This window comes from Pongo pygmaeus, chromosome X (genome assembly GCF_028885625.2).
Source record: "Pongo pygmaeus isolate AG05252 chromosome X, NHGRI_mPonPyg2-v2.0_pri, whole genome shotgun sequence".
NCBI classification, from domain to species: domain Eukaryota; kingdom Metazoa; phylum Chordata; class Mammalia; order Primates; family Hominidae; genus Pongo; species Pongo pygmaeus.
The window spans coordinates 140807732-141086961 of record NC_072396.2 but is presented as its reverse complement, the minus strand read 5'-3'; the positions used below and the strand labels follow the sequence as shown (position 1 = coordinate 141086961).

Below are 279230 nucleotides of genomic sequence, written 5' to 3'. Positions count from 1 at the left end.
TATACTATATAATATATAATATTTATAATATATAATATATTTATATATTATATATAAATTTATATATAATATATAATATATAAAAATTTATATATTATAAATGTATAATATTAATAATATAATATATAATATATAATATATAATATTATAAATTATACATAATATTAATATATAATATAATATATTATTAATATTATATATAATTATATAATACATGGTATATATTATGATATAATACATGGTATATATTATGATATAATACATGGTATATATTATTATATAATACATGGTATATATTATTATATAATACATGGTATATATTATTATATTATACATGGTATATATTATTATATTATACATGATATATATTATTATAGTATACATGATATATATTATTATATTATATATGATATATATGATATATGATATATATTATTATATTATATATGATATATGATATATATTATTATATTATATATGATATATGATATATATTATTATATTATATATCATATATAATTATATATGATATATATTATTATATTATATATCATATATAATTATATATGATATATATTATTATATAATATATGATATATTATTAATTATTATATAATATTATATATTATATAATATTTATAATATATTATATTATATAATATTTATAATATATTATATTATATAATATTTATAATATATTATATAATATATAATTTTTTAAAATTTTTTTTAGAAACAGGGTCTTCTCTGTTAAAAAAATTAAAGATATATATTATATAATATATAAATTATATATTATATATTATACATATATATATTCACTGAGATGGCCACTTAATATTTGTGCCCTTTTAGACTTTCTTTCTCTAGAGAGAGTGAATTCCAGCTCAGTGGATTGTCAGAATCAACAGCCAGCTCAGGATATAGAGCATTACCAGCACCACCGAGGCACTCCTCCCCAAGGCCTCCTTTCAAGCCACTGCCCACTCCCTCCAAAGGAAACCTCCACTTTTATTTTTATCTTGGTTATGTCCTTTCCTGTACTCTCTTTTGGTTTGCCTTGTTCTTTTTCCAGTTTTTTTTTTTTTGAGTTGAGAATTTAATTCATTTGTTTTTATTCCTTTCATTGTTGTAGATGTCCAGGGCTATGAATTTTCCTCTGGCCACTGCTTTAAATCCCATAAATTCTAATGTGTAGTGTTTTCATTACCATTATTTTTCAGAAAATCTATAATTTCTGATTTTTCCCCCTTTCACTCAAGAGTTTTTAAAACTTCCAGATTGAAGGGCCTTTTTAGTTTTTATTTTAAAATTCTAGTTTTATTTCATTTAGAACCTTGATGTTTAACACAGATTTGTTTAACCTGTTTTTGATCTTTATCTAAACAAAATACTGCTACATCCTCTTTTGGAACTTCAAAGCATTTCTCTTTTCAGAAAAGCCAATATATTCTCAAAGTATCAAGCACTTCTGACCTAAAATTGGAGATGTTTCTACCATAATTTTAACGGTTCTAGAAGTTACTGAGATTAAGCCAGACAGAGTAGACATATCACCATCAAAACTAGATCTGAGATACAAAATCCTAGTCAAAGGGTTGGGAGATTTAAAAGACATGTATAAACTATCTTCCTGAATGTGCCTTTTCTGTCATTAGCAAGCTGGAAGCAAACTAACAGAAAATGAGAGTGTAATGCTATTTTTTCCAGGTGTTACTCCAACATGCTTTACTTTTCAACATCACAAAGAACATATTGGGAGTATTTCACATTAAATACTCTGCCATTGCCTTCACAACGTGAGCGAATCATTACCAGAAAACTAGGTTTTTGTACCATCTAGTGGTACGGCAAAATATAGCTGACATGTAAATATTTTTTAAGTTAATAATTCTTTAAGAGAATCCTTGAGGGCTCAGGTCATTGTGGATTGTTTCATATATAGATTATAGGTACAAATAAATGGTCAGCTCCCTTACTCTTCGCTATAACCATGAGCTCTGTGTCTTGATTCCTCACCTTGACATAGATTCAGGTCTGAAATTTGAAGATTCTAGATCTTCATTTATTACAAGGGTAAGGGCAAGCAATAAACTTAGACTGTTAAAATGAAGAAAATAACATGCTTATCACCTCTCTTTCTCATTTTTCTCTTTCTTGGACATTGTTTAAAAGTTCCCAGAAATCTCTAATATATTTTGTTTTTGATTTTAAATTGAGGTAACAAACACATAACATAAAATTTGCCATCTTGGCTCGTCTGAAGATAGTGGGTTATCTCAATTGATTGTTCACAGTTACAGATCGAACTCCTTGTTCTACTTCCTCCTGTCCCTTCTCACTACTGCACTTGACTAGTCTTTAAAAAAAAAATCATGCCTGTAATTCCATCACTATGGGAAGCCGAGGTGGAGGTTCACTTGAGTCCAGGAATTTGAGACCAGTCTGGGCAACATAGTGAGACCCCATCTCTACAGAAAAATAAAAAATTAGCCAGATGTGGTAATGCATGCCTGTAGTCTCAGCAACTCAGGAGGCTGAGGCAGGAGGATGGCTTGAGCCCAGGAGTTCAAGGCTGTAGTAAGCCATGATCACATCACAGCACGCCTGGGTGACAGAGAAGACCCTGTTTCTAAAAAAAAAAAAAAATTAAAAAAAATACATTTTACAATCTTAACCATTTTTAAGTGTCAAGTTAAGTAATGTTAAGGATATTCACATTATTATGCAACACAGACCTCCAGAAAGTTTTCATCTTGCAAAACCGAAACTCTGTATTTATTAAACAGCAGCTCCTCATTTTCCTTTCCCTACTCTGATGGTTATATCAAAGGATCACTCACAGACATTCCTATATGGGTCAGTATTTTTACCCAAAGCAGTAATTACCACAAAAATAAACAGCTCTCTCTTTTTCCCTGCCCATCACCTCAGGGACAAAAAAATGATTTTGAAATAGTAATGCTTTTATCTTTTGTTAACTAAATCTCAGAGCTGAGTTTATTTTTGTAACCATCATTGCTCACAAGGCTTAGGAGCAGAAGTTTTGAGATCCTCAAATGCAGGATTCTGTAATCTGTGAAATTTAAAAATTGATTTTTTTTAAGATTGCAGGATTACGTCAAGGGGACTCAAGGCCCCCCAGGGGAAAATTGCAGAGATATCCCATCAAGCTAATGGGGAGAACACTTTTCTCAGAAGAGGAAGAGCTGGGCCAGGCACAGTGGCTCATGTCTGTAATCCCAACATTTTGGGAGGCAGAGGCAGGAGGATTGCTTGAGCCCAGGAGTTCTAGACGAGCCTGTGCAATACAGTGAAACCTTGTCTCTACAAAAATTTTTTTAAAAAATAGCTAAGCATAGTAGCATGCACCTGTAGTACCAGCTACTTGGGAGGCTGAGGCAGGAGGATTGCTTGAGCCCAGGAGATTGAGGCTGCAGTGAGCCGTGATTGCACCACTGCCCTCCAATCTGGGGTGGCAGAGCAAGAACCTGTCTAAAAAAACAAAACAAAACAAAAAATGGGGGTAGCAGGTGGAGGAAAGAGCTGGCTTGGAATTCTGGCTCTGTCAAGTTTCAAGCTGTGTGACCTTGGGGGAAGTTACTGAGCCTCTCACAGCCTCAGTTTCCTCATCAGCAAGGTGGGAACAATAACTTCTATATGCTGTTAAGAGAAAAAGAAGTAAGTTTTATCCTGTAACTAGTATGTAGTAGGTGCTAAATAAATGTTGGTTCCATCTTCTCTCCCCAGTTTAGCAGTATATACACATCTCCTTGAGGCCTGGGCCTCAGTTTCCTCATCAGCCAATTGCACAGGGTCACTGTGAGGTTTAAATTGTGACAATGTATGTGAAAATAACTTCGTAATGGACACTCAATAAATTTTTTTAATTCAAGTTTATTTCTACAAAAGTTATAACTAAGCAAAAAAGAAAATAATCACTGAATACAGGTAATTAGTATTTGATTAGTATTTCGCAAAGAAAGTTATTGACATTTTCCTGATAGGCAATGATTTTTCCTGGATCATTTAAATAATTTATCTGTACGAAGGCAGCAGCCTGGCCTAGATAATCTCCTGATGCTGTAGCTGCCCCCAGGAGTGTATGATTCTCTTCCAGTCTTACAAAAGGAACAGGACAGGAAAGATGAAGTGGTCTGGGTTATCAGAGAAACTTGGAGAGAACAGAGCATATTTTACTGCCTCACAATTATTACAACTACTTAGAGATAGCCACTGCTCATTTTTCTAAAAATTTTCTGAATAAGATACATACTTAAATGATTTTCTCGTCTGGGCGTAGTGGCTCCCACCTGTTAATCCGAACACTTTGGGAGGCTGAGGTGGGTGGATTGCCTGAGCTTAGGAGTTCAAGACCAGCCTGGGCAACATGACGAAACCCCGTCTCTACTAAAACTACACAAAATTAGCCAGGTGTGGTGGCAGGCGCCTGTAACCCCAACTACTGTGGAGGCTGAGACGAGAATCACTTGAACCCAGGAGATGGAGGTTGCAGTAAGCAGAGATCGTGCCACTTCACTCGAGCCTGGGTGACAGAGCAAGACTCTGTCTCAAAAAAATATATATTATATATATGTATATATATATAATATATATTTTCTCATGAAAGTGACACAGGCTTGTAAAAAATTTTAAACAGCACAGAAGGATATAATGTGAAAGTAAAATTTCCCTGACCAATACCACCACACAAACACACACATACATACACACACACAGTCTCCCCAGTCACATTCCCCAAAGGAGACCACTGTGAACAGATTTTTTGGAATTCGCTATGAGTTTCCTATACACATATACTGTATACACATATGGTGTGTATGTATACACACATAAACATACGTACATGCATGCATATACATACATACACCCTTTGTTTCATAAAGTCTTTGCCACACAGACTATCATGCGATAGAATGTGAATGGTCTCCCTTGGAATTGTGCAGCATTGCACAAAACAACAACTCCACACACACACAAACACACACACATTAACATCTCCCTTTAAAAAAAAACACAAATGCAGTAATACTAAATAGACTTTCATAACTTGCGTTTCTCAATTAATGATATATCTTAGATATTTTTCCATATCAGTGTATACGAATCTACCTGATTTTTTTTACCTGCTCCATAGTGTTCAGTTGTATAGATGTATCATAATTTATTTAGACAATTTATTTTTGATAAAAATTGGGGTCATTTACAGTGTTTTTTGCTACTACTAACAATGCTGTAATAAATAATTATACCTATTCAAATTATATATATATTTTTTTACAATGAGCTTAAAGTGCATGTGTGTGTGCAGTATATGTGTATATAACTTTTTGTACTTAATCTGCATTTTAATGAATAAACACAGATCTATAGCATCATTTTTAATGGCTGTATATTATATCAGAGGGATGAAACTTAGTTTGTTTAATGAATGCCCTGCTGTTAGACATTCACGTTGTTCTTGATTTTTCACTATTATAAACACTGCAGTGTTGAACATCTGTGTATTTAAATCTTTGTGCATTTGTCAAATTTATTTTCTTTAGATACATCCGTAGAGGTGAAGTTGTCAGCTCAAAGGGCCTGCGTACTTTTAAGAGTAGTCACTTCATTTAAAGGAAAAGGTTGTCAATACATTTATGCAGATTGGCTGAACAAATGTCTTCAGATATGATAGCCTTGGGGAAAAACATTTATACCACATAGATTGCTGGTTTCCAAACCTGATATGGTAGGCAGAATAACCCAAATGATTCCTATATCCTAATCCCCCCAAAACCTGTGAATATGTTATGTTACATAGCAAGAGGAACCAAGAGTGCAAATGGAATTAAGGTTGCTGACTTTAAAACAGAAGGATCATCTGGGGCCCAGTGTAATTACAAGGGTTTTTAAAAAATGGATGAGGAAGGCAAAATAAGTGAGTCCTAGGGAGGTGTGATTATGGAAGAATGAGATGCATGTTTCTGGCTTTGAAGATGGAGGCCGGAGGCCATGAGACAAGGAATGTGGGCAGCCTCTAGAAGCTAGAAAAGGTAATGAAACAAATCCTCCCTAGAAGATCCAGAAGAAATGCAGCCTTGAGGTCACCTTGATTTTAGCTCAGTGAGATTCATGTAGGAGGACTTCTGATCTCCAGAATTGTAAGGTAATAAATATGTGTTGCTTTAAGCCACCAAGGTTGCAGTAATTTGTTACAGCAGGTTAGAAAACTGATACAACTGGTTGCACATGTGACTAATGGCAGGAGTAGGGGGTGGTCACAGAGATGCTGATTCAGTAGTCTAGGGAAGAGCCAGGGGGCCTTTATTTTCAACAAGCTCCCCAGGTGATACTGATGTGTCTAGTGGGGATTTGGGGAACCACTGATATAGACCACATAGGTCTGCAACAGTAACCATCTCTTGATATGGAGACAGTCACTTGCTGGCCTGGAAGATGATCTTGGTAGGTGACTACAGATGTGTCTGGGGCTGGCCCAGGGCTCCAATCTGGCACCAACCTTAACTCTGCCTCCTAAGTGACACTGTCATTCAACCCATCAGTTTGACCTTAATCTATCTTGCCAGCTTAAATTTCAACTGTTCATCAACCCAAATACTCCGCTTAAGCCAGACTAGTCTAATCACCATCTATTCAATAAGTCTTGGGATTTCTCCCTTTATATTTTCTCTTAAAATGCTGCTATATCCTTGTATCAGCTGGTCCTCCAGAAAGCAGGAGCTGAGGAGTTAAAGGTGTGAGGGGTTTATGGGGCCTGGTAAGTAACACCTGCAAAAGAGAAAAGGAAGAAGAAGAATTGAGCAGGGAGAGACTCAGACCAAGATGCAGATCTGACAAAAGTTCAGCCAAATTAGTAGGGGCTCTGGAACAAATATTGCCCCTTAGAGGAGTGCCACATTGGGGCACAAATGGCCAGGCCCTAGTACCCATATAATGCTCAACCATTGGCTGGGAAAGCCCACAAACAGCATAGCTGAAACAGATCCTAAGGTGCTAATAGGTGGAAGTACTCAACTAACGACACTTCTTGCAAGTGAATGGCAAATTCTTTCTTGAAGGGAGTTCCTGGCAGCACCCTCCATGGCTGCCACAGTTCTCTCTTCTGCTCCTGAGTTATCCAGACCCCGTATTCTTCTTCGAGACACAATATGGCAACTGTTGATAGGTTTTGTCATAGCTACAACATTTATTTCAAAATACAGGCTCACATAGTTGAAAATGACCTTAGGGATCAACTTATTTTATACATACAGAAACTGAGACTTGGAGAAGCAGGGAAGAGGGGCTGTGACTGATTCAAGATGACACAGCTAGCTAGTGGAAGAGCCAGGGCCAGAACCCAGCTGTCCTAACTCTCAGTCCAGGTTTGCAGTAGCATTATGAAAAGGCTTCTCATCTTTAAAGATTACTGGAAGGTCACAGCTTTCAACTAAAAGGTAAGTATAACTGCTGTAAATATAATAAATAGGCTCATTGACTTACTCCTAAGCATACAGAATTATTAAAATGATGAATAATATAACTAAATGTATTTGAGTAGAACTTAGAGACAATTTATAAATATATAAAGACATACACTGTTTGTGTATGTCTTTACTGTTTGTGGGAATGTAAATTAATTCAGCCACTGTGGAGAGCAGTTTGGAGATTTCTCAAAGAACTAAGGATTGAGCTACCATTCGACCCAGCAATCCCATTACTGGATATATACCCAAAGGAAAATGAATCGTTCTACCAAAAAGACACATGCACCCATATGATCATCCAAACACTATTCACAATACCAAAGACATGAAATCAATCGAGGTACCCATCAACAGTGGATTGGTTAAAGAAAATGTGGTACATATAAACCATGAAATACTACACAGCCATAAAAAGTAATGAAATCTTGTTCTATGCAGCAACATGAATTCAGCTGGAAACCATTATCCAAAGCAAATTAACTCAGGAACAGAAAACCAAATATGGCATGTTCTTACTTATAACTGGGAACTAAATATTGGCTACATACAGACACAAAGGTAGGAACAATAAAAACTGAGTATTCCAAAGAAGGGAAAGGAGGGAGAGGGACAAGGGTTGAAAAACTACCTATCAGGTGCTATGTTCACTACTTGATCAATGGAATCATTAGAGGCCCAAGCCTCAAAATCATGCAATATACCCATTTAACAAACCTGGACATGTACCTATTGAATCTAAATAAAAACAGAAAAAAAAATAGTGATAGAGGATGGAGAAAGATGGCTGAATAGAAGGCTCCACCAATCATTCCTACCCCCTGCAAGGACACCAATTTACCAACTATCTATATACACACACATACAAATCTTCATATGAACCAAAAATCAAACAAGCACTCACCGTACCTGGTTTTAACTTCATATCGCTGAAAGAGGCACTGGAAAAGGGTAGGGAAGACAGTCTTGAATCGCTGATGCTACCCCTTCCCCATCCCCACGGAGCAGCTATGTGGTGTGGAGAGAGAATCTGTGCACTTGGGAGAGGAAGAGCACAGGGATTGTGAGATATTGGATTGAACTCCGTGCTGCCCTGTCACAGCAGAAAGCAAAACCAGACTGAAGTCAACTGACAACTGCCCATGGAGGGTATATTTAACCAGCCCTAGCTGGAGGGCAATCACCTATCCCAGCAATTGGAACTTGAGTTCTGGCAAGCCTCGCAACCATAGGCTCAAGGGCTCTGGAACCCTAAATAAACTTGAAAGGTAGCCTACGCCAAAAGGACTGCAACCCCTAGTGCTGAACTGGGCTCAAAGCCGGTGGATGTGAAGGACACATGATCTACTGAAACACCACCTGGGTTGGCTAAGGTAGTGCTGGCATTACTCCTCTCCTAACTCCAGGCTGCATAGCCCATGGCTCCATAAGAGACACGTTCCTTCCACTTGAGAGGAGAGGGAAGAGTAAAGAGGGCTTTGTCTTGCATTTTGGATACCAACTCAGCCACAGCAGGATAGAGCACTACTCAGCGTCATGAGGCCCTCTTTTCAGGCCCTAGCTCCCAGACAGCATTTCTAGACACACCCTGGGCCAGAAGAGAACCCACTGCCTTGAAGGGAAGGACCCAGTCCTGGCAGGACCAATCACCTGCTGACTAAAAAGCCCTTGGGCCCTGAAAACCAGCAGCAATACCCAGGTAGGATGCCATGGCCTTGGGTGACACTCTGAAACTAGCTGGCCTCAAGTGAAACTCAGCACATTCCAAGCTGTGGTGGCTATGTGGTAAGATTCCTTCTGCTTCAGAAAAGCAGAGGGAAAAGTATAGGAGACTCTATCCTGAACCTTAGGTAACAGCTCAGCCACAAGGGCATAGAGCACCAAGTGGGCTCTTGGGGTCCCTGATTTTATGCCTTAGCTCTTGGGTGGCATTGCTGGACCTGCCCTGGGCCAGAGGAGAGCCCGTTGTCCTGAAGACTGAGTCCCAGGCCAGGAAGCATTTACCACAAGATGACTGAAGAGCCCTTGGGCCTTAAGAGGACATCGGTGGTAACCTGGCAGTACTCCCCATGGGCCTGTGCTGGTGGCGGCCATGGGGTGTGGCTCCTTAGCATGTAGAAAAGGGAGGGAAGAGTGGGAAAGAATACATCTCATAGTGTGAGTACCAGCTTAGCCACAGTACAATAGAACACTAGGGAGACTTTTAAGATTTGTGATTCAAGTCCCTGGTTCCCAGATGGCACCTCTGGACCTGCCAAGGGCCCAGGGAAACTCACCACCTTGAAGGGAAGGATACAAGCCTGGCTAAGCTCTCTACCTGCTGACTGTAGTGCCCCAGGGCTTTGCGTGAACATAGGCAGTAGCCAGGTAGTAGTTACAGCAGGCCTTGGGCAAGACCCAGTGCAGTACTGGCTACAGGTCTGAACCAGTGCAGTCCCAATGGCGGTGGCCACAGGGGTTCTTTTGTCATTCCACCTCCAGCCTCAGCCAGCTCAGAACCAGAGAGACTCCATTTGTTTGAGAGAAAGTAAGGAAAGAGAACAAGAGTCTCTGCTTGGTAATCCTGACAATTCTTCTGGATTTTATCCAAGATCATCAAGGTGATACCTCTATGAGTCTGCAAGAACCACAGTGTTACTGGTCTTGAGTTGCCCCTAATGCAGATATGGCCTAGATCACAACACCAAGATCATAACACAATACCAATTATGGTATAATACCTGGAAAGCCTTCCCAAGATGGATGGATATAAACAAGTCCATACTGTGAAGACTATAATAAGTGCCTAACTCTTCAATGCTCAGACACAGATGAATATCTACAAGTACCAGGACCATCCAGGAACACATGGCCTCATCAAATAAACTAAATAAGGTGCCAGGGATCAATCCTACAGAAACAGAGAGATATGTGACCTTTCAGACAGAGAATTCAAAATAGCTGTTTTGAGGAAGCTCAAAGAAATTCAAGATAACACAGAGAAGGAATTCAGAATTCTATCAGATAAATTAACAAAGAGACTAAAATAATTAAAAATAAGCAGAAATTCTGGAGTGGAAAACTGCAATTGGCATACTGAAGAATGCATCAGAATCTTTTAATAGCAGAATTGATCAGTCAGAAGAAAGAATTAATGCACTTGAAGACAGGCTTTTTGAAAATACACAATCAGAAAAGAAAAAAGAATAAAAAACAATAAAGCATACCTACAAGTTCTAGAAAATAGCCCCAGAAGGGCTAATCTAAGAGTTATTGTCCTTAAAGAGGAGGTAGAAAGGGAGATGGGGTAGAAAGTTTATTTAAAGGGATAATAACAGAGAACTTCCCAAACCTCAAGAAAGATAGTGATATTCAGATACAAGAAGACTGTAGAACACCAAGCAGATTTAACACAAAGAAGATACCTCAAGGCATTTAGTAATCAGACTCCCAAAGGTAAAGGATAAAGAGAGGATCCTAAAAGCAGCAAAAGAAAAGAAGAAAATAACATGCAGTGGAACTCCAATATGTGTGGCAGCAGACTTTTCAGTGGAAACTTCACAGGCCAGGAGAGAGTAGTATGACATATTTAAAGTGCTGAAGGAAAAAACTTTTACCCTAGAATAGGATATTCAGTGAAAATATCCTTCAAACATGAAGGAGAAATAATTTCCCAGACAAACAAAAGCTGAGGAATTTCATCAACACCAGACCTGTCCTGAAAGAAATGCTAAAGGGAGTACTTCAACCAGAAAGTAAAAGACATTAATGAGCAATAAGAAGTCTGAAGGTACAAAACTCACTGGTAATAGTAAGTACACAGAAAAACACAGAATATGATAACACTGTAATTGTGGTGTGCAAACTACTCTTAGCTTAAGTAGAAAGACTAAAAAATGAACCAAACAAAAATAATAACTAAAACAATTTTTCAAAACATAGACCATACAATAAGATATAAATAGAAACAACAAAAAGTTTAAAGGTCGGGGGGCAGGGGGGACAAAGTTAAGTTGTAGAGTTTTTATTAGTTTTCGTTTTGCTTGTTTGTGTTTTTATGCAAATGGTGTTGTTATTAGCTTAAAATAATGGGTCATAAGATACCATTTGCAAGCCTCATGGTAACCTCAAATCAAAAAACATACAATAGATACACAAAAAATCAAAGCAAGAAACTAAATCATACCAACAGAGAAAATCACCTTTCATGGAAAGGAAGACAGGAAGGAAGGAAAGAAGGGAGAGAAAGCCACAAAACAGCCAGAAAACAAATAACAAAATGGCAAATGAAGAACTTAAGAAGGAAATGTTAAAATTCTTGAAACAAATGATATGGAAACACAAAATAACAAAACCAATGAGATCCAGTAAAAGCAGTACTAAGAGGAAAGCTTATAGCTGTAAGTGCCTACATCAAAAAAGAAGAAAAACTTCAAATAACCTAAAGATGCATCTTAAAGAACTAGAAAAGCAAGAGCAAACCAAACCCAAAATTAGTAGAAGAAAATAAACAATAAAGATCAGAGCAGAAATAAAGGAATTTGAAATTGAGAAAATAATACAAAAGACCAAAGAAACAAAAAGTCAACTTTTTGAAAAGATAAACAAAATTGTTAAACCCTTAGCCAGACTAAGAAAAAAAGAAATAAGACCTAAATAAATAAAATCAGACATGAACAAGGAGACATTACAAATGGTACTGCAGAAATTCAAAGGATCATTAGTGGCTACTATAAGCAACTATCTATCACTAAATAGGAAAATCTAGAAGAAATGTATAAATTCCTAGACACATACAACCTACTAAGATTGAACCAGGAAGAAATCCAAAACCTGAGCAGACCAATAGCAAGTACTGGGATTGAAGCCATAATAAAAAGTCTCCCAGCAAAGAAAAGCCTGGAACCTGATGGCTTCACTGCTAAATTTGACCAAACATTTAAAGAAGAACTAATAGCAATTCTACTCAAACTATTCCAATAGAGGAGGACAGAATACTTTCAAACTTATTCTATGAGATTAGTATTACCCTGATACCAAAACCAGACAAAGACACAACAAAAAAGAAAACTACAGGCCAATATCACTGATGAATATTGATGCAAAAACCCTAAACAAAATACTATCAAACCAAATTCAACAACAACACATTAGAAAATCATTCATCATGAGCAAGTGGGATTTGTCCCAGGGATGCAAGAATGGTTCAATACATGCAAATCAATTAATGCAGTATCTCATATCAACAGAATGAAGGACAAAAACTATATAATCATTTCAAATGCTGAGAAAGCATTTGATGAAATTTAACATCTCTTCATGGTAAAACCCCTGAAAAGTTGGGTATAGAAGGAACATACCTTGACATAATAACATCATATATGACAGATCCATAGATAGTATAATACCGAATGGGGAAAAACTGAAAGCCTTTCCTTTAAGAAAGAACATGACAAGAATGTCCACTTTCACCAGTGTTATTCAACATGGTACTGGAAGTCCTAGCTAGAGCAATCAAATGAGAGAAAGAAGTAAAGAACATCCAAATTGGAAAGAAAGAAGTCAAACTATCTTTGTTTTTTTTAAAATTTAATTTAATTTTATTATTATTATACTTTAAGTTTTAGGGTACATGTGCACAATGTGCAGGTTAGTTACATATGTATACATGTGCCATGCTGGTGTGCTGCACCCATTAACTCGTCATTTAGCATTAGGTATATCTCCTAAAGCTTTCCCTCCCCCCTCCCCCCACCCCACAACAGTCCCCAGAGTGTGATGTTCCCCTTCCTGTGTCCATGTGTTCTCATTGTTCAATTCCCACCTATGAGTGAGAATACGCGGTGAGAAGTCAAACTATCTTTGTTTGCAGATGGTATGATCTTATATTTGGAAAAACCTAAAGACTCCACCAAAAAACTATTAAAACTGATAAGCAAATTCAGTAAAGTTGTAGGATATAAAATCAACATACAAAAATCAGTAGCATTTCTTTTTTTTTTTTTTGAGACGGAGTCTCGCTCTGTCGCCCAGGCTGGAGTGCAGTGGCGCGATCTCGGCTCACTGCAAGCTCCACCTCCCAGGTTCACGCCATTGTCCTGCCTCAACCTCCCGAGTAGCTGGGACTACAGGTACCCGCCACCACGCCCGGCTAATTTTTTTTTGTATTTTTAGTAGAGACGGGGTTTCACTGTGGTCTCGATCTCCTGACCTCGTGATCGACCCGCCTAGGCCTCCCAAAGTGCTGGGATTACAGGCGTGAGCCACCGCACCCAGCCAGTAGCATTTCTATATGCCAACAGCAAACAATTTGAAAAAGAAATCAAGAAAGTAATCCCATTTACAATAGGTACAAATAAAATAAAATACCTAGGAATTAACAAAGAATTGAAAGATCTCTCCAATGAAAGCTATAAAATACTGATGCAAGAAGTTGAAGAAGACACACAAAAAAATGGAAAGATATTCCACGTTTATGGATTGGAAGAATCAATATTGTTAAAATGTCCATATTACCCAAAGCAATCTACAGATTCAATGCAATCCCTATCAAAATACTAAGGACATTCTTCACAGAACTAGAAAAGCCAATCCTAAAATTTATATGGAACCACAAAAGATCCAGAATAGCCAAAGCTATCCTAAGCAAAAAGAACAAAACTGGAAAAATTACATTACCTGACTTTAAATTATACTACAGAGCTATAGTAACAAAAAAATGGCATGATACTGAGATAAAAACAGACACATAGACCAAGGGTACAGAATAGAGAACCCAGAGATAATCCCTACATCTACAGTGAACTCATTTTTTACAAAGGTGCCAAGAACTTACACTGAGGAAAGGACAGTCTCTTCAATAAATGGTGCTGGGAAAACTGGATATCCATATGCAAAAGAATGAAACTAGACCCCACAAAACCATATACAAAAATCAAATCAAAATAGATTAAAGACTTAAATCTAAGACCTCAAACTATGGAACTACTAAAGAAAACATTGGGGAAACTCTTTGGGACATTGGATTGTGCAAAGATTTCTTAAGTAATACCCCATAAGCACAGTCAACCAAAGCAAAAATGGACAAATACGATCATATTAAATTAAAAAGCATCTGCACAACAAAGGCAACAATCAACAAAGTGAAGCGGCAACACACAGAATGGGAGAAAATGTTTCCAAACCACCCATCTGTCAAGGGATTAATAACCAGAATATATAAGGAGTTCAAACAACTGTATAGGAAAAAATCTAATAAGCTGATTAAAAATGGGCAAAAGACCTGAATAGACATTTCTCAAAAGAAGAAATACAAATGACAAACAGGTATATGAAAAGGTGCTCAACATTGATCATCAGAGAAATGCAAATCAAAACTACAATGAGATATCATCTCACTCCAGTTAAAATGACTTTTATCAAAAAGTCAGGTAGTAACAAATGCTGGTGAGGATGTGGAGAAAAGGGAACCTTTGTACACTGCTGGCAGGAATGTAAATTAGTACAATCGCTATGGATAACAGTTTGGTGGTTCCTCAATAAACTAAAAATGGAGCTACCATAAAATCCAGCATTCCGACTTCTGGGTATATACCCCAAAGAAAAGGCATCAGTCTATCAATGAGATATCTGCACTCCCATGTTTATTGCAGCACTAGTCACAATAGTCAAGATTTGGAAGCAACCTAAGTGTCCATCAACAGATGAATGGATAAAGAAAATGTGTGTATATACACAATAGAGTACTATTCGGCCATAAAAAGAATGAGATCCCGTCATTTACAGCAATACAGGTGGAACTGGAGATTATTATGTTAAGTGAAATAAGCCAGGCACAGAAAGACATACATCTTATGTTCTCACTTATTTGTGGAATTTAAAAATCAAAACAATTGAACTCATGGAGACAGAGAATAGAAGGATGGTTACCAGAGCCTGGGAAGGATAGTGGAGAGTTGGTGGTGGGTGGGAGGGAATGGGGATGGTTAATGGGTACAAAAAAATAGTTAGAAAGAATGAGAAAGACCTAGTATTTGCTAGCACAACAAGGTGACTATAGTCAAAAATAATTTAAAATAACTAAAAGAGTGTAAGAGGATTGTTTGTAACACAAAGGATAAATGCTTGAGGTGATGGATACCCCATTTATCCTAATGTTATTATTATACGTGGCATGCCTGTATCAAAATATCTCATGTAACCCATAAATATATACATCCACTATGTACCCACAAAAAATAAAAATACTGATAAAACTGTAATCCTTATGAGAATGCTATAGCCTAGTTCATTTCTATAATCACTAATCTATAAAAATTCATAGTAGCATGCTATTTTAAAATCTTACACATTAAATTAATTGAAAGAAACCATTGTATACACAAATGGGTTACAAAATTATTTTCAATTAATTATGTTAAGCTAGGGAAATAATTAGGGAAAGGTCAGTGTTCATTGTTTACATAGAAAAAAATAACTTATATTCTATTTAGCATTTATTTGTGGAGGAGTGATTTTATTTTCAGTGTTGAACATGATCATTGATTTTTAGAATGGAAATGTTCTTAAACACAAGTCTCATTTGGATCTGCAAACAACAGTCTTAGCTGAGATTTTTAAAAGATAATCTTTGCTAACAGAAAAAGGGAATTGCCACCTTTTTGCTTTTCAGAGACAGGCATCATTTGAGTATGTGAGTATCCAGTCTATCTGAAGCAATTTCAATTCTTCCAGATTGTAAAGTCAGGAATGGGTGGGTGTTGGGGGTGTGATGGGGGGCGGTGTGGAGGGCAGAGGCAGCTGCTAAGTCAAAGCCAATCAGGTCACTTGTAAATTTCTCAAAACTATAGAGAAAGAGGTGAATGAGGTTTATAGGCTCTAGCCCTATGGGGCCCTGACTTTCCACAGTTTCAAGACCTTGATTGACCTGGTGGAAAAAAAAACCCCATCTCCCCTGCTCTCTGCCCAAGTTAGCATCTCACAAGATTATCAACTAGCATGTAGATGAAGTCACACGGACAACACACAGAGGTCAATTACCCCACCTTTGTGTGTAAAGGGTGGTATATACCTTATATGTAAGGGGAGGGAGTATTTTTTTAATTGCAAGAGTAAAATGCCAAAGTGACACAAAGAAATAATTTTCCCCTTAGCTCTTTGGAAGTAAGGTGGGAAAGGAAAAACAAGATAGATATGAAAAGCCAGAAATCTGAGTCTGAGATTAGTATCAGTTGATGTGAGCAGGAATTTACCTGCTTATGTCAGAGGAGCGAGCGTTTGTCTCTTAGGAACAGGGAATCTTTTCTTTCCTTTTTATGAAAGTAGAAAAATTATTACTGCCTTCAGTTTTATTCAAGAGAGAGCTTCCAGGGGTTTGCAGGGAAATGTTATTAGATCATCCAACCTACATAATATGCCAATTCTATTGGAATAATTTCTTCTTTTCCCTAAACTGCATGTTAAGAGTTCACTTCTGATGGTATATATTATCTTCTAACACAGATGAATCTTTCTAGAGTCAGCCAAGATAAACACACACTTCCATAATTATGTGCTACAAGTGCTCTAGAATCAGCCTCCACCCTGAATTTTTCCAACCATCACCTAAAGAAGAACATGGATTTTGAAAGTAAATAACTTTGAAAGAAAATGTACTCCTTAAGCCTTTATTCCTCTTACTGAATCTAGGAAACATATGTAATACACTGGAAAAACTGTTCTTGAGACAGGAGAATTACTGTATTAATGCCAAGATCGCCAATCCACTCACAGAAGAGTTGTGCTCTTTATTTACATAGCAGATGGGAGGGGAAAATATCTAAGAGCCATCCTGACATTAACTTAATATCCTGATATTAAGTATTCCAGTGGTGAGAAAAGACCACTGAGTTCAGAGGCCTGGATTTCAGTGTTGGCCCTGATACTGGCCATGTGATCTTAGGCAGGTCATTTAGCTTCTCTAAGCCTCAGTGTCCACATATATTAAATGAAGATAATAATGCCAATATTAGGGTTGCTGGAAAATTTGAATGAAATGATGGATGTGAAAGAAATTAGAACCCAGAACAGCACCATCCAAAAAAGTACAGTTTTATTATTATTCATCATCTGAGCTGTTACACAGGAGCAAGCAGGGTGTGGATGGGGAACATTGACAGCGGGGGCTTCTGGGATTTTCACGGGGCAAGTACTGAGCTCATACTAGACACGAAGCTGTTTAACAGATTGGGGAGACAAGTGGGTTTGAGCAGCTTTCATTTTTATCTGGAACAATCTTCAGGGATGTCTTGCTGTCATGTCTTAGACCAAGTGTTGTCTTTCTCCTCCAACTTGACTAAAGATGCTGCAGGTATCGATGTGGGTGGCCCCAGTGGTTTGGCGGTGTCAGTGAGTATTTCCCAGGTGTCTCTAACTCTGAAAGAGCTAAAGGAGAAGTTACATGGTTAATGAAAGCCAGTTAGGCCCCTATGGAAGGCTGTAAGTCTCCTCCAGGGTCCAGATGAACACCTGTGGGATGTCAGATACCAGAGTCCTCAACCTCAGAGGAAGGGAAGACAGAAACTCATGGAACTGCATCCAAGAAATGCTCTGGATACAGAATAAATTCTGTTGCAGCCACAACAGAATTTATTCAACTTGTGATGGGCAGTTTACTCAATTTCTAATAAGTAAGTTATCAGATTTCTCAACAATTGCATTTGGGGGTCACTTTGTTAGGATTGAGAAACCAAAGTTTTCAAGTGAAAGTGTGTCATTCATCAGGACCAGACTGAGACTTTTCAGCTTCTTTTCAAACTTTGAAAACATAGGAAACCCACAGCCTCAACCTATTCTCAATGGGTCTTGCCCACCCTCGACTCCTTTTCCTTATTCTCTATCCTTCATATTCACTTGCCACAACCTCACCCCTAGATGAGCGTCCCCATTTGCCTTCTCTGCACATTACACTAAGCTAACATCACTGATGAAAATTGCACAACCCAACTGAGAGTTCGCAGTTGAAATTCATGAGCTCAGACTTCAGATCACCACCCAGAAATCCTACTTATGTTTGTTTACTATCAGGCTTGCTTTCCCAATGCCCAAGAAGACTTCTTCATACTTTCTCACTCTCTTTAAATATCCCACACTCTTGCTGTCTTGCTCCACAGTTGATTGAGAAAATAGAAATCATTAGATTAGTACTTTTTAGTCTCCTCACAAGCAAGCCTGAAAATCAATTTGCATCTGTGTCCTTATTAGCTTTCTTTTGTGTACTTTCAATGGCAGAACAGCTCCTGTTCTTACGAAAGGTCAATGCTTCTACATGTCCCTTCTGTCTTCTCAATGACTTCACCCCTCAAGTTATCTTCATCCTCCTATATTGGATCATTCCCATTATCATGCAAAGAGGCTCTAATATTTGCCTTCTTATAAAAAGACCTTCTCAAACCCCATTAGCCTCTTTAGCTAACACCTTTTTTCTCTTTATCATTTCAATGTTAAATTTCTCTAAGAAGCTCCTTGAATTTACTATCTCCACTTTCTCATCTCTGGTTCACTCTTCAGCCCACTTCAGTCTGGCTTCTGTCCACATCACATAATGAAAACTGCTCTTAAAAAGTCTACAAAAATCTCTGATGCCACATCCAATAGGAATTTCTCCTTATTTGACCTTCTCTTATTTTCTCTCTCCACAGCCTTTAACACAGTTGATCACTCCTTCTGTTTTGAAACATTCACCTCTTTTAGCTTCTGTTATATACCACACTGCCCTGGTTCTTCTCTTATCACGCTGGCTACACCTTTTCGGTCTCCTCCGTTGGTTCCTCATGTTCCCAGTCTCTAAATACTGGCACCCTCCAGGCCTCTTTCTGCGGCTCTCCTCTCTTCTATGTCTACATCCTCTGCCTAGGTGATTACATCAAATGGCCTTAAATACCACTTATGTACAGGACTAATATACATCCCAAATGTTTACCCAGACTTTTTTCACTTACATATACAACTGTTTAAAAGGTATATCCACTTGGATGTCTTATAGGCACCTCAGAATTGACATGGCCAAAACGGTTGTGTTCTCCTATCCATTTGCTGAAACAGGAAACCTAGGAGATAACCTGGATTCTTCCCGTTTCTTTGCCATTCCTATTTAATCCATTACCAAGTTCTAAGAGCTAACCCTCCCACATAGATCTCGAATACCCCTATCTCTGCTGTTGCCACCTAATCCAGGCTATCATCCTCTCATGCTTCTTGCGTCTTTGTTTTCATTCTTCCCTTTCTCCAATGTGTCCTCTACAGAACAGCTTTTGCGATCTTATCAGATGCAAATTGGATCACACGTAAAATCCTTCCATGGCTCACAATGTCACTTAGAATATGAAATCTCAACTCCCAATGTGACCCATAAGGCCCCTGCACCACCTGGCCCCTGCCTACCTCTTCAGCCTTGTCTTGTACCACACTCTCTCCTTTCTTACTCCACTCCTGTCACCCTGGTCTTTTTTTTTTTTCCATTCTTCACACACATCTCGGGCTTTTGCAGGGACAGTTTCCTCCACCTCCCTCCATCTCTGCCCTAATTCTTCCCAGAGCTGGCTCTCTCACTTCATTCAGGTCCCTGATCACATGTCACTTCCTCAGAAAGGCCTCCCTTGAACACTTTATCCAAAGTTGGCCCCCATTTTTCCCTATTTCAACACGTCATGTGTTTTCCTCACTCCACTTATCATAACTTGCAAATATTTTGTTTTTTCCCTTTGGGGGTGGGCATGTCTTCCCCATGAAACTATTAACTCTATGAGGGCAGGGACCAAGACAATTTTATTCACTGTTATATCTCCAATGTATATTATAGTCCTGTGTCTGGCAATTAGCAATGTCAACTGTTATTATTATTTGTAGCCATTGAAGCAATATATAACCAGTATATCTATTTCTACCGACCAAAAGATAAAATCAAATTCACTAAAACTTTTGACCAACGTTTGTGAGACTAACCTCCAGAATGTCTTTCTCCAAGGTCTCTCTGACTATCCTTTTGGCTCTGATGACTCTTCTGCTCCACATGCCCCTGCTTCATAGATGCATGACAGCCCACATGAGGGGACTAGGGCCATATCGGAGGGGCAGGAGGACACTCTGCCTCCCTTCCTTGACAAATATTTTTCTGGAGCCTCACATAGGAAATCTTTCAGAACAACCTAAATTTCCACTGAAAGGTTCATGTAGTTCACTTTGAAATGAGGTTAATATAAATTATATAAAGAATAAAACATGAGGCCGGGCGCGGTGGCTCACGCCTGTAATCCCAGCACTTTGGGAGGCCAAGGCGGGTGGATCACCTGAGGTCAGGAGTTCAAGACCAGCCTGACCAACATGGTGAAACCCCGTCTCTACCAAAAAGACAAAAAATTAGCCAGGCGTTGTGGCGGGTGCCTGTAATCCCAGCTACTTGGGAGGCTGAGGCAGGAGAATCACTTGAACCCGGGAGGCGGAGGTTGCAGTGAGCTGAGATTGCACCACTGCACTCCAGCCTGGGCAACAAGAGCAAAACTCCATCTCAAAAAAAAAAAATAATAATAATAAAACATGAAGAGGCAACTGAGTCTCATGCCAAATCTACTCCCCCAGGAAGTGGGGGAGCCGGATCTGGGCAGTGAACAAGCTCCCCAGGTGGTTCGTACCATCAGGCAAGATTGGGAGACTGGTGTCATGCTTAAGAGCATGGGCTTTGCTGGGTTCCATTGTCCTTTTACTTGGAGCCCTAGGAAGTCCCTTCTCTTCCTCTCAGCTCCATGTTACCTCCCTCTGCCCAGGGCCACAGTGTTAGAAGGGCGGACTTGGGCCTGTTGGCATAGCCACCTTTCCTCAACTACTCTCTGCAAGGAAAGAACATCCCCTACCCCCTTTCCCAAAGGTATATTTTTCTTTGCTCTTTTGCTTGCTTTCTGAGCCTTCTGCATCCCCCTTCCTTTATTTTAGGATAGTGCCCTGGTCCCAGATAGACAGTGAACTCATGTGTGGTAAAATAATCTCACCAGTGACTAATTTTCACTGTTATAGACTTGATTTAACTTGGAATTATTTCTGATAATTTTATGACACTGTGAGAGCAAAGAGATAATACTGCATCTGCCACTTGCTGCTGTGTGACTTAAGGCAAGTCCTTTCACCTTTTTGAGATCCAGTTTCTTCATCTATAAAATGGGGATATTCATTCATTCAATCACTATTTACTGAATATCAGTTAAGTAAAGCACCTAGGACATATTCACATACACCTCACAAGGTCATGGTGGGGACTGAGCAAGATGGAGTATGTGGTATGTGGCTCATAGTCAACACCCAATACATGTTGTTGTTGCTGTTAGTTTTAGTCTATGAACAATTTTAAGCATCAAGTTATCAGTAATTCTGAGACTCACAATAAACAAATGTAGAAACTATTAACAAGTACTCAGGAAACACCACAATCCTTGCCTTTCATAAGTTAGAAGGCCAGCAGAACTCATTTCCTTGGGCAGGGACTTAACGTGATGCCTGCCTTGGCCATGCTGAGGCTTTTGAACCAGCTCTAAATGAATCTGCTCATGGAGACATGGCCAACTAATCACCAGGGTTGGTTTTTGTTTTGTCTCTCACACAAGGGCATCAAACAGAATAATTTTTACTACATTGGAATAATTTTTACTACATTACTACATTTTCTTACTGTTTCCTTGTTAAATGCTCTTTTATTGTTTCCAGCATTCACTCATTCATTTATTCAACAAATTTGTATACCACTGTGCAAGGTGCTAGGCATACAGTGGTATACCTCTCAAAGTCTCAGTCCTCACAGGGTTGACATTCTAGTGGGGTCTATAGATTGCCCTCACCCCTGCTTCACACCAGACTGTCAAATGCCTGAGATCAGGGGCTGTGGTAGTGGCTCTTCCTTTGAATCCTCTCTATTTTTATTTTTTATGGAGATGGGGGTCTTGCTATGTTGCCCAGGCTAGTCTCTAACTCCTGGGCTCAAGTGTTCCTCCCGCCTTGGCCTCACAAAGTGTTGGGATTACATGTGTGAGGCACCACACCCGGCTTGAGTCCTCTCTTAAACACAGCACACAGAGCACAGCTTGGGGCACATAGGATGCCCTCCAAAAAGACTTCTTGATGGTTTAATGTATGCCAATGCTTAGAATAATGTGCCAGCCATTATTCTAAGCATTGGTATACATTATTTCATTTACTCCTCACACCTCACCCAATGAGGTGGGCACTATTTTATGCTTATTTGACAAAATGAAGCAACTGAGGCATGAAGTGGTTAAGAAATGTGACCAGGTTCCTGAAGCAAGTAAATAATAAAGCTGGCATTTGAACCCTGAACCCAGGTCATGAAGATCCTCCTGTCATTCCACGCAGATTGTCCTCTTTTGTAAGTTCCCACTGACACCACTTTCAAATCGAGTGTGGAGCTCAGAGTCCTGGCCTCACGCCTCAGTTGACATTTTCCCTGACTGCAGAGTCCTGGGGTGGCCCTATGTACTAGGCTGAAAACTGAACATCTGGGACACAGCAAGCTAATCCTCATCCTCATGAATTTCTTAATTTTTCTGAGTCACCTTGGCTACTTCAGTTAAGTCCAGCTCAGGTTAAAAAAAAAGAAATAAATAAAAGAATACTAGGCTGAAAACTGAACATCTGGGACACAACAAGCTAATCCTCATCCTCATGAATTTCTTAATTTTTCTGAGTCACCTTGGCTACTTCAGTTAAGTCAAACTCAGGTTAAAAAAAAAAAAGAAAGAAAGAAAAGAAAAAAAGAAACTAAGGAGAGTTGCTTCTATAGCAAAATAAAATTTTACAAGATAGGAAGTGCATATACTCTTTTTTGAGGCTAAAATGAAACAAATTCTATCTATGAAAACACTGAGTGATAGAAATAAGGCTCCCGTCCATTACTGGAGACTCTGGGTTTTATACTACCAGTGTCTCCAGTAGTAGACAGAAGCCTTATTTCTCAAGTTCGTTCTCAGGATACAGACACACACCATCAAAGGCTGCACCAGATACCTACTTTCATTTGGAAGGCTGGTACTGGCAGATCCACGAGATACATATAGTTTCTTATCTAGAAAAGAAGAAGAAAACATTATTGGAACTGAAATTTCTAGGACTAGGTTAGAGAGTGCCCAGTAGCATTCCAGGGGCCCCACATTGCCTGGCCCTAAGTTTATGAATATCTGGCATATTCTCTCTTATCAGATGCTACAAAAACTGAGAAGCTTCTGTTTTTAAGGTCCACCATCTTCCAAGGCAGTGTTCCTGATTAAGGGTCACTGACTTCCTCAACAGATCCTGGACTTCCAGTCACCAATTAATACAACTCATGTCAACATGAATAGAGCATGAAGACTTTGGTGATAACCACTTGTTTGTGAATGTGTCTTGATATTTCAGGAATAGGACAATGCCTGCATTATAGTTTCACCATGATGTGCCTGGCTTACAGTAGATGCTCACTAAATATTTGCTGAATTGGACTTGAACTGTAAAGAGTTGCTATGTTTGGAAGGTGATGATTTCAGCCATCTGTGTTCTAACCAACTGTCGAAACAGGGCTCTGCTGTGTGTATGCACAGGCATATATACAAGCACAGTTGGCCTAATTTTCCCTGTGAATCCAGTAGGAAAGGACTTTTGAAAAAGAGTAGAAGGGTAGGAAATTTCACAGGTTTCCCAAACATGACACTTCCATGATTTACTCCTTAAGTACATTCCTAATCAAATTCTGGAAATGACAGGGTGGTATTTTAATGGGAAATTTGTTTTCCACATTAGAATAGAACACAGTGCCTGATTTAGGCAGGCTATGCTGAACAGGCCCTTTGTTTACTATATGGTTAGTTCAGTGTAAAGACAGCTTCTAGTAATTTCTTTCAGGCATGGAACACTAGAACCACACTATGTATGGACAAGGAAGCTGCAAAAGAAAATTCGTCCAGAGTACAGAATGACAGAGGATGCAGACTTGGTTCCATGAAACTATAAAATATATATATTTATAAGTGTTTCATATGAAAGGCAAATCTTGCAACAGAGTAGGTTGATTTTTTGGTGGAAGTATAATTAATGCCAATTCTTCCCCATCCTTTTACAAAGAAGGGAGCCTTGTTTTCTGATGGATATTTTGCATCTGGTAGGCGCTAATTAAATATTTGCTGGGTGAATGAGTGAATGAAGAAGTGAGTGAGCCTTAAGGGTGTTTTTAGTTCAGGGGAGGGGTGGTGGTCAGGGAGCAGGAACCCAAGGGAAACCAAGCAGGAGGATCCCAGAGTGCAGGAGCAAGCCAAGGACAGCCAGGCACTGTTAGGTCTCCAAGCAGCAATGGGGCTGCCTCTACAGTGGCTTTGAATTTTAATGTGTGGAGCAGATGGTTGGTATAGATTGCCCTTGTTGTTTGCCTGGAGCCTGACATCACTGCAAGTTGCCAACCTGTTTGGAGGCTACAGTTTGAGCCTGTAGGTACGTCACAGAGCTCTGTTCTGCAAATGGCTTATTTAATTGCTCCCAATGAGGTAAACACAGGACCCTGTGATATTACGCAGCAGCCCATCATTTTTCTAAGGTAAGGCCAAGTTGACAGGCTAGGGTGAGTACTTCGGGCCAAGTCCATCTGGCTGGCTATCTATGTAACCCTTTAGCTATTAAACTGTGAATGTCAATGAAGCCTAGTGAAGATATATGGAACATTTAAGCAGAACATCCCTTCCCTCAGCAGCCCTATGTCCAGAGTGGCAGCAATTAGTCTTGGCACCTCATCTCATGCCAACTCACTCTCAACCACAACCAATCAGAGGCACCCCTCCAAGTATCTGTAGGCATTTCCTTACAATGAACTGAGCCGGGAGGCAGGTTGAAGAGCAACCCTGTGCTTCCAGCTATCTGGCCAGGGTTGCCATTCTCCCTGGCGGCAGATTCCTGAGGACGGGCTAGGCATCTGTCTTGCTGGAGGAGACTTAGGAGAGGCTCATGTTTCCCATCAGGCTGGGGCTCTGGAACCAGGTGCCGAGCGGGGAAGGCATGAGAGTAGCCAGGCTCTAAGGAGCTGGTGCCGGCCAGGGAGGAGAAATGCCACAGCTCCCCAGGACGAACAGAGGCCCTCCTAGCCAGGGACGGTGAGAACTGATTCACAGCCATGGGACCAGGCACATGCAAGTTGCAGTTGGCGGCACGGTTTGTGACAGGTACTTCTGGCTGTGGCTTTGTCCATGGAGAAGAGTAACGCCACTGATTTGGAGACATGCTATCATCTGAGAAGGAAAGATTTAGAAGACCTGTTAGGTGTTTATTGTTTTCAAAATGGATGTAGTTTTTTTTTTTAAATACATACTCTATTTTTTTAACTTGAATGAAATACAGAAAAGCTAAAATAAAATCATCCTAATGATAATATCCAGAAACAGCCATTGTCCTCCGTAGGTGTACTGTTTCTAGGATTGGTTTCTATTCATGTATGCATTGTTTTCACAACATATATTGCTATTCAAGCCATTTTTGCTTCATTAAAATACCATGAAAAGCCTCCTATAGAAATGAATAGGCCAGGCACAGTGGCTCATGCCTGTAATCCCAGCTCTTTGGGAGGCCGAGTTGGGCAGATCACTTGAAGCCAGGAGTTCGAGACCAGCCTGGCCAATATGGTGAAACCACGTCTCTACTAAAAATACAAAAATTAGCTGGGTGTGGTGGTGCACACCTGTAGTCCCAGCTACTCGGGAGGCTAAGGCAGGAGAGTCACTTGTGCCCAGGAGGCGGATGTTGCAGTGAGCCGAGATTGCACCACTGCACTCCAGCCTGGGCAACAGAATGAGACTCAGTAAGAAAGAAAAAAAGAAAAAGAAAGGAAGGGAAGGGAAGGGAAGGGAAAGGAAAGGAAGGGAAGGGGGAGAGCCAAACACCAGCTTTTTAAAGTGCTGTACAGTAAGTAGTCCAAGGTAAGGCAGTAATTAACAAATGTCATATTTGTGCACTGCTTGGTTATTTCCATCTTTTTCTATTATGTTAACAGCATTACAATGAGCATCTTTGTATAGATACCTTTGCTCCTGGATCCAACTAGCTCCTTAAGGATACTTTTCTGGAAGTAAACGTGTTTGATTTGTGTTTGGTTGCTGCTATCATCTAGCCTTATTTTACAGCTGGTGTTTTAAATACACCAAATAGGGGGACTCCACAGAACTTTATAAAGGGCTTAACACTTACCTGTGCTGGTCACTCACACAACTCTAGGAGCTAAAACCACATTTTCCAGAGTAATATGAGGCACAGGGATGTTAAGAGACTGAACCAAGGTAGAAAAAACAGATTAGCCAAGAAGGGAAGTGAGCTGGAACGATAAGTAATGGGGAGGGAAGTAGTTGCTTGGACCCCATTTTGCAAAAGCAGAATTCTGAGGGTCAAGAGGTGACTTAGTTTCTTCTTGCGAAGTTCATGTGGATTGGTTAAGAGGGATGGAGTGTCCTTTGGTCCCATAGACACTATTCTTATTGTGCCTATGATAGCCGCCGAATCTGAGATCTCAAATGTCCAGGATAGCTTAGGACAAGGATGAATGTTTTCCCCATTCTCAACACCCACTCAGGCAAGAAGGGAAGAGGGAAAGAGCTCTTCCAGACAGTTCTTAAAGCCTGGAGCCTATCATCTATCCAAGATAATGGAGAGAGGGTGGGTGTGGAGACAAAGCAAGATTGGCCGGCTGGAGAGGATGTCTGGGACACTGGTCCTCTTTCCCATACAAACCTCTCCTAGCGCTCTTGAATGTTTGGTTTGACTGGATTGTGTACAAGATAAAAAATTCTGAGAGGCCTGCACAGTGTTACTGGAGTGCCGTCACTCAGTGTGACACAAAGGATAGGAACAGAAGTCCAAGCCCTCACGGCACAGACATTCTCCCCAACATCTCACACCATTCACAGTGAGTGATGGGGGATGGTTGTCCCTTCTTATGAAACCAAAGGCAAGACAATATATTAAGATTTGTTTTGGTGAGGGTGAATGCTACTTCTGAAAATTGATATCTCCAGGCCAGAAGCAATTCAGTGCACAAAGAGAGTGATTAAGCTAATTTGGTGTAATCACAGTCTGTGTTTCATATTGAATGAGGGTACTGCATGTCCTAAGCACAAATTAGAAACAAAGCGTAGCCCCTGACAACTAGGCAGTTTCCATCTGAACAGGCCTTACAGATCTCATACATACGACTTAGGGGCTGAATGCTTGAAATGTGGAAAGCAGAGCCCCAGAATGTTTTGAATATTTCTCTCAACTGCTTCCTTTCTAGAATTCTCTGAAATGTTAAGGGAAGTGGGTTGGTGTGCCACAGTCCAAAGTCCTATATGGTCACTGGGTGCCCCAGAGCACAGTTTGGATGGGAGCTCTTGGGCATGCACAGGGTGTCCTAACCCCAAATTCACAGTGATCCAACAGCAGGCCTTGGGTGGCCTGGGGAAACACATCATTCCAGATTAGGCTTGGAAGTCAGTGGCCCATGGAGTGGAGACCCTGGATTTGAGTGGGCCTCTCTTTTTCAGGCCTCTTGGGCCAACTGCTCCAGCAGCCACTCCCACCTACCCTGTGGATGGGTAAAGACCTCTTAAACTACAAACCTGCACTGGCTCAAGGCTGCTGCTGCTACTAAAAGTGACCTTGGTGACATTTTTTTCATCCAAGTGCCCCCTATTAGTTACCTCTAGAAGTGAGAGAGGGAGCCCCAGGGCAGAATTTGCTGCCTTCTCAAACCCCTGGCCACATGAATGAGTGGAGAGCAGGTGAGAAACACCCTGATGCAGGTATACATGGGGCAGGCTAGGATTTTTCTTTCAGCAGGAGTATAAATGGCTTCCACTCCACTTACTTCAACCCTGGGCATCTAGACTCTACCTCTTAGTCCCATTCATCCCTCTAGAATTCCTGATGCTGTTGGTCCTGAGACAAAACCTGTCCAGAGAGAGCTGGTCTCCATTTCCTGCACTGCTCTTTTTCGGTGAAACTGGCAGGCCATTCCCCCTGCCTTCCACGCATACCCAGAGGCACCACACATTTCCACCCATATACACTTTTGGGAGTCCCAGAAACTCTAGAAAACATCTTCAGGCACTTATGAGTTTGCCTTCATTCCAGAGTACCTTCCCTCCACTTTATCCTTGTATGGAGGCCCTGACTACCTATTCCAGATTAGTTTTTCGGCATACAAACTTAAATGTCACCCTTTCAGGAAGGCCTTCCCTCAACTTCCAATCTAAAGTTTGTGACCCTGTTACTTTCTGTGACTGCACCCTGTTTATTTCCTTCATGGCAGTAATTCTGTAATTTATTTATTTCTTAATTCTTACATTCATTCATTCACTATTGGTCTTATCATTCAGTAAGCTTGGCGAGAGCTGAGATCATTTCTCTTTTGTTCACCATTATATCCCCAAGAACTTGCACAGTGCCTAGCACATAGTGGCCCTGAAAAAGTATTATTCTAATGACTGCACACACATGCTTACACACAAACACACATATATGTGCACAGTTGCAAATATGTACACACTCATAAACACAAACATGCACACACACACACACACATACACACCCTTCCCCACTGAACCTTTCTAAATCAAAGAGAGCAGGATGAAAGTGGTTAAAAGCACAGACTTTGAAGTCAGAGAGGCTTGGAATCCAATCCCAGATCTGCCACTTCCTAGCTGTGTGACACTGAGCAAGTCCCTTCCCACCTCTGAGACTGTTATGAGATTGAATGAGACCATCCATGTAAAAGGTTTAGCACAGTGCCTGGTACACAATTAACACTCAATAAGTGGTAGCTGTTGCTGTTGTTATTATTCATCATTTCAGTTTAGAAAGCCACTCTGGGTTTCTTTACTGGTTTGCAACACTCAGTACAATCAACGTGAGAAAAAGCCAGATGGTCATTAATGTATGAGGCCTGAGAATCCTCCCTGCCAACAGTCACCTAGTGCTGGAGAAGGCAGGGGCAGAAAGGACTGAACCAAGGGGCCCATAACAGCAGCAGAGGCAGCAGCAGCATTTCAGGGCTGGTTTGGAGGCTGGAGTAGATACTGGTTATAAGAGAGGGATTTCAGAAGTCTTTGCTCAGTCTGTGGCCATTCCCAGGGAATAACACATCAGAGGTGGGCAGGAACAATTTGTAAACATATAGTAGTTTTTGTTATATTGAGTACTCACTATGGGCCAGGCACTTCACTTAGGACTCTGCATACATGTGATCCTCACAGCAACCCAGATGAGAAAATCGAGGCCCAGAATGGTTAAACTGACTTGTCTAAGGCCACACAGCTAGCAAGTGGTAGAGGTGTCTGATTCCAAACCTTATGCTCCTACCAGCTATGCCTCCCCAATATTGCAAAGAATGCAGTGAGGTGGGCACTTTTACATGCTCCTTGGGTTGGAGGGCTGGCAGATTGGCATAACATTTCTAGGAAGAAATTTGTCGGTATATATCAAAACCCTAAAATTTGTGTGTACTCTTTGACCCAAGCATTCCACTTGTAGCAATTTATTTTAAGGATATAGTCAATGATGCATGTAAAAATGTACCTACAAGGATGTTCAAAGTGATTTGTATAATATAGTGAAAGATTAGCAACAACCTAAATATCCAAAAATTTTAATAAATTTGGTACATCTATAAAATGATACTCAAGCCATTAAAATGATGTTGTAGTAGAACATTTAATGGCATGGAGAAGTGGATATGACATTGTTGAATTTTTTTAAAAAGCAGGTTACAACCCATTCTGTGCAAAATGATGTCACGTTGTAAAAATTAGTACATGTCCATGGATGCACATGTGGTTTTTGTTTCCTGAATGTTTATCTGTGTTTTCTAAATTTCCAAAAAGGAGTATATTTTATGTTTGTAAATAGTAAAGATTATGTTTTAAGCAAAAACGTAAGAAACCACTTGACACGTGAAGCTCCCAAAAAATGAGTCACAGCTGTGAATGACTAATCCATGATTGCCTGATTTCCTTCCATCTATTCTTTCTTCTTTCCTTCCTTCTCTTCTTCCTCTTTCTGCATCTTTTAATTCAAATGCTGTGGGTTTTTTTTTTTTTTGACAGGGTCTCACTGTCTCCCAGGCTGGAGTGTGCTGACAAGATCATAGCTCACTGCAGCCTCAGTTTCCCCAGGCTCAAGCAATCCTCCCGCCTCAGCCTCAGCCTCCTGAATAGCTGGAAATACAGGTGTGAGCCACCACACCTGGACAATTTTTAAATATTTTTGTAGAGACAGGGTCTCCCTATGTTGCCCAGTCTGGTTTTGAATGCCTGGCCCTCCCAAAGTGCTGGGATTACAGGAGTGAGCCACCACGCCTGGCCTACAAATCTCATTTTACGATGAAGTTGAAACCAAGAACCCTCTGAACACATGCACACTTTGCACTGTGAAAGTCCAACCTTTGGCCTGCATGATCTGCACACATTGACTTTCCCTGTCTGCCCTCTTTGCTGGTGGCACTTGCACTTCATTCATTCACCCCCAAGTACAAAAAGCATATTGTTTGCATTAGCTGAGGTCAAAATAACACTGGGGGTGGAGGGACAGCTTAGAGGAGATTGTGCTGTTCCAGGGCACTAGGGGGGCCTCTCAGTTCCTTCCCCTCTTTCACAGCTGCCTCCCTGGTGTACCTAGTCTTTGGATGAATATCCAGGTTCCTTTTCCCAACTGAAAATAGAGATCAAACACAGAATATGAGCTAGTATTTGAAATGTTGAATGGCTAAGATCTGAAATCAATTCCATCTGCCGGCAAATACTATAGACTCCCCATATTAGCTGAGAGATCTTGGGCAAGTCACTTGACTGTCTGAGCCTCAGTTTCCTCATCAGGAAAATGGACATAGAGTTGGTGTGAAGATTCAGTGAGATAATCCACGTGACAGACCCTAGCAAAGGGCCTGCAACACAGAAAGTGTTAAAAAAGTGTTAGCCATTATACACATTATTAGTGATAGTCCTTATAGGTATTAAATCCTCTTGCTGGGGCATTGTCAGAGTGTACAAAGGCAAGACAATGGGGTATTCAAGAGACTGGCTCTGGAGATCGATGGACTTGGGTTTCAATCTTTATCACTCACTGGCTGTGTGACCCATCTCTAGGCACTTACCTTCTCTGGGCTGCAGTTTCCTGCTCTGTAAAATAAGGATAATAATATCCATTGTGAAATGGTTTTGTGAAGCACAACCGACATGCAGAAAAATGCACAAATGGAAGTGTGCAGCTGGGGGAATTTTCATAAACTGGGTAATGAGCACCCAGCTCGAGTAACAGAACCTGACCACCACCCCAGAAGCACACTGTACCCTCTCAGTCACAACACCCCCGAAAGGTAACCATATCCTGTCTTCTGACACCATAGGTTCGATTTGCCTGTCTTTGAACTTTATAAATCACAGTAGATTTCGTGGACTGAAGTAAAATGCACTAATTTTAGTGTGGTGTCTGGTATTCGCTGGAAGCTCCATATATGTTTGCGCAGATGGATTCCTTTTCCTTACGGGAAAGGAGGACAGGAAACTGTCAGTATTTACAAGGGCCATAAACAACTAGCATGACTATACCTCACATAGATATTTATACTTTTTTTTTTTTTTTAAAAAGCCAGCATTTCTTCCCTACCCTTACTGGTTATGGCAGACGGGAGGGGAGAGAGAAGGAGGCTGGATCCTTTGAGACCTCTGAAGGCCCACGTATATACCCTCTCACCTTCTCTCAGCAGCCCTAGAGCAATGTCGCCAGGCCTGAGGCTGGCCTCAGGACTGGGGCTGGGGACAGGACAAGAAGAACAGAGGATGGCATACGTACCAGGACCATGCCCCCTACAAACTATAGTTACTGAAGCTTCTCTAGTTACTGATTCCAAAATTCCCAATGTCCTTTTAAAAGGGAGATAATTCAAAGATACCTTCAACTTGTATTTTCTTTTCTGAAGTACAGCCAGTATAAATTATATATAAGTAAATAAAAACACAACATCGATTGGGGAAGAGAAGCCAGGAAATTTGATGGCATTTCCTAGCCACGTGGGTCTCTGTGTTTGGGCTTTGCATATTTGGCTCAACAGAGAGCCCTTAGAATGTGGGCGAGTTGGCCATGGGAGCCATTGAATGGGAGCCTGTTCTCCTTGGAGTGGCCTAGCTGGGCTGGATGGCCTGGTGCTGGTCTGTAGGGGTTGAGAGGATACTAACAGTCAGTAATGAAAGGCCACTTGAAAGATTTCCCACCATTTTCAAAGCCATATGTATGTCATATAACACCTCCAGTGAGAACCTCTGTGGGACTGGAAGCCTTTCATGGGGCCATCCCCTGAGGCAGCAGAGCTCATGAGAAACTTGACTCCTAGTGGTGATAAGAGAGGCTTTGAGGGAGGCAGTTTTTCCTTCATTTGCTCAATCAGCGGACAAATATTTGCCTAGCCCGCACCACAATCTGTGAGGGAGACAACATCTTCACAGTCAAGGGATTTGTGGAGTTCTTATAGGGAAAATTCAACAACCAAGAAGGAAGATGGAGAACCAAGCCACCTCTCTATCTGGCCTGTGAAAGCTGGCTTTGGCAATGAACAGGACCATGCCCAACTACCCTCAGCAGGCAGGGGCTTCACAGAAGGTCGAGGTGAAATCAGAAGGCCCAGGAAACTCTATGGCAGCCATTCAACAGAATCCCCTGAAAACCTGGAGGCTTATGGGAGATGCCTGCTGCTCTGTGAACCTGGTGTTTTAAGCACAGGTCCTCACATCTATCTTAGCTGTTCAAAAACTCAACTCAAGCTTTGGACTACATTGCACTTACTATGTACCACTTGACATGCGTTATCTCATTGACTCCTCGCAAGCACTGTCCTATAATTCAATACTATTCCATTTTAGAGATGAGGAAACTGAGGTACAGAGAGGAGAAGTGATATGTCTGGAGATCACACTGTTAGTAAGTGATGGAGCTGGCTTGGCCCCATGCTGAGTGGTTCTAAAGCTGTACACCACACCATACCCCCTCTCTACGGTGACCCCCATCTGTAGGGTCAACACCTTGTGATCAAAATCATAATTTCATTCGTTCAAGCCCTATGTATTGAGTGCCTCCATGTGTCAGGCTTTGTGGTAGGTACTTAGAAAGCAGCAGTTAACAGATTGAGTCCCTACTGCCACGGAGCTCAGAGGGTAAGGGGAGAGAAGAGTCAAGAAAGAAATACAACATATAATGTGCCCGGTGGTGACAAATGCTAAGAAGAAAAATGAAGCAGGGTAAGAAGACAGACGTGAGAGGGTGGGGTCTTTCATTTTTTAAATAGATTGCTCAGACAAGGACTGTTTGAAGTGGTGACATCCAGGTGGAGACTTGAATGGAGAAAGGTGAAGCCATGCAGGTATCTGGGGAAAGAGCATTCCAGGGATAGGAGAGACCATGTGCAAAGGGCAGGCCTGAGGCAGGATTGTCCTTGGCATAGTTTATGAATACCAAGGAGCCTAGACTGGAGCGGGTGAGGCAGAAAGTGGTAAGATATGAGATCAGAAAGACAACGGGGGCCCAGATGAGGTAGGGCCCCATTATAGACTTTGGATATGATTCCAAGTGACATGGGAAGCTGTCAGAGGGTTTTCAACAGACGAGTGCTAGTGTGTGACTTTCATTTTAATGCTACCATTCTGACTGCCCTCCTAAGAATAGACTGAAAGAGAGGAAGGGAAGATGCAATGAGACCAATTAAGAGGTGACTGCAGCAATTCAGCGGGGGGGCGATGATAGCTTCTAGGACCCAGGTGATAACGGAGGTGAGAAGATGCGGTCAGATCTTGGATATTTTGAAGATAGAACCTACACAATTTCCAAAAGGATTGGATGTGGAGTGTTAAGACAGAGAGGTGTTAAGCATGACTTCAAGAATTGGAAGGGTGCAGCTCCCATTTATTGAGACGGGAAAGACTGTGGGCAGAGCAGGTTGAGGGGGAAATTAAGAATTTATTCAGTTTGGGAGCTATTTTGTTTGAGTTTCCTACTTGATGTTAAGTGAGGATCAAGTAGGCAGTTAGACAGGCAGGTCTGAAATCCATTCTGGGTTGCAGATATGCATTTGGAATTGCTCAACATATAGATGACATTTAAGACCAACAGAGTAAGTGTAGATAGAGAAAGGAGTTGTCTGGGACCTGAGTACTGGGGCCCTGAAATGTTTAGAAGTTGGAGAGAGAAGGACATATAGCAAAGGAGACTGAGAAGAAATAGTAACCAGGGAGGCAGGAGGAAAACCAAGAAAGCATAATGTTATGGGCTGACTGCAAGCAAAGTAGGTATTTCAGGAGGAGGGAGCAATCTTCTGCAGCAAATGTTGTGATAGGTCAAATCAGATGAGGACAGATAGGGACCATTGGATTTGGAAAGTGGAGGTCACTGTGTAACCTTGATAAGAGCGATTTCAAGGAGTGATGAGGTTGAAAGCATGAGTGGAATGGAGTTTAGAGAGCATGAGAGGAAAGGACAGAGTACACATAAATACCAATTTTGAGTTTTGCTGCAAAATGAAGCAGAGAAATGGGGCAATAGGCCAAGAGTTGGTTTTATCCCAGCTTGGGTTTTACCAGGCAAGTAGAATACAGAAAGTGAGACCATGGCTTGATGGTGCTTACAAGGGAATGATTATAATGAATCCAAGCCAATGTGTTCAGAAATAAATCAGAGTCAAATAGCCGAAGTCAGTATACTTGTCTGTGTATTAACTGCCCGAGATTTTGACAGTTCCAAGGAGCCAGTTAGACCTTCTGAATCCCACACACCACATTTCTCAGCTCTTACCACATGTCAATCCCCCAAATGATTCAAGACCATAGTCATTCCGGCTTCTGCTGTGATTATTCAGCACACTCTTAGACATCACTTCCTCGCTCCCCACCCACCCCCTCCTGCCCATTTTAACAGCAAGCTCCACATCATTTCCTTTAGTACCTGCTGCTACCCCATGCCCTTCCACATATTTATTTAACCCACAAGATTCTCTGAGAAAACCACATCGATTGACTGCAAAAGTAAATTCTAAGAGAGAAGTAAATTCTGCAAAGGTGACTACATCAGGTACACATCAACTCCCTCTCCAGTCCCAAAAAGCAAAGCCAGAATGATGGCATCTGGAAACAGGGGAGCTCTTTGCCTGGAGGCAGAGGCCCCACTTGTCCACTTTACACAAAAGTCCCCAGTTGGAGGTACGTATGTCTTCCAGTGGGAGCAAGTCGTTCAACATGTGCACTCACCAACACCAATAAAGAGCTCTTGAAATCCACCAGACCCTGATATATTTGCTCACTTTCCAAAAAGGTAAAGAGAGCCATATTGAGTGACATCCAGCTGGCGAGGGTGACTTCTCCATTAGGCACAGGAGGCACAGTGCCTAGGGCCCATTTAATAGTTTTAGGGGCTCACAAAAATGTTTTTAAATCGGAAGAAAAAATGAATATGACAATGATACTGAATATATTTAAAACATGAACCCAGATTGGATTATATTCATCTTTATACCAATGCAGTCATAAAATGTAACTTTTAATGTTTTTGCAGAGGAAGGAGGTCCATGAAGACAAAAGTGTCCAGGGTCCATGAAAGTCATACTACAGGCCCTGCTAGTGTGATGTTTAAGGCTTCCTTCAAACCTGGATATTTTGATGTGCACATTTTGACTTAGCTATCTTGAAGTAACTGTTTTGAGATGTACGACTGTTTATTTCTTAACAATTACCAAATAGACACACCTGGCCCTGTGAAGGGTGGGAAAGGGATGTGGCAAGACTATTCATCTACTTCCCTCTGGCCCCTGCCCTTGCTCACCAAACCATGCACTATTAGTCGAGAAGAGGCTGGGAGTACCTACATGGGACATGCGTTTTCTTTTCATAGATGCTTTGGTGTTCCTGCCCCATCAGGCCAATAGTAATAATAATAGTGATAATAATACTAGCTGGGTGTGGTGGTTCACACCTGTAATACCAGCACTTTGGAAGGCTGAAGTGGGAGGATCGCTCGAGGTCAGGAATCTAAGACCTGCCTGGGCAACATAGCGAGATCCTGTCTCTACAAAAAAAAAAAAAATTTAATTAGCTGGGTGTGGTGGCGCATACCTGTAATTCTAGCTACTTGCGAGGCTAAGGCGGGAAAATTTCATGAGCCCAGGAATTCGTGGCTGCAGTGACTTATGATCGTGCCGCCACATTCCAGCCTGAGCAACAGAGTGAGACCCTGTCTCTAAAAAACAGAAGAAGAAAAATACTGATAATGATTACAGTAAATAGTTGTAGAGCTTCATTGTGTGCTGAGCAGTAAACCCAGCATTTAACATGATTAAGGAAATGATAAAATAGGTGAACTGATTTGATTAAACAGCACCCATTTTTACATTAAACTTCTTTTTTTCTTTTTCCAGTAGATTTACTTTTTTTTTTTCTTTTGAGATAGGGTCTTGCTTTGTCACTCAGGCTGGAGTACAGTGGTACAATCATGGCCCACTGCAGCCTCAACCTCCCAGGCTCAAGTGATTCTTCTGCATCACCCTCCTTAGTAGCCGGAGATACAGGTATGAGCCACCACACCTGAATAATTTCTTTAAATTTTTTTGTAGAGACAGGGTCTCACTATGTTGGCCAGGTTGGTCTCAAACTCCTGACCTCAAGTGATCCTCCTGCCCTGGCCTTCCAAAGTGCTGGAATTACAGGTGTGAACCATCACACCCAGCCAGCTTTGATTTCAAAACTTTTCAAAACCACCTCTCTACAACTGGGAACACTCCATTTATGGAAATAAATTATATAAAATGCAAATATTATCAACATTTAAAAACTATCATAACATACTTCTGCTCTAATGGCTTATTCAGCAAGATTCTAATCTATGTTTTAGTCTTTTATGGAAATTTCAAGGTTCTTTGTACCTAGATACAGTGCTTACAAATTTGCATATTTGTATGTTCATTTACTTATTCAACAAATCCTTGTTGGTTGTCCCCTATGTCACAGTCACTGTTTCTAGATGCTGGAAACACAATATTAAGGAAAATCAGCAATGGTCCTTGCCCTCACAGAACTTTCATTTAATGGAGGAACATGCAATAGTCAAATAATTATACAAGTGTAAAAACTGCAACTGTGACAAGGGCTGTGAAGGAGAGTTAAAGAATGGTAGGAGAATCTGTAATAGGATATTTGAATGCTTGGGGGTGTGGGTGGTCAGGGAAAGCTGCCCTAAAGAAGTGATCTTGGGATGAATGTGGGTTAATTAGGAGAAGGGAGGGAAGAGCTTTGCAGACAAGGAACAATTTGTGCAAAGGCCAGGAAGAAATCAAAGCGAACATGAAGGACAGAAGGAAGCCAGTTTCTGGAGGACAGTGCTGGGGAGGTGAGGTTGGAGCAGTAGATGGCAGCCCCATTTTGACATTAAACTTCTAGGAAGGGGTGTGGCTTCTCACTAGTCAGAGCAACTTGCCTTTAGCAAACATATACGTGTCCAAGTGTGTCAAGTACATCAAAGAACTGGTGTGTCCGTGGCAGCCTTGATAGGGAATCCCAGCTCCCTCCTTCCCCACATGCTCACCGTTTTTCAGCATCACACCTTCACTCTGACTCGAGGGGGTCAATTCCTGGGGGCTCTTGATATTGCTCAGAGCTCTGGAGAAGTGCTCATCCACTACGCTGCTGATGTCCCCTTGGAAGTAGGTGAAAAGGACACACCGGGAATTCCATTCCGTCTTTATAGGCTTCTGCTTGCCTTTGGGCAGCCGGATGGCAGTCTTCTTCATTTCTTCCATTGTGAGTGAATGACACAGGTGATAGCTGTGGACCAAAGGCAAAATGTCACTGGCACTATTTTACCAAGTGGCTTGGCTGTGGTTTTGGCGAGCAGTGTCCTTGGGGGCAAGCAATTTGCTCCCACCAGGTACACGTGCTCACTGGGGCCCCAGGGAGCCACATAGTTCCTAAAGGTCAATGACGATGCTGTTGAGAAGCCTTGTCTAATCAGCCTTCAAGGGACAACATGACAAATCTCCATGAAGTGCTGAGAAGGGGCCTTCTCTTACAAATGAGAATGATCAGACAACCTGACTATAGAGAGCATCAGGAAACGGGGAGGTGGGAGGACATTGAGGCCAAATAGCAGAGTAACTTGCCTCCTGGGGAAGTGCCTTTCTCCTAAACGAATGAGCCAAGGTTGGCCCAGAACTACCTGTAGGCATGGGCTCGCATGGAGAGCTTGACCAGGCAATCCAGTGGGTGCTTGACAATTTCAATAGTAGGCATTGCTTTCCATCTTGACCACTTGCACACAGAGGAGTAAACACATCAAATTCTCCTACTCCCCTGATGCCTTAATCTATGTAAGACTGTGTCCTGCGCCTATCCGCATCCCATCTTAGAAACTAGCAATTACAAACAACACCATCTCCAAGGACTCCAACAGATATATTCTGAACAAAATGCAGATGTACAAAAAAACATTTTTACACCAATGTTGTCACCATTGGTGGAAACCTCCTGAAAGATTGTAAGATTGTCAGCTCTGTTCCCCAGCACATCTTTTGTATCTAGAACAGTGCCTGGAATAGAGTAGATGCTCAATAGCTGTGTATTGAACTGCCCTAAACTTGGGTTCCATCATTGGTATCATTATATCCCACCTTGAGAGTTCCTTGTGGCAGAGGCTGGCTATTTGCATCCAGACCAGGTTCTGGCACACAGTGGGCCCTCAAGACATGCTGTGGCCTTCCTTTACTAGGGAAGTAGCCTGTCAGGATGCTTCTTTACCTTTGATCACCGAATCTGACTTGCCATGTGCTCTGGCTAAGGATGGGTTTGAGCTATTCATTCGTGTCAATTTAATGACAATGACTAGAGTTTAATAGACTGTCTCTTTCTCTAGTTTATGAGATCCTTGAGAACAGCATTTCATATTCATTTCTTTATTCCTAGCACCTAGCATAATGTAGGTGTTAAGTAACCGATGTTTCCCCTGTTTGACAGTCATGCTAAGCACAACCAGGTACTAGCTCAAAAACGAATCCATTGCACCCTTACTTTCCAAAAACATGTGAACAAACGCTTTGAGAAACTGGTAGTTTCTTATAAAGTTAAACATATTCTTATCTTGTGACCCAGCAGTCTCACTTCCAGGTACACATAGCCAAGAGAAATAAAAACTATGTCCACACAAAGACATGTACACAAATGTTCACAGCAGCTTTCTTCATAGTAACCAAAAATGGAAAGTACCCACATGTTTATCACCAGGAGAATAAATAAACTAGCTGTGACATATTTATACAATGGAATGTTACTCAGCAAAAGAACAAACAAACAAACTACCAATCTACACAACAGCATGTATGAATCTCAAAAACATGTTGAGTGAAAGAATCCAGACACTAAAGGCCACATATTGTACAATTTCACATACATGAAACAAGCACAAATAATCTGCGGTGATGAAATTCAGAACTGTGGTTGCCTGTAGGGTAGAGATTGAGAGATTGACTAGGAAAGGGCATGAGAGAGCCCTCAGGGGTGTTGGAAAGGTAATACATCTTGATGAGGGAGATGGTTACTACATGAATGGATAAATTTGTTAAAACTCATCAAATTTTACACGTAAAACCTGTGCATTTCACTGTAGGTAAATTATTCCTTTATTTAGAGAAAAAGCTCATGATCTATTCTGATACTTGAAGGGACAGAAATAAAAACCAAGGTGTTATGAATTATAAAGCAATGAGAAGCATGGAGGCAGTACTTTTTTAAAGCTGCAGTTTACAGAACACCTACTGTGTGCCAGAAACTACACACCTATCTTCTCCAATCTTCATAATCTTCAAATTAGGTATTGTTATCCCCATTTTACAGATGAGCAATTTGGGTCTTAAAGAAGGTGAAATAGACTGCCTAGGCTACACAACTAGGGAGTGGCAGAGCTGGGATTTCAACCTAGGTCTTTCTGGCGTTAACGTCTGTCCTACCTTCACCATCACTTATTGACTACCCATTGGGTCTAATAGTCCCTTCTCCTCTATGGGCCTCAGTCTCTCCATCTATCTCCTAATCCCTAGGGGCCCTCAAGCCAGAACCCTAAACCAGCCATCTGGTTTCCTTCAGATAACGCAGGCAGCAACTCTCAACTCTGTCTTCTCCCTCAGGGCTTCTCCTTGAAGCCTCTGCCTGCTGCTGGAGGGGCCAGTGAACAACTTTGGAGAACTCACCCTCTCATTCTCAGAATTTCCAGTGGCCACTGCTCAAGGTTCAGGCTTGACACAGCTTGCAATCTCTCTTTGCTAACACCCCTTGAAGCCACAAAGGAAGGAGCTGGTAGGACCCTAAGGACATTAGGGCCCTGAAGCATGTGCCTAGTGTCCTTGGGTAGAATCCACAGATGCCCCAGGCCAACTGGCTACAGTCAGGAAATGTTAGAGATGGAGAAAGTCAGAAGTGGTGTTTCAGCCCCTTCACCTTGGAGAGCTCAGTCCGTGGGCAATTGGGCATCCTGAATAATAAATTCAGTATTCACTGAATAAGTACTACCTATGCCCTTCTTTTCCTCCCCAACCACACCACACACAATCAGAAGGAAAGCCATAGGCTACTTCTCTGGGTCGGCTCACAAGCAACTCCCTGGGCTGCACTTGGACCACAGTAGAGTGAAACTGTATTTGAGGAATATTAAAATTCTGAGAACTGTCATTGGCTTAGTCCTATGAAGAACTGCATCTCACTCTGCCTCTGGAGAAACATGAGGAGCTTCATCCTCAAATGAGCCCTCCATAAGAGGTCTCTTCATTCATGAATTAATTGCTGGGGTGTGTCTCGCCTAGGAGAAAGAGATGCTGCAAAGCTGGATAGAAGGGGATGTCAGTGAGGCTGAAGAAAGGGTGGCTGTCTCCCAGAGAAGATGTTTCCATATCAGTGCCTGGCTTATAGCAAAAGCCTCTCGTAGTAGACAAAACCCCAAGGCCAAGTTTTACCAGTGGTACTGCCAGAACAGCATAATTACTAAACAACAGGCAGTTTGCAACTTCCCCATCTCACAAGATACAAAGACAGAAAGTGTTCCCTCAAATACTGCCCACACTTCTGAAAAAAAAAAGAACGAAAAACGAAAGAAAGAAAGAAAGAAAAAGAAAGAAAGAAAGAAAGAAAGAAAGAAAGAAAGAAAGAAAGAAAGAAAGAAAGAAAGAAAGAAAGAAAGAAAGAAAGAAAGAAAGAAAGAAAAAAAAATATTTGAGCACAGAATCCCAAACCAGCATTTTGGCCAGAACTCTACCACAATCTGCCTGCATGGACGCACTTACCGCACTTCTCCAAAATGGTACCTAGCAGTCTGGGGCAGGGTGGGAAGTCAGAGGGGTTAGTTTGTCAAACCAATCACTTGGAACGAAATCCCCAAGGGGACCAGATTGTATCTCATTGAGCAAAGTATTTGATGACTACCCCCATTTCTTCCCAGTTAAGTTTCTTTCCTTCTCCCCAGAAAAAAATCCCCACATTCTCTTACCTCTTAATTCTGGACCATCACCTGATTCTATGGCTGGGAAAAGATGGCCAGAGCTGCCTGGCTCACTTCAGAGAAGCTTAGTGCTTGCGGAAGCAGGAGCTGAGGATTTGTACCCCCACCTCCTTGTTACTTTCCGCCCCTCTAGCTGGGACTGTACAAGGCGTTTCCTGCTAGCTATCTATTAAGAATGCAGAAAATGTACTCCAACAAGTCAACCTGGTTGGGCACCTGCAGGAATGAGGAACATGGTAGCTCTTTTTTTTTTTTTTTTCATTTCTTTCTTTTTGCGTTAAAAAAAGCATTTTGTGAGATTGTCTCTTAAACTGGGAGGCCAATTGTTTGTCCAAAACCATACACAGAGTCAACAACAAATAAAACATCAGTTTTGGGGTTTAGATCAAGCCGATGTCACATCAGTCTCAGGAACTGAGAGTCAGTTTGGTTTATCTCTAGTTTTTCCCTCTCTCTCCATGGGAAGAAAAGGAGAGCTCAGACCCCTAGGAGTCTGGACTTGTCACAGGCTTCCATTGGCCAAAGAGGGAGAAAGGACTTCTCTCAATCTGCAATACGCAAAGCAATTCAGGGCAGGAGGTTTGGAGGAGGGGACCCTAATCCTCATTTAAAAAACCCCTCAATATTACCTCAGTAAGTGGCACCATTATTCAGGCCCCAAATCCTGGAACCATTGTTTGCTCCGCTCTTTGTCTACTTCATCAATATTAATTCAACAAATATTTATTGAATGCCAGCTCTGTGCCAGGCACTGTTCTGGGGGTTGTGTTCTATAGTGAACAAAACATACCAAATCCCTGTCCTCATGGAATAAATACATACACATATTATATGTTTGTGTATATATACACATATGTACATTATATCTACAATGCCAGATGGTGATAAGTACTATAAAGAGATATTAAGCAGGGTAGAAGAACAGGGAGTGGTAGGCTAGGTGCTAATTTATAGAGGGTGGCCAAAAAAGGATTTTCTGATAAGGTGGCACTTCAGCAGAACCCTGAGGGGGAAAAACCACATGGACACCTGCTTTCCTGATACCTGAGGGAACATCAAATTCAAAAGGTGAGATAGTGCTTAATCTGTTCACGGAAAGGCAGGCCAGTGTGGCTAGAGGAGAGGGAGTGAGGGGAAAAGAAGATGAGGACCGGGTCACGTGGGACCTCATTGGCCACGCTACAGCTTTTGGCTTTTCCTGTAAGTAAGAAGGAAACCCACCGGAGGGGTTGGAGGAACACATCCACATATCCTGAAAGTTCTACCTTCCAGATGCTTTCCAATCTGTGCTTTCTCACTACCTCTCCAACATTCACTGTAGTCCAAGCCCTCATCATTTTTCCCCAGGACCACCACCACCACCACAGCCTCCTAACTGGACTCCTGACTTCCACCTTTACCCCTTTCTAAACCATTCATCCCAAGACAGCCATAGTGACCATTTTAGAACATGGAATGCAGTCACTCCTTGTTTAAAATATTATAATGAAAAAAGTTTATCTCATGGGGGTAGAGAATAGATACCAAACACTAGGAAGGGTGTGTGGGTGGGAGCAGGAAGAACAGAGGCTCTAAACTACAGTTAAATAGAAGGTATTCTTCTATATTCAAACAAACCTTCTACTGTTTGATAGCAGAATAGAGTGTCTATAGTTAGCAACAATGTATTACGTATTTCAAAATAGCTAGAAGAGAAGACTTGAAATGTTCCCAACACCTAAATACTCAAGGTGGAGGCTGGGTGCAGTGGCTCTCGCCTATAATTCCAACACTTTGGGAGGCTGAGGTGGGAGGATCGCATGAGCCCAGGAGTTTGAGACAAGCCTGGGCAACATGGCAAAACCTCGTTTCTACAAATAATAAAAAAAAATTAGCTGCGTGTGGTGGCACACGCCTGTGGTCCCAGCTATTGGGGAGGGTGAGGATCGCTTGAGTTCAGGTGGTCAAGGCTGCAGTGAGCCTAGATTATGCCACTGCACTCCAGCCTGGGTGACAGAGCAAGATCCTGTCTCAAACACACACACACACACAAAACAAAACAAAGTTAACAAACAAAAATGCTCAAAGTGATTGACATCCCAAATATCCTGACTTGATCATTACACAGTCTATACATGTAGCAAAATATCACATATACACCATAAATACATACAAATATTATGTATCAATTAGAAAAAGCTTCTAGTTGCTTCTCTTCCCACAGCATGGCCTACAAGGCCCTCCCTGACCCGGTCCCTGCCTCCATCTCTGTTCTTATCTTTTACCACTCTCCCCTTCACTCCACTCCCCTTGGTGACTTCCTGGCTCCTCCTTGAACAGGCTAAACACCCTCTAGTCTTTACCCTCACCATTTGCTCTTCCCAGAATGCCCACCCCCCAGGCATCCCTGTGATGAGTTCTCTCACTCCATTCAAATCTGTGCTCAGTCACGTCTTCCTTCTTTAATTATCCTTTCTTTTAAAATTTTTACTTTAGGTACATGTGCAGGTTTATTATATAGGTAAACTGTGTGTCATGGGGGTTTGGTGTACAGATTATTTCACCACCCAGGTAATCAGCAGAGTATCTGATAGGTAGTTTTTCTATCCTCTCCCTCCTTCCACCCTCAAGTAGGTCCCGGTGTCTGTTGTCCCCCCCCCTTTTTTTTTTTTGAGACAGAGTCTTGCTCTGTCACCCAGGCTGGAGTACAGTGGCATGATCTCGGCTCACGGCAACCTCCGCCTCCCAGGTTCAAGCGATTCCTCTGCCTCAGCCTCCTGAGTAGCTGGGACTACAGGTGTGTGCCACCACGCCCAGCTAATTTTTGTATTTTTAGTAGAGACAAGATTCCACCATATTGGCTAGGCTGGCCTCGAACTCCTGACCTCGTGATCTGCCTGCCTCGGCCTCCCAAAGTGCTGGGATTACAGGCGTGAGCCACCACGCCCGGCCTGTTGTCCCCTTCTTTGTGTCCATGTGTACTCAGTGTTTAGCTCCCCTTCTCTAACTATCCTATCCAAAGTAGCAGCCTTTCAAAGTCTCTGGCCTGTTGCTCCACTTCGTGTTTCTTCATGGCACTTTTCACCTCTTGGTATCATATTACACATTTATTTGTTTACAATTTGTCACCCTTTCCAAAATAATGCCTGGTAAGTAGTGAGGACTCAGTAAATATTTGTTGAATGGACACATGAGAAGTGGCAGTGGGAGAAAAATTATTCCAGTATTCACACAAGTAAATGTACAACTGCAACCGTGAGGACTTAATGCCTGGTAAAAGCAGAGCCTGTGATAAGGATCCCTGACTTCATCAGGGAAGACAGGGTACCCTCTCTGTGGAAGTAATGCTTGAGCTCAGATCTGATAAGATGAGGAGTTAGCCAAGCAAAGAGGGGAGGGAGGAGTATAATGGGAGGGGCGTGGCAAACCTGAGTGACAGGAGCAGAGGAAGCTATGTGATTGGAGTGGAGGCAATGAGAGGGAACCAGTGGGAGAAGAGCTGGGAAGGCAGGCAGGAGCCAGAGCAAGCAGGGCTTTGCAGGCCATGTTGAAGAGTTTTGTCTTATTCCTAATAATAATATGAAGCCTTTAAAGGGGTTTAAAGATATATGTGCTGAGGAGTGTGGGGAAGTGGTGGGAGTGGGAATGAAATAATCAGATGTGCATTTTGAAAAACACCAGTCTGGCTGCAGTGGGGAGAAAAGATTGAAGGAGTCAGTGAATGTGAGTAGGCCAGTTAGAGAACTGTTCTCATTGTCTAGGGAAGAGACGACAGTAGCTGCATCTGGAGGTTGGGGAAAAGGAGTTGGAAGTAGAGAGAAGAGGATGGATTCAAGAGACATTTAGAAAATAAAATTGGCTGGATGCAGTGGCTCACACCTGTAATCCCAGCACTTTGGGAGGCCAAGGCAGGAGAATGGCTTCAGATAAGGAGTTTGAGACCAGCCTGGGCAACATAGTGAGATCTCAATCTCTACAAAATATAAAATTAAAAAATTAGCTGAGCGTGGTGGCTCATGCCTGTAATCCCAGCTACTCAGGAGACTGAGGTGGGAGGATTGCCTGAGCCCAGGAGTTTGAGGCTGTAGTGAGCCATGATTACGCCACTGCACTCTAGCCTGGGTGACAAAGTCATACCCTATCTCAAAAAAAGAAAAGAAAGAAAGAAAGAGAGAGAGAGAGAGAGGCAGAGGGAGGGAGGGAGGGAGAAAGGAAGGAAGGAAGAAAGGAAGGAAGGAAAAAGAAAAGAAAAGCAGAAAAGAAAAGAGAAAATGGACACATTTGGTACTGAATTTGACATAAGGAAGGAGGGGTATCAGGATAATCCCTAGGTTTGGGGGTTACATAAGTTGATTGATGAGTGTGCCTTTCACGGAGATATGAAACACTGGAAGAGTGTCATGTTTAGGAGAGGGAATAAAGACTTCCATTTTGAACATGTTGATTTTGAGTGATAACAGAAGTCAGTTATTCAGGAGAGGGATCTGAGTTAGAGATATACATTTTGGATCCAGCCGTATATAGATGGCTGTTAAAGGCTTGGGCTATAACTTACCCAGAGAGAGCAGACAGTGAAACATAAACAGGGATAAGACCAAGCTTTGTGTAACTCCAACATTTACTGGCCACATGGAAGTGATGAGCCAGCAAACATTACTGATAAAGAATGGGCAAGGAGGTAGGAAGAAAAGCAGAGGGATGCTAGAATCCTAAAGCCTAAAGAAGAATGTATTTGAAGATGGAGGAACTGATCACCTGTACCAAATGCTGCTGAGAAGTAGAACAGTCTAATAAAAATGTCTGTTGGATTCAGCAGCATGGAGGGCTTAAGTGACCTTAGTGAGAAGTCTTTGCTGGAGTGTTGGGGCCAAAGGCAGATTGAAGTGGGATGAGAGAAGTGGAGAGGAAGAGCTGGTACTGACAATATGGAGAGTACTTTGTAGGAATTTGGAGGTGGAAGAGTGGAGAGACAGAAGAGAATCTGGGGATGGGATTAGGGGGTGCTAAATGAGTTTTTTGTTTCTTTTTCTTAAAGGGATAGGTATTGACATCATTAAAGGCCAATGGAAAGGATCCAGTTGAGAGCAAGAGGTTGAATATACCACAGAAATAAGGTGTTATTAATAATATAAAATTCTGGAGAAAGCAGGTGGAGAGGATGGGATCAAAGTTCAGGTGGAAGGATTGGCTTTCAATAGAAGGAGGCGCTGTTCTAAGAGGAGGAAAGACATAGGACGCACACAGATATAATGGAGTTTCTAATCTTGGTACATGTGTTAGCCATTATTTATTTACTTATTTTTAGTGGTAGGGAAATTGCATTAGGAGGCAAGAGATCTTGACTCTAGTCTGAGATCTTTTCCTAAATAGATTTTCAACCTTGGGGAAGTTATTTCTCATTCCTTTGCCCATTTTTTTAAGTGAGGGTGGTCTGTTAGATGATCTCTAAGGTTTCTTATAGCTACTCTAAGTAAATCAAGAGAGGGTAAAGTCCAAAATGTTAGAAAACTAACTTAGAATGTTCATTCCATTATGTTTTCAAATACAAGTGCTTGCTTCCAGTTTAAGGAGATAAATGAAGCCACTGTATTTAATCTCATGTTCGTTCCAAAATCTCACTAAAATGCCAAAATAAATATAAAAATAAGAAGAAAATAATCTAGAGCAGTGCTGGAAAGCCAGAAAAGGTATCACCAGCAGACCAGAAAAATACAGTGGGCTAGGTACTACACTAAGCAATTGACATGTATTAAAGCATTTAAATAGTTCTATAAAGCAGGTACTATTATTATCTCATTTTTAAAAATTGAGTAAACAGAGCCACAGAGAAGTTACATAGCTTGTCCAAGCCAGGCAGTCTGACCTCTAGGGTCTGCGCTATGTTATGTGACCTCACTGAAATAGTAGGAAATGTCTGAAAATTATAATGTGGAACCCGTGCCCTGCTAACATAGAAATAGGAGAAGCATATTGGAGAAATGTTCGTGTATCTTCCAAATGAAGCACCAGAAAAAGCTCAGAGTTAGCAGGGGCTAGAAGCTAGAGTGAGTCATGGAGCAGAAAGCAGAGAAGTGAGTCGAAGGTCTGCCAAAGCTTCTGGGCCATGTTCCAACTCTGTGCACAGTGTCTTGCTGTAGTATTCACCCCTGGCTATAGCCAGTGAGAATAGCTTTCTAAATAAAGCTCTTCTTTTGCATAGACAGGGAGCCTAGCGTGGACTTTGTGGTTGGAGAGTGAAGTGGGACTGCCCAGGTAATTTAGAGGCCATCATAAGGATATGGAGACAGAAGCCATCTAGGTCTAGCAGTTAAGTCCTCTAAAGCAGTATACATCCAATAAGATGCTTTCCCAACCTCTAAGCTACTAGCTACCCAAACTGCAACCCAAATGTGCCTATCCACATTTCATAAATAGGAGCCCTCCTGTTGGCTCACCCCCAACCATTCACCTGCACAACTCTGTCACATTCAGAGAGGAGGCCTGTCAGGTGAATGGTAACCTCCATAACTGCTGAGGACCCCAAACCAGTTACCAAAATATAGCAATCTAGACCTCTGTATCAATGGCCAGTCACCAGACATTTAAGAAAAACCGACAGCATGATACAGAAACACTAAGATGACAAGGGAAAATAGTGGACTTCTGAGGGAAAAGTGAATGTGGAACACAGAAGCAAATATGTTTGAAAAATCCTAATTAGCATCTTGAGAGATGTCAAAGATAATATTGCATTCATAGGGCAAAATTGGTGTGCTATGAAAAAGAAGTAATCAGAGAATAAGACAGAGTTCTTACAAATTGAAAACATAATTGTTGAAATAAAATAACTCAATAAAATAGATAAATAGCAATGGAAATAACTTGAAAACTGTCTTAGCAGTTTGGAAGACCAAGTCATGGAAGATCAGTGGAACAGATTATAGAGTACAAATATATATGGGAATTTCATATTTTTAGAGGTTTCAAATTACCAAGGAACAGACGGATTAATCAACTGATGATATCGAGACAACTGGCTATTCATTGGGGAAAAGCATCAGGTTTAAGGCCTATCTTAAAACTCGATTATCCCCTTTCTCTCCCCCCTCAATTTTTCCATCTCTATTGGATCATTCCCATCTTCATTCAAATATGCCCATGTATCTCCCGCTTCTTATACCCTTCCCACATCTCTATTTTCATTTTTCTGATCCCCTTTGTAGCAAAACTTCTTGAACTTGTCCATGGTTGGTCACTATCTCTACTTCTCACTTCCATTCACTCCTAAACCCACTCCATTAAACTTCCATTTTCCAATGTATCTACTTTTGTCAAAGTCACCAATCATCTCACTGTTACTAAATCCATTCCTACTTCTTTGTCTTTATCCTACTCAGTCTCTTAGAGGCATTCAACAGAGTTGATCACTTTCCTTTCTTCTTCAAACATTCTCTTATTCGCTTTATGGCACCACCTTGTACTATTTTTCTCTGACCTCACTAGCTTTCTTCTCAGTCTCCTTTGTTCAAACCCTAAATCTCAGATTACCTCAGGAATTGATTGGTTCTGGGATCTCTCCTCTGATTCTGTAATCTCTCTTTTGACAATCTGAGCCCAAAGTTTTAAGTATCTTCTATGTAACTATGGCTCACAAATTTACATCTCCAGCCCAGACGTCTCCTCTAATAGGCATCTCAAACTGTTTTTTTTTTTTTTTTTTTTTTTTTTGAGACGGAGTTTCACTCTTTTTGCCCAGGCTGGAGTGCAATGGCGCGATCTGGGCTCACCGCAACCTCTGCCTCCCGGGTTCAAGCGATCCTCCTGCCTCAGCCTCCTGAGTAGCTGGGATTACAGGCATGCACCACCATGCCCGGCTAATTTTGTATTTTTAGTAGAGACGGGGTTTCTCCATGTTGGTCAGGCTGGTCTCGAACTCCCGACCTCAAGTGATTCGCCTGCCTTGGCCTCCCAAAGTGCTGAGATTACAGGCGTGAGCCACTGCGCCCAGCCCAGGCATCTCAAATTTAATATGTCTAAAACTGAGCTCTTAATTCTCCGCACCCAAATTTGTTTCTCATACTTCACATGAAAGGAAATACCATAAGGTTAAAGATGTAAACACAAAAAATTAAACTGTTAAACTGCTAAAATAATATATAGAAATGTATGTATGGGAAATATATCACAATAAATGTAATATTGAAGTGGGGAAGGTCTTTCCAACTCTGACATGAAGCTCAGGAATCATAAAGAGAAAGATTTACCAGTTGACACAAGGTGAGCTTCTGTGTACCTAAAACCAATATAAAGTTACAAGACAAAGAGCAGACTGAGAGAATCTGCTTGCAGTACCTATCCATATGGTTTCTATCCATAATATAAAAAACTTCTATGAATCATTAAAAAAGGCAAATAAGCCAACAGGAAACTGAGCAAAAGATATGAACAACCAAATCAAAAAACTGAGCAAAAGATATGAACAACCAAATCAAAAAGGAAAAAATACAGAGTCAACAGACATTTCAAACAATACTTAACTACTTATCAGGAAAGTACAAATTAAAATAAGAAGCCGTTTTCAATTATTAGATTGGCAAAAGCTTGGAAGGTCAGTAATACCTAGTATTAACAAAAATATGGGAATAGAACACTCTCATACACTTGTAACTGTAAATTAATTCAACATTTCTGGAGGGCAATTTGGCAAAATCTATCAAAATTTAAAATAATTTAAAGTTTGTTTACATAAATTTTACATAAATACATAAATTTTGATTTATGATGTGGCAAACCCACTTTATGAAATCTATTTTAAAGAAATACCATTTCTTTAAATATATTAAAAGATATTTTAAGAGAAACTTGCATTTAATAAAAAAATTCTGATTTGTAATAAGATAACTGCAAGTCAACTAGGATGTTTCAGCGTGAACAGTGTTCATCTGTGCAAACCTCCAAAGACACTAATAATGCTATTGCTCTTTGCTTCATTTAAAAACTAAACTTAACTAAACCAAACAAAAGAATATCAGTCTATAGCAAGGGACAGTAAAACTGTGTCTTCATAGGATGGGTAGACCCTTAAGCTATTAAATAAGCAAAGGTTTTCTGGAATAAGAGGAAGGGAACAGTGGTTATTTTTCTGAATGTTTATTAATCATCTATTATATTTTATGGTAGGAAATGGAACACATGTGTCCCCCTTTCTTTTTTTCTTTCTTTTTTTTTTTTTTTTTTTTGAGACGGAGTCTCGCCCTGTTGCCCAGGCTCAAGTGCAGTGGCGCGATCTCGGCTCACTAGCAAGCTCAGCCTCCCAGGTTCACGCCATTCTCCTGCCTCAGCCTCCCGAGTAGCCTCGGGACTACAGGTGCCCACCACCACGTCCGGCTAATTCTTCTGTATTTTTAGTAGAGACGGGGTTTCACTGTGTTAGCCAGGATGGTCTCGATCTCCTGACCTCGTGATCCGCCCGCCTCGGCCTTCCAAAGTGCTGGGATTACGGGCATGAGCCACCGTGCCCAGCTATCCCCCCTTCTTTCCTCCTTTATAAATCAATTGAGATTCACAGAATCTAAATTTGCAGTACAGAAATAGCCGAGCATCATCCAAATCTTTTTACATCATAGTTAATTGGTAAAACTAACATCTCCATTAAGACTGCATTACTTAAAATCAGTATTTCATAATCTTCACTCCTCATAATAATGGGCAAATACCAAGCTGCACACTCAAGAGAGATTAAGGCAAATCTTTCGTTAAGAACCCCTGAGCATTGATGATTAAAGAGTAGACAATTTCAGTTATGTAAGATAAATAAGTTCTGGAGATCCATTATATAGCATAGTGCCCATAGCTAATGATACTGTATTCTATACTTAAAATCTGCTAAAAGGGTAGATCTTTCTTTAAAGTTACAGTTTTGAGTTTTATTTAAAGAGGATATTTATAACCCTGAGTTGGTAATGGCTAGGAGAAGAAGATGGAGTCCTCTGAAGTTTTGTTTCATTTTCATTTTCTAATTTAGAACATCAAATCTATTAGTTCTTTGTTTAGGGAGGACATCTCACTTTAGTTTTTGGTATTGAGAGGTTGGTGTGGCTCTTCGTGATGTCTTGAAAGTCATAGGCTATCTCTGTTAAAATAAGATTTTTTTTTAAAGGTGTACAACTTGGTGTTTTGTTGTTGTTTTTTGTTTTGTTTTGTTTTTTTGCTTTTTTTTGAGATGAAGTCTCGCTCTTGTCCCCCAGTCTGGAGTGCAATGGCGTGATCTCGGCTCACTGCAATCTCTGCCTTCCAGGTTCAAGCAATTCTCCTGCCTCAGCCTCCCGAGTAGCTGGGATTACAGGTGCATACCACCACACCCAGCTAATTTTTTGTATTTTAAGTAGAGACGGGATTTCACCATGTTGGCCAGGCTGGTCTCGAACTCCTGACCTCAGGTGATCCGCCTGCCTCGGCCTCACAAAGTGCTGGGATTACAGGCGTGAGCCACTGCGCCCGGCCAACAACTTGGTGTTTTGATATAGGTAGACATGATCACCACAATCAAACTAATTAACATATCTGTTAACATCTACAAAGTTACCTGTGAGTGTGTGCTGAGAAAATTTAGCTCATGTTCTATCCACTAAGAGAGTAGATGTTAAGTGTTCCTACAACAAATAATAATAATAATAAAAGGGACAAGAGGAAATTTTGGGAGGTTGGTAGCACAGCAGATGTGTTCATTAATTTTGCTAACAATCAACGCTGATCGCCACATGATCAATTTAGCTTAAGCTGCCACCAAAGTGAACAAATAAGAGCCTCCTCTCCTCCTGTTCTTGGCTTGTCCAACATATATGCATCTTTGCAGCTCATTTGCCTTTCTTATGAAGCTTTTCCTCACTCCCCCCATCAAGAAGGGATCAGCCCCTTCTTTGTGCCAGTGGCTCTTAAAGTGTGGTCTCTGGCTCTGCAGCAGCAGCACCACCTGGGAGCTTGTGAGAAATACAGATTCTCAGGCCCCACCTCAAACTTACTAAGTCAAAACTTCTGGGGGTGAGCGCAGTGTTTTAACAGCCCCTTGGATTTTGCATGCTAAAGTTTAGGAAGCACTGACCTAAGGGTACTTCACTTTACCAGAGCCTCTGAATCTCTGGGTACAAGTGAGGTCACCTCTATATCAGTGTGCAAATTCCACTAGATCCCTTAATCACCTACATTTGTAAGGCTTCCAAATCCTTTCAAGGTCTATTTTCTTCCTGAAAAGTATTTTTAGAAGTCCCTAGGGTGTGTTCACACATGCTCCTGAATTGATGAGGGTTGCTGCTCACCTCTGCTGTGCCTAGTCTCCACTGCTGTTCAACAGGTGACTTAAGCAGATAGTTCTGCACGAATCCCCTTAAAACTTAGTCCAGTCCTGCAACTGAACAGAAGTACAAAATGTGTGATGGCTTGATGGAGTGAGATGCAGAAACTGCTGGACACAATGCAAGGCTAAACATGATGTTAGCCACCCTATTAGTTGCGTTGATCAATTGGATTGCCAAACCAAAAGCAACTTGGTTGCATCTCTCCAATGGAAACAGTCTACTCCAGGGCTCCAACCCTGTAATTGTCCTCTCTTCTCTTGCACAGCCCTTTCTCTATTCTGCAGTATCCCATCATTATGCAACCGGATTCAATAATAAATACCCATTTAAAAAAACCCTTCCCATAACCTTACATTCTCTTCCAGAATCTGCCCTATTCTCTATTATCTTTCACAACAAAACTCCTCAAAATAGGTGCCCATGGTTGCTGCCTCTACATCCTTGCCTCCCATTCTCTTCTCCACTCCCTCCATTTGGGTTGAATCCCCAGCACTCTGCTGAAATGACTTTTTTTTTTTTTTTTTTTTTTTTTTGAAACAGAATCACTCTGACACCTAGGATGGAGTGCAGTGGTGCAATCTTGGCTCACTGCAACCTTTGCCTCCCAGGTTCAAGTGATTTTCCTGCCTCAGCCTCCCGAGTAGCTGGGATTACAGGCACATGCCACCACACTTGGCTAGTTTTTTGTATTTTTAGTGGAGACTGGGTTTCACCTTGTTGGCCAGGCTGGTCTTGAACTCCTGACCTCAAGTGATCCGTTCGCCTTGCCCTCCCAAAGTGCTGGGATTACAAGCACGAGCCACCACGCTTGATCTGAAATGACTTTTAACAAAGATCACCAACGACCTCCCACTTGACAAAGGCAATGGCCAGCTTTCTGTCCTCAGTCTCACCTTCTAGCAGCATTTGGCACAGCTGACCCTTCCTTTTTTTTTCTTTGACCATTCCTTCTTGAAATATTTTCTTCTCTAGCCTTCCAGAAACTCACCCTCTCATCTTTTTCTCCTGCATCACTGAGCACTCCTTCTCGATCTCTTTTTCTGGCCCCTTCTCCTGTGTCTCACCTCCAAATGCTCAAGTGTGGGAGAGGTGGTCTGGTCCTCTCCTCTTCTCTCTCTGTATTCTCTCCTGAGGACAGCTCCTCAGTCCCTTGCTTTAAATATGAGTAACATGCTAATGTCACCAAGTTTATATCTCCAGCTCTGACTTCATCCTTGAGCTTTAGACTTACAAGTCTAAGTCTGATTGCCTATTTGGCTTCTCCCTTGGATGTCATATAGACATCCCAAACTTCACATGGCCAAGACAGAAGCCTTCAGCTGCTCCACTCCTCAAACCTATTCCTTCCCCAGTCTTCCCTACCACAGTTACTAAAACCACCCGTCAGTCACTCAGTTGCCCGGGACAAAATCCTAGAAAGTCATTCTTGATCTCTTACCCTTAATCCTTTCCCTTAATCTGTCTCCCTTAATTTCTACTTTAACTCCATTAGCACATACTATCACTGCTACCTCCAAAATATATCCAGGATGAATACAGACATTTCTCAGCATCTCCACTATTAGCCTTGCCTAACCATCTATTAACCATCACCTCTCAACTGGACTACTGCAGCAACCCCTTGCGGCCACCTTTTCCCACCAGCCCTTCACTGTTTGTCCTCCTCTCAGCGGTCAGAATGATCTTCCTGAAGCACGAATCAGATCATACCACTCCTCTGCTTAACAGGTCCAAAGGCTTTCTTTATACTTAATAAGCATTAGGGAAATAATATTGGTATAACATAGAAAGCGTTGGTTTACACATCATTTTTCTAGCACGTTAACATTTTGAGATGATCTGTGGCAAACTTTCACACCATTAAAAAGAAGGTCTTAGTAATATATGGAGATCTTGAGCAAAAAGCAGGAAATTTACAAAGAGACCTTTCTTTAGTACTAGTGTGGCTAATTACATGGTTTAAGTATTGGCTATAGTTTTTTCTGTGTTAAGCTATCTGACAAGGCTGCGAGTACAGATGAAGATGATGCAAAGCCATAAATGTTAAATGATGTTAACATTTAAAACCCCTTGTTAAACCATGAAAAATGAAAAAGGCGATGTCCTAGATCACTTTCTTAACTTTGATGAAAATGGTCTCTATTAGAAGTGAATGTCCTCTAGGACTCACATCTTGGAGGAGGAAGCTGACCCAGAGTTTAAGTCTATGATGCGTTAACTGGCTGGGATGTGGGGTGCAAACGTCAACAGAGAGAAAACTTCATTTTTACAATTATTGCAATTGCTATTGTTCTTCTTAATGTTCTATTACAAATTTCCATGGGTTTTGAGGGTTTGCCCTAACCCTACATTTCCTATAAGCCCTATTATTTTTAGCACACACTTTTGCATACTATAAAGTTTTTCAGAGGTATCATTATAATAGAAACGTCTGTACTTATTGTAAAATCCAAACTTCTTAACATCCTCATCCCCTCATGTTATATCTACTTCCAAAATATGTCCTGAATCCAATCCCTTCTCTCTACTTCCATAGCTACCACCTTCATTGAAACCACCATCTTTGCTTGCCTGGACTTCTGAAATAGCCTCCTTTCTAATCTCCTTCTTCCAGTTCATTCTCCACACAGCAGTTAAAAAGATCCCTTTAAAACATAAATCAGATTGCATCACTGCTTTGTTTAAAAATAGACCCTCTGTTGGTTTTCTGTTACACTCCGAATAAAAACCATCCTCTTTCTATGACTTTCAAGTCCCTCTTCTTCCCAGTCTGGCCTGCATTACCTCTTAAACCTCATCTTCCACCGCTCTATCCATCACTCACTCTGCTCCAGCCACACTGGCCTGTTTTGGATCTTGGACACAGCAAGCTTCTTCCTGCCTCGGTGTCTTTTCATTTGCTTTCTCTGCCTAGAATCATTTTCCCCCAGCTCTTCACCAGGCAAGTTCTTTCTCATCATTTGGGTATTGGCTTAAATGTCACCTCCTCAGCAACCTTCACTCTATCTCCCCAGCTTAAGAATTTTCTCCTCACAAGTTGTCTCTAGTGCATCATTCTGATTGAATTTGTTCCCAGTATTTACCATCTGAATTTATCTTTTTAAAAATATATGCATATTGTCTATCTTTTCTCAATTCCCCCTTATTGATTCTTGTACGCCCAGACCTAGAACAATGCCTGGCTCACAGCCTGTATTCATTGTATCAATGAACAGTCTAACTAGCACTTCTGAAAGTTTCATAAGCAAACTCCCAAAAACTCAGATATAAACAGGCTACAGTTCTAAGATTCGCAGGTCTGTTCTTGTACTCCACGGATATTCATGCTCACTCCTAGTCATTCATTGGAAGTGGCTTGTTGATTTCACCATTGTTCTTGTCATCATTCTTGGCGATTTCAATATCAAGTGGAATGGAGAATGAAGCTCAGTACCTTGGTACTGAGAACACCAAGTTTGTAACAGAAATATTGGTAAATAAATACGTGAAATATAGTCTTATTGTCAATTGGCCCAACTCCCTACTCTCCTGCAGTAATAAAACATTTGGATTTGAATTGAGCTCCTATTTCTTCATTTTAATCAAACATGTGTATACTTTTCTAATGATTAGAGATAATAAATGTTGTCAGGCTGAAAGGGATCTAAACAAGTTTGTAAATAACATGATTTTGGTAAAATTTCTTGTCTTCTACAGAGCAGATAGAATAAAATGGCAGGGAAGAAGAGTGTGGGGAAATCAGAGAATCAAATCATTTTAGAAATCAAACCAAGGGGTTTTCCAAAAGAAATTTCACATAGTTCATTTAAGAAAGACATTTTTACATCTAGTAAGAGAAATGAGGAATTCCATAAGCTCCCCACTGAGAAGCCCTAGTGATTAGCTATCCAAAAGCTTAATACATCTTGCCAAGACATTTTGCCATTATTCAAATCCAGTTCCCTAGGAAGAATAAAACTGTAATAATATAATTTTTTGTCCTCAGTGACTAACTCTACTTGTGAGCCTTGTGTTTTCGAAATCTTATCTCATTGGTTTTATGTTAGAAATAACTGTTACTGTTCCCTTTTCCTTGACCTACTCAAAGTTCTTCACATTCTTCTAAAAACGTGGAGCTCCTAAAAGAATACAACACATTCATGATGATTATTCTCAACCTTTAAAAAAAAATGGTCGTTGATTATGTGTCAGTCACTATTCCAGGCACTGGAGTTACAGCAGAGACTGGGACAAAGCCCTGCTGTTTGAACTGGCATGCCGCTAGGGTGGTGGAAGGAGGAGCAAGAGGAAGACAAGTAAACAAACAAGATAATCTGAGAGTGTAATAATTACTCTGAGAAGGTTCATCAGTAATAGCATCAAGGGAGATTTGGGTGGGGAGGAGTGATGGGTTACCATAGTGAGGATTTCTAAGTAAGTAATAATTCAGCAGTCTGAAAGATGAGAAAGGCCCAGCTTGGCTGGGAAAAGAGCATCCCAGGTGGAGGTATGTGCAAAGGTCCTGAGGTAGGCATGAGAGACTGAAATAATGCCTGTGTGACTGAAGAGTGGTGGACTAGGCAAAGTTTTGAGATGAGTCTGGAGAGGCAGGCAGGGCCAAAATCATTCAAGGCCTTGTTGCCCAGCCATCGGAGGGAGTTTGGATTTCAAGTACTATTAAAGCATAGTAATAGAAAAACATCAGGGCATTTGGGGCAGTGATTTTTTAAAATCTCCCTGGCTGTTGTATAAATTATTTGGAAGAAGACAAGAGAACAAATGGGGAGTCCATCTTGGAGGCTTTTTTAGGCAAGCAGGTGAGAGATGATGGTGGTTCATACTAATGTGGTGGGAGTAGACATGGGAAGTATTCAGATGCGGGATATATTTGGAGTTTGAGCCAACAGGAAATGAATGTGGGGTGGGGGAGGTGAAAGAGAGAGAAAAAAATCTAAGATGATTCCTAGATTTCTGGTTTGAAGAGTTGGGCTGCTGAGGTGGAAAGACTAGTGGAAGAATAGAATCAATTACCTTGATATTGAAATCAACAAGAATAATGACAAGGTGGTAGTGACATAAATGAACCTCATCAAATGAATGAGTGTGTAAGTCTATCCATGGGATAAATTAATTCATTTAAGAAACATTTATTGAGCCCCTACTATGTGCCAGGCACTGTTCTAGGCTATAGAAGCACTATTGCTGGATTGATGGCTTTTGTTTTTTTGGGTTTTTTTGGGGGGCTGTCTCAATCTAGACATTACAACTGCCATTTGAGGAGGGCCCACGTTTTCTTCACTGCCGCATTTCATCTAGCATATTATTGGGTACATACCAGCCAAATACATAACTTGCTAATTGAACCACATTAAATAGATGCTATAGTAAGTGTAAATATGCTAAATCAATAGCCTAACACTACTAGTGTTTCAATATGATAATCAACATATTCCCAGTGAAACGTGACATTAAAAGCATCCAAGTGCTGTATACATTTTTATTAACCTATTCTCTAATTTCTTAAGAATCACCTAAAAAAACAAAGTTTATGCTGTTTATTTAAAAGGTATTATAAAAATAAGAAAAAAGAAAGAAGGGGTCAAGATAATCACATTTTCAAACTTTAAAGTCAGACACATAGTTGAGTGTAGAAATGTTTACATGAATATGTTGCAGGTTTATCATTATTTAAGCCTAATTTCTATTATAAACCTGGAAAAAGGCAAATCAAAAGGTCTTTTATTCTTAGAGCTTGACTCTTCTAATTCTCACTATTTAACATTAAGAAGTGGTGCAAAAAGTAGAACACTGGAAGCAAAAAAGCCACCTTTGTGCTCCACTGCTGGCCTAGCTTTCTTTAGCCTGGGACGACCAGCGCATCTTAATAGCACAGCCTTGAAGTTTCACAGATAACTCAAATATGTTTATAAGCCAGCCTGTTTGTGATATTTGAGTGTAACACATCTGGCATACCATAAGAGCAGTATCTTCTTGGTTTTGAATGGAAAGTGAAACAGACCTGTGGGGCTCTGAATAGCTAAAAGTCAACTTTATACTATGAAGTCTTTTTCTCAAGCAATCGTCCCCTGTAATAACTGGCATCCAAGAATTTAGGCTATCTGCAGTATCAATTTGTGATTTTAGAAGGAAATAATTTTAACATTTTTTTCTTCCATCAGGGAAGTACTAGGAAGATGTACACAAAACCCATCATGTAAACGAGGTGTGATAAGAGGCAAAAATCGTTGAGCAAACTCATTTTAAATGAAGTTACCATCCAAAGAAAGGCATACAGCTTGTATCTGAAAGAGACTCAATAAGGAAAAATCTATAAGAAAATTGACAAATATTCACAAAGGGCAAATTTGTAAGCCTTCTACTGTTCTCTAGGCCATGGCTTTGTTCAAACTAATTAAGAGCACTTCTCTGCATTACGTAGAAATATTTGGTTTACTTTTCAAAAAATCACTCACATGATTGAGAAAGGCATAATCAGAATATTAGCTAATCCTTACCTTCCTGCCAAGCCTCAGAAATGACCAAATAATTTATGTCAGGAAAATAGATTATACTCTGAAAAGGAAGAGGTAGTGGCTTCCAAATGAACCGGACTTCGCTCCTCAGGGCTTCACAAAGAGCCCAGAACTATTCTACTTGAGAAGGAAGGAAAACAGATACTTGAGTTACTCCAATTTTGCCCTTATTTCTTTTGTAGAAAGCAGTAATAATTTCAATATTTCATTAATATTGCAAAGACCAGAAATAGTTTTTTCTAACATGAAGTTTCATGTTTGTTCTTGTACAAGGTACTTGTGGACTCAGACAGCAGGGCATTCAAGCCATTCAAAGTTATGCCTGAAGCCACTTCTGGTTTATACATTTAGGACTGAATGCACTAATATTTTGTGTAAATTATAGCTGTAAGGAGCATTAAACTTAGTTGTCAGGTGATAAGTGGAGCATTGCTGGGCTTAAAATCCATCCTGCCCCCATTTTCTTTTGATGATAGGATGTATTCTTGCCTCACATTAAATTCAGTTTTCAGGACTAATAAAATCTGATTACTCAGTAAACAGGTAGCTATGTGTGCTTTATTACTCTAATTTCTGTTGTTTATATCACCTCATAAATTATTTACCATTTTACAGCTGTTTGTGATTTTCACTTCCAGTGTGTTTATACGAAAAGAACCTGAGTATGTGATATCAACCAAATTGAAGTCAAAATATTCGGGACAGTATCGCATAACTGAAATCCACTAACACACACTTGCGAACACACACACACAAACACACACACTTGAGTTCACAGAGAAGATGGTTAACCTGCCAGGGGTGGCAATGACTTTAGACAAAACCCACCAAATAGTGAAAGTTTACTCTATTTTTAGTGTATTTCCCATCCCAAAATTGTGGCAGGGAGTCTTTACTAAGCAACAGTTAGTATCTAAAACAACAGACTAGATGGATAGTATATTCTTTTGAGAGATTCTGGATTTCCAAAATTATAAATTTTAATGTAAAGAATGAAACAAATTCTCCTGATGGTCTCAGAGCTAATTTACGTTGTAGAGTTATGCATCCTAACCACTGTGTATGGAAGGTAAAGCATTCTTTTCCTTTCATTTAGAAAACTAATTTTCCAATAAATTCAAGTTTAAATGCTTCTGGCTTATCTTTAAAGGAAACACTATTTTGGTTTGCAATTTTTCTATACTTGACTTTCTTCATCTCGTTTACTGACTTATCCCTGGTGAAAATCCTGAAGATTTTATGAAATCCCAGACATCAAGTAAAAAATTCTCAAAATAAAAAGACTTGAAGTATAGGAACTCTTCTCTATCTAGAGGGTTACACTTACATATACTGTAATGAAAGAGCACCAATGCAGTTTATTTTAATGCTCCTAATTTCTGAGAATAGCTTCTTAATGCTACATCAGAAGTAAATTCATCACTACTGAATTTGGAAAGCATAATCAAGAAAGACCCACAACTTTATTGGGACTACACAACTTTGCGCAGTGCTAGGAACTATGATTCTAAAAAAACGAACAACTGAAGCATGCATGAAGTTCTTCAACTTCAGGGAATCCATGAACCTCCCCAAACAGTACACAAGTTGCGTAGTGTAGTGTGTACATTTTTTTCTGGGAAGAGGTCCTCCAATTTGAATTAACTTCTAAAGGGGCCCAGAGACGCTAACAGTACAAGGTAGAATTCTATCTGTTTCTCTAGATTTTTAATAATAATGGGAGCTGTAGACTGCAGGAAGTTCACTTTGCACATCTGAGAGTCAATTTTAAGGAAAGAGGGTAGAAAACAAACAAGAGTTAACTTGCAAGGACTGGGCAGAAAAAAAAAACCCACAGGGTTGTTTTCTGAGTTTAGGAACATGTTCTGGTTTATAAAGAGGAAATGGAGACATACGTGCTAATACCAGCGGGAAGCAAGGAGACTCCAAAGAGATTCTTCAAGTCCTCAGAAAAGCCAACCTTCAGTATAAATACAGCAATATCAAGAATTTAAAATACAATTTAACTCAAGTCAAATTTTCAGTTTCTGCATATTATCAACTTATTTTTATTGATGAATATCACAAACTTCAATCAATACTTTTAAAAATATTATTCTGCATGCATTTAACAAATCTGACAAAAGAACAAGTATCCAGTTTACTTGCATTGTAACTATGACATTTTAACTAAACAATCAATTAACATATATTTAAAACCATTAGGTACAGGTAACAATGAAAAACTTCAATGCTTTAATCTGATGGCATCCTACCACTATGCACATGTTCATGTAACACTACTAGTAATTACCCTGAAGCACAGGCAAATGTAGATGGAGGACTCTCCCTAAAAAGCAAGTTTAAGGGATTAAATATCATCATCATCATCACTACTGAGAATAAAGCTGCTGCCAGTGGATAGGGGCCCTTCTTCAACACTCCCAAAACCACCCAAAGTCCCCCTCTCATCAGAATCGTCAAACAACTTCTCATTGGAATCTTCCTCCTCATCAAACAACTTCTCATTGGAATCATCATCTTCGAACAACTTTTCGTCAGCATCTTCAACTTCCTTTCCATCTGCATCTTCATCTTCCTTGTCGTCTGACTCTTCAAACAGCTTTTCATCTGCATCACCTTCTTCCTCCTTTTTATCAGCAGCTTCAAGCCCCTTTTCATCTGCATATTCTTCATCCTCTTTCTCATTGGACTCATCATCAAATACTTTTTCATATGTATCCTCCTCTTCTTCCTTTTCATCTGAATCTTCATCAAACTCTCTCTCAGAGCCTTCCTCATCTAACACTTTTTCAGAGCCGTCATCTTCAAATTCGGAGTTTTCAGAGTCATTTTCTTCTAACTCTTTGTCAAGAACATTTTCATGAAGCTCCTTTTCAGAGCCTTCCTCGTCCAAATCTTTCTCGAGACCATTTTCTTCAAATTCTCTTTCGGAGCCATCTTCAGACTGTTTTTCAGAGCAGTCTTCGTCAGACTCTTTCTCTGAGTCATCTTCTTCGGACTCTTTCGTGGGGCCAACCTCCTCTTCAGACTCCTTGTTGGGGTCATCTTCAGATTCCTTTGCAAAGCCATTCTCTTCACAATCATTTCTGAGTGTCTTCTTTTTAGACTCTTTTTTAGGACTACCCTCTTCAGATCCTCTTAAGGGATTGCCTTCTTCAGACTCTTTTTGGGAGCAGATGCCTTCAAACCCTCTTTTGGGGCAGCCCTCTTCAGATTCTTTTCCAGGGCAGCCTTCTTCAGCCTCTTTTTCGGGGCTACTTTCTTTAGCATTGTTTTCAGAAGCACCTTCTTCAAATTCTCCCCCATCTTCTGTCTTTTCAAACTTCTTCTCATCTATAGGTTCTTCAAACGCCATTCCAGTTGCAGTTTCTTGAGCATTCATTTTAGATGTGCTGGGGTGCTCTGAAAAATGCCTTGCTCTAGAAGGCCCTGCCCTTTCGGAAGCAGAGACAGAATCTGAACGCCTAAGGCCTCTGTTGGCCTCAGGAGCATTGAGGAAAGCCTCCCATCCTCTCAGCCTTTCCTCCCTTTCTCTTGAGGTTTCCTCCACCTGTGGATAAATGCAGACTGCCATTAAAATAAGTTTCAGGCAAAAGGTTACTTCTCTGAACATATCTAATATTGATGAAACAACCTTAATTTTATAAAGCATCTCTTATTAGGAAATGAAAGCAATTCCATCTTCAGTTTTCAAAACTTTACATCTTGATTTACTAGAGGTGACCTTAAATAAGATCACTTAAATAAAGGCCAAATATCACAGTACTGCAGAAATGTCTCATCTCTTAGAAAGTTAATATTTGAGCTCTGTCCATACTTTACAGCATACAAAGGAAGAGTAACATTTGGTTGAATGTGTTCTTTTCTTATCACTATTCTGAACAAGCCTCAAACTTTCAGACTTAGAAACTGAAAGACTCAAACATTTCTCTATCTTCTGAATGCAAAATATTATTTAAAAGAAGCATTGTAAATAATTAAGAGGAAGAGTAAAAAATTAAAATATATAAGTAAATAAAAATAAAAGAAGCCTTGTTACATTAAATAGGTTAAACCAAACCCAAAATTTAGATCTGAAGGATCAGTATTTGTTGGTAATGAAACAATGTGTGTGCCCTTGACAAGCAGCAGAATTTACCTGATAATCTGTAGTCCCATCCCATGCCTGGGCAGTGATTTGACGGCCACCAAACCATCTTCCATCGAGAGTTTGAATACAATAATCAGCTTCCTCTGGATCCCGAAAGGATACAGAGGCCACACCATCTGGGTGCCTCTAGAAAGACAAGAAAAAAAAGGAATGAATGATAAGATTAAAAATAAAACACATACATTTCACAAAGTAGGTAAGTAGTAGTGTTCTCTGTGATACTCTGAAGTAAAAGACTTTATGTATGAAGTCTTTCTTCCCTTTTATCCCAGCCAGTCACGTGCAGTCAGCTGCTTCTTTACCTCAATCTTACCTAGCAAGAACCAAGCACAATGTCCTTGGAAATGTTTCTGCTGATATCCCTGTCTAATGAGAAGCAGGACAGTATAATTGTTAAGAGTGTAAACTCTGAAGTCATATTGCCCTGGGATTAAATCCTGGCTCTGTCAGTTACCAGATGAACAACCTTGAGCCAGGTGTTCAATTTCTAAAGTGTTAGCTTCCTCATCTGTAAAATGGGTATAATAGTGCTAACCTGCCTCAAAGGGTTTTGAGAAGTGAGATAACATGTAAAGTAGCTTGTAATACACAAGCAATAAATGGTGACTCTTAATTATTGGGTGTCAATTTTGGAAGCAAAAAGAGGGTGAGAAGAAGAAATATACAGGAGAATACTGTCCCTGATTGTTCCAAATATGGAGGATGAGAATAATTCACAAAGAGGGGAAAATGTGACTAATAGGGAACCAGAGATCTCATACATTTTTCTTGTACCTTCTTTCACCTGATCATGTACTCTAGGGTAATGAAGATGGAAAATAAGCAAGGCATACCAAATCTATCAAATCCTTGGCTTGTAATCCATGTTCATCTCATTATTGCTAATAGATGATTATCACAAATAGTGGACTACTATATAAAAACATTAATCTAAAATTCAGGGGTATACTAACATCTGAGAAGAACTTATAAGGTGGAGGAATGACTGCTTTAGGATCCATATGTCCAAGCCATGAACTTACATCAAAGAGAAGGAGTTTCCTAATTTGTCCAAACTTCGAACACTCTACTCGAAGGTCTTCTCTGATCTCATTCAGCACCAACGGATCATCCTGAAAAATATGCATGATTAAAATGGGTTTGCTCCCTTCTTTAACTATAAATCCTGAGAATCCAATTTATTGTTCTGATAAATCAACAAACAGAAAAAGGTTTTGCTTAAGGTTAGTTGTGTTTTTCATTCTATAAAATTTTTTAAAAACTCAAAATCAAATAAAATTAGACTACTACATCCACTGCTACTCCTATAGGTTTGCCCTACTTTAAACAAAGGAAATGGACAAGTATGGCAGGCAGCAGAAGGGGCCTACAGTGGCAGAGCAGGAGAAGATGGTGGAAGTCCTGTGGCGCATATTCAGTCAGACTGCTAATTCCTATGTTCTGCATGGGCATCAACATCACACTGATAAGAGCCCTTTGCTTTGTGTTTTGGATACATTCCTATTTACAGAAATGTTGTAATGGAGAGAGAGAGCGATATATCCCTTTTATTGACTAAGTGTCCTAAGATTGATTTTTGCGCTTCCAAGATGCTATTTTAACTCACAGAATAAACATTGTAAGGATTACTGTTCGTCTTGTCTCCTACCACACTGTAACAGAACCATACAAATAAGGAGCTGTTACTAAGCATGGAATAAAATACATTCTTAGCTGTTGCTTTCTTGCAACTATGAGCCTATTAAGAACATTCAAGTATTGCTGTTTCTAGTAGCCTAGAGTTCGGGTGGAAATCTCCCTATAACAACAAAATGATTTAAGATTCCCTCTGGGAATTAACAAATCTCTCTCCAAGTACCAATGCATAAAAAGGGCTCAGGAAAAGCTACATTATCAGCTTGAATTTCAACTACATACAAATATAAATGAAGATATCCTATCTACAAATTTCTATTGAAGGTAACTTACACTTTCTAGGAAACATTTAAGTGCATCTATCTTTCTTACACGCTTTCATTTTTCTCATCAGCTAAAGAGGAACTATAGAGAATTGTGGCTTTCCTCCCGTAAGGTTCTTCAAAAAGCAAAAATAAGCTGGCAGGGAGTTACTGAAATCTGATTTAAAATAAAAAATATAAAATCGTACTCATTTGCATAAATCTGAGGCTTCTAAAACTACAGTTGGCAGAACTCTGGACTTCCCCACTTATAAAACTCAATTTTGGAGAAGCAGCCAATTTGCTTTATACAAAATGATCAGACCTGAGAAGAATAAGGAGTAGAGAATAAGGAGTAGAGAATAAAAGTTATGGCTTTTGGGGGTGGGTGTGGGTGTGTGTGTGTGTGTGTGTGTGTGTGTGTGTGCAGCTTCTGTGTGTGTGTGTGTGTGTAGCTTCTGTGTGTGTGTGTGTGTGTAGCTTCTGTGTGTGTGTGTGTGTGTGTGTGTGTGTGTAGCTTCTGTGTGTGTGTGTGTGTGTGTGTGTGTAGCTTCTATTAGAGTGAGTGCTTTCAGAAGGCAGGAACTTTGTTTTATTGAGTTTCAGATACCTCACAGAAAATAGCACAGACTTTTGTACAAAGCCAATATTCAAGAAAATCTTTTTAAGAATTTGATAAACTGTTTCTAATACCTCTCTTTTATCCACCAAGGAAAATCAGGATTATATCAAAAACAAACAAAAAAACTGTGTCAACATGTTTAACAACTTTTAAATTGAAGTGTGATTCCATGGTGGGGGTAGGCATCACGTTTATTTCTACACCAATGTCTCAGTGCTTTGCTTTGCTTTTTTTTTTGAAGACAGAGTCTTACTCTGTTGCCCAGGCTGGAGTGCAGTGGTGCGATCTTGGCTCACTGCAGCCTCTGCCTCCCGGACTCAAGTGATCCTCATGCCTCAGCCTTCCAAGTAGCTGGGATTACAGGTGCATACTATCACGCCCGGCTAGTGCATCTGAGTTTTGACTCTTCATGTCTTGGTATTCAAATTTGCCAGGCAATGCATTTTAAAATAAGGATTTGAATTAAATACTGAAGACCATCTGAAGTTACATTAAAAATGTTAGCCTTCAATATTTACCCTGATATCAGACAGTATTCTTAGGTATGTTGCTTCTAACTGTTTGGAATCAAAATATACCCCTCCACCCAAAATCTGACTCCTTTCAGATATCTCAGGATAACCTGACAATTCGGTTTTTGTTTTCCACTAAAAAGCTCAATGCTGCTGTGTGTTCTTTAGGTTCATATGGAGTCTTCAGTCAAATCAAACACTCCCCCAGAACATGCAATAAAAGCAGGGTTTCCTGTTGGACACTTCTATCAAAAATTATATAATGTCTATACCAGTGTTGTCCAATAGAAGGTTCTGTGATGATGAAAATGTTGTATATCTGCATTATCCAATATGGCAGCTACTAGCTACGTGTGCCTAGTACAAGCGATGAACTGAATTTTATTTCATTTTAATTAACTTACATTTAACCACACATGGCTATAGTCTACCATATCTGACAGCACAGGTCTACACTGAGGTTCAGGTGCTCAGAGACAGTGAACAAAAGCAAGATTATTTGTCACTCTTCTTGTTGACACGCTCTCAGCAAGCTAGTTGGACAATGTGAGGCCAGGAAGGTGGGCAAACAAGGATAGCATCGCCAAGCATTTCTTTGTGAACTAATTCCACCACGGCCAAGACAATGTCCTACCATCCTTTGTGGCATAAGCATCTAAAAAGAAAATTTGCTTTCATTTGCAAAGATGCTGAAGAGAAAATGTTTTATCCACTGGATGAATGAAAAGACTCTGGCTCGTAAATAACAAGGGTTTCATTTAGCAATCCTTTCAATTCTTCATCACATAAATATTAAGGGCCAACTGTGTGCCAGGCACAATTCTATGTACTGAGAATATAGCAGCAAACAAGGTAGACAAAATACTGGGTGTCATGGAGCTCACATTCTAGCAGACGAGTCAAAATTACTTCAGATAATAATAAATGCTATGAAGGAAACAAAATAGGGTAGTATAAAGGCTCTGTAACTCCAAAGTAATGTTTATACTAAACCAAGAAGATTAAAAGAAAAATCAGGAATTTGCAAGCATGAAACTTGTATCTTTAAAAATATTCACTGGAGGGAATGTACAGGGGTCAAGGTAGAATAAATGTGGTTTTGGGGAAAGAATATTTGTTAAGCTAGGAAACGCTAAGTCTGCCTGGGGTGATCCTTAGACTCAAATAAGGTATTTCAATGAGCCAGGCAGGAGAGAGAAACAAGAATAGATAAAATTACACAACAGACTTCTACTTGCAGAGGTTCCAGATACTTTGAATTAGGTTTGCATTTACATTCACACTCGAGTGGCAGGAGTATGAAATGTGTGAATCAAAGACCTCAAGTCACAGAAATAAATGTCACCTAATGAACAAATCACTTATTTAGCAGGGGGATAAAATGTAATAAATAATAGGAAATCCCGGAGTTGTATTTAGCAGACTAAATATTGTGATCAATCTATGCATTTATTTTATATGCTACTTTAATGACTATGATCTGGTGTTTTGTTTTGTTTTGTTTTGAGATGGAGTCTCGCTCCGTTGCCCAGGCTGGAGTGCAGTGGCGCGATCTTACCGTAACCTCCGCCTGCCGGGCTCAAGTGATTCTCCTGAATCAGCCTCCTGAGTAGCCGGCATTACAGGCATGCGCCACCATGCCCAGCTAGTATTTTTGTAATTCTATGCATTTATTTTAAAGTTATTGCTGGCAAAAACAGTATTTCAAAATGCAACTGGTGTGCACGTGTTTATAAACCATACTTCATTATCACTGCAACTGTAAAACTATAAACTGTTATATTTCAAAATTCTTCCAGATTTCTAGTCAGAAGAGACATCAATCAATCAATCTCATAAATAAACCACACGTATATTTCCAATGACCTCAAAAGATGCCCAAACTCCATAGGTACACAGTAAACCTTATCACAACACTATTCATTGAGATAGAGCTGAACTGTCCATTTTGGGGCCCTCTCTAAGGGAGCTACAATTATATTACCATTTTGACTGTTTAAATGCACAAAAGGGTCAGGAATGGGCACTGATTACAACTAGATTATTGGTAAAAACGGAATTTTACATTATGAACATTTTTCTCTGTATAACTTGCTATCTGTATAACCTGCTTTCTGTATAACTTGCTATCACTAATTTCAGAACCAGGGAGAGAATAAAGAATTGTTTCTCCACAACAATAAAGTCAGTCTACGCCAGTAGACAGAGATAAGAATAGAGGCAGAATGTAACACAAGGTACTTTGATGACAATATTCCTCAGAACTCCTTGTTCTTTGCTCCTCCTTTATTCACTTTTTTGAGGGGAGGAAGGACAGTTCCATTCACTTTTTTTAAAATCACTTAAAAAAGTTGATACACAACAGATGTACTTATTCACTTTTACTTGCTGTTCTTGGAATTTTCCACGGACATTAAGCATTATAACTTTTGGTACCAAACTGAAGTTTGCATTTACAATTGTGAAGCTGGTACTCCCCACCAAAATCAGCCCATACTTGTTGGCTTGCACTGAAAATCCACAAGCAGTTCCCATAAATCTTTTAATGATGATATTTTTCAATGGTTTCCCATACCAAGTAGCTGCTGTTTGGGGGCAGTATGGTTATTAAACAGTCTTATCTGTGATACACTTTAAAACAATACTGGGCTAAACAAAGGGAAGGGAAATCAAAAGACTTAAGTAGCTTCTTGGCTCCATCTTCCTTTACTACTCGCTGCACAAACACGCAGGAGGTGACATGACAAAGATGAGGCGAGGCAAGCTCCAGGATCCCTTGAGAGAAAGAAAGCCTATCAGCATTTCTATCAGTAAGCACACCACTTCCTACCTCAAAATCCATAGGATGAAACATATTCTTGATGATGACAACTCGCTCATGGCGCATCCGGGATGGTCCGGCTCGCCTCTCAGGTCTCCAATCCAACTGCCTGAGGCAATGAAGCAGTAACAACAAATTGTAAATTTTGCTTCAGACTTGTTGGAGAGAGAAAAGAATGAGTTGTTCATACAATACTTTATTGAGTATTTAATAAAGATAATTACTGGATTTTACAACAACAAACTGTATTTCAGTCATAGTTCCAGTCAGAAAACTTTCTGAAATAAAAATAATGGGCAGGGGACCGTGTGTGGTGGCTCATACTTATAATCCCAGCACTTTGGGAGGCCGAGGCGGGCAGATAACTTGAGGTCAGGAGTTCAAGACCAGCCTGGCCAACATGGTGAAACCCCATCTCTACTAAAAATACAAAAATCAGCCAGGCATGGTGGTGCACGTCTGTAATCCCAGCTGGGGAGGCTGAGGCATGAGTATAGCTTGAACCCCAGAGGTATAGGTTGCAGTGAGCCAACATTGCACCCCTGCACTCCAGCCTGTGTGACAGAGTGAGACTCTTGCCTCAAATAAATAAAACAAAATAAAATAAAAGGCAGAGGCAAAATGGCCCCAGTATCTGAAATCCCCAGATGAAATGTTTTTCAGGGCAACTGTTGTCTGATTATACAAATATTCCAATGAGACCCTTGAAGAATCTCTAATTCTTAGTATTTATGAGTTCAGAAAGATATACCTTGAAGCTAAAAAGTATTTTTTAATTGTATTGGTTTTTAGGTACTTTATCATTATAAAAAACAAACTGCACTCAAATACATAAAACTACTCACTGTTACAATCATAAATTTTACTGATATTGTTTAAAAAATATGTGGTTATCAATTTTACCTACACTTGCAAAAACAATGAGACATCACAACTAAATGCTTTTATGATATTTAATTAGTTTAAGCATGGTGTTAGAAGTGTCATTAGAATTTACTCTGATAAAAGTATTTATCATTTTGACTAATTTCTTAAAACTAGTATATTTCAAACTATATTAAAAAGAATAATAATAGAAACTTGATGATATTATGTATATACCACATACAACTACAGTAAATACAATTATAAAATCCTGTCATTTCTAATTCCTATAACAAACCTGTATAAAAAAATTTAGCTCCTGGTACCACTGATTTCAATCCACACAGAAAGTAAATGGTTCTGGTACATAAGCCTAAACTATCTTATTTAATTTGATGTTCAACGTTTTCCAAACAGATGGCTTCTCTTAGCTCTTTTAAGCCCTTATTATATTACAAATAAACACTCCGGAAAATTAAAATCCCCACCACTGCTAATCTAAACCTATTGTATAGATTGCTAAAGGCACCTGATGAGCTAATGAAATTATTTTAAAATAATGTGTAGGCACACTTGACAGAATAAAACTAGATGGCTATTACCAAAAATATACTCTAGAATATATGGAACCTTTCAAAAGGGAAAAAAATTACAAACTTTTGTTGCATAGACAGCTTCTTCTTATAGTCTTTGCACTTCTTCTTCTTCTTTGAGGCATCATATTCTCCCTTCAGTTGAAACTTTGCCACCTCAACATGTAATTTGTAGCCTCTAATTTCATCTTCATCCAAAAGTTTTAATGCAAGTTCCACAGATTCTCTCTTTATAAATGTAAGATAAAATATAGTCAGTTATACAACGAAATAAAACTTCAGGAGTTTTTTAGATGAACAATGATTATACATAAAATAATTTAAATTCTTATATTTATATATTATGAATATATGAGATCTCTTTCTCTGAGATAAAGAACTCTAGAATCTCAGCCAGGAAACCCGCATTTGAGACACAGCTGTCCCTAACCGGCTGTGTGAACTTGGGTAAATTATTCAAGCTTCCTGAGCCCCAGTATCATCATATGTAGAATGGAAATAGTTAATACCTTCATCACAAGGTTCTTGACAAAATTAAATGAAATAATGCATGGAAAGGATAAGGACTAGCATACGGTAGGTGTTCAATAAATTATATTATTATTGGGTAATTTTGTCTCTTGAGGCCACAATTTCTCATCTGCAGAATGAAGGGAGCAAATCTGCGTGATTTCTAAGGTGTATTTCTTTTAAAATCCTATAATACTCTTACTTAAGACTAGATGACTCAAGGAACTGGAAACACCATAGCCAGCCTTTAATTTTTTGGTTCATCCATTAAATTGTAAGTCTGTAATACACTGAGAAGTAGAAGACAATTATCTGATGACTTGTACTTTATATTAAATACATGTATGGATTCCAGGTCTTAGAGAAAGGACAGTTATCAGCCCTATACAAACAGAGTCAAAGATCAGAGGACCTGTAGAAAACAAAAATGGATAACTGACCTCAGCTGCTCACATAAATATGGGTCCTGGAATAATTCACTATATTTTCCTGGAACTTAATTTACTGTTTTGACAATCTTGTACTTCTATGGGTCTCAAAACTCAATTTTTTTCCTTTAAAAATTTAAAAAATCTAACAGAACTCCCTAAGAATCTGTTCGCAGATTTTTTAATAATCCTTAAAAAACTTATAAAACTCTCAAATCTCCTTACATTTGAACATTACAAAACTACCATCCTAAAATGGTCATGCTCATGTCCCATAACCATCACGTTTAAGATTCAGGTCAAAAACCTATTTCCCAAAAAGGTGCCAGCTTAATCCTACTCACTTCTGATCTCACTGGAATACTGTATACTCACAACACAGCTGTGGTGTTTGTACTTTTGCTTTACCATTTTGATTTTACTCTGTAATTATTTTCAGGTTTGACTTATGTACATGTCATCATTTGTTCTGTACCCTGTGATAATGTATAACACATGCTCCTAAGGTGGCAGGTGTTCCAGAAATGATGGCTGCCTTTGGCATTGAGGGTTTTTTGTGTAATTTATGGTACTATGACTACATGCAGTTCTGCAAATTTCTCTTAATACCACTCTATCTTTTCTCACATTCAAAAAAATATTTTAAAGCAGTAAGAATAAGCTATCGTCTCCTTCATGGTCTAATTCAAGGGTCAGAAAAGTCCTTTTGTTAAAGGGCCAGTTCGTAAATATTTTAGGCTTTGTACGCCACAAGGTCTGTGCTACAACCACTCAACCCTATCAATGAACCACAAAGGCAACCACAGACAAATGCATAAATGAATTAGTGTGGCTGTGTTCCATAAAGCTGTATTTACCAAAACAGAGCTCGAGTTTGCTGAACCCTGGTGTAATTCATTCCAATGGACAACTAAAATGTTACTGCTTTTTCTTCTTGAATTTTTAAAATGTAGTCTGAATTGACTATACACATCAATAAAGAAATCTTTCCAGTGAGAATTTTTCAAGACAGAAGAAGCACTCCAGTCACATATTTATATAATACTTTAACCTCATAACATATTTTCTTAAAACAAGTGAATAATCTTACCAATGTGATACACACAGGTACTAACTGAAATTTCAGTTTTCTTCATATCCTGTTTTGAACAGTTCTTGGTGTTAGTTATCATCTATAGAAATTATAGCCCTGGTTCCTGAGTTAAAAACGAAGATACAAGAAACTTATTTGATCATACAACTTACCTTCAAATAACAGCAAAGACCGTCTCCTTTAAGATTTCCTTGATTATCTTTGTAAAGTTTGACCTTAAATTCTTCTGTCTGAGGATCTCTCATAATAATGCCAAACTTGGACATAAGTTGTATAAATTCATCCACTGTAATATCTGGAGGCAAACCTGTCATTTAAGAAAAATTAAAAAACATTTATAATTGATAATGAAGGTGAATTACTTAGCATTCTACCAATTAGAAATCTATAACTTAGGTGAATGCAATGTTGATTTTCTAAATATATGTAAAAGTTTTACATTTACAGAAATGAAGAAATTTCACATTCTTGTGTGTTCAAATATACATTAAAATTATGCTTTCTTGAGGGCCTCACTGAATGGGAAGGGACACACTGCTGTAAGTTACATTAACCAGGCCCAAAGGTTGGTATGCAAAGTTACACACTAAATTTCTTGGTTCTGTAATGAACACACATATTCCTTACTAATATAAACGGCTGAACAAAAAATGACACAATGATAAAAAATGGACTCTGGAGAAACTGAAAGCTAAAAATCACTTCGTGAAAAATCTCAAAATTAAGTATTTCCTACCTTAAACCTGTTTAAAAAGTTATACATACCAGACACGTATACATTTGTATTTCTGTCTTCTTCAACATGAAACCATCCTAGAAATCAAAATTAATTAAATAAATAAAACACTTGCAAAAAAAGATAAGAGTCATATTATGGAATCTTGACAAAGCAGCAGTTTCTTGAAACTTCCAGGACAACCTTTCTGTTCCTCTTAAAAGACCAAGATAAACTAACTCAAATCACTACCCAGCTTTCAAAGGATTTAAATCTTTTGACAAATAATGAGTTTTAGAGCCCTTTCTGGAAAAAAGATGGCCAGTTTATCTTGATTCTTTATAACTGACACTACCTTAAAGAAAAAACTCACCTTATTCCTTCAAAGCTATTACAATTCTCGAAAAAGCAACTGTACATATGCACACCCATATTTTTAATTTTTACACTTAAAATTTGTAAGCTAGAACCACTTACCTGACTCAGCCTTTCTTTTTTCTCCCTTCTTTCTGGGATCAGTGGGTTCCGGGGCTTTTTCTTGTGGAGGTTCCTCTGCAGTCCTAGCATGGACATCTTCAACATTTGCAGTAGAACTAGATGCGCCATCGTTAGAGAAGCCGTAATTGGCCTGATATGTAGCAATGAAATCTTCAGTAATCTAAACAAGCAATTCAATAGACCCGGACAAAGAAATTCAAAATTATTTCCACCCATAAGAAGTTTAAATTGTGTTTTTACAGCATAGTTATATGACTTAACACAGAAGTGTTTCTGTGGATAATAGTTGTAGTTATTAAAGTACAAATGCAAGAATAGTCACCTTCTACAGAAAATTGTGCATACGGTGATAAAAAAATAAGACACAAGTACTTAGATGATCAATGCAAAAGTCTGAGATACGATTTAAAGCTTTTTAAGTGATGCTGGCACCTTTTCTAGTTGTTTCATTTATTAATTACTACCTCTCTACAGTCTACTTGACTAAGGCTACAAATACATACAACGAAGGAAGAACCAGATAATAAAACAATAAAAACCAACAGTCAATGAATAATCTAACCACAGAATCCAATTTTCTCTTGCTGTACAGATGCACAAATATACATGTACAATAAGTACTTAAATATCTGTATGCAGAGAGCACATAGAACAGAACTCTGATTTGGTATATAAAGAATGGGGTTAACAATTGTAAAACTAAATGCTCATTTTAACTTTATCACAAATTAAATGACGTTATATTTTAGTACCAGAACAAATTAAAGACAAATCCAACTCATATCTATCTTCCTCCTCTTTGGGGGAAAAGTGTTATTGCAAAACGAAAGAAATATAGTTATATCATCATACCAATCAATATTAGGCAAGCATGGAATGGGGAAAATGTAAAACCCAAAGTTTGAAGAGGTATGGGCTTCAATAACATAAAAGGATAAAGTCACACATTAATCCATTATCACACCTTTGTTAAAAGTATTCAGAATGCTGAAGAAACCAAATCTGCACTCAAACTAGCACTACCAATACAGAAGTGAAATCGTAAATTTTAACAATCTGGAGGGATTGGAATATATATACAAATACAGAATGGGAAAGAAAAGTTGCAAAAGAATTTTTAAAATAGTAGTCCAGTCGCGCAGTGGAGACAGGTTTTGTATCATTCATTGGCTTGAAAGTCAATTTGTGTGCTATTAGTGTGCCCTTTCCTGCTCATGAGAGCCAGATTAAAAGGGCACTTTTACCACAAAGTTTACAGAATCAAGTTTAACATTAGTTATTTTACTTCGAAGCTGAAATAAAAATACTTAGCAATTTCCAAGTATTCCAAACAAACATACACAGATTTTCCATCTGTATTCTGTGCATCTCCAGTCTTATTCCTGTGGTTATATGGTTCAAACATATATGCCTAGGGACAAAATTTACTAGGAAAGTAAAGCAAGGTTCAAAGAAAGTTCAATTAGTAAAGATATATAAACAGCTACTTTAAAAAAGAAATCAAGAAACTGCATTTTGCACATAGTACATAAGCTAAACATCTGAGTTCCTAGGACAAGTGGGGTTGGCTACCAGAAATGGACAGCTACTACATTTGCTCTTGGTATTTTTCCTCTTTGCAATAAAAAGCAGTCATGTAATAATCAACTGTGACCTTCACAGACAAGATTACTAAAGCATAGAAAAGACTTAAAAATTACATTTAAGACACCACCCTAAAGATTTACGTTCCTTTACACATCGGTGCCCCAACAAACACAACAAAAAGAAGCGTCGCTATCCAAGGGGGCTAGGACCAAGGACCAAAGATCTCAGCAAAGCAAACGTAAAAGGAGTGCCCCGCGAGGCTGGCCAGGCGGCCCGCTCTGCAGTGGCGCCCGTGGCACTCTCCTACCTTGGGGAACCAAGCCTTTTTGTCCAGGTCCCACTCGTAGGGGGTGTCCGTCGGCTGCTGCCCGAGAGAATCGGGTTCTCCGCCGGCATCGGTCTGGGTGTCACCATCCTTGCCGTCTCCGTACAATTCTTGCATTCGCAACTGCTCATCAAACTCATCGTTCCCATCCAAGTTGGTGCCGCTCATGTTTCCTACCTAGCTCAGGAGCAGGGTTCAGAAGAACTAAGAGGCCGAAATGACGCTGGAGCTGAGCAGAGAAAGGGAGGTCGACCGCGCTCTGCTCGCGCCCCGCCGCCGCCCCCCCACCCCCGGCCCGCCTCCCCGCTGCGCCCCAGCAGTCCCCGGGAAATCGGGGCCGCTCGGCTGCCGCACCGCCCCCCTCTCTGCCCGCCCACCGCGCGCGCGCGCTGATGCTGTGAGCTCGGCCGCACCGCCGCCCACCTGGCTTGCTCCGCCGGGCCTCGGCACCGCTGCTAGGTCCAGGGCGCTGCGGGAGCGCGCAGGCGCGCTGCCGCCGCCGCCGCCGCCGCCGCCGCCCGGATCTGAGGCGACTGCGGCTCCTTCGGCAACGTCAGGAAATTACTTGTAAACTTAAGCCCTGCTCAGGCCGACGCAGCCACCATTGTCGGCGCGTCGCGACGTCGCGGGTCGCGCTGACACGCCCACTATGGCGTCAAAAAGCGCCGACGCCGGCACGCGGCGCGAGGCCCGGGGAGGCGGGGCACCGGGGTTGGGGGGACGCACTGCTGCCGCGCGTCGACGCCCACCGGGGTCGGGCTTGGGGCGGGGCGAGGGCCACTGGGATCCCTCGGCGCCTCAAGGGCTTTGAGCTCCGCGGGGTCCCCGGCGGATCGGCCGGCCGGGGAGGGAGACGGAAGGAAGGCGTGGGAATACTCCCTCGCGGAGGTGGCCGGGCGGGTTTCGCGAGGGCGCCATCTTAGGGGAGTGGGTGGGGCGGACAGGACAAATTTCTCTGGCTTCGAGAAAACGACGCGCCTCCTTCGCCCAAGGGCCCCTCCCCCGCTCAGGAACCGCGTCTTTTACTTGTTTCTTTACGACTCCCTGGGATAGACACCGGATCTTGTTCATCTTGGTAGCCTAAACTCCTGGCACCGGCTCTGGTGTCTAATGCGGAATGAGCGAATGAATGAACGAATGAGGGGTAGAAGGGCCAACTTTCTTTTTCTGGTGTCAGCCTTCTCCTTTATCGGTCTCATACCTTCCTCTGGCTGGAGTTCGACTCCATGGGAAGGATGGGAGGGGCAGCAGTTGCCTGCCTCTTGTACTGCAGATTTCAGTGGCGCTCGAGCTTCGAACTTGAAACTTAAGCATAAATGTAAACATCCCAGTGTAAACACCAGCTTTATTGGCCGGGAAACTCCGCTTCTTTGTCATTCTTTTAGAAAGACACAGCATACTTTTGTTCTAAACAGAACTTTGTTTTCAGGAATTACACTCATTGCTGAAAAGGAAAAGGTCCATATTTTTAAGTTGGGCAGGTATTTATTGAGCCCCTACTAAGTGCAGGGCAGTGCATGAGGTTCTGGCGACCCAGGAGTCGACAAGACAGGCACAGCTCAGAGGAGACAGAATTAGGATGGTTGGCAAATGACAGATTTGAGATGCTGGAGGACAGCAGTTCTCAAACTTTTTGGTTCCAGGTCCTCTTTACATTAAAACATTGAAGACCCCAAAAAACGTTTGTTTGTGGTTTATACTTACCGATATTTCTGCACAAAAATTAAAGCGGCTGTTAAAAAATATTAATTCATTAAAATAATAAGGAACCTATTAGTGTAAACATAAATATCATAACCCGGGCTTGAGGGTCGGGAAAACCTTACCAGAAGAAATTATTTCACTATTCCAGTGACCTTCACTTCTAAACATAGCAGTTGAGTACTGCTTCTAGAAAATCCTGGCTCCCCACACACCAGTTGTGTGAATCTATGGTTTCAACGATAACAACAGTTTTTAATAGTTTGGGTTAGTTTTTTTTTTAATTACATTTCTTTTTCATGAAGTTCTCGTTCTGGTAGGAACTCTTGGAGAACTGAATTTGTGTGCATTTTTATGATATAGGTAATGTGAGTTTTATTAGGCTTAAACTTTGCTAAATATTTTTTCCTGGATCCAAAAATAGCATACAGCTGTTTTCAGCAATGTGTTATTGGGCTCCCATTTCATTCCCGAGTTCACAGCATAGGTGATAATATGCGACACCACCCTACTGCACATATCATTGAGTGCCGGCTCTACCACAACCGTCTTTTGAGCAGGTGACTGAAAGGGTTCCTTATGCTTATGTCCCATGTCACCCAGCCATCCTGGCCCAAAGGCTGCCCAGGGCCTGTGTGGTGACCTGGCAGATAGCTCTGCATTCTAAACTGGATTTGACTGAGCCAGTAAGAACCTCTCCCAGAAAGTTTGAGTATGGAACATACAGGGATGTGGTCAGAGTAGCAAAGAAGCAAGGAGATACTCCCAGGGAAGGTAAAAGGCAGAACAGAGGCCTGCTGTGGAGAAGTTCCCCACGGGTGAGAGGAGCAGCTGAAGCAGCGAAGGAGGGTCACTGAGTCACCATACTAGTGAGGCAGTGGAGTTGAGAGGTAAACACATTGTACCTGTAATGGCATTCTTTTTGGTCGTGAGATCTGACAGTTATAATTGCACAATGCTGTGGTCTCTATGAGGCTTGGTTCCTATTTTTTCTCATTTCCCTGCATATTCGTAGAATGACTCCCTAATGACTGAGGTAATCTGAAAGCATCTCTGTCTTTGTAACCTGTCTTTTTCAAGTTTTTTTTTTCCTGCAAGTTATAGAAACACTCGAGGTAACAAAAAAAAGGGGAGTGGGTTATAAAGATTGGGGTGGCTACTGAAACTCCAGGACTGCAGTGTAGATGGCCACATAAAGGGATGCTGGACCTAGAAAGAATCTACACAGCCGGCTTCTCTCTGAATATGTGCTTCATTCTTCCCTCTGACCTTTGTATGGGGTGATCTGTGTTGTACTTCTGCCCTAATAGGCCGCAGCCTTCTTGGTGGATAAATATACATTAACCTACAAAAGCAGAGACTGCACTCCAGATAGGACTCACCTATCTGGCCTACAGAAAACACAAAATATGTCCATTAAAAAATTTCACAAATATCTCCCTCAGTGATATTTATTTGTATGCTTGCTTGTTAATTATATAAATAATTAAGGTATTAATAAAATTAATGTTTCCCTGCAAAAAAAAAAAAAGAACTCTTTCTGAAAAATTACTGAACTATACCAAATCAGATTTTTTTTAAATGGTCCCTTCAAGCCCACTCTGTCCAGGAATTTTCCTATCCCCACATCCTGTAATCTCAAGACTTAGTGGAAATAAAAAGACTTCTGCCTTTCTGACAAAAAGATCGATGAATTTCTGACCTAAGATGACTCAAACTGCAGAAATTCTGCAAACCCAAATTTGCTATTTTCAGCAGAAAAGCGAGTGGTAAGTGTTTTGTAGTGCTTTCACCTTCAATGATGAAGACTTACCTGCTGGACGTTTTGGTAATGGCTAACGTCGTGACTGTGTTTTCATGCTTTGTGGAGTATTACTGTATTATGGTCCATATTTTAAGTCTTGGGTGAGGGAAGACCCTGAGCAACATTGAGATGTATACAGAATTTATTTTGTATATATCCCACCTATCCCCACCATTTAGAATTCTCTCCAAAGAAATGAAATTTTCCATAGAAACATTTCTGGAACCACAATAGGCAGTGTGAAAAAAATTGTGGCTGTTAGGGCCTACTTGTAAGGTTAGCCATGACAAGGATAATCTGTTGAAAAAGAGACCACCCTCTCAAAAATCAAAGCAAAGCTGTGAATTTTAAGCCAACTACAACTACGGATGGAAGGAGGCTGATGCCCTACACAGCCATTTAGGGAATTATTTTATATCCCTAACCTAAGGATTGCTGAGAATGGAAAAAAAAAAAAAAAGTTCTTTGAGTTCTAGTTTTATAAACTGCCAAAAAGCTGTCTTCACTTTTGTATTCTGGTACTTTTATCAAGTTATATCTGAAACGTTATTAGAGTTTAGGAGAGTAAAGATGTAATTTTTACTTAGAGTGAGGAAAATAGTAAGATTGTTTTAGGGCTCTGTGACTTGAAAGTAACATTTTGGAATTAAAATGGGTTCCATTATATTCTGTCAGAAATACTGTTTTTAGAATATAAAGTTACACAGAGTCATTTAAAACTTTATTTCATATTTGTTTGTTTTTCCACACTTATTACAGTGTCCACTTTAAAACAATACTAATAGAGTATCACACCCCCCCCCCACTTTAAGTAAACCAATTTTACAGAAAGTTAAAGTCTAATGTTAATATTTATTACCTTTTGGAGCCACATCATTAGCGAAAGTTCACGACTCCACAAGCCATTTAAAGAAAGCTCAGCATTACGAAAAGCACACTCAAACATCAAGTTTTTTTAAAAAAATACAAATTTACCTATAGTGCCAAACATGTTTAAATTTGCTCCAAAAATTTTTCTGAAACCACAGATCTAAATCTGACACGTCTATTGACAAGAGTTTTTTTTTTTTAAACAATAATTATTAACAAGTGAATGATGTTAGCAGGTAGGAGCACAGGATAGAAAATCAGAACTTTCCATCTGATTTCCATGGGCAGAGATTAATTAGGCCATACACTTACAGGACTTAGGCACCCATCGGGTTTAATAAAGTCAAGCAGGAAGATGATCTGATCACAATTGCACACCCAGGGGTTAGGGATTTCATATGGTACTTCTGCATGTTTTTAGAAAGAGGGCACTGCTTACCAGAAAGAAACGAATTTCTGTAAAGGAAGAATTTCAGACACTGTGGCAGGTTTGCAGATTTTTCAACAGGGGTCCTCAAATGACACCATAAACATGGCCACTTATTCTGCCTATGAATAAGGCAAGTTCCTAACAATATTTGTGAATGATAACTTAGCCCAGTTATTAATCCATGGCAGTTGTAAGTGTTGACCCAGTAAGGCAAGCACTGTGCCCCAGATCTTTACTCAGTGCTTTATATTCGCTGACTCCAAAACATTTTCATTTCAACTGCACAGATTCAGCTACAATGGAATACAGATTAATGGAAAAGGGCAGCCATTCTGTGAAGTTTATTTTTAAGAAAATAGCCTAAGAGATGCTTTCTCTCTTTTGTGATCCGCTTTTCACATACAAAGTATCTCTAGATTTACACCACACAGTAAACACAAACACAATTTTATGCAAATCACAGTATATGAGGAATTAGAAGCATCACAGATGTGATTAAACAACAAATGAGATTTTTAAGTTTCATCTTGTTTATTACACCTTCCTTCCCATTCGACTTCCCTTACGATTCACTGGCATATATAAACTTGTCTTTCTGCACTTAGTGGGGCTTCATTTTATTTAGAAAGCCTGATGACATTACTATTTGTACTTTGAAGAAAGTAATGGTTTGTATTTTACTTACTTATAGGGATCCTTCACTCCTAAGATTTCAACACACTTTTCAAACAACAAAAATCTGGACACCATACACCTACACACAGCTTAGAGTCGGATACACACGCTGGGAGGAGAAGCAGCATTTTTCCTTGAAAAGCTAGAATCTGTCCTCTGCCTGCTTCACACTACACCCAGTGAACGAGGTCACACTAATTTCAGACATCTGTATGCTCCCAGTGCCCGGGACCCTTCCCATCACAGCTAGGGTGGTAAGAGAGGTGTCAGCAACAGGAGGCTCAGGCCGTTCCGCCTTGCAACAGAACAACTGAGCTTTAAAATGCTTCTGGAAGCTTTTGCTCAGCCAGTAGAGAGCAAAGGGGTTTACGCAAGAATTGCTGAAAGCCAAAACCCGAGAGAAAATGGTGAAAATGAAATGCATGGCAGAGGGGTCTACATAGGTTTGAGAAGTGAATGAATGGTAGAGGTACAGGAGGTGATTTGGCAACCAGCAGAGGGCAAACAGAGCCACCAACACCAATACCGTTCTGGCAATTCTCTTTCGGGATTCGATCTATAGGGGGAAGAAACAGCAAAAAAAAAAAAAAAAAAAAAAAAAAAATCATTTAGCTGTGAGAGATTTTAAAAAGTTATCCTATAAATTTACATAGAAATGTACCGTTAATTACAGCTGATTTCCCTTTGAACACGCATTTGTATGCTAACTGGCTGGGATGTGCAAGAAGTCAGCCTGTTACTATATAACACAGCAAGTCAATTGGCATGGTAACCTCTGATCTTGGACTCATTAACTCTAATTCAGAGACACCTTTCCCCCTAATTTCGAGATACTCTAGGATGTCTGCAGTTAACTCAAAGAATGCTGTGGAATTCTCCACAATTTAATGTAATTAAAAACAGAGAGATACTATACAAAATTGCTTTCACTGCATCAGCAGAAGCTGACTAGGTCAGAATATTCTTTTGAGGTCTATGAAAGTTGCCAAGCTGGTATCTAAAATTGTTTTTATAGGAATTCTAACCATATAGTCAAAGAAGTAAACCCAAAATGTGCTGTCCTTTTTATGTGAAGATAATCCTACCTACATCTATTAATAAGAGAAATGAGCCAAGTTAGGTGAATATATAGCCCGTGGTCACAAATAGAGCAAAGGTAACTGGTTCACATGGGCATTAAATATGCAACTTCAGTCTCATGAGCACCATTGTTAAACTAACTGAATGGACTAGCTCTAAAAAAGGCACAGTTCTCTGTGTACCGATCAAGGGGTTAATGGAATCCTCTCTCCTCCTTCCCCAGAGGTTAGAAAAATATTTTTAATCAAATGGAACTATGTTTTGGCAACATTCCTTTTATTCTGTCCATATTTATGGGGGGAGCACACGTGGCTCTTGCAGTGGTCTTAATCAAGCTTCTGTGAGTCACTGTGTTCTCATGCTACTTGCATTCCACTCTTTCCCCTCACTCCTCCCCACCTCCGTTTGCTCATCTGTGTGTAAGTGGTTTGCATTGAATAGTGTTATGGATTCTTGCCAGTTCTATATGCTGTGTATTTTTATTCTGTTACACTTTCTAAAACAAAAGATGCTTTTCTTCATAGTATCATCTTATGCAGTGTTCCCCACTATTCCATGGGGTAAAAAATTTTGACTACTCTCAAACTTCAATTGTCCCCTCTCTAATAGTAGTAGTCTTACCATTTATTGAAATACTTACTCTGCACCTAAGCATTTCATCTATATCATCTAGTAATCATCTTCATTTTACACATGAGGAAACCGAGGCTCAGAAAGGTTAGGTAACTTGCTCAAGATTACCCAGCTAGTACGTGATAGAACTGGGATTCAAACCGGAGCCTATGCTCATAACAAAAATACTACACTGCTATTGCATTTATACACAGGAAGATACACAGTTACTCACTGTGCAAAAGTAGGAACTTCACTTCTAAATTCAAACTAGATTTGCATGAGTACTGATTAATACATACCTGTTTACGGGCATGGCTTTGTTCCTCAGTAGGTATGTTCAGGGTGCTTTTGTAAAGGGTCCTAGCAATCAAGGAATAGTAGACAGAGATAATAGAGAGTGGAATAATGTAGAACACTAAGAAGCACAGCAGAGAATGTATTTCTTGCAAGAGCTTCTTAGAGACAGGATAAGAGGTACATGATTCAAATGTCATATTTTTGTTGGGATCTCGAAAAGTATATACATTTGAAAATATAGCCTCAGGTAGAGCAAATATCATAGACACGATCCAGACGCAGCCAGCTTTTACACAAGTCTTCAGGATGGCATTGGAGGGCTGTCGCTCAAGTGGCTTCACAACTGCCTTGTATCTAGAAACACATAATCAGAGGCAAAGGTCCAAATAAATGTCAAAGTCACCAAATTTTAGGGTGAGAAGTGACCTTAGTGGTCATCCAGTTCTACCCTCCATGCATATGTGTATAACCAAGTCAACGTTAACCAACTAGAATTGGCTATGGTTTTAAATGCAGATAATACATCTCAATATTTTTATTTATGCTAATCACCTTTTCCATTATTCACTCCTATGAGATATTCCAGATTTGCAATTTTATAATTTTATGTATAGACTCTCTATTTAGGACAAATAAACGTTTATCAGCATGACTTCATGTGTGATTGAGAGTAATTCACCACCTGTGTATTACCTTAAGTGTAATACACTTAAGGTACCTAAAAGACTTCTTTTGTATAAGTGACTGATGTTAAACTGAATTAATTTTCCTTTCTTCATGAGTGAACAGTTATCAACCTTCCTAGAAAAGAATTCCAAGGGTTTATGTGGTAAAGAGGAGAGGATTAATTTCTTCCCTGTTTGTAAGTGTTAATTCGTTGCCCAAGCTGATCAGTGGACAGATTTAGGGCGAGGCAAAGTTGCAATCAGAAGTCCTGTGCTGGTACAGAGATACCTCCTCATTCAAACAAATGCACCTTAAAATCTACAGTCATTAAGCCAGTCTGCCCTCAAATAGAATATAAGACCAGTCAAAGCAAAAATCGTAAAAAGACACAGGGAAAGGTTTTCCTCTTCTCAGATTCTAGAATCTGAAGAAGCTATTCCTTCTGGTACTGCCAAACATCGATTACTTACAGGATTCTTGCAGGCTTTTTAAAGCATCACTTTTAACATTTGGAGCCTCAAGTTTTTTCATGTTTTTACAGTTATTCTACAATAGGAACACAGAAAAACAGAGTACTTGGACTGAAAATATCCTAACACAGAATCTGAACACCCTGACTGCAAGAGGATCTCACACGCTTTCTCCACAGAGCTCTAAAAGTCAACCAAGATTAATTTATTTCTCTGGAAATGATAATGTCACTGAATGCCTATAGAGAAAACAAATAGAATTACGTGATGACATTACACTAAGTTACCAGGGAGTTGAAAACCTCACCGTTTTTCTGCCATTAGCTAATTTGATGAATTTCAAATAAATTAGATGCTTGTGTCTTTTTACCACTCTTCCGATATACAGTAATACATATGTGGTCAATTTCACACCTATCCTGGTTTTCATGTTGACTATGTTGCACCACTAGGCTGCACTAATGTATAAAGCATGAATTTTTTTCTTTTACACCTGGAACAATTTGCTTTACTTAATAAACTGGAGAAAAATAAAAACCCCATTCAGTATACATTCGAGCAAACAATAAGAATAAATTATCCATAAAGCATGCAATTTCAACTTCTCCTCCGTGCTAATACAGAAATTTTAACATTCTTACACTAACTTTTATTTTAAATGCCACCAGATTTTCCAATCTCACATCCACGTTACAGAGTGTGAGAAAAGCAAAATAGTAGCCAGTAAATGCTAAGTACAAGATTTCCTTTCTTTTTGCCCAATTTCACATCCTGGCAAATACAACAGAGAAAAGAAACTCACCTGTCAGCGCTGAGAATTGTTAATGTGAACACTGACACACCAACAGAAGTGAGCCGGATGAAAGAGAGCACCTTACAACCAATTCTTCCGAACAGCCATCCTTCTGCAAGGTAGTGGGTTGCATCCACTGGCACACAAGTTAGCAGAAGTAAAAGATCTCCAAAAGCCAGGCTGGTGATGAAAATATTTGGAACTGTTTGCATGGATTTGGTCTTGAAAAAGACTTTGATGAGAATAGCATTTCCAAGGATGCCCACTGAAATGATCACAGCATAAGTAATATAGATGGCACACAATGCTTCTATTCCTGGAGAGTTGTCCCCGCTCCATCCTTTATTTGTGTTATCGTTAGAAACCACAGAGCTTGATGATTCTGTGTCATTTGTGATTGAAATTAAAGTCTGATTAGGTGAGTGAGGCTGCCTTTGAGCCATTTCTTCTGAAGACTGTGTCTTTAATATTTCTTCTTCTCAGTTCAAATGCAGTTGATTGTCACGTCCAATGCCTACGTCTAGTAATGAGATGGTATTAGGAGAACAGAACAGAACAGAATGGGAAGAAAATCCAAGACATCCGGATACTCCTTTGCTTCAGTTCTGTGTGTCTCCCAGCATGCTTGGCTAAATGCTTACCCATCTGGCACTGAAGAGTAGGAGGTGGAGTTTTATTGGCGTGTCCTGTCATAAGGAGAGGGAGGGGGCTGGGGAAATGCTCTGCAGTTGCTTATTCTTCCCTGCTGGGGAATCTTGGGACCAACTAGACCCTATTAAATCATCTTATTTATTATTAGAATCACCCTGTTTTCATATCTACCCAGGATGGTCTATATAGGTTTTGTCAATTTTTTTTTAGAAAAAAACCATTTATCCCCCTGCAATCACATGGTAGTGTAGTGCATTTTGTTTTACATGATAAGTAAGTGTAGGTGTCCCCTGAAGCACAACCTTGAACCCACTCCTCAAAATTTAATATCAGAGAGATGGTGAAGCAACAAATCATTTACACTTTGACAAGGTTGATGTCACCTCCAAGGAGTGATAATTCAGGTCACTTACCTAGCTCTGTCACATGGTAAACCCCAACTTTGCAGTTATCCAGGCTGTGCTGTACAATATCAAAACAACCTTTTTAATTTTTTTTTTTTTTTTGAGACAAAGTCTCACTCTGTCACCCAGGCTGGAGTGCAGTGGCTCAATCTCGGCTCACTGCAACCTCCGCCTCCTGGGTTCAAGAAATTCTCCTGCCTCTGCCTCCCAAGTAGCTGGGATTACAGGCGCCTGCCACCATGCCCGGCTAATTTTTGTATTTTTAGTAGAGACAGGGTTTCACCATGTTGGCCAGGCTGGTCTCGAACTCCTGACCTCAGGCAATCCGCCTGCCTCGGCCTCCCAAAGTGCTGGGATTACAGGCATGAGCCACCACACCCGGCCAAAACAACCTTTAAGAGATGAAAAATCCAGGCACAGCACCAGTTGCTTTGTCTCTAAATGTCCTAATAAAACCACTTTTTCTGTTTGACTGTCTGTTTTAATGCCATGTTTTCTTTTAAGGGGCTGTTTAGGATTTTTCTCTCTAGAAATGGTTAAAGGGAACCTCACCTGCCTTATTCCAAAACAAAACAATACAGAACATCACTGCTCAAGCTCCTAACACAAAATAACTTTTAAGAATGAAAATCATCATTTGCAGATGAAGAAATGCCATAGGTGACTCCAGGGATGATGGGCATGTAGATGATGTTTACATCAACTGAAAGAAGTACACATTTAAGGCAATCACCTCAGTACCAGCCAGAGAAGCTACTTTTTACAGAAAACATAACCATGTGCTTTATATGTATGTGTTTGTGGTGGGGGCACTGTTTGGGAGCAGGAAGCTAGCAGTTGGAGTGTAGTTACTAATTGAAGCTGCTAAGAAATAGTCTCTGAAATTATCAAATGCAATGCATAATCTCTCAGCTAGAAACCATGTAGTGAGGTGTTCATAAATATAACCATATTAGAAAGTAGTCTGGGGAGCGAAGTGAAAAAGAGCAAAGTATTTGGCTAGCTAATGAACAGGGGGAACAACAAAGTTTGTTCTTTATACTTAGTAGGGGCGATCAGTTCTTCAGAGAAAGTGAAGTGGATGAATTGAATCAATTACCTGCTTAATTTCATGAAGGGTGGAAGACAGATGTGGTTTAAGTCCCCCTAACCACACCTATCCCCCACCCTTTATAAGTTATCGCCACAGCTTGAATCACTCAGCTAAATAACTGCCTTTGATGGGAATGGGGGTGCGGGGGAGTGTTTGCATAAACCTAAGTTCCTAAGCTTTCAGATATATACACTTTAGTAATTTCATACACTGGGCTGGTTCTTCAAGATTGTCTCTACAGAAAAGGGCTCCTTAAAGGGTTCACATCTTGTTCTCAGCAAACTAATGATAAAATCTCCCTGGGACTCCTGTGTATCATTTACCAAGGAGCAAACCATGTCTCCCAATTCACACCACAGCCGATCTCCACACAGCACTGTTTTGTAAGTTCTGTAATGCTTGCATGTGATTTCTGAGATTATCTGAATTCCCAGATCTCACTCATGCTATCAGCAGGCTGCAGCCACTGGAATACTTTTTCTTCTCCCTCTTCCTTCTGATCAAGAGCGGTCAGGAGAGAGTAGTTGTATCGGAGTAGTACTGGAGCAGTGGGGATCTTAGATCTCTAGAATTCCAGAATCCCAGAATCAGAGATGGAAGTGACCCTAGACATGATAAAATCAAATGCTCTCATTTTGCAGAGGCAGAAATGAGGTCCAGAGTAGGCAAAGTATCTCACCCAAGGTCTCACAAGTTCCCAACAGAACTAAGATGAAACACAGATTCTCTTTGGCTTCTGAAAGGTTAAAAATCAGTGACAAGAGCTGAAAAACACTCAGTTCCTGACAATGAGCCATATTTGCTCATTTGGCATTGTAGGCTTAGGTTTTCTGCGTGTTCTATTAACCAAAGAACAAGAGATTTCCAGGCTAACCAGTGATTCATGATAGATAATTTAAATGCATTTGCTTTTATATCTCTTTTACAACCTTATAATTCACTAGCAAAAGATAACCATGTCTTGTTAATCATTTTTAGCTAGGCACTTGGCCTATGCAAAATGATGAAATCCTTTTTTGTTTTTAGTACATAAGTGGTCAATATTATCATCCAAGATTTTCAAAACAACTACTTGGTTCTAGATTAAGGAATTGTAATACAATCCTAATGCAGCTTTTTAACTCAAAAAAGTATTAGAAGTTGAATGAATAAGTTACCAATTTTCTGAAGTTGTGTTTTCTGGTTCACAGCCCAATTTAGTTGGTGTTGTAAAAATGTTTTTTTAAATCTCTAAGGAGCTGGGCATCTAAGGGTGCTGAAGAAGCCTTCTCTACCTCTCAGGTGGTGGGGAGAGGGGTTAGAAAGCAGCTGCTAGAGAGAAGCTGGCAATTTGGTTCTAAGATTCTCGGCCATCAGTAAACAGGACAGTGGTTCTCAAATTTTGGCTTCCCCCAGAATCATCAGGAAGGCTTATCAAAACACAGATTGCTGGGTCTCGCCTCCAGAGCTTCTGATTTGGTAGGTCTGGGGTGGGACCTGAGTATGTGCATTTTGAACGAGGTCCCAGGTGATGAGGATGCTGCTGGTTGGGACCAAACTCTGAGAACCACTTAGGATAAAAATAATTCAGTTCTTCCAAGAGGATCATGGGTTTTTTTTTCCTGATACTGAGGTGCAACAGATATTTCTGTGGGTCTTCATTAAAGAAAAAGGTACTCTCTGCTGTGATAGATATGTCAAAAACCTTCCTGGAGCTAGCTGTTCTCCCTATATATCTCAATCCCTGGTAAGCCAGATTCACTGAACTCTTGGGCACCTATGCCCAAATCATCCAGGGTGCTTGGGGTGATCTCTCCAATGGGAGAAAGATGAAGTGCATAAACTTTTTGCCTCTTACTCAATTTCAAAATCTGTTTGTATATTTAAGAACTGAAAATTGAATGACTAGAACTCTCAATCTTTAAGTCTCTAATGATCAGGCTTTCTTCTTTTATACTTTTGCACTAGGAAGTCGGATGGATTTCTTTGTTATAGATTAATTGGGTTAGATCAATTATAGGATAATATAATTCGACATGTGGGTGTGTTTGGAGCTATGTAGTAATTATTTCTGTTGTCACAGAGTTCTCTTTCATTACTTCTGGTCCTAAAACCTGATTGGTAGAGTTTCATATTCCAAGGGGAGCTTACTATTCAGAATGGCCTCTGCAGAGACCAGGTAAAATAAATACAACTGTGCCATGGAACAGTTGTACTATTCTACTCTACCTGGTAGAGTAGAAAGCCGAGAGGCAGAAGCAAAGAGTAGAAATTCCAATTCAATCTTTGACATGGAATTTTTTGTTAAAGGCAAATTCTTGTCATGATTAAACTTAATGGCTTTGTAAAAGTGGACAACCATGTAGGCTGTTGGCAGACTTAGGTGCCTTTATAGATGCCCTTATCACTGTACTTGTCCATCCACACATGCCTAATGGTGTATGCTACGATCCAGGTGAAATTCTACTATTATGATAGATTGAGACAATTTTGTAATTACATAAAATGTTTAGGCTTCCTGCATATATTGAATTACAAACTATTAAGTAGATGAATTTTTCTCTTAATGCATTTCTATCTTTTTTCTCAGTAATCTGCCTTTTCCTGGAATTCTCTGCTATGTCCTCAACCATGTGTACCATTCCCATATGGCTTACTTTCAGCTTCCTACTTTTTAATCCTGTTCAGGTACCTCAAATCAGTGAAAATTATACATTTACCGTATAGCTCCACAATTTCACTTCTAGGCTTCTACCCAAAATAAATGAAAACATACATCTACACAAAGACTAGTAAGAAAAATGAACATTGAAGCATTTTTTGTAAAATCAAATGAGAAATAACCCAAATGTCTGTCTGTTATGTTAGCAATTGGGTTAACAAAATGTGGCTTACCCAGGCAATGCAATACTACACAGCAATAAAAAAAAGACAATTGATACTTATTACAACATGGATGAATCTTAAACGTATGCAATGAAAGACACCAGATATACTATATGAGTCCTGAATATGAAATTTCTAGAAAAGACAAAACCATAAATTACAGACAACACACAAATAGTTGCCTGGGTCTGAAGGTTGGGGCAGGGATGACTGCTAAGCAGTACAGGGAATATTTAGGAGAGATGGAAGTATTCCAAAACTATGTGGTGTGATGATGATGGATGCATGATTGTATACATTTATTAAAACTCAACCTTTACACTTAGAATAGGTGAATTTATGGTATATAAATTATGCTTCAATGAAGCTGAAAATGGAGAGAATAAAAGTAAGCCCTGGGCCAGATGACATTGAGGGATAGGGATGAGTGGGACATTTTCTAGCAAGTCTCACCTGTGCACAGGATGGAGCCGGCTCTGCCTAGTGCTGCTGCTGATTCAGTGGGCATCAGGCCACCCTGCAGTCTCCACAGCCTCTGTCAGGACTAGGGCTCTTGCTCTTGGGAGATACTGAGATGAGTAAGACTTAGCACCTGTCCTCAAAGAGCTTAATGAAAGAGATAAAGCAAGGACACAAATAGCCAGAAAATCTGAATTTCTCTGGCTCCAGCACATACTTGCTCACACATAATGTTTAGCTTCCTGCAATGCCCTCACCTCAAGCACTTCTAGGAGCCCCTAACAATGAGAGTCCTGCCAGTATGTTCTCACTGGCACTGTTGCTGTTCCACTGGGTGCCCCACGCTCTGCCCTGCAGTCTCTATGTTACTCTGCCAAGACTTGTAGTCTTTTGCATTGTTCCACCAATCACAGCAGTCCCTCTCCAGTGATCACGACTAGTTTGCTGAGCATTGCCAGTATGACAAGGTATGATAAGCTTGCAAATAAAAAATAAGTTCTCATTAATCTGCCATAGTGGCACGTGCCTATAGTCCAAGCTACTTTGGAGGCTGAGGTAGGAGGCTTGCCTGAGCCCAGGAGTTCAAGGCTGTAGTGAATGATGATCACACCACTGCACTCCAGCCTGGGTAACAACAGCAAGACCCTGTGTCTAAAAATAATTAAAAAAAAAAAAAAAAGAAAAGAAAAGAGAAGGCCAGGTGCAGTGGCTCACATCTGTAATCCCAGCACTTTGGGAAGCCGAGGCAGGCAGACCACTTGAGGCCAGGAGTTCGAGACCAGCCTGGCCAACATGACAAAACCCCATCTCTAATAAAATTACAAAAAATTAGCTGGGCATGGTGGCGGGTGCCTGTAGTCCCAGCTACTCAGGAGGCTGAGGTACAAGAATCACTTGAACCCAGGAGGCAGAGGTTGCAGTGAGCTGAGATCGAGCCACTGCACTCCAGCCTGGGTGACAGAGTGAGACTCTATCTCAAAACAAACAAACAATCAACAACAACAACAACAAAGGAGAAAAGAACAGAAAAAAGAAAAAAATAGTAAGGTCTTATCCTTTAATAGCCAAATTATAATGGCATCAAGACCCTCCCCCATTTTTTCTAGAGAAATTTCTAGAACTGTTGTTTCACCCTTTAAACAGAGCCAAGAATCTGTAGGTTGCTTTTGCATATCCACATAGCCACAAATCAGTCCTCTATTTGATACAGTCTGCTGGGCCTCTTGAAATGGACTTTACAACTACTGACATCAAGGAGGTCTCACTTGCTGCTCTCAGTTGACTGATTCTTTTATTCCCGTTTATCTATGAGGAAGCTGAAACACAGGGCAAATCAAGTTCTCAAGCTGAACCCAGAGAGCTGGCTCTATAGTTCGTGCTCATAACCACTACCCCATCAGACAGAGGTGGCCTCAGTCCAGCCACCAGTTTCAACTGGTTCCAGCATAGAATGCTGACTTGATCCACCCTCATCAAGATGGTTTCTGAAGGTGTCATCTGTACTCTGTCAGGCTTAGATGTCCTAAAGAAAACCTGCCTGGGTTCCTGAGGATTTTGACTCTCTCATGGCTTAGATGCAGCTCTTGCCTTTGAGGAGCATCCACCGAGTGTCCTGAACCAGAACCCTCTCCAGTGATCTGGACTCCAATTCCCCCTCCATGGAAAGTGTCCTCTCAAGGCACAACAATTGCTCCTTCTCTGCAGTTTGGCCTCATTGGGACCATTAGAGAGGCCATTAGACAGACATCACTTACACCTTTGAGCTCAGTGGGCCGGGTTAGGGATCTCATTCCCATTACTGTCATGAGACTCCTTCATGGATGCAAATAAGTCCCTGGATAGGACACCGGCCTGCATTCGAGGATTCTGGGCTGGAGGCAGATTCGTGCCTGAGTCAGCTCTGTTGCACTTGGCTGTTGCCTTCTGTCAGGAGACTTTATCTCTTCGGAGGCCCTCTGCCCTACCACTGTTCCTCCAAGTTACCAGACCTGCCTGCGATGTTGGAACCCTAGCAAGGGCCACAACCTAGGCACAAACTAGAATCCATGCCACAAATGAGATAGAAGTAAATTCTATCATAGTTCAGAGAAAATAGGCCAGTTGGAGGAGACTTGGGGGATCAGGAAAGGACTCATGGGACAGTCCATTCTTTCAGAGGAACTGTGAAGGATTGAAGCAGGTAGAGACGAAGGACAGGGAAGAAGTCACAAATAAGTATCAAAGACACAGAGGTGGGAGTGTGTGGGGGCATGTTCAGGGAATGAACAGTGCTGTGTGGCTGAAGGGTGGGTGTGGATAGGAAAGCAAGGTGAAGTAAGCCTGGCCAGGCAGGTTGACATTAACTTGTGAGAAACACTTGAATGCTGTGAGCTGAGTCTGCAGTTCATTCAGCAGTCAATAAGAAATTATTTCTAATTTTTGAGCAGAAGAGTGATTGGTTTGGACCCACCCCTCTCCACAATCTCGGAAGAGGTCCCAGGGGCATTCTCATATATTTTGGTTGACAATTTAGGAATGTAGCAGCCACACTACGCTTGTGGTTGGGCTGTGCACTTGAGTGAACTAAAGTGGGTGTCTGGATTTGCTTGGCTCCTTTAAAAACATACGAGGCACACCTTGTCCTTCAAGAAGTGCACTGAACCATACCTAAGGGGTGTACCATGGCAGAGTGGCTGTGTCCCTGGAATCACGTCTGAACATTATTTTGACCTGCTCGTCCTTCATCCCATCTTTGACCACACTGCCTCTAAGTCTTACTTAGTTTTAAGGCCTGACCTTGTTTTGCTTTTCCAGTTCCCATCTTCTGGGTCCACCCAGTACAAGCAGTGCTTATTGGAGCATAGTGAGGGACTGGGAATGAGGGGCTTCAAAAGTTGGTTATTGGGGCCAAGTCAACAAAAAAATCTGTTTGCTGGAGCTGTCTCTGGGAGAGATAAGCCACATGGTTGTGAAGGAAAGTGTTCTAGCTCAAATAAAAATCATAGCTAGGTTCAAATATGAAGACCAAAATACACATTTTCCTTTGTCATCTCATTAGATTACACTAGCCTTGCATATAGGTGGAAGAGGTGCCACCTCAATGGCTTGATCTGAGATGGAATGACAGACACCAGGTACTGAGCATCTACTGTATGCTGGGTGCTATAGGTATTCTTTATGTATGTTATCTCATTTAATCCTGAGACAGCTCTGAGAGGTAGATTATATTCTTTTGCATTTTAGAGGTGAAGAAAGAAAGTCTTAGAAGGTAAAGAAATTTGCTTAAGGTCATGTATGGTAAATGCACCTAAGCAATAACAAGCATTCCCAGAGAACCACCCTGTATAGCACATGCACCTGAGTGTGTGTTCCCAGCTAGAGAGTGGCCAGCCTGGGGATTCCTTCCTTGTCTATGAGGAGCATCTGAGCCCCCTGCCTGTCCCATGGAACATGGACCATACAGGGGCTTGGGGGCCCAAGTTTTGGATTGCGTAAAGGTTGCCAGATGGAGGTTGTTAGGGAAAGGATGCTAAATGAAAATGCTATATAAACTGCATGCTTTTTGCAAATGGTTGCAGTTCTCCTGCCTAGCCCACCACCACTGGACTATCTCCCCATACGTAAGCCCCAGTAAAACCCTATGTCTTGTTCACTAGCTCTGGGTCTCTTCTTCAGCCTCTGGAGCCTGGTGCCATTCCCACTGGAGCTGATAGGGGTTTGGCATGACAGGTCATACACATCTGTAAGTGGAAGAGCCAGAGTTCAAATCCAGAGCTTTCTAGTACCAAGTTGCATTTTCTTTTTATTCATCTACAAGGGCAGACAAAAAAGGAAGAACCACAAGGATGAGTTGGAAGCAGGGCAAAATCAGATACAAGGAATGAAGGCTGTTTATAGTTGAGTCAGTGCTGGAGCACCTTTTGTTTGTGAAAGTATCTGGTGCACAGGCAGGTGTGGCTATTTAAAAGATCTACTGTCTAGAACCCTGGCCTTTCTTTTTAAACTTATTTTTAATTTATGCATAAGAGACGTACATATTTTGAGGGTACATGAGAAAATTTGATGCATACATATAATGTGTAAGGATCACATTAGTGTCATTGGAATATCTATCACCTTAAATATTTGTCTTTTTTTTTTTTTTTTGAAACGGAGTCTTGCTGTGTCACATAGCCTGCAGTACAGTGGCACAATCTTGGCTCACTGCAGCCTCTGCCTCCCGGGCTCAAGCAATTCTCCTGCCTCAGCCTCCTGAGTAGCTGGGACTACAGGCGCCCGCCACCATGCCCAGCTAATTTTTGTATTTTTTTTTTAGTAGCGACGAGGTTTTACCATGTTGGCCAGGCTGGTCTCGAGCTCCTGACCTCAAGTGATCCGCCCACCTCAGCCTCCCAAAGTGTTGGAATTACAGGCGTGAGCCAACACACCTGGCCTCTTATTTGTCTTTTCTTTATGCTAAGAACATTTGAATTATTCTCTTTTAGCTTTTTTCAAACGTACACTGGATTATTATTAACTATAGTCACCCTAGACTAGATCTTATTTCTTCTCTCTAACTGTATATTTGTACAGATGTATCAACCTCTATTCATCCTCCCCTCCCTCTACTTTTCTGATTAGCAACCTGGATGATCTTCAACTGAGATTCCTATAACACTAAGTTGGGACCTCCAAGGCCTTGATGAGCAGTTTTGAATAGCTGGATCTGGTCTGGTTTCTATGAGTTGGTCTCATATTTGTGTGGGGGGCAGGTGGTGATGAAGGGAGTAGTAGACAATAAAGCTGAGAAGCTAGAGCTTCTTACCTGGCTCTAGGAAGACATGGAAGTACATAAATCAGAGAAGATGGGATATATGGAATGGGAGGAGGAGGATCAGTTATTCCTTGCTGTTTCAGGGGATTCTTCCAGAATTCTCACAGCAATACTCAGACTTACGATTCACACACCTCCAACCCCACCAAGAAACAACAGAACTCCTCATCTAAGGAGGGAGATGAAGTGTATCTTGTAAATTATCAAGAGAAGGACATGGGCTCAAGTTTAGGAAAGGTAGACAAAAGGTAGGGCTGAAGTCATCTAAATTAAGCAGAGGCAGAGCCACAGAAGTAAGACAGGTAGCTTGAAGCTGAGGTCAGAATGCTCCCCTAAAGCTCCTTAAATACCCCTCTGCCTCAAAGCCAAGGCTGGTCATATGGACTGAGGGGTGGGACTGAATGCATAGATGGGAGACATATATTCCCAGGAGTGAGGACAGGAGGATGTCATAGTCCAAGATACAACAGGATCTGCACTATCCCTCTCCCAGGCCATGTAAACCCCTTATGGTCTGGTACAAGAGACAAGTGACTTTCCTGAGCAGTGTTTATCACCCAAACAGCCCTCTTTTGGAAGACAGACTCCCAGTCTCTAGGGACCATGTCTATGGTGTCTTTATTACTGAGTGTTATTTGGGTGTCTAAAACACATTTCTAGTAGAAGTACAGAGGATCTGAATAATAAAACACCGCACACCATGAGACAAACTAAATATCAGTTCTAGGAAAATAAACACGTAGATGAGCTGAGTTAATAGATGCGAATAACAAAAATAGTTTGAAGCTCGGGAGATGCACACAAATTCTGTAATAATAAGAAGTGGACTATAGACTGCTGACAAGCAAAACAAACTGCTGTGGCATGGTGAATATGTTATTGTGCTTCAATTCACATTTTCTTTCTTTTATTGCTTCTAAGATGCCTGTTTTCCCACACTCTCCACTTTCCTTCTAGCAGAGTGAGGAGGTGATGAGATCCCTGCATCCCCTAGCATGTGTAAAAAGCCAAGGGGCCAGCCCCTTTCCTTCCCCAGTGGAGAGCACCTTGCCTTGGCACCAGCAGGGGGAGTTTAGGAAGAGGTAGGACTAAGCTGGGAGTTCCTTGCACAACAGGCCTTTATCACTCCAAAGCCAACCTCACCCAAGAGATAGCTTCCTACTGCAGCAAAATGCAAAAAGTTTTCAATCTTCCTTCCTGTTTACATTCAAGTATGTCTGACACATCCTCGGAGCAGTTGGCCAGGCCTGCTCCTTGAAGTGGCGTGAGGCTAGGGAGGCAGTTCCGTGTTCCAGGCTATTTACTGGGCTTGCTGCGTGGACTTAGATGCCAGTCTGAGTCTCATGGCCCTTAGCTAACTAGGGGCCCAGTGCAGACCTGAGGTTGGGGGACAAGCTTCCCTCGATTAACCTGAGGTTGGTGAACAGAGGTGGGATGAGAAAAAGGCTTCCAAACTAAGACCCCTCTATCATCACCCCTTTCCAATTTTCCTTGTCTTTTAGAGTAGGGAAACAAGTTTTCCTACAAGCACAACGAAATGAACTGTTTTAGAGATTTATCTCACACGCCCCACATGCTTGACTGCACATCAAGTTATGCAAAGTTACATAATCTCAAAGATGATCTCTTGGCAGATCTTGAAAAGGTTATATGATTGCAACAACCACGAGTACCAAAGAGGGATATGTTAGTGAAGCTGGAACAATAATTTGCCAATGTAGCTACTCTAGAGTCCTCTAGAGTCTAGATTGCACTTCTCACAGTCCTCAGCACTTGGAGTTCTCTACCTCACTCCATTTTTTTAGCTCACATTTTCTTGAAAGCATCTGTAGTTAGGACTTTTACAGGGCAAGGGTATTGGATTTAAGGTAACGTTTTACTCTTTCTGCTGCATTTACTATGGATGAAGGAACACTATCTCTTTTGTTTTCTAAAACAAATAAGCCAGGACTAATCCTTGAGTCTTTGGCAGTGACTCAATGGCCTACAATGAGGGTGATTTGAGAAGGATATGTGATCATAACTTTGAGAAGCATAAAAACAGAAGCCAGAAAATAAGGATTCAAACTCTTCCTAAATGGATTCATTCTCTGCACATAAGGATCAATACTCCTTATATTCTCTCCTTTACTCTATTTTCTTCCCTCTGTTCTGTAATCGAGACTGTGGGTTCTCCACACCTCACCTCTCTCGGGTAGACTGAGATAGGGCAGCTCCATTTAGAGCCTGATCTATTTCCAATAGAAGCAGATGTGCACTGATTATTAGGGGGGCAGAACAAGAGTCATCCTCCCATTACTTGATGTGCAGAAAGGCATCGCAAAAGGAGAATCAGAGAAAGCAGGAAGAGGTGGAGGAAATGTTGCTGCCTTGTGAGGTCCAGAACCTAGTTCATGGGCCTCTGCTTCTTTGCACCTGTGGCCTCTGAAGACAGAGGCTTCCTCTCTGAAAGACAGAAATTGAATAGTTGTCTTAGGGTTTCCTATGATGCTGGGAACTGAAAGTACCATCAGCTTTTCCATTTTTCCAGAGCCTGATTTCTTTCCAGTAGGAGCAATTGTGCACTGATTATAAGGGAGATGGATCAAGAGACATCCTTCCCTTGCTAGGTGGCTTGGAAGAAGCCCAGAGGGAGAATGAGTTGGATGACCCAGATGGAGAGATTTGGTATTAGTCAAGAGAACAGTGGGAACAACAGAGACAGAGTCACTGTCCTGTCCACACAAGCTGCCCCTTCATAGGGGTTGTCCATGTAGGAGGAGGCTTAATGTGAAGACCAGATAGGGAGCTCTGACATTAGTCCTCCACAGTATGATAGAAACATTGGAGAACACGTGTCAGCCCCGAACACAGGGTGTAGGAGATCCCTTTTCTGGGATGCAGCAGCTGTGTTCTTTCCTTTACAGACAGCCGCCTGGAATTACTCACAGCTTTTCTATCATCCTCAAGCTTTAACTATGTGGAAGCATAAGTGTGGGTGGTGATTTGTGGTAGAAAATTGTGCATCAATAGTGATCCATGCTTTGTGTGGTGGGCTGGTACGCAGCTCGGAGGCTGGTTTGCCAAAAAGGCTGCCCCTGTTTAGGGACCTCTGAAAGCATTCTGTGGTAGAAATAATAATGGGGAAGCTGTTGCTCTGTCCCTTCTAGCACATCTTTTCCAGCCCTTCTCTATTGTGCCAATAGACTCACTCACTCTATACCTACCTTCCTTTTTCCCTTTACTGCTATTTCTGTGTCTTTTACACAGAATCAGAGGCTGGGTGTACCTAAGGTTTTTTTTTTTTTCTTTTCTTTTCTTTTCTTCTTCTTCATTTTTCCGCTTTATCTTTGTCCCCGGGAAAAGCATGTGTTGCTTCATAAGGGAAATTGATTAGTTAATGATGACTTATTTTAGGGCTTTCAAAAGGGTCCAAAGAAATAAGCACCCCTGGGATAATTGAGTATTATTTACCTTAGGACTGAATTGGCAATGATGGAATTGAAGTAGGGACAGAGAGAAAGAGTTTGACTGATTTATAATGGGCCCTGCAAATTATGCATAGACTACAACTCATTCTAATGCTAGCCATGTTTAAGGGTACCTGTGCCACCTCTCATCCATCTTACTTCCCTTCACTCTCACCCCTGTCCCATTTTATAAGGACGTCTCTAAAACCAAAACCAGTAAAAATGAATGAGCCCACGCTCAGAAGGAATATTTCCTCTGGTTGCTGGGGTCAGCCTTTGGCCTATCTTCCTCCTTGCCTCTTTCTTCTTAATAGTTTCCACTATTCGCTACTCCTACTCATTGGCCTGGATGCCAAGGTCAAAATCTCCCTTCCCTCACTTCACCGTGCACTCCCCCTTCCTCCATGCTAAGGCATTGGGAAGCAGGATACCACAGGGGCAGGCCTGGAGACTGGCCTTTAGGGTCCTCCCACCCCAGGTTTGCTTCATGGTCCCACTTTCTGTGAGAGGATAGCTCTTGAGGACTAGAATTCACCCTCTTTTCCCAAGGAGACAGTCCCTTACCTCTATTGGCTATACCCAATAGAAGAGTTGGTACCTCACACACCATAGGTGGGCCTCTCCTACTTTCTGCTAATAAGGGCTTCACCCTTCTCTCCCTCTGGCAGCTCCTTCTGAACATTTCTAGGCTTTTCCAGCTGTAGGGCCAGCTTTACAGGCATGTGACCCGGGTAGTTACACAGCGCCCACTGCATAGAAGGGCCCTATGTTTGGTTTCATATTCTGCTGTCATTATCTTGAAAATCTTAATAATTTTTGAACAAGGGGTCCCGCGTTTTAATTTTTCCTGGGCCCTGCAAATTATGTAGCTGGTCCTGTGTGGCTGCCGTAGCCTGAGATCAGGAAGGAAATTGCACACAGTGCACTTCCTCCCTGCCAAACCAGGCCCCATGTGGGGTGCCAGATCTGTTCTTCAGAACCTTGGTTGAACAGCTCCACCAGCCTTGCCCAACTGCTGGCTGACCAGCCATGGCCCCTTCTCCAGTGCCCCTTGTTCTCTCCTCACAGGCTTTATGTCCTGGGGCTCTTTTAGTGTAGACCGTGACCTTACCTCTTAGCAGACTTCGGTGGATGCCTTAGGTCAAGGGTGACTTTTCCCTGCTGGATAGGGTGGATGTGTATTATCTCTAACCATGAGGTCTCCATTGAAAAACTGACCCTCTCAAGGGCCAGCTGGTATCAGGGAAGAAATACACATGTGATAATTTGTGATGAACAGGGGTGCTTGGCTCAGATTTCTTGAATTTTGTAGGGCCTGCTTTGCAGTGTGTTCCCAACCATGTCTTTGTGCAGCAAAGCAGGGATGACTTAAACTGACCCTTCCCTGGGATCCTCCTGGCACTCAGGGGAAGCCTGGTGAGCAGGACGTGGCCCAGCCCTAAAGTGCTTAGAAGAGACTAAGGTTAAGGTGGCTGCAGCCCTCTGTGTCTGTTTGGGACAGGAGAGTGGAAGTCGTGGTGTGAGTTCAGTCCCTCCCTCCCTCCCAACCTCCATCCTACCCACCCACCCTTCTTTCCTTCCTTCCTCCCCTCCTTCCTTCTTCTCTCCCTCCCTCCCTTCCTTTCTCCCTTCCTTCCTTCCTCCCTCCCTCCCTTCCTTCCTCCCTTTTTTCCTCCCTCCTTTCCTTTTTTCCTCCCTCCCTTCCTCCCTTCATTCCTCCCCTTCTTCCTCTCTCCCTCCCTTCTTGCCACTCTCCTTCCTTCTCTGCCTTCCTTCCCTTATTTTTATGTCTGTGAAGCTGTCTCGGCTCTTAGATCACCAGGTAGTAGCTCTCAGTATTGGGTACCCTGGCACTTTGCCAGGGGACCAGTGGAACGCCTCCAGGAAAGTGGCTCACTTTGCCTGGCAGTGATGGCATGTGCAATCTGCCTTAGCTCTTTTTAGCTATGGCCAGTGGTCTGGTCACATCATCCTAGAGCCAGACATCCTGAAGGTGAGTGGGGCCTCTGTGCTTTAAAGGGGGCCTTCTCTGTATGGCTTCTTCCAGAAAGTTCTCCATTCCTAGTTTTGGTGCCAAAGAAGGGTTGGATAGTCTTGGTGGACTGACTTCTTGGGTGTGCTTGAGCTGCCCTGGGCTGTGGTGTTTGAGGGACATCACAAGGGAAACAGTGGGACCAGGTAGAGCCGGAGACAAGCACAAGCTGGTGATACTTGGAAGCATTGGATGTAAAGACCTCTGCTTTTCTTTACTTCAGACCTGGAGCAAAGGCCAGCCCATCAGGCAAAGTGTGACCACAACAGGCAATTGGTGAGTGGGTGGTGGAATCAATATCTGTGCCAAAAGAAGTGCCCTCTGATGGGGGGTGAGGAGTAAGGGTGAAGGGAGAGTTGTGGGGGCTCATAGTGGGGCAATGAAGAATCTGGTGAGATACAAGAGAAATTCAGACAGGCTGACAGGAAACTGTTAACAGGTATCAGATACTAGTAAGAGGAGCCAGCAAGAGCAAGGATGATGTGGTGGGATCATCACAGAATGACATGGAGGTCAGGCTGGTTGCAATTCATTTCTTGCTCTTGGCTTACTAGCTGGGTGTGTTAGGCTGCACTTGCATTGCTGTAAAGAAATACCTGAGACTGTTACAAAGAGAAGAGGTTTAATTGGCTCACTGTTATACAGGCTATACAGGAAGCATGGTGCCAACATTTGCTTAGCTTCTGGGGAGGCCTCAGGAAGCTACAATCATGGTGATAAATGAAGGAGGAACAGAGACATCACATGGCAAAAGGAGGAGCAACAGAGAGAGTGGGGAGGGAGAGGAGGTGTCATACACTTTTAAATGACTAGATCTAGTGTGAACTCAGAGGGAGAGCTTGCTTATCACCTAGGGGATGGCCCAAGCCATTCATGAGGGATCCACTCCCATAATCCAAATACCTCCCACCAGGCCCCACCTCCAACATTGGGGATTACATTTCAACCTGAGATTTGGGCAGGGACAAATATCCAAACCATATCACTGGGTAAGCACAAAGACCCCAAAGGTTTGGAACAGCTTTCTTGAGTGCTAGCGAACACTCATCCTTAGTTGCAGTGCACTCTGCTAATTGGTAGGGTCCTACCTAGTCCGGATTGCAGAAGGAGCCAGGCCACTCTGACCGGGTGAAGTAGCATTGTCCCACCTAAGCCTTGGCTCCCTGTCAATTGTTGCTGGTGGGGCTCCCCTTGGCTCTTTTGACTGCAGTATGCTGAGGTACATATCCACTTAAGGGGGGTAGCTACAGAGAACCCTGCAAAGCCCTAACGGCTTTTGCTATTGTGGCTGCCTCTGCCTCTGTCACAAAGACCCAAATTCGCCCAGGTGTAGAGACCCATCGTTGGTGCCCTGTGACAAAATCTTTGATGAAATCCAGCCCTGAATGCCTAAATCCTTCACTGCCAAAGAGGACTCAGGTCACCACTGCATCCTATTTGCAATGCACAACTGGCTGCCAAGGAGCCTGGGTATTAGTGCTGTGCTCCAGCATTCCAGCATGCTAAGGTGCTGGCTCTATCTAACATGAAATCACACACCCTGGCTGCCATGGCAAAACTGAAAGCCGAGGAAGGCAACGCTGCTTCAGGGGATATAAACTGGGACTCCTCAGAGGAGGAAGCCCACCACCATGAACAACAAGAAGTAAAAGTTCCAGCAGCTTACCCCATAATCAGCCACAAGATAGCAACAAGAAGGTAAGAAACAGGAATGCAAAATAAAACCTAACATCTCACCCTATTGGAAATTCAAAATCTAATTAAAGGTTACATGCAAATGAAGAACGAAAAAGGGACTGATTGGCTATTATACCTCTTCAACAATGGCTGTGAACTAAACTTGTCCCCTTCCGAGATCCACCAAGTGATAAGTATCTCACGTGACTTGTTAGTTAGCAACATATTGCAGGCCTCTACTGACCTCTTAAAAGGGGCCTGTCCAAAATACAATATTCCCTGAAGAGACACCCTCTCTCCTACTTTGGAGTTTTGTGGCCCAACTAAGAGCCCACCCCAGCACAGTAATACTCAGTGTCAGGGCCCTTACTAACTAGACCTCATTAGGGGAAGGCAGACAACTGCTCAACGGAACTGGTATGGTCCAATAGGTCCACCATTTTGGTGAACGCCTAGAAGGCAGAAATGCCCTTACCAGCCCTGTAAAGACCTCCCTAGATGCACATGCCTGACAGCTATTTATCAGGAGAAGGACTCCAAATTTCAGGGCATCCCCGCTACTCCTAACTGGACAAGCAGGGCCTGTAAAAGAGGCCCTGAAGGGATTACTGACCAACCATCAGGCCAGTCTCAATACCACAATCTACCACATCCTAACACGAAATAAGCCCTTTAAACAAAAGAGTGCTGATAAGGGCCCCGGGGCCAAATTCAACCCCACCTCCCCAGACGAGACAGCCCCACTTCCCCAAACAAGACAACCCCACCTCCCCAGACTCATCACTGGCACCAGAAACTTCAAGATTTTAGGTATCCTCAACCACTAAATCTAAGGGAAAACTGTCTTGGAACTATAGGACACCTTAGAACTGGCCATACAAATAGCCCAGCACCACCAATTAAAACAGTTAACAACATAACTCAAATTTTACACGAGAAAATTCCCTGAACTCCCAGGGATCCCAGGGACCTTTTCTCCTGGGTATCCCCTGCAGCCTTGGATGATGGCTGTACACCTTGTTCCAGGGTCCCTCTTGCTAGCAGGTGGATTTTTCATACTGAGCTGGGTCTGGACAACCAGCACCATCTGCATGTAAGTATATTTAAAAGAGTCCTGGCACAATGAACCAAATGTCAGGGGGTGAATTGTGGGAAAATGGAGCCAAACTCTTAGCACCTCTTAGCAAAATGAGCCAAGTCACTCTTAGCAAAATGACATTTGACAAAACTATTTACATCTGCCAGGTCAAAAAAAAAAAAAAAAATCAGAAGCACCAGCTGTACTCACTATGCCCATTAAGTCCCTTATGAGGCAACCTGCCCTGCTTCTTTTGATCTCTAATTATCCACAGCACGATAATAGCCTGAAATTAGCCTCTGACATTATTTGAAAATCCTGCAGGCAGGCTCCTGTTCTTTATACATATCCTCAGGAACTGGTTCTGTCTTTCTTTCTCTTCCCACAACCCCCTCCCCACCCTGGAAGATAGACAAAGCAAGGAAAAAGGAAAATCCCTGGGGAAAAGGGCCCTCGGGCAAGAGGGCTCTCTGATGTTTAGGCACAGAAAGAAAGAGAGAGAATGGGCCAGCCCGGTGGCTCATGCCTGTAATCCCAGCACTTTGGGAGGATGAGTTGGGTGGATCACCTGAGGTCATAAGTTCGAGACCAGCCTGACCAACATGGAGAAATCCCGTCTCTACTAAAAATACAAAATTAGCCGGGCGTGGTGGTGCATGCCTGTAATCCCAGCTACTCAGGAGGCTGAGGCAGGAGAATCACTTGAACCCAGGAGGCGGAGGTTGCAGTGAGTCGAGATCGCACCATTGCACTCCAGCCCGGGCAACAAGAGCGAAACTCCCTCTGAAAGAAAGGAAGGAAGGAAAGTATGAGCACATGCCTGGTTCTGGGGACAAACATGTAGTAATGAATCTTTGAGTTACTTGTGGTCACTGGCTCTTGTGTAGTGTGTTTTGACATCCAGTAGCTTTAAAGCAGGAGCGAATAGCCGACCCAGCAATGGGCTAAGTCAGACTGTAACAACCAGAGTCCTGAGTAGAATGCCAGGTTCAGGGAAGAGGTGTAAACCTAGAACAGGGGTACATGGAAGGCCTGGGCTTGGACCCTGGGACAAGGCATGTGCAGAGTGGTAAAGAGCACAGCTTTGCTACCTTCCTATTCATTCAGAGCAGCTAGCATGTGCCAAGTGCAGGTACTGGGCTAGGTGACAAGCACAAAGTAACAACTAAGACTGAATGATATCTGTCTTAGCTGTATTAGTCTGCTTGGGCTGCCATAACAAAACACCATAGATTGGGGGCTTAAACAACAGATATTTATTTTCTCACAGTTCTAGAGGCTGGAAGTCCCAGATCAAGGCCCAGCAGGGACAGTTCCTGGTGAGGACTCTCCTCCTGGCTTATGAGAGAGAGAGAGAGAATGAGCTTTCTGATGTCTCTTCTTATAAGGACACTAATCCTGTCAGGTGAGTTCCCCACCCTTATGACTCATTGAACTTTTAACCTTAATTATTTCCTTATAGGTCCTATCTCCAAATATAGTCACATTAGGGGTTACTGCGTCAACATATGAATTTCGGTGGGACACTATCCAGTCTGTTGCACTGGATTGAAAAGTTGGTGAATAGAAATGGCTCCAGCTCTACTACTAGCTACGTGGCCTTGGACAAATCACTTAACCATCCAGTGACTCAACTACTTCTCACCTGTAAAATGGGGATGGTAATGCCCATCTCACAGAATTGTTTTAAGGCAGTGGCAGCTCTTGGATTTCCATATAGGAGTGACTTAGAGGGGACAGCCAATGGGAGCTTATCTTGAATATCCTAGCAAGTACAGTGTTTTTTTTTTTCTTTCCCATTACTCACCTCCCCATATATATATATATATGGGGAGGTGAGTAATGGAATATATATATATATATATATGTATATATATATATATATATATGTTGTTTTAAGGCATCTGATGGAGATAGGGGAGGGCAGATAAAGCCCCCATCTCTCGAGTCGCCCCTTGACTTAACACTTTGTGAGGATAAAACAAAACAATGTGTGTAAAGCACAGCGCCTGGCACATAGTAGGAAAAACCTTAACAAAATCTGGTTATACAATGCGGTTCACAAGACTGGGTTTATGCAACCATGATCAGTGGGTTGGGCTAGATTTACAGCGGTTGTTAGTCCTCATGATGCCTCAGAATCATCTGAGGCTCTTTTAAGATACACCTATGCCTAGGCCTAGCCCCAGAGGCTCTGAATCAATTAGTCTGGTGTGGGTTCCTAGCATCCACGTTTTAAAAAGTCTCTCAAGGTGATTTCTAATGTGCAGCAAGAGTTGAGAACAAATATTAGGGCCTAGAAATGTATCTAAGCCTGTCTTGGGCGTCAAATTAACATTGCCTGTTAAGAAGGGAGGTCTGCACACTCTAGGAATGAGTCAGGGCTTTCAAAGTAGGGTTGAGAGGAAAATAAATGACCATATTGATCTAACCACTGGGAGGGTAGCTGTTCCCTTTCCCCTTTTCTCTTATCTTGTGAAGATACAGCACTATGTCAGTAGAACTGTAATCAGTGTTCTTTTTCATGCTTTTCCCAGTGGATATGCCACATCATAAGACACTTTGGAAACTCACTGGCTAATAGAATGAATAATTCAATCTTCAGGAAATTAGAAGCAGCACAAACATCCTTTATTTAATTTCTACTTTGAGCTCAAGATGTTGCTTGGCAAATGCATCTGAGAATATGTCTATCTTGTTTATTTCTGGGTCCACAGTATCTATTCCAGTGGCTCATATAGAGTAGGTTCTCAGTAATTACTTGTTGAATGAATGAATAAATGAAATGAATATAGCTCTCCACAGAGATCAATGGAACTGAGCTTAGCTGCCAGGACATATTCTAGTTTAGGGACCTGTGCATGTAAGGCTGGTCTCTTGTCTTTATATCAGTGGGTTAACGTTAATTTTTAAATAACTTATTGTAACTAAGAATTCTCATGTGTGCTGCCACCTCAGAAGACTAAAATAAGCGAAGACAAGGTAGAATTATGACCCTGGGTTCCTCCATCAATACTTCTAATACTTCCTCCTGGAGTATGTGCCACTAGATCTGTGCAAGCTTGCATTTTGATTATTAAAAGAATTGGGTCATAGTGTTTAGTACCACCAGACTGTGATCAGACATTTACCCTATGACCTCAGAGGGAGATTGGGTTGTTGATAGAATAGACATTTGCTTAGCCTATTTGCTTGAGTTTACCTCTTTCTTACTTTTGTGTTCACTTTTATTACCATAGTTATAATTTGAAAAGAGCTTTGAAAGCATTAGTGAAAATGTTCCCTTAATGGAATCTTTGAGGCAGGCCCATAAGCTAGAATCAGTCCACAGTCCCTTATCCAAAACCCTTGGGGGCCAGCTGCATTTCAGAATTCAGAAATTTTTAGCTTTTAGAAAGATAACATGGTATATATGCTCTATATTTGTTAACATCCCTAATGGGGTCTGAGGTAATATCCCATTAGAAAACACATTAATATTTCTGCAGTGAAATGTGTGTATCTTCACATTAAATAGAATAAATAAAGACCATAAATAGCCTAATGCCATTTCAGGACAGATTTGCCGTCAAATCCATTTCTAAAACTTACAGTTTTCAGAGCCTTTTGGATTTTGGAATTGTAGATATAAGCTTATGGACCTATGATGGGCATTTCTTAATGGAAAGTGCTTGCAACGGTGCCTGGCACTTAGTACGAATTCAGTAACTGTTAGTTTTGTTATTGTCATCATTACCCACACCAATGTATCCACATTGACATACTTAAAAGAAGGACAACAGAGCTAGGGACAAAGACATTATTTTCTCCACCCACTTACAGAATACACTTTCAAATTTAGGAGCATACAAAAATAATCTTTAAAAAATCTGATTTTTTTTTTAAGAGTGGGGAGTGATGAGGGGAACTCAAACTCTTTTTTTTCCTTTTGTGGAGAGGCAAGGGTCTCACTGTGTCGCCCAGGCTGGTCTCAAACTCCTGGGCTCAATTGATCCACCTGCCTCAGCCTCCCAAAGTGCTGGGATTACAGACATGAGCTGACTTCTGATTGAAAATGGAGTAGCCCATTCCTCCCAGGTCCTCCCTTTCACAATTAAAAATTACTGAACAGCCTGCAATCCCAACACTTTGGGATGCAGAGGCAGGAGGATCACTTCAGACCAAGAGTTCAAGACCAGCCCTGGCAACATAACAAGACCCCATCTCTACAAAAAACATTTAAAATTAGTTGGGCATAGTGACATGTGCCTGTCATCCTGGCTACTCAGAAGGCTAAGGCAGTGGGATCGCTGGAGCCCAGGAGTTCGAGGTTGCAGTGAGCCATAATCATGCCACTGCACTCCAATCTGGGTGACAGAGAGACACTCCGTCTCTAAAACACACACACACACACACACACACACACACACACACACTGAAATTAACACAACAAACAAGCATAGGAAGATTCTGAAAGTTGGAAAGAAGGTAGACTATCTTAAGACCTCGGGACTTGAGGCTTTCATGGTGGTGAGTCCCCTGGATTTCCCCATTGCCTCCCATGTATCCTGGACAGGGTGCTGGAGAAGGGTGCTGTAACCCAGCACTGCCAACAGACAGAGAAAAAAGGGCTCCAAGAGAAGCCTGCTCCCCCTAGCCAAAAGACCGGGAAAAGGGTGGTCTGACAGAATAGAAAAGAAGCGGAAAATACTTGCCTTAGTCCAGCCAAACACTAGTTGAAAAATTGCACCAGCCCCTGTGGTTTCAGCAAGGCTGAGTAAAGAATTCATCTTCCACCCCAGACCCAGAGGAAGCAGGCAGTGTTCTGATCTCTCTGCCAGGGTCAGGCCAGCAGAGCCCAGCAGACAGGTGAGCCTCCACCTGCAACTAGGCATCAGTGAGACGAAATAAGGTAGGGGTGTAGTGGGTCTGGTCTGCATTCTGATTTGCTGCCCAACCTTGGGTCAGTGGGACCCAGTGAGGAAATTAGTCTCCACCTTCACCCAGTGTCAACAAGTAGAATAAGGCAGAGTGAGACAGTGATCTGCTTTTGTCACAGAATCAAGGTGGGGAAGGAGCTGGACTTCCACCCCACCCATCTGCAATGAGGAAGTGTGAGTTATCAATCACTTTCGCTGGGGTGATGTCAGCAGGGCCCAATGGGGAGCTGAATATCCACCTTCCCAGGGACCGATGCAGTAGCACTACACCTAAATAAGATGGCTGCCTGCTAATAAGGAGGATTAAATAGGAACCAGATTCTCCTGACACAATACCCCAAATGTCCAGGATACAATAGAAAATCACTCATTACACCAAAAGTCAAGACAATCACACTTGAATGAGAACAATCAACAAATGCTGACACTGAGATGACCCAGATGTTGGAGTTATCTGACAATTGTTTTAAAACACAAATCATAAAAATGCGTGAACAAGCAATTATGAATTCTCTTGAAACAAATAAAAAAGAGGAAAAAATTCAATAAGGAAATAGAAGCCATTCTGAGAAGAGCCAAATGGAAATTATAGAACTGAAATAAATTAATGAAAAAACAAATAAATAACTCACTGGACAAACTTGACAACAGATTGGAGATAATAGAGGAAAGATTCAGTGAAATCAAAGATAAATCAATAGAAATTACCCAATCCAAACAACAGAGAGAAAACTGGAGGAAAAGTGAATCAGGGACCTGTGGGATAATAACAAAAGATCTAACACTTGTATCATTGGAATTCCAGAAGGAGAGAAGAAACAGTATGGGACTGAAAAAATATTTGAAGAAATAATGTCTGAAAAATTCCCAAATTTATAGAAAGACATAGTCTTACAGATTCAAGGAGCTAAGCAAATCCTAATAGAATAGACCTACAGAAATACGTGAAAAGACACATCATAATGAAACCCCTGAAAACTAAAGGCAAGGAACAAAATCTTGAAAGCAGACAGAGAGAAATGAGACATTACTTACAGAGGAACAACAATTCAAATGACAGTGTATTTGTCACCTGGAAGCATGAAAGTCAGAAGGAAGTAGTTCTGGGGAAGCTGGTTCTTCAAGACTGGTAAACCTCTAGGAAGACTGACAAAGAGAAAGAGATGACAAAACACCAACATCAGGAATGGAACAAGATACTACAGATCCTGCAGCCATAAGGAAAATAATAAGGGGCTACTGCAGACAATATACACATATAAATCCGAGAATTTAGAAGAAATAGTTCAATTCCTGAAAAAGCACAAAATACTAAAACTTACCCAATATAATAAAGATATCTGAATCTTTCAATAACTATTAACAAAATCAAATCCATAATTTAAAACCTTCTGGAAAAGAAATCTCCATGCCTAGATAATTTTACTGGTAAATCCTATTAAATATCTAAAGAAGAATTAACACCAGTTCTGCTACCCAATCTCTCTCTCTCTCTTTTTTTTTTTTTTTTTTTTTTTTGCGATAGAGTCTCTGTCGCCCAGGCTAGAATGCAGTGGTGCCATTTTGGCTCACTGCAACATCCACCTCCCGAGTTCAAGCAATTCTCATGCCCCAGCCTACCGAGTAGCTGGGACTACAGGCATGTGCCACCACACCTGGCTATTTTTGTATTTTTAGTGGAGACGGGGTTTCATCATGTTGGCCAGGCTGGTCTTGATCTCCTGACCTCAAGAGATCCACCCACCTCGGCCTCCCAAAGGCTGGAATTACAGGCATAAGCCACTGCACCCTGCCACTACACAATCTCTTACAGAAAATAAAAGAAGAGGGAACACTTCCCAACTCATTTTATGATGCCCTAATATGAAAAATAGAGACAGTACCAAAAAAAAAAAAAAACAAACAAGAGAGAGAGAGAAAACTTGAGACCAATTTCTCTTATGAAGCTTGATGCAAAAATCTTCAACAAAATATTAGCAAATAGAACCCAGCAACATATAAAACAAATCATACACATCATGATCAAGCATGTATTATTCCAGGGATCCAAGATAAATTTGATATTTGAAAATCACTCAGTGTAATCCACCATATCAACATGCTAAAAAAGAAAAATCACATGATCAAACCAATCGCTGCACAAAAATATTTGATAAAATACAACATGCATTCATGGTGAAAAAAAAGAAAAAAAAGCAAATCAGAAATAGAGAGGAAGTTCTTCAACTTAGTAAAGAACATTTACAAAAACCTCACAGCTAACATCACATATAATGGTGACAGACTGAATGCTTTACCTCAAAGATCAGCAACAAGGCAAGAAAGTTAACGATTCACAATAGCAAAGACATGGAATCAACCTAAATGCTCATCAATGGTAGATCAAATAAAGAAAATGTGGTGTATATACACTATGAAATACTATGCAACCATAAAAAAGAATGAGATCATGTCCTTTGCAGGAACATGAATGTAGCTGGAGGCCATTATCCTAAGCAAACTAATGCAGAGACAGAAAACCAAATACTGCATGTTCTCACTTATAAGTGGGAGCTAAATGATGAGAACACATGGATGCATAGAAAGGAACAATGCACACTGGGGCCTACTGAAGGGTAGAGGGTGGGAGGAGGGAGAGTATCAGGAAAAACAACTAATGGGTACCAGGCTTAATACCTGGTGACTAAATAATTTGTACAACAAACCCCCATGACACAGGTTTACCTATATAACGAACCGCACATGTACTCCTGAACTTAAAATAAAAGTTAAGGCCAGGAGTGGTGGCTCACACCTGTAATCCCAGCACTTTGGGAGGCTGAGACAAGGGGAGTTCAAGACTAAAGACACAAAAAATTAGCTGGGTGTGGTGGTGGGCGCCTGTAATCCCAGCTACTCGGGAGGCTGAGGCAGGAGAATTGCTTGAACCCAGGAGGCAGAGTTTGCAGTGAGCTGAGACCGCACCATTGCATGCCAGCCTGGGCAACAAGAGTGAAACTGCGTCTCCCCTCCCCCCACGCAAAACAAAAACAAAAACAAAAATAAAATCAAAATACAAGTTAAAAAAAAGTTCAGTCTTATCATTCTTATTCAGTATAGTCCTAGAAGTTCTAGCCACTGCAATAAAGAAAGAATAGAAATAAAGGCATCGAGATTGGAAAGAAAGAAATAATGAAAAATGTCTCTATTGGAGATGACATGAATGTCTATATAGAAGACATCAAGAAATCTTTAAAAACCTTATAAAATTGGTGAGTTAGCAAGGTGTTGGAATACAAGATCAACATGCAAAATTACCTCACATTCTTATGTATAGTAGCACCTCCTTATCCATAGGAAATACATTCCAAGACCCCCCAGTGGACACCTAAAACCTCAGACAGCACTGAGCCCTATATATACTATGTTTTTTCCTATACATACATACATATACACATATGATAAAATTCTAATTTATAAATTAGGCACAGTAAGAGATTGTCTCTCAAAATACTGTTCAGACTGTGGTTGATAGATTGGGGGACTACTGTACTAGAAACACACATACAGAAATGAAAATTTAAAACAATACTATTTTCAATCACTCTAAAGAAAATATATTACTTAGATACAAATAAAACAAAATATGATAGGATCTCTATGCTGGAAATTATAAAATGCTGGTGTAAAAAATCAAAGCTATAAATAAATAGGGAGATATGCCTTGTTCATGGATTGGGAGAATCAATATAGTAAAGATGTCAATTCTCCCCAAGTTGATCTACAGGTTTAATGCATTCTCTATCAAAATCTCAGAAAGATGTTTTGTAGATATAGACAAGATTATTTCAAAATATATACGGAAAGGCAAAAGAACTAGAATAGTTAAATCAGTTGCTAAAAAGAATAAATTACAAGGAATCACTCTACCTAATGTTAAGACTTACTATATAGCTATAGGAACCAAGACAATATGGCATTGGCAAAGAAATAGTTATGTAAATCAAGGTAACAGAATGAGAATCGTAGCATAGATGAACAGAAATGTGTTCAATTATTATTATTATTATTCTTATTTTTTGAGACAGAATCTCCTCTTGTTGCTCAGGCTGGAGTGCAATGATGCGATTTGGGCTCACTGCAGCCTCTGCCTCCCGGGTTCAAGCGATTCTCCTGCATCAGTCTCCTGAGTAGCTGGGATTACAGGTGCACAATACCATGCCCAGCAAGTTTTTTTGTATTTTTAATAGAGACAGGGTTTCACCATGTTGGCCAGGCTGGTCTCGAACTCCTGACCTCAGGTGATCCAAGCACCCTGGCCTCCCATAGTGCTGGGCTTTTTTTTTTTTTTGACGGAATCGTGATCTGTCACCCAAGATGGAGTGCAGTGGCATGATCTCACTGCAACCTCTGCCTCCTGGGTTCAAGCAATTCTCCTGCCTCAGCCTCCTGAGTAGCTGGGATTACAGGCGCCTGCCACCATGCCCAGCTAATTTTTGTATTTTTAGTAGAGACAGAGCTTCACCATGTTGGCCAGGCTGGTCTCGAACTCCTGACCTCAAGTGATCCACCTGCCTTGGCCTCCCAAAGTGCTGGGATTACAGGCATGAGCCACTGCGCCCAGCCTCACTTCATTTTTGACTTTTGACAAAGGTACAAAAGCAATTCAATGGAGGAAGGATAATGCTTTCAACAAATGGTGTTAGAACAACCTCACACCATATTTAAAACTTAATTCAAAATGGATAATAGGTTTAAATGAAAACATAAAATTATTTTTAAAATTTAGAAGAAAACATAGCAGAAAATTTTTGTGATCCAGAGCTAAGAAAGGAGTTCTTAGACATGACCCTAGAAGCATAATTCATGTAAGAAATAAATGAATACATTGGACTTCATTAAAATTAAAATGTTTCTCTGGAAAAATCCTGTTAAGAGAATGAAAAGACCCACTAGAAACTGGGAGAAAATATTTACATACGGGAAATTTTAGTTTCCCAGTGCTGCCATAACAAATTACCACCAACTTGGTGGCTTAAAATAACAGAAATATATTCTCTCACAGTACTGGGAACTGTAAGTGCAATATGAAGGTGTCAACAGGGCTGTGCTCTATCTGATGGCTGGAGAAGGAGTCTTCCTTGCCTCTTTCTAACCTTTGGTCGCTGGTGGCAATATTTGGCATTCCTTGGCTGTAGATTCATCACTCTGCCTCTTTTGTCACATGGTTTTCTCCCTGTGTGCCTATGCCTAAATTTCTCTCTTCTTATAAGGGCACCAATCATTGGATTAGGGCTCACCCTAATCCAGTAGGACCTCATTTTAACTTGATTATATCTGCAAAGACCTTATTTCCAAATAAGGTCACATTCACAAGTACTGAGGGTTTTGACTTGAGTATATCTTCTTGGGGTACACAAGCCCACAACATAAACCATATATTCAACAAAGGCCTTATATCTATAATATAAAAAACTCTCAAAACTCAACAGTAAAAAGAACAATTAATCCAGTTGTAAAATGGGCAAAAGACATCAAAATATATTTTACCATAGAGAAGACATGGATATCACATAAGCACAAGAATACATATTCAACATCACTAGCCTTTAGGAAAATGCAAATTAAAACTACAAAGGGATATTATAACATACCTATTAGAACAGCTAAAATAGAACATACGATAATGGTAAATGTTGGTAAAGATGTGGAGAAACTGGATCACTGAAACATTGCTGTTGGGAATATAAAATGGTTGCAAATTCTCTGGAAAATAGTTTCACAGTTTCTCATAAATTTAGACATACATTTACCATATGATTCTGCAATCACCCTCCAGAGCATAAAGACATGGAAATGTATGTCCACACAAAAAATTGAACACTATTATTCATAGCATCTTTATTTGTAATAGCAAATTACTAGACACAGACCAAATTTCATTCAATGGGTGACCGTTGTAGAAACTCTAGCTACTCAGCAATAAAAAGGAATGAACAATTGATAACATGCAATGACTTGGATAGACCTCAATGGCATTATGCTTAGTGAAAAAAATCAATATCAAAAGTTGATATACTGTATGATTCCATTTATTTAATATTCTTGAAATGACAAAAACAACAGATTAGTGGTTTCCATGGAACAAAGATTGTGGGGAGTTACATGCAAATCCAAAGAGTCAGCAAAGGGGAGTTATTTTGTGGTAATGGAAACAGTTATGTATCTTGATTGTGGTGGTAGCTGCATGAATCTATACTTGAGGTAAAATTGTACAGAACTATACACACACACACACACGTGCGTGCAGTTTAAAAAGTGGATAACCAAATAAGATCTTTAGTTTACCTAACAGTATTATACCAATGTCAAATTTCTGGTTTTGATATTGTACTACAACTATATAAGATGTCACCATTGGGGAAAACTGGGACACAGGACTCTTTCTACTATTTTGCAACTTCCAGGAAGTTGCAAACTTAGTCGATACACTTGACTACATTAAAAAGGTCTGAATGCCAAGTGTGTGGATTCTATTAAATTATTTTAATCACTCATTTTAAGCTCTGTGTAGTAGTAATGAAGATTTACTGAGCACTAAGAAGGTGTGAGACACCATGCTAAGCATTTTACATTCATTATCTCCCACTATAGTTAGAAGTAGGTAATATTATGTCACCCATCTTTTACAGATCCTAAAACTGAAATTCCAAGACGTTTACTAAATTTTCCCAGGTCACAAAGCTCTAAGTGGCAGAACCAAGGCTTGAACCTAGGTCTTTCTGACTCCAAAGCTTGTGATCCTAAGCACAATGGTGAAATGATTCCATAATCGAGCAGCTGTGAGGCCAAAATGAGGCATCACATGTCAATTGCCTAGCTCAGTGTTTGAAATACAGCCAACATCCAATGAATAGCATGCTTTTATTATCATCATGTTTCTCACTATCATTTATTAATTGTGGTTTTAGCCTTAGCATTGAGGGATATCTGGTCCTTATACTTAAGGCAATGTGAATAGTACCATAAGAAAAGGCTCAGATCCTTATCTATTAAATCATAAAAATATCTACCCCACAGAGTTATCAAGAGTTTTGAGTAAAATTAAAGGTGATAATATATGTAAAAGTGCTCTGTAAACAGAAAAGCTCCCTGCATGCTAGCTGCATTGCGTTTTGTTCCATTATTTTACCTTAAGATTGGCAGCTAAAAAGCTTTTTGCCTCTCAGCCATGCCACAATCCACAAACTCATCACCCTGCTCTCTCGCTGTGTGTTTCTATGGCATCAATCACCATAGTTTCTAGATCCTGTGACAGAAATATTAGGTGAAAGGCAGTTTAACAGAAGGAATCGGTGAATTCGACTCAAAGAACTCCATCCTCTCCACCTCAAAGCAGTATTTAGCTAAGCAGCAGTAGGTCACATACTCATGGCTTCCCCATTCATTGCTTCCAGATTCTTGTTGCACAAGTTAAATAAAGGGATGAATTTCAAGTCAGTTTTGAGGCTTTCAGTAATTGATAGGTCGCTCTGAAATCATTTCCCCCGGGGATAAGATTTCACAATTATTCCTCTACATCAGGGGTTGGCAAACTATGACCTGTGGACCAAATCTGGCCTGCCATCTTTTTTTGTATGGCCAATGACTAAGAGTGCTTTTCACATTTTTTAATGCTTGAAAACATGTAAAAAATAATATTTTATGACACGTGAAAATTACATGAAATTCATATTTCAGTTCATAAACCAAGTTTCATGGGGATACAGCCACTTTCATTGTTCATGCAGATTAAGCAGTTGTAAAGCCAAAAATATTTATCTGGCTCTGTACAGATAAAGCTTGTTAACCCCTTCTCTACATAAGAACATCACTCATCAGTAATAACTAGGTCTATACTCAACCTATATTGAGCCCAACCACTCACCCCTATATACCACTCACAACACTGCCCTCTTCACTCCCTCCTTGTTTTATAAATATACCTATCTCCCACACTACAGTACAAGTTCTTTGGAGGACAACGTCTGTTTTTTTCTGTTTCATATTGGTATCTCACAAGGTGCCTATCACAGTATTTTACTCATAATAGACAAATAATAAGTGTTTCTTAAGCAACAGAGCTGGATCAAATTTCCATAGCAACTGGCTTCCATGAGTGAAGGTTCACTGTGCAAAATCCTTTCTACCCAGTTCATTCCATTCAGTGCTGGAGGTCAGATATAAAGATACTACTTGTAAAATAGTATTTTAACTCTGCAGCAGGAAAACTCATGAATCACGACTCTGTTTAAATGTCTGTTGTTTTTACCCTCAGAGTAAAAAAGGTCTTTCTAGATACATCACTAAATCCAGAAAACTTTTTTTATAAAGATTGATACACTTGATTACATAATAATAAAGAATTTCTGGCTGGGTGCAGTGGCTCACACCTGCAATCCCAGCACTTTAGGAGGCCAAGGCAGGAGGATCACTTGAGGCCAGAGTTTGAGACCAGTCCGAGCAATACAGTAAGACCTCATCGTAACAACAACAACAAAAATTAGCTGGGCATGGTGGCATGCACCTGTAGTCACAGCTACTCTAGAGGCTGAAGTGGGAGGATTGCTCGAGCCCCGGAATTTGAGACTGCAGTGAAATATGACACCACTGCACTCCAGCCTGGGTGACAGAGCGGGATGTTATCTCCCCACCCACCCCCACCAAAAAAAAAGAATTTCTGCATGGCAAAAACCACCTAAACAAAATGAAAATACAAGTAAACTGAGAGGAAAGAGGATTATTATTAAGGAGCAAATTTCCCTAAATAAATTGTGTTTACAAATCAGTAAAAGACCAATAAGCCTTATAGAAAGATAAGTGAAGATGAACAAGCAGCTCGTGGAAGAGCAAATACAAATGGCTGTTGACATATAAAAAGGGGCTCAGCTTCAGTAATAATAAGAAATGCAAATTTAAACTCCGCCACAATATATTTTTACCTACGACATTGACAAAGTTTAATGATACATTTTGCGGACGAAAATATGGGAAACCAAGCATGCCTCATACATTGGTAGTAAAAGTATAAATTGTCTTTCTATGAAAATTCACATGCCTTTTGTCCTAACAGATCAACTTCTAGAAATTTATTCTACAGATGTACTCATATATGTGTGATTTACGTACAAAGTTAGTCGTTGCAGCATTTTTTGGTAACAGGAAAATATCAGAAAAAGCCTAAATATAAATCAGTAGGTGACTGATTAAATAAGTGATGCTAAATATACAACACTATGCAGCTATTAACAAAAAGAATGAGGAAATGCTTTACATACTGGAGACAGGAAAAATGGCAGTTTTTTTGGTACATTTTGTACATTTTTGTACATTTTGAATTTGTACCATGTGATACATTACCCTTACAAAAATCATTTTAATTTTTAAAATATGAGCTTACTTCTTGTTCCTTAATGGTGGCTCCTTCAGAGTTTGTGCTATTGTCATTCTCTATACCTATGGTATACATTTCTTTTGTGTCTATTCAGTAGTTAATAAAACTTATTAAAAATAAATGTCTCTTTTGAAGGGTAAGGATTTCTTAATTTAAGGAAGACTGTAGGCTACTGGGCAGAAATCTTAGCACATAAAAAGTGACTGAGTCTGGAGCTTTGCCATGAAAATCAAGATTCGTGGAAATACAAACACATTTTAATTTAGTCACAGGCAATGTTGGTAATGAATATAGGCAAAAATTCTCACTCATAGTGAATCATTAATTTTGACAATAGAAGTGTAAATAGGACCATAAATAGAATTTCCAATTATTCTCCTATGCCAAATACATCAGTTAGTCATGGTACATATTTATAACAAGTGACATTTCCCCCTGATTTTCTGCACTCTGTTCTGTGCAGTCTGGTATTGATCATGAGAGAACGAAGGCCGCGAACTCCAGGTCCCTTTGGGTTTGTCATCTTCTTCAGACAACCTTTCCCCACAAATGTCAAACAAATTCAGATCATTAATGGCTACTTCATAAGCTAACCAAATTAGAAAAATTCTTTATTCTCTGAGTGGATTCTTTCTAGGGATAAGATTTAGTTTAAAGCACATCCATATGCATATAAAATTAACTGCTGTAACAGTGATTAATTTTACTTACACCAGCTACCAGCTCTAAACTTCCTGGAGTTCCAACGTAAGTCTCTAGCATCCAAATAATATATGGTATGATTTTAAAATTCTGGGACTAGCTAGTGCTTTCCAATGACATTAACAATACCACCCTGAATTGTAAGTGTTACTGCCTGTTCTCCAGTCTGTCTTCCCTACTAGCTTGTGAGCTCTATAATAGCAGGAATAGGTGGTGCATTTTTTTCAACCTTTTATCTTCCTCCTCTAATTTCTATAAACATTGGCATAGACTAGGCGCTTAGTCGGTTATTGAATGAATGAATAAATAAGTATTTTTCCGTGTTGTTTTCTGCCACATTTTCAAAAGGAAGAGTATGTAGAGACTTTATAGTGTAGGTTTGAGGGTAGAAGAAATAGGTTAAAAAAAAAAGTAAGATTCCCCAGGAGTCCTTTACTGTACCTGTGAACCACTAACCAGCTACACCCTAAGTCATATGATGTGCAACTATTGGTACACAAAAAGAATCAAGTATGTATAACAAGCCAAGAGAATAAATAAGCACTAAGTGTGAACTACTGTACTCTTGGCCTTCAAACTCATTTATGGATAGTTAATTTTGTTTTGGTCTTTGCTGTTTGATTCGCTTACCCATATAGGTAAAACAGATCCAGACAACATCCAATAGAAAAACTTAGAATTCAGGTGAAATTGTCTATGACTTAAACCTCCACTCAACAGTTTAAGTGGAAATTCAATGCTTACAACCCATTTGAGTACATGTTTTTAACTAGATTTACCACTCTTATTTATTTTTGCCTCTAAGCTTCTTGCCACCCTATAAACCAGGAGTTGGCAAACGATGGCCCATGAGCTGGCCACCTGTTTTTGTAAATAAAGTTTTAATGGGAACACAGCCACAGCCATTTGTTTATACATTGTCTGTGGCTGCTTTCACAGCACAGGTTGAATAGCTGTGGTAGAGACTGTCTGGCCCCCAGGCCTAAAATGTTTACTTTCTGACACTTTACAGGAAATGTTTGCTGACTCCTGCTATCTCTGTAAAATCATATGGCAAAGATAGAAAGAAAGGTACATTCCCTCAACAAATAACTAGTATTTAACTGAACTTTAATATGTGCCAGGCACTGGAAATTAAAAGATGATGAAGACTCTGAATAATGTTGGTACAGAACATACTTCCAGCACCAAGAAAAGTACATATTCTCATTTTGATGACAAAGTAAACAATGCTGAATTTGAAATCTAAATGTTACAGTGAAAAGCTACCAGATATAGCACAGAGATGTGAGGCACACAAATCCGCTGTCTTTCACAGAAGCAATTACATAGTTCCAGAAACCTGGAAAAGTGTCATTCATTCCAGCTGAGAAGTACCTGACTCAATCAGTTGATATATGTTGGGCTGAAAGTAAGAAGATCCCTAACTCAGTAACTACTACTACTACTACTTCTAGCTAATACATACAGCATTGATTGTATGCCAGGCACATATACTAACTTGTAAAATGCTCATAAAAACCCAATGAGTTAGAGGCTGTTATCATCATCTCCATTTTACACATGAGGAAACTGACACACAGAGTGGTCAAGTAACTTTGCCCATGTCACACAGCTAGTAAGTGGGAGATTCGAAATTTGAATCTATGTAGTTTGGCTTTGATTTTTCAGGTTTTTCCAACCATAATATTTTAGGATTCAGGGTTTTAATAATTATTTAGATATACCAAACTGTGGGAATTACAAGAAACAAGACACATATTATTAATTTATTCAACAAATAATCACTGAGTGCCTATAGTGTGCTAAGCTATGTTCCAGGCACTGAGGATACAGCAATGGGCAAAACAGACAAAAATTCTTGCTCTTGTAGTGCTTGCATTCTAGTGTAATGCAATAATAATAATGACAGACATTTCTAGAACACTTACAATGAGCCATAGGTTGCACTATGTAATTTACAGGATTTATCTCTTTTAATCTTCCCAGCTATTATTAACCGTATTATACAGATAAAAAAACTGAGACTTACCAATTAGGTACAAAGGTCACAGTTAGTAATTGGTGGGGACTGAATCAGTTTACTTGTAGAGTTCCTGTGGTAACTCATGTTATACTACTTCCCTTATAAGGACTTTCTAACTGATTGGCTAGCATACAGTTAGAGTGAAATGGCTTAAAAAAAAAAAAACTCACAGTATTTTGATAGTTTCTTTTCTTTTTTTCTTTTTTTTTTTTTGAGATGGAGTCTTGCTCTGTTGCCGAGGCTGGAGTGCAGTGGCCCGATCTCGGCTCACTGCAAGCTCTGCCTCCCGGGTTTACGCCATTCTCCTGCCTCAGCCTCCCAAGTAGCTGGGACTACAGGCGTCCACCACCATGCCCAGCTAATTTTTTGTATTTTTAGTAGAGATGGGGTTTCACCGTGTTAGCCAGGATGGTCTTGATCTCCTGACCTCGTGATCTGCCTGCCTTGGCCTCCCAAAGTGCTGGGATTACAGGCGTGAGCCATCGTGCCCAGCCGATAGTTTCTTTTTAAGAGAAGCAAGGGTATGGTAGGAACCTGATCTGCAAAGTGACATCAGAAACTCTGAGCTGACAGGCCAGAAACAAGAAGTCCAGAAACTTCCAGAACATCAGAAACTCTGAGCTGACAGGCCAGAACATAAGAAGTCCAGAAACTTCCAGAACATCGGAAACTCTGAACTGACAGACCAGAGCACAAGATCATCTATAGGATGACCCCTGGGCCCCTTTTGAGAGGAATCACAAAGAAACGGATAGTCTTCCAGGATAGTAGGGTTAAAATTCTGGGATTAAAAAAAAAACAAATCCCAAAGACTGGCCTAACCTCTGTCTGGGGAAGTGGGGTCATCCCCTAGGATGATAGAGGACTCACCCTAAAAAAGAAAAGAGCAAAAACAAACAAACAAACAACAACAACAAAACCTTGGGTCTTGGGTCTTGTCTTCGAAGTCATCAATGAACGCATTTGTTACCCAAGTGATCTCAACCAAATGCTCTCTAACCCAGATCCTAGAAGAACATGTTCTTCCACAGAGTGTACTGTAAAGCAGAGAATTGAGATTTTGCAGTTTCAGTAGCAAAATTATGCAAGGATTCAGAGTCAAATTTCTTTATGATTATCATCAAAATTTGTGAATTTCCTAAAGTTTGATGGACCTCAGGAAAGGGTGTTTACAAAACCTAAATGGGCTTGACCATCCCAAAGGGCACTCTCGATAGACTTTAGGAGCTCATTAGGACTTGTGTTTATATAGCTAAAGTAAAGCCAAAGGCTATATGTAACTATCCAGTAATTTAAAATATTCCACTGGGCCAGGTGCGGTGGCTAACACCTGTAATCCCAGCACTTTGGGAGGCTGAGGCGGTGGATCATCTGAGGTCAGGAGTTCAAGGCCAGCCTGACCAGCATGGTGAACCTCTGTCTCTACAAAAATACAAAAATTATCTGGGCGTAGTGGCACACGTCTGTAGTCCCAGCTACTAGGGAGGCTGAGGCAGGAGAATTACTTGAACCTGGAAGGCGGAAGTTGCAGTGAGGCAAGATTACACCACTGCACTCCAGCCTGGGTGACAGAGCGAGACTCTGTCCCCCCTCCAAAATATGTGTGTGTGTGTGTGTGTGTATATATATACACACATATATTTGTATATATGTATATATATACACACACATATATTTGTATATATGTATATATGTATACACATATATGTATACACGTATATGTATATATATGTATATACATATATGTGTATATGTGCATATATGTATATATGTGTATACATGCATATATGTATATATGTATATATGTATACATGCATATATGTATATATGTATATATGTGCATATACATATATATGTATATGTATGTATAAGTATATATATGCATATATATGTGTGTGTGTATATATATATGTATATATTCCGTTGTATCAACCATTGTACAAATGTTTTAACAATCAACTGCTGCACAATGGATCCAGTTAGCTGGGTAGATGCTAGGATTTGGCTCTGTCAATGGGGTATGCGGAGGGAGAGCCATTCAGGTTTTAATCTAAGCTAGGATTCAGAAACACGTAAATATTTTGACTGCATCGTGACCTCCAATCCAGTGACTCAGCACTTTTTCTCAAATTTCAGCTTCCTCCTGTCCTCTCTTCCTTGTCCATCTTAGGTTCCATGAGCCATTATTATAATCACTTCATTGCAACTCCCTGATCTGTGCTCTTCTCCCCCGACCCTAGTCTGTGGCTCTCTCTCTCTCCCCTTCCCCATAGTATTCACCTGGCAAAAGCTCAACTCTGATTGAACCCAGCCCGTGAGCCAACATGTTTCTAGAGACAATCACAGAACTGGAATACCTGCCTTCACTTTAAATTAATGATCACGGATATCGAATGGCACTTAATACCACAAGTCAATCCTGGTACATTTCCCTGGTAAATTCATTTTCTCATTATCCATAACATTTCATACCTTATCCTCTGTCTCCTTAAGCTTCATACACCCCTCATTCTCAGCTGATGACCTCATTTTATATTTCCTTGAGATAACAGAAGAATCCTCTCCTTACTGCAGTTATCGATCATCACCGTCCACCTCCACCAGTCATTCCTAGTTATTCATTGAAGATTTCAATACCTGCCTTCGTGTCTTCTCAGCCAAAACTACTGGTATTTCTGGTGACTTCAAAGTATAGAATTCATCTAACACTCTGGCCACTCAGATCCATAATTTTCTCCTTTTATCTTCATCTCTTTTCCCCCTCATCCCACGGCAGCCATTTACTCCCAGTCATACCTTAGACCTTTACGTTATTGAAAAAATGTAATGCACCACCTGCAAAATTTTAACTTCAAGCATGCCGCACACTACCACCTCCAACCATTCCAGCTCATTTCCTATAGTTCTCCAACTATTCTTTGACTCTTACTTAGGCCTCCAGTCCATTAAACTTATCACTTTTTCAAGGACCAATTGAAACACTCATGTCTTTGCTTCCTTCCTTACCCAACTTAGACTCCACGATCCAATATTATGATCACCCTCTTGCATATATTTTCAAATGACTTATCCCTGTCTCCCTCCATCGACTTGTCTTGCAAAACCTCAATGGTGGTTAAGCCCAACTTTTCATCTACTCTGTGCCAGCTCCTGAGCATATAAACCTCTCTGGAGGAAAGCACATAGCCATGCTGACTGGTCTCACTTAACATTTTTGCCAAAGGTTCTAGTGTTTCCCTGCTTTTTCTCTTGCTCCTCTACAATTCATTCCCTATAGAGTAGTCAGACTGATCATTTTAAAGAGTAATTCAGATCATGTCACTCCTCTACTTAATATCCTCCAGTGCTTCTCACTGCTTGTGAATATAATCTAAAGTCTTTGCCATGGCTTGCAAGGATGTTCATAAATTTCCCACACCCACTTCTCCAATCCTGACTCCAGCTCTTCTTCACTAGGTTCCAGTCACATTTGGCTTCTTCCACAAGTTCTTCTAATGTGTTCCTTTCCTGGAGGTTTTTTGCTCACTGTTCCCTCTCCCTGAAACATTCTTTCCTCACATTCTTTTAGGTCTCTACTCCTCAGAGTCTCCTTCTCTGGCTACCCTTTTAAAAATAACCACTTCAACTCCCCATACACTCAATTTCCCACTAACCCCTTAGCCTGTTTTATGCTTCTTCATAACACTTCTCTTTGTCTCTCTGAAATTCTACGATATACTACATGTTTTAAAGTTTTCATATGTATTCTCCCTTAGATTGAAAACTCCATGACATGAGAATGAGGACTGGTCTGTTTCATAGAATCCTCAGACATAGCCTAAAATAGTGCCTCGTATGTGTTCATTGAATGAATGAATATTTTCATTACCAAACCCATGATTCTATCTTTATCTGCACAAGCCCTCTTGATAGGGTTTGTTTGTGTCCTTACCCAAATCTCATCTTGGATTGTAGCTTCTATAATTCCCACACGTGTCATGGGAGGAAACTGGTGGGAGGTAACTGAATCATGGGGGCGGGTCTTTCCCATGGTATTCTTGTGATAGTAAGTCTCACAAGATCTGATGGTTTTATAAAGGGGAGTTCCCCTGCACATGCTGTCTTGCCCGCTGCCATGTAAGACGTGACTTTGCCCCTCATTCATCTTCCACCATGACTGTGAGGCCTCCCCAGCCATGTGGAACTGTGAGTCAATTAAACTTCTTTCCTTTATAAATTCCCCAGTCTCAGGTATGTCTTTATTAGTAGCATGAGAACAGACTAATACACCACTCTTCCCTCTTGAAGACCAACCTCACCACTTGTGACCTGTATCCCAAAACTTCTGACCCACTCAAGGCATTTATTCCTTTGCTTATCCTCTTTTACATGTTCAATTACTCCATCCCTACTAGAACATTCCCATCAGCATTTGAACTTACTCTATTATCTCCCATCTTGAAAAAAAATCCTGTAACCTCATATCCCCTCCAAGATTTCCCCGCTCCCCTTCACAGTAAAACTCCTTCATAGATGCCTTCAAATATTGTGCCATCTCCACTTCCTTACCTGCTATTCATTCTTTGGCTGCCTTACATCTGGCTTCTTTACTCATCACTCCACTGTGGCAGTTATGAATAATCTCACCAGCAATCTTCATTTTGACAAATCCAGTGGACACTTTAGGGCCCTCAAATTACTTGATCTATCAGCAGCATTAAAGACCATTGACTACTTGCCTCTTGAAACTCTTTCTACTCTTGGTGTCTGTGTCTTTCTGATTTTCCTTCTACCTCACTGGCCTTTCCTTTCCAGTGTTCTTTGTAGGCTCCTCTCATTCTACTAGACTTCTTAATGCTGCAATTCCTTAAGGTTTGGACCTAGGCCCCCTCTATCTACACTCTCTTACTAGGTGATATTACCTGGTCCCATGGCTTTAAGGACCATCTATATGACAGTAAGAGCCCAGTGGGAGGCACTGGGATCCACCATCTCTGCATAAGTTCCTCTGTGAGCAAGACTTCGTTTCCTACTGAAAAACAGAGTACTGTGTGGCTTCCATAAGCCAGATGCAACAGGAGATAGCCATGACTATTAGGTGCTCAGCAGATATGGAGATAGATACCCAGAAGATGCCAAGAAGGCAGCAGAATTACTTGTGAGTACATGTGAGGCATCTCCTAAGGAGTCCCAAGGTCCCAAGGAATAAATACAGTTTATTACTGACAATGTGAGTCCATTCATACTGGTAAGGCTGGAGAAACACAGGATATGATTCTAGTCATCATATTTTATATCTGATGCTTTTTAGGATGTTGACATAAATGGTGGAGAGAAAACCTGTCTATTTTGCAAAAGCACCTCTCACTACTTGCCCAACACTACTACTAATAAGAGAATAATTGCTTTACAATAATTGTTTACTTGAGGAAATATAAAGAGGGAAAGTCAATTGGTAAAGAATGATTGTGAGTCAGTATATGTGCTCCATTAGTTTACAAGGCTTTCAAATAATCCAGAAATAACTAAATAAGCACATTAAATATGTGTGGCCCTTTATTTGCTCCATTAACAGTGGGTTGGGATTTTAAAAATGGATGGGATGTTTTTGAGTATGGGAGAGTTCTATACTTTTATCAAAGACCAGTTACCTGGGCCATACAAATATTCTTTCCTGGACAAAGCAGCAATTCTGTCTGACACAAGTTAGTTCCAGTGCTCTTAGGTAAGAGCTCAATAGTCAGGGTACCTTTGGGGCAGGAGTCCCAGGGTGTAGTAACAGCTCCCTTGAAACTATGAGGCCTGGCAAGGTTATTTAAGTAACTCTGGCCAATGAAACAAGTGTTTCTGGTTTAAGTCTGGAATATATTTTTCCTGAGCTTCTTAGGTATACAGGGGGTGGGGAAAAGTTTGAGGACATATTATTTGATGTCTTTGGGTATCCAGTACTTCTTGATTATCTCTTTGGGGTAACATCAGAGAAATTAATGTGAACTTGACGATCCATGGTTGTTCTCTCACTGATGTCAGTTATAGTATTGAACTTCTAAGTAGAGATGACTGATGACCCTTATACTTACTTCAATCTGTGAAGTTTCTGAATCCTTCGGCCTCCCTAATATAACAGCAATAATAAAAACTTACTGAATACTTACTATGTATCAGGCACTGTGCTGAATGCCTTATATGCATTATCTTTTATAATCTTCACAATATCCCTACAATGAAGTACTACTTATTATCTCCATATTACAGAAGAAATTAAGACTTCAAAAAATTAGCTGACTTGCTTTAGGTCACATGACTAGTATGTGGCAAAACCTGAATTCAAATCCAGATCTGTCTTACTCACTCAAACCCACACCAAGGAAAAGAAAGTTAAAAAAAAAAAAGACAAAATATGAACTACTACACTAAAATGCCTAAAGATATCAATGACATATACCTTTATTTAGTGCTGAATTGATATATATCTTTATGGTACTGAACAGATACATACTTTTAAACTTTTCCATGCACCCTATATAACGAAAAAATGCAGATAAAAGAAATATATTTCAGATGAAAATTAGCCCATCTTTATTGCAGCTCAATCATACACATTTTCTTATTTTATTTTCCAAGAAGCAACTGGTGCCATGATATTGAGATATTTGTCCTTATGAATAGAATCTTGAGGTTTCAAAACCCAATTTTCTAAAATATGAAGTTCATTTCACTTTTATTTTGCTTTTTGGGGTGATCTTTGGTGCAAGAACACACCCAGCCTCTAGCAACAGCAAGTTAGACTGTACTAGTCAGCGTTCCATAGCACCATGCTACTAGCACAGACTCTGTCTGAACACATTGCTCCATGCCCTTTCTTAGGAATACAGGAAAATTGGGGATAGGAGCAGAGAATTAACCAGGATACAGGCCAAAGGTGGTTGGCTTTGGATCCCAAGGGCTGGAGGCGAAAGTGAGTTATGACCCAAGGCAGCAAGAAGCAAAAAGAAGCCAAGGTACAAGTCCTTAATGAGTACTGAAAATCAAGCCATGGAATCCAGTTCATTCACTATACCCACCAACAGCAATGGCATGGAAAATGGGAGACAACAACTGGTATAGGATGGAAAGAAGTTTGAAAGCCAATTGAGAAGGTCTCCGAGTGCTAGCTGATCCTTAGAAACCTTAGCTTGGCCTTCTGAATGCTTCAATTTCTTTCCCAGCCTCCTCTCTCACCATCCACCCCTCATCTAACAACACGAACACAGCAAGCACTTCCATACCTCTAAGGTTTTCCTCATGCTGCCCCTTCGGCCTGGAATGCCCTTCTCCCATACCTTCGGACTTTGACGATGAACTCACCTTTCAAGAATCAACTTAAAAACTGCTTCCTCTGTGAAGCCTTCCTCATCCTCCCCAACTTAGCATTAGTCACTGCATCTCTGTGTTGTCATAAACTTTACTTATATCCTTCATAGCACATAAATTATATGTTGCATTGTAGTGATTTATGTCTGTGTCTGTATCTCTGACTGATGTGTAAACTCTTTGAGGACAGTTTTGTTTCTTCCTTATACCCAGTTCCTTCAGGATAGGGATTTTTAATCTCTGTCCTATTTATCTTTGTGTGCTCAGGGCCTGGCAAAGGACCTAGCACAAAGTGAGCCTCTTGATAAATGTTTTTGAGTGAATGAATGATTATTGAAGGATGAGTTTATGAATAAATGATGGAGACAAGCCATAGCATGTAAAACACTAAAACAGCAGAAAGGGGGGAAAATCTCTTTTATTTAGACACCATGTTTTTCCAGAAAAAAATAATTGTGTGGCTTGAAAATCATGTATATTTGGATTAGGGAGGTGTTTGAAGAAAATAGCAAATGAGTGACTTTGTTGTAATAACTAATCTCTTGGTTTAGAGCAAGAAGAAATAAAATACATCTTCAAAAGCTCTTTTTTTTTTTTTTTTTTTTTTTTGCTTTTTCACTCTAAGCAGAAATACACAACCTTCAGCAAAACAGTGATGCTCTCAGAGGAGCTAAAAAAAAACACAGGATATTGACAGACAGTGTTGTCCTTTTTCGTTAATTTTTTGTTATTCCTTTCTCAGAGCTAACTGATAAAGGACACAGATGAGAAAAAAATATCAAGTAGAGATGAAGAGAAGTGTCAAAAAGAAATAAAATTTCAAAGTAAAAGATGAAGTAACCTTTGCCCACTGAGATACACTACCAAGTGAGTCATCTGTCCCTAAATCTAACAGCTACCAACTTCTAAAAAGGAATTGAAGCGGCTTACAGTGAGGGAGAGAGAGAGAGCGCGCGCGAGAATGAATATAGGAATATAGCCAGGTGGGTTAAAGTAAAGATAAGAAAAATATCTGCAACTCCATAACTCCATCAGAAAAGGAGAAACATGAATGGACTAGGAACTAAAGATAAAGAAGTCACTGCAACTGAATGCTGAAATTCGTTCTGACCTTTCTGGCAATTAAGAAAATAATTCATGATGGGTTACAAATCTCTCCTTGTGTAAAGAAAATGTGGCACTGGGAGTAAGTCATCAACTCTGAGCTGCTTCTTCAGAAGTGAGAATGGTTTCTGTTTGAAGCCCTCCCCACTCTCTTGGCCAGTACCTTTGTGAGCCATGACACACACTGGCAAGGTTGGCTGTGATGTCAGAATGGACAGAAGCTGAGAGGCCTACAGGGGACTGAACATGTGGCTCCTACCTACTGAGCTGCCTACCTGTGGACTCTGAAAAGTGATAAGTAGCAAAGCTCCCCATTCCAAAAGAACCATATTTTTTAAAGCTAAAATTAACACTTAAAATACAAACATCTAGATTACTTACCTTGGCTTCATTTTTAAAAGAAACTCTTTGAGAATTACAGTCAAGGTTTATTCAATTTCTCAATTTAGAAAACCCTTTCAGAATATAGATAAGTAATATCTAAAATTTTCTATTTGTTAATTAACTTTTCCCATTGCCAATAACTTAAACCCTAGTCCCCTCCTCCCCAGAAAGACAAGCTACAGCTAACGCTTAAACATTCATCTTCCTCTTCTAATTGCTGTGTAGGAGTAATTCTGTGATTCTGGAAGGAAACTTCAGTGAATAAATGAACAACTCTCTCATTTGCTATTTGGAAGTTATAAAAATTACAAGACATCATTCCATTATATTCCCTCATTTCCTTGTCATTGGGAAAGGTTCCAACCTCTCATCATATTAAAAAGCAATTATCAAAATGTTTTATTCCATAATAAGTTTGACTACTAGGAGAAAAAGTATTCAGAAATCAAAATAAGGGGGTTCTTTTTAGCATATAAACAGGTGAGTCAACCCTCCAAATCCGAAAAAAAATAGCAGTGAAAGATTACTCTTGAAACCATCTATTTGGAATTTGGTGTCTTTACTTTGGTGTTTCTATACTGCCTAATTCCCATTAAACTGTTGTGTGATCACATTGTAGATGTTATCTTCTTGCTGAATATGCAGGCTGATGGAGTTGGGTCACAGTTTCTACAGAAGTTAGCACACAGCACTATTCACCAAGGTAAGCTGGGCTTTGTTAGAAAGAATTCAGAGAGTGCTCATTCCTGGGTTAGTCAACCAGTAGTGGGCTCTGAAGCCACCACATGCAGGGCACTGAGCTCTGGAGCTGGGGAGAATTGCAAAGCTCTTTAAAGATATGCCATCTAGTCCCTTTGTAATAATCCTTAACTTCGTACAGAATCTTACAATTTACAAACGGCTTTCCCCTAGGTTACTGATTTTGATCCTTACAATAACCTAGAGAGGCCAGTAAAGTAGATCTTACCAATACTCATTTGATAAATGAGGAAACCAAGGCTCAGAGGGTTTATGTACTTTGCCTGTAGTCATGAAGTTAGTTAAAAAAAGGAAGGCTTTTGATGAAGAGTGCAGTGCTCTTTTACATCCTGTTAGTTTTCACATATCAGCAAATGCAGGTGTGCACATAAAAGAGACAGAGCTGAGTCAAATCACATATAAAACCATCCTCCTGAGGGATCAGTCAGAAAGGAGCAAAGGATAAATGGTGAGGTGGGTTGGGGTGTCACCCATGGCCAAGGCTGCTGGACCATATGGCACCTTTGTATGAATTAGAAAAGGTGCTTACTTCTAATGGATACAGTCCTGAGGGTGGAAGTAGCTTATAGAACCCTTGTGGGAACTGGAAAAAAATGGAGAAATGTGCCCCTTCCACCCATTGGATGTGGCCAGTACCAGAGTGCAGGGCTGGGGTGAGCATGGTTTAGATTTCAACCAGCACTGGTCTCCTTGGCTGGGTGCTTTGGCACAAAGCATTTCTACATAACCATACATGGTGGTCCTGACTTAGGTGACTAGAAGACCCAAGACTAGGAAAAGCTAACTAGAGTCTTTGCTACCCGAAGTGTGGTTCTTGGACTAGTAGCATCGGCTTTTACCCGGGAGCATGTTAGATACACAGAATCCCAGGCCCCACTTCCAAACCTACTGACTCAGAATCTGTGTTATAATAAGATCCCCCATGTGATTTGAGAAGCCCTGGGCTCCAACAGAGAGATAAGCTAAGAGCAGGATCTCTGGGAGTTGGAGCAATGTGAATCCCTGATTAGCTGTGGAATTGCAAGCAGGTTTGCCTGGCTGGAGAAGAGGGCACTCAGAGCACAGGTGAGCCCCTGCCCTCCAACAGCAATATGATTAGAACTCAGTCTACAGTCTAACATTACCTTTTGCTTTTCTGTTTTCTTTTTTCTTTCTTTCTTTTTTTCTTTTTTTTGAGACAAGATCTCGCTCTGTCGCCCAGGCTGGAGTGCAGTGGTGGAATCTTGGCTCACTACAACCTCTGCCTCCCAGGTTCAAGCGATTCTCTTGCCTCAGCCTCTCGAGTAGCTGGGACTACAGGTGCGTGCCAACATGCCCGGCTAATTTTTGTATTTTTTGGTAGAGACAGAGTTTCACCATGTTGGCCAGGCTGGTCTTGAACTCCTGACCTCAAGCGATACCCCCCCCACATCGGCCTCCCAAAGTGCTGAGATTACAGACATGAACCACTGAGCTCGGTTACCTTTTACTGTTCTTACATTACTTGATTCAACAGAGATAGTTTGAGACATCTCTGATGTACTAAACCCTACACATCTAAAGCTCAGTATGTCACAGTCCCTGTTCTCAAGGAAGTCACTGTCTAGAGATAACAGAACATTCAATCCAATGCAGCAAGCACCCCAATGAAGATGTACACAAAACACCTGGGGGAGCACAGAGTAGCAGCAAACAACTCTGCCTGTGATATTTGAGTTAGGTGTCGAAAGATAAGGAATTGCCCACACAGAGGACAAGAGTGTCTCTCCAGGCAGAGGTGTCTATCTCCCTCAGTGAATTGTGGACCTTTTAAAGGGGGTCTAGTTTCATTTATATCTCCCTCCCCTTCGCCTGTCTCAGGGACTACAACAGTGGCCAATGCACAGCTGTTAATGCTTGCTAACTCACTGATGAACCGACAGACTGAATGGAAAAAAAAAGTGAATGAATGGCTTTGGAAAGAGGAGTCCCACAGACTACCATGGGAGGTGAAAAGACCTTATAATCTCCCAGGAATTATGTGGTTAAGATCTACAGTTGTGCTCTGGCTGGAGAAATGAGGGAAAGAGCTAAGAAACAGTGTACTGTGCTAGGGTTTCTTTTCTGAAAGAAAAATGTAACAATGAGACAGAGACTTTAAAAAATACACTTTTGTTAAATCTAAATAATTCTTAACAATGAGCTGAGAGAGCCTGCAATCAGATCTATTCTCTCCAAATAGGGCGAGTGGAGGGCACCGGGAAAGGCTGCTGCCAGGGAATTAAGCCTGCTTTCTCCAGCTCACCGTGGGGTTCCATTTTGCTTTGGGCAAGAGAATGGACATTTTCTTTTTACAAATTTCCATTGCACAGAACAAGACAAGAGTTCCCCGAATGAAATCCAGTCATTAGTCTCCCTCTTATATAATCTGCATAATACTTCCAGAGAGGGGCAGAGGGAGGGGGTCACAAGCAGGTGAGCCAGAGACCTGAAGGGACTCATCTGGGTCCTGTTAGTGCAACAAAGTACATTGTAACCCATCTGCCCCAGAGCCTCCATGCACTGAATATTCAGTTATAGCACATAATTGGCTTGGAGTCTGCATATACTGTAAGTTGAATGCAGATGACATTTTCTGCAATATAAGAAATACATTTCAGAAAAGTAGGTTAGACTCTGTTCTTTAGTGTAAAAAAGTTATTGGGCATTCAGAGAAGACTAAGGAGCTCAGTGTGGTTAAAGTCAGTACAGGTGATAGGGGCCGAGAAGGGGAGGGGAGATTTCATGTAAAAGATGCAGAGGTCCTGAACCAAGCCCATGGAACGTGGAGAAGAGGAAAGGAAGGATTTCAGAGGTATTTCAGAATTGAGGAACAAATTAAACATGGATGGCCAGAGACTGGGGAGAACTGAGAATGATTCCCAGATCTCTAGTTTGGGCACTGGCTGGGGCTGAGGGGATGAAGATCATTAGTTTGAATGTGAACATGTTGAGTTAGAGGTGCTTATGAATAATGTAGGTGCTGATGTTCAACAGGAGTTGGAAATACAGGGCTGGAGTTCAGTGGAGGGGTTTGGGCTGGAGATATAGATGTGGAAATTATCAGCATATTATAATGAAAGCCACAGAAGTGAATTACATCTCTCAGGGAGAATACAGAGAAAGGAGAGGAGAAGACTGAGGAGAGGACCCTGGGAAAGGCCAACAAGAGCCAGGACAAAGTGGTATCAAGGAAGCTGAGAAAGGACAGAGTTCAGGATGGAGTGGGTTGCCAAGAGTTTGGGATGCTACAAGAGGTTGCAGAGGATAAGGGCTGAAAGGAAATCAGCAGATTAGTCAGTTACTAGGTCCTTGGTTATCTTCACCAGAGCAGTTTCAGTGGCACAGGGGAGGAAAGATCTAGTTTTAGGAGAATAAAGAATGGCTGCAAAATGAAACACTGAAGACTACGAGGGGTTTGGTGATGGAAGAAAGAAAAATGAGTTGGTGTCTTGAGGAGGAGACAGATTCTCAGGAAGGACTTTTAGTATGCCAGAAGCTTGGGCATGCTGACCAGAGCAGGACAGATTTGGGTGATGGGAGAAAAAAATGGCATTAATGGAGGTAGGTCCCTGGGGAGGTGAGGTAAGGACGTGTCTTAAAAAGGAAGGACACCTTTCCCTTTGAAACAGGAAGGAATTAACAAATAAGCAAAGAAACAAACAGAACAGAAAGTGTTGTTTTTCTCAAACAAATCAGCAAGAAAAAAAATCTCATGAAAAAGTTAACAAATGATACGAATAGACATTTCTCAAAAGTAGATATACAAATGGTCAACAAACATGAAAAATGCTCAACATCACTAATCATCAGGGAAATGCAAATTACAACCACACTCGTGAGATACCACCTTATTCCCACAGGAATGGCCATCACTAAAAAGTCAAAACCCAAAGATGTTAGTGTGGATTTGGGGAAAAGGGAACGCTTATACACTGCTGGTAGGAATGTAAATTAGTACGACCTCTATGGAAAACAGTATGGGGATTTCTTGAAGATCTAAAAGTAGATCTAGTATTTGACCCAGCAAACCCCACTACTGGGTATCTACCCAAAGGAAAATAGGCCATTATATGAAAAAGACACATGCACATGTATGTTTATAGCAGCACAATTCACGATGCAAAGATATGGAACCAACACAAGTGCCCTTGACTGACGACTAGATAAAGAAAATGTGATATATATATATATATATATATACATAAACACACACGCACACACACCATAGAATACTACTCAGCCATAAAAAGAATGAAATAATGTCTTTTGCAGCAACTTAGATGGAGCTGGAGGCCATTATTCTAAGTGAAGTAACACAGGAATGGAAAACCAAATACTGTATGTTCTCACTTGCAAGTGGGAGCTAAGCTATGGGTACACAAAGGCATACAGAAAGGTATAATGGACTTTGGAGACTCAGAAGGGGGAAGGGTGAGAGGAGGATGAGGGATAAAAAACTATATATTGGGTACAATGTACACTACTTGGGTGACAGATGCACTAAAATCTCAGACTTCACCACTATACAATTTATCCATGTAACCAAAACCATTTGTACCCCAAAAGCTATTGAAATAAAAAAAATTTTTAAAGAATGTGTTGTTTGGAAAACATCTTTCTCAATAGAAATATTAGCACTTGAATAATTAACAAAGAGGAGGGGCGCAATCAGGCTCAGTTGTGTAAAAGAATAATTCCAATCTCTCATGCCAGTCTCTTACCACTTACACCTAATTAACATATGGCACCCTAACAATTATGCATATCAATATATACTTGTCAGAATAACTTCATTTTAAGTTTTTCTTTGTTTCACAACTAAACTCTCCTTAAGTTTGCTCAGTTTTCATAACTTGTAGCTTACGTAATATTGTTTGTTCACCATCTATAAAATATTTAAGGAGCTTTGGTTTGGGCAGGAGAAAATTCTCACATGTCAGTTTACTTCTATGACATTTAACTTGGCAATTAGGGGAATGAGAGAGAAAAAAATAATGTGTATACAAGAAACAGAAAAGGAAACTTTATGGCCCTGTCACATTCAAGAGATATGCTTGTTCATGGAGATGCTTCTCTCATTTTGAGAGAAGATTGTGTTTTTGAAAGAAGTTTTTTTTCCTAGGCCTCTGGTAGTTACATGTAATTACTGCATCCTAGGGAACACAAATGCGAAGAAAGCTCAGCAGATGTGTTCTTTGGAGGTCATCGTGTGAGAAGTAGTTTGATGTGCACTACAGCAAAACTTATTTTGTGATTTGTTTTGCTCCCCCCCACAATGACTCATCTCTTTGTCTTAGACATGAAAATCTATATGGTTTTAAGTGGTATCAGAATATGCTTTTAATTCTAGCATAAACATTATTAAAATAATGGCTACCATATATTGAGTGCCTACTATGTGATAGATATGATACGTGTATTAACATAGTATTCAAAAACTTTTTATTGACTCTCTTCTTAATTCTTTCAGTAATCCTAAGAGATGAGCAATCCTACCAATATATTTTTTATGTAGGAGACAATTGAGGCTTCATCCATCAGTTATGACCCCATTTCTTTGTTCTTATTCACAGCAAACATCGCTAAAGCATTGTCTCTACTCTGTCTCCAATTCTTCCTTAGACCCACTCTAGTTAGGCTCTTGCCTGTACTAGTCCACAAAAACTGCTCTGGTTAAGTCACCAATAACCTCCTCATTCTCAATCTGTAAGTTGGCTTCCAAGAAGGGCTCAGGGAACCCCTGCTGAGAACCACTGCTCCATGCTGCCAGATGATGGAGTCATCAAGGGCATGGGCTTTGGTATGAGAGGGACTGGAGTTTGAATGCCAGACCTGTCACTATGTACCTAACTTTTGGCAAGACACTTAAATATTTTAATTCAATCCAACAAACATTTATGAGGGCTGCTATATGCCAGGTGTTGTTTTAAGTGCTTGGGGGTAATAATCTTCCTTGACCAAGAAGCAGCATTTAAGACAGTGGATTACTCCTTCCTCCTTAATACGCTTTCTTCACTTAGTTTCCAGGACATCATAATCCCTTGATTTTCCTCTAACTTCACCAAACACTCCTTAGTCTCCTTTGCCAGTTGTGCCTCTTCTCTGACCTCTTAATATTGTGGGGCCTCGGGACTCAGTCATTGGATTTCTTCTCTATCTCTATTACTTCCCAGGTGGTCTCATCTGAGCTCTTGACTTTGTAGGCCATCTCTATATCTATGACTCCCAAATTTATATCTCCAGCTTGGACTTTTCCCTTGAACTTCAGACTTCTGTGTCCAACTTCCTACTCAATATCATCTCCACTTTAATTTCTTTATTTTATTTTATTTTATTTTATTTTTTGAGACAGAGTCTTTACTCTGTCACGTAGGCTGGAGTGCAGTGGCGTAATCTCGGCTCACTGCAACCTCCACCTCCTGGGTTCAAGAGATTCTCGTGTCTCAGCCTCCAGACTAGCTGAGATTACAGGTGTGCGCCACCATGCCTGGCTATTTTTTGTATTGTTAGTAGAGACGGGATTTGCCATGTTGGCCACGCTGGTCTCAAACTCCTGACCTCAAGTGATCTGCCTGCCTTGGCCTCCCAAAGTGCTGGGGTTACAGGTGTGAGCCACCACATCTGGCCTCCACAAGGATTTCAAATAGGCATCTTGATATGTCCAAAACACTGCTCCTGATCTTTGCCCACAATGAAAATGTAAGAAAGTATTTTATGCATATATCATAACATCACTTTGTGCCCCCTAAATGTAACAATTATAATTTGCCAATTTACAGTTTTTTTAAAAGGTTACGAACAAAGGAAAGCCTGCTCCAAATTATACCCTTTCTCAGATGTAGGTAGTATCTTAATCCTTGTAGATATTCTTGATATCTTTCTTTTTCATTCACCATACCCAATCTATCATGAAATTAGGATGGATCCACCTTCAAAAATTGACAAGTCAACCATTCTTCACCACATCCTCTGCTACCTCCCCATTGCTTGATCTCATCAGTACTGCTTCGACCTATCACAGATAGCCATGTGGCTAGTTCCCTTTTATTCTGTGCTCAGATGTCACCTTCTCAGCAAGGCATACCCTGACCACCCTGTTTGATATTGCAGCCTGTACCCTCTCCCCAGCATTCCCATGTCTGAAAACCCTGCTTGACCTTTTCTTTAATCCGTGACACTTACCACCTCCTAGCACATCATAGTATACTTATTTAATTGTTCGTCATTTATCTCCCCCTCTTAGAACATAAGCATCATAAAGGCAGGGATTTCTATCTATTCATCCACTACTGTACTGCCTAAGCTCCTGGAACAGTACTTAGCATAGAGTACATCCAATACGTGTTTGTGGGATTGAATTAGAAAGCTTAAGTATCTTACCAAAGACTGCTTACACAGTGACAGGTCTGGTGTTCAAACTCCAGCCTCTCTGATACCAAAGCCAATACCCTTGACAACTTCATCCTATGGCATCATGGAGCAGTGGTTCTCAGCAGGGGCGCTCTGATCCCTTCTTGGAAGCCAAGGAAGCAATATATTCTTGCTACAGCCAAGCATACAAAGTATTATGAAGACTCTCAGAGACAATATTGAGTTGAACGTGTCACTCAACACAATATACAGTGAAGTTCAACTCGATGTAAGGGGGAAGAGGTGTGCAGCAACATCAAATAAGTGTCCAGGGGCAGGAGCAGGGAGGTGGACTGGGGATTTGTTGTTCAATGGGTATAACGCGTCAGTTATGCTAGATGAATATGTTCTAGAGATCTGCTGTATGACATAGTGCCTATAGTTATCAATACGGTATTGTGCACTTCAAAACATCTTAAGTGGGTAGATCTTATGATATGTGTTCTTACCACAAAAAGAAAGAACACAAAAAACTTGGGAGGTATTGGATATGTCTATTACCTTGACAGTGGTGATGGTCAAATAGGTGTGTGCATATGTTCCAATTCATCACATTATACACCTTAAATATGTGCAGTTATTTCTGTATCAATTATACCTCAATAAAGCTGTTAAATTGGTGGGTTTTTTAATCTTAAAAAATCAAATGTCACAGAACACTATCACACAGGTATGCAGAAAGACTGCCTGTTCTCTTGCCTCATGGGCATATAAGTGAGCATGGTTAGGGCAGGGAACTGTTCTATTTGAAGTATGACACAAGGCTGAGGCATATTGATAAACAGCAATTTTTTGCCAGGTCCTGTGAGGCATTGTTAGAGTACAATAGAGATAACATTATTATTATTATTATGACTGACTTGTTTATTGGATTTTAAAAATCTGTTGAAGTGTACTAACAAAAAGTCTAGTACTCAACATTGTGTCATAGGTTTCTTTTTGGTTTTTTTTGTTTGTTTGTTTGTTTTTGTTTTGTTTTGTTTTGTTTTGAGATGGAGTCTCACTCTGTCACCCAGGCTGGAGTGCAGTGGTGCTATCTCAGCTCACCGCAACCTCCGCCACCAGGGTTCAAGCAATTCTCCTGCCTCGGCCTCCCGAGTAGCTGGGGTTACAGGCATGTGCCACCATGTCCGGCTAAATTTTTTTCTGTATTTTTAGTAGAGATGGGGTTTCACCATGTTGGCCAGGCTGGTCTCGAACTCCCAACCTCAAGTGATCAACCCACCTCAGCCTCCCAAAATGCTGGGATTACAGGCATGAGCCACCAGGCCCGGCCAATGTAATAGGTTTAAAAGATTGTTGAGCACCCTTGGCATCAGGTAAGCTTTACTGACTTTAACCACCCTTCCGCCATGTAGGCCAGGCAGGACAACACACCTTTTTCCTGCTTTTATTTCTAAATTTAAAAAATTATGAATGAAGCAGAAACCATAGAATGGAGTTTAATTCATTTAAGAAGCAAACAACAACAACAACACAACCACAAAGCCAGTGAGAATTTCCCTAAATGAGTATGCATGGTACACAGGGGAAAGAGTAGTAGACGCCAGGAGACGTCCAGGCTTTGCAACTAAATGTGTGACTTTAGCCAGGTCATTTTCCTTCTCAGGGCCTCAGTTTCCTCATTCATAAAATAAGTGGTGGGGTAAAAACAAAAAATAGAACTGGCATATGCTCCAGCAATCCCACTGCTCGGTATATATCCACTAGAAATGAAATCAGTATGTTGAAGAGATACCTGCACTCCCATGTTCATTGCAGCATTATTTACAATAGCTAAGATATGGGATCAACCTAAGCATTCATCAACGGATAAATGGATAAAGAAAACGTAGTATATATACACAGTGGGATATTATTAGGCCTTAAAAAGAAAAAAACTCTGCCATTTGTGACAGCACGGATGAACCTGGAGACATTACGGTAAGTGAAATAAGCCAGACACAGAAAGACAAATATTGCATGATATCACTTATATGTAGGATCTAACGAGTAAAAGGGTGGCTACCTGGGGGTAATCTAGGGATAGACTGGGTTGGAGAAATGGGAAGATGTTGGTTAAAGGATACACATTTTCAGTCATAAGATAAATCAGTTCTGGGGATCTGTTGTACAGCATGGTGACTATAGGTAAGAATACCATATTGTATACTTGAAATTTGTAAGAGAGTAGACTTTAAGAGTACATCTTAACTATCTCGCCACACAAAAAAGTTAACTGTGTAAGATGATGGGTATGTTAATTAGCTTGATTGTGGAGATCATTTTACAATGTATACATATATTGAAACATCACATTGCACACCTTGAATATATGCAATTTTGATTTATCAATTATACCTCAATAAAGCTGCAAAGAAAACCCACAAATGATGAGGTGAGGGGCAGCCCTAGATAACCTGCATACTGTCCTCCAACACTGATCCTATGTGGGCCAATTGTTATGGGTTGAAGATAAAGATGTTGCTTGAAACAAAATGTACAAGAGGTTAGAAAAGCATTTCAACTCATTTATTTATTTCTGTATTTAGTTAGTGCCTTAGGTGCAGAGGGTTGAGTTAATCAAACTCAGCTCATGGCACATTTATCATCATTGGTAACTTGCTTGATTTGTTTATTCCCTGTCATCCCCACACTTCACTCAAATTCTCCTCCCTCCCTCATTAGCAACTATTGTCTTCTGCTTAATTAAGATATTTTTGTTTGCATGTGTTCTTACAAAACGTGTATTATCAGTTTGAATGAATGTCTTCTGAAATTTCTGTAAACTGTGTATTGTGGTGTTGTGTTATATATATTATTCTGCTTCTTGCTATTCTTTTTTTTTTTTTTTTTTACCCAGCACTGTGTTTTAAAAATCTATACATGTTTCTCCATGTACAACTAATTTCTTATTTCCAATTGCTGCAAACTACTCGAGAACGTGTGTCCACCACATTTGCCTTTCCACTCTCTTGGTGATGGATGCCAGATTGCCTTCAACTCTCTGTCACCATAAATATTGCTGCAATGAGAAGCATTCCATTTTAAAAAGAATTGTAGGTGAGGATGCGAATAGGGAGCTGCTTCTGAGCTGTGACTGGAATGATGAAATGCTACTGTTAGGGTTTCCTTTTCTCCAGCATGCTGCAGAACCTTGGGTAATGGAATTAAATCCAAATGCTTCAGCTGGGGCAGTAATCAGAAGTTGGGCTCTTGTGTCAAGTAATTGTGCCATTATGTTTTCTTCACTGAATTGACTAGTTATTTGAATCAGTTAACTCATTTGATGAGGGATTTTGACACTGTGTAGATGCTCCACCTCTGCCCTCTCTCCCAGGGGATGATCCCACACAATCCCCCCAAATTATGCAGACCATAGTCTGTCACCTCAAGTGAATCTTTAAGGAGACCTACAAATTTTTCTGTTTTGCTACTTAGCTCTTCCTCCTGTTCTCTATAGCAGCTATTTTAAACCTTCTCCATCTTATCAGTCTCTTCTCACTCTCAGCAGGTTGCCTCACCTCCCACTTCACAGAGAAAATAGAAGCTATCAGATGAGAGCTCCCTTAAATTCCGATTACCAAATCTATATATTTGCCTGCATCCACACCCACCCTTGCCACCTTCCTTCCTGTTACAATGGAGTGCCTCACCTTCTGTCTAAGAGGAATCCTTCCATCTGTGCCGTGGATCCCATCCCTTCCTTCCTTGTTCTACTGGCTAAATTATGTCCCCCTTCAATATTTCAACCTATATATTTCTGCTAGCTACTTCCCTTAGCCACGTAAATGCGTTCATCTCTCTCTTATCTTAATACTACATTTTAAAAACCTTTCTCAACCTCAGTCTCCTCCAGTGACCTCCACCCCTCCACCAACTTTTGCAACTTAATGGCTACGTTTATTCAAAGAGCTACATTGCCCTCTTCTCCTTCCTCACTGCTCAACCTCTTGGATCTCACCAAAGTTTCCTTGGCTTACATGGGACCTCATATTTCTGGTTTCCTTCCTACCTCTCCAACCATTCCTTCAGGATGTCCCTTGCAGGATGATCCGCCTATGCCTGGCCCTCAGTGCTCCTCATTTCTGGGCCTACTTGCTTCCATTCTTCCTCTCTGTACTCCCCCTTGGGAATCGCATTCACTCCTAAGGTGGCTTCAATTACCATTGATATTGCCAAAATCTCCATCTTCATCCCTAACCACTCTTCTCTCCTCCAGACTTACATATCCAACTCCCTTCTAGACATCTCCACCTGAATGTCCCACAGGCATCTCAAAACCAGATGTCCAAGACGGAATTTATCATCTTTGTCAACAAAAACCCTTTGATCATTTTCACTGTTACATCTCAGGGAAATTCATCACACTGCATATATTCCTATTATTACTAAACTTTTAAATTACAAAAGTTATAGATACTCTATAAAAATTCAACATATACAGAAGTATGTAAAATACAAAGTGAAAGCCTCATCAATGCTTCTCCCCAGAGGTAAACCACTATCAACAATGAGGAGTGTGTCCTTACTTTTTTCTGTATAACTATGGACATGCATGCACACACAAAGTTTTGTATTTACACATACTTTATCATGCTACATGTACTGTCATGCAAATTTCTTTATGGCAGAAAAATATATTGTGGATATATTTGAATTATTAATCAAATTGGTATAACTTCTTCTTAGCTGCATTATTATTCCATACTATATATAGCCCACATTTATTTAACCCTTCTGATATTGAAAAGCTTTAGCTTATTTCCAGTTTTCACTATTTCAGGGTTGCACTGAATAACCTTGCCCATAAATTTTTGAATTGTTGAGCTAGGATAGAATGCTATAAGTGGAATTTCTGAGCTAAGTTTATATACACTGAAGTTTGGATAGAAATTGCTAAAGTGTGCTCAATAGCTTGAATGGGGTTTTCCCTCTACTTTTCAATTGAGAGACAGCATACTACAATAAGATGCATAAAGTACATTATTTTAAGTGTGCAACTGAATGAACTTTTATATGTGTATTTAGCTATGAAAGCACCATTTCCAACCTCCCAGAAGGCTCCCCCCTGCTTTTTTTGTGTTTTTGTTTTCGTTTTTGTTTTTTTTTGAGATGGAGTCTCGCACTGTCGCCCGGGCTGGTGTGCAACGGCGTGATCTCAGCTCACTGCAACCTCCGCCTCCTGGGTTCAAGCGATTCTCCTGCCTCAGCCTCCTGAGTAGCAGGGATTACAGGCACCCACCACCACGGCCGGCTAATTTTTTGTATTTTTAGTAGAGATGGGGTTTCACTATGTTGGCCAGGCTGGTCTCGAACTCCTGACCTCGTGATCTGCCCGCCTCAGCCTCCCAGAGTGCTGGGATTACAGGCGTGAGACACCGCACCTGGCCAGAAGGCTATCTTTAAACCTTCCCAGTACAGACTTCTCCCTGAGAGATCACCACTATTCCAATTTCTATAATCATCGATTCTTTTTGTCTGCTCATATAAATGAAATTGTACCATCAAAGAAGCCAGACTCATTTGTGTCTAGCTTCGATTCAACATGTTTTATATTTATCCATGTTGTCGTGTGTGTGCATAGTTCATTTTTTACTGTTATGTAGTATTCTATTGGATGAATGTCCCACAATTTGTTTATCCATTCTCCTGTTGATGGACGTTTTGGTTGTTTCCACCATGTTGGCTGTTATGAATAATGTGGCTATGAACATTTGTGTGCAAATATTTTGGTTGACACGTTTGCATTTCTCTAGGGTGTATATGCCTAGGAGAATTGCTGGGTCATAGGGTGTGTTTAACTTTCTTAGAAACTACAGAACAGTTTTCCAAACAGGCTATACATGTTTGCCCTTCTGCCAGTTGTATAAATTGAAACTTCCTAGCATATGAAAGTATCAAATAGTGTACTGTTACTGCACACTTAATTGTCTCCCCAGACAAGTTTAGGAACTGTCTTGTTCAGTACATCAAGTATAGTGGATTCTCAATAAATATTTGTGGAATTGGACTAGTAATTAAGTAGTTACTATTTGTTATGCTTCAAGGTCTCTACCATACAATTTTAAGAATTAACATACGTTACTGTGGACAAACTGTTGTAGGTATGGATGTTTTATTACACGAAGGACAGCCCATTTTTATGTGTGTAGGACTGTGGACTTTACTTCATTGTATCCTCTATGGAGCTTAGCATAGAAATGGGCACAGAGAAAGTGCCTGTAATGACTAGCATGCCGGACTTAGAGAGCTACCAGATTCAAAAACTGCCAAGCCTCTCTGAAACCTTTACCTGCTCATATTTCTTTTATTATTATTATTATTATTATTTTACTTTAGGTTTTATGGTACATGTGCGCAATGTGCAGGTAAGTTACATATGTATACATGTGCCATGCTGGTGCGCTGCACCCACTAACTCGTCATCTAGCATTAGGTATATCTCCCAATGCGATCCCTCCCCCCTCCCCCCACCCCACAACAGTCCCCAAAGTGTGATGTTCCCCTTCCTGTGTCCATGTGTTCTCATTGTTCAATTCCCACCTATGAGTGAGAATATGCGGTGTTTGGTTTTTTGTTCTTGCGATAGTTTACTGAGAATGATGATTTCCAGTTTCATCCATGTCCCTACAAAGGACATGAACTCATCATTTTTTATGGCTGCATAGTATTCCATGGTGTATATGTGCCACATTTTCTTAATCCAGTCTATCATTGTTGGACATTTGGGTTGCTTCCAAGTCTTTGCTATTGTGAATAATGCCGCAATAAACATACGTGTGCATGTGTCTTTATAGCAGCATGATTTATAGTCCTTTGGGTATATACCCAGTAATGGGATGGCTGGGTCAAATGGAATTTCTAGTTCTAGATCCCTGAGGAATCGCCACACTGACTTCCACAAGGGTTGAACTAGTTTACAGTCCCACCAACAGTGTAAAAGTGATCCTATTTCTCCACATCCTCTCCAGCACCTGTTGTTTCCTGACTTTTTAATGATCACCATTCTGACTGGTGTGAGATGGTATCTCATTGTGGTTTTGATTTGCATTTCTCTGATGGCCAGTGATGGTGAGCATTTTTTCATATGTCTTTTGGCTGCATAAATGTCTTCTTTTGAGAAGTGTCTGTTCATGTCCTTCGCCCACTTTTTGATGGGGTTGTTTGTTTTTTTCTTGTAAATTTGTTGGAGTTCATTGTAGATTCTGGATATTAGCCCTTTGTCAGATGAGTAGGTTGTGAAAATTTTCTCCCATTTTGTAGGTTGCCTGTTCACTCTGATGGTAGTTTCTTTTGCTGTGCAGAAGCTCTTTAGTTTAATTAGATCCCATTTGTCAATTTTGGCTTTTGTTGCCATTGCTTTTGGTGTTTTAGACATGAAGTCCTTGCCCATGCCTATGTCCTGAATGGTAATGCCTAGGGTTTCTTCTAGGGTTTTTATGGTTTTAGGTCTAACATTTAAGTCTTTAATCCATCTTGAATTGATTTTTGTATAAGGTGTAAGGAAGGGATCCAGTTTCAGCTTTCTCCATATGGCTAGCCAGTTTTCCCAGCACCATTTATTAAATAGGGAATCCTTTCCCCATTTCTTGTTTTTCTCAGGTTTGTCAAAGATCAGATAGTTGTAGATATGTGGCGTTATTTCTGAGGGCTCTGTTCTGTTCCATTGATCTATATCTCTGTTTTGGTACCAGTACCATGCTGTTTTGGTTACTGTAGCCTTGTAGTATAGTTTGAAGTCAGGTAGTGTGATGCCTCCAGCTTTGTTCTTTTGGCTTAGGATTGACTTGGCGATGCGGGTTCTTTTTTGGTTCCATATGAACTTTAAAGTAGTTTTTTCCAATTCTGTGAAGAAAGTCATTGGTAGCTTGATGGGGATGGCATTGAATCTGTAAATTACTTTGGGAAGGATGGCCATTTTCACGATATTGATTCTTCCTACCCATGAGTATGGAATGTTCTTCCATTTGTTTGTATCCTCTTTTATTTCCTTGAGCAGTGGTTTGTAGTTCTCCTTGAAAAGGTCCTTCACATTCCTTGTAAGTTGGATTCCTAGGTATTTTATTCTCTTTGAAGCAATTGTGAATGGGAGTTCACTCATGATTTGGCTCTCTGTTTTTCTGTTATTGGTGTATAAGAATGCCTGTGATTTTTGTACATTGATTTTGTATCCTGAGACTTTGCTGAAGTTGCTTATCAGCTTAAGGAGATTTTGGGCTGAGACAATGGGGTTTTCTAGATATACAATCATGTCATCTGCAAACAGGGACAATTTGACTTCCTCTTTTCCTAATTGAATACCCTTGATTTCCTTCTCCTGCCTAATTGCCCTGGCCAGAACTTCCAACACTATGTTGAATAGAAGTGGTGAGAGAGGGCATCCCTGTCTTGTGCCAGTTTTCAAAGGGAATGCTTCCAGTTTTTGCCCATTCAGTATGATATTGGCTGTGGGTTTGTCATAGATAGCTCTTATTATTTTGAGATACGTCCCATCAATACCTAATTTATTGAGAGTTTTTAGCATGAAGGGTTGTTGAATTTTGTCAAAGGCCTTTTCTGCCTCTGTTGAGATAATCATGTGGTTTTTGTCTTTGGTTCTGTTTATATGCTGGATTACATTTATTGATTTGCATATATGGAACCAGCCTTGCATCCCAGGGATGAAGCCCACTTGATCATGGTGGATAAGATTTTTGATGTGCTGCTGGATTCGGTTTGCCAGTATTTTATTGAGGATTTTTGCATCAATGTTCATCAAGGATATTGGTCTAAAATTCTCTTTTTTGGTTGTGTCTCTGCCCGGCTTTGGTATCAGGATAATGCTGGCCTCATAAAATGAGTTAGGGAGGATTCCCTCTTTTTCTATTGATTGGAATAGTTTCAGAAGGAATGGTACCAGTTCCTCCTTGTACCTCTGGTAGAATTCAGCTGTGAACCCATCTGGTCCTGGACTTTTATTGGTTGGTAAGCTATTGATTATTGCCACAATTTCAGCTCCTGTTATTGGTCTATTCAGAGATTCAACTTCTTCCTGGTTTAGTCTTGGGAGGGTGTATGTGTTGAGGAATTTATCCATTTCTTCTAGATTTTCTAGTTTATTTGCGTAGAGGTGTTTGTAGTATTCTCTGATGGTAGTTTGTATTTCTGTGGGATCGGTGGTGATATCCCCTTTATCATTTTTTATTGCATCTATTTGATTCTTCTCTCTTTTTTTCTTTATTAATCTTGCTAGTGGTCTATCAATTTTGTTGATCCTTTCAAAACACCAGCTCCTGGATTCATTAATTTTTTGAAGGGTTTTTTGTGTCTCTATTTCCTTCAGTTCTGCTCTGATTTTAGTTATTTCTTGCCTTCTGCTAGCTTTTGAATGTGTTTGCTCTTGCTTTTCTAGTTCTTTTAATTGTGATGTTAGGTTGTCAATTTTGGATCTTTCCTGCTTTCTCTTGTGGGCATTTAGTGCTATAAATTTCCCTCTACACACTGCTTTGAATGCATCCCAGAGATTCTGGTATGTTGTGTCTTGGTTCTCGTTGGTTTCAAAGAACATCTTTATTTCTGCCTTCATTTCGTTATGTACCCAGTAGTCATTCAGGAGCAGGTTGTTCAGTTTCCATGTAGTTGAGCGGTTTTGAGTGAGATTCTTAATCCTGAGTTCTAGCTTGATTGCACTGTGATCTGAGAGATAGTTTGTTATAATTTCTGTTCTTTTACATTTGCTGAGGAGAGCTTTACTTCCAAGTATGTGGTCAATTTTGGAATAGGTGTGGTGTGGTGCTGAAAAAAATGTATATTCTGTTGATTTGGGGTGGAGAGTTCTGTAGATGTCTATTAGGTCCACTTGGTGCAGAGCTGAGTTCAATTCCTGGGTATCCTTGTTGACTTTCTGTCTCATTGATCTAATGTTGACAGTGGGGTGTTAAAGTCTCCCATTATTAATGTGTGGGAGTCTAAGTCTCTTTGTAGGTCACTCAGGACTAGCTTTATGAATCTGGGTGCTCCTGTATTGGGTGCATATATATTTAGGATAGTTAGCTCTTCTTGTTGAATTAATCCCTTTACCATTATGTAATGGCCTTCTTTGTCTCTTTTGATCTTTGTTGGTTTAAAGTCTGTTTTATCAGAGACTAGAATTGCAACCCCTGCCTTTTTTTGTTTTCCATTTGCTTGGTAGATCTTCCTGCATCCTTTTATTTTGAGCCTATGTGTGTCTCTGCACGTGAGATGGGTTTCCTGAATACAGCACACTGATGGGTCTTGAGTCTTTATCCAATTTGCCAGTCTGTGTCTTTTAATTGGAGCATTTAGTCCATTTACATTTAAAGTTAATATTGTTATGTGTGAATTTGATCCTGTCATTATGATGTTAGCTGGTTATTTTGCTCGTTAGTTGATGCAGTCTCTTCCTAGTCTCGATGGTCTTTACATTTTGGCATGATTTTGCAGTGGCTGGTACCAGTTGTGCCTTTCCATGTTTAGTGCTTCCTTCAGGAGCTCTTTTAGGGCAGGCCTGGTGGTGACAAAATCTCTCAGCATTTGCTTGTCTATAAAGCATTTTATTTCTCCTTCACTTATGAAGCTTAGTTTGGCTGGATATGAAATTCTGGGTTGAAAATTCTTTTCTTTAAGAATGTTGAATATTGGCCCCCACTCTCTTCTGGCTTGTAGGGTTTCTGCCGAAAGATCCGCTGTTAGTCTGATGGGCTTCCCTTTGATGGTAACCTGACCTTTCTCTCTGGCTGCCCTTAACATTTTTTCCTTCATTTCAACTTTGGTGAATCTGACAATTATGTGTCTTGGAGTTGCTCTTCTCGAGGAGTATCTTTGTGGCGTTCTCTGTATTTCTTGAATCTGAATGTTGGCCTGCCTTGCTAGATTGGGGAAGTTCTCCTGGATAATATCCTGCAGAGTGTTTTCCAACTTGGTTCCATTCTCCCCGTCACTTTCAGGTACACCAATCAGACGTAGATTTGGTCTTTTCACATAGTCCCACATTTCTTGGAGGCTTTGCTCGTTTCTTTTTATTCTTTTTTCTCTAAACTTCCCTTCTTGCTTCATTTCATTCATTTCATCTTCCAGGGCTGATACCCTTTCTTCCATTTGATAGCATCGGCGCCTGAGGCTTCTGCATTCTTCACGTAGTTCTCGAGCCTTGGTTTTCAGCTCTATCAGCTCCTTTAAGCACTTCTCTGTATTGGTTATTCTAGTTATACATTCTTCTAAATTTTTTTCAAAGTTTTCAACTTCTTTGCCTTTGGTTTGAATATCCTCCTGTAGCTCGGAGTAATTTGATCGTCTGAAGCCTTCTTCTCTCAGCTCGTCAAAGTCATTTTCCGTCCAGCTTTGTTCCGTTGCTGGTGAGGAACTGCGTTCCTTTGGAGGAGGAGAGGTTCTCTGCTTTTTAGAGTTTCCAGTCTTTCTGCTCTGTTTTTTCCCCATCTTTGTGGTTTTATCTACTTTTGGTCTTTGATGATGGTGATGTACAGATGGGTTTTTGGTGTGGATGTCCTTTCTGTTAGTTTTCCTTCTAACAGACAGGACCCTCAGCTGCAGGTCTGTTGGAGTACCTGGCTGGCCGTGTGAGGTGTCAGTCTGCCCCTGCTGGGGGGTGCCTCCCAGTTAGGCTGCTCGGGGGTCAGGGGTCAGGGACCCACTTGAGGAGGCAGTCAGCCCGTTCTCAGATCTCCAGCTGCGTGCTGGGAGAAACACTGCTCTCCTCAAAGCTGTCAGACAGGGACATTTAAGTCTGCAGAGGTTACTGCTGTCTTTTTGTTTGTCTGTGCCCTGCCCCCAGAGGTGGAGCCTACAGAGGCAGGCAGGCCTCCTTGAGCTGTGGTGCGCTCCACCCAGTTCAAGCTTCCAGGCTGCTTTGTTTACCTAAGCGAGCCTGGGCAATGGCGGGCGCCCCTCCCCCAGCCTCGCTGCCGACTTGCTGTTTGATCTCAGACTGCTGTGCTAGCAATCAGTGAGACTCCGTGGGCGTAGGACCCTCTGAGCCAGGTGCGGGCTATAATCTCCTGGTGCACAGTTTCCTAAGCCGGTCGGAAAAGCACAGTATTCGGGTGGGAGTGGCCCGATTTTCCAGGTGCCGTCTGTCACCCCTGGAAAGGGAACTCCCTGACCCCTTGTGCTTCCCGAATGAGGCAATGCCTCGCCCCTGCTTCAGCTGGTGCACGGTGCACTCACCCACTGACCTGCGCCCACTGTCTGGCACTCCCTAGTGAGATGAACACAGTACCTCAGATGGAAATGCAGAAATCACCTGTCTTCTGCGTCGCTCATGCTGGGAACTGTAGACCGGAGCTCTACCTGCTCATATTTCTAGACTCAGGTCTAAAGGAGGCAGAGAGAAGAGAAAAATTCTCTTCTATCCCTCACTATCTGCACTGTCACCAGCCCCAGTTTCTTAGGTTTTTAACTATAGATGGATAGTTTTCAACTTCAAAATGTGAGCCAGCTCATTCATCTATCTATCTGTAATTAGAAACCTAACCGTCTATCTATAGTTAGTTACTATCTATCTATAATTAGAAACCTAAGCAACCTGATTTCTCAGGTCCACTAAAGACCCAGATCATGCAGGGTAGGAAAGAGCGATCCATGATAAAGTATATCTTTATGTCTCTCCTTCTGAAAGGGCCAGTGCATGAAGATTTGATATAGCCCGTTACACTAGGTCTTTATTCTTCCCCTGTAACTGTCTCTAAAGTTCTCCATTCCTCTGGGAATTTGTGAGCTGAGGATGTAAAAAAGAAAAAAATCTTTCTTGCATGAACTAGGCCTTCATCAAAATTCACTCCAACTCAGATGCATTTCCATTTCTAGTCCCATTGCTGCCCACAACCAACTGAGCATGATGAATGAGTTGGCTAACATTTTGAAGGTGAAAACTGTCTATCTACTCATCTAACCATCTATCTAGCATGTCCCTGGATTTGAGTGTCTTCACTTTATTAAGGTAGCATATCCTTCAATCTTGCCTCCCCTCACGTCTAAGTGAAGGAGATGTAAACAACAATCCTTACCCTTGTTTCTATGATGGATTCTAGGTTAACATAAGTAAGTCTTAGCAAACTTGGGAATCTGCCAGTCCCAACTTTTTGTTTAATTTACATAATCATTTGCATAGGACTGCATATATTAAGGAAATATCTGTACTTTTCTTACGCATTTAGATGAGATGAAATTTTTTCAGTATTTGAAGTTACTACTTATTATTGATTTCTTCTGCCTCTCCCTTTTTAGGAATCTCACTTTGTGAATATAATGCCATTAGCCTGGTAAGGTGGAGAATGGAAGTAACACTCCTCCTAGCTTTCCTTCTCAGACAACAGAGCACTCCTTAATCAGAGCTGAAAGGTCTTGGAAGTTGGGATCAAAATATATTTTCAAATATTTAAGGGAACTCATAAAAAGCTTTATGGTGAAGCACCTCCAAAAAGTGTAATTAAAAAATGCCCTTTCAAGTGTAGAAACATAAAGGTATACTTTATAATGAATCACACTTTCCCAGCCTGCATGATCCGGATCTTTATTGGACCTAAGTAATTAGGTTGCAGAATGGAGGTTGGGGGAATATTTCCTAGTATTGGGGCTGAAAAGGTGCTTGTCTGGAGACATGGCAAGGTGACAACGTAGACAAACAGTGAAGCTCATTTTCATATATTGGCTTTCTTTAGAGTGAGGCCAACTTGTGTACCCAGTATCTCTAAAGATCACCTTTTCTAACAGCACTCTTATCTATCATTCTGGGATGCTTATCTTTAACACTTCAGCTCTCTCAGCACATCCTGATTCACCTTAGCCTTAAAATGTAACTAGTGAATACCTGTGTGTCCGGAATTGGTTCCTTCTGGTGGGTTCTTGGTCTCGCTGACTTCAAGAATGAAGCCGCGGACCCTCACGGTGAGTGTTACAGTTCTTAAAGATGGTGTGTCCGCAGTTTGTTCATTCAGATGTTCAGATGTGTCTGGAGTTTCATCCTTCTGGTGGGTTCATGGTCTCGCTGACTTCAGGAGTGGAGCCACAGACCTTCCCACTGAGTGTTACAGCTCCTAAAGGTGGCGCCGCAGGAGTTGTTTGTTCCTCCTGGTGGGTTAGTGGTCTCACTGGCTTCAGGAGTGAAGCTGCAGATGTTCGCAGTGAGTGTTACAGCTCTTAAAGGTAGTGCGGACCCAAAGAGTGAGCAGCAGTAAGATTTATTGCTAAGAGGAAATAACAAAGCTACCACAGCGTGGAAGGGAACCCCAGTGGGTTGCCACTGCTGGCTCGGGTGGACAGCTTTTATTCCCTTATTTGGCGCCACCCACATCCTACTGATTGGTCTATTTTACAGAGCACTGATTGGTCCATTTTACAGAGTACTGATTGGTCCGTTTTTACAGAGTGCTGATTGGTGCATTTACAAACCTTCAGCTAGGCACAGAGCGCTGATTGGTGTGTTTTTACAGAGTACTGATTGGTGTGTTTATAAACCTTTAGCTAGACACAGAACACTGATTGGTGCATTTTTACAGAGCGCTGATTGGTGTGTTTACAAACCTTTAGCTAGACAGAAAAGTTCTCCAAGTCCCCACTCGACCCAGGAAGTCCAGCTGGCTTCACCTCTCACCTGAATGAGGCCTCAGGGTAGGGGAGGGATCTATTCTTCTTAGCACTATCCCACCCTCACTGAAGAAGGGTGCTACTGAATTAGTTATCATTCAACCAAAGTATATCCACTCCTATACTGTGTGAGGTGAACATGTGGGGTTTTTTCCTACCTACTCATTCATTCCTAACACCCTACTTTCTTTTTGTAGAATGACTTCTTCCCCATTGTGGAGATTCTTGGTGGGATGGTAAATTCATACTTCTACCACTATCAAAACCAAAGTGCTCCTGAAGATTTTTTCTGCCCCATCCCTCCTCTCACTGCTCAGTATAGCACAAAATTTAAGCTCAGCTGATTAGATACAGGCTCACAAGACTTTGAGTCTTAAGCTAGTAGCATGAACATAGAAATTACTGTTTATTCTTCCCAGTAATGGCACCCGCATGAGTCTACTTCCCTGTTAGGAGACAATCACTATGGTTCCTGCTTTGTAGACTCCTGGCCTTTTTCAAGACCTGTTCTTTTTTCTTCTTTCTTTTTTAAAAACTTTTAAGTTCAGTGGTACAAGTGCAGGCTTGTTACATAGGCAACCTTGTGTCATGGGGGTTTGTTGTACAGATTATTTCATCACCCAGGTATTAAGCCTAGTACCCTTTAGTTGTTTTTCCTGATCCTCTCCCTCCCCCAACCCTCCACCCTCTGCAAGGCCCCAGTGTGTTTTGTTCTTCTCTATGTGTCCATGTGTTCTCATCATTTAGCTCGCACTTATAAGTGAGAACATGCAGTATTTGGTTTTCTGTTCCTGCATTAGTTTGCTAAGGATAATGTCCTCCAGCTTCACCCATGTCCCTGCAGAGGACATGATCTCCTTCTTTTTTGTGGCTGCATAGTATTCCACGGTGTATATGTACCACATTTTCTTTATCCAGTCTATCATTGATGGGCATTTAGGTTGATTCTTCTCTTTGCTATTGTGAAGAGTGCTGCAATGAACATATGCATGCATGGTCTTTATAATAGAATGATTTATATTTATTTGGGTATATAACCAGTAATTGGCTTGCTGGGTCAAATGGTAGCTCTGTCTTCAGGTCTTTGAGGAATCTTCACACTGTCTTCCACAATGTCTAGCCCTCTTCTTTAACTTTCCCATAAATGTTCTGAATTCCCAAAACACTTTCAACAAGTCCCCTTGGTTAGTCAGAACTGACAATAATGTCAGCTCAAAGACATTTGGTTTATGTGGTTGGCAACCAAAGAACCTAGAGTAAAACGTTGTGCTAGGTACTGAGAGTACAATGGTAAACAGTACAAACAAGGTTCTTGCCCTAATGGAGTTTATGTAATAATGAAAAGCATAGGTCTACTCAGCACTAAGATAACAAACCCTAGATTAGGAAAAGTCAGCCATTGCTTTCCTATGCTCATGTATTTTAGACCATTTATCCACTCAGGCATGTGACAAATGTTTATGGAGTGTCTATGAGTTACCAGACATTATAAGTATAAATTTAATCCATTCCACTGGTTTTGCCTAATCAAGACAGGTATAATTAGGTCCTTCCTTCATTGCTCCAAGCTTCTTGTGTACCCTAAATGCTTGAAGGTCAGGACCAGAAACATATCATAGGCTTGAACTATTAGAGATACAAGCCTTACCTCCTCTTAGCTTTCTGCCCCCTCCCCAACCTTCCCATATTCCTGGGTACAGGGGAAGTGGGCCATCACAGATGGTCACTGTCGTCTTTGGGACTTTGGACAAAATGATAAGGATTAGGATTCAGGGCAGGAGCTTCCTCAGACATGCCTCAGAGAGAGTTTAGTACCATTCAGTGTTTGCCACTTGCCCACAGGGTACCCAGGGTGCAACAAAGAATGAAAAGTCCATGCCCTGAGGCTCCAGGGGGCTTTGTAAATTTGCTGATCAATGCTTAATAAAGACAATTTGCCTGTGGTATTGAGAAATAGAGTCCTGTCTTATTCAAATGTCCACCCCCTACCACCATTGGCTCCACCTGGAATACCCTACTCTCAGCCTGACTAAATCCTCTGTGACTTCCTACCTATAAAGCACTTTCTTCTATCATATTCTTGCTCTAATCATTAACTATTCCAGTGTGTGCATCTGGTCTCCCCAAATATACAGTAAGCTGCTGGAGGTAGTGGCCTAAGTATGATGTGTCTGTATCTTTCCCTCCATGTCAGGACTCTGTGAATACTTGGGAGTTGATTGTTGATTGAAAGCAGTCCAAAGTTTCTAGGGTCTTTTTTCCATAATTACTTGGGTCCGCCTTGACACAAGTATCAGTCATTTTGTGTGCCCAGGAAAAGCAAGCCAAAGGATGCCAGTAAGATATTCAATCAGTGTTTTCCCTGCAATTTCAAACTGCCTTTGAAATTGCAGAAAGCTGTGCTTCCTAATTAGCAAGGGGTGTCATGATAGGAATCATGAACTTTTCTATCAAATAACGTTTCTGTTCTCGACAGTCTGTCAGGTCATTAGAGATAGGCCGTACATTTATCACTCCAGCAGCAGCAGAACAATCAAGGTTTTATTACTTGTTGAAAATAAATACAATGGTGGGCATTTTAACAGCCAAAATGATCCCCCAAACCAAACCACTTGCAAAATGCATTTATTTGTAAAAGTGCTAATTGCAACCAAGTCTTGTCCTTAAATCTATTTTTGAGTCAAAGTGACTTAATATTTCGGTTCAAAGACATGTAACATTCAAGACACTTTGATCATTATTCATGTTAGTCCCTTCACACACACAGACAGACACACACACACACTCACACTCACTCACTCACCTTCCCCTACCAAAAAAGTACACATGGAGCCACATGGGGAACAATGGATTTGACTCTGATGGCAGATATTCAGGGGCCTAAGGGCCAACCTAATTTTTATATTGTGCGAGGTGTTAGGGGGAACAATGGAGACCTAGGAGTTTTATACCAGTGACTGGCACCAGTGCTGTAGTCTGTTTGGTAGTCAGCATTAAATTTTGCTTAGAAGATCAATGTGATACCTTTAATGGGGTAGACATGGTAGGTTGGGGCCATGAGGGGATGAGTGGCAAGTTGATGGGGGTTTGAAAGAGAAAGGAGTGAAGATATACTGTGTTACACTGTGCTAGAACATTTTCAGACCTTATCTTATTTCAGTTTCACTTCAATTTTAGGATGCATGTATGATCATTATTACATCACGAGGTCGCACATCTAGAAAGTGACAGAGCTGGGATTTGAACCCAACTCTGCTGTCTCCACAGCCCACTGCATCATACATATTCACAAGGGTCCTGGGGAACTTGATTTTTGGTATTGAAATGTAGGTGTTTATCTTTCTCACTGGAAGGGTCTGGTTATCTTTATTTATTTATGTATTCATTTATTTATTGCTCCAAGCAGTAATATATTCTCAATACAAGATTCAAAAGATACAAAGAGGTATAGGGTGAAAAGTAAATATCTCTTCTTCCTTTGCCCCCAGACACCCAGTTACCCTTCCTGAAGGCAACCACTGATACCAGTTGCTTGTGTATCCTTCCGGAATGTTCCTCCTTTACTTATTTCTATCCAAGGACAAATGTGAGCAGCACACCTGACTGAGAAGCCACAGAAGGCAAAGCTGGCGAAATTCGTCTTCATTGATCACTCTGTTGCCTTTGGGTGGCCCTTTTTGCACTCCATCCCTCTACTGTTCTGCTCACCCCAATCTGGCCTTTCCTTCCTAGAGAGAACCACCAGCTTTCAACAGTTTCTGTTCTGTTTTATTCCTCAAGACCCTGCTTGCTATTCCTTGAAGGGCTGTATTGGCTGAAAAATTCATCCTTACTAAGGAATTTATGGGTGTCTGTGGATTGATGACCCACCCTTTTCACAAAACATGTTTACATTTTAATAAGAGCTTCAATCAAAAGTGTGAGTTGAATAATGGGGATCTCAGGTGCTTTGTCATGACAGGCCAACAGGGCAGAGTATTTTTCCAAAATGTATGACCTTCTGGCTCTTCCTAACTACTTCCTCTGTGGGTTTCAGGCCAACTGGGCATCCTGAAACTTTGACCACCTGAAATTGTTTGGCTCCCACAGCAGGGAAGTAAGGATCCTGGTCTTGATTTTTATTTTTTTAAGGATGTGTACACTTAAAGCTTTTAAAACAAAATTTCCAATGCTGTAGAAATTTCTCCTCTAATGTATCATAACGATAGCCTAAAATCTTATCCAAAAAAGAAATAACTATAACGACAAATAGGAGAATTATTCTGACTTTAATATTTATCAAATGTTATTCTTCCCCTTACAAAATAATAATTAAAATAGAAGGTTGGAGCAAATTGTTTCACAAATTCAACATTTTCCCCAATCAGGGGTTGGGAGGAGGCAAGTATCTCTACTGGGATTTATTGAAAAATTCTGTTTGTGAATGGAATTCATTTTGGGATTTTTGTTTTGCTTTTTATTTTTATTTTTTTTAATTTCCATAGGTTTTGGTGGAACAGGTAGTATTTGGTTACATGAGTACATTACTTAGTGGTGATTTGTGAGATTTTGGTGCACCCATCACCCGAGCAAGTATACACTTGGAATTCATTTTTATTTCCACAGGTATTATATTCTTTTTACATAATTAGGCACAGCTTCACAACTCAAGGAGAGGAACAGTAAGGATCTTTGTCAAAGTCATCTGCAGTAAAGAAAAAAAAGAAAATTTTCAGCTGCGGCATCAGGGACTTTGCACATAGTAGAAGCATAAGAAAATTTTATCAAATGAAGGAAAAAATAAAGCAATTAGAAGAGAATGGAAGGATACGGTGCTTTCTTTGGACTGTTTTATATAAAATCTGGGGTGAATTAATTCATCCTGACAGCACTGTTTGGACAACCAGTGCATATGTTCTTCCTACATTGTGAATAAGAGGCAGCATTATTGACATTAACCTTAACCTAGGAGAGGATATTTATGCACAAACCTTGGAGGCCTTCAAGAGAAGATGACATAAAATGTGAACATACACATTTATATCCCTTACGGATTTGATATTCTTGCACTGAAAGTCTGGCTATTTCTCAAGCTTGAGAATGCTTGGTGGTACAGAGGGCATGATTTTTCACTCTCTGCTAATAGAATCAAGCTTCTGGCTGCCACTAGTACAATGGAAGGACCCAGATTACAGTTTTAGAACCTGTGGCAGGTCTACCTGCCCCACTGGCTCAGTTCCTCTCAACTGATGAGCACTTTAATGTTGGTTTTCCAGGTCGATTGCTTGGTAAGAGAACATCAATATCCTGGATATGGTATTTGCTACTGATCCTCTGAAGCAAAATATGTACACATTGGGCTGTATATTTGCTAATTAAATAGTTCCCAGGGACATCAAGAAATCCAATGCTAAATAACCCTCTTGAAAAATGTTATTTCCCAACCAGCCCCAACTATTATCTACTAAGGAGCTTCCACAACCTATGCCTTGTCTATGTCATGGCACCCCAGTGACTTTATATGAGCACCAAGACATATCCACAGGTTAGTTGGCCAGAGTTTGATAAATGCCTGTGGCCAGAGAAAGGTTTTTCTCATGTGCATCACTAGCTTTCCCACACAAAGATGGGAGCCTGAGATACTATACACTAGTCAACCAGCCTAAACTGGAAAATAGCGTTGCCCCATACATGGTCCTGAAACTGGCAGGCACTTAAGAGATTATCCATTCTAGTCCCCTCATATTAAAGGTAGAAAGAATGTAGCTCCAAGCAGAGAAGTGATGTGCTCAAGGTCACAGAGTGACTGACAGAGCTGGAACCTGAACCAAAGCCTTCCAACTCCAAGTCTGATGCTTTTTTAACCCACCATGCTGCTTCCAGATTGCCTTCAGCCCTTGGACATAGAACTGGTTTTTGGAGCCAACATAAAGAAAAATACTAGCGAATGAGGCAGTTCTACCTGCAGCACTGAGAAGGCAGGAGAATGACTACAGCCAGGCCACCAAAGTGTGTGTGAACTGGAGTATACCCTGGTCTTAAAGAAAGGCAACCAAAGACCACTGCACTATCATCTAACTAGAAGCACACAATGCAGAATCATCACAGTGTCAACCTGAAGTTCTTAAGTTCTTGCTCACTTTGCCTTTCTCTTTACTTTAAGCCTGTAGGCCAATCCTTTTCCTACACTTTCTCTTTTTACATAATTAGGTACAACACCCCATTCCCAACTGAACATCTGTCTCAGCTTAGGAATATGGCTTCCTATGGAAGAAGCTCAGCATCTAAGAGTGATGTGTATCTCTGTTTTCTTGATAGGACTAGCCCTGAGAGCCAGAAGACCTGAATTCTGGCCCCAGTTCTGCTGGATGGCTGAGGGCTGAATGACTGGCCCCAGTTCTACTGGATGGTAAGGATGGGCTCAGTAACTGTCAATAAGGCATTTTCCTTTTCTCTGATTGAGGTTCCTCCACTGTAAGATGAAGGGATTGGACTAGACAATGTCTAAGGTTCCTTCTGGTTTTAACGGTCTGTGACAATTGTTTTTAATTACTCATGAATTTTCTAATCTCTCATCTCTTCTTTCCTCTATTAGTCTAATAACACATTCATGCTTACTAAATTTACTAGGCACAGAAACACCTATACACACTTCTGTACATGTTTCTATGCTTCTATACACACTTTCTCAGCCAAGAATGAGTCAAGGTATACACATGCACATGTGCATTTAGTTTTGAAGAGGAAGTATCATCCAAGACCCAGTATGTGGTCTCACGTTAAATCAATATCTCTGGAATATAAATGTAGACAACACAGCCTTTTTTTCTTACCATTTGGAAAGCTTATTTCTGAAGGTGTGCCTTGTGCAGAGCCTAAAGATTTGAAAGTGGAGCTAGTTGCAGTTGACTTGAGAGATGGTGTCAACAGTTTGTGCTCAAAGATTTTCTTTAGTCCCTCCTGTTTATATCCAACGTTTATCTGACACCGGCTGCTCCCATCTGAAATGATACCAAGAAAAGTTAAAAATATAAAACTCATGAAATTCTATACTTAAAGTAGTGAATTGTATGGCATATAAATTACACTTCAATAATCTGGTTTAAAAATACAAAGCTTAGGCCAGGCGCGGTGGCTCATGCCTGTAATCCCAGCACTTTGGGAGGCCCAGGCGGGCGGATCACCTGAGGTCAGGAGCTCGAGACCAGCCTGACCAACATAGAGAAACCTGGTCTCTACTAAAAAATACAAAATTAGCCGGGCATGGTGGTGCATGCCTGTAATCCCAGCTACTCGGGAGGCTGAGGCAGGAGAATCGCTTGAACCCGGGAGGCGGAAGTTGCGGTGAGCCGAGATCGCGCCATTACGCTCCAGCCTGGGCAACAAGAGCGAAACTCTGTCTCAAAAACAAACAAACAAAAAAAACAAAGCTTGATGCACAGTGTTCATTCTGAGTACCAGAAGGAGTCAGCTTTTCTATGAAGTTGTAAGAAGTAGGTTTGTACTGTAATGTGTGGTATAGGAAGAGACAATTCACATACCAAGGATGCCTGCTTTTCCCAGAACACAAGGACCAGCAAGTTGCTGATATGGCCAGCATAAAGTGTGGAATGGAGGGAATCTCAGTGCTACTTGTAGAATCTTAGAGTTCAAGTGCTGCCTTCACTAAAGAAAATGGATTAGGCTTTGTATTGAGACTGAGAGAAGCTGCCTGAATTGAATGGAAGATCCTTTTGATACATAGAACAGCAGTTTGCCTGCACTGGAAACATTCTCAAGGGAAGCACCAGTGCTAAGAGGCAACATCTGAGTTCACTACATCCCCCAGTTTCGTGGGCCATCAGTACACTTGTGCAGCCCACTGGCCAGGCATCTTAGGAATGTTTATAAGTTCTCTCCATCTCCACCACCACTCCTTGCTTCCTACATCCACTCAACCCACTGTTGGCTACCAGCCAGAAGCCCCTGAGACCCAGTGCCTGGAACACAGTAGGCACGCATTCAGTGTTCTTTTAATTGAATTGAGACTGATGTGGACAGTGAGGGTAAGCAATCCAGGGAATCTGGGCCAAAACAAAAGCATCCCTAGTTTAAAATATGGCCCAAGTCACATTCTTCACTTGACTTCATTCATCTCAGCTCAAAAGCACAAATCATTTTTATGACATGGAAACAGCCTGTGTTTTGATGCTGATATGTTGTAAGTACTCAAGTTAGGAGATAAATTAATCTGATCAGTTTTGTAAAACACGTAAAATTCAAAACTTCATCCAAACTGACATCTTACCAGAAGAATTATCCAATCGCAACCACCCACAACAGAGGTGTATCTGCCACTGCTCCCGCACACTCTCCTTCATCACACAGTGAAACACAAAAATGAAGAATCCTAAGCCAGGAGAAGAAGGTCAGTCTTTTTCGGTTTCTTTCACCAGCTGTCACCAATGCTCTGACTCAGGCCTGCTCCTGTCATGAGAGATACTACTTTCAAGGAACCCCAGGGCCATTACTGGCTTTCTGATCTTGTCTTTGTAGACTCCCTCCCAAAGGCAAAAATGTCTATATCAAGACTTCATGTCAACCACTGTTTTGCCCCTGGGCTGCTGTTCATCCTAGAGTGTGAGAGGTAAGGTAGCCCCTCTCTGAGATTGCTCTCAATGATCCCCACATCCTGGCATTGATATCCTTGTGTAGTTTACTTCCACCTTGTACCAATAGAATATAGCAGAAGGGATGGCATGTCACTTCCAAGGTTAGGTTATAAAAGAGCGAGCCCTCTCTCATCACTCTGAAGGAAGCCAAGTATTTTGTCCTGAGGACATCCTGGCATCCCTGTGGAGAGGCCCACATGGTGAGGAACTGAGGCTTCCAGTCCACGATCATGTGGATGAGCCTTCCTGCAAGCACATTCCCCAGCCCCAGTCAAGTTTTCAGATCACTGCAGGCCCAGATGACAGCTTGACTACAACTTCACGACAGTCCCTGAGTCAGAAACACCCAGCTAAGCTGTTCCTGAATTCCTGATCCTCAGACACTGTGTGAGATAATAAATTTTTGTTGTTTTAGGCTGGTAACAATTGTTAATGTGTTATATAGCAATAAATAACTATTACACATGCTTTTTGGCATAATGACACCATGTGGAAACCATGGATTTGACCCTCAACTTCTAATGCCAGCCCTGATTTTGTCCTGCAAGGGGGAGGGAGGAGCTGAAAGTCTTTGCCAGCAGTGCTGGCCATTTCTCGTTCCCACCCTCTAAAATATGTCCTTGGAAGATAAAAATATGACTTAAGATTATCTTGGCCAGGCGTGGTGTCTCATGCCTGTAATCCCAGCATTTTGGGAAGCAGAGGCAGGTGGATCACTTGAAGCCAGTAGTTCAAGACCAACTTGGTCAACATAGAGAAACCCTGTCTCTATTAAAAATACAAAAATTAGCTGGGTGTGGTGGCACATGTCTGTAATCCCATCTACTTGAGAGGCTGAGAATCACTTGAACCCGGGAGGCAGAGGTTGCAGTGAGTCAGAATCAAGCCACTACACTCCAGCCTGGGTGATAGAGCAAGACTCTGTCTTAAAAAAAAAATTATCTTGATTGCAAATTCCCTGGAGGACCAATTAGATTTCCTGCAGTTGGGGGTAGGACTGGCAGAAATAACTCCTGTCAATAGCCTGACTTATATTTATGGTCCATTACAAAAAGTCTTTATCCACAAAATCTTTCCAGATGCCTCAAACTGAAACTCATTTTTCCCGCTTCTGAACTCTCATAACATTTTGTTTCTTGTATTATTTGCTATATGTAGCCATATAATTATTCATCTATTTCCCATTTCTCCACCTAGCTGTTGAGTCTTTGAGGGCCGAGATATGTTTCCTTTTCATATTTATGTCATTTTGCCCTTTTTCTTTAATACACTAAGTGCTGCAGCTCAATAAATGTATGTTGCTTTGAACTCCAAGACACTTGATACACAAACTCGCCATCCATCTACAACAGTGATAACTGCTTGAGCCTCAATATATTTATTTTGATCCAAGTGCAGTTTGGAAACCTTTATTCTCTATACAGGTTCAACTTGCCTCTACATTGGGCGGTTGTCCTGAAGGTAAATGATTAGTATCAAAGAGGTCTTAACCCATTGTAAACTGAGCACCAGTCTATTGTAAATGTCCCAAAGCAAATTTCAGCTAGAGCACTACTGGAAGTAAAGAATCTTGATTGAGGCGAGTGACAGTCTCCTGCCATATTCTGTCCTTGTTTGACCATACCTCCCACCAGCACCGTGTTCAGTTTGGGAGGATTTGTTTTAAGAGGAAGATGACAAACAGAAGTATTCAAGTATACAGTGAAGAAGGATAGTGAAGAAAAGCTGAAAGAGTTGGGATATTGCAACTAGATTAAAAAAAAAACTTGGAGTGGAAAACATAGGGTGAGAAGAGATGCTTACTTAGCCACAGATCTGAAAGGGCTGTCATGAAAAGGACAAATTAGGCTTGTATCTGTACAGTTGCCCGGTTAGAACCAGGAGCAATGGAAGAAAGTTTCAGAGCAACTATGTACTACAAATCACAGCTAGTGTTTATTTAGCAATTAGTATATGACAGGCATTGTACTATTAGTCTCATTTTTACAGTTGAGGGAACTCAGAGTCCAAGAAGTCTAGTAAACTTGACCCAGGTCACAGAGCTAACATTGAGCTGGCAGCACCAGTTCTGAATGCAGGCAGTCTGACTATAGAACACAAGGGCTTAACTACTGTACTATACTAGCCTCAGGTAAGGAAAACTGGTACCACATCAGAGCTTACAAGAAGTTAAATGCTTTGCTTACAGAATGGTGAGCTCTTAGTCCCTGGAAAGTTTCAGGCAGAGGCAAGTGACTTCCTGTCACTCGATGGGAAGTTTGATTGGGAAGATCTTGGCTCCCTAGCCCCAGCCCTGAGACTCGGATTCCAGGTGGGAGGCAGCAATCTGGAGGCTAAATGGAATGGCATGTCTCGCTAACTCTCCCAAGGGCTTTATCTCCATGTGTAACCAAACAACTGTGGGGATGAATTCAGCAGTGTTCGCTGTTTTTCTGAGCAGCAGCCACCTGGAAGGCGGTGCAGCACCCTGAGGAGAGCAAACCACAGTCTTAGAGCAGGCAAAACTCCTCCAACTTCAGCATGTACAAGGGGTGACAGTGACATCAAGCACCTATTACTACTCTGATTTCTTGCATGGAGTTTAGTTTTCAGACTTAAAAGGTTATTCTGTGAATTCCAATGAGCTGCCTGCCAACTCTCCCCCTCTGCCTGACAGCTTTCCTTTTCCTTCCCATAACAGATTGATCTGCTTACTCACTAGGAAAACACAGGCATGAGGGAAGATGTCAGGTTTTTGTCACCTGCATTTTTATTTGTGCATTCCTCCTTCACAAATAGCTCATCATGAGCATGATTTTTTCCCACTTGACCACAGGTCACCCCCATCCCCTTCAGCCAGTATTGCAAGCTTGTCATTTGTCTTTGAAATGACTACTTTGTTCACTTGTTCCACCGTTTGTTTTGGAGGTTATTCGGGTTGTATGTGTGTGTGTGTGTCTTGAATTTGAAACTCTGAGCTCTGAAAACTCCCTTGCTACAAGATGGCACATGCTATCTTGCAGTCATTTTAGGCAAGACTGGCAAGAGTTTGTGCTTGATGGACATAAGGCATATCGGACAGACAGAGACAGCTTGGCTCTTTTGGTGCTGGATCTATGGGACTTTGATTTTAGTTTTCAAGAAATACCCAATTAGAACACTTATATACTGTTGGTGGGAATGTAAATTAGTTTTGCCACTGTGGAAAGCAGTTTGAAGATTTCTCAAAGAAATTAAAACAGAGCTACTATTTGACTCAGCAATCCCATTATTGGGTATATATCCAGAAGAAAACAGATCACTCTGCCAAAAAGACACATGCACCCTTATGTTCATTGCAACAATATTCACAATAGCAAAGACATGGAATCAAACTAGGTGCCCATTAAATGTGGATTGGATAAAGAAAGTGTCTACATAGCCACCATGGAATACTACACAGCTATAAAAAAAGAATGAGATCATGTCATTTGCAGCAGCATGGATGCAGCTAGGGGCTATTACGCTAAGTGAATTAATGAAGGAACAGAAAACCAAGTACTGCATGTTCTCACTTAAAAGTGAAAGCTAAACATGGGGTACACATGGACATAAAGATGGCAACAGTAGACAACTGGGGACTATTAGGGGGAGAAGAGGGAAAAAAGTAAGGGTTAAAAAGCTAACTATTGGGTACTATGCTTACTACCTGGATGATGGGATCATTCATACCCCAAGCCTCAACATGACATGATATACCCAGCTAACAAACCTGCACATCTACCCCCTGAATCTGAAATAAAAGTTGAAAAGAAAAGAAATATCCTATTAAATTCTGCTTCTACCCATGCAGGCTCCTTCCTTAGATGCTACTTTCCACCATAAGAGTGGTTTTGAAAACACCCCTGCCCCTCCTTTTTAAGCTCGAAATTGCCTAGCTTTCTTGATCTTTTGCCAGCTTTCCTTTAACCTCTCTTTCCACAGAGTGAGTACATTTCTCCTCAGAATCACTGAGCCAAAGAGAAGCCTGGAGTTACCACTGTGGATGAAGTCTTCACAGGCACCTGGGTTCTAAACCGTTTCCGTGGACATTCTACACCATGACTGGTTAGTTCTTGAGGTTAGAGCATCAGGTTAGAATACTGTAGTGTGGGCCAGACAGTTCTATCCAGAGAAAAAGTGTAGAACCATCACCAGGGCCTCAGTCCTACACTAGAATACAACCTTCAATTCTACACTAGAATTCAACCAAGTGCCAGTAGCCTCAAAGGGAACCAAGCAAGGGTGGTATTGAGAGCTTCTAAAAATTCCATTCCTACTACCAGAGGCAATAAAAATGGCATGTGAAGGAAGAACAACACATTTCGTGACTTCTTACATTCCAATTAGAACATGGCTGTATATGGTTGGCAGGATCTGGTGGGACAAAAAGTTTCCATTGATCCACCTCATTGCTCTAAAATAAGATGGTTTCTTGAGTCCTAAAACATAAATGCAAAAACCATGCCTTCTGCTACATTGCTTCCCACCCACCCCCAACTCCGCAGCACTTTGCAAGTGCCTGTCATATAATAACTGCATGTCAATTTATTTTTCTCAGGGTTCCTCAAGGATTAACAATGACCACAATAAAAGGTTCAGAGATTTTTAAGACACTACATTAAAACAAGTTTTTAAAGGCATTTTTTTTTCGTAATAGAGCTTTTACCATGCTGATGTATACAGTGCTATTCCAAGAAAGGGGGAATGTAATTTGCCACATTTCCCAAAGTTATTTGACCATAGAACTTTTTCCTTGTGGGAGCATCCCATGGTACCATCAGTGGGCTTCAGTATGGAAAATAAGGGTTTATTGAATGAAAAAAAATAGTGGAGAGCACGAAGGGAGACTCTAACTCAATGAAATGCCAACTTGACTCTCAGCCTGTCCCAGTAGCCCAAATGGACTGGACGACACTTGAGGATAAAAGTATGGGGTAGAATTAGAGACTCACACAAAATCATTTTGCATGCCTCTTTCCCCCAATATTTTTAATAGGCAAAATCAAGTTAAAATGAACATCAGCAATTATTCAGAGCTATATGAACCAGATCTCTAGCTTTTTTTTTTCTTTTTTTTTTTGACAGAGTCTCTCTCTCTGTTGCCCAGGCTGGAGTGCAGTGGCACGATCATAGCTCACTGCAACCTCTGCCTCCCAGAGTTTGAGCAATTTTCCTGCCTCAGCCTCCCAAGTAGCTGGGACTACAGGCACACATCACCATGCCCAGCTAATTTTTATATTTTTTAGTGGAGACGGGGTTTCACCATGTTGGCCAGGCTGGTCTCAAACTCCTGACCTCAAGCAATCCGCCTGCCTCAGCCTCCAAAAGTGCTGGGATTCCAGGCATGAGCCATCACACCTGGCCCCTAGCTTTTACTTCTCATGCCATCTTTTGTCTACCATTTCATCACCTCATTGATTATTCGTTCATTTCATCAGAATAAAGGAAAATAATTAAAAGAGCTCTAGGGCCTTTAGCTTAGGATCATCTAATTCAACCAATTGTTGTAACTTTTTAAAGGTTGTTTTATAGCAAACTCAAGGCTACAACCTTGGCCTTTCCCATGGCCTTTTGATTTTAACCTTCATTCCTGTATGATTCTATGATAGTCTAGCCTGGCTCTTTCCCAAAAGATTAGGATATCAGATGCAGATAGAGCCTACGGGGTCAAAACTTTAATGTTTCTGCTTTCCAGTTAATTGCTATGTTTAGCTGGATTGTGTACTTCAAAATGTCAACATGAGCATGAATCTGTACATTTTCTAGCACAATGTGTTGATACAATGAACACTGTAAGAAGTATTGCCAATCAGTGTTTGATGTAGACATTTCCAACTACCCAAAGTTGGGTTACCTATCTGGGCTTCTCCCTATACCACTGAGCAAGAGAGAGTGGGCTGTGTGTGCATTTAATGAAGACTAACATCTAGTTAATGTTTCCAACAGGTGAGATTATTTTCCAAAGCAACAAAAGCTTTGCTGGATGTGTAGTTGGCCACGGAAAAGGCGAAAAAGCAGCAGTTACCTTGCAAAGTGTTAAAAATGGCAAACGAATACAAGAAAAAGTTCCTCACGGGTCCCCAAGCAAAAAAGGCAAACCCCCAGGTGAGGCCAAGTAAGAATGTCAGGCTCGTTGTGCCTTTGAGGTCATGCAGGATCATCTTCCGCCGAGTCTTCTGGCTTTGGGATTTCACCGAATTCAGTTGAACAAGAACAGTGCAGAACATGGAGAGATTCATGAGAAATATGAGGCAAAAATAAGCCACCACTGAGATGTAAAAGATAGAATCATCTTTAATCCAACAACTGTAAGAAACAAAAAAGACTATCATGAGATAGGGAAACATAAAGTCCTATTTCTCAGAGACTGAAGATCATCTAGTCAATTTTATTTCACCCTAAGGGCATCTGCCCTAGAGAAATGAACTGGACAGAGTTCACTCATACCAACTGGAGGCAGAGCTGGGACAAGAACCTCAATCTCCTGAGCCCCAGTTCAGGGTTCTTTCCAAGACTAAGTCAGAAATCCTAGAGGATGTTTCTGCCCTACATATGCAGAAACCTGTCAGTCCAATTCCCTAGGAAACAGTTCTCTTCGTTAACAGCAGAAAAATGAATGATACATTTTCCCCAAAAGTGGCTCTCTGTCGCCATGCTCCCCACACCGCCCCCGCACGCCCTGCCCCCCCGCCACCACCTTACACCTAAGCTCTTATTTGCAGGATTAATTCTACTTTACATGATAAATATCACAGTGAAAGGATGTGAGCAATGAATGGATTTTCTGAAAGCTACATCAAACAATGCTGAAATTATGAAAGTTAATGAAAATGCTACAAAAAGAGAAGAACTCTAGGTGTACTGCTTTAAAATATGATGTATTTGGATGACAAAGGCAACACTGGTTACTGGATTGATTAACGACTCTACAGTTTTTATTAAAGAAAAAATATGCAGTGATTCATATGAACAGATATTCCATTTAATAACATTTGCAATTACTGGAGGCATTTTCCCTGATTTTTGAACACAGAGAAGCTTGACTAATTTAACTGTGTGTCAACTTAGCTGAGCTCTCTTTTCTAAAACCAGGAAAATCTCTTTTGGTCATGTTGTTTATTTTGGCATGGATACTTTCACATATGTGTGAGTTTGTGTGTGTGTGTTGCAAACGTGTTAAAAAACATTTAATTTTCCTAATAGATTCTGACACCTAGAGGTCCCTGAATATCATCATCATCCTTAAAGGATGCCATAGAAAACTGTTAAAATGAGATAGTGTTATATGTTTGGGTAGAGAATCACCTCCAAGATACATTGTTAAGTGGAAAGACCAAGGTGCCAAATGGTGTATATCTACCACTTGGGTAACAAAGTGTGCAAGAGAATATCCATACAAATTTGATTGTTGGTAATAAATTGGCAATAAGAGTTACCTCAGGAGGGAAACTGGGTATCTAGGGGTTGGAAGCAGGGCTTACTTTTCATCCTCTACCCTGTTGTACGTTTGGATTTTGTTCCATGTGCATGAATTACTTCTTCAAAATATAATTTGAAAAAAAACTGTTAGAGCAGTCGGCCTCTTACTAACCAAGTCACATCTGAAAAGTCTCTTTTGGGAAAAAGTGGAGTTGATTTTGTTCTGGTTTTGCTTTTGCTCTTGCTTTTGATGGTTCAAGAAGGGTCACCATTAGGTAGACACTGGGGACTTTTTAAGTCACAAAACAGGCAAAGGGGGAGGATGGAGGGGGAGATGAGAAGGAAGGGAAGAGAAAATGGAAGAGAAAGAAAACATAACAAGGAATTTTAATTAGAAAGCATCTGCTGCAAAGGGCAAAATAATTTTGACCCCATGGAAACTGTCATCTCAATATGAAAGATGGGGGAGTCTTGGAGCAGGACCTTCTACATTTAATTCCAGTCCAGTGGGAGAGGAAATCTATAGTGGAATAGAACTTGAGAGGCAATGATAAAAAGAATGGAACAATCAGAAGTGTAAAATGAGATTGTGCAGCCTAAAGGACCACAGGGCAACTATCTACACGCCTACACGCCTGTAAAAGAAGGTTCTGGAGAGGTGGGGTGAAGTGAATTGCTACTCTCATGTGATTGTGGTTGAGAGAACTAAAGAGAAGAGCTTATATATCAAATGGGAGAAAAGGAAAAAAATGAAAAGAAACAAGAGAACAACCAAGCCGAGGCTGTTTACAAAGGAAAGCTGTTCAGCATTCTTCAGGGAAGACCTTTGTTGTTGAAAGGTAAAAAATGTTTTCCAAACCATCTCAGAATTTCCTTGTAGTGGCCACTAACTCTTTGCAATGACCTGATGTGTGAGCTTTGTAATCATAATACCTGCCAGTTACACAGCATTTGCCATAGAACAGCCAATATGCTGAGCACATTACATACATGATATCATTTTAATTTGCACAGGACATTAAGAGAAAACATTATTATCCCCATTTTCCAGAAGAGGAAATTGAACTAAAAGGTAAGGTAACTTGCCCAAGGTCATAGAGGACCCGGGCAACTAACCATCACATAAATGTGGCCTATGTTTAGGGCAAAAGGACTTAGGTTGATTTCTTCCTGAAGCCAAGGGTCAAGACCAATCCCAGGCCAAGAACACTTTACCATACCCTGCTGGGCCAGAGCCCCACCACCAGAGAAACAGAGATGCTGGTACTTACAATGGAGTCGCTGAGCTCAGAGCTCCATACAGATCTTTTTTCACACTGACTGTGATCGCCACCATGATAGCTGGGATTCCTGCAGTGGGAAAGCAAGTCAAAGGCATTTCATCAGGTAGCAGAGAGGCAACCTAATCAATGACTGTGGGTGATGATACATTAAGACACTGTTTAAATGAGCCACAGATGTGCGGGCATCAAAATACTATTGTTTGCAAAATGTTTGTGAATTCTTCCAAGTTAAACATTTCAAGGAGTTCTCCAATCTGCTAAAGTAGACAGCATGCCAATGGCTCCAATACAATGCCCACTAGTTATTAAAAATAGCTCAAGTGCCAGAAAATCAACTTGGCAAAAGAAGTATCTAGTTGATTGGAATGCAAGTTCGCATCAAGCATTTCTTCTTAGATGATGAGCCCCTAATTTTTATTCCCTTTCACATCCCCTCTTCGTTCCCAATAGCTTTTTGTCTAGGTCACCTTAGGAGAAGGGCACAGGCAATCAGCTGCAGCCTTCAGTGCTTTTTTGACAGGGAAACTGTTTCCACACTCGTTACTAGTTTGACATTTTGACTAGATCGACCAGTTAACAACCACTCAATTCAGTCAGACTATAATAAAGCAATCAGTTCAGTCAAAATGGCCAAACGTGAGGAGAGTGTAGACACAGGGTTTAAAAATCCAATTTCTTGTACATTTGCAAAAAAAAAAAAAATATATGATTTCTTTATCTCTCAATTGTATTTCTCCTAGACTAAGCGCATGCACCTACATACATTTTAGGGGTTTTGTTACATGCTTTCCAAAGCTGTTCCAAAGCCCAGAATGCCAAGTATCTTGAAAAATCCTCCACTGTCCCATTCTATGATAAACATGATGATCACTTCAAGTCTGTATAGCCCACCCCAAGCACAGCACCTAGAATGCTGCAGATGTTTTTTAAAATAGAAGGCTGGAAGGGAGAGACAGGGGAAGTCCTCATATTTAGGATGGAAGTTGTGCGGCAGTCTTCAAGCTGTGTTTACATATTGAAAATAAAAAAAAATCCCTTCTATTGTTATTTTAAAAATATAAACAAATCTACTGTCTTGGACAGGGATTCATTAAGTTGGTGCAAAAGTAATTGTGGTTTTTGTCATTAAAAGTAATAAACTTTTCCAACAGGTTGCTTTGGTATTCATAAGGCAGAGCTTCAAACATAAACAGATATTAATATCTATTTTCCTTAAAGTTGATTGCTTTTGTCTAATATTGAAATGCTCGAAAACTCCCTGTAGTGGGACAGCTCAGCTGTGGCTCCCTGGTGACCTTGCATGTATCCACATAGACTACACAGGTAAAGGCTTATCTGAATTTGGGCGGTGTGCCCTGCGGGCCTCCACAAATTCGAGAAGATGGGAGGCCTGTGAGGAGGTGCTCTGGGGCCATCTGCTACTCACCTCCCTATCTCCTCCAGGAGGCTGTCAGGAGACAGCTTCTCATCATCTCTCAGGGTTCTGCAGAGGTGTGGGCCTTTGTACCCTGCCCCCTTAGAATAGGGCTGCAGAATAGGAAACAGCATCACTTCCATTTAAAACTAGCTCCTCAGCCACCGGGAATCCTACAACTCACGTGGCAGTCATCCATTCCCTTTGTTTTGGGGTTGCTCTTTTTAGTGTGGGGGACAAGAATGTGAAAGCTGGCACTTTTAGGTACTCTTCCTTTCACAGTTTATGTAAGTAATAAACTGAACGTAAGAGTGGCTTATTGTATCTTTCTTTACTGATTGAGCCAGTCAGACTTCTCAGCTTGTGTGTATAACTAAAGTTTTCCTGCTTCCAAGTACCAAGCTTTAGCCTTTCCTGCCTCTCCTTGTAACCCAAGAAATGTGTATGAAATTAGAAGATCAAAGAGATAAGAAGTGAGTCCTGGAGGAAGAGTTTAAAAAGGAAGCTGGGAACGAGTGATGATGAGGGAGAAAGAAAGCCAGGATGAAGTGATATTTACAGCCCTTTCACAATTAGCCATATGTGGGTTATCTGCTTTTTGGATTATTCATGAAGCCTCTTCCACATTTTTCAATCCTCTGATTGAATCAAGATGAGGGACACAAGGCACTAAGGGGAGTGTATCGACTGCTTTTGTCTCTGTGTTTCTGATAGATTCCAAAGTGTACTAAAGCAAGCTTTTAGATTATGATCTGTTCAGTATTTGCCTGTCTCTGCTCCCCATATTAGCATAGATAATAGCACTGACTGTGTATCCAGTGAAAGCATGTACTATGTTAATGAACTCATTAAAGGGATGAGTAGCTAATTAGGAGGGTATTGTCTTCACAAAGGCAGTAGAAGATAAAATCTGTGTTCCTATGTACCTAAGGTATGCTACTTAATATACATCTCCTACACATCTAATACATTTTCTGAACCCAAAATCTGCCTTGAATACACAAGAGAGAGAGAGCAAGGGAGCCGAGCTGACCATGTCAATTAGAAATAAAGGAAAGCAAGCCAATGAAATGACATTTGTATTCAGAAAGATCTATGCTGAGGACCATTCCTGGCTTCTTCCAAGGCCAGCAGTGATCATCACAGTCATGAGGTGTGATGAGAATCAGGTTCTGGCTGACCCGGCACTCTTTCACCCATTTCAAGTCTTTTCCCTGTTCTTTAAACAATATGGCAAGACCATAGAGGTTAGAAGTCCAAACTATGGAGACAAACTTCCTGGCTCAAATCCCAGCTCTCTTGCCTACTACCTGTGTGAGTTTTGGCAAATTACCTCATCTTTCTGTGTGCCTCAGTCTCCTCATCTATTAAATGGGAATAATGATGGAATCTATCCCGTGGAGATATTATGAGGATTAAATGCGTATGTAAAGCACTTAGAATAGCATCTGGCACATGTAAGTGCTACCTAGGTGTTAGCTGTTTTATCAGTATTTGTTGTGACTGTAACTTCTGTAAAGGAAGAGATAAAATCTGTTCACTACTGTAGAGCCAGCACTTAGCACAACACACAATAAGTGCTCAATAAATATTTGTGCACCAACTCCTCGCCCTAAAGGTTAAAATTGAATTTATAGAGCAATACAGGCAGAAAAAAAAAAAAGATGCATGCCCAAACACCAGCAAGGCGATCCTTAATTTTTTACCTATGATATTAACAGAATCTAACAGAGCTAGAATTAGAAAGACAGGCTTAAGACATAAATATCAAAAACAATGGCAGATATACTTACCCCAACCAACTAGACAAAATTTAAGGATATAATTTGGAATGTATATGTTGAAGACTTTGACTAGAGCCAAATACATGTGGACTGCCTCCAGGCCCATCCAAGTAAAAGAAACAAGCAGGAAGTAATGAAGTGCCACTGCAGCTGTGATACAAACTCCCGCTTTCTGAAATGATGACAACCAAGAATTGATCAGAAATACCAGGTTTAGCATCAGTAGTGCTGTGCACAGGTTGATCAGAATTTTGGCAGGATAATCTTTTCGAAGTTTGCTAAAAGAGAAAGTACAATATTGTTAGGTAAAGTCTGTTTTTTTTTTAATTAAACATCGCCACATCTTATCTACATAATAAGTGAAAGAATAAAAGAATTACTCATCTTTGCTTATACTTTGAAGTCCCTCATTCTCTTTCCAGGTAGAGTCAAAGCATAATAAATATAGTGACCTTAACTAACAGAAATAATAATAGCCTTTCTCAACTATGCGGTTGAGAGAGGCTATTATTTTTCTTTTTATCTTTTAGAAGGAAGGAAGGAGTTTCCTGGGTATTATAAGTCTATCACCACTGCTTCAGCAGGCTGGAGCTACATATTACCAAATAGCAGGATGACTATGGAAACCATTCCAAGTAGAGCTACTTGGATAGTTCTAAAGATCCCGACATATGGCCTCATGGAAATATGGTCTTAAGTTTTATTAAGTGATTGCAACTTTACTTTGCAGAAACTCACCCAGTATTTTTCAAAATAAAAAAATATGTATTACCCCCTTTGATTATTTTACACTGTTATTAAATATTTATTGATTTAAATTTTGCTGTTTTCATTTTGTGTGAATTTTTTTCTGAGGTAAATATTAAAGTGCACAAGTGTTAACAATATAACTTGATGGATCTTTACATATGCATATACCTGTGGAACTTCGACACAGATCAAGAAGTAGAATATTTTCAACATCCCAGAAGGCTCCTTCATGCTTCTTGCATTCAATATCACCCAACAGAGGTAACCAATACTCTCACTTCTAACCCCATAGATTTCACCTGTGTTTGGAACTTTTTGTAAATGGAACCACACAGTACATTGTCTTATTTTTCTGGCTTCCTTTGCTCAATTCTATGTCTATGAGATTTAGATATTATGTTGCATTGCATAGAAGTAATTCATTTTTTACTGCTGTGTAGCATTGCATTTTACAAATATATCACAATTTATTCATCCAGTCAACTGTTAATGTAAATTGGAGTTGTTTCTAATTTGAAGCTACTGTGACTGAAGCTGCTATAAATATTATTGTACATATCTTTCAGTGGACATATGTACTTATTTGTCTTGAGTATATATCTAAGAGTGAAATTTCTGGGTCAACAGCGAGATGTATATTTATATTTAACAGGTATTGCCAAAGAATTTTCCAAAGTGTCCGAACCATTTTACATTCCCACTAGCAAATGTATGAGTTCCAGTTGTTCCACATGCTTGTTGACACTTGCTATTGTCATTATTTTTAATTTTAGCCATTCTGTTGGGTGCAGAGAAGTACATAACTGTGGTTGTAATTAGGATTTCTTTGATGAGTAATGATGTAAAGAACTTTGTCATATGCTTATTGGCCATTTGGTAAAGGTTAGGCTTAGGCATGGATATTCTCTTTTGTGAGGTGCCTGTTCAAGTCTTTTGTCCATTTATAAACTTTATTGTCTTTTGCTTTTAGATTTGTGAGAGTTATTTATACATTCTGCATACAAGTCTTTTATCTGATATATGCATTGTGAATATCTTCTCTCTATGTAAGGTTTGCCTTTCACTATCTGAATTGTGTCTTTTGATTAAAGAAGTTCTTAATAAAGTCTACTTTATCAAATTTTCTTTTAGGGTTGGAGCTCTTATATCCTACAGAGAAATCTTTTCCTATCCCAACTCCCTTGTTTTACAAAAATCCAATTAAAATATTTTTAGAGGAGCCTTGATGTTTTGTTTTTAACCTGTCCACTTCATAATCTAATGGATATGACTTCTTCCTATTGTGATGTGTTCATGAAATTAACAAAGTTACAATGGTAATAGCATCCATCAAACCAAATTAAATGTGCTCAGAGCAAGGCTGTATCAACTTACTGAAAAGCTATGTATGTCACCACTGCAACTCCCAGGAAAATGGAGGAGATTCCACATCCGGTGTATGTTATAAGCGCTAATATCTGTTCATTCACTGTATCCACTGTAGACCTGGATAAATCCTAAGGAACACAATGTGTTGTGTTTTACACATACACCAGAGCAAGTTTATGGCAAAATGCTTCCAGTGTTCACTAATAGGAAGTTCCCAGGATGTATAACATTTCTGCCATAGCTCTTCTAAAACCAGATTATGTGAATGGATGTATGATAAGACCAAATATTGTTTGTTGAGTATGCCTAGTCCAACTGACTGTGTACAGGGCATGGGGAGCCATCTATAGCATTGGAAGAACATTTGGTCCTTGGTTTCATCATCATTAACATGTTCTATATTTAAAATATAACCAAGCTGAGAGATGTGAATTTGGGATGCAAAGTGAATAATTATCTGAACTGAGCATCTCAAAACACTACACAGAACAGCAAAGAAAAAAAAAGGTCCTTTTCCTTAGACCTTAAATAGCCTTCACAAAATTAACAAACAAAATGGACCTTAGAGATCACAAGGTTCAGTGATTTATTAATTACCATTAAAGATCTGAAAAGACATGTAAAATTATTTGAATATATGTGTGCACTGGTCTAAGAACAAAGTCCGTAGCTTTCATCAGATGATTAGAGATTCATGACTCATAAAAGGTTAAGAAGCAGTGTTTACTTTGGTAGTTCTCAACCAGGAGTGATTTTACCCCTCTCCCAGGGACATTTGGCAGTATCTGGAGACATTTTTGGTTGTCACAGCTGGGGAGGGTGCTACTGGCATCTAGTGGGGAAAGACCAAGGATGCTGCCAAACTTCTCATAATGCACAGAACAACCCCCCACGACAAAGAATTATTTGGGGCCGGGTGGGGTGGCTCACGCCTGTAATCTCAGCACCTTGGGAGGCTGAGGTGGACAGATCATGAGGTCAGGAGATCGAGACCATCCTGACCAAAATGGTGAAACCCTGTCCCTACTTAAAAAATACAAAAGTTAGCTGGGTGTGGTGGCGGGCACCTGTAATCCCAGCTACTGGGGAGGCTGAGGCGAGAGTATCACTTGAAACCAGGAGGCAGAAGTTGCAGTGACCCGAGATTGCGCCACTGCACTCTAGCCTGGTGACAGAGCAAGCCTCTGTTAAAAAAAAAAAAAAAAAAAAAAAGACAGAACTATTTGGCCAGAATATCAATAGTGCCAAGATTGAGAAACCCTGGTGTACTCCAGTCATTCACATTTCAGAAGAAAATCTAAGATCCAAAAGAGGGAAACAACCTTACCAAGATCACATAGCTAGTTACAGACAGAGCTGGAACAAGAACGCTGCTCTTTCTCTCTCTCTTTTTTTTTTTTTTTTTGTTGTTGAGACAGGGTCTCACTCTTTTGCCCAGGCTGGAGTGCAGTGGCCTGACCATGGCCTACTGCAGCCTCAACCTCCCTGGACTCAGGTGATTCTTCCCACTTCTGCCAGGGAAGCGGAGCTTGCAGTGAGCCAAGATCGAACCACTGCACTCCAGCCTGGGCGACAGAGCAAGACTCCGTCTCAAAAAAAAAAATATATATATATATATATATATATATATATATATGTAAAATAAATAAATATAAAACAGACCCACAGCCCTCAAAAAGCTAACCATTCTTTGTAGGAACAAGTAACGTATGACACATTCAGATAACAGTATGTAATAAAGTTACCTAAGAAATCCAGGAAAGTATTCTGATGTGGGTAGAGAAAAAGGAATACATTTGAGAGTCATTTGGAAGAAAAACTCAGCAAATACTTATGATCCTTCTTAAATTTAAATATTTTAATGACCAGACCTTTTAATCCAGCAATTCTACTTCTGTCAACCTATCCTGCAAAAATGCTTACGCCAATGTTTGAAGATACATGAAGATACAGCAATATTTATAATGAGAAAAACAGCAACAGCTACAATGTCCACCAGTCAGGGATTAGTTAAATTTATTGTGTTAAACCCAAGCAATGGTATACTATAAAGATATTTTAAAAATTGAAGTATAATAGATACATACACATTTGCCTGAAAGTTGTGCAATATATATTGTTAAATGAAAAAAGCAATTGGTAAAAACAGTATGAATAATTTGATACCATGTTTATAAAACAAAAACATACATTCCTATATACACAGGAAAAGAACCTAAATGAATATACATGTTAGCCTGTTAAAGGTGGTGATCACTTGGGAGGGAGGTTACAGGGATATTTTCTGTACTGTTTGAAATTTGAGAAGCAAGCATTAATTTTATAAGGAGAAAAAATAAATAAATATTTGTCTCAATCTGATCTACTTTGGATGAACAAATTTGAAGGGGGCTTTTTTTTCCAAATGCATACCATTTTTTAATAACAGTTCACACATATATTACTGGTCTAATAAAAATTGTCAGACTTCCATCGAGGAGTGACTAAGCGACAACTCACCATTAAGACTCCAAAATGGGTGAGGTGGTCACACTGACAGATTGTGTAATTTACGTTTGTTTCCTTTACTTTACAGCCTGACGAATTCCATCCACCCAGCCCATCTGTAGGAGACAGAAGGAAATTTCAAAGCAATTTTGTTTTTCTCAGAAATGTTTAACTTTTCATTATATTCACTATCCAAACGTGTGTTATAATTAATATTATTTGCTAAGACAGCAAGATTAGGGGTATAATTGAACATTGAAATTAAATTAAGTCTAATAGACTAAATTGACTTTTTGGGGACTTCGTAAATGGCATAACTTCTTCAGCTCTCCCTTTTCCTGTTCTTGTACCATACCTCTACAAATTAGGACAGACTCTCACCATGAACTTTTTTTTAAGTAGCCAATAAATAGGAAGCAAGCAGATCTAGAATCTTTTTAAGGATATGGACGTATGGAATATAAGCTGGCACTTGACCTTACTCAGAGGGACTGGAATAGACATCTGAACACCCAGCTGAACCCGCAATTCAAAGGGTCTCAAGTGCTTTCAATCAAAGTCAGATCGTGGTCTGGAGCGCTGCAGGGCCAGTTAGAGCCTCTGCTCTACTGGACATCTGGCTAGTTTCCTCTGAGCACACTCAGGGTTTAGAACTAACACTCATACCTCCATAACCTGTAGATCTCAGGTACTAGATCAGATTGAAAGTAGAACTTCCCGAGTGGCACTAGACCAAAGGGGTTATCCCCGGGCAGGCAGCTAAGTTTGGTCAACATTTGTCCATCTGGGATAATGCCATAGATTCCAGAGGTTCTAGATCCACGAGGCAGAGGTGCAGGGGCAAAGGGTGACCTGGGAGTACCCCAGCAATTTGCGTTAATGAACATAGAGATCAACATATTGAGGTTGTAGGGGACAAAGCTCATCACTTTATAGGAGTTTTATCCTAAGAGACTTGGAGGGGATCAGGAAAGGGCAGTGTTATTTTTGTTTGTCAGAAAGAAGTAGTATTCTTATACTCTAGGGAGCCGAATGGGAAGAGAATTTCCATTTTGTCCCAGAATTCCAAGGATAGTGAAAAAGGGAAAGGTTCCAGGCAGAGTTTCCACAGGCAGAAGGACTCCTCACTTAGCCACTCCTGGCGTTCTTAGGGAAATTTATTCTGTGTGGAAATTCTCTGAGATTTGGTGATAACCCTGGATATTTCCAGTGAAGATGGCAATCCTAAGAACAACCCAGTCAGTAATGACCATTCCCAGTCTTCTACTGTCTGTCTCCAAAGACTCATGCTTATTCAAGCAAGTAGGGTCCTTAGAGACCAACCAAGAAGTTTCATCTCCTCAATGAAAAGATAAAAAGACTGGGGCTCAGAGGGCGTAAATTATCTACCCAAGGTCACACAGTCAGTCTAAAAGAGGTGAGGAAAAAAAAAGGGAAGGAGATCATAGATCTTGCAAAACCCTGTGGGAAAGCACAGATAAAGAACCAGGTATTCCTTCCTCATCTTTCTTCAAACAGCTCAAGGCTACTCTGCACTGGGCCTTCCAAATTTCTTTCTTCCAACTTTGCTTACCCTCGAGTTGTGTAATTTTTCTGATTTCCCAAATAATTATCTCTGGGGCCTAAGATTATAATAAGCTCCTATAATCTTCAGGAAACTGCAGGTAAGGAGCAATTAGTTATTGGGCATGACTGGAGCACTGTAGCCCCAGCACAAATTGAGAGATGTTACCTATCAAAAAGGAAAGTTGTCTTAATTCCCATGCCCTGATTTGATATAAAAATCATATCCTGTATCTTGGTCATTCAGAATGCTCTGTAGGGTCTGATAAGACAGTAGTTTCAGCACAACCCCCTGCTATTTAACTGCCAAGTGGGAAAATCGTCTGGGGCAAAGCCAAAGTTGCTAACAAAAATACTTACTATTATTCTCAAAATCCCAAAAGGCACAGTGAACTTGACCATAATTCTGGAAAAAAAGAAATCAGAGGTAAACATCTTGCCTTGTGATATTTACTATATAGTAACATATACACACAAGTGTTTTCTTCTCAATATTTTTTCCCATGGTAGACATGCACACACTCACATGCACACACACATACATATACACATTTGGGCCATTTGTGAATTGGCTTTTCAACTAACTCCATCTAACTCTGGATTTACAAGTGAGAAAACAGCATGTCACTGGCTGGTGATCTGATATGCCCTTTAAAATATTTGGTAGTATTAAAAATTGTCATGCCCTTCTGGTACAAGGCTATGGATAGTCAATGCAGGGCTGATGTGTTCCTTCCAGAGCTTTGGAATTTGGGGCTCACCGCTGAGATTAAGCCTTATGGACAGAAATTTGATCTGCCCCATCATTAGGCCTACAGAACATTCCTAAGACTTCACCAGCTCCTGTAGTCTCCAGGAAACTGCAGGCAAGGAGCAATTAGTTACTGGGGATAATTGAAGTGCTGTAGCCCAGACCAAATTGAGAGATCTTACCTATCTAACATGTTTCATTTGGTATTTGCTTCTTTAAATTTCCTTTCCCTCTCTTCCTTCTCTTCTTCCCTTCTAGAATCAAGACCAGTGAAAAGTATGCTGAACTACACGGTCTTTTAGACTGGGAACTGAGAAATATATTGAGATGTCACACTGGCCATACATTAACGTCAAATAATGGAATAGTCATTCATACTTGTACTTAGGCTAAATTTGATTATTTAGTAATATATACCTTATGTTATGCCATATGACTATGCTTTTAGTTCTTTGGTGATAATTCATACACATTTTAATTTATGGAAATTCAAGTAATACAAATATTCAATTATTTTGAGTGAAGTTGCTTGTCTCACTCAAAAATAAATGGAATCACATGTCATTTAGTGTGATGGGACATCCAAAAGATCCAGTCACTGCCCCACCAATCTGTCACAGTGCTAGAATGCCCATCATTCCCTATCACTTTAGGATAAGGCATTATTTCTAGAAGGTTCCAATTATAACACACTTTTGCTACCTGGAATAGGACATTCCTCATTAAGTGTTAGAATCACATCTATTAATTAACAAATTACTTTTAACAGAAAAATCATGAAGAGTTCCTGAGGCCATTTGATTCTGAGCTGAAAATGGATATATTACCTTGTTTCCTCCAATATGCTGCAGAGTGATAACCACTGGGTCAGCTAAGTTTTGAATGAACATATCTGAAATGCTGGCACTCACAACATATGTGGTTAATGCTTTAGTGACATTTTTGGTCTGCAGATGAAACAAAAGAGGAGTTCAGGACCTAAATTTCTAATTACTTACATGTTAATAATCAATCTGGAATTTTGAAGTGCTACACACAACATTAGGTACAGAAATGTGGAAAATAAAATTGCAAGCTAAGGTCAAAGGTTATTCAGCTCATCTCCTGTCTTCACATAAGGTCTCCATTATACCAAGCTAGAACAATTCATTAATCCATCCATCATCCAACCAAATGTGTATCTAGCACGCATTCGTTTTGCACCTGCTACTCAGTACTGCACTAGCAACAAAATGAAACTATTCTCTATTTTGGTAACTTTCTGGACCTTGACACTTCACAACTTATCCCAGTTCTAACTCTCAACCATCCTTGCTTACTTTTAGGGAGCTCCTCTATAAGAAACCTAAATCTATCATGTGTAAGTTATAAACCACTTCTTGTTCTATTCTGACAGAGATGGAAGCAGGTTGATCAACACCCAGTTTGAAACAAATTTCAGAGGACAGTCATCGCCTTCTTAGGGGACTGTGAGTTCTGAGGCCAGAGCCCAGGCATTGTATAGCCTGGTGTTCCTCACATATCCTAGCACACAGCAGGTGTCTTGTGCCCACAGTGAGCCACTTATTATGTGCTTTTCATGCACATGCCATTTGCAGTCCTCATTGAAGCCATATAAGCATTTTTCAGATAAACTGAGGCTTGAGTGGCTCAGTGCCTAAATGGATAAAGGTCACTCAGCTAGTGGGTGACAGGGCAGGAATGCTTAATAAATGTTGGTTTAAAGGCAACAAACTAGAATGTATCTGTTGAGAAGTGGGGCTTGCTAACTGACAGTGTCAAAGTACCCCAGGCCAAGGCTCCAGGATGCAAGTCAGCTGAGATGCTGCCTGTTCTGGGGCACAGGCACATGTGAAGTGGCCACAGGTAGGGCTGGTGATACCAAACAAGAAGGAGATGAAGAAAAATCTCTGAGGACTTCCCCACAAAAGCCTAGAGGACGTGAACCCAGATGATATTCCTTGGAGATCCTGCTGGGCCACTTTTAGAAGATGCCAAGGCTTCATATTTCTGAAGAAACAGTGTGCAGTCCCCACTACCTACCCTACACACCTGAGCCCTGCAGCCTGGGTAGTTGCAAATTCAGCCTGGGGTTCTGCTAGGACTCTGCTTACTTCCTGTTTCTGATCTGTTCTGTTCATTCAAAGCCAGCCTGGGGCAACCTGATTTAGAGATGGCCAGCAGCAAGATATAATGGGAAGGGCCCTGCTGACACTCAAAAGGCCAAGTGCTAACCCTAGCTCTCTTGTTCCTCCTAAGCCCTATTACCCCTTCCTGGTCTATTGGTGACACTAGGAAAGATGGAAGACTAGATGTTATTCAATGATCCTCCCAACTTAGTCTAAGAGACACAGTTTTCTGTAGTGAAAAGGCCAAAGGAGGAGACACACACTATGATCCAAAACTTAATTAGCCTTTTCTCTGGTTTCATTTCCCTTACTACAAAATGGTAGCCATGCCAGGAAAGGAACAGAAACTTCCTCATCCTTCCACCCTTTGCACTGTAGGCTCAAGTTTTTGTTTTTTTTTTTTTGACTCAGAAAGTCCATTTTTTATTTTAATTAATAAAGCATAACCTTAAACACTGAAATGCTTTTAAGTATGTTTAGAACAGCCTCGGCATGTGGGTCTGCTTTTTCAACCATAAATTTTATGAATTCTAAACGCAGATCAAGGATTAGGCTCAAGTTTTATCTGTTACACCTCTGAACTTTTAGACAAGCTATTCCCTCTCTCTGAAACTCTCTTCCCTCCTTCTCTTTGCCCTATTTCATCTTTGAGCTCCTACTCAACTTCAGGGCTCCGCTGAGACCTTTCTCTCACTGCACTTTCCTGATCTTCCAGATGAGTGGTAGATTCCCTCTTCTATGCACCCAGAGCCCCTGTGCCATATTGTAACTGCCTAGCACCTGTCCCTCTCCCTGAGAATCACAGCTAGTGGAGGCGTGCAGGAGGAGACACATATTATCCAAGAGTGGTGCCTTATCAACAGTTTCTGTGGACCAGGCATGGTGGCTCACGCCTGTAATCCTAATGCTTTGGGAGACAGAGACAGGAGGATGGCTTGAGGCCAGGAGTTTGAGACCAGCTTGGGCAACAAAGTGAGACCCCATCTCTACAAAAAAATACAAAAATTAACCAGGCACAGTGGTGAGCACCTATATTCCCAGCTACTTGGGAGGCTGAGCCAGGAGGATCTCTTGAACCCAGGAGTTCGAGGTTGCAGTGAGCTGTGATTGCACCACTACACTCCAGCCTGGGTGGCAGAGCGAGATCCCATCTTTAAAAGACACAAACAAACAAACAAATGTCTAAGGTTATATGTCATAATGACTTAAGATTTTGATCAAAAAATGTTAGAGAAAGTAGTGTGAAAGCAAGGCTGTGATACTTGGGGATTCAAGAAAAACAGAATTAAAGAGCAGCATTTTTGTAAGTACTCTTTCCCCAATAACCAGTGGCACAGATCCAAGCCTAGGGTTACCCCTTCAATGTTAGAACATTTAGGTTTCTTTTCTCCTCCAGCAGACTGGAAGTTCCATGAGAGCAGGCACTATGTATCTTGCTTAGCATTGCATCCTCAGCATTCAGCACCATATAAGACACACAGTAGGAATTAAATAAATATTTGCTGAATGAATAAATGATTGAGTGAATGAATGAATAAATTGTGGCACCTTCAGCAGATTTCTACCCCTCTCTGAGTCTCGAGGTCCTCAATATCCATTTTACTTTTACCAATGGTAAAATGAATAGATGGGATGATATGAGTTAGGAGGACCCTTTCAACTCTGAATTTGAAGCAGGCTAGTTCTAATCCTTCTTCGTCTGGTACTATGACGTTTGCAGTTTAATTTTGGCAAAGATCTTTAATCTCTTCCAGTAGAAAGTGTTAGTGAATAAAAATGACTTATTAAGTGTGAAATCTATGCAAAACAAGTTTATCTCTTATTCTATGAGACAAGCACAGCCCTCTGAAGAAAGGAGAGAAATTAAGACCAAAATAATGGCATCTCAGGTGACAAACAGAAATTGTAAGCCTACCAAAAGGGTCAAAGTGTTATGGACCATATTTTTAATTTTTATTAAAATGTTTTGCCCATTAAATATTTTGCCCAGGAGGTAGGAAGGAGAGCAGAGACTCACTTACTCCAGGCAGCCATCCTGGGTGGGATTTGAGCTAAGCCCACAGGAACAAATAGAATTTAGACAGAGAAAGGAGTGGCTAGAGAACTCCAGGGGAACAGAAAGTCTTACAGACATAGCTGGAGGTGACATGGTATATTTGAGGTGTCGTGTGGTATGGGTATGTGCTATATTTTGAGTTGGCCCAGTGCAAGCTCCCTCAAAAGAAATGTGAATATTTGACCATTAGAAATTCATTACTTTGGATAACCTCTTTAGAAATACAAACACATCTGGGAAAATTATTGTATTGACCTCTTAAATATATGAACTTTGAAGTCAGATAGCCTGGGTTTGATTCCTAGCTATGCCACTTTTTAGGTATGTGGCCTTGGGAAAAATTACTTAACCTTTTTGAGTATCAGCTTCTCATGAGAAGTAGATGAAATAATAAATGTAAATATTAACAATTAATAGTGTTCATTATCTTCAAATTCATGCAAACTCTGATTACTGTCTTCCCAATAGCTAGATTAGACAGAGTGGTCTAAACGAATGAGCGTTTTGTTAGGCAGAGACCTAAGACAGGAAAATAATAATAATAGTAGAGCAAATACTTAACATGGTACTTATGTGCCAAGCAGTATTGTAAGCACTTTAAATACACCAATTCCTTTAATCCTTCAATAGCTCTATAAGGAATTCTTATTACTCTATACTACAGAGAAGGAAATTAAGGCACATGAAGGTTGAGTAACTTGCTTGAGGACATACAGGCAGAATATGGCATTGCCAGCTTTTAATTCAACCAGCCTGCCCCTGAGTCCACACTCTTCAGCATCACATCATGCTGCCTCTGTTTTCTAGTGGGTGAGGACTGCAGCCTTCAGAGAAAGTTCTGTGAGGGCTGTGGGAAGTAGCAACAAATGCCTGCAGGCAAATGTCCTTCTGGATACCACCCAACTTCAAAGGAATTGGCCAACAATAGTGGTCTTGTTGGCTTTGAGGAGCCAGGGGAGATTTGGGAGGAAAGCACTGATAAGCCGAAACATCATTTCATCAGGAGAACTCGCTGTTCTTTTTTGGCTTTGAAACATCTTGAGGCCTCTGTTTAGCCACCAGATAATCCTTAAATTTCCTTCCAAAGCTGAGATATTGTGAAAATTAAAAACTGTAGAACATCATTAAAGTAGATGTTGATCCATGTTAAGGGGCAGGGGTTGTGTTGGAAGACTTGTGGAATCAATCAGCATATTCTAAAATAAGCAGAACATCATGAAAATAGCAAGAGTTCATAATTACAATGAGTCACCATATGCCAGTTCATCACAGTTACCACAGGCAAGAATTTACCTTAAAGAGTGAAGTTTGGCCAAAGAAATTAAACAAGATCGTTTGTAAGTTGCTAAGAGGAATTCTCTCCGTCAGTGATTTAGGCAAATATATGGAAGCCAAAATCCCTCCCACAGGGACATTGCCTAGGAAAATCTGCCAAGAAAAGCCAAAAAATGAAAATTGGAGTCTTCATTCATCATAGTGAAGTCCTGCCCACCTCCCACCCCAGCTCAGCCTCAGAACATCACTCAAAGGACTGAAAGGTAGGAACTAGCTCCATAAGCGATGATATACTTTTCTCACACACACACACACACACACACACACACACAATCACAGGCCAAGACATGATCCTGGTACACACAGACATAGACACAAACACACATCATCTTTTCCTTTCTAAGCCTGTTCCTGAGGTTCTCTCCCTTTGATCTCCTTTCACCTGGGTAATAATAGAGATGAGAGGGAAATGACAAATTAGGTCATTTGCCCTGATTATCAGAAATAAAGACCAGTCTTGGAAATCAGGCTACCTTCCTCCATATGTTAAAAGGAAAAAACAAAACAACAACAAAAAACACAATACAATGATATTAGACAATTTCCTCATAGTTTATGGAGCAATGTTTTGGTTAAAAAGTGAAGCAGGGAAGTGAGGTATTAGCACTTAGCAATTCGGCTGCATGCTCACAGCTATGGTTTGAATATGTCCCCCAGAAAGCATGTATTGGAAACTTAATCCCCAATGTGATAATAATGGGGGCTGAGGCACAATGGGATATGTTTAGGTCATGAAGGCTCCACCCTGTTGAATGGATTAATGCCAATTATAAAAGGGCTTGAGGCTGTGAGTTCAATCTTTTGTTCTCTCTCTCCCTCTCTTTGCACATCTGCCATTGGATGACACAGCAAGAAGGCTCTCACCGCAGATGGCCCCTTGATCTTCGACTTCCCAGCCGCCAGAACTGTGAACCAATAAATTTCTGTTCATCAGAAATTATCCATTCTGTGGTATTCTGTTATAGCAGCACAAAATGGAATAAGACATCCACTATCAGAAGTATTTGCTGAGTTGATTGGTAATAGTATTTGACAAGTACTGGAACATTTTTAAGAGTCAAAAAGGCTTTGTTAATAATTACACTAAGTCCACAGCCGTAAATCTGGATTCTCCCATACAAAACAGAATATGTGGACACACTTACCTGCATTCTCCCATTTAATCTCTCTATCAACTCTGAGAGGTACGTTGTATTATGGCAACAGGAAATGGCGTAGAAAGATGAAGTGAATTGCTTAGGATCACACAACTGGGATGTGGGTGAACAAAGATATATGTGATTTTGGCCCACTTTTTAAAATTATCTATGCTGTCTCTCAAATTGCTATTATCTAGCTGGGTGTATAATGGGGGTTAAAAGTGAATCATATTTCTAAAAATGACTTGTAGTCTCAAAACCCATATGGCTCTTTGCTAAGCAGAAATGAACTCTGCTAGGGCAATCAAGTACCATGGAGAGGTCATGATTTAGCTTCAATATGTAAGCAGTTTGGTACCAAGAATACAACTGGTGTTGTTTGGTTTGTCTCTCCACCAAGATTTATGATAGAAAACCCCATTGTAAACAAAATACACTGAGAATTCAACATCTGTTTCAATATGGCTAAGTAGCTCCTAATAAACTCAACCCTCCTGCATATAACAACAATACAAAGTAACAACGACTTGAAGGCACTGGAAAATTACCAAAAGCAGACAGTTTCTGGAGAAGAGTAAACACTTGGAAAAAGGTAACATCACAAGGTGGGGTACGTTTTTACATCTTGTAGCCTGATGGCAGGCTAAAACTAATGCTGTGAAGGACATCTAAAACTTTGATTTTTTTTTTAATTGCAGTCTTTGTGGAATGAAGAACCAGAAGCAAAAGCCAGGGCAACCATAGCCACTGGGAGGTGATGGGGGTTGTGGTGGACATCTGGAATGGAAAGCGGGATCCAAAATTCTAAGTATAAATTCTGCCCAAATATATGCCTGACCTCTGGACCACATATGTACAGGACATACTTCCACTAAGAATAAAGGAATTAACTGAGATTTGAACTGCCAATCAAGAGATGGTGTCTACAGTATAGTCCAACCAAGTTAATTGCCTGTTATGGCAAAAATCTATAATCTACAAAAGAATAGAGTAGAATCTAGAGTGTTCATATATAACATTTATAAAACCCAGGACATAGTTCAAAATTACTCAATATATGAAGAAAAAATGTGACCCATTTTTAAAAGACAATCAATGGAGTTAAACCTTGAGATTATCCAGATATCAGAATTAGCAGACAAGGATTTTAAAGCAGCTAGTATAACTATACTGAGGTATTTAAAAAATAATATGTTCACAATTAATGGAGAGAGGAAATAATGGTTAAAAAGAAACAGAAACAACAAAATAGAAATTCTAAACTTTGAGTATAATATTGGAATTTTTAAAAAGTAAATTTTATTGTGTGTATTTAAGGTATATAACATGATATTATGGGATACATATAGAGAGTAAAAAGTTACTATAGTGAAGCAAATTAACATATCCATGGTCTCACATAGTTACCTCTTTTTTTGTTGTTTTTGTGGCAAGAGTAGCTAAAATCTATTCATTTAGCATGAATTCTAAAAACAGTACAATTTTAAAAATTGCACAGGATGGGTCCAATAGTAACACGAAAACAACAGATGTCTGCAAATTTAAAGGTAGATCAATAGAAATGATCCTTTCGGAAGAATAGATAGTGAAATGATTAAAAACATGAACAGTCTCAGGGATATGTGGGGGAGTATCAAAAGGTCTTACATACAAATAATTGGAGTCTCAAAAGGAGAGGAAAGAGAAAATGGTGAGGAAACAGTATTTGAAGGAATAACAGTGAAAATTTCCCCAAATTCTGTAAAAGGTATAAATTTACATATTCAAGAAGCTCAGCAAACCCTTAGCAGGATAAGTACAAAGAAAAAAAATGCCCAGGCATATAATAGTCAAACTGCAGAATATCAAAGAAAATATTTTAAAAAGCCAGAGAAAAATTACACATTATGTAGAGAAACAAGAACTCAAATGATTACTGATTTCTCTTCAGAAAACATAAAGGCCAGAAGAGAGTGAAATGACATCTTTAAAATGCCGGGGGCTGGGGGAAGGACTTGCCAATCCTGAATCCTATAGCAAACAAAAATATCCTTCAAGCATAAAGATAAAATAAAGACATTTTCAGATAAATTAAAAACTTAGAAAATTTATCATCATCAGACCTGCACTACAATAAATCCTAAGTGAATTTTTTTGAGCTGAAGGGAAGTGATACCAAATAGAACTCTGACCTTCAGGAAGGAGTGAAGAGCATCAAAAATAATACATATCTAGGTAAATGTAAAAAACCATTTTTTCTCTCAATTTTTTAAGTAACATAGGACTTTTTAAAGTAATGACTATAACATTGTCTTGTGAAGTTTATAATCTTCTTGTGTAAAATATGTGTGTGACAATTATAGCATAAAAAACAGGGGGTATAAATTGACATGTCTGGTTTAAAGTTTCTACATTTTACATGAAGCAGTAAAATATTAACTCTAAGTAGACTGTAAAAAAAATACAAGTGTATATTATAATCTTTAGAGCAATCATTAAGAAAACAATGCAGGCCAGGCATGGTGGCTCACACCTGTAATTCCAGCACTTTGGGAGGCCGAGGCTGGTGGATCACTTCAGGTCAGGAGTTTGAAACCAGCCTGACCAACATGGTGAAACCCTGTCTCTACTAAAAATACAAAAAAAAAAAAAAGCCCATGCGTGGTGGCACATGCCTGTAGTCCCCACTACTCCGGAGGCTGAGGCACGAGAACTGCTTGAACCCGAGAGGCAGAGGTTGCACTGAGCCCAGATCGTGCCACTGCACTCCAACCTGGGTGACAGAGAGGGACTCCAAAAAGAAAGGGAAGGAAATGAAAGGAAAGGAAGGAAGGAAGAAAGAAAGGAAAGAAAGAAAGAAAGAAAGAAAGAAAGAAAGAAAGAAAGAAAGAAAGAAAGAAAGAAAGAAAGAAAGAAAGAAAGAAAGGAAGGAAGGAAGGAAGGAAGGAAGGAAGGAAGGCAGGCAAGCAAGAAAGAAAGGAAAGAAAGAAAGAAAGAAAGAAAGAAAGAAAGGCAAATATATATAATTAAAGAGTCAGTAAACAATTAAAAAGCAACTATAATAAATATTAAAATAAAGCAAGAGACAACAGGAAAGAAGGAACAGAGGAACAAAAGCCAGAGGGATAGACAGAAATTAAAATAAAATGATAGCTCAAATCCAACCACATAAATAATTACATTAAATGTTAAAAAACTACACACTCCAATTAAAAGTCAGATATTAGGGGAGGAGCCAAGATGGCCGAATAGGAACAGCTCCGGTCTACAGCTCCCAGCGCGAGCGACGCAGAAGACGGGTGATTTCTGCATTTCCATCTGAGGTACCGTGTTCATCTCACTAGTGAGTGCCAGACAGTGGGCGCAGGTCAGTGGGTGAGCACACCGTGCGCCAGCCGAAGCAGGGGCGAGGCATTGCCTCACTCGGGAAGTGCAAGGGGTCAGGGAGTTCCCCTTCCAGGGGTGACAGACGGCACCTGGAAAATCGGGCCACTCCCACCCGAATACTGTGCTTTTCCGACGGGCTTAGGAAACGGTGCCCCAGGAGAGTATAGCCCGCACCTGGCTCAGAGGGTCCTACGCCCACGGAGTCTCGCTGATTGCTAGCACAGCAGTCTGAGATCAAACAGCAAGTCGGCAGCGAGGCTGGGGGAGGGGCGCCCGCCATTGCCCAGGCTCGCTTAGGTAAACAAAGCAGCCTGGAAGCTTGAACTGGGTGGAGCCCACCACAGCTCAAGGAGGCCTGCCTGCCTCTGTAGGCTCCACCTCTGGGGGCAGGACACAGACAAACAAAAAGACAGCAGTAACCTCTGCAGACTTAAATGTCCCTGTCTGACAGCTGTGAGGAGAGCAGTGTTTCTCCCAGCACGCAGCTGGAGATCTGAGAACGGGCTGACTGCCTCCTCAAGTGGGTCCCTGACCCCTGACCCCCGAGCAGCCTAACTGGGAGGCACCCCCCAGCAGGGGCAGACTGACACCTCACACGGCCAGCCAGGTACTCCAACAGACCTGCAGCTGAGGGTCCTGTCTGTTAGAAGGAAAACTAACAGAAAGGACATCCACACCAAAAACCCATCTGTACATCACCATCATCAAAGACCAAAAGTAGATAAAACCACAAAGATGGGGAAAAAACAGAGCAGAAAAACTGGAAACTCTAAAAAGCAGAGTACCTCTCCTCCTCCAAAGGAACGCAGTTCCTCACCAGCAACGGAACAAAGCTGGACGGAGAATGACTTTGACGAGCTGAGAGAAGAAGGCTTCAGACGATCAAATTACTCCGAGCTACGGGAGGATATTCAAACCAAAGGCAAAGAAGTTGAAAACTTTGAAAAAAATTGAGAAGAATGTATAACTAGAATAACCAATACAGAGAAGTGCTTAAAGGAGCTGATGGAGCTGAAAACCAAGGCTCGAGAACTACGTGAAGAATGCAGAAGCCTCAGGAGCCGATGCTATCAAATGGAAGAAAGGGTATCAGCCCTGGAAGATGAAATGAATGAAATGAAGCGAGAAGGGAAGTTTAGAGAAAAAAGAATAAAAAGAAACGAGCAAAGCCTCCAAGAAATGTGGGACTATGTGAAAAGACCAAATCTACGTCTGATTGGTGTACCTGAAAGTGACAGGGAGAATGGAAACAAGTTGGAAAACACTCTGCAGGATATTATCCAGGAGAACTTCCCCAATCTAGCAAGGCAGGCCAACATTCAGATTCAGGAAATACAGAGAACGCCACAAAGATACTCCTCGAGAAGAGCAACTCCAAGACACATAATTGTCAGATTCACCAAAGTTGAAATGAAGGAAAAAATGTTAAGGGCAGCCAGAGAGAAAGGTCGGGTTACCATCAAAGGGAAGCCCATCAGACTAACAGCGGATCTCTCGGCAGAAACCCTACAAGCCAGAAGAGAGTGGGGGCCAATATTCAACATTCTTAAAGAAAAGAATTTTCAACCCAGAATTTCATATCCTGCCAAACTAAGCTTCATAAGTGAAGGAGAAATAAAATACTTTACAGACAAGCAAATGCTGAGAGATTTTGTCACCACCAGGCCTGCCCTAAAAGAGCTCCTGAAGGAAGCGCTAAACATGGAAAGGCACAACCGATACCAGCCACTGCAAAATCATACCGAAATGTAAAGAACATCGAGACTAGGAAGAGACTGCATCAACTAATGAGCAAAATATCCAGCTAACATCATAATGACAGGATCAAATTCACACATAACAATATTAACTTTAAATGTAAATGGACTAAATGCTCCAATTAAAAGACACAGACTGGCAAACTGGATAAAGACTCAAGACCCATCAGTGTGCTGTATTCAGGAAACCCATCTCACGTGCAGAGACACACATAGGCTCAAAATAAAAGGATGGAGGAAGATCTACCAAGCAAATGGAAAACAAAAAAAGGCAGGGGTTGCAATCCTAGTCTCTGATAAAACAGACTTTAAACCAACAAAGATCAAAAGAGACAAAGAAGGCCATTACATAATGGTAAAGGGATTAATTCAACAAGAAGAGCTAACTATCCTAAATATATATGCACCCAATACAGGAGCACCCAGATTCATAAAGCAAGTCCTGAGTGACCTACAAAGAGACTTAGACTCCCACACATTAATAATGGGAGACTTTAACACCCCACTATCAACATTAGACAGATCAACGAGACAGAAAGTCAACAAGGATACCCAGGAATTGAACTCAGCTCTGCACCAAGCGGACCTAATAGACATCTACAGAACTCTCCACCCCAAATCAACAGAATATACATTTTTTTCAGCACCACACCACACCTATTCCAAAATTGACCATATACTTGGAAGTAAAGCTCTCCTCAATAAATGTAAAAGAACAGAAATTGTAACAAACTGTCTCTCAGATCACAGTGCAATCAAGCTAGAACTCAGGATTAAGAATCTCACTCAAAACCGCTCAACTACATGGAAACTGAACAACCTGCTCCTGAATGACTACTGGGTACATAACGAAATGAAGGCAGAAATAAAGATGTTCTTTGAAACCAACGAGAACCAAGACACAACATACCAGAATCTCTGGGATGCATTCAAAGCAGTGTGTAGAGGGAAATTTATAGCACTAAATGCCCACAAGAGAAAGCAGGAAAGATCCAAAATTGACAACCTAACATCACAATTAAAAGAACTAGAAAAGCAAGAGCAAACACATTCAAAAGCTAGAAGAAGGCAAGAAATAACTAAAATCAGAGCAGAACAGAAGGAAATAGAGACACAAAAAACCCTTCAAAAAATAAATGAATCCAGGAGCTGGTTTTTTGAAAGGATCAACAAAATTGATAGACCGCTAGCAAGATTAATAAAGAAAAAAAGAGAGAAGAATCAAATAGATGCAATAAAAAATGATAAAGGGGATATCACCACCGATCCCACAGAAATACAAACTACCATCAGAGAATATTACAAACACCTCTACGCAAATAAACTAGAAAATCTAGAAGAAATGGATAAATTCCTCAACACATACACCCTCCCAAGACTAAACCAGGAAGAAGTTGAATCTCTGAATAGACCAATAACAGGAGCTGAAATTGTGGCAATAATCAATAGCTTACCAACCAAAAAAAGTCCAGGTCCAGATGGATTCACAGCCGAATTCTACCAGAGGTACAAGGAGGAGCTGGTACCATTCCTTCTGAAACTATTCCAATCAATAGAAAAAGAGGGAATCCTCCCTAACTCATTTTATGAGGCCAGCATCATCCTGATACCAAAGCCTGGCAGAGACACAACAAAAAAAGAGAATTTTAGACCAATATCCTTGATGAACATTGATGCAAAAATCCTCAATAAAATACTGGCAAACAGAATCCAGCAGCACATCAAAAAGCTTATCCACCATGATCAAGTGGGCTTCATCCCTGGGATGCAAGGCTGGTTCAATATACGCAAATCAATAAATGTAATCCAGCATATAAACAGAACGAAAGACAAAAACCACATGATTATCTCAATAGATGCAGAAAAGGCCTTTGACAAAATTCAACAACCCTTCATGCTAAAAACTCTCAATAAATTAGGAATTGATGGGATGTATCTCAAAATAATAAGAGCTATTTATGACAAACCCACAGCCAATGTCATACTGAATGGGCAAAAACTGGAAGCATTCCCTTTGAAAACTGGCACAAGACAGGGATGCCCTCTCTCACCACTTCTATTCAACATAGTGTTGGAAGTTCTGGCCAGGGCAATTAGGCAGGAGAAGGAAATCAAGGGTATTCAATTAGGAAAAGAGGAAGTCAAATTGTCTCTGTTTGCAGATGACATGATAGTATATCTAGAAAACCCCATTGTCTCAGCCCAAAATCTCCTTAAGCTGATAAGCAACTTCAGCAAAGTCTCAGGATACAAAATCAATGTGCAAAAATCACAAGCATTCTTATACATCAATAACAGACAAACAGAGAGCCAAATCATGAGTGAACTCCCATTCACAATTGCTTCAAAGAGAATAAAATACCTAGGAATCCAACTTACAAGGGATGTGAAAGACCTCTTCAAGGAGAACTACAAACCACTGCTCAAGGAAATAAAAGAGGATACAAACAAATGGAAGAACATTCCATGCTCATGGGTAGGAAGAATCAATATCATGAAAATGGCCATCCTTCCCAAGGTAATTTACAGATTCAATGCCATCCCCATCAAGCTACCAATGACTTTCTTCACAGAATTGGAAAAAACTACTTTAAAGTTCATATGGAACCAAAAAAGAGCCCGCATCGCCACGTCAATCCTAAGCCAAAAGAACAAAGCTGGAGGCATCACACTACCTGACTTCAAACTATACTACAAGGCTACAGTAACCAAAACAGCATGGTACTGGTACCAAAACAGAGATATAGATCAATGGAACAGAACAGAGCCATCAGAAATAATGCCACATATCTACAAGTATCTGATCTTTGACAAACCTGACAAAAACAAGAAATGGGGAAAGGATTCCCTATTTAATAAATGGTGCTGGGAAAACTGGCTAGCCATATGTAGAAAGCTGATACTGGATCCCTTCCTTACACCTTATACAAAAATCAATTCAAGATGGATTAAAGACTTAAATGTTAGACCTAAAACCATAAAAACCCTAGAAGAAAACCTAGGCATTACCATTCAGGACATAGGCATGGGCAAGGACTTCATGTCTAAAACACCAAAAGCAATGGCAACAAAAGCCAAAATTGACAAATGGGATCTAATTAAACTCAAGAGCTTCTGCACAGCAAAAGAAACTACCATCAGAGTGAACAGGCAACCTACAAAATGGGAGAAAATTTTCGCAACCTACTCATCTGACAGAGGGCTAATATCCAGAATCTACAATGAACTCCAACAAATTTACAAGAAAAAAACAAACAACCCCATCAAAAAGTGGGCAAAGGACATGAACAGACACTTCTCAAAAGAAGACATTTATGCAGCCAAAAAACACATGAAAAAATGCTCACCATCACTGGCCATCAGAGAAATGCAAATCAAAACCACAATGAGATACCATCTCACACCAGTTAGAATGGCAATCATTAAAAAGTCAGGAAACAACAGGTGCTGGAGAGGATGTGGAGAAATAGGAACACTTTTACACTGTTGGTGGGACTGTAAACTAGTTCAACCCTTGTGGAAGTCAGTGTGGCGATTCCTCAGGGATCTAGAACTAGAAATTCCATTCGACCCAGCCATCCCATTACTGGGTATATACCCAAAGGACTATAAATCATGCTGCTATAAAGACACATGCACACGTATGTTTATTGCGGCATTATTCACAATAGCAAAGACTTGGAACCAACCCAAATGTCCAACAATGATAGACTGGATTAAGAAAATGTGGCACATATACACCATGGAATACTATGCAGCCATAAAAAATGATGAGTTCACGTCCTTTGTAGGGACATGGATGAAATTGGAAATCATCATTCTCAGTAAACTATCGCAAGAACAAAAAACCAAACACCGCATATTCTCACTCATAGGTGGGAATTGAACAATGAGAACACATGGACACAGGAAGGGGAACATCACACTCTGGGGACTGTTGTGGGGTGGGGGAAGGGGGGAGGGATAGCATTGGGAGATATACCTAATGCTAGATGACGAGTTGGTGGGTGCAGCGCACCAGCATGGCACATGTAAACATATGTAACTTACCTGCACATTGCGCACATGTACCATAAAACCTAAAGTAAAATAATAATAATAATAATAATAATAATAAAGGAAAAAGAAAAAAAAATAAAAATAAAAAAAATAAATAAAAGTCAGATATTATCAGGATGGATAAAAAATAAAACACAAACTATATGCTATCTACAACAGGTACACTTTAAATATAAAGACAGCTAGGAAGCAAATGAATATAAAATATACATATATACCTTTTAGAGTAACTATAAGAAGGCTTGGATGACTTGGTTTTTTATATTAAAACCAGATAAAATAACTTCAAGACAGAGATAAAGAGGGGTATTTAATAATGATAAATATGTTTAGGGGTAGGATTAGTATTAGAAAGACAAACCAACACAAATGTATATGTGCTTAATAAAAGAGCCCCAAAATAAACAAAGCAAAATTTGAAAGGACTAAAGGAGAAATAGACAGTTGCACAAAGTTAGAGATTTTAACACCCTTCTCAATTAGAGAACAACTAGGATAGAACAAAGATGATTGGAACAACACTGCTGGCACCTTGACCTAATTGCTATTTATATCCAACAACTGTAGAATGCACATTTTTTTTGAAGTCCATGTGAAACATTCACCAAAATAAATCACACACTGAGATATAAAATAAGTGCTCTAAATCAGCGTCCAATATATGGTACTGTTTTTCCCATAGCCAGGATTCACAGTTCCAGGAATCAAGAGTTGGAAGTGGAAGTGGCACCACTCACCATCACCCTAATGATCCACTAGCAAAATTTTTGCTTCCTGTTCCCACGACATTACATTCTGCTGGCCTAGAGGTCTTAGTTCCAGAGGGAGGAACGCTGCCACCAGGAGACACAACATTGATCTCCTTAAACTGGAAGTTAAGATTGCCACCTGGACACTTTGTGTTCCTCCTACCTTTAAGTCAATAGGCTAAGAAGGGAGTTACAGTGTTGGCTGGGGTGATTGATCCGGACTATCAAGATGAAATCAGTCTACTACTCCACAACGGAGGTAAGGTATGCATGGTATTCAGGAGATCCACTAGGGCATCTCAGAATTACCATGCCCTGTGATTAAGGTCAATGGGAAACTACAACAGCCCAATCCAGGCAGGACTACAAATGGCCTAGACTCTTCAAAAATGAAGGCTTGGGTCACTCCACCAGGAAAAAAACCACGTCCTGCAGAGGTGCTTGCTGAAGGCAAAGGGAATAAAGAATGGGTAGCAGAAGAAGGTAGTCATCAATACCAGCTACGACCACATGACCAGCCACAAAAACGGAGACCGTAATTGTCATGAATATTTCCTCCTTCTTTTGTTGAAAACATGTTTGTGCATGTATACACTTGTACTAAGAAAATATCTTCATTTTATTTCTTTTTTCCTTTATCATGTGACATAGGATTTACTGACTTCATATCAGCATTTAAGTATTGTTAATTTTATGTAATAGTATTTGTGTTGGGGATTTGTGCATTTCCAGTTGTACAAAGGATAGTTGTATTATGTTAGGCATAATTATGACCTTATTGTTGTCTTTATTTGAAGATTATGTATGATCTCAGGAAATGTGTATGGGTTCAACTTGAAAAGGGATGGACTCGTAATTGTTAATACTGAGTGTCAACTTGATTGAATTGAAGGATACAGAGTATTGATCCTGGGTGTGTCTGTGGGGGTGTTGCCAAAGGAGATTAACATTTGAGTCAGTGGGCTGGGAAAGGCAGACCTACCCTTAATTGGATGGACACCATCTAATCAGCTTCCAGCAAATATAAAGCCGGCAGAAAAACATGAAAAGGAGAGACTGGCTTAGCCTCCCAGCCTACATCTTTCTCCTGTGCTAGACGCTTCCTGCCTTAGAACATCAGACTCCAAATTCTTCAATTTTGAGACTCGGACTGGCTCTCCTTGCTCCTCAAGCCTATTGTGGGACCCTGTGATCATGTAAGTTAATACTTAATAAACTCTCATATATATATGTGTGTGTGTGTGTGTGTATTTATATACATATATATATACATACATATATATCCTACTAGTTCTGTCCCTCTAGAGAACTCTGACTAATACAATAAGTTTCAACAAATGTAAATGGATTGAAATTATACTAAGTATATTCTGTGACCAAAATGAAATAAACAAGAAATCAATAACAGTAAGATATCTTAGGCTTGGTGGGGTGGCTCATGCCTGCAATCTCAACACTTTGAGAAGCTGAGTTTGAGACCAGCCTAGGCAGCATGGAGAGATCTCATCTTTACAAATAATGTTTTAAAAAGTAGCCAGGTGTGGTGACATGCACCTGTGGTCCCAGCTACTCGAGAGGCTGAGGTGGGAGGATCATCTGAGCCCAGGAGGCTGAGGCTACAGTGAGTCGTGATTGTGCCACTGCACTCCAGCCTAGGTGACAGAGTGAGGCCCTGTCTGAAAAAATAATAATACGATATCTTAGATAGCCCCAAATACTTGTAATTTAAACAATACACTCCTAAATAATCCACAGACTAAAAAAATAGAAAATATTTTGAACTGACATAATAAAATACAACATATAAAAATTTGTAGACTACAGCTAAAGCAGTGCTTAGAAAGATATTTACAGCTTTTTAGGATTATGTTAGAAAAGAAGAAAGGTCTAAAATGAATGATATATAGATCCACATTAAGAAGCTAGACAGGCCGGGGGTGGTAGCTCACACCTGTAACCCCAGCACTTTGGGAGGCTGAGGCAGGAGGATTGCTTGAAGTTAGGAGTTCGAGACCACCGCAGGCAACAAAGAAAGACCCTATCTTAACACAAATAAAAAATCTAAAAATTAGCCACGTGTGGTGGTATGTGCCTGTAGTCCCAGCTACTGGGGAGGCTGAGGTGGGAGGATTGCTTGAGTCCAGGAGTTTGAAGCTGCTGTGAGCTACGGTCACACCACTGTGCTCCAGCCTGGGTGACAGACTTCATTTTAAAAGAAGAAGAAAAAGAAGAAGAAGGAGAAGGAGAAGAAGAAGGAGGAGGAGGAGAAGGAAGAAGAAGAAGAGGAGGAGGAGGAGGAGCAGGAGGAGGAGGAGGCAGCAGGAGCAGCAGCAGCTATGTAAAGAAGATAAAAGTAAAACCAAAATAAGTACAAGAAAGGAAGTAATAAACATAAAATCAGATATCAAAAAGTAGAAAACAAGTAATAGGGAAAATTAACAAGGCCAAAGGTTGTTTAAAAGGATCAACAAAATGGAAAAATCCCTATACTATCAAAAATAAAGGAGCAAAAAAAGAAATTACCAATATCAGAAATGAAAGAGGATTTATTACTATAAATCAGAGGTTGACAAATGAATCAGCAAGCCAAATCCTTCCTAAGGCTTGTTTTTATATTACCCTGAGCTAAGAATAGATTTTACATGTCACTTTTAGGTTTCGGTTTTTTTTGTTTGTTTGTTTGTTTGTTTTTTGGTAACAGCTTTATTGAGACTTTACTCACATACCATATACTTCACCCATTTAAAGTGTACAGTTCATTGGCTTTCACCACATTCAGAGTTGTGCAACTATCACTACAATCAATTTTAGAATATTTCCATCACTTCAAAAAGAACCCCTGTATGAATGGATGGACAAAGTGTGGTAAATACATACAATGGAACATTATCCAGCCTTAAAAAATTAGCAAATTCTAACATGCTACAACATAGATGAACCTTGAAGACATTTTGCAAAGTGAAAAAAGCCAGTCACAAAGGACAAATATGGTATGAGTCCATTTACATGAGGTACCTAGAGTAGTCAAAATCACAGAGATCGGAAGAATTGTGGTTGTCAAGGGCTAGGAAAGGGACGAATGGGGACTTGTTATTCAACGGGTCAGCTACTGAGGAGGCTGACCTCCCCAGTGGCTTTGGGAAGATGAACAACGTTCTGCAGACATATGGTGGTGACAGTTGCACAACATACATTTCATTTTTAAAAGGTTGCACAAAGAAAGAAGCAGAGGGAGAGAAGAGAATAAGAGAGGGAAGGAAAAGAGATGAAAGCAAGGGAAGAAGAGGAGAGGAATAGAGACGGCTGGAAAGGAGAGGAGAAGAGAGGGAGGGAGAGGAGAGGAGAAGACAGGAGAACGGAGGGAAGGAGAAGAGAGAAGAGAAAGAAGGGGAGGAGAGGGCAGGGGGCAAGAGGAACAGAGAGTAGAACAAAAACAAACATGTAAGAACATTCAGCAGACAGAGACCACCTGTGGGTTGCAAAGCCTAAAATATTTATTATCTGCCCTTTACAGAAACTTTGCTGACTCCTGCTATAAATCCTACAGATGTTAAAAAAATAGGAAAATATTATAAATTATTGCCAATAAGCTTGACAAGTTAGATGAAATAAACTCTTAGAAAAATACAACTATCCAAAAACTGACACAAGATGAATCAGAAAATCTGAATGGCTCTCTATCCACTAAATAAATCTAGTTTGATATCAAAAAACTTCCCACAAAGATATTTCAGACCCAGAGGGTTTCCTAGTGAACCCTATCAAGCATTTAATGAAATGACAGCAATGTTACACAAACTCTTTCTGAAAGTAGAAGAGGGACCGTTTCCCAACTCACTTTTAGAATGTTGCCAAAATCTTTCTAAAGCCTGACAAAGAAATCACAAAAAAAAAGAAAATTTCAGACCAATACTCTTCATGAATGTAAGGGCAAAAATACTTCACAAAACATAAGCACTTAGAAAATAGCAATACATAAACACGATGATGCATCACGACCAGTAGGGTTTCTTCCAGGAATTCAAGATTGGCTTAATATTTTAAAATCAATATAATTTACCATATTAAAAGAATAAAGAGGAAAGCCAAAAGATTACTTTGAGAGATACAGAAAAAGCTTTTGACAAAATTCAACAACAATTTATGATAAATTTTTTCAGGAAACCAAGAATAGACGGTAACTACCTCAATCAAATAAAGAACATCTTTTAAAAAAACAAAACAAAAACGGGTAACATCACAGTAATGGGAAAACAGTGAATACTTTTCTCCTAATATTAAAAATAAGACAAGGATGCCCACTTCAACCACTTCTATTCAACATTTTATTGGAAGTATTAAACATCAGAATAGGCCGCCAAAAAGAAATAAAAGGAATAAAGATCAGTAAAGAATACATAAAACTCTCTATTGTCACATGATGTTGGCTTACATGGAAAGTTCTAAGGAATCTCTAAAACAATTACTAGAAGCAATAAGTGAATTTAGCAAGTGCATAAGAAACAAAATGTGTATATATATATATAGCATATAATATAAATAATATTTCATATATAATCAATTGCATTTCATATACTAGCAGCAAATAATTGGAATATCTAGTTTTAAAACTATTCCATTTTCAACAGTATCAAAAATCAAAATACTTACGAACAAATTTATCAAAAGACATGCAATATCTCCCCACCTAAACTACAAAACATTGCTCAGAGAAATGTAAATAGAATTAAATAAATGTTCCTAGATTAGAAGACTCAGTATTACTAAGAAATAAATTCTCCCAAAATTGACCAATAACTTCAACTCAATCCAAATCATAATCTCAGCAAGTTTTTTACACAAATTGATCAGCAGATTTGAAAATTTATATGGACATGCAAAAGGCTTAGAATAACCAAAGCAATCTTGAAAAGCAACAATGTTGAAATATTCATATTACCTGACTTCAACACTTCAGGAACCAAGACGACCTGGTAATAACATACGAGTTTTTTTTTTTTTTTTTTTAAAACAGTATAGGAAAGTCCAGAAATAGCCTTACGTTTATACAACTATTTGACTTTTTGTCAAAGGTACCAAAGCCAGCCAATGTGGAAGGAAAAGTCTTTTCAACAAATGGTGCTAGAAATACTGGATATCCACGTAAAACAAAATGATCCTCAACTCCTACCTCATGCAATACACAAATTAATTAATTGAGTTCTAAACATAAAAGCTAAAATCATAAAGCTTTTAAAGAAAAGCATAAGAGAATGTCTTCATGGCTTCCTGATAGACAAAGGTATCGTAGACAAGTCATATATGGTTATTCATAAAAGAAAACAGAACTATAAATTAGACTTCATGAAAATTTAAAACTTTTGGTGAGCACAGTGGCACAAGCCTGTAATCCCAGCACTTTGGTAGGCCAAGGTGGGAGGATTGCCTGAGCCCAGGAGTTCGAGATCAGTCTGGGCAACAAAGTGAGAGCCCCATCTCTACAAAAAATTAAAAAATTAGTCAGGCATGGTGTTGTGTGCCTGTGGCCCCAGCTACATGTGAGGTTGAGGCAGGAGGATTGCTTGAGCCCAGGAGGTCAAGGCTGCAGTGATCTGTGTTCAAGCCACAGCATTTCAGTCTGGGTGAAAGAGCGAGACCCACTCTCAAACAACAACTACAACAAAAAAAAAAAAAAAAAAAAGGAAAGAAAATAAGAAAGTGAAAAACTGCTCATCGAAAGACATTATTGAGAAAATAGGTAGGCAAGTCATACGGAAAACATTTTCAAAACATACATCTGATAAATTGCTTGTATCCAGAATGTGTAAAGAACACTTACAACTCAGTAATAAGAGGGATGCCCACTTTTACCATTTCTGTTCAACATAGTACTGGAAGTCCTAGTCATAGCAATCAGACATGAGTAAGAAATAAAGGGCATCCAAATCGGAAAACAGGAAGTCAAGCTGTTGCTGTTCACCAGTGATGTGAACGTATACGTAGAAAACCATAACGACTCATTCAAAAAGCTCCTACATCTGATAAACGAATTCAGTAAAGTCTCAGGTTACAAAATCAATGTACACAAATCAGCAGCACTGCTATACACCAACAGCGACCAAGCTGTGAATCAAATAAAAAACTCAATCTTTTTTACAACAGCTGCAAAATACAATACAATACAATACAATACAATACAATACAATACCCAGGAATATACTTAATCAAGGAGGTGAAAGATCTCTACAAGGAAAACTACAAAACACTGTTGAAAGAAATCATAGATGACACAAACAAATGGAAACACATCCCTTGCTCATGATGGAAAGAATCAATACTGTGAAAATGGCCATACTGCCAAAAGCAATCTATAGATAATGCAATTCCCACCAAAATATCATCATCATTCTTACAGAACTAGAAAAAAATTCTAAAATTCATATGGAATCAAAAAAGGTCTACATAGCCAAGGCAATTCAAAGCAAAAAGAACAAATCTGGAGGCATCATATTACCCAACTTCAAATTATACTACAAGGCTATAGTTACCAAAACAGCATGGTATTGGTATAAAAATAGGTATGTAGACCAATAGAACAGGATAGAAAACTCAGAAATAAAGCCAAATACTTACAGCCAACTAATCTTTGACAAAGCAAGTGAAAACATAAAGTGGAGAAGGGACACCCTGTTGCACAAATGGTGCTGGGATAATTGGTAAGCCACATGGAGAAAAATGAAACTGGATCCCCATCCCTCGCATTATACAAAAATTAATGCAAGATGGATCAAGGTCTTAAATGTAAGAGTCTTAAATATAAGACCTGAAATCATAAAAATTCTAGAACATTGGAAAAAAACTCTTCTGAACATTGGCCTAGGCAAAGAATTCATGACTAAGACCCCAAAAGCAAATGCACAAACAGAAACAAATAAATGGGATCAAATTAAACTAAAAAGCTTCTGCACAACAAAAGAAATAATCAGCAGAGTCAACAGACAATCCACAGAGTGGGAGAAAACATTTGCAAACTATGCATCCAACAAAGGACTAGTATCCAGAATCTACAAGGAATTCAAACAAATCAGCAAGAAAAAATCAAATGATCCTATCAAAAAGTGGGCAAAGGACATGAATAGACAATTCTCAAAAGAAGATATACAAACACCCAACAAACATATGAAAAAATGCTCAATATCACTAACCATCAGGGAAATGCAAATTAAAACCACCATGAGATACCACCTTACTCCTGCAAGAATGGCCATAATTAAAAAGTCAAAAAACAATAGAGGTTGGCATGGATGTGGTGAAAAGGAAACACTTTTATACAGCTGGTGGGAATGTAAATTAATACAACCACTGTGGAAAACAGTATGGAGATCCCTTAAAGAACTAACCTGAGAACTACCATTCCATCTAGCAATCCCACTACTGGGTATCTACTCAAAGGAAAAGAAGTCATTATATGAAAAAGGCACATGCACACACATGTTTAAAGCAGCACAATTCACAGTTGCAAAGATAGGGAACCAATCTAAGTGTCCATCAACCAAACAAGTGGATAAAGAAAATGTGGTATATATACACCATGGAATACTACTCAGCCATAAAAAGGAACGAAATCATGTCTTTTGCAGTAACTTGGATGGAACTAGAGGCTGTTATTCTAAGTGAAGTAACTCAGGAATGGAAAACCAAATATCATATGTTCTCACTTATAAGTAGGAGCTAGACTATGGGGACACAAAGCCATAAGAATGATGTAATGGACTTTGGGGACTCAAGGGAAAGAGTGGTGGGGGTGGTGAAGGATAAAAGACTACATATTGGGGACGGAGTGTATGCTGCTCAGGTGACGAGTACACTAAAATCTCAGAAATCACTACTAAACAAATTATTCATGTAACCCCAAACCACATGTATCCCAAAAACTATTGCAATAAAGAAAGAAAACTACCCAATTTAAAAATGGGCAAAAGATTTTAACAGATATTTCACCAAAGACATACAAATAACAAATATGAACATGAAAAATTACTCCACATCATTTGCCACTCTAGAAAACACTATGACAGTTTCTAATACATTTAAACATATACCTATAGGCCAGGTGAGGTAGCTCATGCCTGTAATCCCAGCATTTTGGAAGTCTGAGGTGGGTGGATAACTTGAGGCCAAGAGTTTGAGACCGGCCTGGCCAACATGGCTAAACCCCGTCTCTACTAAAAATACAAAAATTAGCTGGATATTGTGGTGGGTGCCTGTAATCCCAGCTATATGGGAGGCTGAGGCAGGAGAATTGCTTGAATCTGGGAGGCAGAGTTTGCGGTGAGCAGATACAGTGCCACTGCACTCCAGCCTGGGCGGCAGAGCGAGACTCCATCTCAAAAAATAAATAATAAATAAATAAATAATAAACATGTACCTATGAGCCTGCAATTCCATTCCTAGGTATTTATCCAAGACATAAAAATAATATGATCACATAAAGACTTATACACAAAGGTTCATAGCAGGATTATTCATAATAGCCAAACTGGAAACAATCCAAATGTCCATCAAGAGGAGAACAGACAAGGAATCTGTTGTGTACCCAGTCATTGGAATATTATTCAGCAATAAAAAGGAACAAACTACTGAAACAAAAGGATGACTAAAAAAAAAATTATGCGTATACAAGAAGCCTTATACAAAACAGTACATATTATAAGAGTTCATTTATATAATGTTGTAGAACAGGAAAAACTATCGCAGAAAAATATAAGAACAGTGATTGCCGCTGCAGGTAGTAGTTTCAGAGCTTTACTTGCAAAGGGCACAAGGGGGCTTTCAGAGGTGATAGTAGTATTCTGTATCTTCTTTAAAAATACAGAATCTCACTCTGTTGCCTAGGCTGGAATGCAGTGGTGCAGTCAGGGCTCACTGCATCCTTGATCTTCTGGTCTCAAGCGATCCTCCCACCTAAGCCTCTCATGTAACTGGACCACAGGCACACACTACCATGCCTGGCTAATTTTTTAACTTTTTTGTAGAGATGGGGTTTCACTATATTGCCCAGGCTGGTCTCAAACTCCTGAGTTCAAGTGATCCTCCCACCTTGACCTTCCAAAGTGCTGGGATTACAGGTGTGGCACTGCACCTGGCCAACATTCTATATCTTAATAGGGGTTTGGATTACATAGATGCATGCATTTGTCAAAATTCAGAGGGTGTATACTTAGCATTTGTGCATTTTCTTATATGTACATTTTATTACTTTTTAATTGTAAAAAAAATCTAACCTCTGAAATTGTTTTGAGTAGGGTTGGCAGCCTATAACATGCCAAAGGCTAAGGTAGTATGATATGGTGGAAGGGGCCCAGGCTTTAAAGCCAGACAGACATAGGTTTCAATCCTGGCTTAGTCATTAGGCTATGTGTTCTTGGGCAAATTACTTCTCTGTTTCCTTATCTGTGCAAAGGAGACAGTAGCACCATGTCCAACATATAATGTGTTCCTTAAATGGTGGCCAATAATAAACTGACATTTGAGATAATTTGGGGTCACAGGGCCAAAGGTGGTATCATTGCACAATTCCCAGACACCATTCCAACCAAGACGTTAGCCTACTAAAGATTATATACGAATCTTCCCTGGGATGTCTGTATTTCCATAAGGTCCCCTTAAAACCATAACAGAGTGCCCTCTCTCTCCCAAGGAGTAAATGAATGAAGACTTGAAACAGTGCTTGGCTGATTGGCTCTCAGTTCCCTGAGCTGCACTCACCTCAGGATCTGTGCCTTCTTCATAGGAGTGAATGCTGAAAGCCATGCCATCAAACGTGTGGTCCACCCGCAGCACAGCCAAAGCCAGCCCGGCCACCGTCAGATTTGCTATCTGCCCAGAAAACTCCATCTTGTGACCGGTACGCTCAATTATCCTCAGAATTCTGCAAGAAACCACAGATGGAGAAGAGCATCCTACCTTTTAAAAGAAAACCCATCCTCCTTGCAAGATTTCCTCATTGCAAGACTTTTCTTTGAGTTTTAATCACTATCTTTATATCATTTAGGAATTATTAAATAAGAGCACTGGCTTTGGAATCAGACAAGTTGACACCTAAATCTTAGCTCCTCTAATTTCTAACTGTGTGGGCAAATGAAGTAATCTCACTTAGCTTCAGTTTCCTCACCTGCAAAGTCAAAAGTAATGTTACACTCATCTCTAAAGATTGTCGTGAAAATTAATGAAATTGTTACATGTAAGCCAGACCCTGCAGGGCCTCATAGGACTTTATAAGACATTTGGATTTTATTCTACGTGTAATGGAAAGCCACCGAGTGGTTTTAAAAGCAAAGTAAGGACATGATCTGATATATACATTAAAAGATTACTCTGGGTGCTACGTAGAGGGTCAAGAACGGAGGCAGAGAGACCTTTTAGGAGGTTATTATAGACAGTCTGGTGAGAGAAATGGGGCTAGGAATAGGATGGTAGTGGTGGAGATGGACAGAAGTAAATGAAGTCCACCGAAATATTTAAGGGATTTTAAAAATGGATGTACAGTGCCGCATACAAGAGTTAGTTATTAATTGGCTGTGAGTTAGAGGGAGTTAACTAGTACTGTTCTCGAGTTTTCCACTTTAGCACTGGTTGGATACATTTTATAGACATTAAGAACACTGAGGGAGCACAAAAGTTGGGGGAATAGACTCGGGGTTTGGTTTGGGGTAACTGTGTACTTGAAAGCTTGCTATCACTAAGATTCAATTCAAATTCGAATACATCCTTTCACAATGAACATTCGAGTAAAGTGACGCCATTGCATTGTACTAACTGAGCTTTCAATGTGTAACTACCTGACTTTTAAAATTTATGATGACTATACGCCAAGAAATTGATAATATATACAGTCGCCCGTTCGTATCCTTGAGGGATCTTGTTCCAGGACTCCCATGAATACAAAAATCCACGGATGCTCAAGTCCCTGATATAAAATAGGGTCGTATTTTTGTAAAGCCTATGCACATCAATGTATATTTTAAATCATCTCTAGATTACTTATAATGCCTAATACAATGTAAATGCTATGTAAATTGTTGTTATGCTGTATTGTTTAGGAATAATGAGAAAAAAATCTGTACTTGTTCAGTAACGATGCAAGATTTTTTTAAGGATATTTTCAATCTGTGGTTGTTTGAATTCACAAATGCAGAATGCACAGATACAGAGGGCCGACTGCATTTTAAATTTTTTAAAAATAATGTCTGTCACCAAAGTATTAGTACTTACTCATTGCTTACTTCATGCAGGTCAGAGGCGGAATTGTTTTGCTTTTCCAAAACAACGTTGATTATTTGTAATATAACATGAGTTAGGTTCATACTTATCTCATCACATTGTGAAATATCTGATATTTTAGAAACAATAATCTTTGTCTCTTCTTTACCCAGGGCTGGGGATTCATTTATCAAATTTAAAATATGCTCTGCAACATCCTCAGCATTCTCTGGGGAAGGAAATTTGAGACATAAAAGCTGCATGACTTAGTCTTCTGCCATTCTGGTGTGTTTCTTTCCCTTTAAAGAGTAAAGAGGGTGAGATGAGAATACCTACCAAGGTAACATGTTTACAGAAGGAAAATATTGGCCCTTTGTTTCTACAATAGGTGTAGTCCCAGAAAGTAGAACATAAGTCAAGTTTTTATTCATAAAAAGTTTTCATTCATTAAATCCTTTTTCAAATGCACCAGGGAAATCGTTTTGTCCCTGAAGAATTATCTTGAAATTTGATTCTAATTAAACTGAGACTTTTGAGTACTGAATTGTGTTAAGTAGATCCCACCTTATACTCAAATATCAGCAAACACTCAGTCTATGTTTTCATAATTAAGGGTGATGGTTACATTTTCCTGTCAAGAACCATCAAACCACAGGAAAAAAAAAAAGCAAATATGGACTACGTCATAATAAAAAGCAGTTAATTTAGATTTTCCAGAGAGTAAGAACAATAGATATTAACTCGCCCACTTTTTTCTTCACTTTTTATTATGGAAATTTGCAAGCATACACAAAAGTAGAAAGAATTGTATAATGAATCTCCATGTTCCTCATGAATAACCCAACTTCAACAAGTGTCAATGAATGGCTAATCTCATTTTCTCTACACTTCCACTCACCTTTTCCCCAACTCCATATTATTTCAAAGCGAGTCCTGAATATGATATCATTTTATCCATAAATACTTTAGTATGTATCTCTAAAATAAATGATTTTTACATGTCACAACCACAATAACAAATTAAATTTAAAAATTAGCAATTATATTCAAAATCATCAAATATTCTGTCAGTGCCCAAAAGTTCTTATCTCATAAATGCTTCTTCTAAATAGTTGTTTTGTTTGAATCACGACTCACTTTTAAAGTGAAGAGCTTTGTTAAACGAATACAGCACAAATTCTATTTTAGTTGAATATAACACATATAAAGCTGAGCTTTCTTGTGGTGTCTTCCTAGCTTAAAGCACTCACATTCAAGTCCAATAACTAAAATATAAAGGAAAATAATAAAAAATACCATTTGTTAAGAAAAATTCCAGAGAGAGCTAACACTCATAACACACTTAACCCAGGTTATACTACAAATAGTCAACTCTGTTTCAGAAAACAAAATAATTCAGCATAAAATTCATCCCCCCTCTCTCTGTCTGTATTTCTCTTCCTCCCTCTCTTTCAATGACCTCCATAGTTATCAGCATCTCCTCAAATCTTTCTCCTACCCCAAGCTCCCCACAACTTAACACCTTCAAAAGCCTACACAGGCTACTTTTTGCTTTCTCCTTTTCCTCTTTATTTTCTTTCTTTTTTTTTTCCTGCAAACAACTTTCTGTTCTCATCAATGTAAATTAAGCAATCATAACTGAGATCCTCTCAATTCCTCCCCAACCATTACCCCAATTTGTCCAACAATGGCTCACATAGGAACTGAATTAGCAAAGACAGAGTTCTCCTGAGGAGAAGGGAGGAGGAGAGGAGATTAAACAAGGTTGTAGTTGTTTCTCAATTAACATTTTGTCACAGTTAACATCTATCTTCTGGTAAGTTAAAGAAGCTGAGAAAATATTAAGACTAGGCATGATAGAAAAAGATAGTAAGCTCATTCACGGACCTTTCTACTGCTCTTATTAAATCGCTCAGACTTTGTTGAAAATGGAATAGCAAGAGCTGCCTAGTCATGATTCTTTGGGCTTCAGTGGTGCAATTTCACTTTCACGTAGTCCCTGCTGTGGCAGAATGAAAGTAAACAGCAGGCCAATGGGAGACTAACTATACTGTGGAAAGTAATTACAGACTTTTTCTCTGGAGTTGTATAGTTTTTAAGGAAAATTCAAGCTAAATTACACTTATCGTGTAAAAATTCCTGGTCCTCAAGCAAAAGTAATAAAGGGACTTCTCCTTTATTTGTTGCAGAATAAATTGATCCTCATTCCTTAAAATACTGTTACAGTTAATCTGCCAGTAATTGCAACATTCAAAATAATAATATCTGCTATTAACTGAGCAATTTCTATGAGCCAGTGTTCCAGGTTATCTATTGCTGCACAGCAAATCACCCTAAAACTTACTGGCTTAAAGCAACAATGTATTATTATCCTTCATGGTTCTGTGTGTTAACTAGGCTCAGTTGAGTGTTCTCACTTGGATTGTCTCATACACTTGAAGTCAGATAGCAGCTGAGGCTGAATACATCAGAAGGCTAATCTGGGCTGGATGTCCAAGAGGGCTCACTCACATGGCAGTCAATTGATGCTGACTGGTCAGTTGAGGCTGTTGGCTGTACTCCCTACACATGGCCTCCCCCAGTGGTGTGGGCTCAGTAGTGTGCTGGGTCTGGCTTGTGATGTGCTGGAGCCAACTTTTACCAGCTGGTGAGAACCAATTGTTAAATTTTCAGGAATTCTGTGAACGAGTTGTTAAACATGGCCATTATTAAAAATTAAATTATATAAACTTACAATTGCATAAATTATATTTTAAAATGATACTGAAACCTCTTCACTTTCTAATTATTTTGCTACATTTTACTAATCTATATTTTTGTGATTATTTACATATCTAATATATCTGTGCATGCATCTCTTGCCAAGTTTGTAGTTCAGTCACTATACATTACATTGTAGTTTGTATTCAGCCTTGGAGGAGAGGGTATTATATCATGAAAATTGGCAAAAGCTACAAATCAGCACCTTCTTTGGGTAGAGCTGGTTTTTAAATATTTTTCAGCACACCATTGTTTGGGCTTCTTACAGCATGGTGTCTGGCTCCGAGGAAGCATCTCAAATGAGAGTGTACCAAGAGAAAAGATGCAGAAACTTCCAGTCCCCTTAAAAATTAGTCCCATCATTGGCAAAGCCACTTCTCCCAAATTCTACTTGGCTAAGCAGTCACAAGCCAGCCCTGATTCAATTCCCAATTGACAAAGAGGGAATGAGTCGGTGGGCATTTTGGAGGTAGGATACAACAACAGCAAGGCATTATATGTGCATTTTCTCATCTATTCATCACAATAACCTTTGTATTAGTCATGAAAGTACTCACATTATCCCCTTTATATAGATTAAGAAGTTAAAACATTGAAATATTCTAACCCAGTGCTGACTCCAAAGCTTGAGGTCTTCAATATCACTTTTTTTTTCTTTTATTATTATTATTATTATTATTATTATTATTATACTTTAGGTTTTATGGTACATGTGCGCAATGTGCAGGTAAGTTACATATGTATACATGTGCCATGCTGGTGCGCTGCACCCACCAACTCGTCATCTAGCATTAGGTATATCTCCCAATGCTATCCCTCCCCCCTCCCCCCACCCCACAACAGTCCCCAGAGTGTGATGTTCCCCTTCCTGTGTCCATGTGTTCTCATTGTTCAATTCCCACCTATGAGTGAGAATATGCGGTGTTTGGTTTTTCACAATAGCAAAGACTTGGAACCAACCCAAATGTCCAACAATGATAGACTGGATTAAGAAAATGTGGCACATATACACCATGGAATACTATGCAGCCATAAAAAATGATGAGTTCATGTCCTTTGTAGGGACATGGATGAAATTGGAAATCATCATTCTCAGTAAACTATCGCAAGAACAAATTCAATATCACTTTTTACAGCATCTGTGCCTTTGGCCGTTTTCTCCACCGTGTTGGGGGTTGGAACAGCTGTGCTTTGCACTCTTTCTACCTGACTTCCTGGGAATACCACTGTTTTCTCTTAAGCACTCACTATCCTGCCCTGATGGTGGAATTGACACAGACAGGAAAAAGTTTTCTGAAAAGTTCTAGTCAACTTCACTATAGCCTGATGCATCTTTAATATCATGGGGTAACAAACATTGAGCATAGAAGAGAACCCAAAGAGCTTTGAAATAAAAGTACCTTTTCTAACTCTGTGATATTAAAGAGTTAAGAAAAAGGAGCATTTAAGTGAGAGAGCTGAAGAGTTTTTCTTCAACCGAGATATCTAATGCTTGTCAGCAAGATTGAAAGCAAAAGAAAATAAATTGTTTCAACGTGAATACATTTTTCTTTCCTTTATATTGTATTCATTGTTCATTAAGCCCCTAATTTACAAGTAGAATAGAAGGATTCTTCCTAAGATAATAAACTTGATAGTTTACTTTTCAGTTATATACATTACAATCATCATCCAACTGTTCCTTTACTCCACGGTAGATTTTTTATATATATAAAATGACTTCTCACAGTCAATTTTCTAAAAATCCCAACCCAGTGCAGTGTTTTTGTTGTCGTTATGACTGTTTATTAACTTTTTCTTCCACAAGAGAAAATTCTATTAGCATGTCTAAAGAAAATGTGTCACTCAGAAGGAGGGAGGCCAGTGTGAAACACAAACCCTCTAACTTTTCGCCCACTCACTTCAAGCTGTAACATTTCCTATTGCCCTCACTCTTGGTTTCTGATCTAGAAATAATCAGAACTGTGCTTGCTTTCCTAATTCTTCTAGATAGTCCTCAGCAAGGATCTCAAACTTGCATCATCTGCAAGGAAAACAGGTCTGAGAAGTTCATTGCTTCAAGGCCAGTTCCCTGGCCCTTCTGCGAGGCACTGGAATGCCTGTGCCTCAATTTCTGACATTTCACTATTGGAGGGACCCACTTTATGCAGTAGAACTATGTCTGGCAAGTTGTCTATGAAGAACAGATTCAATGTCTGGTGAGAACTCATTTCCTGGCTCATAGACCGCCATTTTTTCGCTATAACCTCACATGGTGAAAGGGGCAAAGAAGCTCTCTGGGGCCTCTTTTATAAGGGTGCTAATCTCATTCATGAAGGTTCCACCCTCATGACCTAATCCCCTCCCAAAGGCCTCATCTCCAAATACCATCACACTGGGGTTAGAATTTCAACGTATGAATTTTGGGGGCACACAAACATTCAGCCTATAGAATACACCTCACGAAAGGAGACATAAATATGGAAAATATGCATATGAAAAGCTATTCATCATCATATGTCATTAAGGAATTGCAAATTAAAACAACAATGAGATACCACTACACACCTATTAGAATAGCCAAAATCTAAAACACTGACAACACTAAATGCTGGAAAGAATGTGAAACAACGGGAACTCTCATTGCTGATGAGAATGCAAAATGGTACAGCCACTTTGGAAGGCAATTTGTCAGCTTCTTACAAAACTAAACATACTCTTATCACACAATCCAACAACCACACCTTTTGTTCTTTACCCAAATGAGTTGAACACTTAACATCTATACAAAAACCTGCACACAGGTGTTTATAGTAGCTGTATTTGTAGTTAACAGAACTTGGAAGCAACCAAGATGTCCTTCATTAGGTGAATGAATAAATAAACTGTGGTACATCCAGACAATGGAATATTATCCAGTGCCCAAAAGAAATGAGCTGCCAAGCCATGAAAAGACACATGGAAGAAATTTAAATGCACATAACTAAGTGACAGAAGCCAATCTGAAAAGGCTGCATATTGTAAGATTCCAACTATATGGCCTTCTGGAAAGAGCAAAAACACAGAGATAGTAAAAAGATCAGTGATTGCCAGGGGTTGAGAGGAAGGAGGGATGAATAAGTGGAGCATAGAGGACTTTTAGAGCAGTGAAAATATCCCATATGATACTGTAATGGTGGATTCATGTCATTATACATTTGTCCAAACCCACAGAATGTACAACAGCAAGAGTGAACGCTAATGTAAAACTATGAACTATTGGTGATAACGATGTGTCAGTGTACATTCAATTGTAACAAACATACCACTTTGGTGGGGGATGTTGATGGTGGGGGAGTCTGCATGTGGTTGGGGGAGGGCACATGCTGGAGCTCTGTACTTTCCACTCAATTTTGCTGTGAATCTAAAACTGCTCTAAAAAATAAAGTCTATAAACATTAACAAAATTTAAAAACTTTTAGCTAGACTGACAAAGACAAAAAAAAAGTGAAGACACAAATTACTAAAATTAGGAATAAAGGTGTGTTGGGGGGCATTACTACCAGCCATAATCTAAAAGACAGACAATAGTAATAAGTGTTTACAAGGATGTGAAGAAATTGGAACCTTCATACAGAGTTGGCAGGGATGTAGAATGGCACAACTGCTGTGGAAAACAGTTTTGAAGTTCCTCAAAAAGCTAATCACAGGGTTACTATATGACCTAGCAATTCTACTCTTCAATGTATACCTGAGAAAATTGAAAACATATGTCTACATAAAATCTGTACATAAATGTGCACAGCTAGATTTTTAATAATAGCCAAAAGATGGAAAAGAAATATCCGTCAACTGATGAATTAATAAGCAAAATGTGGTATAGCTACATAATGGAATATAATGCATCCATAAAAAGGAATGAAGCAATGATACATGCTACAACATTGGATGAACCTCAGAAACATGAAATTCCCCAAATTGGCAAAATTCATAGAGACAAAAAAGTAGATTAGTGGGTGCCAGGAGCTGGGGTGGGGGAGAAATGGAGAGACTGCTAATGGGTACAGGGTTTCTTTTTGGGGTGATGAAATATTCTGGAATTAGTGATGATGGTTGCACAATCTAGTGAATATGCTTTTAAAAACCCACTAAATTGTACACATTAAATGAGCGAATTTTATGATATGTAAATATCTCCATTAAAAAGTTTGTAAACTACATTGAGGTATCAATTTCTGCTTATCATATTGCAAAAAGATCCAGAAGTCTGATAACAAACATGCTGTGTTGATGAAGGAGTTGCGAAAAAGGTGCTTTTCATAACTTGCAAGTGGGAATCTAAATTGCTGTAACTATTACAGAGAGCATTTTGACACCATCAAAAGTATGATTGACCCAGCAATTCCACATTCAAGGATTTATGCTTTAGGTATACCCCTACTTTCTCAAAATTCTGACATATATGTAATATTCATCGAAGCAGTGGTTTTTTAAAAGAGATACTCTTTATTTTGAATCTCTTTTACCTAATAATATGAATTATGCTAATAGTGTCACAAACAAAAATAAAAGCTAATATGGTCTACAAATGTATTTTTGAAAGAAATGCAACCTTCTATATCAGCTGCTTAAACAATACCAACTCTAAAACATCTTATACACTATCAAAAATGTGAGTATTTTAAAAAATATATTATAGTATTTTCCCTACAATGAAAAAAACACAAAAATAGTTGTACAGTCTTGTTTTCAAAGAAAAATGTTGCTGACAACCTAAATACTCATCCATAAGAAACAGGTTAAATAAATTGTGGCACATTTATTGTGGTATATATAATACAATGCAGAGGGGGAAAAAAGAAAGAGAAAATTCTTTATATGCTGATATAATAATCTCTGCAATATATTGTTAAGAGAAAAAAGCAACGTAAAGAATAGTGTGTATAGCATGCTCCACTTTGCGTACAAAAAGTGAGGGCGAGTATATGTGTGTATACAATATACACATACACAAATGTGTATACACATTTCATTATGGATCCATAAAATACCTCTGTGGATAGTAACTGAATGACTGAGGTCAGCAGTGGGGAGGGAGATGTTTTACATATACCCTTTTTGTTTTTTGAATATTGAAGTCGGTGAAGTATTACCTATTAAAACTTTTTAAAAATTTAAATAAAATAAAAACAATAATTAGCCAAGAAACTAAAATAAGGCCGGGCGCGGTGCCTCACACCTGTAATCCCAGTACTTTGGGAGACTGAGGCAGGTGGATCACTTGAGGTTAGGAGTTTGAGACCAGCCTGGCCAACATGGTGAAACCCCGCCTCTGCTAAAAATAGAAAAAATCATCCGGGCGTGGTGGTGGGCGCCTGTAATCCCAGCTACTCGGGAGGCTGAGGCAGGAGAATTGTTTGAACCTAGGAGGCAGAGGTTGCAGTGAGCCAAGATTGCACCGTTGCACTCCAGCCTTGGCAACAAGAGCGAAACTCCATCTCAAATACATATATGTAGCAAAAACAAACAAAAATCACTGAAACACTGATAGTCCTAACATCTCATGCCCCACCACCACCTCCACCAACATTAATTACCTTTGTTCTGAAGTTGGATTGTCGTAAGGTGGATTTTCCTAAGTGGGGTTTGCCTATACTCTCTCTGGTTTGGGGTCAAGTAGGCAAAGTAATTGAAGTTCCATAATTTGTCTTATATGTACAAAACAATCTTACCATCACTTATGGTAATATTAGCAAGATCCACAATCTTGTCAGGAAGTTCTTGAAGCAATTTGCATTGTTTAAACTTTGGCTTTTCCCACTGAGATTTGCCCGTGTTGATGCTGATTGAACTGAAAAAGAGAGGAAAGAGCTTTCTCATCAGAGGATGAGGCAAAGATAGTCTTAAAGCAAATGGTGGGTGTATCCTTAGCATGCCTTCTCCTCGCCTGCCCCAAGCCTCCTGACATAGATAGCAAAGGTGGGAGCCCAGTACTTCTTTGTGAAATGAAGAAATTTTGCTCTTAGGGAGCAAGTGAATCTAGGGTCAACATGTGGGAAGGGGGAAGGAGAGTGGATAAACAGGTAAGCGAGCTGGGAATGGGGCATGGCAATGTCCTGCTGACCAAACGTCAAGACAGAGATTCTGGCCCTCTAGACATGACTCTTTCCTCTCACTGTCCCTTCTTACTCCTCTTTTAAGGGGAAATTCCTGTTGGAATGTGGTCTCTATCTCAGCATATTAACTTAAGACAATTAATATGGAGCCCTCGATAGCCCATTGGCCCTCATCATCCACCCTCCCCTGTGCCTCACCCAATTCAAACCAGTTCATTTCAAGTCAGCTAACACATTTATTGAGCACCCACTCCATTCTAGGAATGGTAATAGGTAGCACAGACAAACAGGGCAGAGCTTCATCCCTCCCTCAAGGAACTTGTAATTAGGGGCTTTAAAACTCTAAGTGTTTACTGAGAATGATGATTTCCAATTTCATCCATGCCCCTACAAAGGACATGAACTCATCATTTTTTATGGCTGCATAGTATTCCATGGTGTATATGTGCCACATTTTCTTAATCCAGTCTATCATTGTTGGACATTTGGGTTGGTTCAAGGACAAAAAACCAAACACTGCATGTTCTCACTCATAGGTGGCAATTGAACAATGAGAACACATGGACACAGGAAGGGGAACATCACACTCTGGGGACTGTTGTGGGGTGGGGGGAGGGGGGAGATATACCTAATGCTAAATGGCGAGTTAATGGGTGCAGCACACCAGCATGGCACATGTATACATATGTAACTAACCTGCACATTGTGCACATGTACCCTAAAACTTAAAGTATAATAATAATTAAAAAATAAAATAAATAAAATGTATTATAAATGAAAAAAAAACTCTAAGTGTAACTACTCGAAACTTAGGGCAAATATAAGATGAAAAGCTGTATAAACAAAACTGAATCTATCAAACTACCAAGGAAAGAGACGTTACTTTCAGCATTTGAGCTGAGCTGTGTGCTGAAAGGACAGAGGTAGAGAAAAATCTCTCCCCCCAACCCCAAGAAGAGCAAACAGCACAGGCAGAGAAAGAGACACCAGGAAGCGCCCATTGAGCCCAGAACAGCAAATGGTCATTTTGACTGGAGCATATGATAAAGCGGGGGAGAATGCTGAGTGAGACAGCAGGAGAGGAAGCCTACGGTCTGGACTATATTTAGGGGTTTGGACTTAATTCTTGAGGCAATATGGAGCTGGAGCACGACGGTGGCATGATAGCAGCCATACTTCAGGAAAATCATGCTGGCAGCAGTGTAGAATATAGTTGGCGGAGGCAGGTAAGGGGTACTGTTAAGTTAGATGGAAAGGAGACCGCTCTAATAGTGGGCAATAAGGGCTTGCACCAGGGTAGTGGCAGTGGGGTTGGAAAGGAAAGGCTGGATGTGGGCTCTGACTATGACCGTCAAAGCTGCAGGACTTGCCGACTGATTAGACACAGGGAGGAAAAGGAAAGCCCCTAATGTTGCTTTCTAAAAGAGTGCTTTTAAGCCTCTGTCAAAACCTACTGCCCCTCTGGTTTTGCCACTTAAGTTAATGGCATAAACCATGAACAGCAGAGAGTAAGAAAAGAGGGCTGATTATTTTAAAAAGGAAAATGATAAAGTCAACAATAGAAGAGTGATTTAGTAAATTACTATAGCCCATCAACTAGATAGTTTCCAAGGTCGTTTTTTGAAATGAACATTAAGATAATAAATGTAAAACATGGAAAATGTTTGATAAACCATTGAATGAAATGGTAAATTACATTATTGATACAAGAATAGTGATTACTGCTACATACATACAGAGAAAGGTTAGATGAGAAAAATATATGCCAACCTAAAAACAGCTGTGTTCAGGCAGTGGGGTTATGAGTGACTTTTTTCTCTTTTGTCTTCTTGAATTTTCTTATGGGATGATGGGTAACTTTTATCTTTTGTCTCCTTGAAAATTTTTCTTGTTATGTTGCATGCGTATGTTTAAACAGGTATAAAAGGTAATAGAAAGAAAGACTGGCACTAGAGGTGGAGGAAGGGAGCATGCTCAGACAAATGACATAGAAACATGTCCCCAATTAGGCAGATCTTTGTATATCTGAATCAGCGATTAGAACTTGGCCTGTACATACCAGAATCTTGTGGCATTTCCATCCTCATTTTTTATGCATCTAGTTCGGGCTGTCTCCGTAGGGTTGGTTAATAGCCACTTATAGGTCCCTTTGTATTTAGAGGCTGTTTCATCGGCTTTGCAATTTCCAGGCTCTACAGAGAAAATGTATGCACGTTTTAAAGGGCAAGAGGCACTTAAAAGTATTACGAACATCCATTATTATTATTACTATATAATAATATAATATTATATATTATTATGAACGTCATTATTACGCTGCACGTAAAGATCAGCAAATAAAAAAGAAAACTTTTTCTACCTAGCCATTTGGACCAGGCCTTATTGAAAATATCATTATATGGAGTGTTTTTTTTTTTTAAATAATAAACCACCCAGTATAACCACATATTTAGTCCTTTTCATTAAAACAACCAATTGATGAGATAGGTTTTTCTAAAATTTTGTACAGACAGCGTCTTGCTATGTTATAGAGGCTGGTCTCAAACTCCTGGCCTCAAGCAATCCTCCCACCTCAACCACCCAAAGATCTGGGATTATAAGCATTAGCCACCTCACCTGACATTGTTCTGACTTGTTTTTAAAACAATATATATGAATTGAAAATTTTCAAGCCACATGGTGGAATGCAGAGTCAAAAGTCAAAAGTTCCCACCTACCAGTTGCCCAGCTTCTGAGATACCCACTGTTAGCAGTTTTATATCCAAAGACAGGAGACTATAGACCAACTTCTCTCTCTGGAATGGCCCCCTTCTTAATGGACTCTGGGATGGATTTTGTTTTAGTAAACTCAGTGTATCTGACATGATCAATGTAGACAGGGGAGCTCTGTTTTGTTTGTTTGTTTGTTATATGAGGTCTTACTCTGTCACCCAGTCTGGAGCGCAATGGTCTGATCATGGCTCACTGCAGCCTCAACCTCCTGGCCTCAAGTGATCCCCTTGCCTCAGCCTCTTGAATAGCTGGCACTACAGGCATGCATCACCATGTCCAGCTAATTTTTTATTTTTTGTAGAGACAGAGTCTTGCTTTGTTGCCCAGGCTGGTCTCAAACTCTTGACCTTAAGTTATCCTCCTGCCTCACCCTCCCAAAGTTCTGGGATTATAGGCGTAAGCCACTGTACACAGTCTAGGGCTCTGTTTTTGATGTTGGTGCTGAGGGACAGGGCAAACTTCCACATAGGGCTGTTAAGGCAAGGTTTTGCTGTCACACGAAGGGAGATGTGACATGGGCTAAGTCTATATGATAAGTTCCCATTTTTTTCTGAGCACTTACTGGGTTTCATGACCCTGATTCTGGAAATATTTCCCTCAGGTGTTGAAAGAATGCTATGAGAAGTGGCCCAGCCAGCTTTGCTCAGCTATCCCAGCCTCCATTCTGAGTGTGGGTGAAAGGTGCCTTCCTCTCATTCTTAGGACACATTCATTAGTGTCATTTACATGTTGGGCTCTGCCTGTGGCTTCAACACGTTTCTGACCTCCATTTCACTCACACCCCTGCACCGTCACAGGCTGCCCTCTGATACTTAATTAGTCTGTTGCCAAGGATTGTGCGTTGTAATGCCTGTGTGTGTTATCTGGCATTAGAGCTGTGTGAGCTCAATGATTTCTACAGCAGTCTATTGGGGAAAAGGAACAAAGCTGCACTGGGAAGGAGGTGGAGTGGCCTGGTAGCCTTGCATTTCTACCAATAAAGCTTTGCTAATTAGAGAATGCCCCCATGAGAGAAATCTGGGACAGTTCCCTGATCACTTGCCAAGATGAATAAGATGGCTGAATCAATCAATAAATTAGCAAGTGTCTATTAGGCATTTATTGTGTGTTAATGAGGAAGTTCTTCAGGTCTCTGGGTATTTATGCAAGAGAGAAAATCCTCCCATTCCATTGACGGATTGACCATTGCTAATATCCAGAGCTGACCAGCAGTCTCTGGTAACTCCTCCAGCATTCTGTTCTTCCATAAGTTCTTAAAGGTAGAAAGGTCATCAGATCAAGTGGGTACCAAGAATATGGAAAATAAAAACATAAAGATGACTTCTCTCCTTTCTGAACTCAGAATCCTTAACCAAGTATGCATTATGAGTTTTATAATAAAGGAAGTAAGTTCATACTGCAATATCCACCCCCCGAAAAATTACCTAGTTTTTTCACTGCAACGTGTTCACAGTTTACTAATAACGTCAATTGATCTTGTGTGAAGTTTCCATGTGTGAAGTTGCCATGTATTTTACTTTTGATTTTGCTCATCAATTCAGAGGATGCTGAGGAAGAGCTGGCTTTTATGATGACCTGACAAACACAGCTACAAAGCAGAATAAAAAAGAAAGATTGTTGCAGTTATGTCAAGGGAGTGCAACTTGGCCTGCACTGCAGAAATTCTGTACAGCTGATTTAATTGGTAGTTCATAAATGTCAAACATTTTACAGCTATTAAGCAGCCAATCTTAAGAAGTGATGGAAGACAGCATATTGAAATGTTCTGATAAATTTTCTCTTATCCAAAACAGACAATGCAAAACCTATTTTCAAAAGAATGGTCAGTAACATATGCATTGTGTTGAAATTGCTAGCCTTGAGATTTCTCTAAGAGTTTGTAATAATTAATAGAGAAGATGGAGTTTTCAGGATTTATTATTTCAGAGAGAACCTTTTATTCTTCTGGTCTCCAATTTACCCATCATTACTGAAATCAGGCAAATAGGCATATGATGCTCAGTTAGTCTATAAAGAAGTGTTCTGAAGAAGGCTCATTTCTATAATAAGTAATAATGATGATAATGATAATGATAGTAGCTAACATTTGTGAAACCCTTCCTCCACATGTTCTGATTCACTTTATTCTCACAACGACCGTATGAGGTAATGCTATTATTATTCCCATAATACAGATGATGGAACTCAGCCTCAGGGAAATAATGTTTCCCATGGTCACAAAGACTCACTCAGTATTTATGTCCACTAAAAGATCACTGATGAAAGGATAGAGCTGCCCTTGACTTCATCCTCTATCCTCTACAGCAAGATCCTCAAATATTCTGAATTCCTCTAATATTCCATTAGGAAGCACATTTCAGATACAAAAACTTACCTATATCTTTTTTCCATTTCCATTTGTAGACACGGCTTTTTGAAGAAGATATTTGCTAAGTTTCCTGCCAGTTGTTGCAAGTTAGACATACGTGTACTTGCTCAAAACTTATCTCCATGTCTAATCTAAGTGATATCTGCCCCTCCCTTGATCTATATTTGGTGAAGTCCCTGCTCATCCTGTCTCCTTCCTTTGGAGCCTAGCTCTTCTCAGCTTTCATCTTTCCAGTCCGAAGAGGAGTCTTCACTATAAACCTCTCCTCCTGCTTGCAACAGACCATCTACTCCATTTCAAAGACCTCTTCAAGGGCCTTTTTTGACTATGTGTTCTTCCTGATCATATATGTGCATCGAACAGATCAACAATAGCCAGCATTCCAGGAGGAGCTGGACTACGAGTCTGAACAGAACCGAAGCTACTTTCCATGTTGTTGTTGTTGTTTCCAATTTCCCTGCCAAGTATTTCGTGGACCTTTTTGACCAAAACAAACACTTCACTCCCCCGTCCCAGATTATGACCACCCCTTTTTCTCTTCACTGCAAAGAGGCAGCAGGCTGGCCGCTAGCCTGTGCCATGACCAACCGAAACATCATATTTCATGAAGGCAAGGACCTAATTACAGCATATGTGAAATAATCACTGGGTACTTTGATCTTCTTCTGACAACTCTGGCCAACTGGCCACACATACGGAATTAAATGGAAGGAAAATCAGAACTAAATGTGCCAGCTATTAATAAACTCAGTTCCTACTTCCTACCTGTATGGTACATAGGAAATTGTAGCCATTTCTTGTCCTTCTCTCTGTTCCAACTAAGGCAAAAGAAAAGTACATAGTCACTGAAATCTTTAAACAAATGTCATAACTGAGTACAGGGCTTATTGTTAATAACAATTATATAATTATGCTTTACATTTATGTAATTCATTGCCATCTACAAACTACCCTCAAAAACATCAATGCATTTACTCCTCACACCAACCCTGTAGGGTGGGCAACACAGGGATTGTCACCCTGTTTGTTACATGAGGAATCTGAGTCACAGAGAAGTTAAATGGTCTGCCCAGTATCACACAGTTGACAAGTCACAGAACTAGGAGCAGAATCTAAGCCTTCTGGATCTAGATATTAACATGCTGTTGACAATTGTAAACACTATCAAACATTCACTATGTTCTAAGCCCAATGTTAAACACTTAACATAGATTATCTCATTTTATCCTTCCAACAGTCCTCATCTTACAGATGAGGAAACTCCAGCACAGAGAGGTTAATTAAGTTGCCCAAGGTCTCGTAGTCAGGAAGTGGAAAAGCAGGGGTTCCAACCCAGGCAGCTTGACCACATTATCACCAAAAGGATTTTATACCTGTTATTGACAGGAATTTTAGTTATATCATGCTATAATGTGTATACATCAAAACTTCTGACTCAGCTATTTACAGAAAATATTTTTAATGACAGTGGATAATTTGGAATGCACTATGCACTATAGGTTTTTGTTTGTTTGTTTGTTTGTTTGTTTTTTGAGACAGAGCCTTGCTCTATCACCTAGGCTGGAGTGCAGTGGTGCAATCATATTGTAGTGCAGCCTTGAAATCTGGGCTCATGTGATCCCCCCACCTCAGCCTCCTCAGTAGCTGGGACTACAGGAATGCACCACCGTGCCCAGCTAATATTTTTAAATTATTTTTTGTAGAGATGGGGTCTCCTCATGTTGCTCAGACTGGTCTTGAACTCCTGGCCTCAAGCAATCCTCCCACCTCAGCCTCCCAAATCTCTGGGATTACAGGTGTGAGTCACTGCTTCTGGCCCCTGTACTGTGGGCTTGATTGTATTCTGTATCATAAAATACTTACCTCACACTTAAATACCTGGAAAGCTGTGTGCTTGCTACTCATTTTAGAGTGTGCTATTGTAAAGCTTTGAGGCAATGGAACAAGAACTGAGAATTGGGGCAAGGATGATGGGAGATAGTTTTATCACACTCTGGCTTCAAATCTGGACAAATAGAGGGTGGATTTATTGTGTGAATGCCAGTCTTGCAAACAATTGTGTCACTCTTGGAAGAGCTAGGTTTTTTTTTTTTTTTTTGCAAGACATCTATAACGAAGAAATTCACTTACCATTTACAATCCCTGTAGACCAGAAAATGTGCCTCAAAAAGCTGCCACATGGATAGTTCAAAAAAGCAGGGGATGGTTTTCTTGATGGCTTTTTGTACCAATCCCAAAGGAAGTAATGTAATTTGACCCCCAATTGTCACAACAGAGCTTCTCCTGATAATACACACTTGGGTGGAAGAGCTATTGACTTACATCTAATCAGGCATAGGATAGGTCACAAGTAGATTCATTTTGAAAAATTACTTACAATAGCTCGATCCATGACCATCTCTTCCTTAGAAATGTCCCTGTATCAAAAGCATTACAAAATTATAGGAAAATGAAATATAGTAACAAGTATACAGGGCACGAGATCAGGAGAAAGGCGACACTGAGGCAGAACAGTAGACTTCTCCCAGCCTGGAATTCAAATAATGCTGAGGCTCCAGAGGAACGCTTCCAATGGGCTTGCTTATTATATGCATACCAAAATGGTGGCAAGCCTTTGACTTATTAACCTTGCATCCAGGAATCTATTCCATAATGGTACCAGCAAAAGTGCATAAAAATAGACATACAAGTGGAAATTACTCAAGTGTCCATCATTAGATAATTGGAGGAAAACATCATGGCATACCATATAAAATAATCCTGTACAATTATTAAAACAAATGAGCTATATCTGCATGTATTGGCCTGAAAAGGCATACATGATATATTATAAAGCATGAAAAGAAAGTTGTCAAACAGTATGTAGAGGAGAATCTTATTCTCTTAGTAAATGCGTGAAAACAAATCTTGAAAAATCAATAAAATAAGCTGTTAACAGGAGTTCTTGGAGGGGTGGGGGAAGGCAAGTATTCAGAGATTTTTACCGTCCATGTTATATATATATATATATTTCTGTAAAGCTCTAAGATTTTACAGTGGTCACATATGACTTTTGCAATGAGGAAAAATAATAGGCACAGTTTTTAAAAAGAATGTTGTATACTCCCAGACATCTCTAGTTTTGGTTTAGTGGGTTAAATGTTGTGAATGTTTGTGTCCTCCCAAAATTCAATGTTGAAGTCCAATCCCCAGTGTGATTATATTAGGAGGCGGGGCCTTTGAGGGATAATTAGATCATGAAGGTGGAACTCTCATGAATGGGATCGGTGCCTGGGGTGTTATACGTGTGTGTGTGTATGTGTGTGTGTGTGTGTGTACACATATGTTTTCATCCACAGTTCTTGGCTCATAACTCCCATAGCCCATGTTACAGTCTTTTGTTACAATGTTAGGTGTGCCAGTCCTCAGAAGCTGGCTTCAGCAAACAGAATCTCTCTGATCTTCTCCCACCCTCCTTTCACCTGCCCCAAGGCGGAACTCTAATCTTTCTTCACCTTTCTGATTGTGAGTCTTAAGACCCTCTCCAGAAAGAGTCTTGCCTCATATGAGACTTGGGAAAGGAATGCTGACATAATGATGTTTCCATAAAATCCCAAGAAGACTGGGTTTGGAGAGCTTCCCAAGAGCTGAATACATGGAGGTTCCTGGAGGGTGGTGCACCCAGGGAGATCACAGAAGCTCCATTCCTCTTGTCCCTTACCTTGCCTTACGCATCTCTTCATTCATATCTTCTGCAGTATCCTTTATAATAAACCAATACACATAAGTATTTCCCTGAGTTCTGTGAGCCACTCTAGCAAATTAATCAAGCTCAAAGAGTGGGTCATGGGAACCCCAAGTTGAAGTCAGTTAGTCAGAAGTTCTGGAGGCCTGGACTTTTGACTAGTGTCTGGGGTGAGGGGCAGTCTTGGGGACCTGTGAGATCTGAAGCTATTTTTGAGAGGATAGCACCAGAATAGAATTGAAGTAGAGAACAACCAGCTGGTGTCAGCTGCTTGGTGTGTTGGGGGAAAATCCCCACACGTTTGGTCGTAGAAGTCTTCTATATTGATTGTTGTGTTGGTATGACAACAGAGGAAAAAAAACAGTTTGATTTTTTTTGAAGCAGTACCCTTATAAGAAGAGACAGGAGAGCTTTCTGTCTCTCTGCTTTCTCCCACTTGAGGACACAGCAAGAAGAGGGCCATCACCAGACAATGAACCTGCCAACACCTTGATCTTGGACTTCCCAGCCCCCGGAACTGTGAGCAATAAATTTCTGTGGCTTAAGCCACCTAGTCTATAGCATTTTTGTTATAGTAACTCAAAACTGACTAAGACAATAACCTACCATAGATTTACCTCCATTCATTCATATGAATTTTCTTGAACCTATTAATACTTATATGAATTAATACTTGATTAATAATTAATACTTGGATATGTAAGAGAAACCAAAGTCCCAGTGTACAGAAGACAGGCAGTAGCATTTTGTGTTTTAAAAATCAGTTTGCCATGGCTTAACAGAGCCATGCCTATTTTTCAAAGAGCTTCTGGGGGGTGTCCCTTAACAGAGGACTAGTATATGTGCAGGGAAAGAATACAGGAAATACTTCTCAGGTGAGTAATTGCCTTTGCCATAGTTTCCATGATACTACTCAGTGCCTGCCCATTTCACTGCAATCACCTTTCGAAATTTGTGCCCCAAGCAAATCTTGGATTAGTCAACATTCTTGCTTTAGACATTTCAAGTTCACCTTGGAATTTCTCTTTTCTGAAAGTGAATCATTCCAAAATAAAAGGTCTTATAAATCCTCGTGCATTGTCCATACATAGCACTTCAAGGCATGATTTTTGTATAAATCACAGATTCATAGAAACTTAGAGATGAAAAGGGTATTAGAGGTAACTCAGTCTAACTGCACTACTTCCCCTATTGATTTTCTTTTGTTTTGTTCTACCATTGGCTTTATACCCTACAATAGTAATACATTTTTTTTCCTCATGCCAAAAAGAACCTACTCAGGAAGGAAGATGCAACTAAAAATGTGGCAGCCCTAAATCTCAGACATAAACATAGGACATCCCCTCCAGATAGGAACAGACCCAAAATGCCCTCAAATTGCCCTTTCACCCACAGTAAATGTCATTCACGTACCTGCTTTTAATTTGGGTTTCCAGATTAGCAAGAGAAAATTCACTATTCTGAAATATAGAATTCAACTGTACAAGACAAAAAAAAAATCAGTTTTAGTATTCTGCTCCTCTTGTTTAACTCAGCAAAATCACCTGGGATGGTGTGATCATTAAGCTGCACTCATTATTTCAGCTGGCTCAACATTTCCATCTGCTCCATTAAGTTTTTCCATTTACATTTTACCTACTGTTATGGGCTGAATTGTGTCTTTCCAAAACTCAAATGTTGAAGCCCTAACCCTGAATGTGGTTATATTCAGAGATAAGGCCTTTGGGGATGTAAGGTTAAATAAGATCATAAAAGTGGAGCCCTACTCCAATAGGACCAGTGTCCTTATAAGAAGAAAAAGAGAGACCAGGGATGCGTATGCACAGAGGAAAGACCAAGTGAGGACACAGTTAAGAAGATGGCCATCTGCAAACCAAGGAGAGAGGCCTCACCAGAAACCAACTCTGCCAGCACCTTAATCTTAGACTTCCAGATTCCAGAACTGTGAGAAAATAAACGTCTGTTGTTTAAGCCACCCAGTCTGTGGTATCTTGTTATGGTAGCCTGAGTAGACTAATACACCCACCCATTTTCAAGGATTTATAACCAAGCCATAGACACTTAAGTGCTGACAGGGAAAGAAGGGAAACAGATATGATTATTTGCTGTTGGGAGATGGTGCAAGTTGGTGTCACCTATCTGGGAGGCCATTTAGTGACAGCTATTTAAATGTGAAATGTTCACATCTTTTCATCTACTAATTCCAATTCTAGGAATTTATCCTATAAAAATACTTAAGTGCCCTAAAATTTACTTCTAGGGAATTGTTTTCAGCATTGTTTCTTTCTTAAACTTTTTTTTTTTTTTTTTTTTAAAAGAAGACAAGTTCTCGCCATGTTGCCCAGGCTAGTCTCGAACTCCTTGGCTCACGCAATCCTTTTGCCTCAGCCTCTCAAAGTGCTAGGATTACAGGCATGAGCCACAGTGCCCAGCCCGGCATTGTTTCTAAATACAGAAAAAGATAGAAATAACTTAAATGTCCACCAATGGATTAAAAAAAAAAAACTATACTACAACCATGTAGTGAAATCCTATGCATCTGTTAAAGTGTACGATTTATATTTACCAGCATGAATATGTGCAAAGATACATGGTTAAGTGCAGAGGAGGGAGAGCAAGTTGAAAAATAGCATAACTAGTACAATTACAATTATTTTGTAAAAGAACACACATGCATGAATGTTATAATATGCACAGAAAAAAAATCTTAAAGAATGTACCTTAAACTATTAAGAGGAGTTAATGCACAGAGCAGTATTAGAGAGGACATTTACTTTCTGGGTTTTCGATGTCAATGTCTGATTTTGTTACAGAGAGTATGTATTAGTCATATCAAGAAAAAATTAAGGATAAGTAAAACATTCATTGTGTTGGAAAAAGAAAAAAATAAAATGCAGAAAACAATAATACTTAAATACCATTGTATTTAAGTATACATTTTGTTATCACTGCTCTCCCACTTCCCCCAAATAGGAAAATTTGGCAAAGACTCAGAATTTGTGTCGCTAAAGGGAAATGTACAGATCTCAACAAATGAAAATAATAACGTTCCATAAAAGCTTTCAACATTGGCACTATGAAAGAGAGATTGCATACATTCTCATGAGGTTGCTTACAGAGTAGACAGATTTGCAGCAAAAAAAAAAAAAAATCAAAACTACTTAGCTGTGAAACTTATTATTGGTAGAAAAAAGTAAAGCCTAGTTTTAATATACTCTGTCATATATATACATGTATATATTCACATATATTTATATATGCCATAAATATGCAAAATATTATTTTACCCAATTTTCCGTAAATTCATTTATAACACTGGTAATAGGGATCCTTGGCTCTTCAACAAAGACAGAGAAGCTCATTTCAACATTGTAGAAGGAAACTGTAATTAAAAATGAGGTTAATTTTATTCATTTAGTTCAAGAAATTTGACTTCCGTAAATTTGGCGAAAAGTGTTCTCTGTTTTAAAGTAAACCAAATAATAATGTCTCATGCCTAAACTTAGCTTAGTTTAACTCCAAGGTCAAGAACCAACACTTTTGGCTCCATATCAAAAAGCAGAACAGGATGTTACCATCCCAATTTTGCTTTAATTATTTGGGCACTTCCTTGATTTCTAGTTGACAGACACTCCACAAATCCCACCAATTCTCCACTCTCATTGGCCAACAGACTTTCAGTCCACTCAACGGCCAAACTGAACATTATCTCAGAAGATCATTTTCCCTGAGAAAATAACTGTTTTTTCCTCCTGTGCCTTGTTTTCTGCTTTAGGTTTTTCTCTCCTTTTTTCCCTTTTGCTCTTGTGTATCCTATCAAATTTCTATTGTAGAATGTTAAAAGTTGCAGGAACATTCAAAATTTGAACAATATGGAAGCCAAATACTCCCTGGCCTTGGACAAGCACTCCTAGTCAGCTGCAGGAAGGGATTGGAGAAGGCTGAAACCTGCATAAAAGGAATTCAAAAGGCAAGATAAGATATATTCTGGTGTTTTTTTCTGGTGTTTTCTGGTGTGTGGTCAGCATGCTCAGACCTAAGGCCATATGATTCTCTTACTGGGAAGGGATGAGGTTCCTAGTCCATGTGCACATTGGCAGAATAAGAGTCAGACCGTCAAGAACAAAACAGGTGGAAAGTAGGCTTAGAAATTGTCATGATGAGTGAAAATATACATTTACATTATATTTCAATAAAGCAAAGACAAGAAAGATGGCTAGAGAATTTTGTATTTGGACAAGGTACTCACTGTACCCATTGTCTAAAGGAGATAAGAAACACCTGCACCCTTCTTCGTTCTTTTCTGCCTTCCAAGAATGGGCCACTTTGGAGAACACATGACCCATAGTGCATGAATTCTGTTGGGGCTACCACATGCATTATGGAGCAGTACCTGTGGACTTGGTGGCAATAGGCGAAGTCGATGCTTCCGTAGATAGAAAGGAAGGTGTGGAGTCCAGCCAAGTTGTTTCAAAAAAGGATGATATTGGTGAAGACACAGTTGCTGTAAAAGGATATGTCACCCCAGTGGATATAAGTGGAAATGAGGCTCCAGGAACAGTGGATGTAGTAGTCATTATATTTAGAATGGAGTCCAGTGTGGGCTTAGGAATAATTAAAGTAGAGTGTGATGATGCGGCTGGAATTCTGCTCCATGAAGATGTTATTGTAGAGCTAGGCAGAGTCATGGCACCAACAGATAGAGTGTGGTCAGTTGTAGAAGGTGATATAGTCTTTCTGCTGAAGGATGAAGGATGAGGCACAGTCCTGGGGTTGGCAGTTATTGTGGTTCTGGAGGATGCCTCAGGGTGTGTGGAAATGTACACAATGTCATGTGTGACATTTATAGACATAGGGAGAGAAGTTGGGAAGCCAGTAGTGATACCACCCAGTGTAGGTGTAGGAATGGTTTGGGTGAGTATAGTGCTCATAGTAGCAGAGGGTAGTGTTGTCAAGTTAGTGAATGGGTGCGCTGATATCATGTCAGATGTCAGAAATGTTGATTTTGACACCTCTACTGTAGAGGAAGTCATAACATGAGGGGCATTAGATACAGTTGCTGGAGGGGAGCCAGAAGGGAGACTAGATAAGAGCCATGTCAGAATGGGTGACTTTGAAATTACAGATCCTGAAGTGGCACCAGAAAGAATTGATGGGAGTGTGGTCCCAGGAGTTACAGATGTGGTCATTTTCTGAAATGTGTGCTTAACGTCAGCCAATGTGGTAGTGATAGCTCTTAAAGATGTTGATAATGAAGGGTTCTCAGAAAGCCCATGGTTAGGAAGAATTCCTGACATAGGAACTGATGACATTGCCATGACATCTTTAGATACTAGACCAGTCTGAGAGGCTGTGATTGTTGACAAAGGCCGAGGAACAAGGTGTAGAGTCTCTGTTTCCATCTCATTGGATGTAGGTACATGAATAGTGGTAGAAATTGGAAACTGAGAACCTTCAGCTGTGGGCATGTTCCAGGAAGTCATAAGCAGAGGTTGGGTATTACTAGATGTCATTCTTGTTCCCAGAACTGGAAATTCAACCATTTGGGATGTAGGAGGAGGAGAGGTCTTTGGAGTAGAGATCTCAGCTTCAGTACTATGAGGTGAATAAAGAAATGATGTCAAAGAGGGTGGAGTTGCACTGGATGGGGTCCATGGAGGGTATGAAACAGGGGTATTCAAAGATGTGGCATAGTTTGTTAAGGAAGTCTTTTCTAACAAGGAAGTCATCTTTCTAGTATTAGAAGAAAGGTAATCGGTGGTTGTTTTAACATTTTTTGTGGGTCCAGAAGCACTCTTAAAGCTAGTCAGAGATGGGGAAACCTGAATATTGAAGGAAGTATGGAGACTATCTGCATGAGTAGGTGAAAGCATATTTTCAGGAACAGTGATTCTGGAATAAGTATCTGTGAGAGCTACCCCCGTACCACTATTCACAGTAGATAGGGACCTGTTAGTAATCCCAGATAATATGCCCAAAGTTGTAGCCTCATCTGCTTGTGATGACTGTTGAGTTGCTGATAGAAATGGTGAAAATGTGGTCTTTGGAATGGAGGAAATAGCTCCAGTGTTCTTAGAACTGAGTAGAGAGAAGGCAGTGGTGCCTACAAATGGAGTCACTATCCCAGCCATAATGGTGGTGGGAACGGTTTTTACAAAGGGCAAAGTTGGCTCTGTTGGAGAGAGAAAGGTTGTAGGTGTGATCCTGGAAGGTGCCTCTATCATTTCTGTAGTGAAAGCAGAGGAAACCATTTTGTTTTTTGAAGTAGGCCCAGCATATGTCACAGGTGTAACATCCAATGTAGATGCTTGCATGGTCATAGTAGTCCTGGGGGTAACTGAAGACAATAAAGTAGAGAATAACCCAACTGTTGTGGAAGTGTCAGAAGAGACTGTTGCAGGTGTGAAAGCAGAGTTATTAACTGGCATTGAGGACATCTCAGACATAGGCCCAGAAGTGGCTGTACAGGGACTTTTCAAACAACCTGGATGCATTGTTTTAGAAGATTTAGTTATCACTATTGGGGTAGTGTCAGAAACTTTTTTGGAGATGAAGGCAGTTACATTAACTGGCAATGAGGACATCTGGTAAATAGGAGTGGACGTTGCCATAGAGGATTCTCTAGGAAGCATTGTAGGTACATTTGGAACAGAAAAAGCTGTAGTGATCCTGTCGGAGAGAACTGTAAAACCATCATTATATAGTCCAGCTGTGGAAAGAGACAAGGACTCAGGGAAAGTCTGTGTGCTTTCAGAAATGAAAGAGGCAACTGAAGTCACCTCAGGTTGTGTCCTAAGTGAATGCAAGTGTGAAAAAGTTGTATTGATGTCCACAGGATTTGATATTCTTGCTGAGCTGGAAGTTGTGGTATCTACAAATGAAGTATCCTGGCCATATGAGACAGAGTGAGTCATATAGGTGGAGTTTACTATCATTTCCACGGTCCTGGGAGTATATGCTGGAAAGGCACTCGTGCTTTCCTTTTCAGGAGACAAAAAAGTGGTGATTGTCAGTGCTTGTGAGGGGAGAGCTGTTTTCCCAAGACTGGTAGACATTTCTGGAATGTGAACACCTACTGTGTTACTTGAGGTCAAGGTAGGTGTAATCTGTGTGCTTCCAGAAGTGGGAGATGAAGCCAAGTTTCCATCAGAGGGAGTCCCAAGTGGAATCTCTGAAGGCGAATGTGTTTGGTGACTGGAAGTTTTTGTGGTCTCAGGAAATCCTGTATCTGTCATTTCCAAAGATGGAGTACCCCGGGAGTATGAAATAAAATAATTCTTTGATGGGGACATTTCTGTCACCTCCATAGTTCTAGGGGTTTTTCCCAGGGATATGGTCATCTGGTCTTTGTCGGAAGATAAAATAGAGGTGCTAGTCACCAATTGGATGGACACTGGTGTGTGTACACGATGTGTGGCAGACGGAGAAATGTGACTGTTTACTGAAGTAGTAAACTTATTGGCAGAGATGTGTGAGGGTGTGGTCTCATCAACAACAGAGGTCTCTGTGGTGCCAGTAGCCAAGCTGGCAACATCTTCACCACCACTGAAAGTATGTGGGAAGCTGACAGCATAGGCAGAAGTCTCTTCTACTTGAGATATGGGTTGAGTTGCTTCTGGTGTAGACGTAGTTGAGATCACATGAGTGGAAGATGCAGGAAGAATGTTGTCAGGGGGAGGTTTTGAGCAGACGAGTGTGTGTGTAGATGGGGTTATTGTATCAACTGAGGTAGAGAAAAGGGTGGTCTCAGCCTTAGCTGTCACAGGAGTGGAGAGTCTCAGTGAAGGAAATGGTGTTTCTGTCAGAGAAGGAACTTCCATGGATGTCTTCCTGACAGAGATTACCGTGGCCTCTGAAGTGGTACGAATCAAGTCTCCATGGGTAGTCACAATATCACTGCTTGTGGAAGCAGTCTGATCCAAAGGTGGTACCAATGCTGTGGTCATTGTAGTTGATGATAGATTTGAGACATGTGAGAGCACAGATGTAGAAAAAGCCCTGGCCAGTGTAGAAGGCTCAGACATGGTAACCTCAGTCTCCTCAGCCACCACAGAACTGCCATTAACTGGCAATGAGAACATATGAGTAACAGGCATAGGGGTTACTGAGGAATGAGCAGCTGTAGGCTGTGGAGGTAAGATACCATCAGACAAGGACGTAGCTGTCCTGTCTGTAGGGTTAGTGGAGAAACTGGTTTCTGATATCCTTGTGGTAGAAGCACCCAGTGGTTCACTGAATATATGTGTGCTCCCAGAAGTGGGAGATCCAGCTGAAATTCCCTCAGATGTCTCTGAAGTCCAATGTGCTACATAGGTGTGGTTAAAATTAAACATTTCTGTCATTTCATTGTATGAACTCCTAGGTGTGGTTTTCACCAATTTTGTCAAAAGCCAACTTTCTCTCACCTCAGTTGTTGCAGTTTTATTATCCAATGGGGTACTTAGCTTTTCTATATCAGGAAAAGAGGAAACAGTGACAGAAGCTGTCACCATTTGTGCTGATTCATCTGTCACTTCCAGCATTGTTGAAAATGGAGAAACCTCAGCCACTGCTGCTATAGTTGATTTTCCCACAAGATAATTGGAAGTTGCTTCTTTTCTTGTCACAGTGGCATTTAATCTTTGTGTTGTTGCTGACCTTGGTACAGGGGTCGTTGTATCTCCAAATACAATTGCACCATTTATTTCTGTTTGTGTGGTCTCAGAAGCACTTTCCTCAGTAGAAAAATTTGGTTGAATGCAAGCAAGAGTAGATACTATATCTACTGATGGAACAACAGTCTCCCTTGGTGTCAAAGGAAGTTCATTTGCAGGTTTTGTAGATATAGGTATTGTTTTTAGTAGTAAAGTGGTAAATTTAAATTCAGGCATATTGGTTATGGATGTGGTTCCAGAAACTATGGAGAAATTAGCAAACCATGGTGATGTCAATTTGGATACAGCTGTTGTATATCTGGCTGTAGTAGCATCATTGGTAGTGGTACCTTTGCCATCTGGAGATGCTTTCAGTGGGGTGATATTGGTAGTTGCGGATAAATGTTCTGTATGAGTAGTACTCTCACGAAATGCTGATGTAAAATTTTCATTAGGCACAAATGTGAGTATGGTGGTTGTGTTCATAGATGTCAGCAGGGTCTGGTCTGGCCTGGAAGTCCAAATGGTCTCATTGCTGGAGAACAGATGGGCAGCTTCATCGGTTGTGGATGTGGGACCTGACTCAGGTGCCTTGGATGTGGAAGCTGATCTAGTGGACATCAAAGTAAGCACGTGTCCATCAGCTGTAGGTGTATTCTGGGTGTAAACTCGTCCTGTGATTGTGGAGGAAAGCATAGCTTCAGCCACTGTAGATGCAAGTGTGATTTCAGAAGTTAAGGCTGTACGTGTAGCTTCAGCATCAACAACTGTCTGTACACTCTCAGTCCCAGTAAATGAAAAGGCTGTTAAGAAGGAAAGGGTCTTAGAGGAGGTCTCTTTAGACATGGAAGTAGACATGACATCTTCCACTCTGGGTAAAGAGACATCCTGAAAATTTGTAGATGTCAATTCTGTTTCAGCTGTCCTTGGGGCAGGTGTGGTCTGAATAAGCCTGGTTGGGAGAGTCAATGAATGGACTGTAAATGCTATTTTCATATCAGTTGTTGCCAGTGGAAATTCTGTCTCGTTTCTAGGAGATACAGAATCTACTGGAGCAGCTGTGGAGATGAGCACAGGCTCAGGTGGGAATGCTGATGCAGTCCCAACATGAGTAGATGCAGGTGAAGTCTTTTCCACTGTATACCAAGGTACAGTTTTGGCAGCTGTAGATTCAATGAACTCCTGGCCAGCTGTGGAGATAGGGAGTGCCCCAGTATTTGTGGATTTTTGTTTGAGACAAGGTGTTGTAGACATAGATGTTGACTCAATAGTTGAAAATAAAGACGTTGTTTTCGTAACAGCCAACTGAGATTTAATTGCTGAAGTTGTAGATACAACTGAATTCTTGGTAAATCTGGATGTGGATAGGAAATTAGAAGGTGTAGGTGGTTGAAAGATTTCAGTAGTCATGGCTTCAGCCATTTTTGTTGTCTTAGTGCTTTCTGAAGATGGAGATTTCGTTTTTTTCATGGAATTGGTAGTATTGTCTATGGATATACTCTGGGTAGGCAGAGAGATGGCTGATGAAGTTGATAAAACATTCACTGCGAATGTAGCTGTCTCATCTACCGGTGTCTTTAAGACTTTTTGTGCAGTCATTGTTGCCAGAGGTGGAGATGTTGTATTGGAATATGATATGGTTGTGTTTGTGTAATCAGTTGCAAATATAGGTATGCTTTGAAACAACAGTGTAGAGGAATGTGCAGTCTTTTGTGGTTTTACTCCAGTAATTTGGGATGGAGTGGTCGTATCTATCTGTTGTGAAACAGTTGTACTTTTTTCTTGAATTGTCATATTTTCAGGAACAACTAAAAAAATAAGAAAGAATGTGTTATTTTGGATTCAGCTTTGGAAATTAGAGACAACTAGAAACAGCTCTATAATTTCTTTTCATTTTGTAAGAAAGTATCACAGATATAATCAGATCACTTGATTTTCCTTAAGATAATTTTCTACTCTCTAAGATCTCTATATGGCACTCATAACACCCTGGTTAAGTAACTGGTAGGAAGACATCCATTTTGTAGTATCTTCATGAAATATATAAACATTCCTGAAAAAGGGATGCATGCCACAGTAGTGCATTGATTAAGAAGAAGATTAGCTTTGGGAAAGGATCCAATTCCTTGAAAGATACAGCTATAAGAACTCAGTTAAGAAGAAACAGATAACTTGAATAGTCCTATATCTATTAAAGAAATTGAATTGTGTAGTTTAAAATATTCCAAAAAGAAACATCAACCTTAGATTCAAATGGATTAGTTTTAAGTTCTGGCTCCATCACTTTCACACCCATTACATAACCTTGGACTAGTTGCTTAACCTCTCTGTGCTTCAGTTTCCTCCTCTATAATATGAGGATTATAATAACACCTATCCTATAAAATCGTTATGAGATTGAGTTACTGTGCATAAAACACTTAGCATAGCTTCCTATATAGAGTAAGTGCTCAAAAAACAGTTGACTTTCACTTGGTCAAACTTCTATCAGTCATTTAAACACTAGATTGAAAATGTTTTAATCTGGAACTCCCAAATTAACATTTATTTAGTAGAAGTAATGAGTTGAAAATACTATTTTCATTGCTTTCCATTACACAACACACTCCTGCGTTTTCTCCTACTTCTCTGTCCACTCATTTTTAGACTCATCCTGTTTTACCTGACCAAAGCTTTGTCCCAGGACCTCTTCTCATTTGGCTGTATAGTTTCTCTACACCTAGGATTTCAATTTACACCTATACACAGACAAATCTCAAAGTTATATCTCTTGACCAGATCTCTATTTTGAGCTCCACGTTTATATAACCAATTGTTTACTTGATATCATTTCTTGGATATCTCATTAACACCTCAAACTCAACATTCTCCAACTTGAACTCATTAGCTTCTCTCCAAACTGGGTTCTCTTCTGGTATTCCTTTAGTGACCGGCCCTACACTATCATACATTAAATTATGCAAGCTCCAACTCTCTCTCTCTCCCTCTGTCTCCTTCATTCTCTCTCTCACCTGCCATAGCCAATCCATAATCTTGTCCTATTGATCATAGCTCCTAAATATCTCTTGGCTCACCCCAGTTTATCTCTATCTCCATCACTTACCACACTAACCGGTCACCATCATCTTTCACTTGGACTACTGCAGTAGCCTCCCAACTGAACTGTCTGCCACTACTCTTGGACCCTCTCTAATCTGTTCAATAATACAACCAAAATGATCTTTTTAAGTGCCAATCTGATCCCCTTCCTCTCTCTCTCTCTCTGACACACACACACACACACACACACACACACACACACACATACACACACTGAGCTCTCTTTAGTTGCTTTCTATTGCTCATAGGATAAAAAGAAAATTTTTTCTTAATAAAGCATGTAAAGCTATGCATGATTTGGTCCCTCTCTATCTCTTCAGTCTCAATTTGTGCTAAGTCCCCTCTGTTTTTTTTTAGTCTTCCTCTTTTTAGTTCTCTAATACTTGGCATGCTCTTTCCCACTACAAGACCATTGCATTTGCTGTAACCTCTACTTAGAATGTTCTTCCCATCCTTCCTCATCTGATTAACTTCTGCCAATCCTTCAGTTCTCAGCTCATGCATCACCTCTTCAGGGAAGCCTACGTTCCCTGACTTCCATGACTAGCTCACACCAATCTATTTCAGACTCTTATGACACCTCATACCTCTTCTTCATGTAATGCGTCATAGTTGGAGATTTACCTTTGTTTGCATGTGATTTTTAATGTCTCTCTTCCTTGCTAGACCACATGGACAGAGTCCTCATCTTTTGTTGCCCACCATTGTATCTTTAGTGTCTATCCCAGTGCCTGGCACATGGTAGATGTTTAGTATCTATTTGTAAGCTAATAGAATAACAGAAAAAGGCTTGGAATGATGTGAGAGCAATGTGAAGATTCCTATCCCTATATCTACTGGAAAGTAAGAATTAACAGGGTATGATAACAAAGAGGTTTAAGAGATAAAGAAGAGAGAGAAATCTCAGAGAACTCAAAGTTTGCTTCTGGGCAACTCGGAGAATAGCGGTAATCTTCATAAAAACAGAAAAATTGGGAAGAAGCCTCACTCAGAAGAAAAACACCCAGTTAAGACGTGGATAAGTGGAATTTAGGATGATAGTGAATATCCAAGTGAAAATGGTACATAGTAAAATTCAAGACTGAGTCATGATCTTTCTCCAATTGAAATCACCAAAACATCCATATTTACTTTAGGGAAATTAGTATTTTGAGTTTATCCATCTGAGAAGCATATTACCTATGATGTAGGAATAATTGTGATAGTAGACAATCTACTGATTTGTTTCACTGTCTTGAGCATTAAAATTACTTATAATTTGCATATCCAGAAATTTTGAGGTGTGTGTAGGATGTTCTTCAGGATTTTGTGGTCATTAGCAAGTAGAATGAATAACAATCCTCCAACTGACTGTATAGATGAGTTGATAAAAGTACACACGTTTTTAAGGGGGAAAAGTCAAAGCTATATAAAAAGTACTTTTCCACTTAATTTTATGACATTTTTCCAATTACCACAGATGCACATTATGTTAGGCCTTATCAAGAAACTGGTATATTTCAGCAGCCAAATGTGTATTTCAAGCTTTATGCTTTCAAATTTGTCCATAACTTCACGTGAAAGGAGAATTGTCAGGATCTTCATTTCCAATTTTGTAGGTGGGTTTACACCAGCCAACTGGCTTGGCAAACCTCCGTGAAAGTGTCACTTCTAGCACATTTGAGGAGTGTGGCATCCTAGAGCCTGAAATCACTCTATGAATGCACTAATTGTTGAGAGAAGAGTTCACAATTCCCTCTCCTTTACAAAAGATTAATGATTGAACTGCATTCACTTTTTAGGAAAACAATAAAACACTAAATACCATAAAAGTCTAAGTTATCTTCTTTGATGCAGCATTCAAAGAGCACTATTGGAGTAATCCATAAGTAGTGGAAAACTCTTTCAGAAGACAGGGAATGGGAGTTAGACATGGTATTTTTATCAGAGAGGGCTGAGCCATAAATGTAGCAATTGTTATTAACACTTCCAGTAAGCATCTCAAGAAGGAATATAAGATTTAGAAAGATAAAAACAAATGAGTTGAGCTAAATTGCCAAGCAGGTGGCATTTTAAGTACCAGAGATCTCAAGAAATAATGCATGTTACATTGCTCTGTTTTAACCTAAAGCCTGGGTTTGTATATTTCAGCAAACCTTCCATTAAATCTTTCAGATGCAAGGTTTCTTCCAGAGGGACTGCTGTATCAAATTTTTCCTCTAAAGTCTGTATTAATAAAGACTAAAGTCTTCATTCATTAAAATCCCAGAATTTTAGAGCCAGGACTTGGAGATTATATTCAATCCTTTCATTTACAGATGAGGCCCAGAGAAGTGCAGTGTTGAGATGAGATTTTCACAGATGAAAGATTTAGAGGAGAAGTTAGACAGTATATAGAAATGCCTCCATTATCCAGCACTCATAAATGTATGCTCTCAATTTACATGGAAACACCCCAATCCGAGGAGAAACAAAGAAAGAAAGAGACTCTTTCGGAAGGCACCAAGGAGAAACAAAGTTAGATACTAAATGCCAAGTTCTGCAAGTGCTGAACACCGCAAGAAACAGCAATCACCCAAAACAGTGAAACAAACTTTAGAGGACAGCATTGCAATGCTAAACTAAAACATCAAGGTGACTTTGCTGGCCCAGGAATCAAAACTCAGTGGGGATCCCAAATTATGGACATTCCCTGATATAATATCTGCCTTGAATAATCATTCATATCCTAGATAAAGACAATTCAATCAAACAATCAGTAGCTTTTTAGAATCAGGATCCATTGGAATTAAAGATTCCTATAAACCTTAAGTCTAGAAATTAATTACAGTGGGTAATGATCTGGAACATTCAAGATCATTTTGTATAATGTAGGCTGCTACTGAATATAAATTTCTTTTATAACTTAATTTGTTTATTGGTGACCCTAGTGTCTTAATCTGTACATACTTTTGTTTTTCTTAAATTCAGTAATTCAGACTTTCTGTGCACCTATCATTTCTAATGAGTGAGGTTCACTTTACTTCTGCTTCATCAATCTTTCTCTTTTCCCTATATGTGGTAGGGATTTTTTTTTTATCCTAAATGGCACACTTATCTCCATTGAATTTAATGCCTGTCCTTCTCAGAAAAGAAAATGTTGTAAGTGAGTAAGGTAGTTACAATGCCAGTGATATTATCTCTGTCATTTTGTCGCACCCTATCTGTCTACGCATACACACTCAAGAGCTTTTACTGCCCGAGAACTGATGTTAAAAGCAAATGCAGACTTCTCAACTGAACAAGATGGCATAGATCCACTTTTCCCTGCTCCTCCCCAAAAGGTACAACTATAAATCCTGGAAATGGTGTAAGAGACAACCAAAGGAGAACTATGAAAGGTGCTAAGAATAAAACAAACTGGTTTGGGACCCCAAGAGTAAAGGAACAACATAGTAGCAGTTATCTTCTCCCCCTCACCAAACCCAACATAAAAATGCGGCCCAGGACCTATGCTTCCTAATCTCCAACCTAGCAACAGAAGTCAGTCCAAGTAGGCTCATTCCCCTTCTGGATCAAATGGGAGTCCCTCTGACAACTTCAGGCAAGTTGGATACTCAAGCAAGGGGGACTGACTGGGCACCTTGCTAACAATAAGCAACCAAGAGAAGCACTCTCCTTCCCTACCAGGCCTGAATCTCCCCTCTCCACCAAAAAACACTGGCTGAACATAACCCAGTCTGGGAAGACTACTGTTTTTGCCAACCCAAGGTTTTCCTCGCCCACTCAGAAAAACCAAGGCAGGCAGACATAAGAGGAAAAAGGGAGCCAGTAATAGCAAGTGGCCTGATCTAGGAAGTCTCTTTGTCCCTGCAGTACTGAGATTCTCCTCCCTCACCCAGAGACACCAAGGCAGGCAGGGGAAACAAGAAAAAGGGACTCTCCAGCAGCAGGTGGCCAAGTCTACAAAAACTAGCCCAAGATTTTCCTTTCCTGTCCAGAGACTAGCGGAAGTCAAGAGGCATTGGTAGGGGGATGCCCCCACATCCATCCTCCTCTGAGAGACAGCTGGAGGCCTGGCCTAAGGAGATGCCTTCTGCTCCCCACCCAAGAAGCACCAGCAGAGACAGGTGGAAGCCTCAGGGGTACGAGATAAACCAAGCAAGATGAAGTAACATCACAAAGACTCTAAAAATTAAGTGGTATTTGGAAGCACAGCTCACAAAAATGGACCAAGACCTGTGTGGTAAGCCTAAACAGAATGACTGACTGCTAAAATAAAAGATTTAAATAAGACCCAGAATCTCCTAATTCACAAAATGTCCAGGATACAATTTTTTAAATTATCTGTCATATTTAGAAGCAACAAAATCACAACTTGAGTAAGAAAAGATAATCAACTGATGCTAAAACCGAGATGAATCAGACACTGGAATTATCTGACAATGATATTAAAGCAATCATCATATAAATAATTCTGCAAGCAATTACAAATTATCTTGAAATGCAAAAAATAGGATCTCAGAAAAGAAATAAAAATTGTTAAGAAAGAATCAAGGTGATGGGTTCATTGGTGCAGCAAACTACCATGGCACACATTTACCTAGGTAACAAACCTGCAAATCCTGAACTTAAAATTTTTGAAATTATTTGAAAAAAAAAATGGGGCCAGGCATGGTGGCTCATGCCTGTAATTCCAGCACTTTGGGAGGAAAGGCAGACGTATCATCTGAGTCCAGGAGTTTGAGACCAGCCTGGCCAACATGATGAAACCCTGTTTCTACTAAAAATACAAAAATTAGCCAGACGTGGTGTTGAGTGCCAGATACTCAGGAGGCTGAGGCATGAGAATCCCTTGAATCCGGGAGATGGAGGTTGCAGTGAGCCAAGATCGCGCCACTGCACTCCAGCCTGGGCAACAGAACGAGACTCTGTATTGAAAAAAAAAAAGGGACCAAATGCAAATTATAGAATGAAAGAAAACAAAACCAAATTTTTAAGATGAGCTGGATGGACTTAATAGTAGAGTAGAGATGATAGAAGATAGAACAGGTAAACATAATGATAAAATAATAGAATTCACCCAATCTAAACAATAGAGAAAATGCATTGAAAAGAAAAATGAAGATAGCCACTAGGACCTGTGGGACAATAACAAAATATCCAACATTCATATTACCATAGCCTTAAAAGAGAGGAGAAAGACAATGGGGCTGAATGTATATTAAAAAAAATAAATAAATAAAGACTAAAAGCTTCCCAAATTTGACAAAAGACACAAACCTAGAGATTCAAAAAGCTAAACAAATTCTAAGAAGGATAAAAGCCAAAGAAATCTGTGGCAAGGCACATCATAATTGAACTTTTGAAAACTAAAAGACAAAAAATTTTGAAAGTGGACAGAAAGAAACAAACATTGCTTATAGAAGAGCAACAACTTAAATGACAGATATCTCATCCAGAGAACTAAGGAGGCCAGAAGAAGCTGTCATAATATTTTTCAAAAGCTGACAGAAAAGAATTGTTAACCATGAATTCTATGTACAGCAAAGCTATCTTACAGGAATAAAATGGAAATGAAAACATTCTCTGATGAAGGAAAATTAAGATACCTTGTCACTAGCAGACCTATCTTTAAAAGATTAGCTAAAGGAATTACTTCAAACAGAAAGAATTTTTTTTTTTAAAGAATCTTGGAGAATGAGAAAGAAAAAACGAGCAAAGGAAAGAACAAAAATATGGGTACAAAAAATAGATGATCCTTTTCCTCATGAGCTTTATAAATCATATTTGATGATTGAGACAAAAATTGTAACATCATCTGATATTTAAAACAACAAAATTTAAAAGTGGCTGGATATGGCAGCTCATGTCTGTAATCCCAGAAATTTGGGAGGTCAAAGCAGGAAGATTGCTTGAAGCCAGGAGTTCAAGACCAGCCTGGGCAGCAAAGTGAGACCCTATTTCTATAAAAATTTTTAAAAAAAAATAACTGGGTGTGGTGGTGCACACCTATAGTCCCAGCTACTTGGGAAACTGAGACAGGAGGATTGCTTGAGCCCAGGAGTTTGAGGTTGCTGTGAGCTATGATCATACCACTGCACTCCACTGCTCTCCAGTCTGGATGACAGAACGAGATCCCTTCAAAAAAAAATCTGAAAAGTGAGGAAGGTCAAAGGACCAAAATGGAAGTGAGGTTTCCATACTTCACTCAAACTGATAAAATGTTGACAACAGTAGGCTATGGTAATCACATTTTCATATTGTAATACCAAGTCCAACCACTAGGAAAACCATGCAAAGAGAAACTCAAAACCCCATAAATAAATCAAGATGGAATATTAAAGTATGCTCACGGCATATTCTCACTCATAGGTGGGAACTGAACAATGAGAACACATGGACACAGGAAGGGGAACATCACACTCTGGGGACTGTTGTGGGGTGGGGGGAGGGGGGAGGGATAGCATTGGAAGATATACCTAATGCTAGATGACGAGTTAGTGGGTGCAGCGCACCAGCATGGCACATGTATACATATGTAACTAACCTGCACATTGCGCACATGTACTCTAAAACCTAAAGTATAAGAATAAATAAATAAATAAATAAATAAATAAATCATGAAAAAAATAAAAATAAAGTATGCTCAAGTAACCCATATGTTGCTATTTACAAAAGAATGTACTTTGAATATCATCATATAGGTAGGTTGAAAGTAGAAGAATGGAAAAATTATACCATGCAAGCAGTAAGTTTAAGGAAAGTAAAAATGGCTATAATAATATTCACTAGAGTACAGAGCAAGGAAAATTACTGGACTCAAGAAAGGACACTACATAATAATAAATGCATTGCTTCACCAGGAAGACATGGTGATCCTAAATGCATACATATCAAACAACAGAGCCTCAAAATACATGAAGCAAAACTGACGGAGCTGAAAGGAAAAATAGTAAATCCATAATTACAGTTGGGAATTTTAACACCCCTGTCTCAACAAGTGATAAAGCTACTAAACAGAAAATCAGCAGGTATATAGAAGTTCTGAACAACACAATCAACAGACTTTAGTTGATATAGAGCACTCCACTCAACAATAGCAGAATATATATATTTTTGAAGCACTCATGGAATATTCACCAACATAGACCATATACTGGGCCATAAAACAAACCTCATTTAAAGGAACTGAATTTATAAGACCGTTTTCTCTGATTATTATGAAATCAAACTAGAAATCAATTACAGAAAGACCATAGAAAAGTTCTAAACAACACACTTCTGCATAACCCATGAATCAAAGAAGACATTTTAACAAAAAAATTAAAACATTGAATTAAATAAAACTATTTTAATCAAATTAAATTTAATTTTAAAAATTTGGGAGATGCAACTAAAACAGTGCTGAGAGGGAAGATTATAGCACTAAATGCATACATTTAAAAAGAGGAAAGATCTCAAAACAATAATCTCAGCTCCCACCTCAAGAGCCTAAAAAAAAACCCAAGATAAATCCAAAGCAGGAAGAAGAAAAAAATAATCAAGATCATAAAAGAACTCAATGAAATTAAAAATAAGAAAACAATAGAGAAAAATCAGTGGAGCAAATATGATTTTTTAAAATCAATAAAATTGATAAACCTATAGCAAGACTGATAAAAGTAAAAAGAGAAAAGCACAAGTCGGTCACCAATATCATAAATGAAACAGAGAATATCACTACTTATTCTGCAGCAATTAAAAACATAATAAGAGAATATTATGAATAACTTTATGTTCACAAATTCGACAACTTAGAAGAAATAGACAACTCCTCAAAACCCATAATTTACCAAAGCTCCATCAAGAGGAAATAGACAATCTGAACAGCCCTATAGCTATTAAAGAAATTGAACTACTAATTTAAAAGCCTTCACAAAAGAATCTCCAGGCCCACATGATTTCACTGGAGTTTGCTGCCAAGGAAGAATTAATACCAATTTTATAGAATCTCTTCCAGAAAAGAGGAACAAACACTTTCCTACACATTTTATAAGGCCAGTGTCATCCTGATACTGAAATCAGACAGAGACAGTAAAAAAAAAAAAAAAGAAACCACAGACCAATATCTCTCCTGAAATTAAATACAAAAATCCTCAACAATATATGAGCAAACTAAATGAAACAATATATAAAAATAATTATATACCATGACCAAGTGGGATCTATTCCAAATATGCAAAGCTGGCTAAACCTTTGAAAATCTATCAGTATAACCCACAATATCAAGAAGATAAGGAAGAAAAATTATATCAACTGATCCAAAAACGGCATTTGACAAAAACTCATATCCCTTCATGATACAATCTCTGGGCAAGTTAAGAATAGAGGGGATTTTTAGCAACATGGTAAGGGGCATCATCAAGAAACCTACAGCTAACACCAACTGTAATGGTGAAAGATTGAATGTTTTCCAGCTAAGATCAGGAACAAGGCAAGGATGTCCACTCTCACCAGTGTGATTCAACCTGGTACTGGAAGTTAGAGGCACTCCAACAAGGCAAAAAAAATTTTTTTAAGGCATTGCAGATTATGCAGTAGTCCAGACAGAAAACCTCAAGCAATCTTCAAGAAAAAAATCTACCAGAATTTATAAATGAGTTCAGAATACAAAATCAACACACAAAAAGCAATCACATTTCTATGTCCTAAAAATGAACACGCAGAAACTGAAATCAAAAGCACAAAGCTATTTATAATTGCTCCAATGAAAATGAAATACTTAGGTATACACTTAACAAAGCATGTGTATGTATCACAAAATGCTAATGAAACAAATCAAAGAAAACTTTAAAAAATGGAGAAGCAAACTGTGTTCACGGATTGGAAGATTCAACGTAGTAAAGATGTCAGCTCTCTTCAAATTGATATACAGATATAATCCAATTCCTATCAATATTCCATCAAGGTTATATGCAAACAGACAAGCTTAGTCTAAAATTTTTACGGAAATGCACAAGTCCTGGAATAACTAAACCAATTTTTGAAAAGAAGAATAAGGTTAGAGGAATCACTCTACCCAATATTAAGGCTTTATGTAAAGTTACAGCAATCAAAATAGTGTGGTATTGGCAGAGGGATAGATACGTAGATGATTGGAACAGATGGAAAACTCAGAAATAGACACATAAAAATTTGCTCAACTGATTTTTGACAAAGGTACAAAATCAACTCAATAAAGCAAGGATAACCTTTTCAACAAATAATACTGAAGCAACTGGACATCGATAGACCAAAAAAGAAAGAAAGAAAGAAAAGAAAGAAAGAAAGAAAGAAAGAAAGAAAGAGAAAGAAAGAAAGAAAGAAAATGAACCTCAACCTACACCTCACACATCTTATGCAAAAATTGACTCAAAATGGACCACAGACTTAAATATAAAGTACAAAGCTATGGAATATTTAGAAAAAATATAGGAGAAAATCTTTGGGATCTAGGGCTAAGCAAAGAGTTCTTAAACTTGAGCACCGAAAGCATGACTCATCAAAAAAGTTAATTAATAAACTAGACTTTAACAAAATTAAAAGCTTTTGTTCTGTGAAAGCCCATATAAAAAGAATTTTTAGGCCGAGTGTGGTGGCTCATGCTGTAATCCTAGCACTTTGGGAGGCCGAGGCAGGTGGATTATTTGAGGTCAAGAGTTCGAGACCAGCCTGGCCAGCATGGTGAGCCCTCATCTCTACTAAAAATACAAAAATTAGCCGGGCGTGGTGGCATGTGCCTGTAGTCCCAGCTACTCAGGAGGCTGAGGCACATGAATCACTTGAATCCAGGAGGTGGAGGTTGCAGTGAGCTGAGATCGTGCCAGCGCACTCCAGCCTGGGCGACAGAGCAAGACTCTGTCTCAAATAAATAAATAAATAAATAGATAAATAAATAAATACAAAAAGAATTTCTAAAAATCTACAGACTAGAAGGAAATATTTGCAAAAGATATACCCAACAAAAAATTAGAATATATTAGGGCTGGGTGCGGTGGCTCACGCCTGTAATCCCAGCACTTTGTGAGGCCGAGGCGGGTGGATCAGAAGGTCAGGAGATCGAGACCATACTGGCTAACAGGGTGAAACCCCGTCTCTACTAAAAAAAAATACAAAAAATTAGCCGGGCGTGTTGGCGGGCACCTGTAGTTCCAGCTACTTGGGAGGCTGAGGCAGGAGAATGGTGTGAACCCAGGAGGCGGAGCTTGCAGTGAGCCGAGATCGCGCCACTGCACTCCAGCCTGGGCGACAGAGCCGGACTCCGTCTCAAAAAAAAAAAAAAAAAAATTAGAATATATTTTTTAACTTTCAAAACTCAACAGTAAAATGAACAAACAACCCAGTTTTTAAAAAAGGGCAAAACACATGAACAGACATTTCACTGATGAAGACATGAAGATGGCACATAAGCACAGGAAAAGATGTTCAACATCATGAAGCATCAGGGTAATGCAAATTGAAAGCACAATAAAATATCACTACAAATTTACAAGAATGACTAAAATGAAAAATAGTGGCAACACCAAATGCTGGCAAGGATGCTGAGAAACTACATCCCTTATACATTGCTGGTGGAATATAAAGTGATAGAGCTACTTTGTAAAACTGCAAAACAGTTTTGTAAAATAGTCTGACAGTTTGTAAACAGTCTGACAGTTTCTTATAAAGCTAAATGTGCAAACAGTTTGGAGGTTCCTCAAAAAACTAAAAATAGAGCTACCATATGATCCAGCAATCCCATTGCTGGGTATATACCCAAAAGAGAGGGAATAAGTATTTCAAAGAGATATCTGCACTCACATATTTATTGCAGCACTGTTCACAATAGCTAAGATTTGGAAGCAACCTAAGTGTCCATCAACAGATGAACAGATAAAGAATATGTGGTACATATACACAACGGAGTACTATTCAGCCACAAAAAAATGAGATCCAGTCATTTGCAACAACATGGATGGAATGGGGAGTCATTATGTTAAGTGAAATAAGCCAAGCACAGAAAAACAAACATCACATGTTCTCATTTGTTTGTGGGCTACAAAAATTAAAACAATTGAACTCATGGATATAGAGAGTAGAAGGATGGTTACCAGAGGCTGGGAAGGGTAGAGGGGGACTTGGGGGAGGGGAAGGAGGGGATTAATGTGAACAAAAAAAAGTTAGAAAGAATAAGACCTACTATTAAGACCTACTATTAGATTGCACAACAGGGTGACTATAGTCAATAATAACTTAATTGTTCATTTAAAAATAACTAAACGAGTATAATTGGATTGTTTATAATATACAGGATAAATACTTGAGGGGATGGGTACCATGATATGATTATTTCACATTCCATGCCTGTATCAAAACATCTCATATACTACACAAATATGTACACCTAATATGTACCCACAGAAATTTAATTATTTTTAAAATTAAGAAAAAAACTAAACATGCAACTACCATACAGCCAAACCATGGCATTTTTCCCAGAGAAATAAAAACTTATGTTCACAAAAAATCCTGTACACAGATGTCCATAGCAGGGATTTTTTTTATAACAGCAAAAAATTGGAATCAGCCCAAGTGTCTTTCAACAGGTGAATAATTGAATAAACTGTAACATATCCATACAATGGAATACTACTCAGCAATGGAGATGAGTAAACTATTGACACACTCAACAACCCGGACGGCTCTTCAGAGAATTATGCTGAGTTTTTAAAAAAAAAGGTAATCCTAAAAGTTTACATAATGTGTGATTCCATTTATATAATATTGTTGAAATGACATAATTTTAGAAATGGGGAACAGATTAGTGTTGTCAGGGGTTAGGTATGAAGCAGGGTAGGGGGAAAGGGTGGGAAGGAAGTAGGTGTGGTTATAAAAGGTCAGCATGAGGGATCCTACTAGTATTAGAACTGCTCAGCATCAGTATGCTGGTAGATACACAAGTTTACCCAGTTGATAAAATTGTATAGAACTTAATACACAGACATAAATGAATATAATAAAAGCTAGAGAAATCTGAATAAGATTGGTGGGTTGTATCAATGTCAATGTTCTGTTTGTTATGCTATAGCTTTGCAAAATGTCACCATTAGAGGAAACTAGACAAAGTGTACAAGAATTTCCAACTGCATGTGAATCTACAATTATCTCTCAATAAAAAATTCAGTTAATAAAAAGTAAATGCCCAGCCTAGGCAACATAGCAAGACCCTGTCTCTACCAAAAAGTAAAATAAAATAAAATAATAAAAAATAAATTAAAATTAGCCAGGTACGGCGGTACACATCTGTAGTCCTAGCTACTGGGCGGGGGGGGGGGGGGTGGCTGAAGCAGGGGGATGGTTTGAGCCCAGGAGGTCAAGGCTGCAGTGAGCTCTGATTGCACCACTGCACTACATCCTGGGTGACAGAGTGAGACCTTATCTCAAAAAAAAAAAAAAATCAAATGCAAAAGCCGGTACTGTGCTTGAGCAATGACTGAATATCCATCTATTCACACTGGACAGAAGCCTTGAGATCAGGCCTCCATCCTTGGAGGGCTCACAAACATGATTTGCCATATTCACTTTGTTCCTGTTTGTGAAGAAGTGATCACTTGCACAAATAATTTGCATAAGCCTTGCTGTCTCTGTATTTTAAAGTGGAGATAATCCATGCTAATTCACAGGGGTCTGTGGGCTTAATTGCCATTTGCTCTTTCACTCTACACAAAATTGTATTATTGTAATCATTGGGAGCTGGAGAACAGAGGTATAGAGTAGCTGAATATTTATGAGGCATTTTGTTGCAGATGTACCTGCCAACAGAATGTTAAGTAGAACATTTTCTAAGGCACCAAATTCTGGTTGTGATTTGGGTATATCACCTCATATTAAATCTATGTGTCGTTCTAGCCCACATATCACATCTGGTTTTTCTTTCAGTCAGGACCTCTATAAATATAATTCAGCATGTTGATTAGATTTGTGAGAGATAATGGTGACCAGAAACTGCCACAGACAGATCTGCCTGTGGGGTAGAAAAATATGAAATGAGTATCTTTAAGGTGAAAAGGAAACTTTTTTTTTTCAAAGTGGTGTCTGCATTCAGTTTCCAGGCAAAAGCATGAAAAACGAATGCTGCAATAGACAGACAGGCTAGAGCTTCTATCTCTGAGTCTATAGAGAATGTCATCCTGTGAAGGAGAATACAAATAAGAAGGCTTTGAGTGAACTACAAACAGCTCATGCTTACCTTTCGTGATGAGGAAGGAGGGTAGCACAGAGAATTGATGTATGAGGGCAAGACCAAATTGCCTTTTAGCTAGTAGAGCCCATCACCATGAACTTTTCCTATCAGAGCTGATAATTGGATAGAGGAATTAATAGTGAGCCAAACAAAGTCCTTTATAAAGGACATAGACCATATAATCCATCTCTGCATATTTTAAGAATAGTCAATTCATAAACTAATTCAAAGAAGCTGGAGCATTAGACCAATTAACAAACCTCAGCAAATCAATGACCCCGCAGATATAGGGATGCTATGCTTTGATACAGTGTAGATTTCCCAGGATGAACTCAGTTCAGGTTATTTCATTCTTTTCAATAGAAGGGATTTCTTAAATGCAGATCTAAAAGGAATTTAATCTGCATGTCTTTGGAAGACTCTTTTTCTTCATACATTCACAGGTCAAAAAAATGCCTCCAAAAATATTATTAAATTTTTAAAAGATGCAGAAAAGGATGCATATAATGATGAACCCAACTGTGAAAAAGAAAAAAATATATATTTACATGGAAATTCAAGTTTTACATTTTTTCCTCAAGGATATATAAGAAATTATTAACAATCATTGCTTTTGAGGAGAGACATATAGAGTAAAAGACTGAAGTGAAAGGAGACTTCAGATTTATACTTTTATGTATTTTTAAATCTTTTACCGTATATATCTAGTAATTTTACTTTTAGAGGTCAATTAATTTTTAGTGAATAGTTACATTAATAAAATAACTAGTAAAAATGATAAATCTGTTTAAATTGTAACAGCTTATAGGCTTTTACTGAGAAATTCTACCCTTAGGAACGCGTCTTACAAAATTGCAAACCTAAATGTACCAAGATGTGTGTATAAGGAAATTTACTGTAGCATTATTTGTAATTGCAAAAAATTGAAAGCAACTTAAATGGCCATCAATGATGGGCTAGTTAAATAAATTATGTTACATGTAAATTATGTTGCATGGAATATATGTAGCCCTAAAAACAGATCTAAATATACCTATGTGTCTGTCCATGATAGTATTAAGTTAAAATAAATCAAGTTGCAGAATAACATGTATGTATATATTATTATTATTATTATTATTATTATTATCATTTTATTTCCCACTCTGTCCTTTTTATTTTATTTTATTTTATTTTATTTTATTTTATTTTATTATACTTTAAGTTCCAGGGTACATGTGCACAACTTGCAGGTCTGTTACACATGCATACATGTGCCATGTTGGTGTGCTACACCCATCAACTCGTCATCTAACACTAGGTATATCTCCCAATGCCATCTCTTTTTAAAAACTGTACACACTCATGCACATACATGCACACACGTATTACAAACCCATGGAAAAAATTTTTTAACAGACACCTCTGTGAAGAGGATAGTGAAGGGTAGGTTTTACTTGATATTTCATATGCTTTTGTATTGTTTAAATATATTTTATTCACAAACACATGTATTACATTTGTAATTTTTAAAAATAAGTAAAAGGTGCTTAAAACTACTTGAAAACTAAATTTCTAATGACTAGAAATTTCAGTTATTATTTATCACCATGTTGTTTAATATTCCAAGACATTTCCAACTATAGTGAATACTTGTTTATTAAACCCAGGTAGGGTTCATGTTTTTCAGGCAATGTTCCCCAAAAGCCTTGTTCTCATGAATATATAAATATATATATATATATAATTTATGTGTAAATAGATTTATTGAGATTTGTAACCTAGCAATGTACTCATTAAAATTTATTTTTTAAAGGTCATAATCCTGCTATGGACCATAAATATCAATTTATTAGGCAAAAGCTGAAGCTAGACATGTTGCAATCACTCATATTTATTCACATATTGCCCCCTTTGTCCCAGATATCATACAGCCAAAATCGAAACAGGTGAAATTCTATGGTATTTTACAGATCCTTCAGTGGTGAGGCAGGCAATGACTGCAGCTAGTAGCCTAATTTCCCCAGGTGAATTATCAAACCAGCCATCACCTCCAAAGGAAGCTTCCAAGACATAGTAATATAGCATAACATTTTGGGGGCCACAGACTCACTTGAGATAGTCCTGTATGGTGGGAGGTGAAAAGAACACGTGCTTTGCAACCAGACCAATCTGTTCAAATCCCAGCTACACTACTTATTTGATTGGTGACATTAGGCAATTTACTCAACCTCTCTGAGCCCCTATTTCCTTTTCTATAAAATGCCTGGCACACGGTAAGAACTTAGTAAAAGGCACCGATTACCATAATATGTTAGCTTGTGATGGAAACTATAGACTGCACCCTCTGAAAAAAAATCTGCCCTGTATTTTTAGGGTGTTGTAATTTCAGGGGCTTTGTCAACTCCTTCAAGGCCATTCTGGCCCCTAGATTAGGAACTCTTGGGTCCAAGGTTTGGAAAGAACACTTGAAGAGATCTGAATAGTAGAGAGAACATTTACTACCTTTTTTGTTTGTTTGAGGTGATAATTTCCTTGTTTGTTATGTTAGATTGTGCATTATGCCCACCATGATTCAATCAGACCCAGAGGATGGTCGTCCATTAAAAAGTGTATGAAAGAGGCCGGGTGCAGTGGCTCACGCCTGTAATCCCAACACTCTGGGAGGGCGAGGCAGGCAGACCACTTGAGGTTAGGAGTTCGAGACCAGCCTGGCCAATATGGTGAAACCCTGTCTCTACTAAAAATACAAAAATTAGCCAGACGTGGTGGCACGCGCCTGTAGTCCCAGCTACTCGGGAGGCTGAGGTAGGAGAATTGCTTGAACTCAGGAAGCAGAAGTTGCAGTGAGATGAGATGGCACCATTGCACTCCAGCCTGGGTGTCGCAGTGAGACTCCATCTCAAAAAAAAAAAAAAAAAAAAGTGTACAAAAGAGCAAAATAAAAGAGGGTTGTCTAGTACTTTAACACAGCATTTAGATTTAGCTATCTACCCACAAAGTGGTAGGAAAACTCATGGCCATTCGCTGGCCAGATGTGGTTTTAAAAGACCACTGCTGAGCACATGGATATAAGGCCATACTTCCGGTTCCTTAGATCAAAGATAAAGTTACTTTAAACTGCTTTGGGTGAGCTGTTCAGGCTTAATCTACTAGTCTCTATCTCAGTTTTGTAATCAGAGCCAGCTAGGAATATTCTCTTTTGTTTTTAAGGCCCCAGAAAAGAGAAAAACCAAATATCTTTGGGTAGTAGCACAAAGGAATAGCTTTCCTGTTCCTTTGCATTGGTCTAATCTCAGAGAAACAGAAATCCCCTGGAATGTGCCTCTGCCGTTAACTCAAACAGCATCCAGACTGTTGGTGAAAACATATCCCCTTAGTCTGAGAGAGCCCTTTTAGGCATGGATCTAGCCCCTATTCCTTTCCTAACAGCTTCCTCCTGGAAAGAAAAAACCCATAAGAACAGTCAATAATACTCCTTCAAGAATAAGTGAATATTTCGGGAAATGCAAAAAAAAATCTTGTCTTGATGCTATTATCACTGACTACCTGTGCTAAAGACTGCTGCTGCTGATAGTGGAGAGGACTGGATTTGAGAGCAGAGTGGTATTATGCAGAGAAAAGCAATCTCATCTTTCCTTCCCCAAACTCGAGAGGACACAAATACAAGTGTAATTCCAAGAAGCCAGTTTCCTTACAAGAACTCCATTCCAAAGAGTTCTCCAATATCATAATTGCTCTCAGAAGAAAAAACGAATTGGTTTATAAATATCATTCCCCACTAAAAGGAATAGGGACGCCTTAGTAAAATGACTGCTCCTTGGGCTGACCAGAAAACATACAAGAAGAGCCTGGAACATCTTGTTGTGCCAGAGAGTAAGAAAATGCTCAAAGAATGATGGGGAACATGTCAAAAGGACACAAGAGCCAGATTGAAAAACTCTCACTGACCAACCCTGGGCCAATTTGAACATCAAAATAAATGATAGTAACAGATTGTAACCCATTGAATAAAATGAGAATCCATGAGTTCATGTTCAAATAAATAAACACATAAATAAGGTTGGGTGTGGTGGCTTACACCTGTTATCCCAACACTTTGGGAGGATGAGGCAGGAAACCCACTTGAGCCTACCCAGAAGTTAGAGGTTACAGTGAGCTATGATCATGCCACTTCACTCTAGCCTTGGCTAGAGTGAGACCCTGTGTCTTAAATAAATAAACACATAAATATGGAGGAAGAAAAAGCTCTTTCTTACAATAGAATGCCAACTAATAAATGTAAAAAAATGGAATTTTAAACATCATTATTTTGCAAACATCATAGTGATTAGTGAATCAGGCAAGAATCATGAATAGGTGTAAAACCTATTGGGTGAAAGTATGGTAAGAAGGGGATAGTTACATAACCTCCAAATATCTCCCCAGAAATTACTCAACAATTACAAAGGAAAAAATAATAACTTTATGGTGCAGAAATCTGACAGACATCACCAAAATCAAGTGATCAAAGTTATTATGAATAATGAGACAAATTGTCACCGTGTGTCTACTGATGTGATGCACTAAGAATATAACATCATTTCTGTGGTATTCTTACCAAAAATTCATAGCCTGAATCTAATTATGAGGAAATATTAGACAAACATAAATTGAGAGACAAAATAACTGGACTGTATGCTAAAAATGTCTAGGTCATGAAAGACAAAGAAAGGCTGAGAATGTATTCCAAATTAGTCTAAAGAGACATGACAACTAAATGTAATGTGTGAGCCTGAGCTGGATCCTGGGCCAAGCAAAAAATAGTTATAAAGGAAATTACTAGGATAATTGGCTAAATATGAATGTGAAATGTGAATTAGATGTTAGTATTGTATCAACATCAACTTTTCTGATTTTGATCATTATAGCGTGGTTAAGTAAGAGAATTCCTTATTCTTAGGAAATACACACTGAGTTATTTAGGGGTAACAAAGAATTATGCCTGCAACTTACTCTCAAATGACTTAGAAACAAATAAGTGGTGTGTTTGTGTGTGTGTGTGTGTGTTCTTCTATCCTATTCTTCCAATCTTTCTATAAGTTTGAAATCATATCAAAATAAAGATAAAAGAAAACAGTATGTGCTCCTCACTAAAAAGTGATGACAAAACTAGCAACCTGGGGCCACTGCGAGCAGAGGAGTACTGTGTCAACACTACCCTTGCTAAGGAAAAAAGTTGATAAGTTACTCACAGCAGCGCAGTGTCCTGTCAACAGTTGGGATGATCTTGTTGACAAGCCAAACGTCTTCTTCCCAACTAACGACATTTCCATCTAAACACTTCATAAACTCTTCGTTTTCAAGGATGTGGTCCCAGAGTTGAAAGTAGTACAAGCTGCCAGGAAAGCTATGCATCCTGCTTTTAAACTCGCTGCTCCCATTCTTGAGAAAGTGCCCTAGGAACAGAGTCCCATGAGGTGTCAGGTTGTGTGGTTGATCCGTTACTTCCAGTATCCTTTCTTTATTCAAGAAGAGTTCTAATTTGCCCTTCACACCATCCCAAATCAAGCATATTGTATGCCATTGAAATGAAGCCAGGTGGTGACGGATAGAAAAGGTCTTTCCCAATTTGTATAGTATTAGCTGCTGATGGTCTCCTGCAAGTCCAAGGTCTATGTCTTCTCTTCCCAGGAGGGCATTATTAGTAATATAGGAGAAGGCCATCCAATACCTTGAGTTGTCATCCATGAATACCAGATCAATGCATGCTGTGAATCGGCTGAGTTCAGGAATGGTATCTATCAGGCTTACATATGTGTCACCTCTTCCAAAAAAATCCAGCTTTTTTCCTTTTAGTGAAAGTGTATCTGTCCAAATTTGGGGGAGGGGAAAGAGAAAACAAATGAAATTTCTGTTAAAAATTGTTTTATTGTATTTGGCAATATAGTCAAATCTGGATTATACAATATAATTATGAGTCAATACTGGTGCAAATAAACAAAAATAGTAGATGTAAAAAATCATCTCTATTTGACATTAGCATGTGATTTTTGTTTTGGCAGAAGAGTTTCTTCCTAATTATATTTTGCCTGGACTAATATGAAAAGTTAGATTAGTGTTCCCAGAGCACATACCAGCTGGACAGCTTGGAGAGGCAGTTAGAAGTGTATGGTTAGTGAAAGGGTAGGGAAGAGGCCAAGGAAACGGCAGCTTGGAATTCAAATTTGCTACACATAATCCTCACTCATATAATCAAAAGAGAACTATTTCTGCCCACCTAACTGCCTTATTATATTCATGGTGCAACAGCAATTTGTTTCTCCAATGCCTTTTCCTGAGCCAAATGATCTGATTTATTCTGTCTCTGGGGACTGCTTCTCACTGAAAGGCACTGACAGAGGCCTGAAGAATGACCAGCTGGACGATACTGAAACTCTGGGACTTGTTTGTACTCGGGAATGGAAGACATGGCACTGCCCTGAGTGCATCCTGATGGCCTCCTTCTGTCTCCTCACCAAGGGCGCTGCAGTGGTTTCAAGATGGCCATAGACCCCAGTTACCATTGGCTCTGGAGTCAGACAGCCTGGGTTGAAATCCATCCCCTGACACTCATCAGCTGTGGAATTTTGAGCAAGTAACTTATCCTCCTGATACCTCAATGTTTGCTTCAGTAAAATGGAGATTTGGGGCCACAGCGTTGTATGCCCGTTCAACTTTAAAGGCCACCATTCACATTATAGTCTATGTCAGATAATAGCCTCTCCCTGATGACTTTACAAGATTATTTGAAGATTAAGTGAGATGATGTATGCAAAACCTTGTCAAACATTGCTGAAGGACATATCCATTGGGTGCGGTCTTTTGGTAAGTAGTTCGGCAGTATCTTTGAAACTTTACATTGGATATGCCCTTTGTCTCACAAGAAGCTACAGATGAGTGATGATACTATCACCACTACAAATCTTACACCCCCAGTCTGCTAGGTAAATATCTGAGGATTATCTAATTATCAACCTAATTCCAGTGCCAGTACAGCCTAAGCCAGAAGATAAAGAGCTCTGTGGCAGAATTGGAATTGTAACCACTCCCTGAATTAGAGTTGTAACGTTGGGACCACCACTCTAAAACAGTGACAGCCATAACAGAACACTACAGAGGCTAGCAGGAAGTAAATACTTCCCTGCTTCTGGGAGATGCCGCCAAATGAAAGCTTCCAGATATTTTCTGACCATATAGTATTCTCTCCCTCCGTTCCTCTAGTGGACATTCTCCAAAAGCAAACAATAACATACATATGCCTGCCCCCACCCCACACTCATATACATTCCACCTGCATCACACACTCCCATGTGCAGGAACTCATACTATCCACCCGCCAGGGAGTTATTTCTGAACTATCCATTGATGAATGAGCAAATGCTTATTTGTGTCCCTGGCTTCTGTGATTATATTACTTTATCATCTTTCGTGTGGCTAATAAATCAAGAGTTAATCCCACAAGACAATAAGTGATATGAAACCCAAGTCTCAATTATTGTTGGTTAACTGCCTTTCTGTTCAGCCCTCTGAAATGACGTCAAATACATTTAAGAACTGGTTTTACGGTGAGCATAAATCTCCAGGGCTTAGTTGCACCTTAAAAGAGAATATATCATAATCTCATATGGTCTACAAGGGCCTCTCCTCTCTGCAGTATACTAATTTAGTTTTTGATTTTTTATTTTAAGAGGGAGGTCTCACTCTCTTGCCCAGGCTGGAGTGCAGTGGCATGAACATGGTTCACTGCAGCCTTGACCTCCCAGGCTAAAGCAATCCTCCCACCTCAGCCTTCCAATTAGCTGGAACCACAGGTGCCTGCAACCATGCCTGGCAAATTTTTGAATTCTTTTTAGAGATGATATCTTACTATGTTGCCTAGGCTGGTCTGATCTCAGACTCCTGGGCTCAAGCAATCCTCCCACCTCGGTCTCCCAAAGTGCTGGGATTACAAGTGTGAGACATCATGCCCAGCCTGCAGTATACTAATTTAAAACCAGTTGCCAAAAGATGGGAAAAAGCAATTTACAAAAGCAGAAATATAAGGGCCAATACTATAAAAAGATGCCACCTTACTATTTTTAAGCACAAATTAAAACAATAAGGAGATGCCATTTTTGCCTACTTGGTTGACAGAATTTTAGAAGACAGAATATCCAGCGTTGGCAAGCCTGTGGGGAAATGAGCCACTCTTACACGCTGCTAGTGGGAGTGCCAATTAAGTATTATTTTTCTGAAGGGCAATTTGCCATTATCTATGGCAATCTTAATTGTATATAATTGTGTGTATCCTTTGACCCAGCAATTTCATTTCTATCAATTCATTTTAGACAAATATACAGATAGACAAAGATGAGAGTACAATGATATTTATTGCCGCATTGTTTATAATCAAGAACAATTGACGAACCTGTATGTCTATCAATAAGTGACTATTTAGGAAAATTGCTACCTCTATACAATAGAATAATGAAACAAACAAGATAGGCCTCTATAGTCATGGAGAGTTTTTCAAGGCTTACTATTATGTGAAATGGGAGTTACATTAAGTGCAGGTGCAGTATTATCCTATTAAAAAGTAAAAGAAAAATATGCAGGTAGTATGCCCATAGAAAAAAGTCTGGAAGAGCACATATTAAACAGTTAAGAATGGTTATCTTTATGTGTGAGATTAAGGAAATTTTTTACTTCCTATGTTACTTATTTCAGCATATTTGCATGTTTTAAACAATCATGTATTACACCTATAATCAGAAAAATAAAGATGGATGGGTAGATGGATAAATGGATGAATGGATGGAGAGATGTATGGATGAATGGATAGGTAGACAGATAGATAATAGATAGATAGATAGATAGATAGATAGATGATAGATAGATAGATAGACAGACAGATAGATAGATAGATAGAATCACTGTGGCCTTACTTAAGATTCTGCAGATATAGGTAAATTCTGCTTAGACATAAGCAGAAGTGTGGTGTAGTGCAGTCTAAAGAGCCAAATTTGAGTCCCAGTTCTGTCTCTTACTAGCTGTGTGAACATAGGCAACAGATGCCCATGAAAGCTCTCAGCACAGTGTCTGGCACATAGAGAACACTACATAAAAGTTAAGTGAATAGCTCATATCACTTCTCCATGCCTCATTCTTCCATAGTAAGATGGGAATAATAACTGCCTACCTCATAGGGCCATGATAAAAGATGATGCAATCATGACTAACATTTAGGTTATGTTTGTGAGAATGTTTATACACTGTGCAACCCCATGTAAATGTCAGCTGCAATGTTTGCCAAGGTCACTATCAGAAGCCTCTTCCTTCCTCCACAACCTCTTTTGCACCCTCACACATGGAAGCCCAACTGAGCTGAGCCCCGCCGCAGCCTCTGGGCCTCCAGCAGGGTTCTGAGGAGGCCAGACTGTGACAAGGTAGAGAGGGGCTTTGCCCTTCTGTTTGGACAGGCAAGCAGCATTCTCTGCCGGGCCTCTCAAGGGCCTGCTTCAAAGGCCACTTGTGTCTTTGCATATGATTTCGCTATCCATTGCAGATGTCTGCTTAGATGCTGCCATCTGTTCCCTGGCAATTTTCAAGTCCAAATTGCATGATTGCTCCCCTGAAGCGTGTTCTCTCTTGATTTGGCTCCTCTGTGTCTCTTCGCCTCTATCCACTGTTTCCTTTTATTTTAAATGACATTTATTGTCTTCCTTACTGTTTTTAAGGTGTTTTTTCCATTATAAAAGTGATACTGTACATGTTTTCTTAAAGAAAAACTGAAAAGTATTAGAAAGTAAAAAGATGAAAACAAAGCCAGCCAGAGAGTCCCACCACCCAGAGATAATCACCATTAACATTTTGGTATATTTCCTCAGTTTTTTTCTGTGCACAGGCTTTGCTTGTTTTTGTGAGGCTGAGATCATATTGTAAAGAAAATTGGGTCCCCTGCTTTTCTCACTCATAGCATAAGTGTTTTCCGTGTTAGGAAAAACTCATCATAAATCTCACTTAAATGGCTGTTACTGCCCTAGGAGTGCCAAGCACCATTTTATTTGTACTGGGAAATTTCATATAACATAAAATTTACAGTTTTAACTATTTTAAAGTCTACTATTCAGTGGTATTTAGCATATTCATAATGTTGTGCAACCATTGCCATTATCTAATTCCAGAACATTTTCATCATCCAAAAAGGAAACCCTGTACCCATTAAGCACTCACTCTCAATTTGTCCCTCCCCTCCAGCCCCTGGCAACTACTAATCTGCTTTTCGTCTCTGGATTTGCCTGTTCAGGACATTTTATATAAAGGGAGTTAGACAATATGTGTCCTTTCATGTCTGGCTTCTTTCATTTAGCATAATGTTCATCCATGTTGTACCACGTATCAGTACTTCATCCTTTTCCATGGCTTAATAAGATTCATTATATGGATATATCACATTCTGTTTATTGATTCACGTTAATAGACGTTTGGATTGTTTCTATCTTTTGGCTATTACGAATAGTGCTGCTATGAACATGCATGTCATTTGTTTTGTTTGAACACATGTTTTCATTTATTTGGGGTATAAACGTAAGAGTAGAATTGCTAGGCCATATAGTAACTCTATGTTTTACTTATTGAGTAACAGCCAAACTATTTTTCACAGTAGCTGTGCCATTTTATATTCCTACCAGCAATGTATGAGGGCTCCAATTTCTCCACGTCTTAGCAAACACTTGCTGTTTTCCACTTACTATTATTATTGTCATCCTAGAGGTTATGGAGTGGTATCTCATTGTGGTTTCTATTTGTATTTCCCTAATGGCTGATGACATTGAGCACTTTTTTAAATATGTTTGTTGCCATTTGCATAGACTCTTTGGAGAAATACATATTCAAGTCTTTTGCCCATTTTTAATTCTGGATACTAGAACCTTATCAGATATATAACCTGCAAATATTTTCTCCCATTCTGTATTGTCTTTTCACTTTCTTGATAGTGCCTTTTGATGTGTAAAAGTTTTTAATTTTAATGAAATTCAATGTATCGAATTTTTCTTTTCTTTTATTGCTCATGCTTTTGGTGTCATTTCATTTCATTTCCTTTCTTTCTTTTTCTTTCTTTTTTTTTTTTTTTTTTTTGAGATGGAGTCTTGCTCTGTCACCCAGGCTGGAGTGCAGTGGTGCAATCTTTGCTCACTGCAACCTCCGCTTCCTGGGTTCAAGCAATTCTCCTGCCTCAGCCTCCCGAGTAGCTGGGAATACAGGCATGTGCCACCACGCCCAGATAATTTTTTGTATTTTTGGTAGAGGTGGGGTTTCACCATGTTAGCCAGGATGGTCTCGATCTCCTGACCTCATGATCCACCCGCCTCGGCCTCCCAAAGTGCTGGGATTACAGGCGTGAGACACCGTGCCCGGCCGCTTTTGGTGTCATTTCTAAGAATCCATTGCCAAACCAAAGGTCGTGAAGATTCTCCCTTATGCTTTCCTCTAAGAATGTTACAGTTTTAGTTCTTACATTTAAGTCTTTCATCCATTTCAAGTTAATTTTCATGTACAGTGTGAGATGGGGAGATCCAACTTCATTGACACAGAGTAGGTCCTTTATAGCTGTTTACTGAATAAATAGTTGTATCCTGTATTAGGGCACTGAGTTGGAGGCTAATGGGTGGGCAGATGGAGTGCTGTCCCTTGTGCAAAGGTATCAGGGACGAAGCATCTGGCATAGAATGAGGAAGTTCTGAACTGTATACTGAACTCATGCTCTGCCCTCTGTTTTAGGGAACTTTTAGCAAAAGATCAAGGGAGAATTCTCTGTTCCTGTCAGACCCCAAAAGTAGTAAATACATTCATTTTAAAAGTCAGTGAGTAAGGCCAGGTGTGGTGGCTCATGCCTGTAATCCCAGCACTTTGGGAGGCTGAGGCGGGCGGATCACCTGAGGTCAGGAGTTTGAGACCAGCCTGGCCAACATGGCGAAACCCCATCTCTACTAAAAATATAAAAAAATTAGCCAGGCGTGGTGGTGGATGCCTTTAATCCCAGCTACTCGGGAGGCTGAGGCAGGAGATTACTTGAACCTGGGAGGAAGTGGTTGCAGTGAGCTGAGATCACGCCACTGTACTCCAGCCTGGGTGACAAGAGCAAAACTCTGTCTCAAAAATAGATAAACAAATAAAATAAAAAGTCAGAGAGTAAATGGTTTAAAACTCTAAGAGATAGACAATCTGAATGTTTTTTTTTTTTTCAGCAAAATCCCTTTGTTTTCTGCTTATGACACCATTAAGTAACATCAGACATATCCTATACAGGTTTTTCTACCCTTTCTTAGAAGGCAAAGTTTCTCCTTAAAATGTTCAAGTGTTTCAAAGTTTGGGGGACTGTGATTCCAGATCCACTGTCCTGCACTACCTTCAGGGCAAAGGACAAATGAGGTTCTTCCATGGTCAGGTACTCTGGGCATGATCTGGTCACTGTTTCTTCCCCATGAGGTAACCTGCTTTCCTCTTTTTAATTCTAACCCGATGAGCCTGCCAGAGCATCAGTGTCTGTGTCACTAGTTTGCCAGGGCTGCCATAACAACATACCACATACTGGGTGGTTTAAACAACAGAAATGTATCATCTCACAGTTTTGGAGGCTAGAAGTCCAAGGTCAAGGTGTCAGCAGGGTTGGTTCCTTCTGAGAGCTGTGAGAGAGAATCTGTTCTATGCCTTTTTCCTAGTTTCTGGTGGTTTTGTGGCAATATTTGGTGTTATTTGGCCTATAAGCACATGACCCCGATATCTGCCTTCATCTTTACATGGTGATCTCCCTGTGTGCATGTCTGTGTCCACACTTTTTCTTCTTATAAAGATACCAATAATATTGGATTGGGGCCCACCCTACTGCAGTATGACTTTATCTTAACTAATTATATTTTCAATGACTCTATTTCCAAAGAAGATCGTATTCTGAGGTACTGAGGGTTAGGACTTCAACATATGAATGCTGGGAAGACACAACTTGACTCAACACTGTGTAGGGCTCAGAACCCAGATAACCACCTGGTAATACCTATGAGAGCAAGGTGAGGCTGTAGAGCAGATTTGAGGAAAGGGGCCCAGCAGAGGCATCAGTAGTGTTTATACTTTGAAGAATCTGGCCACTCTGAGAGTGAGCATTCTACCAAGGCTACTCCATGCCTGCCTTATCTTGGAAGTGTTACTACCCACTCATAAAAGGGCAGGTGAGCAGATACTCACCTGAGCAGGGAGTCTTCTGGCTCTTAGAATCACAAATTCTTGGAATTCAACGTCCAGGAGCACTGAAAAACTTTGTAGACGAGGCCCTGGTCTAGCAGCCCCATGACTGTCTGAGTAGATATAATCAATAGGTGCCTGATACTGGGGAGCTCCATTACCCACATCACTATGGCCGTAGTGTGCACAACCACAGAGAATCAGAGTTACTATCTGCCACCCACTGCCCACACTTTCCACTGGTCTTGTAACCAGGCTAATCCTCAGATAAACCAGGCCTACCAGATATAGAGGCGTCCAACCCTGATCCTCATTTCTGTCACCAATCGCCAGCCACAGGGTTATCCAACACATCCCTTCCTCTAGTACCTAGGCTGCTGACTCCATATGTGGCCTGCCAAGAGTTCTTGGCATAGGAGACAGAGGAATTATCCTCACATAGGTCATGTGATTGTTCCTTCAAATCTTGGATTCAAGGCCCATGTCTCACCCAAAAAAATAGACGTCCTTACTCATAAAGCCAGAAGCTCCCTGAAAAAAATTATTTACTCAACAGTGATGGTCACTGAGCATTGACTGTGTGTCAGTGTTAGAGTGCAGTAATAGAGTAAACATAACATACAAGGTCCCTGAGCTCGTCAGCTTACATTCCAGGGACAGATACAGTCAATAAACAAGTAAAGGAAAAAACACAAATTACATACAGTACTCTGAAGGAAATTGACAAGTTGATGAGTTAGGTAATGGGAAAAGCAGAGATGAGGGGAAAGGAAATGTCTACATTATGTAGGATAGTTAAGAAAGGCCTCTCTGAGAAAGAGTCATTTTAGCTTAGTCCTGAGGGATGAAAAAAGAGCCAGGGTACAAAGATGTGGAATAAGAGTGACCCAGACATGGCTAACAGTACGTGCAAAGGCCTTTTGGTGGGACTGTGCTTGGTGTGTTTATGGAATAGTAGGAAGCCAGTGTGTCTGGAGCAGAGGGAGAAAGAGGATGCATGTAGTAAGTGAAGCCCAAGAGGCAGTGGGAGATCAGATCATGTAGTGCTTTTTAGGTCTCATTAAAGAGTTTGAATTACATTCTAATTTTGATAGGAACTTATTGGCAAGTTTTGAGTGAAAGAGTGGTATGATCTGACTTGATGCATTAAAGGATCATTCTGGCTGCTGTGTGGAGAATAGACTGTAGCAGAGCAAGAGTGAAAGCAGGGAGAACATTAGGAGGCTACTGAAGTCAACCAAGAGAAAATGATGGTGGCTCAGCCCATAGCGGAAGCAGTTAAAATGGTTTAAAAAGAGAGAGAGAGAAGAAAAGAAAAGAAAACGGTCAGATTTAGGATGTATTTTTGAGGTGGCATGAACAAGACTCAATGGATTAGATGTGGAGGGTCAGAGAAAGGGAAGAATGAAACATAGCCCCTAAGTTTGCATAATGGTGTGTGCAGAGGAGCCATTTCCAGAAGAGGAAAGACTACTGATCATTACCTGGCAGTGGAATTACAGGGCCCTCTACTAAGGTCTCTATGTTGTGATGCTAACAGCTCCCATAAGCCCTACCTTGATAGACCAACTCAAAAGTACCTACGTAACAAAAATCCAAGCCAAGGATCCTAGAAGCCCATCCACCTCTGGGCGATGAACAACATGGGAAAAACTGTTTCAGACCTACTTTTCAGCCTATGCAATTCCCTGTCAATATTTTTACTGTTGAAGAAAATTTGTACAACTTACTAGCCTGAGAGAGAATATGGTGGTCAGTCACCCTCCTAAGTGACATGCTCAAGCTCAAACAGGCTATCATATGAGCCTTTTTCATCTGTCCTATGCTGGACAAATGTGCTATGCCTGTGCCAACTCAAGGAAATACGTATCTGAAAAAATTAAAAAGAAAGAACTTATGCTTCAGAGTCTAGAACGCATAATTTCCCAGGTGAAAGGCTTTGAGTATTGTTAGACAAAATGTCTGTTTTTACACATGAAAAAATGCTTAATAGTCATAGGGAAATGCACATCAAAACCACAGTGGAGTATCACTTCATTTCCAATAGGATGGCTATGATCAAAAAGATAGACAATAACAAGTGTTGGTGAGGATGTGGAGAAATTAGAACCTTCATACACTGCTAGTGGGGATGTAAAATGATGCAGCCTCTTTGGAAAATGGTCTGTGAACTCCTCAAAATGTTAATCATAAAGTTACATTTGACTCTGCCATTCCACTCCTAGGTATATCCACAAAAGAAATAAAAGCGTATGTCCACACAAAACTTGTACACAAATGTTCATACAGCATTAGTCATAATAGTCAAAATGTAGAAACAATTTAAATGTCCATCAACTGGTGAATGGAAAAAAATATGAGGTATATCCATACCATTGAATATTGTTCAGCAATAAAAATAAATGAACTGCTGATGCATGCTACACATGGATGAACCTTGAAAACATTGTGTAAAGTGGAACAAGCCAGTCACAAAAGGCTGCATATCGTATGATTCCATTTACTTGAAATGTCCAGAATAGGCAAATTCATAGAGGCAGAAAACAGATTACTGATTGCCAAGGCCTGGAGTGCTGGGGGAGGAATGGAGAGTATAGTATTTCTTTTGGGGGTTATAAAAATGCTCTGGAATTAGATAGTAGTGATGGTTGCACCACTCTATACTGAAAACCATTGATTGTATACTTTAAATGGGTGAACTGTATGGTATGTAAATTATATTTCAATAAAGCTGTTTGTTTTATTTTAGTTTTGTTTTATTTTATTTTATTTTATTTTATTTTATTTTATTTTATTTTATTTTATTTTATTTTATTTTTGGGACAGGGTTTCACTCCGGTTGCCCAGGCTGGAGTGCAATGACGCAATCTTGACTCACTGCAACTTCCACTTCCTGGGTTCAAGTGATTCTTGCGCCTCAGTCTCCCGAGTAGCTGGAATTACAGGTGCATACCACCATGCCCAGCTCATTTTTGTACTTTTAGTAAAGACGGGGTTTCGCCATATTGCCAAGGCTGTCTCAAACTCCTGAGCTCAAGTGATCCACCTGCCTTGGCTTCCCAAAGTGCTGGGATTACAGGCATGAGCCACAACACCCAGCCCAATAAAGCTGTTTAAAACAAATGTCTTTTCTCAAATGCCAGTCTCTACAACCTTCTAGAACAGTGCTGTCTAATAAAACCTTCTGTGATATGGAAATGTTCTGTATCTGCAATGCCTAATATGGTAGCAACCAGCCACCTGTAGCTATTAAGAACTTAAAACCTGGCTTGTATTACTAAGAACTGAATTTTTAACTTAATTTTAATTAATTAAAACCTAGCCACATGTTGCAAGTAATTACCGTATTGGACAGCTCAACTCTTGAATTCATACAGAAATTTAGTTTCTGCTCAAAGTTTATCCTCCACTTCTCCTTTCTCATGGAATTAGTTTCTCAAGAAAAGATAGACCAGGCAGGGTGGGACACGCCTGTAATCCCAGCACTTTGGGAGGCTGAAGTGGGAGGACCACTTGAGCTCAGGAGTTGAAGACCAGTCCGGGCAACACAGTAAGATCCTGTGTCTATTTACAATTTAAAAAATAAAATTTTTTTAAAAAAGAAAAGATAGGGCTTTTCCTGACCCCTGGCTACACAAACACCTTCCAGAAGAAGAATTTCTTTACCTCTACACTCCTGCTGTGTCCTGACTGCCCTGGCCTAGTTTGTCTCTACAGCATAAGGACTGATTTTCTGACATGGCTCTGGGGCTCTCCTGTGTCAAAAGAATTCCTGGTCAGGTTGTCTCTGCATATGTGACAACTTCTCAGGAAAGTTGATTCTGGCCCAGATTGACTAATTGCCTATCCAATATAGGAGCAAAAGTTACTGACTGTAGAGGCTAAGTGCCTCAAAAACCCAGCCTCCCACCTCAAGAATGTCACAAAACCCCAGCTTCCCACCTCAAGAATGCTCCAGAACACATGTTACACTCTTTCAGCCAGCAAAGCCTGTCCTACTCCACTTGGGGTATGAGTGTGTGTGTGTGTCTGTGTGTGTGTGTGTGTGTATACATGGTATGAGCAAGACCTTACGACAACTACTATAGCCCTATGTCTTCAACCCAAACTTACCCATACCCATTACACAGCCAATAGCCAGCACCATTAAGAGGAAAATCATGTTATGGACTGAATGTTTGTTTCCCCCTCCCCTAAAATCCTGTGCTGAAGCCCCAACCTCTAATGTGTTGGTATTTGGAGGTGTGGCCTTTGGAAAGTAATTAGGTTTACATGAGGGCATGAAGGTGGAGCCCCTATGGTGGGATTAGTGCCCTTATAGAAGAGGAAGAAAGCAGAGCTCTCTCTCTCTCTCTCAGCCTTGGGAGGACACAGAGAGAAGGCAGCTGTCTACAAGCCAGGAAGAGGACCCTCACCAAGAATTGAATCATCTGGCACCTTGATCATGAACCCTCAGCCTCCAAAAACATGAGAAATAAATGCCCATGGTTTAAATCATCCAATCTATAGTATTTTGTTATGGCATCCTGAGCAGACTAAGACAGAGCACTAGGAAACCGAGTCCCACATACAGCCTAAGTCCTAGGCCCTCTTCTCTCATTTATGCCTTGTTTTTTACCTCCTGCTCCATTCTGCAACTATTCAGCTCTTGACCTCAGTCTTCATCTCTTCTTTCTGGCACTGCTCTCACCCCATAGACTTTAATACAGATTTGGTTTCTCCTTCTCAACACTTGATATTCTTCTATGGAGACAGTTTTTCTCCACACTCTGGCTCCTCCCAGTTAGAGCATCTCTGAGTCACCCTCCGCTTAATCTGGCCTTAATCTCTCCCCAATAATGACCCTCACAGTTGGGAGGCTGGCGACTCATCTGGAGCCTGAAGGGAACTGAACCTTAGTTATGCTGTTGTTTCCAAGGACAGGGTCTTTTTCTTCCAAGAAAAAAGTAATGAATTTCTCAGCAGTCAAAGAACAATTATAATTAAATGTTTGATAACCTACAAAAAAAACTTGTTTGACTCATGAATTTGAGACTTAAACAGTCTGGAAAACCTTGTGACTGCTTTAAATTGACCTCTGCAGGTTGAGGACCTGCACATCTATCATAATTTTCACTGACCATTATAAAAATTAGCCGGGCATGGTGGCAGATGCCTGTAATCCCAGCTACTCAGGAGGCTGAGGCAGGAGAATTGCTTGAATCTGGGAGGCAGAAGTTGCAGTGAGCCAAGATTGTGTCACTGCACTCCAGCCTGGGCAACAGAGCGAGATTCTGTCTCAAAATAATAATAATAATAATAATAATTTTCACTGACCGGTGACGTTTCTCGCAAACCCATGCAAACTTTTCAGTACCACACACTCTTCACTTTTTATTCCATGACTACACTAGATTCCCATATTCCACTATTCTAGATTGCTCTATACCACGCCCTGTAGCCCTTCACAAAAACCCAATGGAGTTTGTGTCATATACCCCACCACCATACAGATGTTGAAAGTTTTCATCATTTCAAATTTCATGAATTCATTAAATCAGCACATATGAACCAAGTACCTAAACTGTGTGTCAAGGCCTGTGTTGGATGCTTTGGACGAAGAAATTGGGAAAATACAGTTTCTTGCCCTTGAGGAAACAGGTAGAGGAAAAATAAATCAACTTTTTAGCAGGTAGGCCAGGCCAGGTGACAAAGTTGCCACTGTACCCCGCAGGCCCCATTTCAATCTCTATTATGAGAAACATGGCTTCCCATCAGGCTCTGCATGCAGCAAGAAGCCAGTGTTTGCTCTTGATGGCGATGATGATTTGGTATTTTTGCAGATTAGCTCTTATACTTGAGGACCGTTCAAATTAAACCCAGGTCAATTTCATCAGGCGTTGTCACTCACTGGCATTTATGACCTTTTAGCTAAGTACTTACGTGCTAAATAAGCAATGTTACCAACTGAATTTACTTAATATGGACAAGATTGCAGTTTACCAAGACTTTCTCCTGAAGTCTCTAAATTACCAGCTACTTCAGTGAATTGTCTTAATTATCTACTGCAAAATAGAGACAAATTATCTTCATTCCTGTCATAGAGTCTAGGGAAGGTCTGGGTGCTTCCAGAATATATGCCCATTGCTTTATGAATCTGTTACCAGCTGTTTGCATGCCTCAGTTTCCCCATCTGTATTCTATGATTCTTGCCATATACATATAATGGAGACAGAAAGATGGTATCACAATGCTTCAGATAGCTTTAAATAAAGCATTTTGGAGGAGAAGAAACAGCCCAAAAGTAAACCCAAATCTTCTGTTAGGTGTGCATTAGCCCCAAATGGCATTTCAGAGTTGCTTTAAGAAATGTCAAAGGCAGTAGTCCAAGCTACTGCCTGCTTGAGGCCAGCTCTCTATCAGTAGAACAGAACACTGAATGAATGAATTCACTTACTGATGCTTCAGCTTCTTCTGTAGACATATTGACCAAAAGGTGACCATTAAGAGGCAGCCCAGCAAATCTCCACTGGTAGTATTTTTCAAATGATTTATTTCTATAACCTACTATATATGAGACATTGAAAGAGATAATAAGAATACATTTTCTTACCTGAGAGAAAGATAAAACTCGACATGAGAATCAATCCATAAAGCTTCTGATATATGATGTGTTCTTTCATTGTCTAAGTCTGTGTTTAAAAAGTCAAAAATATTCCCAGCTCAGATATTCAGAAAAGACAATTTCTAAGCGTATGTGACCACACTTCTCCTTTGCATACCACCTAAGGTGTTTTTCCTATTGCTTAAAGTCATGTCAGCCAACCACATGATAGGCATTTACCAGAGATACCCAGCCTGGCTGAAACCTCACTGATGGATTTATCTATATACTAGCTCAATAAATTTTATTGAATCCCTTCTATGTGCTGGACACTGTGTTGCTCCCTGGGAATACAGTGCTGAGAAGACAAGACACAGATATCTGCCATCATAGGACAGTTAGCCCTGTGGGGAGGACAGACATTAAATGCATAATTACAAAATGTGAGGCCAGGAGCTGTGGCTCACGCCTGTAATCCCAGCACTTTGGGAGGCTGAAGCGGGTCGGTCACCTGAAGTCAGGAGTTTGCAAGCAGCCTGGCCAACATGATGAAACCCCATCTCCACAAAAAAAAAAAAAAAAAAAAATTAGCCAGGCATGCTGGCAGGCACCTGTAATCCCAGCTACTCGGGAGGCTGAGGCAGGAGAATTGCTTGGACCCGGGAGGCGGAGGTTGCAGTGAGCCGAGATTGCGCCACTGAGCTCCAACCTGGGCAACAAGTGAAAACTCTGTCTCAAAAACAAACAAACAAACAAAAAACCAAAATGTGATACATTCAACCCTAGTGCACAAACTTCAATTCAACTACTTGTAGTTGTAATGATCCTAAATTTCTTGAAGAAATGTTATGCAAGAAGACCTTGTTGACAAAAGTAACTCATCAAATCATTTGTATTTTTAAGGCAGATCTGTTTAGAGAAATCTAATCACCATTTCATTACGTTCACCCAGCTTCTCTCCTTAATTAATTGTAACTATAGTGTCTTATGTGGAAATTGCACTGAAAACCCTCTTTTCTCCAAACAAAATGGTGTTAAAACTGCAAATCCTACTGAAACATGTTACAGAAAATTGGCAGTAAGGTGCTGATGGGCATTTCTGATTTTAAATAAAATATACTTCTGAATGATTTACTACTGATTTAAACATTTCCTTTTCTATAAGATAATGCAACATATTGTATTTCTTTCTACCTCCAAGTGGGATTTGGAATGAATAGACCCACTTTACATTTAATGTAAGAGAAGCCAATTAGGAAGTCAAATGAATCTTGAGCTTGCTATGAACGCCAGCCATTAATCAGGCTCTTCATATTTACCAAGGATTCTACCACCATTCTCATTAGAATAATAAGAGAATTTGTATGAGTTGGATGGATTTTCTAAACTATGAGCTTAGAAGTAAGGGGGTGTCTAAATCTTTTACGACTTGCAAAATGAAATGCAGCTTAAATTTATAGTGCTATAAGAGGACTAGGCTAAGAATCAGTAACTGGCTGTGAGGCCATACATATTTCTGTTCCTTAATTTCCCTGGGCCTCAGTTTCCTTATCTGTAAAAATGGAGATAATAATCTGCATATTTCTCAGAGCTGCTCCTGAAGAGGATCAAATGAGATGATACTTCGAAGGCAATTTTCAAAGCATAAAGTGCTATAGAAATGGATATGATTGCTATCTATAAAATGGGATTTTCAACAGCAAGTAATCCAATTTATATTTTTCTTCCATTTCCTCTAAACTTTTATAACAACTTCAAGGTATGTTTCAGAAACTTACCTGGTGCCCAATAAATAAATCATGGGACATTTACACAACAGAATACTATGCAACCATTAAAAGGAATAAAGGCTGGGCGTGGTGGCTCATGCCTGTAATCACAGCACTTTCAGAGGCTGAGGCGGCTGGGTCACTTGAGGCCAGGAGTTCGAAACCAGCCTAGGCAACATGGTGAAACCCTGTCTCTACTAAAAATACAAAATTAGCCAGGCATGGTGGTGCATGCCTATAATTCTAGCTACTTGAGAGGCTGAGGTATGAGAATCACTTGAATTTGGGAGACAAACAATGCAGTGAGCTGTGTTCATGCCACTGCACTCCAGCCGGGGCGACAGAGCGAGATTCTGTCTCCAAAAAAAAAAAAAAGGAATAAGGTAAGTCTATATATAAGGCAAGAAAAGGTGGGTTGAGGAAAGGGAGTGGGGCATACGACTTTTCCATACTGTTCTGTACTGTTTGGTTATTTTACAAAGATTATAAATTAGTTACATAATTTTAAAAATCAAAGGAAAGGAGAAAGGAAGAAAGGGAGAGAGAGAGGAAGGTAAGGAAGATAGGAAGGGGAGGAAAGAGATAGGAAGGAAAAATGGGAATTAAATGTTTCCTTTATACTTCCTGTGATTCTGTACTGTTTGCTTTTACAATGAGCATACATTACTTTCACAATTTTGAAAAAACATAAAAGGAAGGAAGGAGGAAAAGTAAAGAAAGAGGAAGGAAAAGAGAAAGAAAGGGTGAGGATTAAAGACTTGAATTTTATACCTCACACAATTTCAAGCAATTTGGTTATTTCATGATGCGTATTTCTTAATTTTGTGGTTCAGAAAAATTTAAGGGAAAGAAGGAGAGAGGGGGAAAGAGGGAAAGAAGGAAGGAAAGGAAAGAGGGAGGGAAGGAGGAAGGGAAGAAGAGAGACACTTACCTGAGAACTGGACTCTTTTAACTTCCCACCCCCAAATGACCAGATATTGTCTCTAAATTCCTATGTTTGATGTGAAATGAAAGAAGCACAAAACAGGAGACTCATTTTCTGCTGTCCATGCCTCAGTCACCTTCTTTTCTGCATCAAACCAGCCTCTCTGCTCTTAGCTTTATGGGGCTTATTGATCCGGGTAGATCCTCTTTTTGCGGCTTGTAGCACGTCATGGGGCTGCTCTCCTGAGCATAAAATCAGCATGGGCAAAGTTCTCAGATTATTACAACCCTGCAATAACCCATTAATTTGAGGGCTCTTTCCCAGTTTTCACTAAGGATTATCTTCAGTTCCCAGTTGATTATTGCTTTAATTAAATTGGATATATTAAAAGGGTACTTGTTTACTTGACTAAGGCTCATTTCACTTTACTGAGAAAGTGGGGAGGAGGAGGTGTAGTGTTCAGAACTATGAGCAGAAAGCAAAGGCCAAAGAGGCATGAACATATTCACATCTTACTCCATCAGTAAGGTGAAGCCAGCTATTTACCCTCACTGGACATTTATTCTTCAAGTCGTCTCGAAGGTAAATAGATTTATTGAACTGGCTTTATGTTCATCTCAAGAAGGGGATGTTGTTTTTGTCCCAGAAGGTGTCATTACAGCCCCTTAGGGGTGACAGAAATACCACCAAATCCCATGGAGGATTCAGAGATGATCCTTGTCAGCCTCTGAACTTCACAGGTGAGGCCCCTGGGGTCCCAAGGGTAGAATGACTCATCCAAAGTCATAGAGCTTGTGAAAGGTAAAGCAGGAGCTAGAACCAAGGTGTCCTGACTACCAAACCAGTGCATTTTCCTCTTCATCTCATATCTTCAACAGAAAATTCAGTCTAATAGGAGGCTGAGTCGACCCAGCTTAAGGCCAGGATTCTTCACAGGGGAACGGAGAAGGAGGAGGTGTATTGGAATTATCCATGATTCACCCCAAAACCCACAAATTGTGATCAGAGTAGTGAATAAGAACCCAGGCTCTGCGGAAAGACAGGCTTGAGTTTGAGTCCCACCTGTGTGACTTGTGGCCAGTTCCCTAACTTCTCTGGAGCCCCCAGTGTCCTCATTTGTAAAATACTGACCGTGGAACTCACCTCATATTGCTGTGAAGATTACATAACACACAGTATGTAAAGTGCTTGGCCCAGCGCCTAGCACCAGGTTCCAGCACGACTGCTCCTGTCTAAGACTCCACTGCTTCTCCTTTCCAGTAGGCACAAGGCTTAGGTTTTGTGACCTGTCCCCAACGTGGGGTCACACAGCCTACAAGAAGATGTGGAGCCATTACCAAGAAACATATTGACACTTGCCTGGCATGTGTTTATATTTCACACCATGCCTGCTCATTGATCTGTCTCCCTCACAACACTAAGCTCTGGTAGGGCAGGAACTCCAGTTCTCCAGTGGTTCGCATGCTGCCTGGCACATAGAGGGCGCTCAATCAATACTTCATAAACTATGCCTTTCTCCCCTACTAGAGTGTAAGCTTCCTGAGGACAGGGAAACACATCCTGTTCTTTCTGTGCCCTGCCCCAGGAGTTAGCACAGTGCCTGACACATAGTAGGTGCTTAATTAATGTTTGCTGAAATGAAGAAAAGAATTTAGAGGAGAATTATTTATATATACTTAGATATGTCATCAAATATCTCTGGAAAAGGACCCTGGTAAGAATAGTTGCTTCTAGAGATGGAAACTGAGGAGTTTTGGGTGGGAGGAAACCTCAGTTTTCACTGAACATGCTTTTGTACTGTAAGAATTGTAATCATTTGCATGAGTTATTTTTTCTCAAAGAAAAACACTATGTTTTGTTAAAAATCCAACATAGCACAAATGAAATAATTGACTAGAAAATTAAATTTGTACAAAAAAAAAGAAATTGGAACTCTTTTGTCAGGAAAACAATTGTCACCTGGGAGGGCTTCAACGGGTATCTTCCATTCCCTGGAAGGTTATAAAGAGAATGTTGACCATCTGCTCTCCATATCTACAGAGAAGTAGGAAATTGGCTGAAATTGCAGTGGGAGATGTGAGTTAGATATAAATAAGTCATTATTGACAATAGGAATTGATAAGCACCAGAAAAGGCTATCACAGGATGTTATGAGCCATCCATGCCTGGAAACTCAAAGGCCTAGATAGCCATATGGCTCTGCTGATTTACTTGTCCTCCCACAGAGAGGGCTGAGCTGATTGACTTGTTGCAACTCTGTCCCTGTTTCTAACACTAGAACAGACCCTTAATCTGTTGAAGGTCCAAGCCTTCTTCATTCCCTCTCCCTTTCCTGGTGTGAGCATCCCACCAGGACAGTTGGTGGGGAATAGCAAGTCAGCTATTGAATTTGGGGCTCAACCATAGAAACAGCAAAAGGGTCCAATGCTGGAGGAAAAATCATCTATGCTGACAACTCCTTAAGAGACTTTGAAGGACAATTTTACTTATACTTGATTGCCAACTTAAAAACTACCACCCAACTACCAATGATTGCCTGCTCATTGTCATTCCCATGCATTCCTTTATACTTTCACTACATATGTGGGCATTCCTTAACAGTCTGTAGTACTATTTTGCATAGTGATACTACATGTTTTTAAACATCACATAAATTTGCCTCCCTCCCTCCTTTCTTTCTTTCTTTCTGTCCGTCTGTCTGTCTGTCTTTCCTTCGAGACAGAGTCTGGCTGTTGCCCATTCTGGAACACATTGGCACAATCAAGGTTCACTGCAGCCTCCATCTCCCAGGCTCAAGCAATCCTCCCACCTCAGCCTCCAGCGTAGCTGGGACCACAGGCATCCACCACCACACCTGGCTAATTTTTGTATTTTTTGTAGAGATAGCATCTTGCTATATTGCCCATATGGTCTCAAATTCCTGGCTCAAGCAATCCTCCCACCTCAGCCTCCAGAGTAGCTGGAACCACAGGCATCCACCACCACACCTTGCTAATTGTTGTATTTTTTGTAGAGATGGCATCTTGATATATTGCCCATATGGTTTCAAATTCCTGGCCTCAAGCAACCCTCTCACCTTGGCCTCTCAAAGTGCCAGAATAACAGGTGTCAGCCACTGCACCAGGCTCATGTTTTTAAACATACTATAAAAGGGGTCATACCACAAGAGATACAGTACACCATAGTAGCTAATAAAACAGACTCTGAAGCCAGACTACATGGTTTTCCTAACGTCTCACTGCCTCAGCTTCCTCATCTGCAACATGGAAATGATGATGATGATGATGATGATGATTTAATGGTGATGATGGTATCCACCTCTATTATTTGTATAAAATCAATGAGATAATATATGTAAAGCACTTAAAACACTACCTGGTACGTAATGAATGCTTTATTAAGTATTAGCTATTATTACCTATTCTTCTGCAACTTATTTTTCAAGCATAACAGTATTCATATAATCCGCAATCATTTGAGTGCCCACTGTGTACAGGCAACATTCTGAGATGCTAAGGATTCAGCAGCAAACAAAACAGATAACTCTATCTCCCCTCAAAAAGTTTCTGTTTTAAAGTTGGAACAGGTCACATTAATAGATATGAGCCCAGTAAGCAAAGATTCTGCATTTAATGTTGCAGCTGGGGGAGGTAGAAAAGGCTCTAGGCGTTCACTCATGATTTGGCTCTCTGTTTGTCCGTTATTGGTGTATAACAATGCTTGTGATTTTTGCACATTGATTTTGTATCCTGAGACTTTGCTGAAGTTGCTTATCAGCTTAAGGAGATTTGGGCCAAATTATGAGTGAAATCCCATTCACAATTGCTTCAAAGAGAATAAAATACCTAGGAATCCAACTTACAAGGAATGTGAAGGACCTCTTCAAGGAGAACTGCAAACCACTGCTCAGTGAAATAAAAGAGGACACAAACAAATGGAAGAACATTCCATGCTCATGGGTAGGAAGAATCAATATCGTGAAAATGGCCATACTGCCCAAGGTAATTTATAGATTTAATGCCATCCCCATCAAGCTACCAATGACTTTCTTCACAGAATTGGAAAAAACTACTTTAAAGTTCACATGTAACCAAAAAAGAGCCCACATTGCCAAGACAATCCTAAGCCAAAAGAACAAAGCTGGAGGCATCATGCTACCTGACTTCAAACTATACTACAAGGCTACAGTAACCAAAACAGCATGGTACTGGTACCAAAACAGAGATATAGACCAATGGAACAGAACAGGGCCCTCAGAGATAATGCCACATAACTACAACTATCTGATCTTTGACAAACCTGACAAAAACAAGCAATGGGGAAAGGATTCCCTATTTAATAAATGGTGCTGGGAAAACTGGCTAGCCATATGTAGAAAGCTGAAACGGGATCCCTTCCTTACACTTTATACAAAAAATAATTCGAGATGGATTGAAGACTTAAATGTTAGACCTAAAACCATAAAAACCCTAGAAGAAAACCTAGGCAATACCATTCAGGACATAGGCATGGGTAAGGACTTCATGTCTAAAACACCAAAAGCAATGGCAACAAAAGCCAAAATTGACAAATGGGATCTAATTAAACTAAAGAGCTTCTGCACAGCAAAAGAAACTACCATCAGAGTAAACAGGCAACTTACAGAATGGGAGAAAATTTTTGCAATCTACCCATCTGACAAAGGGCTAATATCCAGAATCTACAATGAACTCCAACAAATTTACAAGAAAAAAACAAACAACCTCATCAAAAAGAGGGCAAAGGATATAAACAGACATTTCTCAAAAGAAGACATTTATGCAGCCAAAAGATACATGAAAAAATGCTCATCATCACTGGCCATCAGAGAAATGCAAATCAAAACCACAATGAGATACCATCTCACACCAGTTAGAATGGCGATCATTAAAAAGTCAGGAAACAACAGGTGCTGGAGAGGATGTGGAGAAATAGGAACACTTTTACACTGTTGCTGGGACTGTAAACTGGTTCAACCATTGTGGAAGTCAGTGTGGCGATTCCTCAGGGATCTAGAACTAGAAATACCATTTGACCCAGCCATCCCATTACTGGGTCTATACCCAAAGGATTATAAATCACGCTGCTATAAAGACACATGCACACGTATGTTTATTGTGGCACTATTCACAATAGCAAAGACTTGGAACCAACCCAAATGTCCATCAATGATAGACTGAATTAAGAAAATGTGGCACATATACACCATGGAATACTATGCAGCCGTAAAAAATGATGAGTTCATGTCCTTTGCAGGGACATGGATGAAGCTGGAAACCATCACTCTCAGCAAACTATCGCAGGGATGTAAAACCAAACACTGCATGTTCTCACTCATAGGTGGGAATTGAACAAGGAGAACGCTTGGACACGGGAAGGAGAACATCACACACCGGAGTCTGTTGTGGGGTGGTGGGAGGGGGGAGGGATAGCATTAGGAGATATACCTAATGTAAATAACAAGTTAATGGGTTGTAGCACACCAACATGGCACATGTATACATATGTAACAAACCTGCACGTTGTGCACATGTACCATAGAACTTAAAGTATAACAATAAAAAAAAAGAAAGAAAGAAAAGAAAAGGCTTTAGGCGGGCCCAGGCATAGCAGCTGCAGCCCAGCAGCAGTGGCAGGGCAGCGGCGGCGGCAGTTCGCTGGAGGCCCGGCGCCCCCCGCAGCCCCTCCCTGGCGTGGTGCATGGAGACCCGGCCAGCCGCTCGCCTCTGAGCCCGGAGTGGC

The 279230-nt window shown here is 40.0% G+C and overlaps 4 protein-coding genes across 5 annotated transcripts; all 4 read right to left on the bottom strand.

Moving 5' to 3' along the window:
• Window positions 1–17539: 17539 nt before the first annotated feature.
• On the bottom strand, window positions 17540–42120 carry VGLL1 (vestigial like family member 1). Its single transcript, XM_054472781.1, has 5 exons — window positions 42039–42120; window positions 38097–38335; window positions 25331–25750; window positions 23515–23568; window positions 17540–17888 (listed from the first exon to the last, which is right to left on the bottom strand). Exons 2-5 carry the CDS (start codon window positions 38308–38310, stop codon window positions 17800–17802), a joined length of 777 nt encoding a protein of 258 aa, XP_054328756.1. The 5' UTR covers window positions 38311–38335; window positions 42039–42120; the 3' UTR covers window positions 17540–17799.
• Window positions 42121–61891: 19771 nt separating this feature from the next.
• HTATSF1 (HIV-1 Tat specific factor 1) lies at window positions 61892–77184 on the bottom strand. 2 transcript variants are annotated; one of them, XM_054471882.2, is made up of 10 exons: window positions 76956–77184; window positions 76515–76761; window positions 74600–74780; window positions 74173–74220; window positions 73560–73714; window positions 71441–71604; window positions 69929–70028; window positions 65050–65139; window positions 64016–64153; window positions 61892–63427 (listed from the first exon to the last, which is right to left on the bottom strand). In XM_054471882.2, exons 2-10 carry the CDS (start codon window positions 76698–76700, stop codon window positions 62225–62227), a joined length of 2265 nt encoding a protein of 754 aa, XP_054327857.1. In that variant the 5' UTR covers window positions 76701–76761; window positions 76956–77184; the 3' UTR covers window positions 61892–62224. The 2 variants fall into 2 exon arrangements, with proteins under 2 accessions (XP_054327857.1, XP_054327856.1); XM_054471881.2 differs by having other exon boundaries at window positions 76515–76709; window positions 76956–77091.
• Window positions 77185–80749: 3565 nt separating this feature from the next.
• BRS3 (bombesin receptor subtype 3) lies at window positions 80750–86544 on the bottom strand. The gene is made up of 3 exons (XM_054473114.1): window positions 85943–86544; window positions 84007–84358; window positions 80750–82568 (listed from the first exon to the last, which is right to left on the bottom strand). Exons 1-3 carry the CDS (start codon window positions 86374–86376, stop codon window positions 82155–82157), a joined length of 1200 nt encoding a protein of 399 aa, XP_054329089.1. The 5' UTR covers window positions 86377–86544; the 3' UTR covers window positions 80750–82154.
• A 70768-nt stretch (window positions 86545–157312) lies between these two features.
• ADGRG4 (adhesion G protein-coupled receptor G4) lies at window positions 157313–278680 on the bottom strand. The gene is made up of 26 exons (XM_054472067.1): window positions 278643–278680; window positions 275430–275504; window positions 274614–274782; window positions 270786–270864; window positions 256189–256803; window positions 230436–236483; window positions 229330–229424; window positions 227456–227520; window positions 224696–224735; window positions 223084–223136; window positions 221375–221538; window positions 219238–219370; window positions 216795–216913; window positions 208357–208573; window positions 206851–207013; window positions 185992–186126; window positions 181341–181460; window positions 180123–180168; window positions 178212–178315; window positions 175719–175840; window positions 173604–173872; window positions 170385–170463; window positions 167720–168000; window positions 161331–161432; window positions 159877–160044; window positions 157313–157748 (listed from the first exon to the last, which is right to left on the bottom strand). The coding sequence occupies exons 4-26, from the start codon at window positions 270853–270855 to the stop codon at window positions 157711–157713; spliced, it is 9246 nt and encodes a 3081-aa protein (XP_054328042.1). The 5' UTR covers window positions 270856–270864; window positions 274614–274782; window positions 275430–275504; window positions 278643–278680; the 3' UTR covers window positions 157313–157710.
• Window positions 278681–279230: the final 550 nt, after the last annotated feature.

Coding starts and splice junctions, on each gene's coding strand:
- BRS3 (XM_054473114.1), bottom strand. CDS start 86,376: ATGGCTCAAAGGCAGCCTCACTCACCTAATCAGACTTTAATTTCAATC. Junction 84,359..85,942: donor ACAATTCTCAGCGCTGACAG/GTGAGTTTCTTT, acceptor ATGTGTTTCTAG/ATACAAGGCAGTTGTGAAGC. Junction 82,569..84,006: donor AAAGCCATGCCCGTAAACAG/GTATGTATTAAT, acceptor TTCCCCCTATAG/ATCGAATCCCGAAAGAGAAT.
- ADGRG4 (XM_054472067.1), bottom strand. CDS start 270,855: ATGAAAGAACACATCATATATCAGAAGCTTTATGGATTGATTCTCATG. Junction 219,371..221,374: donor CGTTGCAGTGAAAAAACTAG/GTAATTTTTCGG, acceptor TTTTCTCTGTAG/AGCCTGGAAATTGCAAAGCC. Junction 178,316..180,122: donor TTGGGATTTTGAGAATAATA/GTAAGTATTTTT, acceptor TGTCTCCTACAG/ATGGGCTGGGTGGATGGAAT.
- HTATSF1 (XM_054471882.2), bottom strand. CDS start 76,700: ATGAGCGGCACCAACTTGGATGGGAACGATGAGTTTGATGAGCAGTTG. Junction 73,715..74,172: donor TACAAATGTATACGTGTCTG/GTATGTATAACT, acceptor CTTAAATGACAG/GTTTGCCTCCAGATATTACA. Junction 70,029..71,440: donor AAGCTGTCTATGCAACAAAA/GTTTGTAATTTT, acceptor TCATTGCCTCAG/GCAGTTGGATTGGAGACCTG.
- VGLL1 (XM_054472781.1), bottom strand. CDS start 38,310: ATGGAAGAAATGAAGAAGACTGCCATCCGGCTGCCCAAAGGCAAGCAG. Junction 25,751..38,096: donor AGGTGTGATGCTGAAAAACG/GTGAGCATGTGG, acceptor TTTCCTTCTCAG/ATGATAGCATGTCTCCAAAT. Junction 17,889..23,514: donor TACCAGCCTTCCAAATGAAA/GTAGGTATCTGG, acceptor CTTCTCCTTTAG/CTCTTTCAGAGTTAGAGACA.